The 288,358-nt window shown below is 39.7% G+C and overlaps 2 protein-coding genes across 4 annotated transcripts; one reads left to right on the top strand and one right to left on the bottom strand.

Moving 5' to 3' along the window:
• Positions 1–67,601: 67,601 nt before the first annotated feature.
• LOC137296706 (metabotropic glutamate receptor 3-like) lies at positions 67,602–222,519 on the bottom strand. Of its 3 annotated transcripts, XM_067828532.1 has the most exons (7): positions 204,183–204,396; positions 200,194–200,419; positions 170,938–171,024; positions 114,646–116,521; positions 92,829–93,889; positions 77,454–77,637; positions 67,602–69,081 (listed from the first exon to the last, which is right to left on the bottom strand). In XM_067828532.1, the coding sequence occupies exons 4-7, from the start codon at positions 116,009–116,011 to the stop codon at positions 68,981–68,983; spliced, it is 2,712 nt and encodes a 903-aa protein (XP_067684633.1). In that variant the 5' UTR covers positions 116,012–116,521; positions 170,938–171,024; positions 200,194–200,419; positions 204,183–204,396; the 3' UTR covers positions 67,602–68,980. The 3 variants fall into 3 exon arrangements, with proteins under 3 accessions (XP_067684633.1, XP_067684634.1, XP_067684635.1); XM_067828533.1 differs by lacking the exons at positions 200,194–200,419; positions 204,183–204,396 and adding an exon at positions 222,438–222,519; XM_067828534.1 differs by lacking the exons at positions 200,194–200,419; positions 204,183–204,396 and adding an exon at positions 188,956–189,041.
• Positions 222,520–257,660: 35,141 nt separating this feature from the next.
• On the top strand, positions 257,661–261,979 carry LOC137297329 (triadin-like). Its single transcript, XM_067829340.1, has 4 exons — positions 257,661–257,794; positions 258,582–258,631; positions 259,195–260,741; positions 261,899–261,979. The coding sequence occupies exons 1-4, from the start codon at positions 257,661–257,663 to the stop codon at positions 261,977–261,979; spliced, it is 1,812 nt and encodes a 603-aa protein (XP_067685441.1).
• The last annotated feature ends 26,379 nt before the right edge of the window (positions 261,980–288,358 follow it).

Below are 288,358 nucleotides of genomic sequence, written 5' to 3' on the forward strand. Positions count from 1 at the left end.
TCTTTACAAATGGTCTTCCCACTCCATGTCGTAATCGATGGCATCATCCACGAACGCCTCAACACTATCAAGACCAGATGTTACATTGTTGACGAGTCTCTGGAACGTCGCCAGACCAAAAGGCTTCATATTCAGTACACTACTATAGACAAGCTGTCTAAGTGTTATCAGTGTACACATCAAAGGCCGATTTGGGCTATATTGAAATCTGAAGAATGCAGCAAAATAGCACATTTGCTGTGACGAAATATTGCACTATGTTAATCTCACTGCTCCACCTTAACCAGGTTGTTGGTTAACTCCGAACTCCGAGTTAGTTTCAGCCGAAAAGATGGTGATGTGTAACACTCGAACCTGGATCAGACAATCTTGTGATTGAAGACCACCAAGCGTGAATCAAATCCAAAGATGTCTTTTAACTATCAAGAATCATTAATCTCACATATAGCAATATAACTCTAATGGTCATGTACATGTCGCAAGCTGCCAATTATGGCAGGCAGGATAGTGGAGACTGGAAGACAGGGGAAGAGCGCGGGTAGACCAGCACAAGGGCAGGGAAGGGCGGACACTGACAACACAATCCACCTATCTGCTGCCCGAGCATCAGCCTGACTTCCAGCCATCCCCTGCAAACCACTCGTCCTACCGCACCTAATTGTATTGTATAGGCACCTATTCAATAATAACCAGTTTATTCACATTCACTTTAATAACTGCTTCCTAGTTTTCATTTACCCAACAGATGAATAAGAATATATCCCCCAGCGTCCAGTTCCTCAAAATCAAGAAGTTGTCATCCATAAATTCTCGCCTTTACTCGTACTTTACGTGTTTGAAGAGTATCAAAGGTGTTTCAACAATGATTAAACTGACACTGATAATATCACGAATGCTACACTCAACATAGAAATTAAAGGTAACGACAGGTGTGCAACTTTTGTAGAAACATTTCACCCCTTCTACAGGAGATCTCTTTAATTTGCATAAGAAAGGAAAGTTGTGACCGCGTAAATAAATACCTCTGTTTTTATCTGTTGTTAGTGAGTGATGTTAGCTATTCCTTATGACACATGCTATGCGTTCAGATGATATGTGTACTAGGAGGTAACATGAAATATCCACCTTGTTTAAAATCTGATACTGGTAGTGTGACACATGAGAAGATGTTACAGATTGATTCGACATTAATTAAACAAACATCACATTAAACAATGGGAAATTGCGTGACTGTCACAAGTTCCTTCTTCATGATGTATCTGTCCACCTAGGATATACGTCCAGGTATTAGACTAAGACGGATAAATTGAACGGAAATGTGTCATTAAACCTGCGTTGCAAAGCAAGAACTTCTCTTCTGATCATGTTGTCACGTTTCCTTCATCAGATATATTGCATTGGCTATTGATTGATTACCATCACCTTCACTCTTTCTTGACAAGGACCTGCATCTGATCTGAAACTAATCACTCGGATGTTTGTGCTTTACATTTGTATTGGTACGCCGGGATGTACCTGAAATGGCAGGTTGTCGTACAACCAAATACACGCTTGAGTATTCCATTAATCTACTCACGTCAGACACTAATGTATAAACTGCATGGCATGAATTCCTGAATGCTGACACATAGTCCTATGGGATCAAGGTAAAACCGACAATAGAGAACGTATTGTTGTGTCAATGTTGGATTTAGTACTTCCGATTATTCATTACAGTTCACTGTCAGTGACCTTCTGAAATTCCCCTCTAATCATGTAATTGTCCCACAATTTCAGGTAGTCATGATCGGTGAATGACAGTCGGTTTATTGCAAGGACCGAAGTAAATCAGCATCTCGCTGTGTCAGCATAAGTGATCGCTTTGTAATGGGAGTTGCACTGATGTCATGCGGGACAAATTAGTCCTGGATCATTTTGATTACAAAGGCGTGCCTGTCTGGATTCCTAAAGGGAGGGGAGTGCTTTCTACATGTACTGAACACTGGCGATGACACACTTGTCCACAATATTGTGGTTTCCAATACATTCTTTGTTTTCAACAGGTTTTATGCACCACCATGTTTCATGGGTTGACGGCGGTTCAAGCAGCGTTTCTGACGTACGTGGCTTACAGCCAGGAACGGAACCTCCTGATCCGAGAAGCCTCAATGTAAATACTTCTAAAGCAAACTTGAATGCCGTCTTTAGACATGCTGTCTGTTAAATTATGCATATACCAAGGTGAAATGATAATGACAGTTTAAATGCCCCACGAACCATGTTCCTTTGTCAGTATATATTAATCTGATCTCAACCCACCCAGGTTTATAATCTGTAATGAGCACAGGAAGCATATTGTTTAGGAAAATGATTTCACATCCTGACGGGCATAGAAAAAGTCTTATATTAAAATGTTATTTGAAGAAACAGGCAAGAAAAAGATGAAAGCATCCTTGTCAGTAGTCTTCAACGCAATCTTTTAATTTTTCTTACATCCTGTAAAGATCAGGCAAGAAAGCAAATCATCGAAAAGATAGTGAAGGTTTAGGCGAAATCGTCCCGACTTTTATTTGTCAAGCCTGCCATTCAGACAAAATGCAAAATGACGAATAATAGTTCCAGGGAGTTCCTTCGATTTATCGTTTCTACAGCTTGTATTCAAAACCGAGGAAGCAATGAAGCAACAAAGAATCCATGTTTGACGACTTCTATGCTGACAAGATGAAAATTCATTTTCTTGCAACCCTTGATGACCAAGTCATGAAAATTTATTGTCAATTATAAAGCCTGTCAGAACAAAGGATATATAACTGCTTATAAAATATGTTCAATATTCCATCAGTGCAGAAGCATCTGGTGTGATCTGGAATCTGGACAGGTCCAGAACAATGCTGGATGTATTGTGTTAGGAGAATGAGGGATTCAAATCAAAACTGATTAGAGATGAAACGTTGAACAAGGGGAACATTTAACATGTGCACCTGAAAAAAGCACTTATCAGGTTTATGTTGTTGTGACCCAAATATCATTTTTCTTCCCGTTTGATGATACAGCGAAATAAACATTTTACAAATGAATGTGAATCCATGTTTGTAACAGCATGTGATGATGTTGTTATGTTTATGGATATCAATTACCATTTAATAATGTAGTAAAGACTTTCAAACCAGCGTTGAAAATCCATTGCATTAATTGAATGTGGTTCTACTCCGCTTCCTGCAATAACACGGAAGGGGACACGGGCTTCACACATTGTACTCATATAGGAAATCGAACTCATGTGTAACCACTAGGCTACCACACGATTAAGAAACGTAAAACGACTACAAAGACAGACAGTCAACAGTCGTTTGAAAGGCGGATACTTGATGGATATAAAGGAATTTTGAACTCTTTTAATTTTAAAACTAACAGTGGCCTGAAGGTAAAAGATTGTATTCTTGGAATAACATGTGACTTGAATCTGATAAAATTCTCTCAGCGAGATTAACAGCACGATCATTGAAGAGGGATTGTAAAGATGAAACAGAAATTCCAGAAATCGTGGTTGCCATAAGACCAATTTTGTTAAGATGATATTTGCTTTTGAGATTAAGAGAACCGTACCAACACTGAATTAAAAAGGTTAAAATACTTTCAACAAAACAACGATAACACAACAACATTAATTTTTGGCTAACGTTAAAAGATCTCAATTTACGTATAAGGTGTAATCTCTGTTGGCACTTCTTGAAAATGAAATCAGCATGTACTTGCACTGTGTAACAATTTCAACATTTTCATTTTGATTTCAACAGGAGTAATGTCAGTTTTCTTGCTTCTAAAATCAATGATGAGTTCTTTTGTTTTCGAAACATTTAACTGAAGGTAATTATCGTCACACCACTAAACATAGTTATCAACGTCTTTTCTGTAGTGGGCTTCTGTCTCTCTAATCACGCCAACCAAAGCCGCGGCATCAGCAAATTTGATAGGCTAATAGGCTTTATACAGGGAAAACGACATCATTTAAAGAAAGTCTATATTAAATTATATAACGATTGTGTTTAATCTTATTCAACTAAGATAATTCTAGTAGCGAAACAAAAAATATCAGATCAGTTGATCACGCTAAGTGAAACTAGGCTAACATGAAACTACCACTCACGCAGCAGTATCATTACTTAAACTCTCTAATTTTATTAAATTAAGATAATTCTGGTAGTGAAATAAAAAATTTCTGCCAGAAATTTCTGCAGGAAAAATATTCTGCCAGAAATTTCTGCAGAAAAAAATGCTGCCAGAAATTTCTGCAGAAATAAATGCTGCCAGAAATTTCTGCAGAAATGCATTTTCAGAGCCAATTTGTGAGCTTATTAACACGTGAACACACTGGCAAATGAACGTTTCGTGTTTATCTCCTCGAGATCTTTCCAATGATATAAAATATGTCTTTGTAGCTTGTTCCCTTCTGTGTGTCAAGTTAGGACTCGCTGGCCATTCCTAAGTTGTCCCTCACGGCCTTATAGATAAAAGTATTTGCAATAAAACGTGAGGTTGAACTGTGTTAAAGGAAGATGTCTATATTACAGTCTAACATAAGATTTTGGAATTTCTAAATGTTTGTGAATACTGTTGAAAATAACAACTTCAGCTTCTTCGACACCCCGACTTCGACAGAGGAATATATTAGCGATAACTGGTTTCGAGATAACAGGCTCCGATCGTAGCTTCCATTACGTGTAGAACATGTCACAATACAAATAATCCTGACTGTTTGTAGTAACTGAATGGATCCTGAACAGAAGTTAATGCGACCTCTTCATCCGTTTTGCAGGAAGCATATACCACATGCGAAATGTACCTCTGTTACTCTTTGTTACCTCTGTTTCTGGCTGATTATCCACATGTCATCAAGTTATGCATAACAAATGTACATACCCCTATTAGCAAACCTGTCTATTTATATATTACCTTACCTGACATGTGGTACAAACATATCCCATTTCAGCTTGCACAAGCGTACTACAAATCAAATTATTATGGACATTGATAAAAGCCGTATTATTGTTTCCAGTCATACAAAACGAGTCGATATTAAAGTACAGTTTACTACTCAAAACATATACTCCTTTTTCATAGACGATAGAATCTGTGCTGGGTGTATTGTCACGGAATGGCACTTAAGGGGAACAGTGGTCCTGAGAACGTACGCGTTGAGAGAAACCTTTACTTAATTAGCTGATCCATGGATTAATGTCAACGATTCTTGCAGCACATTGTGTTAATGTTTACTGTCATATTTATGTCTGGACAGGGCCAAACACTGAGAATCAATTAATTCTTCCCAAAATGCATTATGTCTCTCTCCCGTGGGCAATTGTCCCTCGACCGATGGAATAAACAAGACATAAACCTAGACGGTAACAGCCTGTGATGTCCGTATGCATCAGCAAAGGGAAATGGGAAAGGAGATTTCGATTTTCACCAGAAACTGTTTGCGTTTGTGTCAGGAAGTATCACGGTTGACCTATCCGGTATGTCAACCTTTTCACAACGCAACATATGTCATATCTGGGATTTCACTTTCTTAGTCAAGTACAAATTCTAGTATATTTGGGGGGCTGAGTCCCATCCGGGATTCGAACCCGCACCCTCAGAATGAGGCACCTTAGCGCCAGCACACAAAGTCAGCTGCCTAGCCCACTCAGCCACCGCGACTTCCACAACTGAAAGTAGATCACCATCCTAGGAACCATGGGGACTTACAGTACACGAGAACAGTCAAGATAGGGAGATTACTATATTGCACAAATGTTGATCAATGTCGGCCAATGCCACTGTTGGTGAACAGAAGTCCTCGATTTGTTGGCGATTTATCGCCCGTATTTTATATTGTATTGTCCAAACAGTGATATTACTTTTAACTTTCCACACTAGTTTTAATTGTAACCGTGCTATTCTAGTTGTTTTATTGTCTTTTGACGACAGGTTTTTTATAACGTATGCATATTCCTTTTCAGTATCAAGCCACGTTATGGCTGAAATATTGCCGATGTGACGTTAAATATTAACTCACTCACTCACTCTCTCCAGCTGTCACGTACGCTCGCCCTCGATTACGCCAGCATTTATCGTTGCCACAATTGGAAATTAAACTAACTGCACTTTGGTCGATAATGAAGGTTTATATGCACTGCTTCAGTGATTCATTTAGTGGTCGATATCGATCTGCGTGGGCCTTGCAGTATCACTGATCCGAGTATTGACCTCTACAGTATGAGCTATTGACAACGATGTCGGGATTCGTAATTTTTATGGAAATCCGACATTGATCTCTGTTGATCTAGTGGATCACCTTCAAGAATTAGTCACCTTTTAAGATTTATCACCTTTAAAGATTAATCACTGAAGTTTATCGTGCGTCACACATTTCCCATGGGACATTATGATAAATAACTTATTTGCACTCAATTCGATTCATGCAAATGATATTTGTTTTTGTTTTCAGTGCAAGAGTGACAGTAGTGTATGACAAACAAACAAGAATAGAAACCATTGACTTTGAACAATAACCTGTCTACGTGTCTTTAGATTTCATCGATATTCCTTTAGAGGGGAAATTGTGTTTTGACAACTGATTAGCAAGTGATGTTTATTTCTTTCGTGAGATAGTGTACCCGTGTCGTGTGTACAACGGAAGGGAAGTCTTGGCTATCACTTCATTATTCAACCTGATGCACGTTGGGAAGAGTGAACGAAAATACCGCAGCCCCACCTGACTTGAATGAGGTCAATATTGTCCCCCTGAGAGAGCACCTCTGTAACTTTCGAAGTAAATTTACATGTACCACTATCTTTAATTGTAGCATTGATGTCATTTTAATTTTATTTTAATGGATGGCCAGATTTGTCTCAAACTGCTAATATCTGAAAGAATGGTGTAAATCCACCTAGGATCCATGCAAGAAGCAAATGTACTGTAACTCCCCATTGTCCCTCCTGTAGGCATGAACTTGCAAAATGCGTCAGATCAACAGCTGTGCAAGTTATGTGTTACAATATTAAAGAGATACGTAGACACACAGCGACAGTACCGGTGCTCAAACACGTGGCATTGTTTCAATAGGTCGTCAACATTTTTCTTAAATGGTCAAAGCTTGAAATAAGATGCATTTTTACGCTTAAAGGATAAATATGATAACGTGAATCTTCGTCCCTATCGCACAACTGATCATGACGACTCCCATATACAAACACATAGTTTGACTAGGCTCTCAACACTGTGACACTAGCACATAGCACATAGGATACATTGCAACTGCCAAGGTTCCTCTTATGCCCATTGTCCATGTAGAAAGTTAACATTAACAGTTTATTCATATTCATTTGTTTACCCAACAGTTAAGGACTCAGATAAAACCCTTCTCTTGCAATATGTGTAGTTTATGCGGACCCAAGACAATCACTACATTTGTATAGTGGATGTGACAATTGCTGCCATTAGGCCTGACATGCCCGTCGTGCAGAGTGTATTGTGCCGGAGTAGCACTTAAGGGGAACAGTGGTCTGGAGAACATACGCGTTGAAAGGAACCTTTACTTAATTAGCTGATCCATGGATTAATGTCATAGATTCTTGAAGTACTTTGTAGAACCTGCCAGGAATTGATGTACCTCGACATGGGAAAACCCTTAGCTGAAACGAATTCTTTACAAAAAGAATTTTGTCTGTCTCCAGTGGGTGTTTCTCCCTCGTCCGATCGAACAAACTGAGACGGCAACAGTCAGTCGTGGTCGGAAGCATCAGCACGTGGAAATGAGAAAGAGAATACGATTTCCACCAGAAACCAATTTGGCGTTAGCTGCACCTATCCGGTCGGGCGACCATACCAATGTCTTGCGACAAAGATACGGTGGCAGTCAGGGGTATAACGGTCACCCCAACACGTTCGAACTGTAGGAAACTATGCATGCAATGTTCACACATCAATGCATACAGTCGGTCAAGATATTATTCACAAGACAGACATGCACGAGAGTGTATTGAGAGGGATTTGATACACACATGAGTGGGTGACGGGTTTGGAAGTGTACACATGAGGGGTTTGTAAACATGTAGAACGTGTACATGTTGAGTATGCACAATATGATAGGTATATACACCAATATCCAGTGTAAAATACAACAGAACCATTGCCATAATCAGTTAAATTATATCGAAGACATGATATAAACGGCTATCACAAACTAAGTCACTCGTTCCAAGTACACCTGACCCGCTATAATCGATAAAGTAAAATGTAAGTAGGGCGGTGAACAAAATCAGAGCAATGGCAAGCAGATTGGAATCCCAAATGGACCTTTGATGGAACGGTTTGGTAATAATAACAACTTATTATTGTAGTTCGTATAGTTTTTCAGGTGCAGTTAATGTTTGTGGAGAAGATGTGCCAGGACCACAGCGTCCATCATCACATCTAGGGTCTTGAAGAATGCTCAGTATGTAAATAAAACCTCAGAATAACATAGACTCCTCACACATTCAACCAATATCCCAATTTGTTTTTTAAATGAGAGGAAACACAGTTGCCTTTTTCAGTCTATTTTTATCGTGTAACTCTACACATCACCGTGACTTTTTTTGGAAGGAAGGGAGACGCCTGTAATATCAAATCCCTGATTTTGAAAGAAAATCATGTTTAGGGATGAGGAACAATGACAGATGTACATGCTAGTGGAGGGACTGTGAAACTCCCAAGCAGAGACATTGTCCGTTGACTGTATGAATACGTTCTCCATTGTGCACATGTATTTACCCTAATATGTTGATCACATGTTACATCTTGATAGCAGACTAATAGATCCTTGTTCCTTCTTGCATGTCCGAATGAGACACGCGATGATTTATTTAAATATATATTTTGTAATGTATTATCTTTAGGTGCTCCCGATATATTGTGTTCATTATTGATTTCTTTCGCTGTTACATTACCTGTCATGAACAAAATGTAAAAATCAGTACTGTATTTTGTGTTCATATTGATAATCCGGGCCATGTCGTATTATGCCTGGAATGATTAAGTGATCCAGGAACACAAACACTAGAATAATCCATGACGCCTACACTTTGTTTCCGAATATATCCATTATTATAACACGGATCAGTAGTCCTTTGGAAATGTGTCCGTGATTTGGGTTATTGTATGTCAGTACAGAATACTTCCTCTAGACGGAAGTCCTCAGGTTATGAGTGTGCACACGCTGTATTCTGTTTGACTGTGGATGGGAGTGTGACTACAATATACGGAAACACAATCACATTCACAAACACACAGAAAACTTACATAGACACACATTTACACAAACACACCATCAAACTCCTGTTTATCTAAATTTAAATCGAGCATACCGTATACCACAAGTACATTTTAAGCAGCAATTCTGAAGCACAAACAGAAACTGCCAGTGATGACATCATAGATTCTTAATGTAAAATTATTTTATTTTATTTTCAATTTTGATATTTTTGAAGCTGCTTGCGTATTTAATTAGGCGCTAATTTTAATTAGATACAAAACTTCCCTACTCACCATGTGACACCAGTTAAACAGTCACAAGAGAGAGTAAAACTAGACGTTGTGTGTCTCACAGAGACGAAGAGAGCATGGTAGATTCTGTCTGTCAACATGTCAGTTCACCTCATGTCTTCGATGACCCCATACTACACGGTCAGTTTTGGAATCCTTAGTGCCATATATGTAGACAAGGGGGTAACAGCTATACGCTCTTCTTTGAGTGGCATTGTAGAAGCTGGGAAGTACAAAATTGACAATCTTTATGGATAACCACTTCCTTGTTACGAGAGTGTGACGTTCCGATACAGATTTTATATCGTTGTACTTCTGCTTGACAACGGTACACGAATCTGTATCAAAACGTCACACTCTCGTAATAAAGAAGTTGGTATCCACAAGGTTTGTCAATTTTGTAGCTATACGCTTTCTTTAGGATGATGCTATTTTATGAAATATTTTAGGATTGTGAAACTTTTATTGGCCATAATATTGAAATTCAGTTCCATTCCGTTTCTGTATAAAACATTTGACACCAAATGAAGTATTTTGGGGTTGTTGTTTTTTTTATATCTGTACATATATTTCGTCCTCCACTATGTGCGTGTAGTAAAACTACAATGGTGGCTATTATGAATTCTGGGTAATATGTAACATATTTAAGTTAGAAAAACAATGTTTACTTTCAATGCATAAATTAGCACCACACATTTTCATGAAAAGTCAGAGAATCTCTAAAATACTCCTGTCTCAATGAACAAGCTGTAAAATATTATATTACCTCGATATGACCATACAAAATAACTTCGTTTGTTTACAAGCCGTCACTCTAGGAGAGACAAGTGTCAAAAACCATAAAAATACTTTAAAAAATGGAAACAGGAAGCATTCGGTGTTCATTTTTACCGTAAATTTATCTGCCGAGAAGGCAATACTAGTATACGACAAAAAGAAAATGACGTCCAAAATTGCGGCCATTTGTATTATTTCCCAAAAACCTAAATATGTAAAGTAATTTCTACATGCTATAGCAATACACAGAAGTAAAGATGAATATGCTCAGATTGATAGTAGTATAACTATCCATGATTACCTCTGAGGGGTTGACGGGCAGCAAACCACATGTGGACGAAATGAATGTTCGAAGACCACCACCACATGTAAAAATAATATACCACAATCTCAGTGTATTAGAGGCTTTTCCATAAGCCCAAGGCATCATACTAACTAAATATAGTGTCATACAAAATAAAGCCATACTAGGCTACAAATCGTATTATCTAGGCTCCTTTTGAGGTGCTTGTCCTGGAGTATCACTCCTTTGACATTCCCACATGACAGAACTGTGCCACAACTTGCAGTGAAGTCAGGCCCTGGGATTGATGGTCGGGTTATTGAGAGGGCAGAAGTAAATTTGCATTTCCCTTCTATTTCAGGAATTTCAAAATCAATACCTGATCTTTTATGGACATTCTAATTTGTGTTACTCTTATGAATGGATACAGAAAATATTTTGAACTGTGAATGGAAAAGGCTGTCTAGATGTTACTCGGAACGTCGCTAAATTTGCCCCAGCTCGATTTTGACTAAAATGGCGGAGACAAAGAACAATACATGACAGATATGATACATCTATTAGCAATAAAGAATGAGAATAAAACAAACTGTTTCTACGTGGCAGTGTATGATTCCTGCTAAATCGATCCACGTCTCTTTGGAGGATGAACTTGCAATGGCTACCAGGTGGATATAAGGGGTTTAGTATTCTCTGTTGAAGTTCACCTCGAAATAATATGGATTTGGAAATGCACTTGGCAATACTTATAAGTAACCGAACACTCAAAATTCACTGAGTTCCTTACTTGACCGCAAATGTTAAACAATATATGTGTGCAAGTGAATGGACTCAAGTTAAAGGTTGTACACTTTGATTAGTTTATGTGCCCGAAATAAGAAAGTCATAACGCATTTTGTACAAGGTCGTTATTGTTTGATATTGTACGGCACAAACAGCCAGCTGAGGGCCAGGGCCCGCTTGCACAGAGCAATCTTAGTTACAATCAATCTTAGGCACCTACAGTCAACTTTACAATCACCGTACAATTGCTCTAATCCACTTGCACAAACACGATCTTAAGACAGCATGGATTTAAGATCGCAATCTTAACTAAGACTGAACTCTTCAACGTTGGAAGTAGAAATTTCTTGAACTCGACTCCTGTCTACAGTTGTCTTCAAGTGCGCATAGCATGCAGCGCAAATAATACGTGGAACTTGTTCCCGCACGCAAATGACATCCCTTCCTTAATCGCACCTTGCAGATTTTTCATCAAAACAAAACAAAACAAAACAAAACAAAACAAAACAAACCCCAAACCCACAAATCTTTGAAGGAAACGATAACGTTGAAGAAGGAAGCGATAACGTGGAAGGTAACATGTATGATCACTCGTACCTCAGGGGTTATTCTCTAATTTTTCTACATTCCAATTTTTTATGAACTAAACATGTGATACTGCAACCACAGACCTATCATGTTTTATGCAAGTATTGAAATACAAACAAATACGTTAACAAATTGTTTCTTGAGTTATTGATCTAATAATCATGAAATTAAAAGATAGCACATAAATAAAATTTCCTTATGATATAACACCTAAATGTACCATGATTTGTCAGTGGTTGTCAGTTGAACATAGTTTGGCATCTCGTAGGTGTTATTTGGAGTAAAATCCCCAATATATCCCGCAAGCATTAGATTTGTAAATATATGAAAGTGTGACATGACTGTGGGAGTGTTGTGGAAAATTCATGACAGGGAAATATGAAAACGTTATTATTTCGTGTGTGTTGTATGTGTTGTTGAATGCTCATCCACAGTATATTAATTACTTTATCCTATTGATAATTATTTTTTTGTTTTGTCAAAAAAAACGTTTTATGCAAATTTCACATACCCCAGCAAGTGTATTTTTCCCGTTTGAAGAATACTTGTATTATATCTAAAATGCATAGATTACAACTCTTGTCTCTCGTCAGATTCAATTTTTACAAGTAGAAAAAACATAATTCTGCACGTTATCCAACTGTAGATTATTTCAATGATAAACTAAGAGAAAATCATTAACCGAAAAGAAACATGTGGAGATCTGTTCTGTCACAAGAGAACATGCATTGTATTTGGGCATGGCAGATTTTATGGCAACGGCATAATCTGCAAAGGGAAACCACTCCCATCTTGCGTAAAAACTAAAATTAGCTGCCCTTGAGTTATTGAAAAGGTCATGGCCACTGCTAATCGCAGCAGACACCTTTCGTTACTATCCTTTCCTTGTTTATCAAAAAGGTATGGTGTTCATACTTTTTCCAACACTGAATCGGGTGAGAAATGTACTTTATGATATCGACTCGATAATGATGTTGTTCACTACCGCAAATAACGATATTTCTGACGTTAAATCGATGTTGCATTCTCCGTGTTGTTGAAGTGTCAAGGCGAATCATACAGTTTTATGCAGTATGAAAGCAATCCCCTAACGTAAAGCTAATTATTTGCGTAGAATTGACACCAACTTGGACGCCATTTTGCTCTTGACTACAATGATCTTAGCTCCTTACAATTGGTTCCGACCAATTGTAAGTTTTGATTGTAACTTACAATGATCTTAGCCTAAAATCGCTTTGTGCAAGTGGATGGCGATTATAGCCGGTGCCTAAGATCGGGATCTTAAGGATTTACAATAATTGTAGCTCTAAGATCGTTTTGTGCAAGTGGGCCCAGGCCAGTACCTACGTCACTTGATATGGGTCTCATAAGGTCATGTTTGTGGGATAAGGTATGTGTGTCAGTAGCCACCAGCGACGTAATATTTCAAGGAACATAAACCACAAATAAGTTGCTGGGTATATATGGACATATTCAAACATATATACAAGGTAGATGCAGGCCTGCAAAGCTAATGGTGACATGAAGCATGGTATGCCTTGCCTGATTTGTATAACCCTGGTTTGTACTATGGACACTGTTCACTGCTAACGAGAGCGCAATTCAGGAAATGGAGGTCGAAAATGTTTGTATCATATGCCCCTCACCGGGAAACAGACTGATGTCCCTGATTCTCTCACACATTCATACACCTACGATCACATATATTATCAAGTCAACAATTCACTTCAAACGTCCTGACTTCATTGCTATGGAGACGATTTCACAAGCTTTGGATTATGTGCTAACTGTTCTTGTATTCAATCATGATTTCATTGAATATGTATTATGAATCAGTGTATACGTAGTTATCAGTAAATATACATAATCACATATGAAAATCAGTAAAATTACATATCCACTAATTACATATATTTACTGTAACATATGCTTCTAGATTGTGTGTCCTTATTTCCACTTCTGTATTGGCACCCGTGGCGAGTCACCTCCTCGTGGTGGGTGCTGGGTAACGCCAAGAGCTCGCCGACACCCCCGTAGTGGACCCGGGGGATATTTGGTCCACCAACCCGTTTGCCGTGGGTTGCGTCCCGTGTCGGTGGAGGACGGGATCCTGGTGGTTGAGGGCACTGGGGCTTTTAACTGCGTTCCATTGCCCAACACACCACTTTGGCCCTGACTTCACCTATACGGGTGGTCGAATGGGCCCGGTTCGACCAATCGGCTGGTCATGCCAAGCCCTGTGCATGGAGTATATATATCATTGCACAAATTTTATTTGGATTTTTACTTTCGGTCTTGGCCTATTTGTTCATTGAGCTTTTCGAATTTTAAAATGCATTTTATTGATATAGGGTCTGAAATGAAGGATCAAGGTGTACTATATGTCAAGCGCTTTTCAACTCGCAGAAACAACGAAACCGTCAAAACAAATACGTATCTGTTTACTTTCTCATGTCCAAATGCTCCAAAATCAGTAAAGGCAGGCTACTGCAACATACAAGTTGATACCTACATCCCCAACCCGCTCAGGTGTTTTAAATGCCAGAAATATGGACACGGTGTAAATACTTGCGCATTGTCTGTTGTGTGTGCTCACAGTGGTGAGAAGACACACACAACAGAAGATTAATATTGTGACAGCGATTATAAAAAAATGCACCAATTGCTCAGGCGACCATTCGTCCTTTTCTAAACAGTGTCCTATTTGGAAAGAGCAAATGGAGATCAATAAAATAAAATTCACTCAAAATATCTCTTTTTCGGAGGCCAAAAAACTAGTAAAGACATCTGATCTTACAGAAAGTTATGCAACAGTAGAAAAAACATCATCGGTTTCTAGCTCTAAAACAACATCAACCACAGGCTGCCAAACTACCTTGACTTGGGTAAATTGCGATTCTCCACAGCATTTGTACCCTGCCATATCATCACAGACTGAGGAATCACTTCCTAGTACCTCAAGGTCTTCTGATCACACATCATCATCTCAGTCACACTCAAAGTCTCAATCGACATCTGATAGTCAGCAAACGGTGAGAAGTAAACCGAAGCCAAAGCCTGATGCTTCAAAACATCAAAGTGGTATAACTCCTAAAGGGTCACAGAACAAAATTCAATTGTTCAATAAATACGGGTCTCTTGAAGACATGGACGTTTCTGAAAACGTCCATTCTAGGGCACATAGCTTGTCGCCCTCCAAAAGAGTGCGGGGTACATCCCCAATAAATCCCCCCAAAAGATAGTTTATTCCAATAATATTGTACAGTGGAACTGCAGAGGATTGAAGACTAATTTACATGAATTACAGCTATTAGTCCACGATTTTACACCTTCAGCGTCTCCAAGAGACATATTTAAAACAAACAGATTCATTTGACCTTCGTCACTTTAATACATATCATTGTTTTTCACCTCCGGGTGATGGAGCCACTGGCGGAGCATCCATTCTAGTCAGACAAAACGTTATTCAAAGCCCCGTTTCACTTAATACTAATATGCAGGATGTTGCAGTGAGAATTACTTTACATGTAGCATTTACGCTATGCTCCCTCTATATTTCGCCATCTTCGACATTTGCCAAAACTGATCTTCAAGCTCTATATAACCAACTCCCGAAGCCCTGTATTATAATGGGAGACTTAAATGGGCACAACCCACTCTGGGGTAGTGTAAATATAAACACTAAAGGGAAATTGTTGGAGGACTTTTGTTCTGACAATGATTTGTGTATTTATAATGATGGTTCCAGCACATATTTACATCCTGGTACAGGGACTTATTCTGCTCTCGACTTGTCAATTACAAATTCAGAACTATTAAATGAATTCAAATGGTCAGTCCACGATGACCTGTGTGGAAGTGACTATTTTCCTACTATATTAAAAGCTGTAACTCCATCTGATGTTCCTCCATCGTCAAGAAGAAATTTTAAAAAGGCTAACTGGGCTTTATATGAAACACTGTGTGCTGAAAAACTTAAACCTGAACGTTTTATTGACGTCCCCGATGCTATAAAATGCTTTTCTGATGAACTGAATTCCATAGCTGATGAGTGTATACCAAATTCCTCTGTAGTTCCACACATACGAAAACCATGGTTCAACGATGAGTGCAAACAAGCTGGGAAGGCAAGGAAAAAAGCAGAACATTATTTCCGTCGCCATCCTATGGTGCATAATTTAAATAAATTTAAAATTTTAAATGCTAAAGCACGACGTACTTTTAAACAAAACAGACGTCAATCTTGGCAAAATTATGTATCCAAAATAAATTCTCGGACACCCATGTCCAAGGTATGGAACATGGTCCAAAAAATTAAAGGCAAAGGTACTAAATCTGCTGTCCATCATCTTAAACATGGAGATCAGTTACTTACAGATAAATCAGATATGGCAAATAAACTGGGCGAAACCCTCGCTAGACACTCTTCCTCTTCTAATTATTTACCTAGATTCCAGCATTATCAAAAACAACAAGAAAAGAAAACTATTAATTTCAACTCAGATAATGGGGAAGATTATAATGAAACTTTTTCTATTCATGAACTCCATACTGCTCTTGATCAAGCTCATGACACTGCTACAGGAGCTGATAACATACATTATCAACTCCTTAAGCACTTACCAGAATCCTGCCTAGAAACTCTTCTAAATATTTTTGATGATATTTGGACTTCGGGTAACTTTCCTCCTTCATGGCGTGACGCCATAGTAGTACCAATACCTAAACCTGGACGTGATCATACGGATCCGTCCAGTTATCGACCTATTTCACTAACATGCTGTGTTTCCAAGACCATGGAACGCATGATAAATAATCCACTTGTTTGGTACTTGGAAACAAATAACCTTATCGCAGACATACAATGTGGTTTCCGAAAAAACAGAAGTACGGTCGATCACTTAATGCGTTTAGAATCATTTGTGAAAAATGCGCTGATTAATCAACAACATGCTGTGTCTATCCTTTTTGATCTTGAGAAGGCATATGACACTACTTGGAAATATGGCATTCTGAGAGATTTACATGATTTCGGTTTGCGAGGTCGTTTGCCTGAATTCATAGCCAAATTTTTAAATAACAGGCAATTTCAAGTCCGTGTGGGTTCTTCCCTGTCTGATCATTACAATCAGGACCAGGGTGTTCCACAAGGCAGTATTTTGTCAGTCACTCTTTTTAGCATCAAGATCAATAGTCTATCTAAAGTTGTAAATGATTTAATAGATGGATCTTTATTTGTGGATGATTTTAATATTTCTTGTCGTTGTAAAAATATGCATACCATTGAACGGCAATTGCAGCTGTGTTTAAACAAAATAGATAAATGGTGTCTTAAAAACGGCTTCAAATTTTCTAAATCAAAAACCAATTGTATACACTTCTGTCGTAAATACAAACCCCATAAAGACCCAGAACTATATCTCAGTGATACCCCAATCAAAGTGGTCAAGGAGGCCAAGTTCTTGGGACTTATTTTCGACTCACATTTGACCTTTATGCCGCATATTAAATCCCTTAAAGCCAAATGCCTGAAGGCACTCGATTTATTAAAGGTTGTTTCAAATTCAAAATGGGGAGGGGATCAAACTACCCTCCTTCACTTATATAGATCACTGATCCGATCGAAACTTGATTACGGTTCCATCGTATATGGTGGAGCTTGTCAAAGCAACCTAAAACTACTTGATCCTTTGCACCACCAAGGCCTAAGACTTTGTCTCGGTTCTTTTAGAACCTCTCCCATCGACAGTCTATATGTCGAAGCTGATGAGCCTTCTCTCAACTTACGTCGTATCAAACTATCTTTACAATACATTACAAAATTAGCTTCAAATGAGTCTAATCCCGCATTTAATTGTGTCTTTAATCCTCTCTATGAGGATTTGTATAACAAAAAGTCTTCCTTTGTTCCACCTCTTGGGCTCAGAATTAAGCCATTTCTTGCAGCTTCTAGCATTGAGCTGGAAAATATAGCTCCTTCCCGTCTTCTTACTTCTCCTCCTTGGCAGATAGTTAGGCCACAAGTCGACCTAGCATTAACTTCTTTTAAAAAAATCAGAAACTAATGAATTACAGTATAAACAAGAATATAGTCAATTAAAACATAAATATAGCAATTATAAATCCTTATTTACAGATGGGTCCAAGGACGGTGGCGCAGTGGCTTGTGCCACTGTCATTGGATCCAGAACCATATCTTCTAGATTACCAGACAACAGTTCTATTTTTACAGCTGAAGCTAATGCCATACTAACGACTCTTAAATATCTTCAAAGACACCCTAAAGATAAACAGTCTATAATATTTTCCGACTCTCTTTCTTGCCTTCAAGCCATTAAAATATTTCATGTAAACATCCACTTTTAATTGAAGTAATTGAACTGTATAATGATCTTGCTACTGGCCAATACGACATCGTCTTCTGTTGGTTACCCAGCCACGTGGGCATTTCTGGGAACACATTGGCTGACCTTACTGCTAAGGCGGCACTCAACAAATCTGTGACACCACTTCTTATTCCATACACTGATTATAAAGCTATCATTAGGTCTTACATCCGTGATCTGATGCAGAAGAAGTGGGACACTCAAGTAGGTATCAACAAATTACATGAAATAAAACCCTACTTTGGTTACACCTACTTGGATAGTCAGTCCAGATTTGAAGAGGTCATCATGCAACGATGTCGTATTGGCCACACACGATATACACATGAATATTTGCTTAAAGGTGAAGATCATCCGTTTCGTATCCCTTGTGATGAAAGAATCACAGTCAAGCATGTCTTGCTTGACTGTGTTGAATTCGTCATCACAAGGGATAACTTTTTTAAATCAAGAACTATGAAGGATCTTTTTAGTAATGTTAGTGCTTATTTAATCATTGCATTTTAAAAAGAATTAGACCTGTTACATGACTTGTAAATAGATTACTATTTTATAATTGGAAGTTGAATTAACAACTTAAGATTGTTAGTGGCTGTATCCTCGAAGGGGGTTGAAGTACCGTAAAATTATTGTCCTCCTGCGAGGGTACGTAAGTCCCAAAACAGAAGAAGTCAGATTTACTCTTCCACTTTTTTAATCGTAGAATATGTGTCATTTTAAATTGTGGCTAATCTTGCATACAGTCGCCAGCAGCTGAGGGGATGGTGTAAACCCAGCTAGGGACCATGCAAAGGGTAGCAAACGTACTGTAAGTCCCCATGGCCCCTAGCATGGTGATCTACCTTCAGTTGTTGGCGATCTATAGCCTGTTTTTATGTTGTATTGTCCGAATAGTGATATTAGTTTTATCTTTCCACACTAGTTTTAATCCAAATTGTGATATTCTAGTTGTTTTACTGTCCCTCGTTGACAGGTTTTTATAGTATCCATATATTTCATTTCAGTATTTAACGTTCTCGTCACGATATGGCTGAGATAATGCCGATGTGACGTTAAATATTAACTCACTCACTCACTCCACTTCTGTATTTGCAGTCCATACACATACATGAAAAGGGGAACACTTTGCTTTAATCTTAGTTCCGTAGTTAAATAGACTAACCCCTCTCAATTTCCACATTTCCCTCTCACAATATAGTTGACCGACAAACTGTCATGATGCATGACCTTGGACTGAAAGTCTATCTGTTGCATGGAACCACCAACATCAGCACCTCACAATCAGTATAAGTGGCACTTTGTAATGAAAGTGGCTCTCGATATGGTCAAAACTGTTTGTCGTGAGGCCACGTACGACCCAACCTTGGTCCATTTCGATTACAAGGCGTGTCTGCCCAGACTCTCGGAAGAAAGGGAAAACTTTCCATATCCAAAAGTACAATATCTTACTAGTATTATACAGCTACACACAATGAACTCACATCAACGTTGTGATGGTACAGGATTGCTTGCCTTGTCTTCATGCTCAAGGTTACCTGTTGTCTGTATGTAAATAACTAGAGCCAGTGTGGTAGAGAGAGGGAGAGCTCTGTGGTCACGTTAACCAAGGTTTCAGTTTATAGGGATCTCTGGTCTGGTTAACGATGCAACAATGCAGGCGGGCTATAGGAATGCGTCAAAGGGGGCCAACACAACCCCACAATGCATGACCGTTTTATTGAACGACCACAGTCATCAGTAAGTTGTTTCAACGATTACGCCCGATTGGTAGTACCAAGGTCAGGCCAAGGTCATGTAGGCCACGGGTTTCAACACCCCGCGAAGACCGACATCTGCACACTCTCCACCTACATAATCGTTCCCTAACTGTGACGTCATCGACCATGACGGGTTTGAATCATCGTGTCAGTAGATGGACTGAGTCCAGATGACTATGTGATCCAGGGATCAGATGCCGGTGGCTTCATCGTGCGGTCCAGTTGACTCCTCAACTTTTTGTTGAATTTCATGATTCTTACACTTGACTATATTTTGTTTACAATATGACTTTGACAATAAACTTCAGCTCTCGTGGTAGTATTAATTCGTACCTATCTATTTAAATGTATTGCAGTCAATTGCGGTTTGCAGTTTTGATTTTCTGTTAGTTGAAACTCTGTGTGATACTTTTTTGCATGCTAGTTTATTTTGCTCAGGCTGTCCATAATACGCGGAAACAGAATTCTACTTATATTTACTAATAGTTTATTTGTCAGTACCCTAAAGTATTAAAATAGTGAACTGTATGTTAATATATACAATACTATAATATTTTTCATGTAAGGCTCAAACATTTGATCAGCCAAATAAAGTATTTACCAGTAGGACCATTAACGAATATCGATATACCATTAAAATTGTAGATATATCTATAATAATCAACGAGTAGATTGTGGTCTGAGTATTTCAATATCTTCATGAAAACAGCAGACGAAGACAGAACAACTAATTTTATCTCAAATCCTAATATTCCGATAATGTTCACATGTTATGCACAATTGGTATCTAGGTGTGGTTTAAACACGAGTTGTTAACAACGAAAAACACCCAGCTGCATCTGCCTAATGTACAACAGTGTTTATGAAAGCATCAATTACAGACGACGGGAGAAATACTGTGTTCGGTGGGGGCTTGATAGCTGAGCCTTTAGTACTCTGAGATATCTGTCAGAATATTGTCATTCACTCTGTCGTTGAAAAAGTCAAATGACGACATGTCCATGTCATCAATTCAATAAAGCCGGCGCCGAAGTCATTTATTCAAAATTTACTCGTCTGGTGATGATAAAAGGCTGGATGTTCGGGAGATGAACCTGTGGTGGCCTCCTAGAGGATGTATTAGCTTGTCATGTGCTATGTTATGTTGCAGACCGGGAATTACAATGAACAGTTGTTATGTGCTATAAGATAAAAACATTGTTTTAAAATAGCTTCCAAGAAATAGCGAGAAACACAAATACCAAAGGGCTTTGCCTTGATTGTCTCTTGCCGCTATAATTGAGCAATATATCTTCTTTAGAAAGCCACGATATTCCTCTAAGACTGTAATTAACGTGCACAACACATTCTTACTTAGGTCCATTGTACATGTACACAGGTTCGCATTAATCGATGAATAGATTTTGTATGAACCGTCCAGTATTGTGAATTTAAGTACATATGGAGGAGTGTTGATTCACAGCAGTCAGATTTAAACAGTAATTTGACAATGTTTAAATGAAACTTGTTTAATATACTTGTGTTTTGACGTCAATGCGTCAAAGGTGACTATGCTTGTTGTAAGGGGCGACTAACGGGATCGGGTGGTCAGGCTCTCTGTCTTGGTGGACTTATGTCGTCGGTTCCCAATTGCGCAGATCGATGTTCATGTTTTTTATCACTGGAATGTCAGACTAGATGTTCAGACTAGATTATTTACACACCGCCGCCATATAGTTGGAATATTGCTAAGTGTGGAGTTAAACTAAACTCACTCACTCACTCATTGACGTCAGTGCATAGTTAAACTTTGTTTCTGCGATGTAACATACTAGTTTTGTGTAAACTATCATATTCAAGAAAAGTTAAACATGCATTCAAAGTAATCTCCCATGATTAATCATCTTGATCTTTCAATGACATAGACTTGCTTTTTATCAAATTTTCTTCGTGTAATGTATCTTTATGCAAATACCATATCAAATGTCAATCTACATAAACGTCACTGTGTTTTGACAAATCAAAAGGATTAGCATCAACTAGTCCTTCATAAAAGAAGTTTTGTTTCTTTCCAGGTATAATGTCTCGAATGATCGAATGTACCACGCATAAGCTTTGTAATGGAAAACATCGATTTCAATTTCCAACAGAAACTGTTCGCGTGTGTTTCAGGAAATACCACCCATCAATGACGTGGGACAATAGTATGGTGACCTGAATCATGGCTTCAAAAGACCAGATGGTTTCAAAATTGTAAACACTGTTTCCATTAATATATCAGTATATACAATTTGTCTAAAGTTATGATTGACGGAGCAAATGCTTTATCACTACGCGAGTGTCGTGAATGGGTGTCTGTGGACATTTATATATACTGAAGTAAATGCTATTTGTGGAGTGGTACCATGTCCATTTATATGCAAATAGAGCGACAGTTGGACGACTTGTTCCTTGCCAAAGACGTGCAGGCTCATGGGGTGATCGTAGTATTTAGTTTTGGTTTTGCATACAGTGATGCAGACATTTATGAGAGATGATATGTGTTTTCAGTGTACACTAAGAACATACCAAGAGAGATTGCGTCATATTAAATACTACAGTGGGTTTTATGTTGGTACCATGAAATAAAGATACATCTTTTGAACATAACTCACATCGAGATAGTACTGACGTGCTGGTAAGAAGGCAGTTTGGTGACACGAAGGTCCCAAGCTTGAATTGTAATCACTTGGTATATTGAAGAAAGTGCTGATAGTGCTAAGGAACCACCGTTCTTGACTTATAAATTGTTTCTATTCAGAAGCAAAAACTTGATGTGAGGACCGATTAGTCGTCAGTCTTCTGATAGATATATCATCGTTTTGGGGATAAAGGATTCCACATGTGTGGTTAAGAATGAAATATTTTTGCAAATGTCAGGAATGGAACTGTGACAAATGTGAAGGTATTACAGCCCGATATACTCACCATGGTGACATCGCGATACTGCAACGTGTTCCCCTATCAAAGGCGTAAGTGAGCAGCTTGGACATTTTGAAAGTGAAAGGAAATTTTGAAAGAACTGGTAGTCATTGAATACGTCTTTGAAAATACAAATATATCTTCTGTTTGAGTTATCACGTGTTTCTAACTTCTCTATTATTTGGCACCCGTGGCGAGCCACCTCCTCGTGGTGGGTGCTGGGTAACACTAAGAGCTCGCCGACACCCCCGTTGTGGACCCGGTTGGATATTTGGTGCACTAACCCGTTTGCCGTGCGTTGCGGCCCTGTGTCGGCGGAGGAACTGATCCTGGTGGTTGAGGGCAATAGGTGCCTGCAACCGTGTACCTATTGCTCAGTACACCACTTTGGCCCTGACTTCACCTAGACGGGAGGTAGAACTGGCCCGGTTCTACCAATCGGCTGGTCATGTCATGCCCTGTGCCTGGTCAACATCAAATGTGGATTTTGTATATCTTTGTATTTTTTCCACGAAATATTTTTGTGTTATTCTCACGTTCTCGATCAAAATCTAAAAGGCGACATGTTGAAACAGATGGTTTATCATCTTCTGATGATGATTCTGCTGCAGTCAGTAGTGAATCCTGGCCACGCTTATTAGTTGTGGGCGGAATTGATGGACAACCCTTGAAGCTTAATCCCTTTGCCATATCAAAAGCCATTGCTGGAATATGTGGTGAAGTGAGAAATGTAACACGTCTCAGGACAGGTTCTCTGTTAATTGAATGTGCAAAGAGATGGCAGTTTGTGAATTTGCTCGCAGCTCGTCAGTTTGCAAATACTGGGATTACTGTTTCAGTTCATAAAACACTTAATTCGTGCAGACGCATCATACGTGATCGAGCAAAATGTCTTGCTGACATGTCAGAAGGCGAAATTGCTTGTGAACTGAGGTCCCAGGGTGTCACCTCTGTCAAGAGATTCACTAGGAAAATAGGTGATGATATCATTGGGACGAATACATACCTGTTTACTCTCTGCCTCACGTCATTACTAAAATCAATAAAAGCTGAAGTGGAAGTGTATATTTAAAATCCGCTTCTATCTTTCAAATGTCAACAGTTTGGACATGGGGCTAACTCATGTCACAGCTCCCCAGTTTGCTCCCGTTGTAGTGGGAAACATGAAAATATCAACTGCACAAGTGAAATCAAATGTGCGAACTGCAATGGTTACCATATGTCATTTTCCAAATCATGTCCAGCATATGAAAGATAAACACAAATTTTGAAATTGAAGCACACCAACAATATATCCTTCAATGAAGCAAAGAAACGTTTACCAAACTGCAACCACCTGGGTCTCAGACTATCAGAGTGTTTTGTACAGTGTTTCTGGAGCCAGAAATGGTGCTGCTGACAGAGACTGAAGCTGACCATATGCTTCCCACACAATTAACCACCACTACATCGCCAGCACCTGACGTCCTTTCAGACCCTGAAGTACAGCCAGCATCGGTAAACAAACCTAAACGTCTTACGAACAAACAACAGAAACAACTCAAAAAGAAAGAAACTAGGGAACGTAAGCACGTAGAAGTGTCCCTTCCTTTAACTGTTCCTGTAGACGTCCACAACACTTTTGAACCTCTGGACATGGACATCGCTATGAGATCAGCGAAGACCTTCTCCACGTGCTCCAATTGAACCACCATGACTTCTTCCACAACTTTATTTCAGTGGAATTGTAATAATTTTAATGATCTTACACTATTACTATAAGGTCTAAAACCATCATCCTTCGCTTACAGGAAACGTTCCTTAAAGCTACAGACAATTTTGACTTGAGATCTTATACTTCTTACCATCACTCTTTTCCTCTAGGTTATAAAGCTACTGGAGGATCTTCTGTTATGGTGAGGCAGGGTGTCATTCACAGTCTTGTTCCTCTTAATACCCCTCTCCATGCTGTCGCTGTACGTGTAACCTTGAATATTGTTTTTTCTCTTTGTTCTCTATATATTCCACCTTCGTTTTGTCTCCGACAGGTTAATCTTCAAGGATTATATGACCAGCTACCGAAGCCTTGTGTCATCCTGGGAGATTTAAATGGTCATAACCCTCTTTGGGGTAGTACTAACATCAATACAAACGGTAAAATCTTACAGGAGTTTTTCTCAAACAATGATTTATGTATTTTTAATGATAGTTCTTACACTTATCGTCATCCTGGAACTGGCACTTACTCTTGTCTGGACTTGTCAATAGTGGATTCCAATTTACTGGGTGAATTCGAGTGGTCAGTTCACGATGACCTGTGCGGAAGTGACCATTTCCCTACTGTTCTAACAGTTGTGTGTCCATCTGATGTTCCTCCATCATCCAGATGGAATTTCACTAAGGCTGACTGGAATTTGTATGCAACTCTTTGTACTAGTAAACTAACACCCGATGCTTTTACAGACGCTGCAGATCCCATAGAATGTTTCTCTGCTGAACCTCTCAAAATAGTTGAAGATTGTATTCCAAAGTCCTCTCCAAATGCTCACATACGAAAACCATGGTTTACAGCTGATTGCAAACAAGCTAGGAAGGCACGGATGAAGGCTGAACATTATTTCCGTCGCCATCCCATGGTCCATAACTTAAATAAATATAAAATACTAAATGCTAAAGCCCGACGTATTTTTAAACAAAATAACAAAAATTCAAAAATACCAAGAAGAACAGGAGAAGAACAACAGGAGAAGATGATTTTAATATTTCTTGTCGTGGGAAAAACATGCACACAATTGAAAGACAACTACAGCTTTGCTTAAATAAGATTAATAAATGATGTATGGAAAATGGATTTAAATTTTCAAAATCCAAAACTAATTGCATCCACTTTTGCCGAAAGTATAAAATTCATAAAGACCCAGAACTATATCTAGATAACACACCTATTACAGTTGTTAAAGAAGCAAAATTCTTGGGTATAATTTTTGATGAACATTTAACATTTCGACTACACATTAAATATTTAAAAAGTAAATGCCTGAAGGCCCTCGATTTGCTGAAGGTTGTATCGAATACAAAGTGGGGTGCAGATCAGAAAACCCTCCTCCAACTATACCGAGCTCTTATACGATCCAAACTTGATTACTACCCGTGAAGGTCCCGGGGTAGAATAGGCCTTCAGCAACCCATGCTTGCCATAAAAGGCGACTCAGCTTGTCGTAAGAGGCGACTAACGGGATCGGGTGGTCAGGATCGCTGACTTGGTTGACGCATGTCATCGGTTCCCAATAGCGCAGATCGATGCTCATGTTGTTGATCACTGGATTGTCTGGTCCAGACTCGATTATTTACAGACCGCCGCCATATAGCTGTAATATTGCTGAGTGCGGCGTAAAACTATACTCACGAAACTCACGAAACCAAACTTGATTACGACTCCGTTGTATATGGTGGAGCCTGCAAAAGCAATCTTAAACTTTTAGATTCTATCCATCACCACGGTCTAAGACTTTGTCTCTATTTTCACAGCTGAAGCAAATGCCATATTAACGGCTCTTAAACATATTGAAAGACACCCTAAACATAAACAGTATATAATTTATTCAGACTCTCTTTCTTGCCTTCAGGCTATTCAAAACTTATCGTGTAAACATCCACTTTTAATAGAAATTATTGCACTATATAATGGTCTTGCTACTGGCCAATACGACATCGTCTTTTGTTGGTTACCCAGCCACGTAGGCATTTCTGGTAACCCAATGACCGATCGCGATCTTGCTGCCAAGGCAGCACTCAACAAATCTGTGACACCACTTCTTGTTCCTTACTCGGATTACAAAGCTAGCATTGGAACTTACATACGTGATCTGATGCAGGTGGGACACTCAAGTAGGAATGAATAAATTACATGAAATAAAACCCTACATTGGTTACACCTACTTGAGTTGTCAGTCCAGATGTGAAGAGGTCATCATGCGACGATGTCGCATTGGCCAAACTAGATATACTCACAGATTCTTGTTGAAAGGTGAAGATCCTCCGTTCTGTATCCCTTGTGATGAGAGAGTCACGGCCAAGCATATACTGCTTGACTGTGTTGAATTCGTCATCACTTGGGGTAAATATTTTACTGTTAAAACAGTTAAGGATCTTTTTAACACAGTTAGTTCTCATTTAATTATTGGATTTTTAAAGGAAATTGATTTATTAGTTGAATTCTGAATATGTTCTGTAGATAGATGTATTTTATTGTTTGGTAGTTTAGACTAGGAAGTTGAGCTGTTAGTGGTTGTACCCTCAAAGGGGGTTGAAGTATTGTAAAATTATTGTCCTCCTGAGAGCTTACGTAAGTCCCAAAACGTTCAAAGTCAGTGTAAACATACCAGGATTTTTAAATCGCCATCAGCTGAGGGGATGGTGTAAATCCAGCCAGGGTCCATGCAGGTAGCAAAGGTACTGTAAGTCCCCTTGGTCCCTAGTGTGGTAATCTACCTTCAGTTGTTGGCGATCTATAGCCTATTTCTATATTGTGTTATCCCCTATCGCTAAATATTCTAGAATTTATTACTAGTTTTACTTGTATATCTGTGATATTCTAGTCATTTTACTGTCCTTTGTTGACGGGATTATATAATCAATCTTTCATTATTGGTAATCTATATATTGTTTTAGTCACTGTATGGCTGAAATATTGCCAAAGTGACTTTAAATTTTAACTCACTCACTCACTCTCTATTATTTTAGAGAGTCGTTCGTTTGTTTTGAAAATGAGTCTTTGATTCGTGTGCGTTGCGTTCGTATTTACATCCAGGGTATCTCTTTTTAAATGTACTTGGATGATCAGGTTATACCACCAATAACACTCTCCCACACCAGAATGAATGTCGAGCGTACACCACTAATGCGTTCTGTGAACGATATGATATCCGTAGAAACAATGATGGTTTAGAAAACTGGCAATACAACGGATTTCAGTCCACTGCTTTTTATCAGCGGGAAATAACTCCTCTACGTCCTTTAAAAAGTGTTTGATCATCTATTGTGTTTCGTTTGGATGTTATGATATAGAGCCCCTGCAAATCCGAAAAGAATTCGTTGTGTATATCTTTACCCATGGGTTACACGTTTCTCTGCTGAATAAACTGCTGAGAAGTGGTGGTGCAACAGTTACCGACAATGTACATCTTTCTGCTGAGTGACAGGTGGCACGGAAGTGACGCGTTTGCACAAAGGGGTGAACTTACTCCTTAGTTAGTACACCACTGTAGACAAGTTATGTGTTATGAGAGTGCACTCAACAAATGTCAAAGGCTGATCAGGCTTTGAAAATGCACCAAAATTGCACTTGCTATGGCGCAATATTGCACAATGTTAATCTCATTGCACCGACAAGTTTGTTGGTTAACGCCGAAACACCGAATTACGTTCTGCATATAAGATGCTGATGTAAACACTCGAACCTGGATCAGACAGTCTTGTGGGTGGGACCGACCTACGCTGCTAGGATATGCGTCCAAGCGTCAACCAAGTAAATAGTTCCCTTTTAACTTCCCTTTCAAATGGTACGAATCTCACCAAGAGCAATGTAACACTAACAGTCGTGTAAACCTGTCAAGCTGGTATTATCATGACCAGTTTTAGCAGATTGTTGTTCTTTATTCTGCCAATAATATCATACAGGACCGGGGAAGCTGGCAGACAGGGGGAAAGCGAACAGACCAGCAGATAAGCAGGGAGGGACGGACATTGACAAAACAATCAAGCCATCAGCTGCCCAAGTGTCAACCTGATTTCCAGTCGTCCACCGCAAGCCTTTCGCCCTACGTCACATAATTGTATTAAGACAATATAGACACCTATTCCATAATAATCGGTGTATTCACGTGCACTTTTATAACAAACTGTTTCCTAGTTTTCATTTATAAGACGAATGAGCAAATATATCCTCCGCAGCGTCGTGTTCCTCAAAGTAAAGAAGTTCATTGTTATTAATTCTCGCCTTTATTTGTACGTTACTCGTTGGAAGAGTAGCAGAGGTGTTGCAACAATGATTTAACTTGACATTGACATAGTAACGTAAACTTCGCTCAACATGGAAAGTTAATATAACGCTACACATTTCATCCCCTGCACATGAGATCTCGTTGGAGGAGCACTGGAGGTAACAATGATTTAAACTGACATTGACAATACAACGAAAACTTCATTCAACATGGAAAGTTAAAGGTCACATGCAACGTAAAACACAACTTTGCAGATTCTGGTACCTTTCCGTATGCACATACCGAAACAAATCATGAAAAATGCCAATTCAACCTATAAAGTTGAAAAATCGCGATGAAAAAAAGCCCGCGAAATCGGAGTTCAAACGTTTCACTAAATTGAAAACTGGTTTCAACAGCTGTGCTGCGCTGCGTCCATAACGCATGCACGGTGAATAGGTTCGCGGAGCTTGAAACAGTATGCATGCCCAGCGTCTGAGGTCGTGAGCAGTAGTCTAATCTTGGTTGTGTACACAAACAAGTAAATAATCTACTCGTTACGTAAAACAACTTGTTGATTGTGGTAAGCAGTCTCCGTCACAGAGAAAGCTCAGTGTCTGGTTTATTCACACCTATATGTCTGCTTGCCTGTCTGCTAAAGACAACATGCAATACACAGCTTCAATCATTGACCACGTGCAATTTGAACTTAACACCTATCAGACTATACGACATAAAGAAAATAAAGTTGATTTATGACTCGTGCACCCGAGTCCCTTGTCTGCCACATTATACGCATGACATGTTTTTATGTCTGTGGGTTGCAAACAAACTATATTCATTTTTTTCGGATGACTGGATCTGATGGAAACTGGTGCAAACTCTTGTCAGTTTCAAGTCCTGCTTTGTACTTGGACAAATGACAGATTCCAGCCACGCAGTAGTTTACCATCTCTACTGACATGATTTTTGTTGGATCGAGCTCAAATTCAGAGAACATGTATTTTCCAAATCCAACATCTCTATATACATTCTTCATGGATAACCACTTCTTTTCGTGTATATGATTTTGTTTGACGACAGTATATGAATCCATACTGAAACGACGCATCTAGTACACAAAAGGAAGTTGTTATCCATAAAGAATCTTACTGGCTATACTTCTAAAATGTCCATCAAACAGATCATCTTTCTTTACACACAATGAACCCTCAGCATGTCAGCAAATGAAACAGCCAATCGGAAGCCGTCGTTACACTTGAGTGCACATCCACCCGCTATGACTGCGTTCGGTCTCCCGAGAGCTTCGTTTCGGCGGAAGTAAGCCCAAGTACAAAATATTGCACTTTTGAACCGCGATTGTGCGCTATAATTGTGTTTATTTGTTTTTTCAAAAGCAGCAATGTATATTATATGTCATGAATAAGTGATAAATGTGTTTTAATTATGTTTGATTTTTTGGTTGCATGTGACCTTTAATATAACTCTACACATTTCATCACGTGCACATGAGATCTCGTTGGAAGAGTACTAGAGGTAACACTGATTTAAACTGACATTGACAATATAACGAAAACTTCACTCCACATGGAAATTTAATATAACTCTACACATTTCACTCCGCGCACATGAAATCTCGTTTATTTATAAGAAAGAAAGGTTTCTACCGTGTTGTTAGTAGGCCTTATTTTATCTGGGATTAGTGAGTGATGTTAGTCATTCCTTATGGCACATGCGTTCAGATGGGTATGCGTGCTATCAGGTAACATGAAAAAGTCACCTTGTTTCAACTGATTGATTCGCCAGGAATTAAATGTCGCCTTTAACATTGGGAAATCGCGTGACTGTCACCAGTTCCTTCTTCATGGTGTAACTGCCCACCTAGGATATACGTCCAGGTATTAGAATAAGACGGATAAACTGAAAGCAAAATGAGTCACTAAATTTGTGACAGACAGTCAGATAATTTATTTGAGTGTCGCCTCAACGTCCTATAAATGTACATAGACTAGGAAAGTAAAACGTCAAGCCAGTCTTTACAGACTCATGAGAGACTATGTAACACATAAAATAGGAAAACTAAAAGAAGGCAGGATATACAATACATATGTACAGTATTGAGTTAAGAGTATATGTGACATGTCGTCGCCGTAAGATATGAAAGCAGGTTTACGCTGTATTAAAAGGCAGTTGTGGACTGGACAGTAAGAATGTGATCTTATCACAATCACCTGAAGACATGCTCACATTTACTAAAAGGATACCTCTTTCAAAAGAATACAGTGGACAGTGCAGTAAAACATGACATCCACCAACAAAATCGTTTCAGTGAAAACGTTCTTTCTTTTAGAGGAGTACATTTATAACGTCCAGTTTCAACTCTTAGGGGAGCAGCACCACATCCAAAAAGTGTTAAAGCACGTCAATACGAGCGAAGCATGTGGCTAAATAAATATAATTCAGGATGATATTCGTCTTATAGGTTGTTCCTAACTTATTACCTCCATTGCTCGCTGTACCTTTTCAAATAGAAGTTTTCCCAGAGGAGTTAAAGCGATCGAATAATTTACTTGTCACTTCCGAAACGAAAAAAGAATATAATAATTAACATGTTGGTTACTTTGTGTTGCAAGGCATGATGTTTACCTCTGATCAAATTCCCATATTTCTTTGATCAGATATGTTGCATTGGCTATTGAGTGTCATCATCATCACTATTTCTTGACAAGGATCCGCGCCTGATTTGAAACTAATCACTCGGATGTTTGTGCTTTGCATTTGTATTGATACGCCGGGATGTACCTGAAATGGCAGGTTGTCGTACCGCCAGCCACACGCTTGGCTACTCCATTACTCTACTCGCTTTCAGACACTAATGTATAAACTGCATGGCATGAATTCCTGAATGCTGACGCATAGTCCTATGGGATCAAGGTAAAACAGACAATAGAGAACGTATTGTACGTTCTTATTTTGTGTCAATGGTAGACTCAGTATTTCCGATTAGTCATTAGACATCACCTTCAGTGATTGAAAAACATTATTTTACTCATATATTCGTAGATGACTGCCATCCAGATCAGCCATGCATTCTCAACCTTCTGAAATTCCCTTTTAATAATGGAACTCTCCCACAAACTTCATGAAGTCATGATCGGTGAATGACAGTCGGTTTACTGCAAAGACCAAAGTAAATCAACATCTCTCTGTGTCAGCTTAAGTGATCGCTTTGTAATGGAAGTTACACTGTTGTCACACGGGACTTGGACAAATTAGTCTTGGATCGATTTTGATGACAAAGGCGTGTTTATCTGAACTCCAAAAGGGAAGGGAGTGTTTTCTACACGTACTGAACACTGACGATGACATACTTGTCCACAATATATTGGCTTCCGATACCTTCTTTGTTTTCAACACTATGTTCAACGAGTTTCATGCAACACCATGTCCCCTGTGAATACTAATATCTATAAGAGGCAAAGCGTGGGTTGACAGCTGAAACAGTATTCCTGGGGCAGTGGCACACAGTCAGGCAGAGAACCCAATGACCCGAGAAGTCTCAATGTAAATACTTCTAACCCAAGCTTTAATGATTTAGACAAGCCGTCTGTTAAATTATGCATATACCAAGGTGAAATGATAATGGCAGTTTAAATGCTCCACGAGCCATGTTCCTTTGTCAGTATATATGAGTCTGGTCTTAACCAACCCAGATTTCTAATCTATAATGAACACAGTCAGCATACTGTTTTAGGAAAGTCATTTCATATCCTGCCGAGCATAGACAAAGACTCATAATAAAATGTTATTTGAAGAAGCAGGCAAGAAAAAGATGAAAGCGGCCTTGTCAGTATTCTTCATCGCAATCCTTTTTCTTACATTGTGTAAAGGTCAGGCAAGAAAGATAGTGAAGCTTTCACGAGATCGTCCCAACTTTTATTCATCACGCCTGTCATTCAGGCAAAATGTAAAATGACGAATAATGGTTTCAGAGAATCTCTTCTATTTCTCCTTCCTACAGCTTAAAAACAAAACGGAAGAAGCAATGAAGGAACAAAGGGTCTAAGTTTGACAATTTATCTACTGACAAGATGAAAATTCATTTTTTTCTTTTGTGCAAATCCTTTGACAATAAACACATGAAGAATTGTTAATATCAATTTATAAAACCTGTCAGAACAAAGGGTACTTATATCATTGATTATATAATATGTTCAATTTTCCATCCATGGAGAAGCATCTTGTATGATCAAGAATCTAGAATAAATTTGGAATCATGAATAAACGTAGGTATTTGTGGTAGTGAGATTGAGGGATTCAAATCGATACTGATAAGAATTAGACAAGGGGGACGTTTAACATTTAATATGTGCACCTTGAAAACAAGGATTACATCGTTGTGACATAAATATCATTTTTTGTCTTTATAAATATGGATATATGTGTGAGTGTGTGTTTGGGGGAGGGGGGCGGGGGGTAGGGGTGGACATATATTGCTTTAATACAAATTTTGCGAATATTATAAATGCCGACAAGGAAGTAGAATAATTTTTATTGTAGTAGGGAAACTCGAAGAGGGGAAATGGTCACACCTCGAAAAGCCTTTAGCGTGTGCCGCGGTTCGTCTCGTGACCAGTGTTGCCAAGGTGGAGGCAGCTTAGTTTTCAAGATGGCGTCCGGTGTATTTTCAATAGCTGATTATATTCGCTGAGTGTTGTGATAACTGAAAATCTACAAGTAGAAGATACGTTACCTATTCAGTCACTTCATTTTAAGTCAAATTATTGTTATTAGTGCCACTATTGATGCAGTAGAATGCTTAGGGTTGCTTTTCTTTGTGTGAAAGTTCCAAGGCGTCATTTTATAGCTCACTGGTTTTAATTCTCGGTACACAGTGAAGGAAGACTATACTCTGTCGCTAAAAACATCTTCAGTATGTTCGTTAAAATTTCAGAAGGGAAATATACCTTTAGTTATCCATCCATATGTGCAATAAATGAACATAACTCCTATAGCAGTCCTGTATGTTTATATATCACCTTACCTGACAGGTGTACTGACATGGTCTTTCAGTCTGCACAAGCATACGACGGACGCGAATCAAATTATTATGGACATTGATAAAACCCTTGCTATTGTATCCAGCCATACAAAACGAGTCGATGTTAAAGAGCAGTGTACTACTCAAAACAAATACACTATTCGCATAGCCAATGCAGTAAAAGCTACCGTTAGGCTGGCCATAGAGTCTGTGCTGTATCTTTTGTCACATAGCGACACTTAAGGGGAACCGGACAACATACACGTTAAGAAAAACCTTTTCTTAATTAGTACATCCTTGGATTAATGTTATCGATTCTTGCAGGACTTTGTGTTATTTATATGTCTGGACAGGGCCAAACGCCGAGTATCAATGAATTCTTTCCAAAATGCATTATGTCTCTCTCCCGTGGGCAATTGTCCCTCGACCGATGGAATAAACAACACATAAACCTAGACGGTAACAGCCTGTGATGTCCGTATGCATCAGCAAAGGGAAATGGGAAAGGGGATTTCGATTTCCACCAGAAACTGTTTGCGTTTGTGTCAGGAAGTATCACGGTTGACCTATCCGGTATGTCAACCTTTTCACAACGTGTGACAAAGATACCACGGTGATCAGGATTATAAAGGTCAAATTGTCTATGTGTATAGTAGCATTCTCTTTTTTTCCTTTACACCAAAATAGATTTGAGTCTGAGAATAGTCAAGGCAGGGAAATTACTATTGCTTTGAACGGATGTATTTCTTTGAACTGGGTCAATGTTGGTCAATGCCACTTTGGGTGAACTGAATTCCTGGATAGCCTCTGAAGTCTTTGCAGCATTTACGTACCTTCGCTGGGAAAAAACATAACTACTGACAATCCCAACGCGTTACTTGTAAGCAACCGCATTTCTGCATTTCTACTCAATTCAAAATTAACCTCTGATTTTCTGGCCCATCGTTCCTTAAATGATGTCATGTAATTACAGGTCACCTTTACACCAAATATATATTATCTGTTTCTTAATGTAATGGCTTTTCTTCTGTGGGCAAAAACCACAGTTTTCCCGATAAAACCGTCCTTAGTATGGTGATCTACCTTCAGTTGTTGGCGATCTATAGCCTGTGTTTTGTATTGTATTGTCTGCTTTAATTACTAGAATGTTTCACTTTTCAATGCTGGTTTTATTCCCATATCTGTGATACCCCTACTGTCCACCGTGACAGGTTTTCATTTATCTCATATAAATTGTTTTCCTCACGATGTGGTTCAGATATTGCCGATGTGACGTTAAATATTAACTCACTCACTCTAGAAATCTTGACTTGTTTCTACATGCATCTGTGACGTTCCCTATCGCTGGGGCAAGTAACGCCCACCTTTTGACAAATTTCCCTGAGTCATCATACGTGTAAGGGTTTTTTTTATTTTTTAACTAGCAGTTTGTGAAGTGTCGTGGATTTATTCATTGTACAGGTCTCTAAAACGCCAGGGAACGCGAACTAAATATGCGATATACGTCGAAAGAATCACATACGTACGCAAATGTACCAGTTCTATCTGTTAGAAGTGTAGGAGGATGGTACAACGAGGTACATAGCGAATAACGGAGCACTATACCTTTGTGCCATCCATAGCTATGTCATAACAGGTGGACCCCTCTCCCCCCCCCCCCTCTCTCTCTCTTTCTCTCTCACTCTCTCACTCTTTCTCTCTCTCGAACATGTATTGCTCGGCGTTTCATTTAGTGATCGATATCGATCTGCGAGAGTATCTACTGACAATGATATCCGGGTTCGTGATTTTCATGGAAATCCGACATTGATCTGTGTTGATCTAGTGGATGATCACCTTCAAGAATTAATCACCTTTTAAGATTTATCACCTTTAACGATTAATTACCGTAGTTAATCGTGCGTCACACATTACCCACAGGGCATTATGGTAAATAACTTATCTGCTCTAAATTCGATTCATGCATATAAGATTTTTGTTTGTTTTCAATGCAAGAGTGACAGTAATGTATGACAAACAAACAAGAATAGAAACCATTGATTTTGAACAATAACCTGTCTACCGAATACTGAAACCAAGGACTGATGTATCCACAAGTAGTCACTGTCTTGGACTTGACGCTTGATCTGTGTACGTGTTTCATCGATATTTCTTCAGAGAGGAAATTGTGTTTTGACAACTGATTGGCAAGTGATGCTTATTTCTTTCGCCCATGTCATGTGCAGAACGGAAGGGGAGTCTTAGCTATCAGCTGATCCTTCAAACTGATGCATGGTGGGAAGATTGAACGAAAATACCACTGCCCCACCTGACTCCAACATGTCTGCATATTTTGAAGGAGGTCGAGCGGGATTATAAGGTATCTATAAGGCAATACTATGGTTGTTAATGACACCTGCATCTGAGCTGAATACACTGTCCTTGATATAAAGGAATCTTCGTAGATTATAAACTCTGCCTAATGAATGTTGATTGATTGATGTTGTTTAACAAGGTACTCAACAATATTCCGGCTATATAGCGGCGGTCTGTAAATACTCGGGTCTGGGCCAGACAGTCCAGTGCTAAACACCATGCATTTGAGATAAGATGACATTTGTCTACCAAGTCAGCACATCTGACCATGCGATCTCGTTGTCGCCTCGGAAGACCAGTTCTACCCGGATATTCACGGGTGTCCACCTGAACAATGAAACCCAGAAATCTTTGTTGTAGAGCAGAGATTGTTCCACATCTGTGTAACCAATGTCTTCAGCTGAATACGAATGGATATGGTGTGCGTTATCTGGGAGTGGTCGGTGGGGCTGGAACTTCAGTGTTAAAAGAGCGGGGAGAGGGCAGCGTTTGTAAAACTTTTGCTAACACCGTTAATGTCGTGATAAAGCGTCTCCTGTGAGCATTGTGTTATGGTTATTAAAATTAGTGATACTCGTAGTAACATCGTCATGATCTTGCAACATGTAAAACTGATACTGATGGTGACATCGTCAGGATCTGCCAACGAGGTATAAAACTGATATTTAAACTGACATCGTCAGGATCTGTTAGGAATATTTACAAGACTTAGTGATACTGGTAGTGACATCGTCAAAATAACACAAAAGATGTAAAATTAATACTGGTAGTGACATTGTTAGGATCTACCAATAAGATGTAAAACTGATACTGGTAGTGACATCGTCAGGATCTGCCGGCAAGATGTAAAACTGATACTCGTACTGACACTGTTAAGATCTACCAACAGGATGTGAAACTGATACTGGTAGTGACATAGTCAGGATATAAACACAGGATGTGAAATTGACACTAGTAAGGTCATCAGTGGTATCTAAAGGCTCAACAAGCGACAAATATAATTGATAATTTGGGGACATCGGTAGCTAGGCTCTTCCAACAAAACATAAACTTGATATTGATAGAAACACCTGCAAGCTCCACACAAATATTCCCTACCAGTATCAATTTCCTAATTATTTTGTAGATGGAGCTTACCAGTGGCACTAGTAATGTTAGTTTTGCATATTGTTGGTTGATCTTTCTGATGTCACAACTAGTATCAGTTTTGCATTTGTTGTTGGAGCTTGTCGATGCCGCTACTGGCATTAGTATTAAATGCTGTTTAGGCCTGACAATGCCCATTAAAAGTATCAGTTTGAAATTTGTTTGTGGAGCCTGACGATGCCCAAGTCAACAAAACGCCTCTTCGTTTACGTTAACGTGATTTGAGACTTGCTTTCTTTAATTCTCCTCTGCAGCTGGGCTGTTATGTTAGAAACCCACGGTAATTCACTCTGGTCCTTTTATTAACCCAAAGAGAGCCTCAATGTAAGAGCACGCTGGGTTCGTGACAGGCGTGGAGCACTTGCAATAGAGTGAGTCCCGCGTGACAGATGAAATAGTTGTTATTGACATTAAATAGATGCGGCAACTAAACGCATGGTGCATTAAATGGCCTTTTCTTATCACATGCGTTTGAATGGCAATCGATTAGAAATCAAGACGTACTTCAGAGACTAAGAAAAGACAACCCAAGTACCAAATCATCTGCCCAGCACGCAAGAAAGGACAAATGCTATAGAGTTACTTCCCTTGGTATGTCGCAAAAGAGAATACTGGTCGATAATTCGACATTGTATCCATAGCGGTGAGAAGGGTCAAATAAGAAATCGATCTGAAATATGACATTTACCCAAACCTTGTACAATGTAAGTTGGCACAGGGGCAAGGACTTATAGCGCAGTTCCGTTTATTCGTTAGAAGGGATTTTATGTGCGGTTTGCTTACCCGAGTCTAGCCATATTTCTTTTTTTTATAAAATGTGTTCACTGTTTGTAATAAGAATTATCCTACCGGCCCAGGAAAGATAGGGTTACCACTGATCTTAAACAACCGTACACGTATTAAGTAACGCTGGTCCCTCGATGCACGTCATCACACCTTGACTGAAGACTTGCTGATGGACCTGTGAAGGTCCCGGGGTAGAATAGGCCTTTAGCAACCCATGCTAACCCACAAAAGGCGACTATGTCGTAAGAGGTGACTAACGGGATCGGGTGGTCAGACTCGCTGACTTGGTTGACACATGTCATCGGTTCCCAATTGCGCAGATTGATGCTCTTGTTGTTGATCATTGGATTGTCTGGTCCCGATTCGATTATTTACAGACCGCCGCCATGTAGCTGGAATATTGCTGAGTGCGGCGTAAAAGTAAACTCACTCACTCACTCACTCACACTCACTTGCTCATGAGTATTAATCACTGCTATTATCACTCGATTATTTACAGATATTAAAACATATAGATGGAAAAGTGGCTTTAAAAAAACTGGAAATATCCACTACGGTGTGAAATGTAACGTTTCATAATTATATGAAGATCATAGTTAGGATTGGTCTTCACCAACTGAAGATTGTATAAGTGGAAACTGCAGATCAGGTGGTCCGGCATGACGTCATCGTATCCATGAGGGTAGGCTGTGGCTCACGATGTCAATCACGTGATTGCCTGGTTTTCGCAGACCTGTCGTTAAATTGTAAATAGTTATGATTAAAGCATTTCAGCAACAACTAACCGTATGTGCGTGTGTGCATACGTGCATGCGTGTGCATTTTTTTGTATAATTTATTCAAGATCTAACGTAAAAGAAATTTCATGTTGAGATGTACTTCGTGAAACTTTCTTATAAATCAAACCCAGTTTCGTCGCGGTGAGAAATGACCTTATTTTCATACATGGGTTTTGAACAAATTGACAAGGAAGTGAATTTATTCGTTCATGTCTTCACACCGAAGGATCAATTTCAAAGATAAAAAAGCGATCTAAAGTGTTGCTGACACTTGTCGATTTAGCTGAAATCCTTGTTTTTGTAGCAGCACAGTAAGCTCGGTCTTAGAATGACGACACGCCATTTCCTGCCTCTGTGATAGTTTTGATAAAAATACTGTAACGTATGAACACAATCAATACAGTGGCAATTATCGACATGGGAGATGTTCATTGACCGCCAAGAAGAGTTATCCGAACCAACAAAGACTTTATAGGGGGTAAATCCAGAAGATTGGCTTAAGTGACTTTCTGGACTTGACACTGTTCTCACGGAAACCAGTAATCCGCAATTCCGCTCCGTACTAACACTTTTTACACCACCCGTAAGCTTTTTCAATGAATACTGAAGTAAAGAGGGACTAAACTGATGCACAATATATTCTGTGGAATCACTAATCTGAAATTCGCGAGGGGGGTCTGGCAAACACTGCTGACATAATTATACCGTATTAAACCTGAACAAGAGTACCCTATCCACTGTAACACGATTCATCTGGCGCCGTATATCTGGCGTCTTGAATAGACTTCAAGATTATAGTTGTCATTTTGGTGCAGCGATGAACGACATCAGACCTAACAGGTAAGCCGATGGAACTATTTTCCCGGAACTAAAGTGAGAAAGTTTGGAATTATGTACTCGATTGGCATGACGGAAGTACGGGCAAATACCTCTCGGAGAGTTTGTACAACAGAAACGGCCGTTAGTGGTTGTATATAAGAACTATTATTTGTTCCCAATGCTCCTCTTATGAACGCCCTTACTATGATGTACCTATCGTGTTAATACCCTTGAAGATCCGGGTTAGAATTGGTCTTCACAACCGACGCTTGTCGTAAAAGGTGACCAACAGGATTGGATGGTCAGGCTCGCAGACACATGTCATCGTAACCCCACCCAGAGATCGATGCTCGTGCAGCTGATCACTGAATCGCTTGGCCCAGACTCGATTATTTAATACCACCGCCATATACCGGGACGTTTGCCCAGAGTGATGTTGAATGACCAACCAACCAACATACTGCGTTTGATGCTTGTCGTGTTTTCGGTCACTGGTTTGTCTGGACCAGTACTGATTATTTACATCTAGCTTGAATGTTATTTACTGTGGCGTAAAGTAACACTCACTCACCACTGTTATATAATAAGGGTTTATGGAATGAAAGGTCTGAACTCATGATTCGGTGGGTTCCTGTAGGTGGGGCCAAATGATAATATTCATAGTGACAAACTGTAGTCACTACAAAGCAATACCGGAAAATGTTCCTCATATGCTCTGTCAGTAAGATTTACCTCATATGCTCTGCCACTAAGATTTACCTCATATGCTCTGTCAGTAAGATTTACCTCATATGCTCTGTCAGTAAGATTTACCTCATATGCTCTGTCAGTAAGATTTACCTCATATGCTCTGCCACTAAGATTTACCTCATATGCTCTGCCACTAAGATTTACCTCATATGCTCTGTCAGTAAGATTTACCTCATATGCTTTGTCACTGAGATTTATCCACAATATTTATTGCATCGTTTTATGTCTGTAAAGAACGAATAAGAGTCAAATTATGTCAGCTCGAATCATGCTTACGATGATTTGCTTTACATTGTCTGTTGTCTAATGCCGTTATCAGCAATTTTTTCGTGGAGCTGAATGCCTAAATTGATGTCTCTGAAAAGTATGTTCGGTGCTTAACGCAACTATATAGCGGTTGCCTAGGCGTAAATAACTGAGTCTAGACCAGACAATCCTGTGATCAGCCAGCCTGACCACTTGATCCCGGTAGTGGCAACTTACACGACCAACTGTACCCCGCAGCTTCACATAGAGACAAGCACTGGGTGTTAAATTCAAATTTAAAACAAATTAATGCCAGTGGAATTACACACAGAGATAACTGGATTACAAGTTTCAATTCGTCTCCTGCTCACAACGTTTGAAACAAAGACTCCTATTTGGGATTAATACAGCACAATTTGTAACAATAACAAAACTGACAAAAGCAAACAACGTATCTTCACTAGGTGTGTTTTGAAAAAAGAGAAAATTGTATGAGGCCCTCTCTCGAAGAAATATTACGCGTTTTGAAGTTGTGACATACACCTCCCAAACCGCCCGCCAACCCCACCTCCAGCACCCAGCACCCATCAACACACACTTCTCCCCCTGGCCTCTTCACAAAGGAATGTGGCAGTCGCGCAAAGTGCGGTCGCCAGGCATTTGACATATAAATGAGTTACTCCCCTTTGGCAAAATATCCTCAGGGTCTGTGTGACATAACAGGACTATGAGATCAAATATAGTAAGTTTAAAACAATACAAAACGAACGCTGATTGACCATAAGTGAGAGAAGGATCATTCAAAAAACGTATAATGCGTTTTCTGTGACAGTTGCCTGGAGATTGACCTGCATTTGACATAACAGGCCCTGGTATCCGACCTTGATTGAGAATCGATCACGAACCACAGAACACCCCGACCCTGCCAAGAGGGACGGCCATCGACAGCAGTTTAAACTAAAAACTGTTAACGTAATATCGTCTGATTACAACTGACGAGGTTAGGGATTGTCGTCCGAGAAAATATTCAATTTTCTGCAGGGGCTGTTACTTGAGGGGGGGCTGTTACGATGTGGAATGCAAACCTATGTTTTAGGCAAGTCGCGTCAGATCACATCCTATAACGTTAAATAACGTGAGATTTGTATCGGAAGGTGAGTCTTCATGGTAAAATGCCAAATCATATCAACCTAGCAATAACCATAATTATTCAAAACATAAGATAATGTCAAGGTTATTTTGAATGTTTGGCTTCATCAAAACACAAAAGCGTGACAAGTGTATGTATATTATATTCTTTCTTGCTTGCAGTTTAGTTTTAGGAATAATACAGAAATATTTTCATTTTATAGAAATAAAATAATTTAAAAGTCCAATACAAGTGCAATGAAGGGGCTAACGATAGGACTAGGTGAACATTAGAGGATATAATCATATCGCATATATCAAGTTATTAATAACTGACATGAATATTGATTTATATATGGCATACAATACAATTGCTGTACACTAACCCAGCGTTTACCTGAAATGTATACATGAAATATACATAATAAGCACAGGTGTGCTAGGACGCGTCAGGATTATTGTAAAGCAATACCTAAAGCATGAAAAATGGAAAAGCAATCGACTTCCTCACTGTCAACCAAATTACGTTCGCCTGATTTGGGCCCGGTGCACTCTGGGTTGTCAATGTGGCCCACCTTGGTAGTCAAGTCAGTGATTGTGTTTTGATTTTTTTGTCTGATGTTTAACGTCGCACTGGGTTATGTTTTAGCTATATGGGGGTGGGGGGGGGGGGGGTCTGTAAGTCTGGACTAGACAATCCACTGATTGATCAACACCTCCCACCCCCACCCCCCATCCCCCCTTACGACAGGCATGAGCTGCTGGTGGGATCTTGACGGGTGGGATATAGAGCGCACAAAGATGAAGCCAACAGCAACAAATCACACCAGTAACTATTTTAAAACTGTCCGCTATATAACTACCAGGCATCTGTTTATTCCTAAGCACACTCGTGAAGATCCGGACCAGATTTGATAATCAGTAACCTATACTTGCCGACTAATGGGATCGGGTGGTCTGACTCGCTGATTTGGTTGACACAACACCTTGTCATCGTATCTAATTGCGTAGATCAATGCTGATGCTGTTGATCCCTGGGTTGTCTGGTCCAGATTCCATTCCTTACCGCCCGCCGTCATATACATGGCATAAACTCAACTCACTCACTTATACCCCTGGTCCTTAGTATTGGGATCTACCTTCAGTTGTTGGTGATGTATAAGCTGTACTTTATATTGTTTGTCCAAATAGTGCTACTGGTTTTAACTTTCCACACTAGGTTTTATTGAAACTGTGACATTTTAGTTGTTTTACTGTCCTTTGATGACAGGATTTTACATATTTCACTTCAGTATCAAACATGTTATCTCGATATGGCTGAAATATTGCCGATGTGACGTTAAATATAAACTCACTCACTCACTCACTCACTCACTTATACGTAATCCAGCATTTGGTGGTGAATTATTCTATGTGATGAAGGCAAATCTGAAGAACTTGCATTCGAGACAATAATACATGGTGACATGTAATATTGTTATTTGCCATAACTGCCACTTTCGTCACGTTTTATTACGTAAGAAACACCTGTAATGTAATTTCCATATGGTTTAAGGAACGAACTTCCGAAAAAGGCATTTGGTGGCTAACAAACTTTTTCTTGTAAATGAAAAATCAGACTTTACGTTCAGGTTTCATGGGCGAGTCTGACTTGAAATAACCATAAAATAGATGAATAGAAGATTGTATTAAGTCGTGGACCAGAAGTAATTGGAATGTATGACCTCCAAGAGATCGTCTCAGCATCAAGCAGAATATAAACGATGTGAAGCAAGAGAGACACAGGTCTCTAGAGATGTCATGTGGATCTGGTGTGAGACTGCAACATCCTGCGGTGTGGCGGCAGCGAAATGGGCCGTACAAGGACCAACCCATAAACCCATTGTAGATTCACGCGGCAGATAAACGTATCGTTCTTCCATGCGGTCTTCCAAGAAAAGTTCATTACTCAAACATTCGTTCTCAGCCTTCTCTGTGAGGTTTCAACGTTTAGGAGTAGTTCCGTTTTTAGGCTTTCTCTTGGGGATTGCGTGCCAGAGAAACTCTTTTCTGATTATGCAATGCTGTGAAACGCCTTACTTTATCAGTCCCATATATGAATGTCAAGTTGTGCATTGTCAAAGCATTATGTGTAGTTCGTTGAATTGCTTTGGTGTTCAGACGTTATGGGTGAAATGAAGAAAACCATTCGTCTGTATGACTACTCCTCATGTCTCAGCTGTAACGGGTACTTTGGGCGCGTATGGAGCATCATTACGTGTGCGGGCGTATTTACGTGTGCGTTTGTTTGAGTGTGTAACAGCGACAGAGAGAGAGGGTGAGTGCATGAGAGAGACTGTGCATGTGAGAGAGACAGAGGATGTGTGTGTGTGTGAGAGAGAGAGAGAGAGAGAGAGCGTACATTATACTTTACCTATAGCATAAGATATCTAATTTGAAAACAAAAATTCAATTCAAAAGGTTGCCTGAGCAATGCTATACTTTAGTGGTACACCTTTTAAATCTCATGACATGGTTCAAATTAGGCGAGCTGTCTCTAGACAACATCACCTTCATTTTAAGCAACCTGTTTGAACATATTGTATAAATTGTAACAAAATTCTGAAACATTATATGCGCTGTATTGCACTTTATACCTACAGAGCACGTTACTGTAACATGAAAACATTATTTTTTTGTGATGGAAGTAATGCAAAACGTGAGGACGGAGCCACGGGGCCAAGGAGCCATGTAGCCAACAGCGGCAAAGTGTTTCCAGATCGTAAGTCCAGTTAATCGAAAAATGCCTACGACGAGTTTCTCGAGCATAAATAAACCATGTTCTAAATGGCTAGCCAGGAACCCATGTAATGAAGAAATCCCAACAGTATTCTGTGTGTTCAATTGTTTCCCGTACCACCAAGATCAAAGAAAGAGCCGCCATCAATTTTCTCTGCATCTATGATTGAGCGATTTTTGCATGATGTTTGAGGAACTTCCCCATGCAATTCACAGCCGTTCTACTTCCTTTACGAAAAAAGGTCAACGGATGCCTTTCTTGCCCACTTATGAGCATTTAGCCTCATGAATAAAAACAGCATATCGTCTACGTTGGAAGATTAAAATCTCGCTGACCGATTGTATTGAGATCGTACGGACTTTCCGACGCCCGAGACCGCGCATTAAATATCTTTAATGTGAAATGAATTTATTCAATACCCTAGGTGAAAGTAACTGGTTTCTATTGCTTCTTGCAGCTGCCGGTGATAGTCAACATTCCATACGGGGGCATTAAACAAACTGACATGAACATAAAGGCATGAATGGAGATTGTTACTGGTTCGCTCTGTACGAACATTGGTAGGAGAAGGACGATTTTAATCTGAATGATTTCTTTTCAGATTTGGAAACATGTCTGAGATATTGGTGATGGAAGACGGGTCAATATGCTCCCCCATTTGAATTTCAAAGGATCTCTGAAAATATCAATTTGTCTAATGGCATGGAAATGCCGTGTTCTCAAAGAGAAAGAAATCTGAGAGTATCATGTGAAAATGTCCTTCTGAAAACTCAACCATTCTTACAGTTGATGAGAGCGTTGGAAAACACCAATATGTGATTACATAAAACTAGGGTAAATATTTTTAGCTTTTCCAAAAAAACGTTTGTTGTGTTTTATTTAACGCCACTCTCCAATTTCCTTCTATATAACAATATGGCGACAGTGAATAATTGGGTCTGGACCAGACACTCCAGTGATTGACCACCCCATCCTGTAAGTCACTTCTAGCATTGGTTGCTCGAGAACACTTCAGACTCGGATCTTCACGGGCGACTAAAGGAACGGGTTCTCCGAAGCATCGATGACCATGATGTAAATCACATGATAGTCTGGTCCAGTCCCTGTGAAGACTGCTGTCATAGCTGAACGTACTATTACTGTCTGGGGCGGTAAACAGGAAACGAAATACTTACGGGATCCTGTGTATCTGTGGAGCATTTTGAGTTCATTACAAATAGACTGTAAAAACTGTTTTAAAAGAATTTCCGAATAATGCTAATGATTTCTAAATAATGCTCTCTTTTATCTGTTGTTGAATTATTCTCTCGAACAGATTTCAGTGTGAGTAGCCATGGAAGATCTTTCTCTCTAGAAAGGTATCTGTGAAGTGTACCCAAACTGTAAATCCTGTACCTGATAATATTAAGGCAACTCCGATCTCGAAACCTTGCAAAGCCGATTCGTTTACGACATTAATTTGATTCATTTTCCACTATTCTGTAGTCTTACTTTCTACAGAAACAGGAGTGCTGTTTACACTTTGATCAAGGGAAACGAATGTCTAGGTTAAATTTCATTTAGACGGTCGGGCCATTTCATCATTTTTTATTCCGACCAGAATGTATCTAGGTACAGACTGGAGGCAGCTTTACTCACTGGATGCTATGGAGTAGGCAAAACGGTGTGTCACTATCATTTTTAAGGTTCTGTACATATATTTTAAATCAGTTCAGTAAATGACAGCTATGGTAATCCATGCATCTGCAATATTTATAAGCGCGACATATATCTTCAGTCACTAACTGATGTTTCTCGTGGAGATACAACACACAGAGTTTATAAGAGAGGTGATAGACAGGTGAAGTGGTTCACATAAAGGAGAAACTACAGTCAGATAGTTGTTGTGATACGTTTGCCTCCTCGCCAGTTTATATGTTACATTTACATCAGGCGATACCTTGTCTGATAGCACGAGACACATAATCGATGTGTGTACTCCGGGATCTTTGACCGTTACGAAATATGCCAAGATGGTATATATGTTACATCTTCTACTCACATAAATTAACACAAGAGACTTAAGCCAAGAGCAGCATGTACACCCACCTGACAAGTCGTGGATGTGATTGACACTAATAAAATATTTGAACTGTGTGTCAAGTATGGAATGTCACTGGAGAAAAATACCCAGTCTTGACTATGCTCGGAAAGGATTTGTCCCAGGAGGGCTGTGACTCACGTCTTAATTACAAAAAACGGGATTATTGACTTGGCCTTATTTTCGCCAACGTGATGGCTCGACAGAAAAAAGACTCCCACGGCATTTGGTTCTCTGTAATGGTGAACACCTTACTTGTCAAGAATTAAATCAGATTAGTTCTTGTTATCATTTGCTTGATAACGGTGTTAGGACCTACACGGAAACATTGCATCTATTGCAACATAGAAGTAAAAAAAATGTCCGACTTCTTTTATAGACCGTCAGATGCATTATAGATATTTCACATTTAGCCTTTGGACAGAGCATACACACACACACACACACACACACACACACACACACACACACACACACACACACACACACACACACACACACACACACACACACACACACACACACACACACACATTCTCAAAAATACACGCATGCGCGTACGCACATGTACGCACACAGATTTATGCACACGCATACATAAACGCATATACCAATCCATCCATCCATCCACCCATCCACATAGTGCATTACATACGTACGTACATGGGTACGCACGCACACACATACATACATACATACGTACATGGGCACGCACGCACTCACACACACATACACACATACACACACACACACACGCACATACATACATACATACATACATACATATGTACATATGTACATACATACATACAAACACACACACACACGCACGCACGCACGCACGCACGCACGCACGCACGCACGCACACACACACACACACACACATACATACATACATACATACATACACGTCCTTTTTTCCAGCTCCTAGTGTTGTGTTAGTTATGTGTTCTGTTCAACTCGTATTCCAGTGATGTTGATGCCTGACATTTTGTTAGTTTTGCAAGAAAACTCTACGAGTTGACAAGGCATACATGCCAAGATCAATTATACATGGCTTGCTTGGAAGTCGCCACGGCAACGCGACCTTGACATTTTTTAGGCTTGTTTCAAAGTTTTTTAAAAGATCTTCAATTAATGCACACTATAGCTCATAAATCATAACAGCAGTACGGTTCTATCAATGGCGGGTGTTACCATTTTACAACACATTAAGGGCTTTCTGTGATGATAAATTATTTTGAATCGTTCATGATCCATGTGCCAGACTGTGAGAATTAGGGGGGTTGAAGTTGAAAAGAGATACTCTCCCAACATCCCAAATCGATTTTGTCTTTCGCTTTGAACAGCATCCCACATGATCAAGTCGAAGGGAAATAACTCTATTTTAACTGCATTTCTGCAGTCCTGCCTCGTGTCAGTGTGACCAACCAGTATTATGTATTTTTTATATCAGCAGTTGGTGTCATATATTTTAGGTATTCAATTACAAGAATATTCCTTGTACTTGGTTAATCACTGCGCGGTATGTACATTACTGTTCCAATTCATGTCAGAATATTTTGTTGACAACTTGGCACACCCACACACAAACGTGCGCGGACGCGTGGTGGGGTGGCCAAGTGGTTAAGGCGTTTGCTCGCCACGCTGAAGACCAGGGTTCAAGTCCCCATACACTGTGCTGCCCCTTTCTTGCTAAGGCGGCGTAAAACTAAACCCACTAACTCACTGTCTTTGGTACTCAAGGGATGATGGCTGCAGTTTGTAGATACGAAATTAGATGATAGTCCTACAAAATTAGATGATAGTATCACGAAACTCCGACTTTTGTTTGTGCTATGAAATACTATCATGCCTGTTAAAGGAAGTGTTTATCAAAGAGCATGAATCTGACTCACTGTCTAAACATCGTATCAAAATTCACTTTCAGTTTACACATTTATAAGACAACGCCTTAAGGGTCTGTTGGGTGGAGCGTCTGTTCGGAGAGCGCCAGGTGGGTGGATCGATGTCCGTCGTGTCATTCTAAACGACTCTGAAAAATCATTATGCTTCTTGTTTCCCCTGCCTGGACCTCGGTTTTGCGGTACATATAGGTTACCACGCGAGTGTCTTTTGGGATGGTTAGTATCCTGCATTAAGAACAAACATATTCTTTAAACATCCCAAAACACACGAGTGTGATAACCTATTTCTCATACAATGTCATTCTTGTTTTACAATCTAAAAAATGCCAGAGATCATGAAGCTCAACTTCGTATGACGTCACAAATATGTGCGTACTAATACATACGGTCACAAGCTCAGTGAAGCAATTTTCTCCTGATCACTAAGCTGAACGGATTAGGTCATCTAGCTCCCAGTAAGTTTCTAAGTAAAATCACGTTGTGTTGTCAACAAATTTTACCTTACGTTTGAAAAATAACAACAAACTCGCGTGGAACTTCAGAAACCTTCAATTAACCCTTTGAACAGAAAATACACTTTAAAGTTCGCGTGAGATTCCTGTGCCGCTCTCAAGCTGACAGTTGGTCGGACAAGTGACATCTTCGTAAGTCTGTGAATTTCCGTCGTCGCATTGTAATCTAGACCATCTATCATAACCAGGCGTGACTTTTCTGAGATCAAAGCACTGATAGTACCGTAACCACAGGCGTCAATCCAGACACGACCGCCAACCCTTGACGCCAGGTTTGTTTACACTTAGAAAGTAATCCCTACAGTTTGCATATGACCTCTCAAATTTGCATCGACATCCGCATATGGCCCCAACGGATACCGAAAATTTCCCTTTTAGCTTTATTTATGTTATTTTTGTCTGGGTATTCTTGTCTGCGACATTGTATCCCTGTCAACTAGTACAAGCCTGGTATTTCTCCGAACCTTGCGAACATTTCACCCCATCTCACATCATTCACCCCGATCCTGAGAACAGGCTAGGATCTGCAAAGCTACGACACACCACATGGGAGTATCGGGTGAGCAGATTTTATGTTGTAACTAATAGACCGCCATCATGCCCTGTTTGCATAAATTGTTTTTGATGGTATCAAACGTCGGTTCGTCTGGCAAGAGCACTATTACGCACAAGCTACAATGGTACAGTTTGAAATGGGCTACACTGGAATTCTCTCACCTGTTTAGTGTGTGTACATTGTTCGTAGGGCGGTGAGGGAGCCTGGTGGTTGAAGAGTTTTCTCGTCACGCCGAAGACCCGGGTTCGATTCCCCACTTAGTTAAATTATCGCTATAAACGACGCAAAATCATACTCACCCATTCACACACTGTCTGTAACAAAACGGTATTTTCGGTCGTCATGAAACAGACCATATTTCTTGAAAGGAAAGTACTTTCATACAACAGCATACATCGAAAACCCGGTATACAAATGAGGTCGCTTCGTCGTGCTTTCGCATCACACATGAACACACATGTCGACAATCACACACGAACGCGTTAAAAACATTTCAAAGAGGGATTCTATAAAACCCCATCAAACAGACTCACTGTTTCTAAAATACGTTGATTATAGCTCCAAAAAGTAGCTCAACAGGACAATTTATCAGTTCTAAACAGTCTCGCTCGTCCAATATCTAGCCAGTAATTAGGCACAACAAAAGCGATCTATCTATTTAGTCCTAGCGGCAAATCGATACCATGTACAGGCCAGGGAGATTGGATGACGCAACGGAGGCGGGAAACGTTGTCAGCAGGTAAAGGCTTAGTCTGGTGATAGTCGGCGGGATCGAGTATTGATATACTCAACACGACTCAAACTGTAGTTACTGACTCGCCTATAAAATCAGGGACTGCTCCGATCACGTGTATTACCCATACCGACACAAATGATGTGCTTAATCTAAACTAATGAGTATTTTGTAAGTCCGTTCTCTAGAAAAGGAGAAAATACGGGATCCTAAAACTCTATTAATGACGTAATAACACAGTTTATAGACAAGGTAGAGCAGTTGATTTAGCTACAGTCTATACACACCGTCTAACTACAGACCGGGGTTAGACGTCAAGAATCCAGATCAGGCTATTTTGATTGTTCCCAGTTACACGCCGTAATGACTTTCTACGCGAAAACAGTTATCACTTTGCCAAATCTGATTTTCGTCCTGTGAGTAGTTTACATTTGTTTCGGAATTATTAATAGTATATAAACTACTGTTATGTTTACAGTAGCTTGTGTTCTTAAGGATTGTTGATAAACTGATAGGGAACATAGTGGAACAGTCGATATTAGTTCTGATTAAAAGGTGCCAATGCTTTTGGCTCGTATCCCAAAATGGTTAAATTTTGGGACTCAGTTCTCCGGTACATGTACCTCTAATCGTAATGGCTGTGTATTCCTAAACCACGGCCACTTAACTAAACACAAAACCACGACCCCTAGCAGCAATGTGTTTAGTACAAAATATGCAGAAAGCTATATGTATGAAAAAAGACGAGTAGCAATATCTATAATAAGCATCTCATTGTTATTGTATGCACCTATCTATAATATACTGTATCGGGGCTTCATATGCTAAATAAACCCGCGAAAGGGCAAGTCATCTCACACATCACGACCAAGGACAAGGAGTGATCTGTCAATATGAACCTGTCTTTCTAAAGCATATTATACAAATAAGATTTAACCAATATTATTTTTCGTTATTCTCCTTCTTTATGTTCTGGGGACAATTTCAGTGTAAGTCGATTGTAAGCTATCCAAAAGGTCAACCCTTTGACATTCCTTCACAACCAACACTCTCCATCATGTGACAGAAGAAGCGTCAGGGTTGGATTTCCATCCCTCCCTAATCCTTCACAGCCGACACATATAAGCTTTAATTCCCGTTATAAATGTCCCGATAGCATACCAACCGCGCCATACACGTCTCTGTGGTATACGTCAGTGTAACAGTAAATAATCGCTCATTACAATGGATCCAAGATATCTTAAATAATATGGCAACACTATAGTTACATCACCGGCATTATAACTACTTTTTTTTAAAGATATGACTGAATGTCAGAAAGTACATAACTTTTTATATCAGTAATTGATTGGCTGGCCATGAAACTGAGTTTACCATTCATACTTAAAAGGTCAAGAGGTGCGAGTTACTTCCCTTTAACAGACGTCTTTAAGTTACATGACGTAAAATGTCAGAAGGTAATCAGATTTATTGGTGCCTCTGTAATCAAATCTTTCGCACCCCGGCAGTTATTACAGATGAGTTCCCAGGCTTGCAAATGGATGGCGTTGAAACGTGAGCTGGGGAAGAATTCCAACTTTTATCGAAACACAAGATGTGATCGTGTTGACAAATTCGGCACGAAATGAGGAGCAACGGGTCACGTGATGTTGACAATGTATGTACAAGGTCATGTCCATGTTGAGACACTTATTACCTCCTTGTGAAGAGTATTCCCTGTGCTGCTACAATGCCAAGATTGATCACCCGCTACCGCACTCAGTGTTTGTGGAGAGCGGATATGAGTAACTTTTCAACAACTCGACTGAAGACGTACACGTTGTATGGACAATCGATGTAAAGGAGCTCCAGACGTGCCTGCTTCGCTCTCCCCTCCGATTAATCAGTGTCCGATGCGTTCATCCCCCTATGTCCAGGACTAATCATTGACCGGATCCATATGGCCAGATGGACCCTTCCCTGCCCGTGCTGTCTGCTTCATCTGTGCATTGTTCGCTCATGTTTTGAATTCCTCCACAGACCTTTGTTCTGTAAGTGTAAATATTTTCCCGCCTGAAGGATACTTGGTGAAGCACGAGGGTGAACTCAACTTGTTTTGTTCTTCGTCTAGGGAATTGGAAAGTTCCTGTAGGCGGCGGAGCTCTTCCCTGAATAGGTGTCATTTATAAACGCAAAAGTGTTCAGGAAAATACATGAGTCTGTAAATCTGCAGAACAAAGATAGGAGGTTTCGCAAGTGTTATTTTAACGTCTCTTGGAGTCACAATCCTATTTCGCCCTTCCCTGATTTCTTTTTCAAAAAATTGCTATACTGGACTGTCCAGTCGAAATGTTTTAGAAAATTAGTAATCATTATTGAAAGCCATTTCTTCAGTGTGTACCGCGCACGTGCTTAATTATATCTTCTTCATTCGTGGAGTCTTGTAATCAGTTCGTTTAAGTCCAGAAAATCGTTATTCATCATTGGACACGTGTCATTCAACATGGTGTTTATCATCTGCACCCGCACTGGATGACGCTCAACAACATCCTATATCAAAGTTGGCATTGACAAGTCACGTACATGTCATTATCAATGATTGCCTTGATCTTTTTCTAATCATCTTTGGGTGTTATTTTGTTCATCGAAAACTAGGTACTTCTTTTACGCGCTTTCAGAACACATGCACTTCAGTGAACCTCAATGACATAATACTAACCTGATATTATGCTCAACATAAATCCATGTTTATCGCTGATAATTTCATGAATCTCATTCCAATGATGAGTTTACAACAGCTTGAAGCCAATGGTACAATTGTGTGCCTATCCCTGAACTAGACTGGTACACTGCATTCGCCCATGTGTGATCATGAAGTATTCCTGTCATTACAGCCGAACAGAAGAATACTCCACATTAATGGGGGTTGTGTCTGAGATCTAGATAGATACCCTACGTCTTTTCCCCATGTCTCTATTTCTCTTAGAGCCAGGCCCTATAACCTCTGACTGTCTATGTATCAAGGAACTACCCTAGTACGTGTTTAATGTCCCTTGACACTGTGTGTAACAGGCAGGCTGGTAAATATTGTACGTCATTTCACTGTGTATCTACTTTGCTTGAGGGACAGACTTAAATATAGACAGATATCCTACGTTCTTTGATTGAGAATCTTCTTCTCTTAAGAGCCAGACTGATAGATATCCCTCGTCCTTCCACTATGTGTGTACCTGACATTAGAGCCAGACTGAAGGTCACGTCAGTCGATGTTACATGCTTCATCTTATGAGTAGTTTCAGACTCATAGAACAAATAGTACAAAGGTTTTATCTGCTGTAGAATAAGAGCTATGCTGACATACACAATCTAAAACGCATTTGTGCACTTATCCCTATACACACTAGCTCTGGGTAAATATGAATACACTCATTGAAGTCACGGTATTAGAAGGCCGAGTATATTTGACATGGAGATATTTGCCAAGAATTAAGTCCTAGGTATTGGTTATCAATTTTGATAGCAATTTATTCAGATGAAACCTTTAAATGGCATTCAATATTTCGAATATAACCTTTTGCTGGGATGACCCTGTGGATGGTAAATATTTCACCATTTTGACATTCAGAACTTTGAAAAGTTTACTATTCGTCGTGAGTTACGGGTCGATTGTAGAAAGTGATTTTGCTTGATCCAAATGCGGCAAATGCTAACACGTTCCCCGTTCCTTTTAGGATTTGAAAAGGGGCACTCTGAGAGGACCATGTCCATGTAAAATAGAAGCGTGTACATCGACCGTTCCACCGGATTATTTACCGAAAGCCTTTTAGCCAGAGAGATTGATCTTCAATGGGTCTATTGATGCCTAGGGGATGTACAGGGCAACTTGTGAAAGGCCTCGATGAACGAGAAGCATGGATTTTCCATTTGCAGTCGATCAATGTAACTTGTGTCCGTTTATCAACCTTTCCATGGACGAAGGAGGGATATTAAGGACAGCTAATTCCCTTTCACATGCCTTGAAATCCTGTGTCCAGAACCGTACCGATTATCAACTGGTGTAAAATTCGCTGATGCTCAAATCCACGAAAACGTTTTCGTAGCCTCGGTCGGTTAGCCTGCATTGGGGCTTGTCCGATAGTGCGTTTGATAACATTACGAGGTGATTGGAATGTTTATTCGCTGTTACTCCCAGTACTCGTTTTTCTAGGATCATTTCCCATACCCATGTTTTCACATCATAATTACCTCGTACTCTTTCATCTGTTTGATGTTTCTTACAGTCATAGAAGGTGCCTGCACAATGCAACACATGGACTGAACCATTTAGTGTGGAACTTTTTATACAAGACGTTCTTTGAGGATATCGTGGTCACTGTGTTAAAGACGTAGGGAATATTTCTCGCTGCATTCAAATTTTCATGAGGGAATAGTTGCAAAACACAACAAATATTGTTGAAAGGGGAGGGGGTAGAGGGTAGGGGGTTGGGCGTTAATGCGAATTAACGCAAATACCCAGCAAGCTATCCATATATACGTTAAAGTGTTCCTATAGAAACTGCTTCCGAGATGATATAGATCCTACACATCAACTCTTGGTAAATTTAAAACAATCAAATCTGAGGTTTTACTCCTCGAGTTTCTTTCTTCTACAAAACACTAAATATCTCCTACGCAAACCTCACTGCTCTTGGGAATTCAAACGCTCCGAAAAGATTGGATTTCTACAAAAATGACAAAAAAAACGTGAAAATAAAGAACGGATAGTTCCTTGACATGGGATACTGCCTGAGCTATCGACCAATTCTAGTTCATGCTTTCTCTTGTGGAAGCAGCGATATTTGTGCCTCTCAAAGAACACTGAGCTAACTCCTAGCATGTCAAAATACTGCCCGTGGAATGAAACTTCCATCAATATTTTGATCGACGATACTGCAAAGGTAAATGCAGGGAGAAGCTAATCAAACGCACCACCCTCATCTGACTCGACAAATGAAAGATGCATTCTGTATGGATGAGCAGTGGGAAAGACTTGTCAATATGTTGGCTGGTCTAGTTAATTAGACCGACCTGTCCTTCCCCATTCCGACACCAATATTCCTTAGTGGCGTGTCAATTAATTTGTCACACTTCATGCCTTTAAGGTAACGTGGCTCCCATAAAGTACCGTAACACTTAATGAAAGACCAATGATTTACCCAGTGTGGAAATGAAAGATTGATTTAGCATTTTCATAATGGGTTGATGGAGTGGCATGTTTATTTTTCATTCATGAGGCAATAAAAATACTGCATCAAGTTACTATCAGCAAGAGTCTTTAATAGTGTATATGTGAATTAAATCACCTTCGTATTTGCATTCCATAAGGACCTGCCATCTGATACTGCTGGAGACACGATTGTTCCTTAAACTTCAGCATTGATTCAACGATTTTTGGAGGGTAATGGTATTCGTTAAACAAACATGCTTTTAAATATAACTCGGTTAAGCCTCTACTGGCGCCCATAAAACGTGTATGGAAAATGATCAGTGTCGACCTTCTAAAGTCAATACTTATGAGGGGACTGTCACCTTGAGGTAGATGAATAAGTGTGCTACTTCTACCTGCACACTGCCAGTTACTAAAGCCAGGCTGACACATTATCTGAAGCTTACAATATAGTATGGATATATAATGCCTCAAGTAGGGTTTTCAAATAACTATATTTCTCAAAGTAACTGCATTACGCTTTGCTATAAATCAATAGTTATTGCATCGTAATGGTGTTCTATGTGAGATTCCTTTTCTAGATATTTACTTCAGCCAGACAGCGCCTAACGTACATTACAAGAACATACGCCGACCATACGGTTGTACAACCTTGACCCAAGAGCGGGATTTACTTCCAATACAGTTTATCTACTTATTCCATATCATGTGTATATTTCTGGTAGTGACGTGGAATAGTCTTTGACTAGAAGAACAGATGAGATCATTCATGATTGTACGTATTCCGTCTATATATGTGTTTTCCACACTAGACAAAACATGTCAGTGATTGACATCATGAGCATACGAACGCATATAACATCCAAGTCTGTGACCGTGACAACCCAACCGCTTTTAGAATAAGACATGGTTGCCGAAACCCACACATAACCAAGTTCCTTCTGGGTCAGGAAGTTTTACCTACATTCTGATGACCGTCTGACCCATTAATCTTTTAAACTATTCCTCTATGTTGTTCTTATAAAAGTGATGCCACTGTGCAATGTCAATATGTCGGAATGTTCATATATGTTAAAATGTTTTATATGACAAGTGTGTTTGATAAGTCGTATGGTTCGTGAAACATGTTACATACATCAAGTCAAATTTACATGTGAGTCCTCCATAACAGTGCAAATCCACAGGCATCAATGAAGCTCCTACACCAGACCACAATGTTATTGATTGTTACCATGTTTCACAAAACTACATTATACAGCAACACCATCAGGCCTCTTTTATAGTCAACGGCTGCCATTTTGTTCTCCCACGCCAAGAGATGTTTAAAGGGACGTAACTCTCGTAACAAAAATGACTTAGTGTGCCATTTGATCCCGAAATGGTTTGAACACGCGAATGATTGACGGGATTCAATTACGATCGAGTTCCCAGGAAGGTTTCTAGAAGTTGTACGCTCGGTGGCACGGCATTCAACAATCTAAGTCCAACACCATGCTGGCACTGCCTCAATGTTACCCATTCATTCATCTCATGCTGATGGAAGCAATATTCTTCGAGATACTTTCCAACAGGCATTAGTAATTACTCTTTGCATTATGGCTTATTAAGTTCTTCATAAGTGCCACCTCAGGCCAATAGTACGCAGAGTGTACTATATTGACAGCGCAAGTCAAGGCTTCTGTCACTGAACTTCAGCTCAGCTGGATTGGATGAAACCTCATTTTTTTCTTTTGGTAAAGAGTGTGTTTCATTTCTGTTGAACGATATTCGATGACATGCCCACCACAAGGGACATTTTCCTAACGCCTTAACCGTGCAGATCATATCACTGGCGGTATAAAAAGTTTCAACGTTAGAAATCAATTCTTTATCAACCGACGTCGAGGTTTTAGGCATGGGTTTGATTACATGTAGGACGACATTCTCATCAATTGTAATGCTCTCATTTCCCTTGACATTTCATATGCCAGATACATTAACGTATTGACTACCAGCAACAGTGATGCCTCGATGTGTCAAGTCTCACATCAAACTATACGTTGTGTAACATTTCAGGAAATATCGATTTCACCCTGAAGAACTAAAAACATATACTTTCTCTTAGCATACGTTTCTTTGTTAGCACAATCAAATTATTAATAATTGGTCAAATCAGTTGGCATTAACGTCATTATGTCAGCATGCCATTATGTGACGGCCTACATATAATGTCATTTGAAAAACTATCCACTCGATAAGATATGGATGATTAATTTGATTAAATCCTTGTGAAAAGGGTTTGCTGTTTTGGTAGGTATACTTTGATATTTCTTTTTCAATCGGACTGAATTACTAATATAATTCAAGATGTCTCTCTCATTTCCTACGTTGCTTGAAGTTACTGTGCAATCAGATTACGTCGGTGTTTTTCTTGTCAATATTTTATCAAAACGTAACGAATTTTGACTTCATCGTTTTTTTCAGCCAGACTGCTCCCTTTTGTTCCTTGGAATATTTTCTTATGCTCGCCGTTTCATTTCCCCTTTCTAGCCTGTAGCGACATCAGAGGCAATGTTAAAAAGCGCTCTTTGATACAATAATCTGTTACTTATTAATTTCGAACATTTCGTCAGCAGGAAATTAAGCGCTTTGAAATGAGAAGGCAGTTCAGAAGGCTAGACTTTGATGTCATGAGGTGTCTCGGAGATTGTGGGCATCTGTCCCCTGACACGGAAACGATAGATAGTCTGAAAGGCGACAGGTAATGTAAATTAAACAGAACACCTCGCATCAAGACTAATTCTGGGATTGGACATTAGAAAATGGGGGGTGGTGGGGTGGGAACCAATCAGACATTATTATTTAGACGATATTTCAAATATACAACGCTAATTCATGCAGCATGGACACGATCTTTATGAGAATGACCGGCAGTGTGATTTTTAAGAACTGTCTGGCTTGACTGCTTCGACTGAAACAGATAGTTTCCTTTCTAACCTTTAAAGTAGATCTTACGCTTTCTTTGACCTTAGTTATTCATACAGGATATGAGCATCTTTCGTAACTGTGCTTTTTCGTGGATAAAATTTGGACTAGATGTTATGACCTGCAATGACCTGGAATGCGCATATCAGCAATATCACGACCGGGAACACCATACTTGGCTTCACACTTTGTACCCATGTGGAGAATTGTTATATTCACAAGCGAAATTAGCAGGCGCCAGTTTTCGCAATATTGGTAGCCCTCTCCCACAAAAGACATTAACATAATTGGACATATAACTCTGCTCACTGGTCACTCGTCATGTGTGAATTTAGCTTGTTTCTTGCTTTGGATGATTTTAAGTCTAATCGTTAATATAAATACGATTTTCACTATATTCTGGCTTCTTAATTATGATGCTTTGATAGACCAAAAGAAGTGTCATCTGCAAACAATCTTGGTTTACAGTCAAGACAATCCGCACTATCATTTGTACATATAATCGTAGAAAAAGACCCACAGTTTCCTACTTTAAAATACCTTTTGATGTCTATGAGCTAAAGAATTATTTATACAGATGAACACGCTACCTTGTAAAGAATATCATTTTTGTTTACACAACAGCCGTCTGTGCCATACACCATCAAACGCATTTGAAATATCACACAATATCATTCAAAAATCTTCTCTTTTATCTGAAGCATTGTAAACATTATGATAGAGTTCAGTGTGCTGATGAAAGTCGGATATCAAGGATGGAAGCCTCACTGACATTTAAACAGTATCATATCATCAAGAAAATAATTAGGCATATACGTTATAAACACTCCTCCAACAACTTACCAGCACATCTTATCACCAATATTGGATGTTATTTAGAGGCATGCATTCTGTTATTCAACCAATGTCAGGATTGTCTGGCGTCGCCTCATCTAACTAAAGTCTTCCATATATTATGATAATGTTCGGCAACTAGAGGTCTAAAAACCAATATATTTGGACAGTCTTGTCAAGCTGGAACAGTTTGATCAAAGACATGTTACTGTTGCGTAATGCACATTATGGAAGTACCAACGTTTTTATGAATGCTTAAACCCTGAATTTCTTTGCGATCATGCTCAAATCGATATTTTAGCCCTCTTTCACGTTGTTCTTTCTGAACAGTATCTATATTTGACATGAATCTACAGTGACCATCTGGCCATCCTTCCATTTTGTATTGTAACAAAAATTCATGTCTATTTTTGGCTTCAAGTACCCAGATAATCAATTTCTCAGTCATCACAGTGATTCCCACGGAAACGTCCTAGTGCCACAGCCTGAATTTTTTCATCTCCTAATTAGGACTTAATATTTCCTAATTAGTACTTAATATCTCCTAATTAGGACTTAATATCACCTAATTAGGACTTAGTATCTCCTAATTAGGACTTATCAGTGTTTAGAAGTTTTACTGAATTTTGTCTCATCCTTGATTGGAGCAGCGTTTTTAATTGTAATTGGTTTTTATTTGTCTGCTCCATCACTGTATTTGGTTTCTTGAGAGGGATTTAGAAGTTGCTGAATATAATAAGACGAGTATACTGATGACAACTTCTTTTTATTGTCTAACACGGCGATTCGGTTCTATTTCTTGCCCCTTCTTCAGGTGATAGAGACAGGAGTTCGAGACATATTGTATATACCAGTACTTACAGGAAGAAGACAAGTACATGTATATACAAACAAATCACAGACGACAGATCAAATGCAGTTATAAAAAAAACAATGATAAAATGGATTAAGTGAAGAGAGTTAACAGATGTGTACACAACAGAGTCATATACAGATAATTAGATTTACAGGAAGCCCGAGGTGTGCATGTGTATTCAATCAATGAGGTAGATGAAATAGACGTTAGAAAGACGATGATGATGGGGAGATGTAAACACAACAGAGTGATATACAACTGATTAAATGACATCAGGGGTGGCTTTTGTGATGCTCCAGGCACTGGGTAGATATTCACCTTGATCTCTATTAGACAACCATCTTGCTCCGATCCAGTACAAACCTCTAAACACTAATAAGTCTTAATTAGGAGATACAAAGTCCTAATTAGGAGATATTAAGTCCAAATTAGGAGATACTATCAACTAATTAGGAGATGCTATGTCCTAATTAGGAGATATTAAGTCCTAATTAGGAGAACATAAGTACTAATTAGGAAATATTAAGACCTAATTAGGAGTTTAAAAAATTCGGGCTATGGCACTAGGACGTTTCCGTAGATTCCAGCCTTATGCTGCATTAACTTAAGATGACATACCATTTGACCAGTCAGCTTCCAAGCTACAGTATCAAGAATGAAGATTTTTATGGATATCAACTTCTTTATGAGAGAACACAACGTTTCGGAGTTAATGCTTACTCCTTCATCAGGTGATTGAGAAAGGGATACAGAGGTGTATTTATATGTACAGGTAAAACAATAACAAAGTAACAAGTGGAATGAGTTAACGAAAGCTAGTATAAAGAAGCACTGATAGGAAGCCGATAGTTAAGATAACAATGATGGAAGCCAATAGTGATGCATTACAGTTGATTGGATATGTTTACATAACACAGATACGGGGTAAGTACGATGTACATGATTGGGGATAAGGATGGAAGCCAATGGTGATACATTACGCATGATAGGGGGTGAGCATGTTTACATGAGGGTTTGATGATGTACAAACACAAGTAGGTAAGGATGTACTCGGGTAGATTGGCTATACATGAATTACAGAGATAGAATGTACACAGATAGATGAGATTAATTTATCAATAAGTCCCAGGCACTTGGTAGGTACACTCCTTGGTCGCGGTTGATGGCTGGTTTCTGTCTACGGATCTCGATGGCCTCTTGCCATCAAGTATAACAGTAAATTACAGCACGAGTAACGTCAGTCATGTTTACAGTCGCCATCTTGAATTCCCTGACGTCACGTTGGTCATGTGACCTTATGTCAACTATAAATAGAGCTGTCAAGGTTAGCGTCGGGTCGGCAAATCTGACTTTCTCAAGCAAGGTAGGGTTCCAGGCTTACGTCACTGCTTAATTCTCATTCTTGCATAATGGGACATTTATATTGTGTAAACTTGTAACAAGGATATTATTAACAATTGGTCTGCTCTCTAAGTATCTAGTTGTAAGTAAGTGATTATTATGGCTCTATTTTTAACCTTCTTCATATCCGAATTCATTTCGACGGATTCATTCCGACGGATTATCCTTGGCTTATGGGAATCAAGCGTACAGGTTACAGATACAGATACACTCACAGTCACAGTTGTCAATCGCAAGTCAACTATGATTTATCGCCAGTTGGAAATATTACAGTTCACAGTTTGTTTAATGCTTGACAGTCGCTGATTGTCATCGCGATGCGAGGGATCCAAGGTCATTCCGACATGCTATGTTTACCTTATCAAGTTACAGTCTCTGAAACCCTGTTTAGGGTTTCTAACACAGGGGATTATTGGAATCGTCTAAAACCGAGACATACGCTTTTCAATGCAAGTTATAATTGGAATTTAGCTCCATTCTTACTCGTATCACATTTTTGACAGCTGTTGGAGGTGTGGCCTCCTTGTCATTCATTCAGGATCACGTGACTTCCGGAATACGTACGTTGTTTACATTATCTGGATCCATTTCCGGTTGCTGCAAGTTCATACTCTTTCCAGTTTCAAAGTTTATTGAACAGTTTAATTCATTTAACAGCCAGGAGTCTCAATCAAGACAGTCATACAGCATTGCAATACCTCTACAACCACGAAGACACGGTTTCACGAGCAAGATATCCAGTCCTGATGACAGTCCAGGTGACAGTGTATTTCCAGTTTAGTGCTCATTAAATAAAATCGTTATTGGAACTTTATCAACGTTTTGTGTTATCATTCTGCATTTCGCCAGTTTCGACATTCTCTATCTGTTAGGTCCTTGTAATATATTTTCACTGAACTTCATCTCCGAACTCTGGTATTTTCTTTGGCACATTTTGTGACTGGTGGAAGCATCCATTATATTTGTGTAGCTTGTCTACTAGTATTTTTGACTAGTCCTTGGCCTTTCGGTTACAGTATCAATCACTGATACAGGTTGGTTGGTTGATTGTTGTTTAACACCACACGCGGTAATATTCCAGCTACATGGCGCCGTTCGAGTCTGGTCGAGACTGTCCAGAGATCAACTGCATAACTGCATCTCTGTGCAGTTGAGACAGGATGTGTTAACCAAATCAGCGAGCCTGACCATCCAATCCCATTAACATCTTACTACAAGCATGAGTTACTTAGGAATTCTAACCCGGATTTTCACGGGTTCATTCGTGCAGATCAGGACGGATGGATCATAGCTAATTACAAATTACAGACATAACTACAAGGATGTCACGGATGGCAATAAACGGGTCGATGTCACGCTCTCGTGCCTCTTGAGACATTTGCGGCAAGGCTGAGCATCCTCTGACAATGCGTCAGATACCCTCGTTACATGTATTGTAATGTCTACATAACATTTAGAATGTCCCTGAGCACCTGCTTCACGTTTCAGGCCAGATGACGGCGTCGTTGCAAGCGGAGTAGATGTCCCCGTCCATGCACTGTACGTAAGCTGTGTACAGTGGATGTCACCAAAACACCAAATTTGCACTGATTGGATACGGCATGAAAGTTAGCCGAGTTTTTCCACGAGTACTTAACTGTCAACAAAATCACCACTTACACTGGAATTAAGGCTTCTCTAAGGACACTGTGGAATAACCAGCTTTTACATGCAAGACGAGTAATAATTGGAAAATATATGCGAGTGACATATACTCAAGCTCTACTTAACTTTACATTTCAGATCATACCAAAGTTGTTCTATTTGAGTGAATGTTCAAAGACACCTGTATCCCTATGTACGTACGTATAAGCCTTCCACTTGGATGAGATCAATAATTCCACCGCTCTCGTCCCCAAGAGGTGTTGGTGTTGGGTGTGTGCACGCGCCTCTTTTTCTTTCTGTATGTGTCTCCGTCTGTTATAATTCATATCCATATTTTCAAGAAGGAGTAGGAATCAGTAAAAAAATTCGTGTTTGACAAATTCAGATCGGGACATTCTTTGCCTCAGTACATGTTTCCACTGACTGATCCTTTCTGGTCCATATTTCAGATAGCAAATGTTGCATTCATCGAACTCAAAGGGCACAGGAGCATCCTAGGACAATGAAACAACACTGAAATCATTATTTGTATTTTCTATTTGGAAAATGTTGAAGGTCATACACGTAAACGATATGTTGACTACCTGTGCTGAGGTATGTTCAGGGTGATAATCGTCACCCCTGTGGAGCAAAATGTTTAAATGATATTGTAAAAAAAGTGACAAAAAAGCCCTAAATATGCTTCTTCTAAATGAAATATAACAAATATCTAGATACAGCCTCAGGAGAATTCCAACAAACCTCATCCTGTTCTTTTTGATAAAGCCAATAAATTCAATTATATCATTGCATCTTCTGTACCCTTTGTGAGCAATGTGATTGGCAAGATTCAGGAAAAGCTTGATGAATATGCGGACCTCGCTTTTGAAATGTCATTCTTACATTCTGGGTAATAAGGAGGCTGCAGTGTTGGGAGCCAACATATTCTCCAGAAAGTTTTCGTTGGTTTCCATCAGGTAGCGTTTCCTGGGAGATGTACTATTCGCTGTCTGGGCTGTGTGTAGACGGGGCGAGGGCCCTGAGGTGATGATGAGCCTTACTGGCCTGACTATGCCAGGATCAAGCGATTCATCTTAATCAATAAAACATAGTTGGACACTATTGCGCATACAACAGGATGGACAATGTCACCCATTAGCAATCATACTGTGGTTGTTAGCAAATGCTGCCTTTTAGGTGCTAGAAAAGTATAAGTCACATGCTTCATACCGCTGAGTTCCAGTGTTGCTGTAGTATGAACAGAAGGTATTGTAAACAAAATCACTTGTGTAAGGTGAGACCACGCGTGTGCTCCGTTGTGAGGCAGGACATAAGTCCTGGAAACCCTCATTAGTCATCCATCCAAGGACTCTCCGTGGCTAACGTTTCATAACTTCACCTGATTTGTAACCTGCGCTTTGTGCACAAGGCCAGACACCATCATGCAATCGATTATGCAGTCTCTATCTCTGTAACAGTGTACCTTCTCATGCAGTCTTAATGTTTACTTTTCATCATCAGCGACAATGCAGACAGTCAGTCCTTGAAAACATAATCAGGTGTTTATATGACAATATTATGGTTCATGCAATCTTTCCAACCAGTCACCCAGTCATTCAGGTGCAACAAGTTATCCCAGTATCTAACCTCCATTACAATATCTCATCACGCATCATTTTGTCACGAAATGAGCCCGTTCATACATTTTCGTATCACACGTCCAAAGGGTTCCCAATTACACAACTTACGAGATAATGATCACACTCGTACTGTCTGTTTCACACTGGGGTAACTTCAGAAACTTCATATATTGATCTGCTGTAGGACCGTGCAGACACTAATTATAGACCTACCTATACAGTGTTAATGATAGCAGACTGGTCGGTCAGACAGACTAGTTAGTCATACGTTATGGTTCCTAGTAATTATGCACGATGCGAAAGTGTTTAATTAAAAACGGATTGAGTGATCGAGTTCAGCATAACACTCCCTTTGCAGTTAACGATGTGTTACTCGATGTCAGCAGGAAATCCTGACAGACGCACATGCCACTGACCAACCAATAAACATATGTAATTAGAACTCACCTGGGTTCGGACATAGGTTTATGGTGCGCACGTCTGCATCGTCGTGATGGTGCTGGAATATTTGTTTGAGTGGCATCCTAGAAGTTGCTTTTATAGAAATGACGTCGCAATTCTTAAAATATAGTTGCTGATCATCCATAAAGCTTTGTCATCTCTTGCTGGAATATTGCTACATGTGACGTAAAAGTAAACTCACTGCATCTTTGGTGTTACTTAATTGGGTGGAAAGGTCTTGCTCTACCTGCGATGGATGCATTGTCCCCCCAAACCGGCTTCCATGCAATAGATACAATGTTTTCCATACTTACAGGTCGCATTTACCTCAAGAATAACAAATGGCAACCTATTCCTGCAGGCACCAAAGGGGCTAGTAATACTCTGTTAATGAATATAGACAAAGTCGAGTATCGCGCTGTCACCAAGCTCCCACATAATATATGCAACTCGGACAGTGCACATGGCGACAACTACAGGTCATGATTTGCTTCTTGCAATGCTCAAAGAGCTGGGTATCAAGTTCAGATGGTACGACAAGGCAGCAAATACGGTCAAGATCAGGATGACCTTCAGCTGCAACCATTAAGGCACATATCATGGTGAACGACTATATGATGCAACACACGTCACACAACCAATCCATTAGGTGTCCCTGGTGTTGGAGTTACATGATGAGATGCATGAAAGTTACTTGGACTTACTTGGACTTTCAGCATGCCAAGTTCTGACACATGGTGAGAAACACTCATGAATAATAATGTGCTGTGAGAAATTACGTCGTTTTAGTGCATACACATCTCACTCTGTTGAAAAATGTGTAACAAATGAACGAATCCTTCATGCCTTATTTGACTGCGAGACTGTGAGATTTGACAGCATGTTTAAAAGTCGCGTTCTCGCGTTGTCGACTTTTGACAAGAAAGTGATCTGTACCAAAAACACGAGAAGCGAGATCGCGAGAATGTGGCATTTGGCCCAAATCTCGCGTTCTCGCGATCTCGCATTCTCGCACTTTGACATTTCAGCTTGTTTCGAGATTGATAGAATGCGAGATCGCGGGAATGTCCCTTACAGTATCCCATAGGTTCAACACCGTCAGCCAGTGGAATCAGTGGAAAATACTCAAATACTATAGTTTATTCCTGTATGTTTATGTATGTATGTATGTATGTATGTATGTATGTATGTATGTATGTATGTATGTATGTATGTATGTATGTATGTATGTATGTATGTATGTATGTATGTATGTATGTACCTTTACCAGTGTTCAAGAACGATTGCTTTTACCATTTTCGAAGGCGACAGAAAGAATGTACTTATTACGAAGGCAGCTGTCTTGGAAACATTAGTACCCCAAGGAAAATGACTAACAAAGCAAAAAAGTAAACACATTGCTAAACGCTGAAACCAATAACAGTTTGTACCTACATCGGCCAGTCAGACAGGAAGTCAGGCCATATGGGAACGTGTAAGTTAATAACTTCTCGAAACTATTTTCTGTTAGGCAATTCGAGATTTTTTTTTAGATGCTGGATGGCCATAATAGGCCGGTGACCTCATCTGCAGGTACAGATGTTCTTTGAGCTCTGGTAATGCCAGAACATCCACAAAAATGTATATAGCCTCAACGTGGTTTCATATTTCTAGGGGCCATATAGGCGTGATATAGCCACATTTGACCCTTTTCTTTGAGATTCATTGTGGTATGATAATGGTTTTATTTGTTTTCATCAATCATGTAATACTGTCTTAGCTTTTAGTATATTTCTTCAGTTTAGACTGGTTCAAGATTATGTAAGAGCACGATATATGCAAGCGTAAATGATTATCTGTCATGAGATATTCGTAAGTGTAGATCTCAAGGATACGATGCCTATCTCCCAGGACATAAATGCCAGAATTCTAACGATGACGATCAAGTATTCATTGCCACTGACATGACTTAAGGTTCAGTACTTTGACATTTCATACAATACCATATCCGGTACATCACCAAACAAAACAACACAAGATTAGAACTTATCTGTTTACTTCGTGTCAAATATGGAACACAAAAATACAATAAATGATTGTTCGCCCAGTTTGTACGGAGATAATCACATGATTGTAGCACCAAGTGACTGTGAAATAGCACTGTGGCGCCACTGAACTAGCTTCGAACAAAATAACGTCAACTGTGTTGGACTTCTACATGGTCTCTTGTGCTAAGCAGCGGGAAGATTCTCATACTGTGGTTGTCGATGCTGCCGTTACTATGGCAACGAGACTAATGGAGCTAGCAGGTGGGCACCGCATACTGACTATGGGAAGGGCATATAAACACACCTTTACTCCACAAAACAACACAGTCCGACACAATTGGGCGTAGACTCCTTATGGTGTCGGTTATATTAATCATTTGGACAGAAATGAACAGAAACACAGTACGATAACCTGTTTAGAGTTCAAAGTTTGACTTCGTGGCTAGTGTTTAAGTGCTGTTACACACTTGGCTTCTTTAAGTATAGGCCAATGTCATTGAATATTATTTCAATATGCCAACAAGCGTGTAAGACGAATTTTAGCTGAAATAATGGTATGAAATCACTTTGTACAATTAATCCTGTAAAAAACTGTGAAGCTTACAAACATGTTTTTCATCACAGAGAAATATGTCACAGATTCTAGCAAGTAAAATCACTGATAAATAATTATTAAATCTGTTTTCCTATCGGCACTTAACCATCCGTGCCTGTAACACGCCATAAAACATATGCCTCATATTCAATAATAAAAACTTAATACAACAATATCGATGTCACTTTACAAAACAATATATAATGTTTTTTTACAATATCGTTATACATTAACAAGCTATGTACAACATAATAATGCTTTAAATGTCAGTATTAATAATATACAGTGTCAGAAACATTAAACATCATGTGCTTGGTCCATATCAAAATATCTTCTTGTATGTAACGAGAAACAATATGAAAATACTATCATTAAATTATGCATTGATCGGTTCTGCATGTTCAACATTCTGTAAGGGGTCACTTAGAACATTGAGCAATACGAAACGGTCAACACATAAGTAGAAATATAGAGTATGTGATACATAATTCTAAGTGTGTTGAGAGGCAGATGTGTATAAACAGGTGAATATACTTAAGTGGTTAGCCGTTTTGTTAAATTATTGCTACACTACACTACGGAATTGGATTTGCGTCAGGCTGCTCTTATGACATCCACTCAAATGGTAAACACAACATCCTTTCTGCCTCTTCACCATCTTCACGCAACACGCATATTGGCACTTTTATAACAATTTATAATCACCTTTCGCTTCCGTCACACACGGCTACCCAATCAAAATTAAGGAAAACATTTGTCCGATACATATTTTGATTCAAAGCGAGGCAAGACTATCTCTGTCGGTTTCCGTTTCCGTCGTAGTCCCGGCGCCAAATCTCTGTTGCACGTTCAGTCGAATATGCTCCGATGATGGGGCTGAAAATGAAAGAAAAACATTCCAGATTAACCACAAACATAAAACCATGTAGCAATCACTATCCCTGAAAAACATGATCGGAAGCATTTGAATAGCTGTAATAACAACAAATACACGAATATTTATAATCGCGTCGGTAATTAAGAAGGACTTTGTTCTGAAAAGAGGCGAAAGCACAGATAATCCGCCCGTACCGGACATCGTCTTACCACGTCTTGGCCCTGATCAATATTGATGGCTGCAGATTCATTCCAGCCTTCCCAGTTTACAATCAATGGCCTAAGGGGAAGTATGTTCTTTCTCAGAGGACAATATAGCTACCCAGACAAGGACATGTCTGTGCCAATGACAGCTTATAGCCATTAGGTGGGCGAGAGGTCGCTAATATCATATCTTTAGTCTGACTTTTGTACACTCAAGGTTAAAGTTAGACTTAATTGTATTCAAATTCTGTGGTCATTACAACATTACTGAGATTACGCGAGATTGGCCCTGCAAATGCGGTCATGGAATCTTCATTGCAAATAATATATATATATATATCCTAATATATATGGTGTTATGGTGTTTGGGGGTAGTTACTCGGATAAACATCATCGGTAGTGAATAACCACTCTCGGTTAACCCACCAACAGATGACACCGGTGTTCGTGGACAGGGTAACTCCTGTGGTCTACCATTACAAACATTAAAACATTACATGACAAGCAGGTATTGCAATATTATTTTGTCCCATACATGGCATATGAAACCTAGATTGGATAAAGTCGATCAAGAATTCTATACCACCATGCATTCCTTGATGCTAACTGGTGTTACCCTGCCTTGCAATGAGGGCATAATACAAAGGCGGGTTGGGAGTGTTGTGTGTCTGAGTATGTATATTCATCTAAGTGACCAACGCTATAAAAGAGCCGTATTTGATCCGAACTATCACAAGCACACACACGCGCACACATATACAACATACGCAAACATGCACGCACACCTGCACACGCATCAAGACGGACAGAAAGTCAAACAGACAAACCCATGTCATCGGTTCCCAGTTGCGTAGATAGACGCTTAAGCTGTTGATCACTGGATTGTCTGGTCCACATTGCTGGGTGCTGGTAAAATTAACTCTCTCTCTCTTTCTCTCTCTCTCTCTCTCTCTCACACACACACACACACACACACCAATCATTTTCTTGTTACTTTTTATAAGCACGTAAATGAGTCATACCCTATTACATGTAACACAGTACCTACATCCAGCCAACATTTGTGTGTTCCTCTGAAATTTGGGCAAAAGTGCAAGCCATACGCTGTCACGTCATGCCATCAGCGTCAACAACACGACGTAGTACAAAAGCCCCTATTGGACCAAATAGTCCGTTTAAGCTGATATTACATTACACCAAGATTACGAAGCCAAGCCCACATACGAAAAAAGCTATAGTGGAGGAAGTGGGAATCATTTAGTCGCTGACGTATGAGAGATTATTCCATCTATTCGCTTTTACGAAAACATATAGGACACAACTAGTCATTCCGAGTCGCCATCAATCATCAGCACTCCACAACAGGAAACTGTCTAAAGGAGTGAGCTAAAACATGAGCTTCATACTGGATAGTAATGCAGAATGCACTGAGGAAGCTAGCTTAATGCATGTCACCATGGCAGTGAGAGTGATCAATCGTTTAGTTAGTGTGCGCATGTAAATCTATATCAAATAAGGTCATTCTTATATAGCCGTTGTGATGTTATTCTTATGCAGATTGTTTTGAATCACTGACTAGACGAATTTACTTTAGTGTAAATTTCCAAATGACATCGTGATGCGAAACATCTTGTAGTTTGTTTAATTTTCATATCATAACGTGATTTCAAAACCAGCTGTGTCAAATTATCCAGTGTAATGCAGCCAGTCCATGCACTCGTGCAACTCTACCAGTGTACACATATGCTCATTCAGGATCTGAGACATTTTACTAAATACTGGGGCTGTGGGGTAGCCAAGTGGATAAAGCATTCGTGAGTCATGCTGAAGGGCTGGTTCGATTCTCAACATGGTAACAACGTGTAAAGCCCATTTCTGGTGTCCCCCATCTTGATATTGTTGGAATATTGCTAAAAGCAACGTAAACCACTCTGACTCACTCACTTTAATACTTATTATTAATATATTATTATAGGATAATTTATATACAGCGCACATATCTGGGCAAATAGTGCTTGCTCAAGGCGTGGACATGTATTTACCTCGATCACTGGATGTCAGTCTCAACGGCCCATCGTATTATCAGTCTCTACCCCATGGGGAATATACCACTCTTGCAGCTTCTAGGCGCACCGAGTTATTTGTATCTGTCCATACCTGTCCTATCGAGGTACGCGTTCACAGCTGGGTGGACTGGGGCACATAGTCACAGTCCATGTTAACTGCATGTTGCTATACCCACAACTAGGTGTTTGCATGTATTCATCTGGCCACCATCTGGTCATATACCAATGGACCAGTGGGTTCTTTCAAGTGCACAGGGTTGTGTACTTTACACTAGGGATTGTGAAAAGAGGAAAAGAGTCTGCACACCACGTTGACTCCGAGGTTTTTACACCCTGTCACAGGTGGGCTCGATCCCGACACTTCAATCTCGCTGGATCTAGTCTGGCGCTTTAGCCAGCTCCCCTACCGCGCCCTCAATACTTATGATACTTGAGCATCCCGGTCACTGGATGCGAGTGTACTCGACTTTTATTCTCAACTCCCTAGGAATCATACAACCAAAGCTGCCACAACCAAAGAAATCACAATAAAACCGTATTCTACCAGGTAACCACTCTGGGAGTGGTTAATCGACATATATTTATTGAAAGGCTCATCATAAGATGTTTTTTTAATATGACGTTTCATTGAAAACAAGCTCGACTAAATGCACCAACCATCTGAATGCCAAGCGTATGTCAATATATTACATAAATAGGTACACCTTAAGAATGGTACGTGTAGGCGTTCAACGCTGCATAAACAGCACACATAACTGACTTGAGCAACACACCAGTTCAATACGGATGCAGTCGGCAAATATTCAGATGAACATTTCTGCAGTCTGGAGCCCAACAAAGAGTGGAATGTTTACTCCCATATTGTGCAAGAATCGCAATCTTTTAATAGCACGATTGAAGACATCTACAAGTATCCGTGTTGACATTTATGGGATAAATGACTATTGTTTATGGCATAACATCCCGACAGGCTTCCCGTATCTATCTGCCAGTGTAAAGAAATTCTAACAGATGACGATAGCGAAGTGATGTCCTGTTGAAACTCAGACAATAAAGTGTTCACTACCTTTGGGCATAATGCATTCCTGGTGTTTCTGCCATGCCAGTTCCTTTGACAACTCCGAAAGCTCAAATCGATTTCCTAAAACAACTGCCGTTGTTTTTCATCCACAGAGACAATGTAATTTGAAAGAGAATTTTAACCCTGACAACTAGTACTGGCAAATTGCCTCATGTTGCGACAAACTTGTTCTGAGTGGCATTTGTTTTACATTAATGTTTTAGCTACCAGAGACGTGGGCCTAAAGTGTAAATACTGCTGTTTCACTCTTATCTAATTATCCTCGTTTAAACGAAGACTTGGTTGCTGTTGCCATTTTGTTGAGTCGTAAAATGCTTGAGTGAAACTGAGAAACGTCTTTCCTTCATCTCCGGTAATATTGCCGTCCGTGTGAATTAAATTGCATCTAACTTAACGAATTCGGAAAATAAATTCGTTTGAATTGAATATGGACGTTCCATAAATGACAAATAGTTTTCCAATCTGCAAACTGTGTCAGCCAAACAATGTACACATGCCTTGAATAATTGCCAAACCTTGAATGGTAACTTGGAAAAGATAATACCGTTAGCATCACGGACTAAACACACATATATCAACTTTCATCACATCCCATGAGCAGCCGATCGTTCATTTCGGATCTGTCTGAAGCAAATACTATGTTCAATACGTCTGTTCTCAGTTTCCGATATCAACGAAATTCAATTCTACAGGGACAGATACGTCCTAATACAGCATACATTAGGAATAGTCTGTACTTTTAACACTTCCACAAGTTCAGTCAGTTTATGGCAATTTCTTGGCCATAACTGTTAACCCTAATCAGTACGAGTGTTCCCGCTAGACCAATACAAGTCAGATCTGCTATTATTACACGTGTATTGGGCTCCACCTTGGGAATTCCACTTATCTTTGACTATTACTTAGCGTAAAATTGTAAAGCAAATTTGTATCGGCGAGCCTGGGAGCGAGCCCCTAGGGGCTCAACATCAAACACTGGGTCAACGCGACATGTAACCCGATCGGGCAGCAAATAAAGGAGACAACCAATAATAAGTACAAAACTGCTTTAGACGGCGTTAGATGCGAATGACATGATTGGATGCCAGCACTATTGATGCCAAAGTCTGCCGGGACTTAACCGGGTTATATCGTCGAATTAGTTCAAAGGATGAAGATGGCTTATGCGATGTACAGAATACAAAACAATTCACTCGAAAGCTTGATTCATATGGTGCTTGGTAAAACTTCATTTGGAATAAGTGGTGCAATTAACAATGGGGAATGTTGGATGCCATTTCTTAATCAAATCATTCGCAAGCATGCAACCTTTCAAGAGTTTTTAACCTTTTTGTTTCCTTCACCCAATCGTGAATGACGCATGGCATTGCAGTCTTTGCAATATAAATCAGTGCGGGGTACCGTAAGAAAATGCAAAAGGATATTTTTATTCAACCTTATCTCATGTGGCAATTCAATGCCATAATTACAGTTATAAGACACATAGGTTTATTTTTGTTTTAAATCCTTTCAAGTATGCTTAGCGACGAACGCGTTTTCATTAGCAATAATTGCAGGGCTAGTTCTTAATACCTCCATTAAACAAGAACATGTCTGGCAGAGAGCGAAACATTGATCTAAATCTTTCATTACATGTACACGACAACTTTCCAAATCGTTCTAGGAGCGATTGCAAAACTTAAACGGGATATATGGCGAAACAGGGATCATTGAAAGTATTTAAGAGTGACAACACTATTCACATTCCGCGACCGGCTAGATTGGAATCTTGGAACCAGTTTCCGCTCTGATGCAAAATTTAGAGACCCATTTTGCCTGAAATCAATACGAGAAACCCTTGCTGATGCTGGAAGCCGAAGAAGAGGCTGCCTCGCTGGTATTGAACTGAGGCCAGTATTATCTTCTTCCAAATTACAGGGAATACCACACCGTTCTTATGTGTGTGAATACTCCACAATTTTCTCTTATTATGCTTACAAAACTTCCACAGGATTCAATGATCTGCCAAGGAGAAGAAAGGATTTCTTAGAATATAATTTTCCATTCGACAGAGAAGTGCCTCCGCGTCATTATTTAAGTATTTGAATTTCAAAGAGTTCAGATTGTAAAGATATTGATTTAGCTGTTCGAGGTGAAGCCGAAAATTGAAACTCATATTCAAACATTGCGATCAGATTGTTAAGTTGAAAACAGTATTATAGCATTAGACAGACCTATTGAACCCATAGAGAAATGTCCCCCGAAACCTTGAAGATGGTATTGTTTTGTAGTTGTTATAACGACTGGTTAAAAGTTACATATTATTGTATAATAACGGCGAAAACTGCTTATGTAATGAAAATGAATATTAGAATATGTTGTTTTGTCACAACACCTTGGCTTTGAAATGTAAGGGGCATCTTATCCGCTAACAGGAACTCGCTCTGCATTTGAATAATGTATACATACATCTTTCTACGAGTAGTGTGCAATGTCGTATCATGGCTGTTTGGCGATATAGTCACGTGACGTCTAAAAGGTTCGGCGTTATCACAATGAGGTATGAGTATACAATACAATATTGATTCCACCATTGAATGATTACAAAATCTGGTTCAAGACGGCAGTTGTCTTGGGAACCGGAATCTGAGACAATACCTCATAGGGTCATATTTATACTGTTGTGCTTACACCTACACTTACACCGGTAGCAAGAGGACTCAAAACTACAGCTGTATCACATCAACAAATACCGGAACATCAACATCAGCATTTAAGTGAAGATCTTCAACGACATCAATATGACACGTTCAGCTATACTATTGCTTGTATCAACATCTGAACAAATAAATAAAAACATACTTACATGTCTACCTACAAATCTATCCCTTACACCCATACATTAATACAACCACACACCGACCCACATCCACAACGGCGCCTACCCTTACCGTCACAACCACACCCACACCGACATAAACACCCACACCCCGACACTCAACATACACATACCCACACCTATAAACCCTCAAACGAACACCCACGTCCACTCCTGCATCTACAATACACCCACATCCACATAGACCGTACACCCACAGCAACATAAACAACCTCATGGCGACCCCCAACACGTCCACACCTACATAAAGTCCAGCATCTACCACACCCGCTCCTACATACGAATCCCCAAACCCACGCCCACACACACATAACCTAACACGCCTGACACACCCACTCCTGCAAAAACTCCACGCTCCAAAACCCATACATACATAACCTCCCACACCCAACACACCCACCCCTGCATAAAACGTCCACGCTCCAAAACCCACACACACATAGCCTCCCACACCCAACACACCCACTCCTGCACAAAAGTCCACACTCCAAAGCCCACACATACATTACCTCCGATACCAAACACACCCACGCCTACATAAAACTCCACACCATGAAACCCACGTTCATAATTACATGATCACCCACACCAAACACAACCACACCTACATAAAACATATAAAACATAAAAACCTTCACACCATGAAGTCCAAGTCCACACACCTACATAACCTCCCACACCCAACACACCCACTCCTTCATAAAACTCCACGCCATGAAACCCAAGTCCACACAACTAAATGACCACCCACACTCAACACACTCACTCCTACACATACATGATATGATATGATGTGATATAGGATATTTATATAGCGGACATATCCACGCACTAGTGCATGCTCAAGGCGCTGGTATTTTTCCCTCGATTACTGGATGTCAATCTCAACAGCACATCGTATTTCAATCTCAACTCCCTGGGGAGTATACAACTCTTGCTGCCACTAGGCGCACCGAGTTTTATTGTGGCTCTCTTATCCTAACGAGGTACCCATATGACAGCTGGGTGGACTGGGACACATAGTCACAGTACTTTGTCCAAGTTTACTGCACGTTGCTGTACCCGCAACTAGGTGTATGCACGTGTTCATGTGGCCACCATCTGGTCATATACCAACGGATTCGAGGGTTCTTTTAAGTGCACAGGGTTGTGTACTGTACACTAGGGGTTGTGACAACACTGAAAGAGTCTTCACACAAAGTTGACTCCAAGGTTTTTACACCCGGTCAGAGGTGGGCTCGATCCTGAAACCTCAACCTAGCTGGATCACTCGCCTGGCTCCTTAGCCAGCTCGCCCATCCATACCCCAAAAACCCATGCCCATACCTACATAATCTCCCAAATCCAACACACCCACTCCTTAATAAAACTCCACAACATGAAACCCAAGTCCACATATCTACGTCACCACCCACACCCAACACACTCACTCTTCATAAAACTCCAAACCATGAAACCCAAGTCCACACAACTAAATGACCACCCACACTCAACACACTCACTCCTACACACATATCCATTCCCAAAAAACCACGCCCATACCTACATAATCTCCCACACTCAACACACCCATTCCTACATAAAACTCCACACCATGAAACCTAAGTCCATATAACTACATGACCATCCACACCAAACACACCCACTCCTACATAAAACTCCACACCATGAAACCCACGTCCACACATCTGCATCACCACCCACATCCAACACACTCACTCTTCATAAAACTCCAAACCATGAAACCCAAGTCCACACAACTAAATGACCACCCACACTCAACACGCTCACTCCTACACACACACATTCACACCCCAAAGACCCACGCCCACACCTACATAACCTCCCACACACAACACACCCACTCCTACATAAAAATCCACACGGTCCACACTTACATAAAGTCCCACCAAACACAACCATACCCACAACTATAAACACCACTGCAACACCTACATGCACACCCATACTGACCTCAATACCTGTATGCACACACCAATACGAACATCTACAACTAACAGTGTAAAGTCATCACCACTATTTTCTTAAACCATAAGTGATTGTGTTTTCATGTTTATTATTGTTATAATCATGTTTGATATAAACATTAGCACCAACACCATCGTGAAAAAACATTACATACCATAGTTGTTGGATGTTCCGGTAGATCCCGTGGGCGCCATCTTGTAACTGGCAGAGTTCATTGTAAGTTTTCGAACATTCTTTTGTGGCTGGAAGACGATTATGTACACCTTTGGCAGAAACAGACAGAGCAAGGCAACCGTAGCACTTAGTGAGATAGACACGCACAACGTTGTGATCTGAATCTGAAACAGAAACAAAATGTGGTTGGCTCACTTTGAACACATGAACCTCAGGCACCACAAAGGCCCGTGTCACAAAGAATTATATCTTCATATCACCAACCAGAGCTTCCCGGATAAAGAATAAATCTACCAACGATCTCGTTTCTACGCAGAACGCACAAACCACACGGGGACTTATGCGAACGGTCCATACGTGGCACTTCTCCTGAGAACGCATAAATGACCACACACCTCACCTCCACTTAGGAACGAATTAACTGTCTATTTATTCCATCTCCATAACGGACTTACCTTCACTAAGAGCGCATTAAACGTCTGTACATCTCACCTTCATTATGAACGCATTATTGGTCTGTACATCTCACCTCCACTGTGAACGCATTAACTGTCCTTCCATCTCACCTACACTGAGAATGCATTAACTGTCATTTCATCCCACCTACACTGAGAATGCACTAACTGTCCATGCATGTCACTTTCAATGAGAACGCATACCCGACCCTACATCTCACCTTTATTAAGGACGCATTAATCGTCCTTACATCTCACCTTCAGAAAGCATACTGGTCTATACATCTCGTCTTCACTGAAGGCACATGACCGTCCAAACACCTCACCTCCACTTAGAAACGCGTTAACGGTCGATACACCCCAACCCCACCGAGAACGCATACACAGCTGCTTCATCCCACCCCCACTGAGAACTCAGTAACGGTTCACGCGTTCAACGTTAACAGTCTACACATCCCGTCTCCGCTGGGAGTGCATTATTTGCCCATCTATTTCCTCCGCTAGAGTTTTAAGAGGAATTTGATGTTTTGTAACACAGCACACATTTATCCAGATTATAGAATATGACATAATTCGACAGTATGATTTCACTCATTTGGGATTCGGACATGGCAACTGAATGCAAAAGTGCAATACGTGATGTATAATATATGGGCGGCTTCATGTGAGCCATCAAGCTATCAACACCTGTCTATCAAAGATGCCGAATTTTGAACAGGCCACACAACGGCAGTGTTCCATACAAATATTCCAGTCCATATCTTCGGTTCAGGCATTTCGTAAGGAAGAATAAGTCGCTGGAATTAAACTTGCTGATTTAGGAGACCCCTGTGAAACATCCATTGTTAAACTCCCACTGCCATGTTTTGTGAAAAACGAATGTATCACGAATTTATGTTTATGTTTATTTATGTTCACAAGTCCCCAAACCCAAAACCCGTTCTCCTGATACGTCCATTAATGCATGTCCCAAACCTCTCCTTGTATATGCGTGCAACGTAAATACCAAAACTAAGGGATGAATATAGCCAGCCCTATTCAATGTAAAACAATTCTTCTATATCGAAACAAAATCCATGGTCCACCCCCTACTATTTAATGTATCACAATTCTTCCATGTCGGACTTATCTCATGGGTCCACGCTGTTCTTTAATATCCTAATTCATGTCATTCCTTTCATGTCGAAATGAACTGGTTGTATCAAATAGTCTTTATACATCCGTCTCTGTCAAAGTAATTGTCCAACTGGCCCTTTAACATCTATATAAATCCTTGTATTCCCTCTAAAGAGTTCACCTAACAACAGATCTTATAAACCCACCAGACCACCAGACAACAAACATGACAATCTTTCTGCCACTCCTGCGTCAACCTTCCAACATCGTCCTCATAATGACAGCTTGCAGTGGTCATACAATCAACAATAACGACAATTACTTATGTCGTTAAAGTCCTGATAAAATGGGAACCCAATTTCTGATGTTGCTGATAACACATGCTAGGGTTACAGGCCTAGAGCAACATTATCTGATGTCTCCAATCTATACGTTCAATATCAATTACCTATCCAGAATACTTTTGCACTATAGGCCCGAGTAATGGCCTGAAAGTAGATGATGTGCTTGAGGCGGTTCCCAAGACCGCGGTCAGTTCAGTGGAAGAAAAGCACGCCCTTGCAGTGAATATCCAGCAAACAAATAACTCAGTGCATGCTGTGGTACATCGCTCAACAGAAGTGATCAAGTCCATTTATTAATCGTCCTAGCTAGTCATTACTGGCAATGAGGACTCCTGCCTGCCTATCAGACCATCAACTTGATGGCTGCATCATAACGATCGTGAGTACTGTTCGGCTCCAAACGTTATAAACACGATAATGTGATTCTATATAAGGTTAATATCTGTGACTTTACATTACGTATTTTCATTTTGTTAAATATTTGATTACTTTTTGACAAGGCTTTTCAGATTGTACGCATTTTTCAAAACAGTTGAGATCAGCGGAGTGTTTAATAATGATAAAAGCGTCAAAGTTTTTTTTGTCCACAAACACACCGTCTAATCTATAATCAAGAACTTATCATAACCATACGATTTCAATCTGTTACAAAAAGTGAAAATACTAGACATTCGCAAAACGGCGAGCGTGTCCTACATGTACTCGCCATGGCGTTTGTAGCTGACGCATGCAAAGACAAGGCAAGTAGCAGAACAAACATGGGTGCAATGTTCCAAACAGGTAATTTCGCCGGAGACCTTGTTGCCAATGCTGACTAAGTTGACATAACCTTCATATATCTTCCATTTATCTTGAACACCTCTCTATTGCATTGGTGCAATGATAAGCAAAAGGGATTTAAGCAAATGTCCTGTGAAAAGCATATAACTAGTGAAAGTGATGTTTTACTTATAGGTTGAGATTTAATCTTCAAAGAGACAAAAAACACATTTCAAATTACATGGGGAAAAGAAGGTTAAAAACGAAATTGTCGTTGCATAAACAGTTTAGTTGCAAGCCAAACTCATCATATAATTTTTTCCCAATTTCATCTTTCTCGTATCCAATATGAGTCAATAACATGAAGAGGTGTCTACACGACAACCATTAACACGCATGTCCAAACACAGTCGTCCATAAGCTTAATTCCCGTGTGTGCGTTACATCTGTCAATAACAGACTTACAGCTATGGATTGACCTAACACATCCCGGATATTTGCTCTATATCATTGACCTAAATTTTCATAGTCATTGTGTTTTAGAAATGTGGTTTCAAGCAAGCGGAAGGAACTGTGCAATATCGACGCACATCTACTTGAATTATCCTTGCCCAGGGTTTAACACACATGCCCATGACGACTGTCCACAACAACGTCGATGAGATGTTTACACAGACGCTAAGGAGGAATCATAATACAACAGCAACAAATCTCAGAGACGGCGAACTTATTCCTCCTCTCCTTGAGAATATTCTAGTATTCCTTGAGAATATTCTAGTCCCACAGAAATCGAAGTGTGAAGAATTCCGATGTAGTGGTGGACACAGCGAAGGAATGAACGCTTGGAATCAGGGGATCAATGCTCGAGCCCTACGGCCACCTGGGATATTTCTTAATGATCGGGCAACTCTGGACACGGCCAATGCAATTCCCTCCCGTCTGCTTCCATAAAACCAGATCATTAAATGCCATTTTCTCACATCGTCTAATGAAGTCAAACATTCCTCTCCTCCTAACCGCTTTTTGACGATTATAGGAATTTAACTGGCCTCTTTGAGGTTACAGACTTGAGGATTGGATCTGGAATACCGCTCGTAGTCTAGAGGCGGGATATGGAACTTACAACAAGGACAATGCCAATTTAGGCATTCCTATTTCTGATTGATCATGCCGTGCAGACGCTGACAGCTTGAAACCCTAAATCCTGTAGAAGTAGAACCAACAGTGTAATGAAATAAATCATTATTTAAAAACGTGTCATGTTCAATTTCCTCTTCCACTTCCAAAATACTTTCATTCAAGGAATAAATGAGGATGTCACATAAAGGGTGTAACAAATGAATAGTTGTACGTAAGTAGGGAGCTCTATGGCGTTAAAGCCGAGTGTGGATTTTTCATTTATTCGCATAGCCGTATTTTGTAATAATTCCAAATAGCCTTGAAGAGTGATAACTGAATGACGTCACTGACACATATTTTTCAAACACTAAAACAATCGAAGTTGAGTATTCACCATTGCGTGTTTAGCAAGATGTCGTGAAGCAATAATTACCAAAAACCTTCTCTCATACATTATTTGACCGTCTGTTAAAGACACGGGACAATATGCATTCTTAAACACCAGCTGTTTTTGTTGAAGACTGATTCAAAATTTATTGCATGAGAAGGATCAGTCTCGATTGTAAAAGGCAAAACTGACAAGAAAATTCCACCAAAGATTTGTGCAAACCAGTGACATCAGATGTTTGCGAAAGACGTAAGCATTCCAACAAATCCTCACAACACAGGCCACTCTCACAGTTTAAATACATTGAAAACATGATACCGTTTTATTTATTATTTGAATGCATTTTCTGAACGCAATCGTATCGGGGTATGATTGAACTATTTCTGCAAGCATTCATGCGTACAGCAACATCATTCGTCAGTGTCTCCAACACAAGTGTCTCCATCTTACTGCCGTTAACACTAAGTCGTCTCATCTTCAAACGTCCTTCGACTCTCACAAAGCAAGAACTCTTTAATGAAATATATCCCATTATTTTTTAGACAAATGATTACATGACAAGGTTTGGTTATAAAAGAACACCCGCAATTGTTCCTTCATGTTACTATAGATAGAAATATGAATTGTCAAATTCCTGCGTCTGATGATCGTGGGTGAACCCCAGGGTTATCTACACAATCTTCACTACCATTTTACAATTCTTTCCTCAAGGAATCTCCCCACCCTGCTTACAGAAACTGGTATTTTGGGAAGTATATAGTACTTCCTACCGAAGAAAGGGTTTTGAAAAGGTTGTAGTTTCGTCTCATTACCTTTCCAATTTCGGAAACTGGGTTTCCAGCTGCTTTTTAAATGTCAGTATCCCAACAAAAGATGTGCTACCAGTCTTTAGGCGTGCTTAGAATTTTCGCAGGGGTGTCATCTATACAATTTTCAGAGGAATATGTCCACGTAGATTATTGCGACTGGTTATTCTCTAGAATTGAGGTTTCGGACCATGTAGCTCGATCAGATAGCAGCTAAACACATTAATATTTTCAGAAATGTGTTTGTCTTGTAACGCAATGTGTATACTAGCAATGTGTCATCACAAGGAAGAACAGTGATCGGTGGAACACACCGGTTCTCCAAAGTGAGAAGGCACATGAACGGTTCTCCCACACCTATGATCAAGTTTAAAAGACGGGAATTTCAAGATTTCACGGGAACTTATAACGTCATTGGTTCTCCTGCTGCCATGTTCCTCAGACAATGCCGGTACCACTAAATATTTCATACTCTGGCAAAAGCAACGACAGAATTTTGTCGCAGTCTGTGTAAACTCGCACCCATGCAGGCAGGCTCTAGTAGAGCGATAAGCTAAGTCTTGTTTCACTACTTCATGGATTCATTTGTCAGACAAAGCATTCTGACCAAGGTTGAAATCATAATGTGCCTTTTGTCTACAGTTAAGATCCAAAACATGTGTTGGCTAGTCCAGTTGGTGGATAAGGTAGAGAAACAAAAGTACTTCTTGGCATCGAAAGGTTTTGGAAAAGGACATGTAGTTTCATTACCTTTGCAATTTCGAAAATGCACAGTTTCCAGTTGTTTCAAAAGTTTTACGTCGCTTTTAGAAATAGCCCAGCAATATCACGACGAGACAGCGAATGGACTTTACACATTGTACCTAGGTACAATACGGGGAATCACGTCCAGGCCTTCGCGATGAGAGAACTACTTAACAACTAGGCTACACCACCGAACCTGTTTCAAAAGTCTTACAAAATGTATAAACTGATATTATAGTTAAAACGTAGACACAATCAGAGGTATACCTACAATGAAAGCTGTCTAAACCGGCATCTGTCCCATCCGGTAAATTGTCAACACCGGCATAAAATCTCAGTCCCGTCTGTAGCTTGTATATTTATCACCAACTCTACAATCCGGCACATTGTCTAAATTTCATTGTTTCTTTAGTCCTGATAAGTGCCGGTTTAGACAGCTTCCACTGTGTTCGACTGGTTCTCATTACAGTCTTTATCCTATTTATATACATCAAATCTATTGATCACATCATCCAACAGCTTTGTCCACAGAACTTAAACTGACAAGATCTTTTACATCTTAGTGGTACCATGCAATACCGTCGTTCAATTGTTCAAAGTCGAGAAATTAGTGGAACCGAATGCTAATTTTTGCTGTGTATTTCCTTAATTGACAAATTAAAAAATAAACAGTGTATAACCAGGCAGGGTTGCTGAAAATTATATGAATGAAGCACTAAAAACAGTGATGAACATACCATAGTTCATACCAATAGTTACTCCACCCACACAGTTGGAGCAGATTCTGTATTGGATCCCTTACGCTGCAGAGCAGTATGCCTGGGTGTAACTAACTCTCAGTTCGGTTATACCCCAGCATCTTATATAACCTACACTCACTATGGCGTAAACATCAATGTAAAATGTTGTCTTGAAAACTGACAGTAATTTTCTGGAGCTTAAAACAAGTTGTTGCCAAAGGGCTTCTCCATACGTTATATGGCATAACTTTCGAAGAGTGGGTTTTGTTCTGATGGCACATGACAAGAATTCAACAGCAGTGTCTAATACAGAACTCCCCTGGGAACACAACGTCTTTTGAACATGAATGCCTTGTGGTTTTGCTTTCGTGATCCTTGGATGTTTTTGTAGCTCAAATTTGTATTGCAAGGAAGTCTCTTGACGTTCAATGAAAAAGGTTTAGCCGATGGTGTTATCTCTTGTCATCGCATATCAATGGGGAAAACGCTTTCATTGTGTACGTGGTATAGCTGTTATTTAATTAATATGTTCTGGTACTGTCCAGAAGCTGTTAATTGTAGCGAACTTCTTTGTTGGTATACGGCAAATGTGACTGAAGGTATTGATTCGCAAACACCACTACGAAGAATGACCCCGAAAAGATAATGCTGTTAAGAAGAAATATTGGATATCCTAAGAGTGATAGTTAAAATCCCATATTGCCATCAACCCATCGCCCCAGAGGGAGACCTGGTCACCATAACTGTTCGATTTCATACCTAGGGCAAGAAGGTCAAGGTCATGGACCAAAACAATCTATTCAATGGGCATTTTCATAGTTCAATATGCTTAGGAAAGTTATTAGCCCCGCATTTTAGCCTGGTCCTTGACAGGCATATGTTGACTGGCTCTGTCATTACAAAGTTAACCGGAGCTCACAGAGACACTTCCAAATGCATCATCATTTATTGAAATCTCAGCATCAGTATCTAAAAAGGACATCACATTATTTCAATGAGCGAACAGACAGGATCCAATGTCATTTGAATGTTGAACTAGTTAAGAGATAAAGTGAAATGAGAGAGCATATATGCTGAGGCATGTCCTTCGGTGTAGGAGCTCGTGTAACTATTGATTACGTGCCAAACAAAGTTACGAGCCAGGGACTCTTATCAATAAAATCTGAATAAAAATGGTCGAGTATGAGGGAAAGAGAGGCTTTACTACTCTGGGGAAGCGAGATAGAATACCACAGTCATTGTTTTGCCGATGTGCACTGACGTTACGAACGTTATGGTTAAATAAATCATGCTGGTAGAGAGTTTACGTTTGTTTATCACATCTCATTATATTGTCACGTTCACGTAAATTATTAGTGGAGGTCAAATAAAAATGATTGAAATGACAGTATGCAGTGCAAGTGCTTAGTAGGAACACCGTCCCCGAATATGGCACCGTCCCTGTCACCGTCTAGAATATGTAGAGCGAGGACAAGCATACTATTTAATCATAACAGCACTGTCATAACATACAATATTCAGGGCATGATGCCAACATCCTGTCAGCTTCATAAACAATGAGATGACAGATGAAATGTCAAAAGTAAAAGATTATGAAACTTGTCACCCGTTATTCAACGCCATACTGACATTATGAACGTCATATGTCTGTTGCGTGAATACACGTGTAATGGTTGTATACGAAGGAGATTGTGAGAGTCTATCAACATCATGGAACCATCGACGCCTGAAGCGTGGAAAGGTTATAGCATTTTAAAGTGTTCGATATAATATTGATACAGATGTGGTAGCCATGCCTGTGAAATTGGACAACATGGCATATTCAATAACACTGCAGCCAAAGGCCTCTCGAACACTTTTTAGAGGAACCCGTGAAGCGACTAACGCGAACCAGTGGTAAGACTCGCTGACCTGGATGGCACATGATATCCCATTACGTAGATCGGTGCTCATGCTGTTGCTCCTTGGATTGGCTGGCCCAGATTGGTTATTTTCAGACTGTCACCATTGGGCGCCGCTTAACATAATACGAACAAAGAAACGTTTCAGACACACCATTGGTTGACTCATCAATACAGAAATTCAGCTCCATGCTCTCTTGAGCGTTATTTTACATGACCTAAATATCCTGTTGTAAATCAATGACATTTTATAGTAAATACAATCTGAGCTTGTTTACGATACAATTGTTTCACCAGCAGTCGTAATCTATTAAAACACGTCGACGTCATAAATCACAACCCCATATTTTTAGACTACAAAAGCAGTCATACATGGCACCGAGATTCTCCCGCCTTCGTTTACAGCACAATGAAAAGATCAATAGCTACATGGATATTTCTGGTATTTGGGGGATATCAGTAAAAGTAAACAGATACCATCAGCTATAAGACGACACAGTACTCCTAGTCGAGCGGTTAATGTTCCAGTGTGGCCCCTTAATGGGCACTGTCATTAGCCACTACTTATTAAAAATTCATCATCAGTTTTGTAGCCATTGTACAGCTTTGAGATTGCTCGCCAGTGTTTTATCGGTTTTGTCAAAAATCGACAACACAAGGAACGGTTTACACTTTCATGGATCATCTTAGCGCCATTTTCGGCAGTGCTTTGAAATGTCTAATTAAAATAGGGAAATTTCTTGTCAAACAAAACGTCAAAGATCCTTGTAGGCGGGTTAAACGAGACGAGGCGAGAAAAAATGAAAACAGTTTTGTGAGGCGGATGAATTTTACTGATGTCATTGTTTCCAGCTAGATGATTGTTGTTCCGTGTTATTGGTTGACACGAGGAAGTCCTTGCATCTATGTACAAAGCCCTTATCAACCAGGCTTCCAGCTCTAACATACTTGTTATTGGAGATTACATATGCTGTGGTAAGCGTATTATGTACGTGCTTCCTGCGAAGTAAGTAATTTGTTCCCGTCAGCCAGGGCATATGTTGACATAATGCGCATCATCGCATAAAGCAGAGCTTTCAAAATATTGTCGATAGGATACCTAGTGCAAGAATACAAAGAGTAAGTTCACGTGAATCGCATCGCGTTGTGTTGCTGAAGGCTTCTGTCTCTTTGCATGCGTAGAAATATTGATCTCTCGATCGATCTTTTAGTTCATAAAATTCTTAAAAGATTTCAGGCTTACAATCTGCAATTCTACTCAAATGTAGTGAAGCAGAATGTATTCCTTTTAAAAATAATGCAAAGTAGAAAATACTGAATGAAACCATTATCAAATGCTCTGTTCGGATAGAAAAGGTTTCACAGTACACGGGTAATGAGAAAAAGAATTTACATCTGTAAAAGCATAAATCCAGGTGAGCAGATCGATTTCCTTTTGGTGATTTTACCTTATCAAAAGGATTGTGCTAATATTACACTAATGTACTCCCGTAAAACAGGAAGAGTAAATTGTATGCTAAATCATCTATTTGCTGTGATGGAATCAATGTTTTGATAAGACAACTAAGTCCTTTTGAAATAAACGTGTGCTGATATGTCACCACCAGTCTCTGCCAAGTGCTGCTCTTTGTAAATGTGTATAGATCGAGTCGTGTTTACACGTTCCGCATGGCTGTGAGCTAATACGAGATAAATACCAGATCGAACATTAAATAATACATGTATACGGGAAACTGTGCCAGTACTGTCTAATAGTGGGCTTAGTGACGATTACAACAATATTCCAATTGTAATACGTCTTAAGTCAATGTTGTTGAAATGACGGTTTCAGACATTTGCAAGACTGTGAGTGAGTGAGCAATGTCACGGCGGGGGACGTCAAAAATGGGCGTCACACACCGAGCCCATGTAGGGAATAGAACCCGCGGCTTAGGCGTGACGAACGAACGGTTTATGCATCAGGCTAGCCACCGCCCCGTTAAAAGAGGAGAAAAGATGGAAACCTACAGGGGGTACACACACACACACACACACACACACACACACACACACACACACATACATACATACATACACACACAGAGAGAGAGAGAGAGAGAGATTCAGATGACACAAGATGGAGGTGTTATATGTGACTATGAGTGGTGATGCCAATATCTAAAACATCAAATTTGTACACCTTTGTTCCCGCAAAACAACGGCCAGCTTATCGGCATAGGCCAGTATAGACTCTACATCAGTTGTGATATTGAACACGCACGCACGTATCCTGTCCGTTTAAAATAGACCGTCGGTGCATAAGAATTCGCAGTCTAAACTCTCCTCAGAAACAAATTACTTTTGGAGTAAACTGAAACATGGCTATATATCACACAAATGTATTACTGAATATCAGTGGTGACGGAGGTGTTCGCTAGAAGAGTAAGCATGCCCTGCCCTGCAGTAGCACCCTCAATTCAACAACAAACAATACCACTCCTTCGTGTCTGAAAAGCAGCATTACTATAATTATACAGTTTGCAAATAACCTAGACGTATTTAAGTGTATCGTTTTAACCTAGTGTCCATACCTATCTTCACAGTACTACTGTATGGACGTGTTACGCGTTTCTGCAAACATATTCCCTACCCTCTATGCCTCGCAGTTGGTTTAGATCAACTTCGGGTCGGACGAGGAGACATCGGAATCGATGTCTCATTGCAATCATAACTGTCGACATATATTTACAGTGTAAACTATCCTGACCAAGTGCTTCATGTGAGTAATCAAACGCTCGCAATAATACCCTGTGTCCTACATTGATACAATATACAGTCTGGCATAAGCTTTGTTTAACCCCGATAAAACGAACTGTTTATTTTCCATCGCCCTGACGGTATGAGGATTTCCATCATATAATTTCACTCGATAATTTGTTCCAAATGTCATTCAGGGGATGGGGGGCATCATGCTACTACTAGCCGTGTTTAGTCGAACTAAACACTGACCTATACCCGCATTAAATCAATCCACGTTGTACAGATTATCTCCTTAACGTCTCCTGACTTTGAATACGACGTAGTATACCGTAAATAACACGTTGAGTGCCAGCCTATTTCAAAACTAAGATGTGAAGCTATGGAAATGCTAGGCTAAAATAATTGGGACGACCAATCCATATTTACAGAAGGTTCATCTGGTAACTAATTTAGGGATATCATAATCGCTTATATTTACAATTAAACAAAATGTTGTTAAAGATATGATGGCACTGCTTTTTAGAGCAACATAACTATTCCTATCCTGCTTATACAACAGAATTAAGCTTGGTTTCCCTTGCCAAATACCAAAATGACAATCAAATGGCCATATACAAGTCATTTTTGATTTTCACATTTCAGAAGAGGGCAACATTTCTGATAAAAAAATGCATGTTTTCTAAAAGTACTAAACGAAATTAGGATAGGAAAGATTTCCCATGAGACAACCTATACTGGCAAAACTGGCGCTTAACTTTTTATCCACAGTACATTTCGTTGTTTTTGGCATTTAACGCAAATAGCGAACATTAACACATCATTTCCACTAATCAGTAAATATGAGTTGACTGACAAGAGGTTATCAAATGGGTATATTTGTTTGTATGGCAATCTAGAAATTGGTAATAAAGAGATGACAAAATACTATGGATGTTCAACTTCTCCATTATTATTCCGTTTTGAAACATATGATTTTCAATCAGTATATGTGCTAGATACATATACACATGATAATACAACAATATACAAGAAGCAAGTACACATGATAATGAGATAACATCTCATTATCATATGTACATTTATCTTGTAAATTGTTACATAATTTTCACATATACATGTATCTTGTATGTAAATTGGTGCACCCCATCGTTCCACATATGTTTGAAATCGGTATAAAAAGCCTTACTGAAAAGTCGACATGAAAAAATACAGACGTTGATCATCCATAAAGTTTTATCATTTCAACAATGAAGAACAGGAACATAGGAAATGGTTGACCTTTAAAGCTTGGTAATATATTACAATGCTGACTCTTTCGCTTTTCGTCGATTTATACCCATAAGCATAAACTAAGCACCGCCTGAATCTAAGGGGATTTATCATAAATTCTGGTCCATATAGGCGATTCTACCCTAGTATACTGGGATGTTACTAGTATACTGGTTATTATACTAATGAAAGTAAATTTCGTGACAAGAAAAGGTGTAAACTTTCACAAAATACGTTATTTGCATACATGTTATTTGCGCGCATGTCATCTGGCAACATCCGTACTCATTAGAACATTAAACACGCGGTTATTATTCTTGGGAGTAAGCTCGTGGCAACCAGAGAAGTAAAGGATCGTCCAAGACCTCGAAGAACGAGAACGACCAATGGCCGTGATGACCAGTCCAAATTTGTCTGGGAAGACACAATGCCATGACCAATGCCGAACCAAAGGAAAGTTGGCGTCCGACTCCATAGTAACACCAGAGGACTCTGCAAACTGCTGGTCTGAGGGCGCAGCGTCAAATCCTCACGGACGGAGCGTATGTTGTGGTGCAGGGTTATAAGATACCCCCAACTTGAGGACAAGGCCTAGGGTTCCCTGGTGTGAAAAAAGGCACTCAACACGTTACCGATAGCTGTTGTCGCAAACTGAGACGTCGTAACAAGGCATACAACGCCGAGATGACCCATGAAACTGATGGCTCACCGTGCTGGCGTTCCAGTAATGGTATGGGGTTGCACTATACATAGCTGAAAGCTATATCCCTTTACAGTATCTGGGACACTCCATTGTCAAGGTTTCCAACGGAAGTTCTGTATACCGCCATCGTGCCATATTTTAATAACCGTCCCCTTGCCAGTGGTCACATTTTCATGGAACACGCCCAATTATAGGACAATGTCATCGACACATTACTTTGACCCGCAAGGAGCTGCGATATTGAACATCTTTGGGGCTATATGGGACGCTACGTTGGAGCAAGTGATCATCCTGGCGTGAATGACAGAATTGAAATGACGGAAAATTCAGATGTTGAATATTCGATGTTTGATTTCCAGTGTAAGGATACTGACAGAATGATCTTATACGTGCAAGGGATGGCTACGCTTGGTACTGATGAGATGATGGTGCACACAACCGCAACAATCGGAGAACTGTGTGACAACCATGGTGTCCATACTTTCCGACATTATAGTCATGCCTCTCAGATTACAATTTAAATATAAGAATATAATTGTTTTCAACACGATAATCTGTCTTACAGTCACAACTGTAATAAGCAAAATCTCGTTTTCAAAGCATACAACATGTGTTTTCAAATCAGAAAGTAGGTGTTGCTTGATTAATTTTTTGTTAAAATGAATTTCATTTCAACAACACCAAAGGTTAAAACTTCGTAACAACACGCTGTTTACTGCATATCCCGATTTCAGTTTATATTCTTACACCACTATGAAACTAAAATCCCCCTTAGTCCGACAACAGCGCAGCGTTTATGTACACCGAAAAGTCGCTCTATGTGATAACCAAGAGGTTGCTATCTATAATTGTGTAACCCCTGTAGAGCCTATCAGAGAAGAAGACATCAATCTCTTCAGCAATAGGGTGGATGGTTCATGCCCCTGTATGCCGACGACAGTTAGTACAATGACGTCATGGAGTTTCTTAGCAACAAATGTAATATAGTTATAAAAATACTTAATCTAAAATACAACACGTGTATGTGAATGATTTGGCAAAATATTATCTTAGTATTAGCACGGCCTGTGACCTTGATGTGAAAGGAACAGACTGAAAGAATGCTCCCACTATGGACCATAACATGATGGATGTGCCAAACCTAGAACCTGGGTTAGAACCACCGAGAATATAGTTCAGCCATGCCTAGGGGCAGTAACTCTATACAGCGAATTGAGTGCCTCCGACCACTGGCTGCACCGTCAATTCAGAATAAAAATCATAATAGCTAAAATACGTTAATTTTTCTGTTTCATTTACTATAAAATGGATTATACTTTCACAAGGACCTAACTAAAATGATCCGCTCAAATTCTTCTTTCAACAAAGTCGAGTAAAACGGGATTCGGTTTCAACACTGATATTCGCATAAAACAATGATCTTTCAAGATATATGAATTGTTAGCAACTTGTCAGTGTTTACATCAAGAGATCGGATATTATTCCCAAGAATGTAGATCTGGAAATAAATACATTTTAATCAAGACATGACTGACGTTGCGAGAAGCCATTAGATACATTATAAAATATAAACCAATAAAAACTTAGACTGTGAAAAAAAACTTCAAACGTGTGTCGACTTAATGTCTTTCTGCAACGGTGTTTTGGCCTGCATCGCGTACGGAAAACATTGATGATCAGACCGAATCCCTCTGAAGAGAGGATAAACATCACAATTGAGTTCCTAAACCTTGTCCTGGCGGCCCGGTTCCATTAGATAATTAAACTTTTTTTTCGTACAAGAATTCCGCCACTACCCTACGATTGAATTCTGGATGCGACTTAGTTTTGATGCGCCCTACATTGCAAGCAGTGCGAGTTTGTCGTAAATATGATCTTCAGCAAATGGAAATGTCGATACTGACTATGTGAAGTAATCAAGACTCACTGCCTATCAAAGATGAAGCCGGTTTTGTGGTACAACGTGGCAAGCTATCCTTACGTGAAGATGTGATTACTTTTACCTTTCGATTCTGTTCTGAAACCAACCTTTTCTCTTCCTTGCGGACGGCATGTAGGTTGTCAGGAAAGTCTTATTCAAAATGCCACATCAGTAAATGTAGACTGCATTTCCTTCAATTGTTTGCATGCTTTTCATTTGAAGGCAGACGTATCTTATAATTGCTTGTGATCTTTGTTTCGGGACTATATGGTAACTCCCAGCAGCCAACAGCGTTAATTACTACCTTGAAACAAATAATACATAGAAAGTCAGGTGTATAGGTATACGTACCTTAAATGAATTCAGTGTTCCGAAGTAGATCGGCACAAATGCCAACCATATAATACACGTTGTGTACATGGAAAATCCAATGAATTTAGATTCGTTGAAGTTCTCTGGAATCTTCCTCGTTTTCACGGCATATACCGTACATATTATAATAAGAAGCATATTATACACTAAGGAAACTAAAAATGACATGTCATCACTTTTACACTTAAGAATAATCTGCGCTTTCTTCTCATCTGGGTAGAATAGCTTGGTCCCTGGGGGCTCTAGTAGAAGCCATACTGAGGTAAAAAGTACTTGTATTGAAATAAGGATGCCCGCTATCACAATCTGTGATTTCGGACTTATGAAAGGAGGTCTTTTGGCAGACTTCCTTGCACTTTCAAATATCCTTGAAATTCTATTGGTTTTAGTCAAAAGTGCTGAATATACAACTGAAAATCCAAACCCAACACCAAATCTTTGGAAGGCGCAAACAGCTGAGGAGGGCATTGCAAGCAGTACAAATGTCATAAGATAGCAGAACAGGCACCCGCAAAGCAACATGTAACTCAGCTCTCGTCCAGAAGCCATAACAACGGGGGTGTCGTTGAACATGACGAATAGTGAGATAGTGAAGGAAGTCGCGAGAATTCCCACACCTGCCAAACAGATGGGAATAATGGCAAATAATGTATTCCAGGTCATGTGTTCAATCTCGAGAGGGAAACAACCAGTCTTGTTGTCGTAGGGCCATTTCCCGTCCGCACATGGGTCGCACGTCTTCTCATCCTTTACGTACTCCCAAGGGAGACACTTGGTGCAAATCCAGCAGCACTGGTCCCCAGAGCGCATATTCTTGATGTGACCCTCCTTGCAGGGCTCGCTACACCTGGACGTGGGGACATCGTAGGTTCCACCTGCCCAGATGATCTTCTCCATGTCCAGCTCCAAGGTGTTGGCCCAACGTCCTATCTCCCTGTACTCGTACTGGCGAGTGGTTCTGTTCCTCTGGAAGTTCATGATGGTATAGCGGCCAGGGGCGTTGCCAGACTTATCGAAGCTTATTTTGGCACCGTATCCGTCTGAAAAGAATTTAAAGAACAAATTGTAACACATATTGTTGAAACCAATTAAACACTCAAAATAATACATTAATCAATCATTGACTAACAGTTACGATACCAAAATGTATATTAAGGTGATTTGTAATACATAGTCTTTTTGTGTTTGAATAGCAAGGACTGTTAATTAGTGTATACACACCTCTGTAAATCTCCAGAAAAAGCAAAATACAAGTCTGACATATCTGTAGTGCCGTATATATTCTTACGACATATATCGATTCTGTATTCATAGATGTTTCAACTAATATATAATCTTAAATAGTAGGGAAACTTAATTTTTTTACTTATGGTTTAAAGCAATGGTATAATATATCTGAGTCAAACAATGTTGTGATGATAATAATGAAGTTTTAGAGCGAGCATGACCATTTGCACGACCCTATGACCATAGCTGTTTGTACGGTAATCATTCTTGAAAGATGATTGGTGTGAGACGTGAAATTTGTATGTGTACGATTTTCAACTTAAAAAAAAATAACAATGTGCGATGCCAGATGATTGTCAGAATTAATGGTCCACCATCTGGAAACCCACTGTCAAAATCAAGAATGTCACCCCATGCAGGTACGTCGTTGTGGACGTGCAGCAAGTGCGTTCTGTTTGGGGAATATGATAAAGCTAAATGGTGATGCGTTCATAAGATATCTGTTTTTGAAAAGTTTGTAAACGCTTATACTTCTCATTCCAATTGAACATTCAGGTTCCCATACTGTTTATGGGTATATATTGCATATGGGAAGTGAACTGGTTGCCAGTTCTATAGCGCTGACGGTCGCACCTAAGGAGCTTCGTCAGTACGAACCATTCTGTCAATAAGAACACTCCCGTCAGTAAGAACCCTCCAAATTCCACATGCCCACTGTTACCCCTCCTCACAAAACACTTCCACACATTCAGCGTGGGTAAAGTTTGTAAGCTGTTTTCCATCTGTTCTACAAGGTAAAGAAATCATCACCATCACACTGCAGAAAGAACAAGCATGCTTTGCACTAGTAGAGTGATGCAATTAAGTTGATGCCACCATTACCATCATTGTAAAGGAACCATTTGCGACCTCATCAAACTGTCTGCTTTCTGAAGAAAGTTCGTGTCGCATTTGATCATATTCTATAGGTTAGAATATTGATCTTCAGTAACCAATGCTTGTCAAGATTGGGTAGTAAGGCTCGCTGACTTGGTTGACACATGTCATCGGTTCTTAATTATCGCAGATCGATGCTCACTGGATTGTTTTGTCCAGACTCGATTATTTACAGACCGCCGCCATATTACTGTAATATTGCTGAGTGAGACGTAAAACTACACTCTCTCACTCACTCGGTCCAAGCAAATCAAGGATGAAATTTGGTTTGTTGACACATTATTAAAAGCCCAAAAAGCCACCATTTCCTGAGAAAACTATGATAACACAATATTCCAACCTATTGCCGCTTCTGCATCCTCATCATACAGAGATAGATATTGACAACGTCGTTCTTGTGGGAAGTATAATGTTTGTATATACGGAGTTAAACTGTATGGCACTATACGAACTTAATTCTGCCGCCACGCCAATTGTTAATGAATTTTAGGGATGTAATACCACATGTGAAACTATGAAGTTTTGAACTTAAATAACTGTAACTGACAAAACGTCCGTTATCGTAATCCGGTTTCATGAGCATGCATGAATTATTCACAATGTGACGAAAAGTATGGCGCTGCTCCAGCATCCCAAATATCCCTTCATCGTGTTTACAAGGCCTTTACAAAAACTAATTTATATACATTTTAGTGCAACTCCAGAATTACCGTACACCGCGCTCCTACATGGCCCTTACCATGTCTAGATTATGTCGTCATGGCCTTAAAACGCAAAGGCTATGTGTCAGGACCATGCTTTTTGGTCTCACCAAGATGGTAAACATCTATGAACTGCCCGCTTTGTAGGGATTCAGCCTTCACATGTATATTGCAATGCATCGACAGAGTCTCTCCAACGCCGTCAAAGAAAGTTACGCCTGAACCAAATGCACCGAACATCTCACACAAATAAGTGGACGAGTGTCAATTTTCGTAATGCAAACAGTAATCTCAATAATAGACAATTACTTGTGTTCTACAGGTGACATTTCACTTGGTTTATAGTCCATCAATGTAGGATTCTGTAATCAAGCCGATGCTGAAAAGGAATTATTTAATCCATTGCCGAATGTAACGTATACGCATTGTCTTCAAGATTGTAGTTGGTTTTCTGTGTGTTTGTTCTGTTCGACTGATTGTGTTAGGGTCTCTGAAGCTCAGGCATCAAAGCATGTTGGAGTAGAATCACTTGAGAGGTTGGACAGTTTCTTCGGTTGTGTTTACCGCTATCTCTTCAATAATTCTATAGCAAAATGGGGATTAAAGAAAAGAAAAATTAGTATTTTCACTGATTTTCCTTGATGTTGACTCATTCAAAATAATTAGGTTTTGAGGGAGGTGGGTTGAAGAGCATATCAAGTGTCTCTTTCTGGATTTGACTAAGAGCAATAATGTTTTTGAACTCGGTATCCGAACAGAAGCCCTGCCATGTAGGAGCATTTATAAGCAGACCCAGTGCATATCAATTTGATAATAGCTTCTCACAAAAGAAGAATTGGAAGGATTTTCTGTATTATTATATGACAACGTACACGGATGTTGCACCATTTGTCAGTTTCATGTTTCTCATCGCCACAACGACCGCAGTTTGAAGCGTGCCTAAACTTTTAAAATGTTTTTTCTCATCAACAATAACTGAAGCAGACCGATCTGAGAAATTCCAATAACTGGCAATGAAATCCTGTAGTACAATCTGACCATGAAATGTGAATAGAATCGCAAATGGCTCAGGAAAATATTTTTTTCTGATCAGACAGAATTCCTCGGGGTTCAAACAAACGTTGCTTACAGTTACCCCATTTACACTGTGATAGGTCCAGCAACATCCACATGGTTCACGAAGACTTTGATTTCCATTATATTTCTGTAATAACTACAGCTATGGTTCCAAGCTAATTGTCAGCATCAATTTGTTTCTATTGATCTTTGGCATTAATGAAACTATGTTTGCTTTTATCCACAACAATTAACCCAGCAAAGTAATACGTCATTGTGTAATTATGCATGTATACATGTTCATCTGACATGGTCAATCTAATGACATTTCTAAAATGAATAGTTTGGAGTGAATGCTTTTATCCATTGTACCTTTTTACCTAATAGGAACTGCTTATCGGCAGGTTTTTGACAGAAGTAATGTTATCATCCCTTGCAGTGTCAGCTTAATATCCGACAGCGATCAATTTTCTTGTCTTGGTTCCCCATGCGTTTCTCCTTCAGTTGTCCTAGGACGGATTAGGACATACTTGAAAACACATCCAGCCAAACATACTCCTCAACGCTCACCTAAAGAGCACATTCAGCCAGACATAACTGATATCCAATAACCTTCATTACAAAAGAAACCCCCCTACCAATAACATAAATACCCCTTTTTCAATAATATTCCTTAAATGAATCTCCCGAAATTGAGTCCAGAAAATAAGTATGTTCCCAGAGCAATGTTACTTTGCAGAAGGGTTGAGAAGAAGCTTCGGTTTCCTCTTCGGTGAAAATGATCCCTGACATTTTTTTGTGAATGTTTGTCAGCTGGGACTCAGAACATGACAAACATGGCTGGGTTGTGACTGCCGGAGATTGAGGAGAGATTCATGGCGACTCGGATGTGAAAACATCCTTTCATAGAAAAACACGACATAGCACAGGGGTCGTCACGGAGTGACACGTCCATACAGAATTGAAAACTTGGTGCCGCTGAGACGGATGGCAGAGGCGAGAAGCGTTTATCGTGTCTCACTCACATATTTGAACTAGATTCCAAATCCTTAGAGAATCTGGAGATCGGTTATTAGCTGATCCTTCTGGAAGGCGTTTCATTGCTTCAGAAAACAGTGACATTTGGAGAAATCAAAATGTCACTTCTCAAATCAATACCTGAGATGAGCCACCTTTGACCCGACATACCACTTGTTCAAATTACGGCTTTTTGCAATTATCAGACTTTTGAGATGTAGTTTCAAAACGGTTATATTAACATGTATATGAGGGTAAAACCAAGAAGAGCTATGTCATTTCCTAGTAGCTCACAAGTGGCTCACAATAACGATATTGTTCGAAAGGAAATCATCATTCAAACCAACTCAACAATCCATCACTTTTAAATCGATTTAGGAGACATGGGTTTCAGAATCTATACTGGCATAACGATGAAACAGCAGGACTTGCAACAAATAATGAATGATCGTTTTTCGTAAAACCTTTGATCTTTACAAGTTATACATTAATTGCCCCTTCGCATGCTGTTAACGTAATACTTCATGATAACCCTTCAAGGAAGGTTAATAGAAGATATAATTCAAAAACAAGTCATTTAACATACAGCATGAAGTGCTGTCACATCGCATTATGTTTTCTGACGATAACTGGGTTACTGAACAGTAAAACCTCCATGGTGTAGCTGAACACGATGTAAGGGTTGAAAACGTTTCATGTTGCATTTTACCAACTTTAGTCTGAATTATATATCACGCTTCTTAGAACACTGTGACCTGTGACTAAAGCCCTGAGTGGACTTTCTCAGACCGACTGAACCTACAGATTTAATTAATTGTACTTGTAAAAATCACGCAAGTCGACCATGAGCATTAGGGGCCTTGCGTGTCACAGGACAATCTAACACGAAACTGGTTGTGTTGGCCGCAACGTTTCCCGGGCGGAAGACCAGTATAACAGTCTTGCCTCATGAGCGCAATGACCCACGTAAACACAGCCCAAAATCCTTGCCAACTCATAGTCTGATTTCATTTGACGATAAATTACAGATCGTACGTTACACAGGCAGCTATAATGCCATCATTAGGCTTGATAGTCATTCTCTTTGTTGAGGGTTATTGCCTTTTAATACCCGTAGGTACTGTCAACTAGAGTTACGTTTAGACCCAGCACGCAGGTCGGAGTGTAGTAAAGTCGCACTGGTGAGAGTGATTGTACATGCACTATTTAATGTCCTCGGTGAGCCATTGAGTAGGTTTCTGGTTAATGTGTATTGATTCCAATCTATGCAAGGCGCCATTGCATATCATTGTATAGAAAGGACAAAGAAACCAAACACATTATTACGTCATTTGCACATGATCCTTTTTCAGTGCCAAAGAGCAAATACGAATGCACAATGAGCTTCTAAGATTTCATGTTGTATAGGTGTATGTGCACGTCAATATACTGCTTCTCCAGACTCGGTAGACAGCAAGTATCTGTTTCTAATAAATCATTCAATGAGAAACACCAGATGCTGTTCACATACAGAGATCTGTCTTAACCCGTTGCAGTGAAACAATTGCAATTTAGTGTCCGACTTTCAAGCATATGTTCGTTCTTCATAACTTCTGACTGACAGAGCTATAATTACATTTAAAATTTAATCAAAAAGCATTAATCCGAAACGGTCGTGGAGAGGCGTTGTCTTCTGGCAGCCTTCAGATGATGACCATTGACATTTACTGACGATGCAGGATGTTAAATCTGTGTAGCATCGATTTTCCAAGGTTATCAAACCTTGGATATATTTTGGTCCGGTTTCTCATTCACGCAAGAAGATGCCTAGACAGGAATAAGAAATTGGTATTTGCGTTTGACTGGACATATTCTATTTCTTGACGTAAGTAAACGCCGCATGCTCCTCAGACGCATAGTAAACTGTTTACAGGTGAGAGGCAATCGATTGGAAAGTGAGCATGTACAGTGGCCTGTGCTCTTCACGGCTGTAAAAAACCTGAACCTGTGACACGATCAAATATTCATTACCTGGCTAAAGTGAACCAATCGGAACTATTCTTCCACTTTATCATAACGATATCACGCTACTGTTTCAAATGACTTTACTTGCATACATCTGGCGGATATCCGATTTGGTCGAGAATTGTATACTCGTCAAAAAAGAAACGCACCTGTATTAATGATGTACACGTATGCAAATAGCAGGTATATAGCATATTTGGAGAATGAGTAGAATGTCATTTGATATCAGGTTAATACATTCTTCGATAGAATCGCAGTATAACCACATGTATGACCATACAGTACATGAACAAAACAAAATAATACAGTGGGGGCGGTGGAGTAGTCTAGTGGTCAAAACGTTCGCACATCACACTGAAGACGCGGGTTCGATTTCCTACGTGGATAAATGGGTGACGCTCATTTCTGGTGTCCCCTGTCGTGGTATGTATGGAATATTGCTAAAAGCGGCGTAAAACTAAACTCACTTACTCTCTTTGATCAGTGATACTTTGTTATACGCAAGAGATGGAATCTCTCCATACTGCTACACGTACAAACATGGTGGCGCGTTTCGTTTTTCAGTGAATATATGTATACTTTAGGACATATACAGAACACCTCAACGGAAAAGTAACTTAAACCCGATCATAAATTAAAAGTAATAAACATGTTATACTAGGCTGTTGTAGCTAGTCCATTGCCCCTGAAGATCCGGGTTAGAGCTGATGTTCAGTAGCACATGCTCTCCGTAATTGGCGATGAACGAGGTCGGTTGGTGGGGCTCGCTGGCTTATTTGACACATATTACAGTGTTGCTTACATCGATGCTCATACTGTCAACCCCGGGACAGCTTGGTTCAGATTCAGTGCTGCGTTAAACAACAATCGGAAATGTGTCGGAAACCCATGACAGGTACACCTGGGTAAACAATCGATGACGGGGAAACACATTTTGTCTGAGAAATAAATTACGATGGGGTTTAGATATTTCTTTCATTGTATTCTCTGTCTAATGGAAAAAGAGCTACACGGGGGTATGGACAGTTGCTATTATTGAACCCGAGATGTCAGAGTAGAGGGCATGTGCGAATTTCCACATCTAGACGCTCTCAACGGAAGCAGCTATGCATACAAAGTTGTCCCATTGGACAATGGATGTTTATCAGAAATGCGCAAGACAATATCTGAAGAAATTACTGACGACCTTTTGCGCTAAATTTGAACTTCGTAATCACATTACTGCTTTCACAAAACTGCATTGCCTCCCTATACACAATGCATCCGGCGTTGAGATGCAGGCCAGGGGGAAAAAACTACCTCAATTTAAAGAAATCGCTCTGAGAGGGTTTTACGAATGAGAAGACGTCTGCAAGGCCGACAGACACATTTCCAGAAAACCCTTTCCCTGTTGCGAAAGTGTTACGTACAACAGAAACTATATTCTCGCGAGACATCGCGGGACTAGAATAAGATAATACAAGAACACTAAGTGCAATTACGCTGACTGTTTGAGGAAAGGACCTTAGAAAAGGATTGGTATAAATGATAGCACTTTAATTAAATGTCGCTGGAGGAGAAACCTTGTCGCAACGTTTTAGAGCTGTTTTCAGTGTCTAACTCCACACATCCTGCCTGGTCCTTGGAAAGCAATAACTTGATGTACAGCATTTCCCTCTACACAATTCCATCGGGGTCGTGCATTAAAAATTAAATAAACCCTTTTAGGCCACTGTGGTTAGGAGGAAAATGTGTCAGGGAGATTTCAAAGATGGGTAAAAATCAATGCCAGATCAGGCCATGTAGTGTAAAGCTTGCTTATGTTCGTCATAAGACACATTTAGATTGACATTTCAGCCTAGATGCCTTGTTCTGTAAGCAATGTTCAGAACCTTTCAAATTTCGCATACTGGCGTCTATGTATGTGAGTAATTCTTGTCTACCCGGATTAATTATTTGTTGAAATGTTTTTGCCCTTTCAGCACAACTTTCAACTACACCAACGGTCGCTGCTGGGTCAGGCATTTAGTCTTGCAGCGTACTTTTATTTGCAATTTATCATCAGTTTGCCTCTTTCAGCAGTTGTACGACGTTAATCAGGATCAAACAACACAGTGACTGACATCATGAGCACCAAATGTGATATGGTGACATGCGGCGACAAACTCGGCGACCACGTTAGTCGCCTCTCGCCATCAGCAAAGTTTGCCAAAGACCAATTCTCGGACCAATTCAAAATTCGGATCTTCTAAGGTACTAAGTTAATAAATGAATGGATATTGTTGCTAAAGTGCAAAATTTCGACCCAGTGCCTAACAAGCGACCTAATGACGTTCCTATGATTCCCATTACTGCTGCCAATAACGTCTGATAATTATCATTACGTCATTGTCATCAGAACTTGGTGCAACATCCTAGGTTATCCAACTGCTGCCTGACTTCGTCTTTCTCTGCCAAAAAATCAAACAGAGGACAATGGTACCTAAAGAGGTCCCAAGTCTGAATTTTGACTTTCTACAATGTTTACTCTACTTTCAGAAAATGCCGGACAATGCATTCCCACAATAAATTGAAATCGATACTAAACATAGTAGAGGATTTGAAGATAGAGATAGGTTAATTGAGTTATTTTGGTTCTTTGATATACAAATACAGTCGTGTTACAAATTCAGTTACAAATTTAGTTTGAAATTTGAGTAAAGTTTCCAGAAATCAGGTCCAGGAACAAATAGTGTGGGCAACAATGCTAATGTGGAGTCCACGCTGCGTGCATCGTCCAAAGGAAGGAGACCAGTCGGTGATAACAAGGGATTACCCAACCCAAGACCACATAAAGGGAGACAATCATGGTGCAATTTGGCCTTCGTTGCAGTGCAACACAACACATGCAGTTTGTCCAAAAATAACCAAAAGACGTATCATATTAAACGTGCTTTCCAATCATCTTCAAATCCACTTTCATACAAAGAGATGATATCATAATGTAAATACAGGTTTACGGTAATGAGACATACTATTACTGACATTCCAACTCGGACAAAAGTTATAAGAATGGTCTCGTTGATGCATGGACATTGCTTCCAGAGTTTAGTACCACAGCCAATCTCAAGTAGATAACAGCCAGACGTTCTGTGACAAGGTACATGGACAAGAAGCCATAATCCTGTTGACTCTGGGAATGAAAATGTTATCCTAATATGTGTAAGTCTCCCGAAAGAGGCTTTATCGATTGACACCGACACATGACACAAAACGCCATGTTTTCATAAGGTTGAATCTAATAGTTTCATTATACGTGATAGGGCCTGTAATCACGGATAATATGTCTGTGACCGGATCGTACACAAGCGGACATGGTCACCGACACAGGAATTACATCGTTTCTGTCGGGAATATGGTAACATCAATTAGGCTGATGAAAGGACGGTGTGTATAAGTGCATTAAACAATACCCGATGACGTCCTTTATCATACCGCCATTTCACCACCTTTCAGACTCGCCTTAACCGTTAAGTGTTGAGAGACAGGCAGCTCAGTCAGGTTGACCTGATTGATGCTTGTCGCCATGGCGTATGGTTGTCTTTGCAAACAATAATATCATAACATAAATACTATTGCACATGTATCTCCAATACACGTCTGTTACATCTGGAATTCATAGTATTTCATTTTATTCTATTTAAAACAATTAAAGGGTTGATTCTGTACAGAAATGCGTGTCAATCATGCTCCATGCGATATCAGGTCTGCACTGGCTCAGTGTTCAAAAGGTAAGGTTCTTTAACCTGTATCGAGCAGCATGTATTCTGTTAAGAAGAAAAGCAACTTTGAGAGAAGCTGTCTGACCTGAGAAGTGAAATAGAAGGCTTAGTAGTTGCTGCTCAGAGTCCTTTTCATATGGTCAGTGATTTATTGTGCAGAACAAATATCAAATGTACATTAATGTTGATGCCAACCTTTGGAACAAACACAGTATCCAATGAGAGAGATCGATCCTTTATCGCTGTCTGCGTCATACTGGTGATTTTGCTACTGCTTTATTCACGTCAACCCAGAATAGGCAGAGGGTCCTCACAGAAAAAAAATAATTAATATGTAATTCTCTAGAAAAAAAGCCTTCATTGAACCTTAGGCGTATACGGGCCTATCAAACAGTTTCGGGCCTAGCATACTTCTGATGTGTACATGATAAAATGACTGAATGATACTGAAGAATGATTTATATCATTCACACAAAAGGTAATATTGACCTGCACCTGTCGCACGTTTCCGGTCAAACGACTTCTAATCACATGTACCCATATTGAAACGACCAAAATGAATAATCTTGGGTACAGAGCAGTCATAACGTTTTTGATCATCGATGGCCACAAGGCAAAGCACACCAACAGCGGTACAAGTACTGAGTCCCATGGGGTTCTGAGTACATTCAGAGCGACTGACAGCAGAACGAGTACTGAGTCATATGGGATACTCAGTACATCCAGAGCGATTGACAGCAGGGCGACTGAGTCCCATAGGGTACTCATTATTTTCAGGGCGATTGCAAGCACTACGAGTACTGAGTCCCATGGGATACTCAGTACATTCAGAGCGACTGACAGCACTACGAGTACTGAGTCCCATGGGGTACTCATTATATTCAGGGCGATTGACAGCACTACGGTTACTGAGTCCCATGGGATACTGATTATATTCAGGGCGATTGACAGCACTACGAGTACTGAGTCCCATGGGGTACTCATTATATTCAGGGCGATTGACAGCACTACGGGTACTGAGTCCCATGGGATACTGATTATATTCAGGGTGAGTGACAGCACTACGATTACTGAGTCCCAAGGAATACTCAGTACATTCAGTGAGATTGACAGGACAACGAGGTTCTCAGTACATTCAGAGCGACTAACAACCATACGAGTACTGAGTTCCATGCGATACTCGGTACATTCAGGCTGCTATCAGTCGCTCAATGTACCTCATTACTTCGGTGTCAGCGATCCTACACATTCTCAAAGGGTTTTCTGTGGGTTCGACAAAGCATCGCTTCTGGGGGCAATCCCATTCGTTATGTTAGTTGCGTTAAGAGGATGCACTGAGCTGATGATGATTTTAGTCTCTCTCCTGCACACTATTTCTAATCCGTAGAACCTAATACTATCAACGTCACTGTTGCTAGTAAGTAGATGCATGTCAAGACCCTGGTCAGTTAACCGCCGCGCTTCGTTTACTTATTTACATTGATCTGTGATCAATGATTATTGTAATGATATGATCTGTGATCAATGATTATTGTAATAATTTGCATGATCGGAAAAGATGATGATGATGTTAACAAGAATAATTAGCATCATCGTCATCAGCATCATAATAAATTCTCTCTCTTTAAAACGACTTGGGAATACATTCGGTTATGACGATCTTGAAAAACAGTGGGGTAAGATAAGATGCTGACGTCTGCAGTGAGTGACTTTAGTTTTACGCCTCACACAGCAAAATTCCAGCTATATGTCGGGACGTTTTTGTAGATCAATAGTGGTAAGGTAATACTGCCACTATTTGTCAAACGTTCTTTCGCTCGACGACGCATACTACGAATGAATCACCTAATGTTTGCCCTCTTGCAGCGCCTTGCCAAGTTAAACCAACGTGGATGTAGTCTATGCCGTTAACGCACACATCCCTCATCACGTCGCAAGGAATGGGAAAGGTTTTGTCTTCTTAGTAGCGATGATATTCTATACATGTTTTGTCGCTAGATGTTTTCAACTCCGGAACTGTGATCAAGGCTGTCGTTGTCTTGACAGACATATCGTCGATCCACTTGCCATGAACACGGGACAACAAAGGGCTTCTCCACAGCTCTGTCCTGTGACCCTTCCTCGTACAATATGGAGTGAGTTTCGCGTCCACTTACCATAATCGATCAATTGCCAAATCTGTCGCGAGATCTGAGGTCAACACTGCCTTGACGCGCATTTCCACGTCGTCACACACGACCGCGCTTATCACGGAAGTGCAAAGTGATTTGAGGCTCATCTCAAACATTGACACGTGACCAGCGACGATTACCCTCGTTTCGACGTGGTGTCGACCATTGACGTTTGTGGCAGTATGATTTGTAAGGAATGACACAAAAGGTGGCTGTCGAGGCTAGGGATGGGATTAATATAGAGTAATAAATCTTCTAACTCAACACTACTGCTCCATTTTCCTGTGGAAAGTATGCTGCCATTTGTGGTAAGCTGCACCTTTCTCGTTGATCTAGAACTCCCTAAACAGGCTTGATCGTCAACATTTGGGGTTTGATGGTACTGTGAAACCCGGAATTATGTATTGCATGGCATTAAGTGTTAGATACACTCAGTGGTGGACTTCACATGTTGCTACAAACCAGTTGTCCACATCATCTTGCAGGATAGCAACCACACAAAAAAAACTTCTGCATCCATTGAGACACGACCCTACTTATACAACACTATCTGGCAATCCCCAAAATAAAAGCCCCATCATCCATTATTCATGCTGTAGGCCTTCCACGCCGTACTCGGTGTAGATGATGTTGTCAGTGCCGTATGACCAGCAATGCATGATATAGATACCCTGAACGAATACATGCTCGTCCCTCATCACCAATTTAGCAGCACCAATCCAAATAGATAATCCGATCTACATTTATTCAGTCAACGACCTTCTCATCGTAGTCATTTTGTCAAACTCAATTAGCCCAACGTTTGCAGGGGCAACAACGCCCCAGGGGCGTTCTTGTGTCAGCATATTGGCATCCCTTAGCTACTGAAATAGTTAGCCTATCACTTAGGACAGTCGTGGAATTTTGCCATGACAAATCGGAAGATGTACAACGAAAACACAAGCCATAAAATCGACGCTAAATCTAAACTTTAGTGACCATAAAGTTAGTAGTTTTAAGGAGAATGCAGATGCTGGGACAGCCCGGTATCTTCAACGCTGAGTTTTTAAGTCAGACCTCTGGAGGATCACATAGCCTTCATTAAAATACTTCCATCGTCAATACACAGTAAGCTCGAGCTTACTGCTGAATAGATCGATGGCGTGTAGACATACACTATCAGATTAAACCCTGTTCTCGCGGGTAGCTTCGCTTTCTTCTGAGACACTCGGGGCAATGGTTCAAACTACTCAAGTCTGGAAGGTGCTGGTATCGAGACATTTCACGTCTTAATCTTCCGCTGACGTTTAATCGGTTAAGGTTAGGTTTTAGGGAAATAGTTTGATATCGCCATGTCATTTATTGATTGCGTAAGGACAGCCTCCACGACAAGAAACAATTCAACGGATGATGTTTTATTGACTTTACACGGGCAATCTTTCATAATATTGGTAGGAAATAGGAATAGAACAATATGTTTTTACAATGTGACGCAATGATGATTCCGTGCTTTAGAATGGTATGAAAATGCTCACACAAAGCTTCAGAATGCAACCCATATAACTACAGACAAATAATCCTTCTATTACACGGACTTAGCCCTACGGTCATCGAACCACAGGAAATTGCTTTTACGGGATATAGGCTGTGAGAAGACGTCATTACATATGCAGGCATTGACATTCACCCCGAAGGTATTGACAGTTATACTATATTTCATATCATAACTATTCTATGTTTGCTAAGGAATGCATACATTGTCTTGTTATAGTCCAATTGAAATTCTTGTAAAGTAATCGCATCATGTTATGATATCACCCTCATTGCGCACACACGATCTTAGCATATGATATCATCCTCATTGCGCACACACGATCTTAGCATGCGATATCATCCTCATTGCGCACACACGATCTTAGCATATGATATCATCCTCATTGCGCACACACGATTTTAGCATATGATATCATCCTCATTGCGCACACACGATCTTAGCATATGATATCATCCTCATTGCGCACACACGATCTTAGCATGCGATATCCTCATTGCGCACACACGATCTTAGCATATGATACCATCCTCATTGCGCACACACGATCTTAGCATGCGATATCATCCTCATTGCGCACACACGATCTTAGCATGCGATATCCTCATTGCGCACACACGATCTTAGCATATGATACCATCCTCATTGCGCACACACGATCTTAGCATATGATATCATCCTCATTGCGCACACACGATCTTAGCATATGATATCATCCTCATTGCGCACACACGATCTTAGCATATCATATCATCCTCATGGCGCACACACGATCTTAGCGTGCTTCCATTTAATGTCATGCAAAGTATTAATCATACTCAGTACGAATACGTTTCTTATAGTTCAGTTCCAAGCCTCTGTAATATCTCAGTTGCAATATGATATTATGATATTATGATATTAACCTAATTACTCATACATTATGTTAATGTAGTCTCATTCGGTTTCACACATTTGTAAAATCTCGCCTTATGATAGCATGTTTTGTAGGCATACAGTATCTTAGTACAGTCACATTACATGTGGTATACTCTCATTCTGTTTCAAACATCTGTAAATAAATATTGTCATGCTATGATATCATCCTTATTATGCATACGTTATCGTAGTACAGTCCAGTTGAATATCAAACATTTGTAAAGTCAGCATGTCATGTTATGATATCATCCTTATTATGCATACGTTATCGTAGTACAGTCCAGTTGAATATCAAACATTTGTAAAGTCATCATGTCATGCTATGATATCATCCTTATTATGCATACGTTATCGCAGTACAGTCCAGTTGAATATCAAACATTTGTAAAGTCAGCATGTCATGTTATGACATCATCCTTATTATGCATACGTTATCGTAGTACAGTCCAGTTGAATATCAAACATTTGTAAAGTCAGCATGTCATGTTATGATATCATCCTTATTATGCATACGTTATCGTAGTACAGTCCAGTTGAATATCAAACATTTGTAAAGTCAGCATGTCATGTTATGATATCATTTTTCATTACGTATATATTTTCTTAGGACAGTCCCATTCAGTTTCAAACATTTGTAACGTAATAATGCTCAAAGTATATCTGTGTATAGATGTTTACTTGAGGCCCCGTTCCACCTCTAAGGTTTGCTGTACAGATGTATTGCACGCAGATTCATCACTTGGAAGGTACAGCGTAATTAAATCCCAGTTTGATCACATGATTCTCAGATAAAGGAGAACTTTTTTTCAAGAGAGATCTATAAAAGTTTTCAACAAGGGAGTGTCCCGCAACAGAGGAGCCCAAATCCTGCAGCAACACATCAAATATTGACGACACGAAAGAGAAACCTATCAAGCTCCTCGTCTATGCTTTCCTTGTTCTCAGAACCTATCTTAATTTGCTTGGAAAATTCGATATTTTCAAACGAAAAAAGAAAGGTAATTTTCACAACTTTCCATATCCCCACATCGCCTCTCATCTATCATGTAGTGCGTCGGTGCGGTGTTTCCAAGCTGGTTGCACAGAAATGGAGAGGAAGCTGCTCTTGACATAGAAGCAGCAATGGAGCTTCCTACGGTTCCATAAAAGGCGCTTAGTGATGGATTGTTAGATTTAGTGTTACTGCAATGCTCCCCTTGAGGCTTCGTGAATGTAGCAAAAGACGCTTTCAATATGGCTTTCTGCGTCCGAGTTACTGATGGGTTCGACTTTGGACAAACACCATCTGTTACAACAAATTCAACATCAAAATGCACCCAAACACTGTTGATATATTCTGTGGCCCACAAACCCATAATGGATAATGTTTAATCAAATACCTCGGAACATTACTCAAAACTAAAACCATTCATTTGGAATATAGATTAGCTGCATTTACGCTGCGGGAGCCATAATTAGTGTATAATACTCGGTGGGTTTTGCACTGTTGGTTTCATAAAGGTAGCTGGTGCATTATTCATGAGAAGTAGGTATACGGTTACGAGGACAAAATCATTAATTTCTATAATCAAATAAAGGAATTATCAGGACCATATGCACTGACAGCAAATAGTATGGACCAATGACAGCATACAGTATTCATCTCAGTGACTAGGGATGTCTTACTTGACATATGTTTTAGACGCTTAAATGTGAAGTGGTTAAATATCCAAATACGTTATGATGTTCAAATGCAGTGTAAATACCGTGATGGGGAATGGTAACATTGTCATCAGTATTAATTTCAACATCGACATTAATATACGTACATAGCTAGACCACGTGGACCCTGCATATAAGCATATTCATTATAATAGATAAGCGGTTGTGTAGCTAGATGATGTAAGCGTTCGCTAGTGACGCCGAAGGTCCGGGTTCGATTCAAATCCTTCATAATGAAGAGACAGTGGGATAGCCTAATGGTTCAAGCGTTCACTCGTCACTCCGAAGGCCTAGGTTCTATTCCCCACATGGGTGCAAAGTGTGAATCTCATTTCTGATGTGCCCCACCATGATATAGCTGGAATGTTGTTTCAAATGGCGTAAAACTAAAATCTAAACTACCTTTATCATAGCCTGTGGGAACGTATTGATTGAACACGGATCAATGTCTTGTGCCCGCAGTGCTTCAACTTGTTTGTTCAGTATGTAATTTAATGCAGTGGGCTCTCGTTGAAAAGTTATAAAATAATATTTTTTTAATGATTCTCGTAAACTTAGATGGACAATTTGAACATACGTAATCTCTATCTAACAGACTTTTGTGCGGTTCTGTGTATAATATTCATACCAACCTCTATATATTATATCCTAAGGTTATGATATGAAACTGACGCAAACCTGCAGAGAGCAAGTCCCCGGTAATGATTCGACATTTAACGACATTAAAGCGCTCGAAGTATCCCTTTAAGCCGTGCAATGGCAATGTGGGAGATTTTATGAGCATGGGAAAAGTTGATAAATAATACGTGCTGTATCAAGACGCTACCGGATTACAGTTTAATTCGTTCTGTCCTAAAGACCAGTCGATATAATTCGTAAGTACCCACATCATTTAATTAAATTTGACTTAACTTGTAATCGAAAGAGCAAACGGCCTCGACATGGAGCTGGTAGTAAGGAAGATTAAGGTTTGTCGCTGTCACACATTAGGCGGTTCATTAATTTTCCATACGCAGGTCTAAAACCGATCTCCCGGGCAGTGTCTCTGCCATTTGTACATTAATCTTCGTGATTTATGTCTGCCATCGACCAACAATAAAAACACCATGTTTCAACAAGGGTATTTTGGAAAAACAAAGCGTCAATTCCGCCGTTAAAGTCTCAAGCCATACAATGGTCTACCTGCCAGGCGCGGTGGGGTAGCATATTAGTTAATACGCTCGCTCGTCACGCTGAAGGAAGGGGTTCTATTGTTATCTTGTAAAGTGTGTGAAGCCCATTGTTGGTGTCCGCAGTGACACTACTAAAACTGGCGTAAAACCTTCACTCTTCCCCCTGCTGTTAGGATCAGGAGAGAAGAAATGGCACCTCTGGCTCAAACGGGCTATGGTGTCGCTGTGCCCAATCTTATCTCCATAATGTGACGGGGCAGGCTATACATCAAGGAAAGCGACGAATAAAATTGGGTAGTCGCATTAGGAAAATTAAACATTTTGTGTTATCAATAACCACGTTTGACGCCCGCTCTCACACAAGATACGAAACAAGGTCTCCAGAAACATATTGTTACACTCATATCTCTGTTTCAGGTTTGCAAGAACGGTCATAAAATCAATGGCCCTGCGGATGGCGATTTTCTGCGCCCCAATAGACGGCTTATCAAAGTTTGGGCCAGATATTTTCGTTTAAGTAAAAGGACGTCTCATGACCAAAGTAATCAAATCAATGGATGTTACGTTTCTCAAAGAAAGTAATCGATTGCAATTGTGCGAGTTGTTTAAGGCGTGGTTCGATCACAATTACAGATTGAGCCTATTTTGGATCATCCATATGGGCTCAGTCCGTGTTATTCCTGGAGTCATAGGTCAGGGAACCATCACTGCGGACTGGTTTAAATTAGGAAACGTACGAGCAGAAGCCGACAGCTAACATGTGCTCATCACAGCGTCTTTCCAGAGAGCACTGTAGTATTCGTCGAGTATCCAGCAGGTACTCTAATGTTTACCATAAGATGGCGGCTGATGCGGGGTTATTACACGAGGAGTGCATAAAGCTTGTCATGCAGTTGACTACTGAAATGGCAAATATGGTTTTAGGCATAAACGTTATAGTTAGAGAAAAACTTTAACGTTTGTCCGTCATACAGGATATAGTATACCGATATGCAAAAATATTACAACCTACAAACAATGATATTCAGAAATGTATCACTCACAAGATGTATCTATCATCGCTGACTGTTTTGAATAGTTGCATTTATATGACACGACAGAGCGTAAGCGACATGGGTCTACCATACAGGCGCAATCGTTAATCTTGAGTGACTGCCCCTTATCAAAGGGAAGTTACTCTAAACCTTGAAACGTTGTTGTTTCGAGTATGCCCCTGTAATATTGTCTCGCAACGGGATTATGAAACACAGTCGGATAGCACATTGAGACAAAACTAAAAACCGGAAAAAGTAATAATGTGGACAATCCAGCTGTTATGCAAAAAACCGCAGAGGCTTAAATACACGTGCATGGGAACAAACATCCCCACTATGTTCGATGATCGATTTTCACCTGTGAAAGGCCTCGGCAATGTCAAATACCGATTTTCTCTATCTCAGACCAGTATTTCGATAACGATAACAGTTGATAACTCGTCAGGTTTCTTTGTGTCAACCAGGACTCGATCGCCGATTGTCTGCAATCAAGGAAAGTACTGTCTACCTGTCTACCTATCTACCTACCGTATTTGTACCTATATCTGTAAATCCCATGTCCTGCCTGGAACCCTACCGACGATATGATAAAATAGTGATGAACGTTTTCACAGAAAGATTATGAGAGGAAATATGAAAATATTATGATATTTTAGGAAACTCGTCCATCAACCCACGTGTCAGCAAGTGAAAATTTGCGCTTCAGAAAAGGTTTTATACTGATAACGCCCCTTTGTAAAAGCATTATATAGTGGTGATTTGTGTTTGACGACGCACTCATAAATGTCAAGTCTGGATCAGACACCCCAGTGAAAATCATGCTGATCGATCAACGGTATCGTGATACAACAGCATGTGCCAGCTAACACAACGGGCATGACCCCGTTAATGGTTTCTTTCCCTTCATGTCGAGCAATATTCTAACAACTCTACCCTTTGGTGCCACTGGCCATGCTCCTTCTACCAAGATTTCAAAGACCGTTACACAGCTCATGCTCAGAACGTAGTTCGCCAAGGCAACAACAATCAAGGCCTCTGTAAAGGTTTCAAAAATCGAGTCCCGATTTCCTAATTTGGCGTGTTCCAAAATTTCATGTCTGTTTCAAGTTCAGATGAACACCTAACTGACCCTGGCACAGGTTTTTGTCGGATGTTTCATTTGGAGCAGAATACACTCACACATTCCAGAACACCTGGTATCATTATTGTTTTTAGTCATTTATAAACACGTGGTATGATATGGCCAAAATTGTGACATCGTGTCTTGTTTAGGTAGATATCGTCCATCTTGAGGGTAAACAAAGGAAAGTGAGCAAGTGCGTGACCGGCATGTACTTGCATTGCTATATGATCAACTCAAAGTAGAAAAAAATAATTTATACATTAACATCTTATCAGTATTCCTATCTGGGCGTTCGAGCACAACAGTAGATATTACGGTTTGAATTACCGTTGAATAATACACGCACCTGTTCACACTTCGTATAAACGTATCCTCAGTCAAAACACTAGAGATGATTCACTCGTATATCACACAGATAATTATAAACTAACAAGCCAGAAACGTTTGTAGATTACAAAGTGCCAGAGACAGGGAATATGCAGTGTTGACTATCCTCAAATAACGTATATTCAGTTTGGTGAAACGGCCAAAACATTAACATTTTTATACAAGTAGGACGCTTGAAACTAGTGATGGCACCAGGTGTCCGAGCAACCTTGTAAATATCTCCTTCAATACTTAAAGCACCCGCCATAATTATATACAGACTTTCTGAAATTAGATAACAGTTTTTCATAGTCAAGACATTAGGAGTGTTCATATTCTATATTACAGGGACCAGGAACCTGGTAGACACGCGGCAGTTTCAAGACAAGTGGTCGACGAACCACAGATGCTGTACCTCTGTACGCATGTTGGAATCTGTACGTGAATTAATACAATTGACATTGAGTTTCATTCCCCACTGACATTTTGGTACAAATCCTACTGAAGCCAGGACAGGCTCCCTAAACTCGGTTTATGCGTGCCATCGTATTCAAATTGCTTATGTCGGTGTTCATGGTGTTCCCGCTATGTGTTCATGAATGGGTGAGTATGGCTTCCTAACTAGTTGCACCCGTCATGAGTACAGCACACCTTACCTGTCCGTGAATACATTGCCCCTCTGTGGGAGACAGTATGATGCGGATGTATGAGGAGGTTGTGTATTTGACCAAATGGTATGGATGTCAACTTCATCTTTGTTGTATACAAAACGTTTCTAGGCTATTCCTTGCCCCTTCGTCATGCGGATAACCAAGAAACGTGTGCATATAAGAAGAAGTTGACATCCATAACATTGTGTCCTATACTTGAATAACTACTTCTGCATGCCTCTGAAGAACCTCAGATTATATATTAGTCAGTAGCATTTTTGTTAGTAGTTCTTCATTTCTCTGAAAAGGTTGAGTGGAATTAACTGATGATATATTGTCAGTACAATTTCAGTCACTGACATATGAGAGATCATCATTTTGAAAACGAATCAGTTACGCCAAGCATCTCAATTATACAGATGAAGTGAAGATAAAACAAAATAACTTACCCTTGAAAGACACATTTTGCAGATATTGTTTATGGAGTGTTTCCCCATCAATCTTTGCCATTGCAGGACACAGTTTGTCGGTGTGTGGGCACAGGTCCCTGTGCATCTTATCCAGAGCCAAGGCCATAGCATACACAGCGTCATATATAAACTGTACTTTTCCTTCCTGTTGGGTGAGCTTTCTGTCAAAAGGTTCATACCCAGTACAGATATTCCCCACATCTTGTCTGAAGGTCTTGCCACTTGGCCATTTACACTTATGAACAGCTTCCCAATATTCCTTGAACCAGGGATTACGTATATTAGAATGGGGATCAAGTCCTATGAAGTAATTTTCAAACACCTTTATCGGGGTTGACTGTAGTTCTAAAGTTATTGCACCTTGGGCAGCCAAATTGTTCCTCTTAACGGGAGCGTCATTTCTTCCCCAAGCATCGCTGGCTATCCATATAAATCTGCCTGAATGGTTTTGTCTAGTTGCCGCATCCAACAACCCCTTGGCATGTTCAACCCTACAAAACACGATCACAACATTCGCTTTGGGCTTCTGAAGCAGTTCGTATATCACCTTATCAAAGGTGCTGTTGTTAGCATTGCCGATTATTTTCACAGTGGCGGCCAAGCATATATTTCTAGCTTTAGCTTCTTGTTGGAATTGTTCAATACCTGATTCCCCATACTCTCCTTCGGAAGCGACAGTGGACACGTAGGTCCAGTTAAACTCTTGGACAATGTCCGCAATAGCCTTGGCTTGCAGGTCATCGGGTGGCACTGTACGTACAAAGTAATCAAACCTTGTTTTATCACTGAGAGCCGCACTAGTGGACGCATAGCTTACCTGTGGAAGTTTGAACAGTCGGAGCAAGTTTGCAACCTGCATTGACACAGTACTGTATGACCCTCCTATCACTCCTGCCACTGCTGTCGGTATTGTCTTAGCCCTGGCTGTTGATCCATCAGTGCAGACGAACTCAGATGCATCTAGAGATGTGAAAGATGCTCTTATGAATTCAAGAGATTGTTCCAAAGCATATGTAGCTCGAGCACATGTGTCATATATGGACGCTCCTAACCTTATTCCCGGAAGAACACTTTTGTTGCGGTTGATCTCGTCAATAGTAAACATCATGGCCTCGAGACGCTCCACACCTCTGTCAATGTTGATCGGACCACATGCATTTTCCCCGTCGCCTTTCTGATGCACAGGGAACAGTCCACCAAGCATGATCTCACCTGCAATAAAAGCTGTGATAATCTTTGGCGAGGTCACATTGGCGCGAATATCAACCGCACGGGTCACCCTGCAGGTCAGAGGCACAAACACCAGGAGAAGTATGAGCCGGGAACACTGGTCTGCTATCCCCATCGCCGACAAATCTCAACAAACGCTTCCTTGGTTTGTTACAGTCTCTCAATCATTTCAGTCAATAGTCTCCTCCACACGTCAGGCGATTCCTCGCCAACCATCCGAGCGACGTGACTGTTACATGGTCTTGAAGTTTCTCCGATATTCACGCCGGCTTAGATGAACAATGTTTGATTTCAAAAATCCATTGTCAAACAACTTTCCACACTTATGTTGTTTCATATAAACCCATTAATTCCTGGCAATTATGTGCACGAGGTCGATACCGCGACGAGCAAGACACACAAGCAGCAGATCGGGGTCTACCGAGAGCGTCTTGTCCATTCTTCAAATGTGCCTGACGAGTCGGGAAGAATCAGTCCACAAGTTTTGATCAGTGTGAACTTTAGCGTATGGGGCGCGTCACTGCAGCTCTCCGACGAAAGGACTCCGCTCTCTGAGGGGCCGGGCGACAGTCCCAGGCATTGCTTCCACGCCGTGAGCACTTCCTTCAACGAGATGGGATCAATGCTGCAAAGAGAAGTAAACCTATGGAGACCACACGGGGAAAACAAATCGCCAACGCTCGATGGCGATTCAGCGAGAGACGACTGCATGAAAATGCACGAAATCTAATCATGGAATGCAGTAAGGAGACTTTCCGTACTACAGGTAATCAGTAAGCTAAGATTTCGAAGAATTGCCCCCAATAAAGACAGGATAACCATGTTAGCATTCACTTAAACAGGAAACTGTCCCCGATTGAGGCTCCACGCCCCTTCACCACAGACACACTCTCACCGACTGCAATCATTCGTTAAGCAAATGGGGAATGCTGGCCAGGGCTCCCCTCTACGCAGAAACGCGTACACTATAATGTGGATGCTGTAAACAATCTTCCACTTGGCGTGCACTTTACACTGTATATAGGTTAATATTTTATTGTCATAGTAGTAGTACATCTAATGAGCCTTTGGTGATCATTTATTCACAATTTGCTTTTACATATTTAATAACGCGGAGTTTCAGAAGGTTAACTCGCGGACTCGTCTAGATATATTTCACCCAGTCTTTGATAAGGATATCTGGATACTTCATAGTTTTACATCCATATGTTATGTGCAATGACGTACTATCTGGGATGAATAAATGACAAGTATCCCTTTTAAAAGTTGAGTGTTATATATTGACGTGGTTGGTGTCCTGAGATCTGAGATTTTGAAAGGCTTGTCAACACACTGAAACTGACAATATTGATCTGGTTACTTAGGAATATGGGCTTGAGAACACAACTCCGCGAAGAAAATGGGGTAATATTACCTGATTTATGAGGAAGAAATTTGAAAGTTGAGGCAAAGTGTGTCAGTATTTGGATAAGCCCCAGTTACTGTGTTCTGGCGTATAGCGGACATTCCTTGATCAAATTCATACGTGCAAACTTTTTCATGTGGTTGTTTCTGCTTCACATATCCTTTTATATTTGTGTCTTTACCGTGTTGATGAAATTAGTAATCAAAAGGATTTTGAAAACGTTTTTTTAATGTGTTATGAAGAATATTCTGGTAGTGGCACCAAGTGTTTGCAAAGAAGATGAGCGTATCCTGCACCCTCCAATCGCAAACGCACGCAAACGCAGGTCATTTGGCCACCTGAACAATCACCTGAGCATATGGTAAATGTATAATTTGGGAATTGGATCAGAAAAAATGCCTAGTAAAGGACGCTGAGGATGGATCTACTGGCATACTTTTCCACAGCAGGAACACGTTGGCTATCGATGTATCAATGCTATCTTACACACAACTAAGTAAAACAAAATTGCCTCTCTTCATCGTGGGTTGTAATCAGAAAGTTAACTATATTTTAAAACACATCACGTATCCAGGCTTGGTTAAGTTTACATTTGTTGGATCCCAGAAATCCTATAACAAAAACTTCATTCCTAATTAAAATTCGATTTAATGTACGTATCCAAGCATTAATGGAATTAATTCACTTATAGAATTCAGTGCGTGTATTGCGTGCACCTGTTTCTACAGTGCATTTCCAGTCTAATGATGTAGGGATGGGTTTAGTTGATAATTCATTCCTAGTTGGGCTACTTACATTGAGACCTATAGGAACAGTCATATAACATCGATTGTTTCGTTGGATGCTTGTACTAGCTGTGTAAGACTTTAATTACCCCGCTGTGTAGGCAGAGGAGGTGGTTGAAGGTGTGACGGCCCGGTCCTCACACGTCGTAACATGAGCTACGGAAGGGAGACCTGCTAGGCCTGAATATTTAATTCCCCATCCAAGAACTGAAGCAGTCAACGCTTTCTTAGATGCCAGTCTAATCGTGTTCGGGTAAGTGGCTACGGACAATGAACCAGTTTGTATTTTGGCCGCGTATTATAAACTAATTGGATTTTGAGTCATTGATGTTTTCACCATATCGCTTTGCTGAAACACATTATTTTCCCCACTGCCCAGTCCTCCCTCCAATGCTAAAGCTGTAAATGAAGCGAGTCTAGGTTCCCTCAGGATCAGAATTTCTCATCTGAAAAGGGGCTCCTTTACAATATAAATGGATGTATTTGTACTATTAAAATTACATATATTCAGAGATTAACCGTGAGCCTCAATGAACTCATGTAATAGTAACAACTGTTTTAATGGCCACATGTAGCGTAAAACACAACTTTGCAGATTCTGATACCTTTCGGTAGGCACTTACTGAAACAAATCATCAAATATGCCAATTCAGCCTATAAAGTTGATAAAAACGCGATGAAAAAAGCCCGCGAAATCGGAGGTCAAACGATTCACTAATTTTCCAGCGCTGTGGGAAAAAGTGGTCCCAAGGGCTGTGCTACCCTGCGCCCATACTCATGTGCAGTGAATAGGTTCGAGGAGCTTGAAGCAGTATGAATACCCGAGTATGAGTTCGTGAGCAATAGTCTAATCTTGGTTGTGTACACGAACAAGAAAATAATCTATTCGTTACTTTAAAAAACACATGCTGATTGGGATAAGCAGACTCTGTCACAGAGGAAACTCAATGTCTGGTTTATTGACATCTCTATATCTGCCTTCCTGTCTACTAATGACAATATGCAATGCATAACTTCAATGATTGACCGCATGCAATTTGAAATTGACGCCTATCGGGCTTATAATGCATAAACAGAGAGCCGGCTAAGTATATCGGCGAATGAGCCAGTGGCCAATGAAAAGATTTCGTCACAATTGAGTGTACATCCAACGGTTCTGACTGGGTTCAGGATACCGGGTCCTTCGTTTCGAGCGTAGTAGACCCAAGTACAAAGTATTACACTTTTGATTTGCAATTATAATTTATAATTTTGTTTATTTGTTTGTTTTTTCTTAATCAACAAAACATGAACATGAACAAGTGATAATTGTTTTTTAAGTATGTTTGATTTTTTTTGGTTGCCAGTCACATGAGCATGATTTTTTTATTTATGACTGGTCATATTTCCTTTATTTCATAATTTTGTGTTATTAATCTTTCGGAGGAGTAGGGGTTTCAATTGATAGTAAACGTCTTGCCGAGATTTTACATGTATTTTTCGGTTTATCTGCTCGTGAATTGTTACCTGCGCCAGGACCTGCATGACATCGGATCGTCCTACTGCATTATCCTGACAAGAGGTGATGTAACTGGATTACTGTTGTAGCGACCTTCACCCCTCCCAACTTCCTGTCTCACGAGGTACTCGATTAAACGAAACAAGACCAACGAATTCATACACGTGTTTGGTCTTTGCTGTTAAATAAAGAGGTAAAGACCGGGTAAGCTAAGCAAATACTGGATAAACGAGGTAAATACATGGTAAAGAGGCACCATGAGTCGTGACATAATTCTTGTGACGCGACCTCATCCACTTTCGCGACGTAACCTTCATAGACGTGGTCGTTACAGCCTCAGGACGCCACCGACAACTACAATGTTGCCACGAGGTAACATGATATCAGCGGAACGCAAATCACCGTCATTCAAGATTTAACCGATTTAACCCATTCCTTTCTCCTCTTAAGGTGACCGTTCCCCCGATTACTTTAGGGCCACAGGGAATTGTGGCAGTTATCAGCGTCAAGCAAATTACAGCGTCACTTTAGGGCCATCGAAAAATTCCTTTTCCACTAGCTATTACATACAGTGGGGTTAGCCTAGTGGTAAAAGCGTTCGCGCGTCACACTAAAGACCCGAGTTCGATTTCTCACATGGGTACAGCCTGTGAAGCACATTGCTGGTGACCTCCGCTGTACTGTTGCTGGAATGTTGCTAAAAGCGGCTTAAAACTACACTCATTGCGGTAATTATACATAGGCTGATGTAAAGGCAACCAACCTTTAACATTTGCAAAACCTGAAAGATCGCCAAATTTCATGGTGGATATGTATACCATGAAAAGTAGGGGATGTTGGACTTACAAAACTGATAAAACGCAAATGATCTATTAAGCCAGATGATGAAAATGAGGGAACATCAAGGAAAAATGTGACAACAAATATTTATTTTATTCCTTGGAAATGTTTCATATACGTTTTTATGGCAAGCATTGTGATTGACTTGTGGTATGCTCGCTAAATGGAATATCCCCCTACTTTTTAATGATATGTATCTTGCATATGTCAAATCACATAAGATCGCAAACGCACGTTGCAACGGTGATTCGGCATGGGGACTAACTCTCCTTGCCTAATCGAAAGTGTAAGGGGTGTCCACACTGGAAACTAAACATACTGTGAGAGAACATGTGCCACGCCCAAAAAAGTATTTCCCCTATACCTTTTGTAAATTTAGAATACGTTTACTGACATGTAAATTCATACGAATGTGTAAATATCTTGAAAGCACACTTTTTGCGAACGTACCAAAAGCAGACTGTCGGCTTTTCAATATTCGGTCATCGAATGTGACCAGGAAATAAAGGAGGAGCAAGGGCTGAGGAAGGGTAATATCAGAACGTCACCAAGCAAAGAACACATGTTAATACACTCTACATACTATATACAACTATCTCTGGAGGTAAGATATTGTGTCCACGTTCGGAGAAATGCGGTGTTTACAAGTTTCTGTTCATCCACAACTCTAATTACTTTGCAGTTATAGAGGGAAAGGTAAATAAAACATACTTAAAGTTAATAATATAGTAATATTATATGTATTAGGGATGACATTGCGATATGAATATTTTGAAAACAACGTGAAAAGTAACTAACGCTTATTTCCCAAATATACCAACCACCAAAGCTTTTGACTCACGAGTGTACATAGAGGCTGTTACTTCAGTCATCTGTTCTAAACTAGATTTTGCAAAATATTCCACACTGTTTAAAGGGACTGTCCACCTGAACTGATGCATTGTAAAGTACATTTGTAAGGTTGAAAAGGCCATTGTCATGAGTTCAATGAATGGGGAAACCAAACTTTAGAACAAAGCCTTCACATGCACGATAAATGGATACATTATTCACTTGCAATGCATCTGCTTGAGACTAACAGTTAATTCCTCTGGGTTATTGGAGAAATTCGATGTAACCGTATATACGATCTTTCGATCTTTGTGTGGTTGTTTAGGGTACAACTGTATGCAGCTGAACGAAGTACATGCGAGATTCATACCACATTCGTCTTCTGTTTTCAAATGGGGGCGGTGGGACATCCTTTTGGTTAGAAACGCCGATTGCCGACAAGGGTCAATGCAATATGTGAAACCTAGATATGGTGCCCCCTCTCAGTGAGAGTGCTGGAAGGCGCAAAACTAGGCTCACTCACTCACTCTGTATGCATATACGATCGCCAAAAGCGCGTTTAACACTGTTAAATGATGTTTAGTACGTGTGACGGTTCCAGATTTATTTACGTCATGCACGTCAAAACACGTTTACGTCAATGCGTCTAAATACCCGTATGTCTAACAATTCTAGACATTGTTACACATTTCCAGAAACATCTACGTCATATGCTTCCAAAGACTTCTCCGCCATTCTCTCCCAGGCATTGATACTTTTACATCACATGCTTCAAGACATAGGCGTGTACGTGTCAATCACATTTGCACACTTATCTTTCAAACGGCACGTTGACGTCCAACACATTTGGTAACGTTTACGTCATAAGCTTCTAGACACATATACAAGTATACTTCATATACTCAGAGACACATATACATCATACTCTACAAGACACAGACGCTAATGAAATTGGCCAGCATCGTTTCAGCTGTTGATTTGTTTGACAAGGGTATGCCATAGAACAATCTATTTTCCATGATAAGTATGACACGGCCTTGCAAGATAACGATTCATATCGGAATTACTCCATCCAGTTCTCTTGTATATTGCCAGGAAAGTATATCACCATCATAGTCTATTTCTATTTCTGATTTATCTCCCCCGTTAGATTTATTGCCAGTGATTTCGATTCAGTAAGAAACTTTCTTCTGCTTCCAGTCCCGGCAGGTGCGCTTTGTCAAACTGATGAGGAAAAGTTTATGTTTAATCACTTCTTTCGGGCAATCTCATTATCATGAAAACGGTATCCCGATCCTGAGATGACACATAACGATTTCCCCACAAATGCGTGTATTCCATTTCGCTCCAGACATAGACAATTGCGCTTGGAAACCTGATCTAGATGTATATTGATCTAATAGGACTGCCTATATTCTTCTGACTGCCTATATTCTACTGACAGGCTCTTATTTCAGTCGGCTCGATCGCGATCTGATAATCTGATAGCCATAAGATCGGGACCAGCCCGCGGACCAGAGTGGATGCAGAGAGGCCAGGGGGGTCGGAGGGGGCAGGAATGATGGGACGCTGAGCAGATTATCCCATGACCAGGCGATGTAATAGCCACAGTTTATAATGCCAAATTAATAGCCTGTTAGCCACTTCTAGATAACGATGGTACCGAAAACTGTATTCTTTTCCTGACAGTATTTAATTTTCATATCACTCACTTCGATTGCTTCGGTTCACTAATGCGGAAATAATACACCAGACAATATTTCCGGTTCTGCGGTTGTCTCTAAATTCCGGAACGAGGCAATGATGGATTGATGCTTTAACGCCCAACTATAGTATAAAAATGACAACTGCTCGAGAAAACGATCCCAAGTTTATGAAGACTAGTCAATCGGCAGTTGTTGCACTGCTCTAAGACGATTGTATTTCTGCGTTCACTGAATCAAATCTTCTGGAAATCTAATTGCTTTCTTTCTACCCTCTCCAGCCGCGTGTCACATGTTCGCAAACCATTTCAGAGCCATTAATAGAATAATATAATATTGCTTTATAGGAATGCTGGCGTTTTTCATCGATCGAGCCACAGCACCTGAGGACGACATAAAGTTAGAAGAAACATTGGATACAAATGCTGATACGGAAACACGTTTTTATACGATGTGTTTCTCAGATCTGTTATTGTTGTATAATAATTTACATAAAATAAATAATTATAATACGAATCCTGCGGTCGCATGCTCCGTATGAAAAATGTATTGGACTCCGTTCAATGGCTATAGTGTTTGACCTTGTCTTCATTTTGCCATGAAGACATAAAATACAATTGATTTGCGGGGAATAGCGTTAGGGTGAAGTGGCAGTGCTTGCCAAGTTCTCAACTTTGCTAATTTTAGTTATCCATTCAAATACTTTCCCTTTCCCAAAGGAATCTATTGCTGCGAATAATCGAGATAGAACATTTCAAGTAGAAATGAAGAAAGGGTATTTCTTTGTTTGACAATAGCATAAAACATTATTCGTTTTCATGTCAAGCGTTAATGTTTATAATTAGCCAGTAACAATGAAATGCCGCTGCAGCATGGAATTGCTTTAAAACATTAAGAGCGAAGTCATATTTTTCTGTAAAATCGTTTGCAATCGGCAGTTTTCGCCCTGATATCATAGATTATAACATAAATATTTTTAAAAAATGTTGGAAATTAAAACTGAATTCATTTATAAACTACTGGTATTATAACAAACGTCGACTGGTGTGAACAATGCAATCAGTCGCGTCAGATGGCATGTACTTCCTTGTCAAGTCCCCCTATCATTCTGGAAATGTTAGATCTTCCTACTGGCCAATGTGACATCGGGTCACGTCGGCATAGCGGGTAACGCAAAGGCCAATGCCGCAGCTAAAGCAGCTCTTGACAAGCCCTTGTCTCCACCACTGATCCCGTACAGTGACTTCAAACCCACTATCTGTAGCTTTACTGGTGACCTCATGCGAAAAAATACTTCATGAACTGATCCCACCAATTGGTTATACCTACCTGGGTTGTCAAGCAAGACGTGATGAAGTAGTTTTACGACGATGTCGTATTGGCCACAGCCGTTTTACTCATGACTATCTGCTGAAAACGGAGGGTGGTGGACCACCCATGTGTATCTCCTGCAAGCATATTATGCTTCACTGCGCGGGCTTTTCAACTGCAAGGAACTCCCATTAGGTTGCGAGAAGTCTAAAAGATCTTCTGTCACTTGTGAGCGGGCATCTGATCGTAAATTTAATGAGGGAAGTTGACCTATATCACAAATTGTAGTTTCAAAGGGAGAATAACGAAATTCAATTGTTTGTTTTGTATTCCAAGCTATGACATCTTCTTTTTTCAAATGGTGGTGAAATGAAATAAATGTTTCTTAAAGCCAAACTCTTTTGGACCGTGCACTCAAAACGGTAATGGATGCAAACGTATTCTCGTCACTATTTGGCTGATCACTTCACTATATGGCTGATCTCGTCACTCTATAACTGGAATAATGTCGATGTGACGTAAAACTCAACTCAACTCAACTCAATTTATTTGTAGTGATTTACCGGCGTTAAATGGTACGTCATTGAGACACATAGTCGGATAACCAGCAAGTACATCCGTTAATAAAATGATTGTGAGTGTTGGTGATATTGCGTATGCACATATCACAGCAGAATTCATCGCAGTTCCATTGCAGATCTGCGAACCTAACCACAATGTGTAATGCATATATACTGACTGTCTTGTGGGTAGACCATCTGTCAGAACCTAATCACAATGTGTAATGCATATATACTGACTGTCTTGTGGGTAGACCATCTGTCAGAAGAGCAGAAGGTGGGTGGATGATTCTATCCATGACATCGACAAACAGTGGAACTGGAACGAGACGCTCACCTCACCTCACCTCAACTTTTTAAGCAATATCTTTATGACATTCGTAAAAGAAAGAATTCTAGTACTCTCCGGTGGCGTCTTCCGGTGTCCACTTTGTTTATATTGCATAGCTATATTTATTTAGTTGACGATTCTGGTGTCCTTCGCCGTGTTATTGTAGGAATATTGCTCAAACCGGCTTAAAATTCAACTCACTCACTTTAGTGGACGTATCTGTTTATTCTCATCGACAAAATGAAATATTCTACATTCCAATGCTCCAGAAAAAAAGATTGTTCAAATGTATCTGATATGTAAAACGGTACTCAAGCACAGAAAAAACTCTATGAGAAAATACCTACTCCGATGGAGTGTTTTATTGTCATGAATTGCATCATATGCAATGTTTACTTTTCAGTAAGTACCAACGCTTTAGTTATTAATAATGTAGATGCTAGTAGCTCAGTGTTCTTTTGGGTTGCAGTGATATAGGTGCATGTTATATACCCTATGTCCTCTGAGACTCGTATGCTAACACCCTCCACTGTTCCAAGAGCCATGTCCCAACCCTAACAAATTAAGCTAGACAGGTCGGTCAAGAAAAAGCCCTTTTGTAACCCTTTGATCGTAGCGAACACCGACTCCATGGTGCAGCATTAACCGTTCCCTCGGCAAAGTGTCTGATCATAATAAGCGCGGATACCGATACAGAAAAGACTACTGCTAATTATTTCGCCTGATCCTGCCATTAATATCAACCGACATTTCCCATTATGTGCCCACGACCACTAGGATTTTGTGGCATTTCATGGGATTACCTCAACCCAACAAGCATTACTTGCTGTTGCCTTCTAAACACTGCCAATTGAAGCGAAATATTTACATCAACTTCTCTGTCTAATAATTATTCAAATCGATTTTGGATTTTGATATATCTCGTGGTTTCCAACTGGTAAACCACTTGAGCTCTACCTTTTGTCGAAACAAATCAGAGCGTTCTTTGAACAAAATTACCTTTCTGATTTGAAAGAAAAATATTTTTTGTTGGCGTGAAGCTTCATGTCCCTTGCACAGTGGTTCCTTGTGACCTAACGATAATCAACGAGTGGGCATTTTGTCATCCAATGAACACCACGCCGACCAGAATACCAACTTGATGAGGAGTAGAAAAAGAAAAACGGGGATCGGTCAAGGTATCGTTTTATCATCCCTACAAGTCCTACGTTTTCTTTTGAAGGTATTGATCTCGATTTTATGATAAAAGTGACTTTTGATGTGAAATATAGCATTAATTAGTAAGGATTCTACATGCATTGATTTTGCATTGACTGCCCGAAGACACGAATGTGAAGTTCTAAGAAAAGTGTTGCATTTTTTCAGATTCTCTCCAAATAGTGCTAGCCTTAGCTGTTCAAAAATGTACAACTAGTTATTTAATGATATTCTTGAATATCTTCACGCTCATTACTGTCAAGTATGAGAAGTCTCAACATCGCGAGGTTTTAGCGTGTCACTCTAACTAAACGACCTTTGCTGCAATTTCTTTGATTAGTCTAAATTGGTCATGAATCGACTAAAATGCAACGACAGCTTCCGCAGATGAAATCTCACATCCTGAAATGTGCCTCCGTAATGAGTGCTTTTGCCTTGAAATCAATTACCAAGGTAGGTCGGGAATGTCCAGGTCATTGTTGGTGTTCAGCAGCGGTCAAGCCACTAACTCGGTGATGACTCGCGCATTTGCTAATCAGCCTGACACAGGGTGGGTTCTGAACACATTACATTCAAATCAAGCGTGAATTAGCCAGGAATTAGCTACTCAGACTGGCCAGTTCCCAGAAAGATCAATCGGATATTATCATCCCGTTTAGCCTTCTAATATACCTTATTTTCCATCGCTGATCACGCCCAGCTCCGCGGGTTATAATCAACGTATTTAGAGTTGTGGTCTAATGTAATCTCAGACTATCTCGTTTGGGTCCAGTTTCAGGTCCAGTTTAGCGTCAGAATATCTTCATTTATTGTTCTGTGTGACTAGTCTGTAATGACTCCATGGTGTAGTGGACAGAGTCGGTTAGTTGTGGACTGTCAATGGTTTGAACCCCTGGATCTCCCACACGTGAAGCGTTAAGAGATCGTACTTGTCGGCAGCCCCCCTGACGCCCGACGCTATGTCCATGAATAAACAAACACAGGTCTGGTCAAAGTCAGTATAATGTGTCTGAGTAGGGTATTTACGTGAACAACGGCATGGTATGTCACTGGGCTAGCAATACGAAATCCAGACTTCACAGTCGGCAGTAAAGTAGAGTAATCTTGAAGGTCAGGTTGACCTCATTTCAATCCATTGTAATGAGGACATCCACAAAAATAAATCCCCTTGTCTATTGAAATAGTAGGATCCAGGACACTCAGCATATGAGCAATACAGGGACATGTTTTGCAATAACAGCATTACTCCTATATCCATTGTATTGGAATGCAAGGGGACTGGATATATTCGTTTACTGCCATGCAAGGGGACTGGATATATTCGTTTACTGCAATGCAAGGGGACTGGATATATCCGTTCAATGCAATGCAAGGGGACTGGATATATTCGTTTGCTGCACTGCAAGGGGACTGGATATATTCGTTCAGTGCAATGAAAGGGGACTGGATATATTCGTTCAGTGCAAAGCAAGGGAACTGGATATCTTCGTTTGCTGCACTGCAAGGGGACTGGATATATTCGTTTACTGCCATGCAAGGGGACTGGATATATTCGTTCAGTGCAATGCAAGGGGACTGGATATATTCGTTTGCTGCACTGCAAGGGGACTGGATATATTCGTTTATTGCAATGCAAGGGGACTGGATATATTCGTTCAGTGCAATGAAAGGGAGCTGGGTATATTCGTTTATTGCAATGCAAGGGGACTGGATATATTCGTTCAGTGTAATGCAAGGGGACTGGATATCTTCGTTTACTGCCATGCAAGGGGACTGGATATATTCGTTCAGTGCAATGCAAGGGGACTGGATATCTTCGTTTGCTGCACTGCAAGAGGACTGGATATATTCGTTTACTGCCATGCAAGGGGACTGAATATATTCGTTTACTGCAATGAAAGGGAGCTGGGTATATTCGTTTACTGCAATGCAAGGGGACTGGATATATTCGTTTAGTGCAATGAAAGGGAGCTGGGTATATTCGTCCACTGCAATGCAAGGGGGGCTGGATAAATTCGTTTATTGCAATGCTAAGGAACTGGATGTATTCATAACCAGTAAAAGAAACACTCAGTGTGTTTCGTCCATTGCAAGAAAGTACACTTGGTAAACAAATTCGCCCATTGTCTATTTGGTGCATTTATCTACCGCAATAGATGCCCCCCCCCCCCCCCCCCCCCCCAACAGTGAAGTCATACGTTTTTGTGTTATAAAATGTCATTTTATAAACTTCTGTGTCATAAAATTCACATCTTATCGAACATGAAATATTTCCAGAAAGGGAATTTACGAGATTCAACTCATTTCCTTTTACTTTTGCATGGCGCCGTTTATAAAACAATAACTCAAAAATTGTATATTTTATCATTATGGAAAAATAACCATATCCATCACTCTTTCCAGCAAGTGACATTTTCTTCCAGAAAATCAGCTTTTCTGAAGCAAAGCTAAACAATCAATATCTATCTATATGCAGAATATTCAAGTAATCAGCTTTAATCTCAATCGTTTCTAACATTCGCCCATCATCCCAAGTGACCTTTCGCCTGATGTATAATTAGGATAGTCATGGACCAGGATAACAAACTTCACAAATCTGTGTTTGAGTTTTTGAACTTTTCCTCATCAGCAGATCCCCACAATGAAAACACGTTGCTCAAACTGCAAATTAGCGCAGACCTTACCCCGAGACATAGTGTAATAAGAGATTGACTGGTCGCGTCCACAACCGTCAGATTATCAGTTGACAACCCTCAGTACTCCTCCCACCGACTGTAGAAAATCCCACCAGCGTTCTCTTTCAATACAAATAGACATTGGTCAAATGTCATGCGGGCAATTCAAGTCCTCCGTCTCAAGCAAATGAAACCAGGATAGGCAAAACAAAGTCTTAGCAGAATCGATGACGTTTTTGATCTAATAATGAGCAGGGCCCGCACCGCTCGTGTGCGGTGTTATGAGTAAATCCTTGCCCATGGACTCACTTGTTTGCTCTGCTGGTAATGAGATTTTTGTCCGACTAATTAAGTTTAGCTTTTGGTAATTGAACTGATTATTAATTACAGAGGAACATGACAGGAGTCAAATATACCACGGACTCATCATTGTCCAGCAGCTAGGCGTCAAGTGTGATATGTTTACATGCTTGATTAAACATTCCAGTATTGCACTAAATCATGCATTCGTGAGGTTGCGTTACATCGGCTACCGGTCAAGACGGCTGGCGGATGCTTGGGAGCTATAACTTCTCCATCAAGAAGCGCTTAATACTTAACAATAGGACTCAGGTTGTATTAAAATATCATTTACCACACTGACTCCAAGCCACCGCACAAAGTAGCATATCTCAATCGTTATTGGAATACAGCAGTATATTGTCCATGGACACGTAGAGTTCCATTACGTTCAAATCGGTGGTCAAAATGTAAAGAGTTGATTTATGTAACGTTATATAATGCAATAAAACCAAAAGCGCTTTTTCTACAAAAGCGAAGATAATTTATAAAAACTATGTTTTATTACCTTTCAATTTCACTAAATCGTATTTATTAGGGAATACGCAGTATATCAAAATGATACTTGAAAGGGGGATAAAGGTACGGTTATATATAATTAGAAAGAATGGAACGAAACAAAGCATTACTTAAGTATTTCAAGTAATGTATTTGACAGTCAATAGAATCATGACGGTGGCTTTCCAAATACCGTGGGATTCGGGACATTCTCCAAATCCTTTGAACATTGGACATAAAACTCTCAAATTCTATCTTGTCGATATGTCTCAGCGCAGACAAAACCATCAGATCATGATAACACGAAGGCACTCGACTAATCTAATGAAATATTAAGTTAGACGATTTCTTAAAGGTAAAAACTGACTGAATTATTTTCTCTTTATAAACTATAGTCAGACTGTTCCCTCTTACTCATATTGCAATACCGATATGGTCGTCCTGGCGCTCAGTGGAATCAATGGTTTATTCCTAGTGAAAGAAGTGTTAATCGACTTCTATATCCTCTTTGGTTTGGACCGTGCTGGAATCGATGCTTTACATAGGGATGCAAGCTTCAGACCCTTTCCATCAGACGGACTAATAGTGTTATCGGCAACGTAAGAATTTTCGGAAAATAGTTCCTGGCCTATGGCATCGTTCTATTCTAGATATCTCTCGACTTAGGACTGGAGAATGAGGGATTGATTGTACGTACAATGCTCTATACCGTGACATTGGTCCAGATTCATGCTGTCACCCAAGTTGAGGAATTCTCTTCAGCTTTGCACTGTGTCTCCCCTTGTATGACTGTAAACCTACAGATCAATATTCAGAACCAGAGACCAATGTTAGATGACCACGGTGGAAATAGCGAAACCATACCAAAGCCTTTGAGGGCAACAGAGCAGAAAATGGTCCTTGACAAATAGGTCTGGAAGATTTGCTTTCAAGCCCTGGTAGGGATGGACTACGCGAGAAGATACGAGAATTCGAGAAAAAACCTATAAAACAAATTGCTTTTCACTCTACATGGATCGCCCTGCGGCACTTTTTCTCTTTCATGTAGAGGGGACGTTAAGACAGATTTGCGTAAGTGGGAACAGTTAACAAAGTACATTTCTGGGTGAGGTTGATGTCAGAGAGGTGGAGTGATAAAGGATGAAGACTATTGTTCCTGTCACTATGAATAATGGCGAGTGAGTATACTACGTACACTAAGGCCATCGTTGACGTATCAAAACGTAATGAACAACATCGACTGGCCATTTTTTATTCATCAGCAGTTTGTTCACCGTGTCATATTAATGGAATCATTAACTAGAACATTTAATCTCTGTCTCTATTGGACATAACGTGTAAATTTTATTTATGTCTCTGTGTAAGCCCAGAGAGCATAAGACCATAAGTATCTAGACTAACGCTAGTCTCAGAATATATACTGACGGAAAAATAAGAGATCACATGAAGACACAAGTCTTCCCTTATTTATATCCAGGTTTCTTCACAAGATGTGCGATACACATGTATCATGTGATCCCTTACTTTTTTCCCTGAGTATATATGATTTTGACAAGAATATTTAAATTGAAAAGGACCCCAGTGACTTCTCTTAGGACTTTACTAGTGCAGGGACGGCTAAGCAGGAAAGTAAGTAATGTGGGTCAGGGACAGTGAGACAGACCAATAGATATTCCGCATTCTACTGTTCGAATATTATACACTCGTCCAGGAAATCAACAAACTGCAATCAACTGATTTGATAAAACGTTGGAAATTCTCGAACGGAATCCATCTAATGCAGAGTAACACAGATATGGGCAATTCAGATACACACATTCGTTTCTCCGACTTACTGTTGTTAAATGAGTGAGTGAGTGAGTTTAGTTTTACGCCGCTTTTAGCAATATTCCAGCAATGTCACGGCGGGGGGCACCAGAAAATGGGCTGCACACATTGTACCCATGTGGGGAATCGAGCCCGGTTCTTCGGCGTGACGAGCGAACGCTTTAACCACTAGACTACCCCACCTCCCCTGTTGTTAAATAGAGGATACTCTTAGCAGGTGTTCCTTCCAATCACATTGTTTTATCAGAAATGTGCCCATGTCAGTAAACAGTAGATTCAGGTGTAGGTTTGTAGTTTAAAAGAGGTTTAGAAGAGTTTCACATGTCCCAGATAACTTTCATGATTGTTTCACGTACAGGTTTAAAGGGGTTTCACATAATTGTCTTGAGACCAGTTTTTACACATAACGGTTAAAAATTGCTTTAGATATAAGAACAGCTTCGGTCATAAAATAACATAAAACGCATCTGAAGATCATTTGGTATAGATAACGTTTTATAACAGTCTGTTATATTTTTTCAAAATGTTCTCGCGGTACAAAAATGACCAGTTCGCAGAATAATAAATTGTATTCACCCTTGCCTCGTCATCGTCTTGTCACTCCTGTACCCATGTTACTAGAAGTCCATAGGGGGTCGGGTTCGATTCTCAATATGTGAACCCCATCTCTGGTGTCACCTGCCGTACCTTAGCTGGAATATTGCCAAGAGCGTCGTACAACCAGTTATTGATTGATATGAACACACTGATGTGAACAACAACGATGACGGATTCGGATATGACGTGGTGCAAGTCATTAAATTTACTATAAACATGGTCGTTGAACTATAAGACCAATTGTAGGATGGTGGGAACTTTCGAAGCGAATAGAAACAAATATTGGCGTTAACTCATGCGCTCTTTAGTAAGTGCCCAAAGACTCAGGTAGATTGGTGCAAACTGATGTGAATAGAAGCGGAACCATTGAATGTACTCGGGACCATGTGAACAGAATCGGACCGATGTGAACAGCGAAGCCATGTGAACTACCACGGCTATCTGATGAACAATGAGTATCGCTGGTCTGTGCAGAGCCGTTTTGTTCTCAAGACACGCTTTCAGCTGCCACAATATTTGAACGAAGTTTCGTCCTTCACGCACATTGATGTCGTTATTGTTGCCTTGGATCCTAAAGGAACGATTGTGGTGGTGACCTATATCAATCATGACAAACAGCAATATCACAATTCCGTGCTTAAACGTTTAAGATATTATCAATAATTCACAATATTATATCAATGTAATGCTAACACTGGCGTGGCCATGTGTATGTACACGTTCTCTGCATCTTACAACAGAATCACAGTTTTCAAGTTACTCGACATGCCTCTGTGTGTATTTATGTACACATGTTTTACGACAATTACACTTAAATATACTTTTGTTTCCCTACCTGCTAAGCAAAGGGCCTACAACAGCTTCATAATGAAGGATATGTTTGACAAAAATGAACATTCCTTACAATTTTCAGCTACACCAATACACTAGCACAATACGCCGAATATAGAACAAAGATACAGTTCCTTCTACAATATTCTGAAAACATGTTAATAGTAAGTCCAATTATTTCAATGGGGACTGTGGGGGAGCCTAGTGGTTAGTGCGTTCGTTCATCAAGCCGAAGACCCGGGTTCAGTTCTGTACACGGGTGAGAGGAATATTTCTTGACCGCCGTTATATTGCTGGAATATTGCTAAAAGTGGCGTAAAGCTTACTCATTGCAATCATCAAAGTAAATTCTTCATTTTTCGCACGAGATATATTAATTTAAATAATTGATAATTGAAGATAATTACAGTAGATGTGCTCACACTCTCATTTGACATCACTTTAAAGTTATATCAAAGTGAGTTCAACGAAACAACGTAATGGAAAGTTGCCACCGACGGCTTCCAGGCCAACGCTGCGACGACAAAGGAACCTATTTACACACAATGGTATTACACTACTTGCCCTTGTACACAAAGCAATGCATTCCTCCCACAGATCTGTTAGAAGTCCGTGCATTAATGGGAATTTTACAACCCCAACCAGGCCATCTAATACAAACTATTGTATCAAAGTGGGTTTTAACCTTTGTATTGTCCAGTTTGGAGCTGCGATTGTCTATAACATTGGCCACATATGCAAGACGCGGCCTTCAAGCTGACTTCAAAAGATATTTAATAGGTTTAAAGAAAACATTTCCTGCTACCAGATCGTCTTCTCCAGGCCCCGGTGCCAGAGCTGTGGGCCCCTGAATAAACCCCTGACGGTGTAGTTAACTCAAGGAGTCACTGTCTTGTATCTTCAGATGGTCGCATAACCCAGAGCAATTTGTCTTTCTCTATATTTAGCAGTGACCCGGATGAGCCGTGCATGATTCAATTCCTCTGCAGAAGAGTGCGGAGCCCTTCCTTCAACATATATCAGGATATATGGTCGTCTAGACCGTTCACCGTGGCTACACACTGCACTTAAAGCAAATACCCAAGCTCGTGGACATTTGGACCTTGGCTTAATGTAGTTTGCAAGGGCTAAGGCAATTAATCACGACTCCGACAGCTTACTCAATAGCAAAATAAATACGGCTAAGTAAGGAAGGGTCGGATTCGATCTAAACGTAGCTTTTTCATTTCACTGACACCCCCATAGCAGCAGGCTTATTCTGTTTTAAACCTTAGTGGTATAATTACAACCCACACCGATACAGCCATCCATGTGGACTGATGTATTGAATGTGGACCCTGAATGAGTTCAAGTCTTAAATGCATATCAGACACTTTGGGGTACCTATTAGATATAAATTCTACATGGAACAAAAGGTCTGGATCGTACTCTAAATGTATTGAATATGATGAAAGGATTTCGCTTCAAATAAATTATTTATATCTGATAAACGCCACTTTGAAATGCATTCCTGTTATACAACGGCACCTCAGGGAGGAAAGCCGAAAGTGATATATGTGATTACAGAGTTACTAATTGGTTCAACCCATAAGCATAGGTCCATGTTGCGTATTGGAAGAACTTCTACACAACATATTGCAACGACTTACATGAATGGACCACCACCCATTTCACTTCAAACCCACACCCTGAAAAAAACAATAAGCCCGTTAAGGGTATAAGCATATCTGTATCCTAAACATTGCCCAAAACATGGAGTGAGGAAAGGAGGGACAAACGTGTTACGCCTGTTTTAGCACCATTCCAGTAATATCACGGTGGAAGACACCAGAAATTACATTTTGTACCCATGTGGGGAATCGAACCTGGGTTTACCGGCGTGACGAGCGAAATCTTTAACCGCTAGACTACCTCACCGCACCCAAAGCATGTTAATAAGTACATGCAAGGTAAACGAGTTAAAGTCTCCAAATGAGGTTAACGCTTGTGTAAAATGTAAACATTTTTATTATTCCATATATGTCAACATTCTAAACAAAATTCTAACCATAGTTTGTTTAATTACGTGACAAACCCCTTTCCACATTCATAAGAAATCTCTGCCCATAGCAGTGACGCTTTCACTCTATATCATGAGTATGTTTAAGAGTCACTATCAACAACTTATGGCCCCAGGTGTCAAAGTTAAGTGTTAACATGACTGTTTCAGTATGAACATCTTTTGAAAAACATCCTAAAATTGCTGAGTGCGGCGTAAAACTAAACTCACTCTCTCACATCCCAAAAAAGTCTAACTCATGATCTGTTAATTACCACTGACTCTTCACGCACCGACAAATATTTGTGATACCTATCATTTACACATTATCTTACAAACTAGATAGTAAACATGTAAAACAGGTAATACTTTGATGGATGGAAGGATGACTAAATGAGGATGCAGTTATACAGACGCTGACAATCACTTCCAAACAGTTCCAAGAAGCCAATCCGGTCAGTAAATATCTTCTCGAAGCTTCATTCACGCCGATGACTTAACCTTGTTGGTTACGGTTCTTAAGGAACCGTTCACATCAAAAGATCTTTAGACGCAGAAACGTATAGCGTGTGTCAAACACCGAAGAGGCAATGAATCCCCGTAATACTGACATGGAATCATTGACAGTACATGTATGAAGCGCTGATGAAGAAGATTGTAGAGATTACAGCTGCCAGATTCTAGGCTGTCCAGCTGTGATGATCAGTAACTCGGATATTTCGAATAGATAGGGTTATACAAGTACTTAATTAACACAAACACTGTCTTTGTTTACATGGACCCTAGAGACGAGGGTGCCACGAGGGATGGTTATTGATGTTCTGTTAACGTTAATTCGTTGATGTCATCCTAGAAGCTGGAACGGGGGAGTGGATATTGTTAGCAGTCACTCACTCACTCACTCACTCACACATTAGAGAGCTCGGAGTGATGGCATTTTCACATTCAATATGAACTATGTTGAATCACTTAAACACTTAAGTAGTAACAGCTCGATGTGTCAGTGTGTTCGTTAGCCAGGAGCTCACAATGATTACTCATTACTCATCAAACATTTTACTCAAATCTTCAGACTTACTGTTGCAAATAGCTCTTGTTTATACACATTTTTTGGAAGCATAAAGATTATACCTATACTTATTCTGCATGCAGTTTGTAAACTGAGCAGTATACCGTTTCTAATTAATGGTGACTACATGGTAGAATTACTGAATTCTAAGCAAATAATACGATTTATTACATGTATATTACATAATTTCTCCTGTAAACCTTAGCAGGATAACACTTGTCCTAAAGTCGAAGTGGCGTCGTTGAATATACGTTATAATTAATCCCTGTTTCAACTTCTGAGCTCCAGTTTATCCGTTCTAGACTTGATTTACTCGTGTTGCTACAGCAGGGCCTTGCGGTCATGTTCGGTGAGTCATATGGGATGTGAGTATTGTCTTAGGTCGCTGTTAGCAACAGTCTAGCAATATCACGTCAAGGGACGTGTACAGAAATGGGCTCCGCACAAAGTACCCATGAGAGGAATAGAACCTGGATCTTTGTTTTACGAGCCAACACCACCACCTCTCCCCAATCCCCCTCCACCCCCCGCCCCTCACACTCACACAGTCACACATACACACACACACACACACCACACACACACACCACACACACACACACACACACACACACACACACACACACACACACACACACACACACACACACACACACACACACACACACACACACACCGGTGATGTGAAGCATAGAATATTTCAGATTAGCGTACAATACACGGTTACAATCTCTTAGAAACTTTTATAGGAAGCATTTCGTAGTCAAAGTAGAAGAGACTCACTCTACACAAACGAACATGGCCGGTCCACCTTTAAGAGACTAGAACGCTTTCTTTCTGTATCTGCAAGCAATGAAACATTTATGCAAGCGCAGGTGTGTTTTCATGAATTTCCAGACTTCTATCTTCTTCAGCTTCCAGTTCGGCGACTACATTCCAACTCCACGAAAAAACACACTAATCACAAACAACTTTTATGATTTGTCGGAACGACAAGAGAACATTGCTAAACTAATTGGCATGTTTCCAAATTTTACACCCATTTTTATGTTAAATGTGAGTTTGTCAATTACACCTTGTTCTTAACACAAGACGGTCCTGACGGCCAACTTGTGCAGATTTGTTTAATGCAAGGTCACATGTATACATGCAGGGGCCATATCTCGCACTGAAACTAGAGCTCTGCAAACTCAATTACGTGCACAATCCCCAAGGGCAGCTTGGCTACAGTGCTGTAAAATTGACTAAGGCATTTTAACAGCACCGATTCTCAATTATTCATCGCTATCTGGGTGCACCGGAGGCGGCGGATATAGGTGTAAAATTAACATCAAATAAGGGACAATCTCTTGGAAACTTAGAAGCGTTGTCTTTACTATTGTTCTTTTCATTTACAACGCGTGATTAATATTTATGTCGTCATGTACGGGAAAATTGCGATGTGAGTGGCATTCACTTTCATATGTCTTCAGCTTCTACTGGACATGCGCAGAGGCGCTGACGTCATGTCTCCTTGACGTCACGATAGCAAATTGCAACAACCCCCTATGTAATCCTGGAAGGCACTGCGGGTTTATTTGTTCTTTCTTTGTTCTGTAACACCGCGGTGGGCAATATTCATTCTCTGTGTCCGGGATGTGTAAACATTCGCATAAAATCCAGGAATTCATTTCATGGTCATCGATCAGAGCAGTTTAAATACGATGACATTAACCAGTTCTGCGAGAGTGACATTGTAGTTGCCTCTAACGGCAACCATGGGTAGCTCAAAAACAATAACTCGAGTTTTTTACGAGGGAGGGGTTTGGGTGGATTTTGTTCCCGAACGCTTGATATGCTGGTGGAGCATGTGTCAGAAAAGTGTGCCAGAGGATATTTTATCCAAGCTTTTACAGCAAAGTTTATTATTACCTGGAAATGTATCGAAAACGATCATTAGGAAGACATGCTGTTTGGTTGTGTAAATGAGAAACAACTGTTTCAAACCAGTGACTGGTAGATTATTGTCATGAAACATGACACACCCCACCTCCACCACCCCACCCCCCACCACCCTTCCTAAAATATGACCGAACCCCTTTCTCCGAACACTGATGGAGGCAAACAAAACCAACCCGCGTGGGTGATGTTACAGGGTGGTGCTTAGGCTCTAACCCAAGGAACAACAAAAACTTGCTGGCGTCAAAGCAGAATAATCACAATATGTTTTATTTGCACCTTTGAACGCTCTGTGAGAACACGACATGTTATGCATTACTGAGCGGTGGGGTAGCCCAGTGGATAAGGCGTTCCCTACTACACCCGGGTTCCATTCCTCACATTGTGTAAAATCCATATCCGGCGTACTTCGCCGAATAGTAAAGGAATATTACTAAAAGCGACGTAAAACTCAACTCACTTACTCACTGTCATGCACTACGAGCTCACCAGTTGGACGTTGACAAATTAAAGGTCGATTTCATCATGTTTCATTCGATCACCACCACACCTATTTCTTTGAGGTTGATAGCAATTTCCTAATACACGTCAACTTTCCGGATTTGGAAGGTATGTGGCAAGACATTGCCTATCAGTAATTTAGAAACGTTTTATCATGAACATAAATATGACCTCGATGAGGTTCCTAAGTGCACACGATGATAAATCAGCAACAGTGAATTTGAATCCTTTCTGAAATAACCGAATTGACTCAGTGACCCGCCATATTACACGATCGAGTGCACAACAGTAAACCACACTTACGAACCTGGACTCCAAAGAAAGCATAAAAGCATTCAAAATCGTATCCCAATATCCAGGAATAGAGAACTAACTTCACAAAACAACAATCAAAACATCAATGAGCACACATAACAATAAACCTCACCTAAATTAGTCAGCAACGCGAGGTCTAACGCTTGTCAAATCTGTTCTACCTTGTAAAGCAATTAATGTGCGAGACTCGAAGGATTGGTCAGCTCTTTGTGTGTGTGAATGAACATCAAATATACATTATTGCAGCGGTGAAATAAATACACACATGAACAGTTAATGTCAATGGTTTATCCACATAAATCCACTTTATCCAACGTAGGAGACAAACTAGCGGTAGTTTGCAAACATAGCGGCGTTAGGGAAAATTACCGAGATATTAGTCAGGCACATACGATTATGACACGAGAAAACAGATTGACAAATGCTGTGAGACTATGCAAGTGGACAACACAGCTTGGCTTTTAGAGGTGATCTTCCTTCATTCAGTGCATCCACGCCCTGCATTGGTTACCCCATACTATGTCATGTAATCGACATGCAATGATGTTTGATGGTACAGAGAATAAACACCGAGCGATGATCTTCTATTTACCTTGTAATTTAGACGTTGTATTATTGAGCGGGAACGACTCTCGGCACACTCTTTAATGGTGCTGCTATCAATCGACGTGGTCTATTGCGCTCGTCTATTGTTTAATATTTGTATGTTTTTTTCATTCCCCTGCCCGTAATGGCTCTGATATGGGGCCATTCCTTCCCTTATGTAAATTTAAAAGAGGTTGGTATCGAATTTAGTCTCGACAACGAGATCAGGCATCCAGCAAAATGGGATATTTGTATTCTGGTAGCACTTGAAACTTGCTGAAAATCACCTTATCGTCAATTTCTTGCCTATAATTAAACACCTTAATACTCGTGGATGTATTGGAAGTTTAACAACGACGGCATAAAACGAACCACCCGTGCCGACTTTCAACACTCCTGCGTGAGCCTAATGTATCACTCCGCAATTACAGCAATTTCTTGACTGCAATACTGACACTTTAGAAAAGTGGTTCTGGAGTTTAGGAGTCATCGTGACCTTAAGAAACCGTAACTTAAGTGTCTCAGCAATTTAAGCGAACATAAATCACTGTCTAAGCATTGTACTGAAGTAGGTGATAGGACACATGGCATTCCAAGACACTACCAGACATTCCAAGACACTACCAGACATTCCAAGATACTACCAGACATTCCAAGAAAGGAAGCACGGCAATGTGGGATACATGGAGTTGTAGACGTACACGTAAGAGTAGCAGTAGTCGTAGTAGAATTCACAGTAAAACGAGAAGGCGTCGTTGTAGTCAACGTCATCTGCAGCATCTTATACATACTATACGTAACAGTGACTGCATATGCGTCAAAGTAACCGTGTATTGACTGTAATGTCTGTGAAAAACAAAATAAATATTAAATGATCAAATAAACGTTGATACGAAGAGGCACGGGTATTCCAGATCATTTTGAATTAGCTCAGACCTTGAATGATATTAATAAATTCAAAATTGGCACTTTCATCTGTCATTAAGTTTTTACCGTTTGAAATAGACTCTCTCGACAACAATATTTCATGTAACACTCAACACTGCAAATTGCACCTGCTCGATTCAGAGGCAGTTTGCGTGAACTCTCCTGCGAAATCTGAAGATGTGTGGACATCATAAGAAAACATTTTAGTGATTTACGACAGATGAGTGTAGAACATGAATATTATCAAGTTTACGGAGCGGCATGGTGTAAGCGAAACGAAAACACAGGTCATTGATAAAGACGAAAGCCATTATCCCAAGGCTGGAGCGTAATTGTTGATACTGAGTATATTTAATGAAGTTCTATCTAACACAATTTCAATCTACCTATGGAGTACCAATATGGTAAATAGTAGTAGTAGTAGTAGTAGTAGTAGTAGTCGTCGTCGTCGTAGTAGTAGTAGTAGTAGTAGTAGTAGTAGTAGTAAATCGAGTTTGAGTTGGGCTTTATGTCACATTGGCAGTATTCCAGTCGTATGGTGAGGAGATCAGGTCTGCAATCTCAAACAGTTTAAACACAAGTCCAAATAGTAGTAGTAGCAGCAGCAGCAGCAGCAGCAGCAGCAGCAGCAGTAGTAGTAGTAGTAGTAGCAGTAGTACACCTTAGCAATACATTCGTCACTATAACATTAACTAAAACATACATTATTCAACACGTATCCAACATTAATTCCATACAGTGCAACGTAGTCCCATATACAACATTTACCCTATCATTCATTCGATAACATAAACTCTGTGGTATCCATTTTACATTGTTCAACATAGTTTCATACAAAACACTCTATAGTATCAGGCATTATTCAACAGTAACTGCGTGATGTCAAACATGTGCTCAGGCAACAGTATTTACATATCCTCCACAACCAATACTCTTCTATTCACAATGCAATGTGTATCCAATCAATACTAGCGGTTTTCAGTTTTCCTTTCGGATGAAAATAATCAAACTTTGTCATATACCATCCATTGTGCGTCATTAACATTCTATTGGGTATGCAGTCCATTTAGTCTGCAGCAGATCGTCTACTTTGTATCCCACACCCTCTGCTTTACGTGAAAAAAACATTGTATCATAAAATATCTACTTTTTGTCGTGCAGTAGCTGTTTAAGATTAAACACATTATATTTTTATCACCAACATTCTTCAATGCATCACATACAGCATTTACGTACTATTACAGCTAATCTCTCATAGATCACACATGATTTGCCCTACATCACCCAACTCTCAACCTCAGTGTTCAGTATGTGCAATAAAGTACGCATCAATCACCCTGCATCACCCAACCCTCATTCTTAATCTCCAGTATGTGCAATAAAGTACGCATCAATCACCCTGCATCACCCAACCCTCATTCTTAATCTCCAGTATGTGCAATACAGTACTTTTCAATCGTCCCTCCTCACCCAATATTCGTCCACAGCCTGTAGTGTGTGCAATACAGAACGCATAAATCGCCCACATCAACCAACCATCGTTCTCAATCTCCAGTGTATGCAATGCAGTACGCATCAATCGTCCTTCCTCACCCAACCCTCGTCCACAATATTCAGTGCGTGCAATGCAGTATGCATCAATCGCCCTTCCTCAACCAACCCTCGTCCTCAAGATCCACTATGTGCAATGCGGTACGCATCTGTCGCCCTGTATCCCTGCACCGTCGTCCTCAGTCACCAGCATGTGCAATACAGTACGCATCAGTTGCCTTGCATCACCAAACCATTGTCCTCAATATCCACTATGTGGCATACAAAACGCAAAAATCGCCCTTCCTCAACCAACCCTTGTCCTCAATATCCACTATGTGGCATACAAAACGCAAAAATCGCCCTTCCTCAACCAACCCTTGTCCTCAATATCCACTATGTGGCATACAAAACGCAACAATCGCCCTATATCACTCAATCCATACAAACAAGTGTTCAACCGTTAACAAAAAAAACTAGTTTTTTTCGTCAGTCGAAAAGTTATTATTCGCAAATCAGCACGCATCACCCGCCCTACTCCACACAATACTCGTCCTCTTTTTCCAGTATTAGCAGTGTAGTACGAATCACTCGCCCTCTGTAATCCAGCACTCGTCCTTTATCACCCTGCTCTCGCCCTTTATCACCCAGCACTCGGACTTTATCGCGAAACTACATTTAATAACTAATCATGTTTCGCCCTTGGTCATTAATCACATGTTCGATATAACCTATAGTGCTCTCACACAAACACAAATATCATTGATAAGACAAAGGTAGTTTGGTGCTGTAATGTCCGTGTACCTACAGACGTACCAGGTTCGTGAAGTATTGAATCAGTTCACTGACCCATGAATCGCTCACCCCTCTAGCCACTGGTCCGTGGCACGGTGCAGCATCACCTTTCATCGGAGCAAGAGCACTGGCCCCATTGATTAAACAAACAGTGTTTAGCTTGGAGACAAATTCGCCTTAAGAATTAATGACCACAGTATGACACATGTCTAACGCTATACTCGCCACAGAACGGTCAACATCCGCTCCCTGTTAAGATCTAATGAAAAATAAACATTCATTTATTCCTTAATAAGGCATCCTTTGATGCCCTAGCGTGACTCCTGTCACTGGACCATGTGAAGAATAGGTGTGCGTGTGCGTGCGCGCGTGCGTGTGAGTGAGTGACAGTGAGAGAAGGAGGAAGTGAGTGAGAAAAAGCGTCTAAGGAGAGAGAGAGTGAGTAGAAAGAGGGGTCCGATAGATAGATAGATAGATAGATAGATGATGGATGAATGATGACAAAGAGAAGTATTCATTTCAGGAGAGGCGTATACATATAGATACAGAGACAGACAGAGAGAGAGACACGAGAGAGATAAACAGAGGAGAGTGACAAACGGGTAGAAATAGGGAGAGAACGCAATATTCCAGCTATATAATAATCAGACCAACCAGTGATGATTTCACTTGAATTCCAACCAATACACCCAAATGGCCACCCGATCCATTACAAACAGATTGTTTCTATCGCAACCGGATCAGGGGTATGTAGTCGACGGGAAATAATGAACTCAAAAACAGTGCCGTCCTTCTTGAACGCAGCAATACGTCATATAAATCGAAGATATTTACATTAAAAGTCCTGCTCCAGGGTACATGAATAACTTTTAACAGTAATTTTTTAATTTTTTAACGCGAATAGCCCCTAACCTGCATCATATGCTGAGGTGTATAATTCCAGATCTTTATCCAATGCCCTTTTACGGTTATCCCACTGTAATATACATGTCAGACACCGAGCAATCGATACGTGTGAATACGTTTAATCTGCTGACGTTGTAAATATCAACATTTAGGTGTTCCTAATTTAATTTACTGCAAAGTAACATACAGCATGCGGCATGTTGAACTAAATCTCACGATCTTAATCAAATTTATAGCACGAACTCCATCTTCAATTATAATGTCGACTTGATTCTTGTATAATCAATCTCTCTGTCCGTGGCCGCGAATGCACTGAAAATGTGTCCAGTAACGCTGTTACAGTATAGCCGACCCATCTGGCTTCAGAGATGGAAATTGAAGCATTATCTCGAACGGTTATTAGAAGACAAAAAGGCAATGGTATTAACTGTAGTTCTATTTGTTGAGTAGATAAACATGGTCCGATCTTGTTGTAACTGGAGACACTATAATGACATACAATCATTCACTTTAGTTTATTGATGATGCAACGCGTCTGAATCACTGCTACAGTCTTCAAATCGAAGTCAGTGATATTGACAGTAATTCGCAACCAAGTTACCGTTAGATAACAGTATTAGGTTTTTCTCTTTGAAGTAGCACACGAATACAGATGTACTAAACACTTTCCATTTGACAACAAAACCAATAAACTATATCACATCACTTAATACGTACATTTTCAAAATATATAAGTTTAACAATTTTGAATTATTACTGAATGAAAAATTGCAATACGAAACAAAAACCTCTATATTTTGTTGACAAATTTCGATCAGTTCATGTAATGTTACGACAGGTGAAGTTGTCAGAGGCGTTGACGCTGACTGGCATGCATGGGACGACCTCGACTACATACAAGATTGATGACGACCACGGTGGCTGAATATACTCAAGGAGCCAATATACTCACCAGTAGTCTGCGCCTAGGGATTGTTTGAGAAACAAATCCTCCACGATGCAGGCAATCATACGAATCCACTCTGGTTTTGAAAACGTCACTTGATAGGAAAATTAGATACTGTCACTCCACAAGCACCGAGAGACGGCTACGCGGTCAAATAGTGGTGATTTGTTTCCCGAGCGGAGACGGCGACCTGTGTTGCAGCTTACCGCTCAACTAGGAGCCTTATGAACGGACCATGGACCAGCGTTGCAGTGTAGTCGATGTGGTCATACCGGCGCATCATCTCTGTGTTCACCCCACTTCATCACTATGAACACACTTTGGTTCATCTAACCCCTACAAATCAAAGTCTTTATTCCATAGCAGTGGAACTACTTACTAAGTAAAGGGACGTAATTAATATATAAAAGCATACAAGATGGAACGGATTTTTTTCTCTTTACATATGTTGATCGATGGATAAGGGACGTATACAAATCATTATTAACTGGCTAAATAATGACGTAGAGGATAATGGACGTGCTTTGTTACGTGTAGGTAGAATGGGAAGATGCTATGGTACGATGACGGCAGCATCGGCAACTACTGTATTGACCTGCAGGCAATTCCAGATATTGACAGAGGCATCAGCTACGACGAGCAGTGTGCTCTTTATCTGATAATACATTACAATGCCTTTGGAAAGGTATCGCGGGCGAATGTAATATGCAGCTAGTCATATGTGAAAACATTTGCACTGAGTTGCAATGTTTTATTCATACGTTCTTTATGTGATGATTTTATGCACATATTTACTTCCCTTCGTTTGATGGGAGCATTTTGATTGACAGCCGTGAAAGAACAAGCCGTTCCTTAGCGATGCATGAAGTCAAAGAGTTTTTGTGATGCTGATCTTTGTGCGTACTTTTGCGTGATCACAATCGGAGTTGATGCCGAGTGAATGATGTAATTGGTGAGGTGCTTTCGCACCTGTTACACCAACCAGCATCACACGTAACGGATAACTATATACCATTCGTATGGGCAAGAGGTCACATAGCTACCATCTTACACCAAACTGTTTTACCTGAATGTTTAATGATTAGCATTTTGTTATGTGAAAGGGTGAAGGAATTGTTTTAAACACGTTACGAAATCATCCTGTATATACTAATGCTCATATAAATATAGATGTTGTTATGAATGCGAGCAGATTAATAGATCAGGTAGATTCAGGCATGCATCTTAAAGATACAGATGATAATGCCAGCATATGATTTTCAGTTTTAGATTCATTGTCAACCGGCCGGGCACAATTTACAGAGGACGACCTATTTGTCAGTCAAAATTCAGTTATTTCAGCAGTGTGGATGTGGTCTGTAAATATTCGAATCTAGACCAGACAATCCAGCGATATCCACTTTGGATACGGTGGTATGGGTGAACCAAGTCAGCGAGCCTGACAACCGGGTATTGTCAGTCACCTCTAGCAACAAGCGTGGGTCGCTGAAGACCAATTATGACCCGGATCTTCAAGGGTCTAAATAAGAAGATGGATCAAAGAAGCACGGTTGTTCTATGTATTTTAACTGTACACTTGAAGCCGCTTCGGCCAGTTGAGAAACTTTTCATATGTAAAACCTAAGTAACCAGGGCCAAGAAGGACATTCAAAGATAAAATACATGTATTCAATATGTGGCCATACAACATTAATATACCTGGAGATTATTGTTCGACGAGGCGCCTGCCAATGTTTAACATTAATGAGATTGCCTCAGTAAATGTTTTAACCATGGCATTAGTTTTCATGATAAGGAAGAGCTGGTCACGTGATAACACATGTAAATGTTCTCAACAAGAGAAGCTTCACACAATGTTTCAGACCTACAGTGTCTGTAGGTATCACAAGAAGTTACACAATGGACTTCGTCTTCAGTGGCGTTACGTAATATACACGTCTTCTCCTCTGTAGTTCTCTGAGGGCGAGAAAACCATCCAGCAATGTTCACAGGCAATGTTCGAGGCTTACTTAAAATGCTTCATTTGACGCCTACATTAAATTAAATTAGCATTCTGATTTTACTGTTAAGGAGTCCCAAATGCATCTGATCGGTACTTGTTCAAAGCAGAACAATGGCGTCATCCGCCCATAATATCATATCTTCAGCAAAAATGTTGTTTTAAAGGACTAAAGATTAAAGGGAAATCTACAAAATGGTAATATACAGTATTACAGTATTTTACCCAGGTGGTTATGACGCGTGTTTAACAGTACTCTTATATGCTTATAACTGTTACATGTCTACACATTACAGACTAGATTCACTAAAACACAAAACCAACCCTATCTCTCACATCATGTAAAACCCAGTGACTCTTTTCGGAAAGTTAAGAGACACCATTCAATACTTTTTTGTCTACCATTATCGTATTATCACATGGTAGGCTTCGGCATTTACGGTGTTCAAAATGGCGTCAAGTAAGTGCATAGCAGAGTCGTCTTTCTTGGCAGTGCAGAATACACAGTCACGAAGAACAGTCGTGTTCTCAGATCTCCAAAGGTCTTCAATACCTCTCGTGGGCTGTTACGGAAGACGCGAGAGTATCCTCAACACATTAAAGAAGAACTCCGAGCTATCAAAGCCTGACAGCGCCATCAAAGGTGCCTCCTTTCTAAGGGAGATAATCGAAAATAGGAATCCCTGATGAGCTATGCATTTCGTTCCCTCGTATAATCAGGTATATTATCTTGTCTTGTTACTGAAGCTCCATTGAACTTGCTAGGGGGTTCAACCTTGGCTTTTATTACTGTCATATCTTTGCATTCGTGAAAAAAGCAAATTATAACTTTTCATCTTCTTCTAGGTTTTTTGACATGAGAAAAGAAAAATTCAAAGACTATTCTAAATCTGAATCGGTATAAACACCGATCATAAAGTAGCCTCATATAGGATCCAAACATCAAAATAGACCTTTGTCGGTCACTACGATCGTATCTGGCCTTAAAGATGAAATGCATTGCATCATTACATAAGGAAGTTACATGATTTGCATTATCGACTATTTAACCAGGTGCACAAACATAGAAGAAAGTCTGACAATGGGGAAGTAATTAACTTGTGGGTAATCTGTAGTTGGAAATGACCATAAAGTGAAAGCTTGGTAAGGCTTGTTATCTGTATATTACAAAAGATGAAGTTTAGAAAGCATGTTTATGAGTCGAGATTATCCAACTTGCGTTGTATTTTTTAACAGATTTTTTTAAAGTTAAAAATGTATTCATTAGACCTTTAGATCATTTGAAAATGAGACGTTCACACAGCCTGACATAAACAATGTTATCGTTGTTGTTGTCGAGCTGGTCTTACTTTTGTATCGACGGCGGTCTGTGCATAATCAAGGTCAGCAAATCCAGTGGTCAACATCATGAACGATATGTGTCAAACAGGTCATTGAAACTGACCATTACTTGCGTCTTATGACAAGCATGGGTTCCTGAAGACCAGTTGTAACGGTTTTGTGGGTTTTGCGGGTTTTACCCATAGATGAACGACTGACCTGCCTTAGCGTGTATTTGTCATAATTAGAGGAGTGCCACCAGTGAATGACGGTCACTGCTTAGCGAAAGCCTAGTGTCAACACTATTATATAATGATTCCTAATTGTACAGACGTTAAAACCATTCCAACCTCGCGTGCTTCTTATATGATCGGAATCATACAATAGACAAACATGGTCGTTGTGGGTGGAAGTGAATCGATTTTCTTGAAAGGATTCAAGAGTTAAATTATACCAGATTCACTTTTGTACAGCAATAATTTAATATCATAAACATTACATTAAACATCGCCCTTAAATGAAAATATATTTCAATTTGACATAATTATATGAAAATGGCATTTATAAATTTGCATGCATCATACTATTACTGGTAGAATTTTCAAGAAAATGTATATTCAATATTTGTTTATGGTAAATGATGTGCCATCCGACGACAATCATGTATTTTGTAGATTGTTGTGGATATTTTCTTGGATGGATTAGGTTTTTGTGCGTACAGATAGATAGCTCATCATTAGCCGGGATAACCCAAGTTTCAGTAAGGCGCTAAATGTTATTGTCAAATGACTTATTCCACCGAGTACCTATTTTCCTCAAGGTGAACAGAGGCAATTTTGAACAAACTCACTTGCCTAAGGCGAAACCACGTGTGCCATGTGTGCTTCGTGTTGGGGAAGGATTGAAAGTCCTAGAAACTCTCTGGAATCAAGCTGTCGACACGCTCAACATTGCTTATCTTCAACGGATTTGTGACTTGAGCTCTATGCACATGACAACACACCATCACTGCTGTGAGTAGTCGTCAGTGTATTCTCTCAAAACCAAATGCCAGGCAGGGTAGTAAAATAGTTTATATGTATAATTAAAAACAATATTAGTCTCCGTTAAATTTAGTATTTTCTGTTCCATTCTTCATGGAGCATTCTGCCTACTGTAAGCACGTCATTTCCTGTTACTACACTACAGACATACATTTACTATATATATACTATATATATACTATATATATATAATTGGCATATATATAATTGGTACATCCCCAGTAAAATTGCGTTCTGCAAAACTTACATAACCCGCAGTCCATCTGAATGATGTTAACCCAAAACCAGCTATCAACAGTATTTGTTTTGTTCGTTATGACGCAAAAATAACTACCCCAAACGTGTCTTTTTATCAATAATTGTCGTGAAATGATGAATACGGTTCCAACTGTGCCATAGCCAAAGAAAGGAATTAGTACATTGGGAATGAACAGTCTTCGTCTCGTGAGAAACTCACGGCAACGCGAGATTCCCCGTAGACTTGTTATTGAGATGGATGATAGAGTCTTTGTATGGACAGCTTCCTGTTGTGTGCGCATGCGTACTGTACAGTTTGGAAATGAGGTCTAAACCCTGATTCAAGTGGGAATAACTGGGGCTGAGGAACACACGGAAATGAAATATCGACAAATACCTGGGGTGTTGAATGGTGGGAACCTTTGTGACTTCACAGTCAGCAGGACATAGAAGCATGGGAAATACATCAGATCTGTAGATCTGAATGGATTTAACCCATTTTACAGCCATACCACTAACTTTATGCAAGAAGCAACATGGACGTATCTCGCTGAGACTGAAAGGAGCCTTTCCAGTAGACCAAAAGTATATTGAAAGCTCGTATCAACCATCTATGTTGAACTTCCCAATTCCCAAGAAGTCTGTCGAGAAAAGTAAATGCATACCCAAAATATCACGTTCTTATCAATTGCTTGTGCATCGTTTACAACTGTGAGGAATCTAAACTCACATGAAGACTATCAAACGAAGAATATGTGAGAACATACTACAACACGAGTATTTCTGATCTCTATGCAAGCTTTTAAAGTATATCAGGATAGTGGTCTGGGTGAAAGCCATCTGTAATTACCGTAAACCTTCTAAGACAAGTACACATGCTGTGCCGTGCATTGTTTTGTGTACATATACACACGCCATTACCCTGCAGCTCCTACATACGTGTTTTACATACATATAAACCTGCATGTGCCACATACTATTCTCTCCCGTAAGCATCTATACGTATAACATGTAGGCGTATTATACGCTATGTTGTCTCTGTCATCCACGTACTATTCACTACTCCCTCTCCAGTATTCACCCATTTTCACTTCTGTACTTATATATTATTACACGCTTCTCTCTTCTGTATTCACATATTATCTTGTACTTAATCATGTATTCGTGTTTTACACGCTGTTCTCTTCGATATTCACATAGTAGACGCCTCTCTCGCCAGTATTCACTTAATTCACGTTACTCGGTTCTGTATTCACGCATTTTCAAGCTACTCTCCCTGTATTCACGCTATACACGGTAATCTCTCCTAGATTCACGTATCACACGCCGCTATCTCTTGTATTCATGTATTACACACTACTCTGTCCCGTATTCCCGAATTACACGCTATTTTCTCCTGTATCCACCACGTACATGCTACTCATTCCTATATTCACGTATTACACACTACTCTGTCCTGTATTTGCAAAATACTAGCTATTCTCTCATGTACTCGCATATTACACGCTACTCCCCGTGTATTCACGTATTACAAGCTACTCTCTCCTGAATTCTCCCTCCTGAAGCTATTCTCCCATGTACTCACGTATTACACTACTCTCCCCTGTATTCACGATTTACACGTTACTCTGTCCTGTATTCAGGTATTGCACACTATTCTCTCAAGTATTCGCGAAATATCAGCACTTCTCTCATGTATTCAAGTATTACACGCTATTCTCCCCTGTATTGACGATTTACACACTACTCTTCCCCGTATCCACGTATTACATTCCTCTCTGGAATTCACGTGAACATATTACATGCTACATTCTCTTGTTTACGCTCCTGTGTATTCACATGGTGTGCATGACATGTAATTCTCAAGCAGTATAACATGTCAACGCTCAAGGACATACACAACGTCACAATCCTCCATCTGATAAGGTAGAAGGTTGGATTTTTTTCGTTTCATAATCAAATAGTATACTGAATATTTAAAGAAGATCAGTTTAAAATAGACATAATATGACAGGTTGTGTGCAGGCGTCGAGAATCAACGCGGAATATGAACTTTTAGGTCATCTGAAATCAGAACGGTAGGCACAAATGGGATATCAATCTGACGTTGATTAGACAACGCAGACATTGTGTCAAACGGCGGGGACTAATTTTCAATTTTGCTGCTATATCAGTTATACTTGTTAAAAGTGTATTCATACATTTGAGAATGAAACATTTGACCAAATAGGTTATTGCGTTAGTATATGATAAGGGATTTAATGTCGTATTTTACCATAAGCTCAGTCTGGGGTCTGTTTCCTATTTGCTATTTTATAATAGTTGACGGAAGCCTTAACATCGACAAAAGATCATGAAGGTTGGTCACAGCCTACAATTATCTGACTGTTTTATACAGAGGAAATAGAAAAGCATATAAAAATCCAGTTGTGTTTTTTTCGCTGTACACTAAGAAGTAAATGTTTTGCAGCCGAACTTTACAGTTGCATAAAGTAATTATACTCGCCGTTGTTACCTCGACGGTTGTGCCGTCTCAGGTTTAAGGTGCATCAAAACGTTGCCCCCTTCCAGTATCCCCCGCCGTGATTTTATTGGAATAGTAAAATTCCTTTTGGCGGCATAAAACTAAACCCACTCACTGCAGTGGAGTGGACTTCAATTTTTAAAAAAAACTGGCAGTCGATCTCGACAGAATGAGAGAGTAAATATCACAAAACACAGTTTGCAATAATATACCTTTCATTATCACATTACCTAATATTCTGATGAGAAACGAGTGTCACTTTAAAACTAGTTCACATCTTTAATTACAGTTCCTTTTCCACGTGAATACAACTAACTATAACGAGTCGAGAGACTGCCAAAATGAGCTCTCTAGATTATCCTAACTCGGCGATAATCCTTTCACCCCGACCGACGCCAGAAGGAACAGACTCGGTTAACAATTTATAGGTAATTATGATGGGAATGAGTCCTGTCTGATTCTATCCTATCACATTCTCAGTGGCCACAAATAGACCCAGCCAAGCAAACGAAGAAAGCACGCATGCATACATTGGTCGGCAAAGCGACTATTTGTACACTACTCACGGACACGTGGTGCTGTACTGGCCTTAAAGTCACACTGGCAGTGAAATACTTGACAACGTGAATAGAAACAAATGTATGTATTTCAGCTGGAGACAATGTCGTGACAATAAATATACTTATATGTGAAATCAATGGATGTCAATATCTGTAATATGAGCGATGCCGCGTTTCACAGTATATTCTTACTCCACCATCAGTAAAAACTTTCTCTGAAACATCGTGTCCCCGTATCATCGTATTAAAGAGTATATTCGTACATGTACTCCTTCATCAGTAGGGACTTTCTCTGAAACATTGTGTCCCCGTATCATCGTATTAAAGAGTGTATTCGTACATGTACTCCTTCATCAGTAGGGACTTTCTCTGAAACATCGTGTCCCTCATATTACAGAGTATATTCATATTACTTCAGTAAAAACATTCTCTGAAACATCGTGTCCCTCGTATTAAAGAGCATATCTTTTTCCTTTCTTCAGTAAAGAAGTCTCTGAAACGTCGTGTCATTCATAGAACAGAACACCGCCTTATTTCATTTTCAGTGAGAATATACAGACACGTTGTGTCCAATACCGCAGAAGGTAACGTCCATAAGCGCTTTAAGGCGTAAGTGCGTGTGTGGCAGATACGATCACCTTACATGTAGCTTGAAGATCGCTCTGTACAATGGCACACATGTCAGTACGAGCGACACAGCGGTCTATATAACCCTATACCGCCATGGTTCCATTCCCAAAGTCATCTATGAGTGATCGTTGGTTTATCAAACCAGGTCCGTTGTCGTTGGAGTTTGTGAAGTGGGACGCAAGCAAGATCAGTATATCTCCAGGTCAACATGACGCAAGTATTCAACCGAAGAAGGTTTAGAGTGGCTATGGAAATCAACTACAGCACGTCGTGATGCAAACAGGAAAGCAAGCAACTCATCTCGACATCTTGATGGATGCCATCATGAGCTGGATTGTCTGTGGGTGGGATCTGGTCGAGCGCGGGCACTTGGCACAGGTGTTGTCGTTGTAGCATAGTAATATGAGTTAACATCTTAAGAACAGAGATGTGTACATGGATCACCCTCATCCGTTTGCACATTAAATCTCTCCGGCATATTTTAGGTACATCTCGACGTACCATAAACAGCATACGACACAACCCGTGAAGATCAGGATTTCAATTGGTTTTCAACAACATGCCTGTAGTACGATGCGACTAACAGAACGGCCAGGCTCGCTAATTTTGTTGGCACATCTCATCGTATCTCAACTGTGCAGAAGCTCTTGTCCAGGTTCGATTATTAACAAACCGATGCTATAGAATGCAGCTGGAATATTGCCGAGTGCGGCGTTAAAATTATGTTTCAATTTTGAAACAGCAGACTTTTATTCAAGGAAAGATTACACAAATAATTTCAAATACATCAATATTGCACACTACCCTGAAAACGGGTAAGACTTGTGGATAAAGCGAAGAACTATCAAACGTGCTAGTACTAGCAATAGATTTGGCACCCTCTCACCCCATCTCGCCCAAGGCACCTGTAATGGTAACCCACTGGCGTTCTCAGATGCCTTTTCTCCCTTCATCGATTCCTATTTTCCTATCCACTATCGATCACTTTCTTTGTCACCGTCAATGAAACTAAAGGAAAAGAAGGGGTAGAAGCTAGCACTCGATGGAACAAATATTGGTAAGTCTTTGTGGCGCTGGAGTGGACGTGAATGAACAGAGCTGGAAGTTCTCAAGCATCACGCACAAGAAGGGTCATGTCACTTCTCAAAATATGTGAAACAATTGTGCTATACTTGAGTGTTCCTTTTATGGTGTCTTACTAAAGACCATACTCTAATCGTGGCATTTGCCGCAGGTGATGGCGCCATGTTCAAACAAAGTCATTCTTCTGAACGTTGCTGTGAAATAATGTTTTAAACACAAAGCAAGCACATATTTTTACATATACAATGTATATTACATTCGCAAGAATACTGTGATAATCATTTTACTTACATGTAGTCTTTGCATAATGTACAGCATTTTTGTCTTTAAGTAGCAGTGCAATAGTTAGATTGATGCAGATGAACAAGATGTATACGTTAACGACTTTATTTGGAATGGATGAGACGTTTCGGCGCATGGTAACACAATCACTTGCTGCTGACCGCATTAGGATCTATACCGAAACTTTGCATCCATTGCAAATAGATATGATGTCAAGCAGCATGACGTGTTCCTTTGCAAGAACATTAAGAAGAAGAACATTATATGTTCTTGTAAAGGTCATCATCACATTGTGTCACGTATTATACATTACAGTTAAACCTCATTATCCCGGGCAGTGTTGTTCCCTATGAATTAGTCAATGTTCTTGGTCCAGAATGCAGGTTCGGATAAACAGGTTCCGCCCAAGCGGGTTTAACTGTACACAACATTGAAGTACATGATTCAATACGCAATGCGTCACTTGACGTGATGCTAATGAAAGTTAATCATGCAGGAAGTACATATGGGACAGCTCTCCATGCGATCTGCGTTCCCCTGTGTGCCGACCATTCCTATCTAATACATCAGAACAACACAGAGGTAATGTGATACGAACATCCAAATATTCACTTCTGGGAAAAGGGCAAGTTGTAATTAAAATAGTAATCTTAAAGGTGCAATTCATCATTGCCTTTATATGGAAGGGTTGTTTAAGATAATATGTCCGAAACTGATCCTTCGCTAAAATGTCCACCAAATTCAGTTATATGGACTTCATAAATTGGAACAGCCTCTTTGGGAGAGTGTTTGTATGGATGGTGTTGCGATTCTAAATACCAAATAAGAAGATGGAACCTTTTTTACGCTGTCCGACGCTCTTATTAAAGATTGATAAAGGACTGTGTTCTTCGTCTCAGAGGTGTTTTCATGTAAAATTGATTCATGGTGTCTTGGTATGTTTACAGCAGAACTAGCGTGCTAGTACTTACCAGTGCCAACAGCTGTGCGTTAAATGATGTTAACCCCCCACCCCCTCTGCCCCCATTCACTCTCACTTTAAATATCAAGTTTCGTTAAGGTAATTATGGCTAGGATTAGGTTAATCGGATTAGACTAAGTGTAAGATTTTGACTCGTTGAGTCATCAATGTAACGCAACAGGAAACTTACCATGAACCAGACTGAGAAAAAGACGGCTTCCCTAAAACTTTAACACATTCCTGGTGAATTTGTTATAACATTATAAAGTGTTCAAATATTAATGAGATGTCCATTGATTATTGCAAACGAGAATGTCCACGAGAATACGCATTTACAACAAAACAAATCAATGAGAATTTCTCTCATTTCAAATACTGGCAATCGAGGAAAACAGACGCTAAAAAACCTGTCACAATTGCTTGATTAAAAGCCGAAGCACGGACATCACCGAACTTATTGTGAGACACCGTGAAACAAAATTATGCAGTGGACTTTGTTGTTGCAAAGAAACATTCATCTATTGTTAGTGTTTTTTGTTGTTAGGAGCAGGATGATAATTTGTCTGTCGGCCTTTTGGTTTCACTCGGACAATCTAGCACGATGAATAATTGGAAACAGAGAAAGTATATAAAACGAGGCAAACTTCAACTCAATAACACACACTGTTGGTTGCAATTTACACTCATGTAGACTTGGAATAACAATACATAGGTGTGGACGTTTCAAAATGTGTATATCTTCAACATGTGAGCATTTGAAAATTCATGTGCTTATAACAATACACAGGAATGTAAAATTTTAATGTATTGATATAGTCAGTATTCAAGTATATAAAACGAGGCAAACTTCAACTCAATAACACACACTGTTGGTTGCAATTTACACTCATGTAGACTTGGAATAACAATACATAGGTGTGGACGTTTCAAAATGTGTATATCTTCAACATGTGAGCATTTGAAAATTCATGTGCTTATAACAATACACAGGAATGTACAATTTTAATGTATTGATATAGTCAGTATTCAAGTATATAAAACGAGGCAAACTTCAACTCAATAACACACACTGTTGGTTGCAATTTACACTCATGTAGACTTGGAATAACAATACATAGGTGTGGACGTTTCAAAATGTGTATATCTTCAACATGTGAGCATTTGAAAATTCATGTGCTTATAACAATACACAGGAATGTAAAATTTTAATGTATTGATATAGTCAGTATTCAAGTATATAAAACGAGGCAAACTTCAACTCAATAACACACACTGTTGGTTGCAATTTACACTCATGTAGACTTGGAATAACAATACATAGGTGTGGACGTTTCAAAATGTGTATATCTTCAACATGTGAGCATTTGAAAATTCATGTGCTTATAACAATACACAGGAATGTACAATTTTAATGTATTGATATAGTCAGTATTCAAGTATATAAAACGAGGCAAACTTCAACTCAATAACACACACTGTTGGTTGCAATTTACACTCATGTAGACTTGGAATAACAATACATAGGTGTGGACGTTTCAAAATGTGTATATCTTCAACATGTGAGCATTTGAAAATTCATGTGCTTATAACAATACACAGGAATGTAAAATTTTAATGTATTGATATAGTCAGTATTCAAGTATATAAAACGAGGCAAACTTCAACTCAATAACACACACTGTTGGTTGCAATTTACACTCATGTAGACTTGGAATAACAATACATAGGTGTGGACGTTTCAAAATGTGTATATCTTCAACATGTGAGCATTTGAAAATTCATGTGCTTATAACAATACACAGGAATGTAAAATTTTAATGTATTGATATAGTCAGTATTCAAGTATATAAAACGAGGCAAACTTCAACTCAATAACACACACTGTTGGTTGCAATTTACACTCATGTAGACTTGGAATAACAATACATAGGTGTGGACGTTTCAAAATGTGTATATCTTCAACATGTGAGCATTTGAAAATTCATGTGCTTATAACAATACACAGGAATGTACAATTTTAATGTATTGATATAGTCAGTATTCAAGTATATAAAACGAGGCAAACTTCAACTCAATAACACACACTGTTGGTTGCAATTTACACTCATGTAGACTTGGAATAACAATACATAGGTGTGGACGTTTCAAAATGTGTATATCTTCAACATGTGAGCATTTGAAAATTCATGTGCTTATAACAATACACAGGAATGTACAATTTTAATGTATTGATATAGTCAGTATTCAAGTATATAAAACGAGGCAAACTTCAACTCAATAACACACACTGTTGGTTGCAATTTACACTCATGTAGACTTGGAATAACAATACATAGGTGTGGACGTTTCAGAATGTGTATATCTTCAACATGTGAGCATTTGAAAATTCATGTGCTTATAACAATACACAGGAATGTAAAATTTTAATGTATTGATATAGTCAGTATTCAAGTATATAAAACGAGGCAAACTTCAACTCAATAACACACACTGTTGGTTGCAATTTACACTCATGTAGACTTGGAATAACAATACATAGGTGTGGACGTTTCAAAATGTGTATATCTTCAACATGTGAGCATTTGAAAATTCATGTGCTTATAACAATACACAGGAATGTAAAATTTTAATGTATTGATATAGTCAGTATTCAAGTATATAAAACGAGGCAAACTTCAACTCAATAACACACACTGTTGGTTGCAATTTACACTCATGTAGACTTGGAATAACAATACATAGGTGTGGACGTTTCAAAATGTGTATATCTTCAACATGTGAGCATTTGAAAATTCATGTGCTTATAACAATACACAGGAATGTAAAATTTTAATGTATTGATATAGTCAGTATTCAAGTATATAAAACGAGGCAAACTTCAACTCAATAACACACACTGTTGGTTGCAATTTACACTCATGTAGACTTGGAATAACAATACATAGGTGTGGACGTTTCAAAATGTGTATATCTTCAACATGTGAGCATTTGAAAATTCATGTGCTTATAACAATACACAGGAATGTACAATTTTAATGTATTGATATAGTCAGTATTCAAGTATATAAAACGAGGCAAACTTCAACTCAATAACACACACTGTTGGTTGCAATTTACACTCATGTAGACTTGGAATAACAATACATAGGTGTGGACGTTTCAAAATGTGTATATCTTCAACATGTGAGCATTTGAAAATTCATGTGCTTATAACAATACACAGGAATGTACAATTTTAATGTATTGATATAGTCAGTATTCAAGTATATAAAACGAGGCAAACTTCAACTCAATAACACACACTGTTGGTTGCAATTTACACTCATGTAGACTTGGAATAACAATACATAGGTGTGGACGTTTCAAAATGTGTATATCTTCAACATGTGAGCATTTGAAAATTCATGTGCTTATAACAATACACAGGAATGTAAAATTTTAATGTATTGATATAGTCAGTATTCAAGTATATAAAACGAGGCAAACTTCAACTCAATAACACACACTGTTGGTTGCAATTTACACTCATGTAGACTTGGAATAACAATACATAGGTGTGGACGTTTCAAAATGTGTATATCTTCAACATGTGAGCATTTGAAAATTCATGTGCTTATAACAATACACAGGAATGTACAATTTTAATGTATTGATATAGTCAGTATTCAAGTATATAAAACGAGGCAAACTTCAACTCAATAACACACACTGTTGGTTGCAATTTACACTCATGTAGACTTGGAATAACAATACATAGGTGTGGACGTTTCAAAATGTGTATATCTTCAACATGTGAGCATTTGAAAATTCATGTGCTTATAACAATACACAGGAATGTAAAATTTTAATGTATTGATATAGTCAGTATTCAAGTATATAAAACGAGGCAAACTTCAACTCAATAACACACACTGTTGGTTGCAATTTACACTCATGTAGACTTGGAATAACAATACATAGGTGTGGACGTTTCAAAATGTGTATATCTTCAACATGTGAGCATTTGAAAATTCATGTGCTTATAACAATACACAGGAATGTAAAATTTTAATGTATTGATATAGTCAGTATTCAAGTATATAAAACGAGGCAAACTTCAACTCAATAACACACACTGTTGGTTGCAATTTACACTCATGTAGACTTGGAATAACAATACATAGGTGTGGACGTTTCAAAATGTGTATATCTTCAACATGTGAGCATTTGAAAATTCATGTGCTTATAACAATACACAGGAATGTACAATTTTAATGTATTGATATAGTCAGTATTCAAGTATATAAAACGAGGCAAACTTCAACTCAATAACACACACTGTTGGTTGCAATTTACACTCATGTAGACTTGGAATAACAATACATAGGTGTGGACGTTTCAAAATGTGTATATCTTCAACATGTGAGCATTTGAAAATTCATGTGCTTATAACAATACACAGGAATGTACAATTTTAATGTATTGATATAGTCAGTATTCAAGTATATAAAACGAGGCAAACTTCAACTCAATAACACACACTGTTGGTTGCAATTTACACTCATGTAGACTTGGAATAACAATACATAGGTGTGGACGTTTCAGAATGTGTATATCTTCAACATGTGAGCATTTGAAAATTCATGTGCTTATAACAATACACAGGAATGTAAAATTTTAATGTATTGATATAGTCAGTATTCAAGTATATAAAACGAGGCAAACTTCAACTCAATAACACACACTGTTGGTTGCAATTTACACTCATGTAGACTTGGAATAACAATACATAGGTGTGGACGTTTCAAAATGTGTATATCTTCAACATGTGAGCATTTGAAAATTCATGTGCTTATAACAATACACAGGAATGTAAAATTTTAATGTATTGATATAGTCAGTATTCAAGTATATAAAACGAGGCAAACTTCAACTCAATAACACACACTGTTGGTTGCAATTTACACTCATGTAGACTTGGAATAACAATACATAGGTGTGGACGTTTCAAAATGTGTATATCTTCAACATGTGAGCATTTGAAAATTCATGTGCTTATAACAATACACAGGAATGTAAAATTTTAATGTATTGATATAGTCAGTATTCAAGTATATAAAACGAGGCAAACTTCAACTCAATAACACACACTGTTGGTTGCAATTTACACTCATGTAGACTTGGAATAACAATACATAGGTGTGGACGTTTCAAAATGTGTATATCTTCAACATGTGAGCATTTGAAAATTCATGTGCTTATAACAATACACAGGAATGTACAATTTTAATGTATTGATATAGTCAGTATTCAAGTATATAAAACGAGGCAAACTTCAACTCAATAACACACACTGTTGGTTGCAATTTACACTCATGTAGACTTGGAATAACAATACATAGGTGTGGACGTTTCAAAATGTGTATATCTTCAACATGTGAGCATTTGAAAATTCATGTGCTTATAACAATACACAGGAATGTACAATTTTAATGTATTGATATAGTCAGTATTCAAGTATATAAAACGAGGCAAACTTCAACTCAATAACACACACTGTTGGTTGCAATTTACACTCATGTAGACTTGGAATAACAATACATAGGTGTGGACGTTTCAAAATGTGTATATCTTCAACATGTGAGCATTTGAAAATTCATGTGCTTATAACAATACACAGGAATGTACAATTTTAATGTATTGATATAGTCAGTATTCAAGTATATAAAACGAGGCAAACTTCAACTCAATAACACACACTGTTGGTTGCAATTTACACTCATGTAGACTTGGAATAACAATACATAGGTGTGGACGTTTCAAAATGTGTATATCTTCAACATGTGAGCATTTGAAAATTCATGTGCTTATAACAATACACAGGAATGTACAATTTTAATGTATTGATATAGTCAGTATTCAAGTATATAAAACGAGGCAAACTTCAACTCAATAACACACACTGTTGGTTGCAATTTACACTCATGTAGACTTGGAATAACAATACATAGGTGTGGACGTTTCAAAATGTGTATATCTTCAACATGTGAGCATTTGAAAATTCATGTGCTTATAACAATACACAGGAATGTAAAATTTTAATGTATTGATATAGTCAGTATTCAAGTATATAAAACGAGGCAAACTTCAACTCAATAACACACACTGTTGGTTGCAATTTACACTCATGTAGACTTGGAATAACAATACATAGGTGTGGACGTTTCAAAATGTGTATATCTTCAACATGTGAGCATTTGAAAATTCATGTGCTTATAACAATACACAGGAATGTACAATTTTAATGTATTGATATAGTCAGTATTCAAGTATATAAAACGAGGCAAACTTCAACTCAATAACACACACTGTTGGTTGCAATTTACACTCATGTAGACTTGGAATAACAATACATAGGTGTGGACGTTTCAAAATGTGTATATCTTCAACATGTGAGCATTTGAAAATTCATGTGCTTATAACAATACACAGGAATGTAAAATTTTAATGTATTGATATAGTCAGTATTCAAGTATATAAAACGAGGCAAACTTCAACTCAATAACACACACTGTTGGTTGCAATTTACACTCATGTAGACTTGGAATAACAATACATAGGTGTGGACGTTTCAAAATGTGTATATCTTCAACATGTGAGCATTTGAAAATTCATGTGCTTATAACAGTACACAGGAATGTACAATTTTAATGTATTGATATAGTCAGTATTCAAGTATATAAAACGAGGCAAACTTCAACTCAATAACACACACTGTTGGTTGCAATTTACACTCATGTAGACTTGGAATAACAATACATAGGTGTGGACGTTTCAAAATGTGTATATCTTCAACATGTGAGCATTTGAAAATTCATGTGCTTATAACAATACACAGGAATGTAAAATTTTAATGTATTGATATAGTCAGTATTCAAGTATATAAAACGAGGCAAACTTCAACTCAATAACACACACTGTTGGTTGCAATTTACACTCATGTAGACTTGGAATAACAATACATAGGTGTGGACGTTTCAAAATGTGTATATCTTCAACATGTGAGCATTTGAAAATTCATGTGCTTATAACAGTACACAGGAATGTACAATTTTAATGTATTGATATAGTCAGTATTCAAGTATATAAAACGAGGCAAACTTCAACTCAATAACACACACTGTTGGTTGCAATTTACACTCATGTAGACTTGGAATAACAATACATAGGTGTGGACGTTTCAAAATGTGTATATCTTCAACATGTGAGCATTTGAAAATTCATGTGCTTATAACAGTACACAGGAATGTACAATTTTAATGTATTGATATAGTCAGTATTCAAGTATATAAAACGAGGCAAACTTCAACTCAATAACACACACTGTTGGTTGCAATTTACACTCATGTAGACTTGGAATAACAATACATAGGTGTGGACGTTTCAAAATGTGTATATCTTCAACATGTGAGCATTTGAAAATTCATGTGCTTATAACAGTACACAGGAATGTACAATTTTAATGTATTGATATAGTCAGTATTCAAGTATATAAAACGAGGCAAACTTCAACTCAATAACACACACTGTTGGTTGCAATTTACACTCATGTAGACTTGGAATAACAATACATAGGTGTGGACGTTTCAAAATGTGTATATCTTCAACATGTGAGCATTTGAAAATTCATGTGCTTATAACAGTACACAGGAATGTACAATTTTAATGTATTGATATAGTCAGTATTCAAGTATATAAAACGAGGCAAACTTCAACTCAATAACACACACTGTTGGTTGCAATTTACACTCATGTAGACTTGGAATAACAATACATAGGTGTGGACGTTTCAAAATGTGTATATCTTCAACATGTGAGCATTTGAAAATTCATGTGCTTATAACAATACACAGGAATGTAAAATTTTAATGTATTGATATAGTCAGTATTCAAGTATATAAAACGAGGCAAACTTCAACTCAATAACACACACTGTTGGTTGCAATTTACACTCATGTAGACTTGGAATAACAATACATAGGTGTGGACGTTTCAAAATGTGTATATCTTCAACATGTGAGCATTTGAAAATTCATGTGCTTATAACAATACACAGGAATGTACAATTTTAATGTATTGATATAGTCAGTATTCAAGTATATAAAACGAGGCAAACTTCAACTCAATAACACACACTGTTGGTTGCAATTTACACTCATGTAGACTTGGAATAACAATACATAGGTGTGGACGTTTCAAAATGTGTATATCTTCAACATGTGAGCATTTGAAAATTCATGTGCTTATAACAATACACAGGAATGTAAAATTTTAATGTATTGATATAGTCAGTATTCAAGTATATAAAACGAGGCAAACTTCAACTCAATAACACACACTGTTGGTTGCAATTTACACTCATGTAGACTTGGAATAACAATACATAGGTGTGGACGTTTCAAAATGTGTATATCTTCAACATGTGAGCATTTGAAAATTCATGTGCTTATAACAGTACACAGGAATGTAAAATTTTAATGTATTGATATAGTCAGTATTCAAGTATATAAAACGAGGCAAACTTCAACTCAATAACACACACTGTTGGTTGCAATTTACACTCATGTAGACTTGGAATAACAATACATAGGTGTGGACGTTTCAAAATGTGTATATCTTCAACATGTGAGCATTTGAAAATTCATGTGCTTATAACAATACACAGGAATGTAAAATTTTAATGTATTGATATAGTCAGTATTCAAGTATATAAAACGAGGCAAACTTCAACTCAATAACACACACTGTTGGTTGCAATTTACACTCATGTAGACTTGGAATAACAATACATAGGTGTGGACGTTTCAAAATGTGTATATCTTCAACATGTGAGCATTTGAAAATTCATGTGCTTATAACAGTACACAGGAATGTACAATTTTAATGTATTGATATAGTCAGTATTCAAGTATATAAAACGAGGCAAACTTCAACTCAATAACACACACTGTTGGTTGCAATTTACACTCATGTAGACTTGGAATAACAATACATAGGTGTGGACGTTTCAAAATGTGTATATCTTCAACATGTGAGCATTTGAAAATTCATGTGCTTATAACAGTACACAGGAATGTACAATTTTAATGTATTGATATAGTCAGTATTCAAGTATATAAAACGAGGCAAACTTCAACTCAATAACACACACTGTTGGTTGCAATTTACACTCATGTAGACTTGGAATAACAATACATAGGTGTGGACGTTTCAAAATGTGTATATCTTCAACATGTGAGCATTTGAAAATTCATGTGCTTATAACAGTACACAGGAATGTACAATTTTAATGTATTGATATAGTCAGTATTCAAGTATATAAAACGAGGCAAACTTCAACTCAATAACACACACTGTTGGTTGCAATTTACACTCATGTAGACTTGGAATAACAATACATAGGTGTGGACGTTTCAAAATGTGTATATCTTCAACATGTGAGCATTTGAAAATTCATGTGCTTATAACAGTACACAGGAATGTACAATTTTAATGTATTGATATAGTCAGTATTCAAGTATATAAAACGAGGCAAACTTCAACTCAATAACACACACTGTTGGTTGCAATTTACACTCATGTAGACTTGGAATAACAATACATAGGTGTGGACTTTTCAAAATGTGTATATCTTCAACATGTGAGCATTTGAAAATTCATGTGCTTATAACAGTACACAGGAATGTACAATTTTAATGTATTGATATAGTCAGTATTCAAGTATATAAAACGAGGCAAACTTCAACTCAATAACACACACTGTTGGTTGCAATTTACACTCATGTAGACTTGGAATAACAATACATAGGTGTGGACTTTTCAAAATGTGTATATCTTCAACATGTGAGCATTTGAAAATTCATGTGCTTATAACAGTACACAGGAATGTACAATTTTAATGTATTGATATAGTCAGTATTCAAGTATATAAAACGAGGCAAACTTCAACTCAATAACACACACTGTTGGTTGCAATTTACACTCATGTAGACTTGGAATAACAATACATAGGTGTGGACGTTTCAAAATGTGTATATCTTCAACATGTGAGCATTTGAAAATTCATGTGCTTATAACAATACACAGGAATGTACAATTTTAATGTATTGATATAGTCAGTATTCAAGTATATAAAACGAGGCAAACTTCAACTCAATAACACACACTGTTGGTTGCAATTTACACTCATGTAGACTTGGAATAACAATACATAGGTGTGGACGTTTCAAAATGTGTATATCTTCAACATGTGAGCATTTGAAAATTCATGTGCTTATAACAATACACAGGAATGTACAATTTTAATGTATTGATATAGTCAGTATTCAAGTATATAAAACGAGGCAAACTTCAACTCAATAACACACACTGTTGGTTGCAATTTACACTCATGTAGACTTGGAATAACAATACATAGGTGTGGACGTTTCAAAATGTGTATATCTTCAACATGTGAGCATTTGAAAATTCATGTGCTTATAACAATACACAGGAATGTAAAATTTTAATGTATTGATATAGTCAGTATTCAATATTGGTCTGCGTATTGCATATTCTGCTGTGTGGTCTGATTTGTCGTACATTGATTGAAACGTCTGTGTACCACAATGCCTTAAATACAGTGATTATTGTCTCAGTAAGGGCAGAGGAGTAATTTTCAAGCAAATTATCAAGTTGGTCCTTATAAGCGTGTACTTGCGCCCAACGAACAAACTAGTCGATGAATTACTTCCCAAGCCTTGCATCTCCCATTAAAATGTAATCTTACAAGATACAAGATCAACGAATCTAAACAAACGTAAATATTCGATCGTGTTTTTTGACAAAACCTACGCTCTTTTGATTCGTATTACCTCTGCTATAGTTAGTCAGTAATTGAAGGATTAAATTCATTCCACGGACCGTTTTCCTCTCAGACAAAGGATGGGGGACCTGGAGGAACAAATCTGCAACCGATGGATCAATCCGTGCGTTCTTCACGAAGGATGATATTCAGGGGTGATTAGAAGTCCCGTGGAATCACATGACAGCAAATATATCAAACAAATAGAACCTGTCTGCTCATATTGAATTTTTCAATGATTTCCATTAGTCCAAGCTAGGAAGTCACTTCATCAAAATAAAAAGACAAAAAGAGTTTCAATAAATTCAAACCATCTGCCGATGGTCACGTTTAGATCTCGACAAGATCTCGCGCACTCCCAGATCTCAACATTGTCGTCTGTCGTTCGCTATAAATAGATGAAAAATCGCTATCTTTAATCACGTCGATGGCTGACAATGTTTCTTCTGAAGAGATGAGACAATAATCGTATTTGATGCGGTTCAAGAAGACTTCTCCCCTTGATTAGTACAACCTGGCTCGATCTTTTGATCCAGAAATTGAACCTAATTGTACAACGGCACACGCAAACATAATGTTTCCCGACCTCCTCTAAATTGTAACACAGTATTCTAAATGCTACATTAAGGCGAGAGCAGTGTCAAAAAAGTGGCTTTTAAGTCTATCCTAGATGCGGAATGGCATAGATGAAGGAGAGTAGTAAACACCTTAAGACCTGGACGTTTTCTTACGAAAAACTCCAACAGCGTGTTTAAATATTCATAAAATGCGAGCACGGCAAGGAGCAGAGAATGGAATCCGATCGATGCAGGAATTCCCGGTGCCAATACGGCCCAACGTCATAAAATGAAAGACAATGTCTTTTATCACAGAACATTTTAAATTTGTCCAAGAAATATGACACGGAAGGATAAATCAACCCTTAAAACCTACAACGCCAATTAGGTGTGTGTTTGTGTGTGTGTGTGTGTGTGTGTGTGTGTGTGTCTGTCTGTCTGTCTGTCTGTCTGTGTCTGTGTGTGTGACTCTCTCTCCCTGTCTATGTCGCTCACTGTCTCTCTCTATCGCCCGTTCAGTCCCTCTCTCTCACACCCTCTCTCTTCCACTCTGTGACTGTGTATGTTTCTCTCTCATTCCCCCTCTCTCTCTCTGTGAAAGCCTCCCACCATCTCAGCCCCATAAATGTAATGATTCCGTGTCTCTCTCTCTGTGACTTTGTCTCTCCCCTGTTCTGTTTTTCCTTGCGTGTAAGATTCTCACTCTCTATATCTGTGTATCTGTCTCGGTGTATCCCCTCTCTCTCTCTCTCCATCTATCTATCTATCTATCTCCCTGTAGAGAAAGGGTGGTAACGGTAGGGTGTGGAAGTAAGTATTTGAGCGTGTGTGACAGAGAGAGAGAGAGAGAGAGAGAGAGGAAGGTGTAATTTGTGTTCCTTACCATCCTATAGCAGCCATTAATAATTACATCGGTGAACTGATCCGCGCCACTCGTGTAGCTTCTGTGGTTCTATATCTGAATATCTATCAGTTATAAATATTTGAAAAAAATATTTGTTATTTCAATCATGGGTATAATTGTGGTTTCTTCCCAGCCTACACAAATCATAAATAATTACATCGCTGAACTTGTCCTCTACACAACCTTTGGTGGCACAACTGTTGTGTATGGACTTACGTAAATGTATTACTGTTTTGCAGTGAGGTAATTGCTCAAACTTACTGAGGGAAATCTATTAACTTGTGCTGTTATCCTAGTCTAACCCTCGTTCTGCTAGTCAGCTGTCCTCTTAGGCAGTCGGTGTACACTCTATGCATCGAATCAGCACATCTAACCTCGAATGTGGCAACTGTATTGATCCGAGATCTAATCTCCAAGAAGCTCACGCGAGCGTCTTCAGACATATCTCGATCATTACAGGAGTGACGCTGGTGCCCTACTGCATATGCAATAACTGACGTCCGAGGGGGTACATTTTGAGGACTGTGTCCACAGTGTACGGTAACCTGAGTACAGATCTGATGGGGATGAAGAAGATGTTTGATCGCTGACACATTCTCTCATTGAACCCATCAGCGCTGATGCAGTCAACTGAAATATGTGTCCTTTGATTACAAGCCATATATAGAATATTACTTTTCCTGTTGTTTTAAAGACGTCCTCATCAGAGAAACTACGTCAGGGATAGGTTGCTAGATGACGTCATGTAGACACATATTTGTATTAGATGTTTTCGGCTTAATTGTTTCGGGCATTTTTGTATACTTATTAAAACAATTGAAACTGTTTTCCTCCACTTTTGGTGACTTCAAAATTCATTTTAACAGGCAATGCTAGTTGCGGTTAACAGAAAAGGGTATTGGAGAAAATATCATTTATATTGTTTGAAGCAACCGATGACTTAATAAACAATATATTCTGGATGACACTGCATATAACTGTTTGACTCGAAGAATCATAATTTCCTGGAAATCGATTCCTGAAAATGTCAGTAGAACAGTATTTTCTTACGCCCATTTTGTTAACATATTCCTCGAAATTGGCATAAATATTTTTCTACCTACCATAATTCAGAAAACAGTATTTTATAGCAATTTATTGATCGACGCTCTAGGCAATAATCACTTTTGTCAGACCGATGGTTTCAGGCAACTATCGTCATTAACAACACAACGTTTTCAGACATAATTCATCTTTGACAAAACATTCAGACCGTTGTCGGTTCTGACATAAAAATGTTTCCGCAACACTATCTTCTCCGAAAGAAACATGTTTCCAGGAAACAAATCCACACTGCCCGCCAAGATATTCCCTGGGGCTTCAACATGAGGCGCAATACGTACGTTGCAATTGACAGACAACTCTCCATTGACTGATCGTTTCGTTTTAACCCAGATGTCTTCGGAGAATTTCCTGACAACTTTTCCTATTCCAAAATGAAAACTCTTGACACATATATTCATGCACATACCTTTGAAAAAATAAACACATGACTAACAATTTACCTACTTTACCTACAGACAATGTTCTTTAGAACTGTTGCTGTAAACAGATTAGGAACGCCAAATAATTGTCCAAAAAGACAGTTAACAGCCATGGAACAAGTATTCACAGCGTTAAAGTCACCAATTCCCCAGTCTGTCTCCCGGACTTGGCATAGTAGGTTCAGCTATTGCCAACAGGCTTCCCTACAGAGTATTACTTGAGTCGTTTTTTTACGCTCTACCAGTCCAGTTGTATCTCAAATGACAATTTCTGTGGAAGGCATGGTGCTCCCTTCCTTAATTTTGCACTATTGCCATTTGGGAATTGAAAGGCGATTTTTTCCGTTGCCGCATACAGATGTACAGTGCCATTCTCAGAAGGGAATGATTAATGGCAACTAAAAGCCCTACAGTAGACGTTAGCCGAGGTAGATAATACGATTTGCAGAAGTTCGATGACATTTGTCTATTGAACCGACAACGGCAAAATATAAATTGTCTGCAAGGTTGAACCTAGCAGGCCAATACCCCTTCCAGTCTCATGTTAGATCTACAACCTTATATCGAAGCCGTTTCATATGGCACAAGGGTTATCAAAACGCAACGAAGACGTATATCGCCACCTTTCTGCAGGAATGAGGACGAGCAAACAGAGCTATAACCTTCACATATGACATTCAAGTGGAATCAAACTGATTACATGTGCTACAGTGAGATATCGTATTTGGCATGCGACATCGAGAACAGGGGCATTTTTCTTGTCATGGGCTTCATGTAGCCGCTACGAGATGAACGAGATACGTGACCCACCTGTGTCTCTAGTAAGCACGGTATTCTCAGGCTTCTGCTTCACGGTGCCGCGACACAATAAACTATGATTATTTATTATTGATGTAAAATGTACTGCTAAAAGCCTTTTGTTACATAGCAGTGTACATCATTGTAAAACACGGCTGTAGTTACATTACCTTGTTTCTGTAACATTCAACAAAAGCCATCGGGTTGTAAGGTACTATATAGGCACCTTTTGAAGCATATAGATCACCATTCCCCATTGGCATCATATTAAGCTATCCGGTTTAAAGACTATATAAGGGAATAAACGCAGTTACCGTCATCTCATATTACATCGAAACCAACGATTACGTGAAGTATGTTTTCCACTTTGTTATCCACACTATGCCTAAATTGGAGGAGAGCTGGGGTAGCCTAGTGGTTAAAGCGCTCGATCGTCACACTGTAGAATCGGGTTCGATTCCATATGTGAATACAGTGTGAGAAGCCCATTTCTGGTGTTCCCAGTCGTGATATTGCTAGGATATTCCTGACAGCTGCGTAAAGACTCACTTTCTGACTCCTAATGTGGAAGCTGGGCCTCTATTGTTGCGACCTGAACATTATTTCCAGAGGGTTATTCGTATTCCACCTGCTATTCCATCCTGACATTTGCACTGCCACTCGTGTGTTCTACCATAACAAACACTTTGTCGCAGTTGTACTCATCTGCACCCCTACAAATGAACTGTGGTAAAGAAATAAGGGAGCACCATTACATGGCAGTGTTCCCTTATTTATTCTCAGATTTCCTCCTACAGCACTATTCAAAGCTGGTGATGAAAACTGGAAAATATCAATGTTCCCGTTTTCCTTTATTTATTTCCCCGTGTATATTTGCAATAGAATGTTAATCTATAAATTTCTTATAGGTTCACGTTTAATACTTTTGACTAAATACATCAGGAAATGGTGAACACTTACACTATACACTGGTCACCTTGGCATCTGGTCCGTTGACTGCAGGCAGCTCAATGGTCAGTTTGTCAGAAAGAATCCAGAAAATGAGACCTGTAACAGTCACAAATAATGATTAATTGAAACTCAAAGCAAAGCATTTCTTGAAGCACTAAATATTAGTTTTCAGATGGTTTCTAGTCGAGTGGCTACTGGTTAGTGTGTTCGCTCGTCAAATCGAAGACCATGGTTCGATTCTAGAGGTTGGTACAATATGTTTGGTGTAGTGCACCGTGACATTAATGGATTATTGCTAAACTCGTACTCGCCAACTCGCGTATCCGATAGTAATGTAGTACGTGTTTTGAAAATGGTAGAATCTTACGATTTCGACAGGTTGTATTTTTAAAACTACATGTTACAAATCATGACTAATGGAGGGTCGTATTTCGACAAAACCAAAACATGGCATGGCACCACACCGACACTGTCTCAAACGGCAGTTACTGTCGCAGCCACAACATATTGGTTGTTTCAGGAACTATATCATTTACTTCTGGATATGATTCGGTAAGATCTGGATAAGAGTGAGTGAGTTGGGTTTGGGTCGCCTTTTAGCAATATTCCAACAATATTACTGCAGGGTGACAAAAGAAATGGGTTTTACACATTATACCTACGTGGGAATCGAACACGAGCCTTTGGCGTGACGAGCGAACGCTTAACCCACTTGGCTACCCAACCGTCCACTCTGGAAAACAACTGGTCTTCAGATTAAGATGGTCGTAAGATGCGAGCAACAGGATGGGTTTCCAAACTCGCTTACGTGGCTGCATGTCATCGTATCCCAGCCACATAAACCGATGCTCACAATAACCACCACTGGTTTGTTTGGTTGATTGGTTTGTTGTTCATAATAATAATAATAATAATCAGTTCATTCACGCTGATCTGAATCTACGATGAGAGCATACTCATAGTGCAGACAACATAAAATCTAAGCGTCACTTGTAAAACAAAGAGAAAAGGATTCTCATTAAATTTGCTCTAAATTGTGACTGTTGAGCTTGTTCTAAGGTGAAATAGAAACTCATTCCAGTCCAAATTAGCGAAAACCGTAGGATTTCAACTTCCATTTTTCAATGTGAAGTTTTTCGCCTATGGAATTGAGATTGAGGTGAGTTCAGAGGGTTAAAGTTTCAAGATTCATTCTCTAGTTGTTATGGACAAACTGTTTCTGAATAGGGGTTATGCTTAAGAACTTTGGTGCTTTCCTCACAATAGGTGCAGCAATATTCGGCATGGGTTGCAGACGGTTTAAGAGCTCGTGGTGATGTTCAAAAGACGTATATCATAATAGTCTATTCTAGACAGAATGAGGGAACGCACAAGCACTTCTATCGAACATTCAGTCAGTATATGGCGTATTTTCCGATGGTCCGGATATGATAACAAGGGTGGTTCCCAAGACTCGATTATTTACATGTCGTCATTAAGTTGGAATATTATTGAGTATGACAGTACAAACAACACAACCAAACTTGAGGAGTGCAGTGGTAAGGCGTCTGCCTATCATGCTGAAGGACCGAGTTCAATCCCTGGTGGAGGTAACTAGGTTTAGGTCCCGAGGTGGACGAGAGAATATCCACATTGTCGGAGTTCACCCAGCTGTAAAATGGGTACCCGTGAGGATGTTTTGGCAATGCCAGTGTCTAGTTCGTTGAGCCTAACGGGCAGCAGGGCTGTATGATCAGGGAGTTGAAAAAGTGTCGGAATGCGCGATGGTGTCCTACGGCCGGGGATGGTAAAGTAGCGTCTCGAGCAGAAAATGTAAATGGATATGAGTGCCACATTAGCGGGCTAATACTATTATTACTTGTAGACGTAGACATTTTTTATAACCGGGATCTGTTAACCACGAATTCCGGAAAGAAAATTAAGCAAAATCAAATATGATATGTTATTATTTCAAAACACCTGCAGACTCCGGACAGCTCGGTCAGGATATATGTAGGCCACCTCTTCACCACGACATATTTCATTATATCCTGAACAAAGTGAGACAAATTGGCGAGCGTCATATTATATATAATTACGTCTAGGTTTCCCTGGATGAGATGGCCATAAAGTGACGCTGTATACACAGTCTCGCGGCATCAGCCTTGTCCCGAGTCCTTATATCATTCTGGGCACATGGCACTCGCCTCCAGCTAACTAGGACATGGATTCGCGCTGGGGGCACTGTTGACATTTTAAGGTGCTATTTACACATCTCTGGGCGTTCGAAGTATTGATCTTGCAAGAACATGATATGTGCGAAATTTGGCATTATGGCATGCATTCTAATATAAAGGAATTGTCCTCTCACAGACTCGGCGAGATTTCTTCAAATATTTGACGTGGTTGTCTGCCAGGAATTCCCTATCATCGGTGAATAGAGTTCTTCGATCTTTCACCAATCACTTCATTACTGAATATTAATTTATCAATTTCCCAATACTCTCGCTCTCCCTGTTCCTCACTCTACGTTGACTTGAATGTTAAAACGGAGTCTGTAGCATTCTTCTCGAATGGTCTCCTAGAGACGATGCTTTTCGGAGACTATGAATATACAATAATTGTTATGAATGCATAGTCAGTTTGGACCCCAGGTTGTAATACGCCCAAGAGCAACACATTTCATAACTATATCAGTTGTCAATCTTGCCAACATTGTTTGTTTATCAGTAACCGCGTCCTAATTAAAATGGCCACTGGGTGTGTGGAATCTAAGAAATTTAAGAAACCAAGATTCGATTCCATTATTGGCACAAAGAGAACCTGATACTTCCGAGACACACTCGACGAAGACCAACTCAATCAATCAATCAATCCTGCATGTAAGTAATTCTCTCAATCATTTTGTTAGTCACCCAGTGTAGATGCACTGGAGTGCAACCATGAACCAGTTAACCTCAACAGAGAACATCTCTATGTTGGCTTTTTGTTTAAAGATTTGAGATATACAAGTTTTCATAGATCAATATCACTCTTTAATCTACTCCAAAGCTTTTCGTTATTGACAGACAAACGCTCGAACTCTCCAACTATCATACCGTTGGCATAACCTTGGATATATTTAGCTCCACAACATCCCATGTCTAGGAAAGATAAAAGAATACAGAAGATGTGAAAACCTGACTCTGTATCCATCAGCATTTTACTGGACATATTGAACAAAAAAAACATTTTCAAAAACATCTGTAATGAAAGCTGTATCCTATTACCTAAATAATGTGCTGCACTTTGTCAACTTCTCGAACCAGGGCTACACATCAAAGAACCTTTATGCTGCTGGCTTCAAAATTAGCTGAATATTCCATATTAATTACACCTTTTATCTATAGAAAGTCCACTCCGACAGTGGCTTCGTGACGAGGATACAACCACAGCAGGAGGTGGAAAGGAAAGCCACTTTCATTTGATTGAGGAACATTGCAAGGAGGACTCACACGGGCGGAAGGCGAGTCGGACCGCCTTATCCGACTAATTTACCTGGGCCTTTGATTGTTCAGTCATTCGTTGATCTGTTCCGACTAAGGTCGGCTTCACTACCTTGCATTATCTCCTGTAGTTAGTTCGCTTAATTTAGTTTGGCAAGTAAAGGATTTTCGATGGAAATAAGTTGATATTCACTTCAGAGACGAGCATTTTGAATGGATCAACGACAAATTGACATACTGTTCATAAAGTTAACATGCAAGGGAAAAATGCCATCAAAGATATTTGGCTGGGCTTTGAAAGTTGATCTATTGCACAAAACTTTTGGCCATCGTTTATGACAGTAGTTGTGGAGAAGCTTTGTTAGGGCGAATGAAATGCTTAGTCTTCTAGTGTTGCTATTGATGTATTTACATAGATCATGCTTGGACATCTTACACAATGAGTTCAAATGGAACTTCAAAGCAGACTATGGACCGGTTGACTGGAATCTATGCGATATTTAAATTTAGAATTTGTAATCTGCTACTTATAATGTAACGAATATATACCGCTACTTTTATGATAATTGAAACATTCATTTTCAGTTTCAAATGTAGTTTAATAATCGTTCAAGGTTACAATCGGTCGCGTTAAACATGGACGCGTTGTGTCTGCAGGGTGTGCCGAAAACAACGTCTGTTAAGGTATTGGGGAAAAGTTCTACATTTGCCTACACATAAAAGTTATCCGGGAAAAAAAAGTAGTTTTTGACAAAAGAATAAAAAAATTGTTTTGTAGGTTTTCATGGTGTTTACAACACGTGTAAAATAGACAGATCCTGTATTACAGCGGTTTCCACCTTTATTCCTACTACAGAAAATTGATGAATATTAATGTCTACTGACTCATATTCATTCTCGTATACCTGCACTAACGCCTTATACATGTAGATACGTTCGACAATGTTTGAAGGTTTAGAAAATATAGGTATATTTTAGAACTACTGGGAATATAGTGTGCAAGGTATTTTTTTCAATTGTTTTGTGTACCATGTTGCAAATTCATCCATGTTGATAGATACAACTTGATCTCATGCAAATGCTACTGTGTCTAGAACACCTATGAAAACTAAATATACGCTATAACGAACATAATTCCTTCTTACAAAGGACACACACCATCTAATAGTCAAATTATTAGAACTTCTTGCCTTTATTTTCAAAGTCAACGTACAGAGCAAGTTATTATAATTCCAGAAGTTCATACAGAATGATTGTGATTAACTGGACAAGATTTACACCAAGGCATGTCAGCCTCCAGTTGGCGAAATGATAGGCAGGATATGGACAATTACTGCTTTGTTGAAACCCATGGATAACGGCCGATGATTATCGGGCTTGCTCTCCACGGGGTGCTAGATCTGCACATAACCATACGCCTGTCGTAGTCGACTAGGCCACCACGGTGCTAAATATACTGAGGGAAACAAAAAGGGTAACAGCACAACATGGCTGTGTTCCTTTATTAATTTCTCAGATTTCCCCCAACAGCGCTATTCAAAGCTGGTGATGGAAACTGGAAATATTAAAAGAGCAGTTGAATTTTCCTGTGTTCCGTTATTTGTTTCTGTAAGTATATACATCTAACACTGTCTTGTCAAACCACCGCGTCATCCATCAAGTGTATTAGCGTATCTTGTAACATCCATGTTCACCTGGAGATTTTCTTCAAGGAAGGTAGAGCTTCTCCCACCGCCAGACACGTGCCATCATGTTCTCTTCATGTTGTGACTTGTATATCATCATGGTAATGATGAAGAGAGTTGGTCACTTTCTATGTCATGTACATATCATTTATCTGTCTCGAATGCGTATCTATAAGCCATTGTCAGCTAAACAAAACGTATGAAGTCGGAATATCGAAAATCCATTCTGCTATAAGGATTTCGTATGGGAAGCTATATAGTATTTACGCCTGGAAGTGAGCGGTTATGGAAATGTTATGTCGACCAGAAGCTTATCTGTATAATATGTATTTAATCTCACCTTGTAATGACATACAGGGATTGCACTGAGTGTTACTCACAATAAACACACGGGATACACACATTGTTACTTGGAATAAACAAATGGAATACATTCAAAATAAAGACATTGATCACACTGATATTTGTTCTAAAAACACTTTAGAATCATTCACTCGTACTTGCATAACCACATGTTACAATCTGTCTGTTCCAACAGATGGAAACATTGAATGTTACTTGCAATGAATACACGAGAAACACTGTCAGTTACTTGCCATAAACATATGGGACAAGCTGACTGTTGCTTGCCATAAAACACATGGGACATAGTCAGTGATACAATAAATACATGGGACACACTGACTGTTGTTTTTTGCAATAAATACATGCTACACGCTGGCTGTTATTTGTCATAAACACAAGGGAGAAACTGACTGTTACTTGCCATAAACACATTGGACACACTGTTTGTTACTTGCCATAAACACACTGGACACACTCTTTGTTAATTCTTGTCATAAACACATAAACACATGGGTACTTGCCATAAACATATGGGACACACTGTTACTTGCCATAAACGCATGGGACACATTGATTGTTACTTGCCATAAACACACGGGAGACACTGTCTGTTACTTGCCACAAACACATAGGGCACATTGTCTGTTTTTCTTGCCATAAATACATGGGGCACATTGTCGTTTACTTGCCACAAACACATGGGGCACGTTGTCTTTTACTTGCCACAAACACACTGGACCCGCTAATTGTTACTCATCATAAATACTTTCAATACAGATATTTTGAATTTAATTAGATCGTGTGTAAATGGCTTTAAAATACGTTTCTGCTGTGTATCGACTTATGTTATTCAGAGATGTCGTTTGGAACTCGGTTCAGGTGTCAGTTGTCTTGTATATTTTACATTTACCTACACAATTAGAACCCTCATCATTTCGGGACTCCACCAATAATCCACTTAATTACGTTGGATCACTGGTACACTGTTCAAGGTGACGTTGAAGCCAACATGGCAACTACAATGATCACTTAACAAACACATGTTGCAGAGTGCACTGAGATACACATCGTGATTTTTAAAATTTCTGAATATCTAATTTGATCAACACGAACATTATGCTAATTAACATATTAGCATTCTAGTCATACACTTGCAATAACGGTCATATTTCATTGGAAAATAATATTGTTATGTATAACTGTCATTTAATCCCCAGTCTGAAAAAGTATAATGGAAATACTAATTCAGAAGGCGTAACTGAACGTGTTTATGTTTATGAATATTCCAATGATGGTACAGGTGCTCTTTAAATGAACGCACTTGAACTCTTATAGTAGCACGTTATAGAAGTAAAATAACGTGAAAGTAAACCCACAAACGCTCATGAATAGTTTTACATTTGTTCATGTTCATGTATTCTTGTGCCAATGGAGCAGAAACTGCTTCCCTGGTAGACTGCAGACGGGGTTCCCAAGAGAAAATACGTACTGATGTTTCACAGAATATGCACATGTCTGACATTGACGGTACAGGGAACAGGAAAAGTTTAAAATCATTAGAAGAAGCGTCATTATTACTTTCACTGTTGTCAAGTTTTAGTGACAAAATACTCATATTATTGTGTCTCAAATTGGCAATTATCAGCAACTGCTGCAAAGGTTTATTCACCTATTTTATTTAGTGATACCACAGATTAATCAGTTAAATATTTCATCCGACCAAAGGTTGAAATCATGAACACGCATGACCTGACCACTCGGTCCATTTCGTCGCATATTCAGATGAGCATATGCTGCAAGGCCCCGATCCACGGGGTGAAGCTACCTTGCATCGTAATGTCAATAGAGTAGGACTCGTATCCTTAATAATACAGAACATGTCTTAATTCATTAACATTGATGGTACAGGAATAGACCAATGTTCAAATTGGTCTTCAATATCTAATGCTTGTTATGAAAGGAGTCTACCGGCTAGGTCATCGTTAGGCTCGTTGTTTTGACTGATGCATGCTAGTCCTAGGCAAAATATGTGGATCGATGCTCGTGATATCAATCACTGGATTGTATTGTCCAGTCTGTTTATAAGGCGTCGTCATATTGTTGGCATGTTCCAAACAAACATTGCTGCCGGAGACATGCCGGACACCAAGACCATTTCTCCTTGCCACAGAATCTTAGTCTGATGCAGATGAGTCAATCAGTCTGACCTGAGTCAGCATATATAGTCGTAAACAGGTTGACAATAACATGTCCGAACGCATAATATATTTCCGAGAAACATTGGGTTAGTTCACGTCAGTTTCACGCCATGTGCAATATCACACTTTCCACTCAATATCCTCGCTTCAAATACACTGCAAATGTATACACAGCTAACAACGTTTCGTATCCCTATATTTGGTAAATGACTTCTCAGAAAGGAATATTAGTTTAACGGTGTATTAACCCACGGTAACGACCAGGGGTGCAAATTGCCTACAGGGGAGATAACTGTGTAGATGCAGAAAATTGGCTATTTACGGCTGATGGTTTCAGTGTAACACTTCTGTTCAACTGCGTGCCCTGTTCAGCGATCCATAAAACTGCCTCATTCGTTGGTTAGGCCAGATTATTACATCTGATCATGCTTATTTAGATGCGTTAGAGATGGTGGCGCTCTCAGAAGCAGAACAACCATTAGGGTCATATTTGGAGGGCTATTTCATTGATTTTTTGACACCTGCATAAGTGGTATTTTTGTCTTTGAAAAGATTTTATTTGTTGAACACACCGACGTGTTAGTGCAAACCGACTGCAAAATTAAACAATGCATGGCATATGACTTTGAAAAGTGTATAATTTTGAAACGTTTACACATGCATTTATGTCGTCTGCTACAATTGTAGATACAACCAAAAAACCATTTTTCTATTTTGTAAGTCAAACCTGTACAGTCTGAATTACCGAATGAAGGTTTGTTTTGTGAAATCTGACCAGTTCAGAATTAATGGAGTATGTTACAAACACACGTACAGATGTACTATTTCCATCGACGCTATCAATTCCAGAGTCGAAATTGTAGACAGTTCACAAGAACTTCTTCATCTGTCCAAACAAATATCAAGTGTTCTTCTCCTGGATAATATGCGTTTTAACGCACCTCAGTTTCCCCTGTAAAATATACACATTTCAGCTATGTGTGTTTGTGAATGACGCACATGTCGATGTAGAAACGCAAACATTGTAAAGTGATATTTTGTCACCTAGCAGCTTAACTCCACGAGACAAGACATTCTCTGTCCCAAAGCAATAGCCTCAAGACCGAGTATTTACTTTGGCAACGTTTTGAGATCTCCTCTTCTGAAGGACTGTACCGTTTATCAATAATGTACCATAAAGAACGTGAGCTTATCGATTTCTTACGAACCCCAACTTGTTTTTAAAACAAGATATTTTAATTGCCTTTGAATATTTTATTGACGTCGAGAAGGACAAGGGAATGTCAATCAGGGTGCGCGGCAGTGGGAATTCAAATTTCTCAACCTATGTTTCTGACCTTGAAAGGCTAATGACGCTTCTTTGCATAAATGAAGGACATATAAAACTATACATTGATGGAAATATGTAACTCATATAGATAAAAAGGAATTCTACGTGTGTATGTAGAACTGATTGATGGAGGCATGTCCACAAAACTTAAACTTGTCATAAAAAATTCTTGTTTTTCATTTTTGGAGGATTGCTACCGAGACACCAGCAGACTTTGATGATGGAATGAAAGAAAATCTTTGATTGCAGATAGAACTTTAGCATTAAATCCTATGAATGCGATCGATAGTACGTAACACATTTGACACTGTCCTCTCTGTGACCAGATAATCAAGCACTTATGTTATCGTGATTCTTTATAACTAAGCTTTCTGAAACAGTAAAACTGGAAACTTCTGAAATAATGTTGAATTTCACTTAACGTCGGAGTTCCATAAATCTCCATTATGTAATGCACTGAATTAGAAAAAAACTCGCCAATGTCTCCTCGTAACTCATTATCCTGAAATTATTATTATCTAGACATATACCTTGACCGCAAATATTATTTATCCCCCCTAATGTGATTAGAGATGGGGTCCCTTGGCGTCGAAGTCTTATGACGGATATTATCGCTCAGAAGTCATAACACAACACCATAACATCCCTTGTTCAAAGCTGGCCCATGGTAGATCGATCTTGTTAAAAGAATTTTCGAAAAATACACCTCAGGACTTCAAAATGTTTAAGGAGATCTAAGGAGCCAAATCTGCCGACAAATCACCCAGGAAGCTGTGATACAGACAGAACACAATGAGACCCCGTATTATGGTACCAAATAGATCATGTCGCTCAGCTGACCATATTGAGCATAATGCAGAATGAATCTTAAGACAAGCAATAAAATCATTTCCCCATCAAATTACCGCATGTTAATGTACTGCGGGATCAAAGATACATCTAAATCAGACGACGACTATTTAGATTCTTGTCTGAGTGGTTTCAGATATCTGTGATCAGGCATCGAGATCCAAATCCAGCTATTTCCATTCTGTAAGTCAGATGGCACGCTGACAAAGACACAGGGGCGGTTTTGCTTCCATTCTGCAGACCGCTCCGCGATGGCACAATGAGGAATCAATCTCTACTTACTTAGAACTCAAACTGTTCCAAACAATGGCAGATGGTCGGCGTGTTTGTGAAACAAGACATGGCACAAACGGTGAATTAAATCCTGAGAAATCCACCAATATCACAAACCTGATTCCTTTCTCATTTTGACATTGTTCAAGAAATTACCCATTTGAAAGGTATTGACTATCAAGCATGCTTGCGTAGCTAACATCCAAGCATTCTGTTGTAATTAATGCTATTTTTGCAACAAGGGCTCTGCCGATCTCGATCAATGCTACAGGTTCTGACGAGCTTTTCCTTCTAGAACGTGCTCGGAATCCTATCGACTCCCACCGTATCGTCCGTCTCCGGTTTCTAGTGACGATTTTCTGATGTCTTTCCAACGTTTCAGTTGGAGGAAGTCCTTTGAAAGTGGAAATCCTTCTGATGTGAATCTATAATTGACGTCATAGAAACGTTATGTACGTCATATACTCTTACAAGCTACTGCATTTTCGCGTGCAAAGTGAATCCGTGAAAAGATTATTTCCGATTTAGACGACCGGACACTGTAGGCGACACCTTTCCTTCAAAAAGAAGCCCTTTTGTATTGCCAATGTGACGACCATTTTAAGAATTTGAAAGTTGAAACAGTCATGTTTTCGCATTAAACTCTAAATGGATTTTCTTCAGTGGTACAGCAACGTATTCTTAAAATAAGCTATTTGTGTATCAAGATGGAAGTATCATCAGTGACGCGGAAACAACATTAAAGCAAGAAAACATTGTTTCAAAGGTGTTTTCCATCTTATCTTATCTTTATTTTCTTTTGTAATAAAAATAAACATTGATGTCAAAAATAGCGTGGCACATAAGCTTTTGTTCGTTTGATGTTTGGTTATTCATAGACCTTATAATGCATCAAATTGTTCTGGATCAACTAGCATCCTTGATGTGGTGCGCCAGATGCATTCAAAAATGTAACCTAACAAAGTTACTAATGAAAGTATATTATTACTGACAATGTTAGGTTAATCATCTGCATATATTTCTGTAATTTTCTCCACATTTACCAAGTAAAGTGATAACTTCATTATAGTTATCCATGCCTGATTGTCACGTGAGTGTGCAAACTGGATTGAATTTCACTTTGAACAATATTATAGTTTTATCGCAGGAGGAAAACCCGATGTAATGCAGTCCTGCGATGTTTAACACAAATATACGCAAATCGGTATTCGAACCCAGTTGTACATGAAAAGAATTAAAAAACAACTACAATTTGTATCAGAGCAGTTGCAAGTCATCAAGAAGTTTTCCTTGTTGTTTCCTTGTCGTGTGACTGGGTACAGTTTTAAGAAAGAAATTGGATTAACACTGCAATTAGCATTGGTGTTAGGTTGATATGGGACCAAGACCAAACTGACTTAGCCGTTGACAATTTATAAACATGAAAAATACAGAAAAATAAATTGGTGAACATTTTCTAGCTGCTTCTTTTTCTTGTTGAATAATATTGTTGTGTTAGGGTGCGTTAAATCACCATTCTCTGTCTCCCTGTCACGAAACATAACATGCATGAATTAGAGAATGAATTTAAAGCATTTGCCGAATTAGCAAACTCAAAATTTAAAATATAATTATCGGTTCCTGAGTGCACAAGACTGGCGCCATTTGTTACGAAACGCGATCCCAGGAAAAGAGCCCATCGTGTGCAATCAGAACATCTTCATTTCATCCTGGTCGAAATGAAAATGTGAAAGGTTGCGCTATATTTATTTCCTTCGTCGATCAAAACGCTGCAAGATGCCAGTAAGCTAATGGACGGAATGTGTCGTAAGTAGATACAAAGCAAAGTGCAAGACTTCATACACGGAGAAGTTGATGACAAACAGGCAACAGAGAAGAATGACTGTGTCCTGGACAAAATATCCACTTTAAAGTATTAATAATGGCGTTCTTGCTTGCACCGTACGAAATGAGGTTAAGTGAAGGTGTATTTCAACATGCAAGGTCTTGTAAACCTTCACTCGTTCTAGAAACATAATTGATAAAGTGTAATGTAATACAGTGTCACTTCAAGTAACATGACGTGACATAAAATAATATGACATAAAACACTACTGTTTAAACATTGTATAATACATTATACCCTCAAACATAAAGTTTCTATAGATATAAATGACATTTTACCCATCAAATAATATAATGAATATGAAATAATAATAAAAAATATCCCTAAAAAGGAAAGAACCATTAATCGTTTTGATATAAATATTCAGCTGCGTTCGTCATACGAAATATCAATATTTTTGTATGTTTCTATGAAACTGTGTGGACTTGTAGCATCCATTGTGTTGAAGATGGCTCACTACATATATTGATGCATGCTGAAGAATAAAATAAACGTTCTACAAACACAGTTCAAGTTTATAAAAATTATTTAAAAAATATGAAATTACTAGCATCCATTGTATTGAAGATCCTTCACTACATATATTGATGCATGGTGAAGAATAACAGGACAGGAAAAACATATTGTTGACACATGCAGTTGTGAGTCCGTCATGAAAAATACTCTCACTGTTATTGCAAACGTTGAACAAACTCCGGAACGTCATAACTGCTGTTTTTAATCAATAACAGACATTGCTTCGCTAATATTACAAAACAAAAACAAAACAAAACAATAGCCAGTGTTATAGGATCACAGACGTTGTGTGTACTGTAACGTGGGTCCACCTGTAAATATCGAAATGACCATCAATGGAAGTAAATAAGGCTGCACGATATTATCGGTATGTCGGTATATCGCAATGTGCCTTTTTCTGTGAACCGGTATATTGAGTAAAGAACCTATAAGAGGTGACTGTGATTATTTTATGGTTTAGATTAAAATCTACACACTTTCATTCATAACAAATGTGTTCCTTTGCTTTAATACGACATACAGCCATACTATAAATAAATAAATAAATAAATAAATAAACAGAATCCCTAACCATGCAACCTAATTTTGAGACTGTTGTTATCAGAACCATACCTCATATGTTTAGGGACTTATAATGTAGAAAATACGATTCACGTGCACAGTTAGTGTTACTCACTGTCAAGCACTTAAGTTCCCTATATATCGGAATATGGATCGTAACGTACAAGTACCTGAATCGCAATATATTGCAATTTATTTGTCAACACACAAACCTTATGCTAAATGTGCATTCACGTAGTTGTAAGGGAATAATCAGAATGTTTTCTCACGTGTAAAAGGCTCTTATGTCTGTTCATTCATATGTCAACCTCAGAGATACAATATATGTCGTGTATTCGATAAAATCATTGTATTTACACGGGACTGTATCACAGGACTATCATAGGCACAACGCCATATCACAAGGGTTGCATGTGCTAACAGATATGTATATTGCCTCTGTTCGTATGTACACACCCAATAAATGCTGTGGGTTCATGCGTTCACAGATAAAATTACTGGTGCGTCTTTAGATACACACGAAAACTGCATGTTATTGTGTTCACAAACAGAATGCATTCTGGTGTGTTCACAAATAAAATCGATATCCATGTGTTCACAATGCGTTCATGTTTAAAATACGGTATATGCATGCGTTTACGCGTGTTTGTAAACACACGTGTAAATATCACCGACAAACACCTTCCATGGGGATGAACCCTCCCAGATCCATGTTACGATTCCATCTGTACGCTAAGCATGTGTTTGGGGCAAGCCTGGCATGAATTGTTGTTGCTTCTTCAACACAGTTCTTTTAAGTGTGTATATTCTGCTTTTTACGTTGTGTAGCGTCAATGATGAATATGATAGTTTACATGTGTATCAGCACTACTGAAACTGATAGGATTTTACGTGTGTAATCACTGGTGAAAATGATAGTTTTACAGACGAAACTTGAAATGCTCTAGGTAATTTCTAAAATACGTAGGGGTGCAAAACGTTTGATACCTGTTCTTTCTGTTTTTCTTTTTTTGAGAATTGTGCGTGTTTTCTGCAAAATCCCCAAACTAACTGTATGAAGAACTGCGGTGTTCCACTGAACTTGGCAAGACAAGGTTATAGTAGGGACCAATGTGACTGAAATAGACACACCAGCTCAGACTGTTTATATTAACATGACACTGAAGCACTTGAATGGCTAGGTGTTTGTTCCTAGGAATGTTTTTGCAGCGTTCTGACGCGGATATTCCCGTGCAAGTATAGCCCTGAATGTGCACGCCCTTAGCTCAATTACACAACGATACTACCAACTCTACGAAACGGAATACCCTCACTTGCAACCTACAACCAAGTATAGACACCTTATTTTAAACACGCAATGTCTGCCGGCTGATATATTGGTCTAAACAGCTGTTGCATAACACGATCTACTTATTTACTCATTCATTTATTTATTTATTTAGTAAGTCCCTTCGGAAAACCTTTCACGAAGGTTTTCATGTTAACATTCATAAACATGGAATGTAACCTAATATCAAAATTCATTCATTTACACAGCCACTTGTATTTATGTAAACGCATTAATTGAAAGTAAAATTTCGTTTATAAATATGATGCTTATATGATGAATCAGTTCGAAATGCATGTGCATGCAATATTTCAGAATCGTAAATACTTTGTTTATTGTGTATCTATGGTGTTAATGCCTGCATTTTATCTGCATCCATTGCTTGATTATACATTTGTTCACTGCTCTTTAGTTCCGTGATGTTTTGTTGTAAAAAGATCGGCATTTCCATAGACCAAGGTCACGGTTGTGATGGACCACGTATCAGTTCTGTCAGACACGTATCGGTTCTGTTAGACACGTATCGGTTCTGTCAGAATATATCGGTTCTAACACGTTAAACAGACAAATAGGAAACATCGCAAGAAACCGAAGGAAATTACATATTTTTATTCATTACGTAAAGAAAACTAGTAACCGAGTTTATCGCAAAGAACAAAATTAACTAACATTCCATCACAGAGGGTAATCAAATAAACACCTTCTTCTCGTTGAAAACAGAGCGCCATCTGCTGGGTGGCGGGAAAACTTGTGGTTTAGCTTCCAATAAGGCGGCGACATAAAGCGTCAACATGCAACTGTTTTCGCCAACAAAACATACTGTTCTTATGAAATGTTGACCTACATACAAATACCATGCTTGTTGGTGGGTGTTCCATGTGTCTGAGCACCACATGGTACCCCTTGGGTGGTGTAAACAAACGGTCATCCCAATATAACTGTTGTTGTGAAACAGATTCCTCCGTCTTATTCTCCGAACGTTCACCGCGCTAGGTTGACACACATGCGGGTTTGTTTATCTGTTTTAACGCCGCATTCAGCAATATCCCGATTATATGGCTGCGGTCTGTAAATAATCCAGTATGGACCAGACTATCAAGAGATCAACATCATGACCATCGATCACGGGGGTCGGTGGGCGGAGGGAGGGAGGACGGGGTTCCTGCTGACGCTTCGAAGCATTTTTCATGACTTGGCAGTCCCGTGTGGGGTATGTTTTGTACGTTTAACATTATACTGTTTTTATTGAATACAAGGTATTCGCATAGCGACATTAGTACGGGCGGTGAGAACCATAGCTACCAAAGTATTCGGCGACCCTTGGCATCGAATAGGGATGGAACTCTTTTGCCCGAGTTCCCTCAAGATACTTGAGATGTATTTTCCGAAATCAAACCTTGTAACGTATGGTAATATATATGCCGTTCCTGCAAGACGTCTGTCATCTGTGTGCTTATAGATCGAGTTCAGAACACCCATGCTTACGTATTCCATTCTTATGCATCCCAAGTGAAATTGTTCACACTGTGGAAATGCTGGTAAATTTACTGTTGCATGATATACCACTCTGTACGACAACATGCACTGTATGGAACAACCCTGGCTGACATGAAAGGTGTATTCTGGACACACTCCTATGAGATGCGAAGAATGGAGGTTTCGGATAAAACCGCTCAATCGCAAACATTGAAATGCAAACATTGATGCAAACATCAAACATGTAGATGCTTATGAACATGTATATGATGATTGTGCGTGCTATTCCATAAATGAGAAAGCGACTTATTGTCGTGTTTATTAGGTAAGCAAGCAATGCGTTTAATCTGGATGAGAATCGGTAGCATCTGCATTCGCTGGCTTGTTCTCTTTCTGGTTTGGTGTTTAACGCTTCAATCAGCAATATTCAAACTATATAGGCGGTCTGTAAATATTCAAAACTGGACATGAAAATCTAGAGGTTAACAGTGTGAGCATACATCTACTCCAAACAATGACATGTGTCAACCCAAACCAGCGAGCCTGACCGCCCGATCCCGTTAGTCGCCTCTTACAAGCATGGGTTGATAAAAACCACTTTCGCACCCTGAAACCTACAGACACGGTTGACAGATCCTCTAAATATTAAACCTGCACTGATCCCCAACATGTTTGAGCCGAATGAAAGCCATGTAATCATCTTACTATCATTTGATCTTTACAGTACATACATCTTCGTCGTGCACAGTCCAGGCGCTCTTAATCTTATAGAAGTGGATGTTCATAGGGAACGATTGCTTATTCACGACAGAAGAAAAGCCGATATAAAGCTGAGATATGGTCGAGGCACCTGCCCTAAGTATCTTTTTGTATAACACGTGGTTTTCAAAGGGTTGGCAGGTTGTGTTCAAGTACTCTTTCCTAAGTATTGAAATAACACCAACAGCACTGGAGTTGACATTTCAAACCAGAGTACATAAACCGCCACTGGCAAGTGTTGCACGAACAGTTTTTTAACATTTTTTAGTGAAATGATTTAATGGTCTGGAAGATAAGAGTATTATTGTTCACAATTGATCAGTCAGAATCCTTTACTGTTTTCTATTTTGTGACTCATTATGGTGTTTTTTCAAAGACACCTGTTCCAGTACCTTCCGGTTATACCATGTCCGAGAATGTGGTACTAGCGGCACTGGTGGCACTGGTGGTACTGGTGAAAGTGGACGCCTCTTGCTGGGCTGAGCTTGTATTATGCATATACATCATCCGTTTGTAATATTCTAATTATTACAACATCTGGCAAATGTCTTCAATTTTTATGGTTAACTTTATTCAAATATTGTGAGGCATTTACTTGTTGTCCCATCGTTGCTCTTCTACAACAAAACCATTAATTTGGGCTTCGGCTAAATGGCAACTTTGTTCGATTTTGTGTTCATCTACCTTCACTGCACTGCCTGGTATAAATCGGTTGTTTACATGCCGTGTCGAAAAGCATGAGTACTTTGTTTCTTAAGTCGAACTGATAAGTTAAGTTGTGGTCAAAGTGACCGGAGGAACAGGACATACTTACCGTTTTTGCCCGCATCGTTTGTCATCATTGCTAACCACTATTCCAGTCTTAGTTCCACCATTTTTTGCCGTTTATGCCCAAAAGAAACCTTTTCATCAGATAACCAAAACTTCATATTCTTCAGTGATGACATTCGTTTCTTAATTGTTATTATCAGTGTATGTGAGGACTTTATTACAGGTAGTTTATTGACGTTGTTACCGACGTTACAGCGGATGTAGTCACCAAAGATGTTAACTACGTTACAGGAAATGTTTTTCAGGGTTTTAACAGACGTTACAGCAGACAAAATATCAAAGTTTTAACCGACGTTACAGCAGAAGATAGCATCAAGGTTTCAACCGACGTTACAGCAGACGATAGCATAAACGTTACAGACGATGGTGTCATCGTTGAGGGAGTGTAATGAGAGAGTGCATGCGGTAGATGGTATGGGTAAATGCTTAAGGATAACTGTTGCTGTAAGTGAACAGGAGCTTAGACCAAATGGTTCCTGGTTTCGTTCACAGGAAGAACAGAAAGAAGGTATTGTCAGCAGTACTCACCTCGATGGTGAGTGGTTCTTTGTCTCAAGTAAAGCGGGTATACTACTCCATTGCCGAATGGTGGCACTTCTCTACCAACATTCAGGCACCAGAGGGGCACTAGTTGTCAACTAGTGATGTGTCGGCCACGATGCCATGTGTTTCACGAAACCGTTTGTTCCCAGTCCCGTGTGACATTAATACTGACAAAATTGCAAAGATTATTAATCACAATTGTTTACTATAGTTCAGATGATGAACTCGAAAACGTCAAAGCTACAAAACAGCTTCCGCTGGGTTAAAAGAGCAAATTAGTGATGAAAATTAGATGAATTGACAGTCTGAAAGGTTAAGCATGTTCCGCTACATCGGACTGAGTGAGTATGGTCTTACGCGGCTTTTTGCAATAGTCCAGCAATATTCCAGCAACATTCCAGCAATATGACGGAGTGGGGGTGACACCGAAAATGGAATTCACACATTGCATCTATGTGGGGAATAAAATATTCATGATATTTGAATGTAATGCACATACACTTCAGTACCCCATGTCCTTGCATCGCTTGACATAACAGGAAATAACAAGGACGCACTGCTTAAAGATTAACATTTGCTTGTTTGTTTTCAATTTTAATACTTTCCAATGCTTATTGTCATGTCGCTGTTACAAAACTGCGAAATGTTTACAGTATGAGAGTTTACTGACATTTTCCTAAAGAAAAACGAAAACACGTCTTGTCTTCTGCTTAATAAACTAATTTATCACGAATAGCATAGTTCTAACCTTAATTTAAAGAAGCCGCCATGCAGGTAACCACAATATTAAAAATTATGATTCATTAATGAAATCAGAAAACTGCTTTAATAAAACTGCTTCAACAAGGCGAATAGTACCGACAGACTCGACAGACACCTGGGCCAAGATTTTCGAAGCTTTCTTGTAGAGCTACTTTCAAATGGGAAAAAATTAATCTGGTTATCAAGCATTTGTGTCATGTGCAATCAGAAGCAGCACTTTGCCGTTTCTGTACAACCATTCTTATTTCGCAAAATCATGCATGTCATAATTATGTCTTATCTACGGGAAGAATGTCGGCAAAGTGTCATTGAAGTAAGTTCACAGTACATAGCTAACTGACAAAGGCATATCTCTTCCAATCCAATGAATTATAAAGAACCAAAGCATCAATCAGAGAGCTGAACATTATTGATTTTAAACTTTTTCCCCGCGTCTAAAAGGACTCAAAATAATTTTACTCTATTGGCATATATTGCTTTGAAGTGAAGATGGAATTATTTCTTTTCACATGGGGGGATTTGTAGAGCTCATGTTGAAGTTTGTATGTTTTGAAAATTATTAATGTATGTTCTCCGCTATTCAGAGCATGTTTCGGGAAAGAATACTATCATATGTAGACAGCATATCCCTTACTATATATTTAAACACTGAATTTATTTCACTTTGGAAATCGCAGAAATTTAATTGAAACCAAAAACGTTTCTGTGTTACAGATATGCTTAAAACATCAGTGACGTTTCGTGGATTGTCTCCCTTCATGTGATGATTATGGTCTCGCATCAGTTTTATTTCAAGTGTTTCAGGACAATGGATATTTTCACAATTATCGTTTTGATTCTATTGTGCAACTGAAACTTCTGGCAGGTGGTTATCGTTAGTCGTAAAATAATGCTTACCAACTTCCATTTTATCCCAAACAATACAGTGGAACCCCGTTTATCCGGGCGTTTTGGTTTCACTCGAAAATCGTTCGGATAGAGAGATCAAACAAGCAAAACGTGAAAATTAAATGAAAGCAAAAATCCTTCATGTACGTATATCAATAAATCAACAGTCAATAGCAATAACAGCGAATCATCATAACATATACACCTGGAAATTAATCAAGCAACACCCCAATTTTTTCTATTGGAGCAACTTTGAAGTGTTCTGACAATCAAAATATGCCGGGTTGATATAGTTTGACACTTTTTTATTCAACAGACGATCTCTGACAAACAACTTAAAGGGAAAAAGTATCAAGACTTTGCTTTATTGCAACGAAATCCAAATTCTTAAAACTGTCTTAAATTCATGAAAAAATGGACACAATTTACTATTCATCCACAGACGTTGTTGTCAGGCGTATTAACACAAATGTCACATGGAAAGAAAGAACAGTCATCTGAGAGTCTGCACACCGACTTTCATCAATATCTAGTGTGTCCTCCCTGCGCACGCACCACCGATTCCAGACGCCTCCTCATTCCTTGGATGAGTCTCCGGATCTGATTCTGGGGGATCCTGTTCCACTCCTCATGCAGGGCAGCCGTCAATTCGTTGAGATTATGGACTGGTGGGTCTCTCTGCCTCACACGACGGCCAATAAAGTCCCACAAATGTTCAATGGGGTTGAGGTCAGGGCTCATGGCAGGCCATGGAATTCTGTCAATTGCATTTTGCCGCAAAAAATCATTTACAGCATGCGCCCTGTGAGGTCTAGCATTGTCGTCCATAAATATGGGTCTCGTTGCCAGAGGATGGTTCTCAAAATGAGGTACCACAGCCCTGTCAAGAACCTCCTGTTGGTAACGAACACCGTTAAGGTTGCCACGGATGGTAATGATATCCAACTTGCAGTTCATGGAAATGCACCCCCATACCATAACGGAACCTCCCCCAAAGGCCACAGTCTCCTGGATGTTCCGTGGAGCCATTGCTGTGTTCCTCTGCCTCCAGACCCGAGTACGACCGTCCACCATGTGCAGCAAGAACCGGCTCTCATCTGAGAAATGGACCTTCCTCCAAGAGGCAATGTTCCAGTGCAAACGGTCATTACACCAGGCCAGTCGGGCTGCCTTATGGGCTGGAGACAGTCTGGGTCGCTTGATTGGCCTCCTTGCCCGGTATCCTGCAGCTTTCAGACGATTCCGAACAGTCCTGTTCGAGATGGGTCTCCCTGGAAGCCACTCCTGTCTCAACCGAGAGCTCGAGTCGAAGGACCTGCGCCGTACAAGTCTCAGTAAAGCTCTGTCCTCCCGGACTGTGGTCTTCCTGGGTCTTCCTGGTCTAGGCAGGTCTTTAACTTCATTAGTGGCCCGGTATTTTTTCAAAAGTTTTGAAATTATGGAATGATGTCGTCCGATTTGAGTCCCGATTTGTCTTAGAGACATACCAGCATTCCTCATGCCGATTATTTGCCAACGAGTGGCCTCTGATAATTTCCTACGTGCCATGACATTGAAATGAATGAAAAACCGAATGCAATCGACAACCTGCGCTTGTAAACACCCCAGGGAAAAAGTGCATTTTTCGAAAGTTGAGGTTAAAGCAATGCACGTGCGCTGTGCAAGCTTCACGCGCGTCATATCAACCCATGAAAAGCTCATGCTGTATGTCAATACATCAAAATTGAATAATCAATCATCAAAATTACTTCGTTAAACTTTGTTAAGTTTTTATGTGTCTTTGAATTTGGTGTTGCTTAATTAATTTCCATATGTATATATGTGTACCAATAATACATGGAAGGCGGAACGCAGGTTACCATTTGTCATGCTGTCTCCAACGTAATCATGTTGCTCGTGGAGCTTCAGGTGGTAAGTTAGATGAAAAAAGTAAATCGATGACAAAAAGTCTCTTATTTGCCAACTGCGTATTCTTTTTCTCTAAAAACATATGACATCGCATCGAGTTTATGCTGTCTGCAGAAATTAAAGTGCATTGTATTGTAGTCCTTTCCCCTTGCTAGCTCAGTCTGCTGGTCGATGGTGCAATTTTGAAAGTGGATTGTTAAAATAAAAATACGAATGTTGAACTTACATGATTGACACTTATGTTCTTCTCGGCAAAATGCCACTTATCAGCTTAAAACGTGCATTTAACAAAATACATGTATTGAAATAACTAGCTGAAAAATATTTTGGGGGGTTAAACGCGGATAGCGCACACAACACAACACCGCTGCCCTCTGATTTCACTATCAACTATTACTTACGTAATCGTGCATAATGTATGTTGTTTTTTAACTAACACATGCAATAAATGTTTTGGGTCTCAACTACCATAACATTTACAAACGACACTTCACCACATGCAGTGAACTCAAACACTGCCGTTCTCACTAATCGTGTGGCCATAACACACGATTACATGCTCCATGTCGAAGCTTGCCAGTTTACAGAGAGACCCCTGGCCTCTGTATGTTTGTTGTGATAACAGAGAAGGTTTCGTTTGATGAACATTCGGAAATAGCAGTGAACAGTTTACACATGAACACTTGTGCCGAGATAAACGATGGCATGATTTGCCGTTTCCTGTTTCTGTGGATTGTGGATTTGACCGATGTAAGTCAAAGGTCAGCGTGTTTCAGTGCATGGCTACATCTCATGGACACATCCTTATCTCCCCTAATGTATCTTAAATTCGTGACACCTGTTGTAGCTTCTTGAAGGTATGAAAAACTGTAAAGCGAGAAATTATTTCCTTATGCATAATAACCTGAACGGTTCCAACGTAATTAATACCATGACCTTTTAATGACTATCACACATGGATGATAGAAGGTGTGTGGGAAAAGACCAACAAAACGTGCTCGACTCGTTGTATCAGTCACAAATACATGCGCAGGCCAATCAATTCTACATGGGATAAATTGCCGGAATACATGGTAAAGTCACAATAAGGAATTGCCTACTACCTGCCTAAATGTTTTCCACAAAATCCTACATAAACGTTATCATAGAAGAAGTCCAGCATTTAACATTTTGTTTTCTCAGTAAACGTCATATTTGACAAATTGCCCAAACCTCTGAAGATGGATGAGACAAAGTTACGACACGTTATGTTAGGATGGGTAGGTTTCACGACAGGATGCAAATAAGAAAGGTCAAACTCAGGAACTTATTTCAACGTTTTCAGACAAACGTGGCATCGCCATTCCAACTGGCGGACTGAATGCTAATTAAACATGGGAACAATGAAGTCACTAATAGTTATTGGATAATTTTGCATAAATCAATGTTTTCACTGTCAAATTACCTACAGCGGACTACGGCACCTTTGAGGTTTCAGAGGTTTCAGCTGAAACTATATTTCCTGTTGTCCGACTGACATATAAACTAATGCTCAAAAGAAAGCATACACCTCTTTGATTAGACATTAAATCAAAACGGAAACAAATATCATTGAATTGTTTTTGAATTTTGACCGTCATTTCTGTAGAGGCAAAACATGCTCTCGTCGGAGAGCATCACCCATGCCCATTCACGCCTCTGTCAGCGTAGAACCCGCCTGGCCCACGTCAGTCGCCGCCGTCGGTTTTGAGGTGTCAGATGAACTCCACAGTAAGGTCGACGTGTCCTAAAACCTTCTTGACGTAGTCGACGGTAGACGGTGTGTCGACTTATCTGGTACCCTAGTGTCGTCGCCGTCGTTGACGTTGCCGTAACGAACCGATTGCGGAGGTGAATGGTCCGGGTGTGCCGATCTTCAGTGATGTGCTACCTGTCTGCCTGAGTCGCTGCATCAGTCTGAAGACGGTTGCTCTTGTGCATCCAAAGGTTCTGGCAATGTCAGTGTTGGTCGCTCCTTGCTGCACCATTCCGACAGCTCCCTCTCGTTGAACTTCGCTGAAACATGGCACACCTATCGTGTTTTGCTGATGACGGTGTCCTTAACGTGTCCTTAACGTGTCCCTAACGTGTCCCATCGACTGATTTATACCGCCAAAATGCACGTGCATTCCGTGTTACACACAAAAATGCCGTTTTTCGATTTTATGCTGCGTTTATGCGAATCGTAATATTGTGGTTCAGCTTGTTCTGTGAAAAGGTGGGTCTTTACATCGGTAGCATGGCTCAGTATGGATAATTTCTTAAGTTTTCACTTTGCGAAGTTTTTATGTACTTGTTTAGGTGTATATTTTCTTTTCAGCATTATTGTATCTGCGTTTTTGGTGAAGTACAGAAATCCATCAGTGACTTTTTCCGTATATCAATTTTTGTATGACAGTCACTATTACATGATCGATGTGACTGCTGAGTGACGTACACTAGTGTGCTCTTTATTACAGGTATATGTACATGTAACAATTTTTAGAATTCGTCTTTACTTACACATATTTTTTGCTTTTAATTATGCATCTTGTGTATGATGATCATGATGATTACTGCGAAATGAAGAAGAATGAAAGTAGAGATTGTGTGTTTTCTATGTTGCCGTATACAAGTTCAATGTATATGGAGTAGATTGTACACAATGTGCGTATATACAATGTAGTTCAATCTCGAATCACACGATATCTTCAACCTTGATGGTACCTTGGGGTTCGAGATCGAGATCCAGGGAGTTTACTGTATATATGTTCTCTATACAACATTGCATTCCCTACTGCACATAACATTACACACCTGGACCTAGATTTTCGAAGCTCCCTTGGAGCTCAAATTGTCTTAAGTCAATGTTAATGTACCTACGACCTTAGCTGTAAGAGAGCTAGGTCCATACCATGCACAACATGTGTACTACTTGTCTGATCCCGTACAACCAATGTATGAAATAAGACCCTTCCGACCGACCGATTTCTGACGGTCGGTGTAAATTTACAGCCAGACCGCCCCATGGTCTGGTAAACATTTTGATAACATGTTCCAATCATTCACGTAAATTCACCATATCTTAAAATCCATTTTTTTCAATTCAGCGTTACATTTAGACTTGACATCAGTTCACGATTACAGTTTTAACATTGAACCAGCGTATCACAAATTCCAAGCACTGTGTTGACATATATTATCACTAAAACTGCGATACCATCGATGCGCGGAGGTCTGCAAACTCGGACTCGGGTGTATTTGAAAAAGACTGTGTAACTAATATTTCAGCTATTTTCATTTAAATGGATTTACCAGCCCTGATGTCTGGCTTGGATTTTAGCTTCTTACGTTAACTGATTTAACACTACGTTCCTTTCTGTATAACACATTGTTTATAACACATTTATTTCATATACCAGTGCATTATTTACTGTATTTAACTGATTTTCTATACCAGTGCATGTTTTACTGAATACAAAACTGCATGATGACCACTACACACAATGTACCCGAACACGTAGAACACTAAATAGTTCCAAATACCATACTAGTGTATTTACCAGGATATATCTAAGTATGTTGAACCTTGCAAATTTCATTTAAAACAGCACTACATGCCATGCTGCAAATACAGGAAGCATCTGTCCAACCAAAAGGTACATTGGTGAGAAAGCAGTTGTTTCAAAGGCAGTTAGAAGTTGGTGGAATCAAACTAAATATGCTTTATGGTTCAACTTCTTCATTATACAAGGTCACAACGTTTCGAGAAGTGCTTCACCTGAAGAAGAGACTAGGAACTGTCTCGAAACGTTGTGACCTTGTATAATAAAGAAGTTGAACCATAAAGCATATTTAGTTTGGTGAGACAGTTACGGTAGTCGTCCATGCCTTTGTGACATCACTGTGAGACAATTCCAATGGTTTCCCTCATGTATACTCAGCGAAAACACTAGACAAATAACAGAGAGTCCTCAACTCTGGTGGTCGTCTCATTACTGAGACACACCGCACAATGCACGTCTCTCCAGTACTTGATCTCCACTGGCTACCCATCAGGCACAGAATCATCGGAATCATCTTTGTAATCGACTCTCTCAGCCATCTGGTTCCAGTATACATCAGTGACGTGATTTCACAATACCAGAAGATCACTGATACCCTACTCAACTGACGAGAGAAAAGCATTTCGGAAGAATTTCGGTGACAAATCTTCCTTGTGAAGAAGGATCGTGTCTGTGGAATAACTTGTCACCAAGCATTCGGAACATCGAAGGCCTTGAACTATTCGAACTTCTGACTTACAATTTCACCTTTTGACACTGCCGTTGCCTAAGATGTAAAAGTGATGAAAAGGCGCTACATAAATACTAACTTCATTAATTATTGGCAATATGTAACACTACATGTTGCTCTGTGTCTAACGCTACATACTGACATGTCAAGGTGGGGTGGGGTAGTCTAGTGGCTAAAGCGTTGCCCTTCACGCTGATGACCCTGGCTCTATTCTCAACATCGGTACACCGAGAATTTCTGGTGTTCCCCGTCGTGATATTGCTGGAATGTAGTTTAAAACGTCATAAAACTAAACCCACTCACTTACTGACCTTCTGTAACCCGTAAATACCTGTACTAGTCTTCACACCGCCCATTTTACACAACACCAACTGCATTAACGTGCCAATGTAACTTATATACGGCATCCACGCGACACATGTATGCATGTACCAAGAAGGGCGCTGTCAACATTGTCTGCGGTAAACGTCATCAGTCTGAATCACTGACTGGACACCTTTTGACAGATCGCACGCAAAGCAATCACCAAACCACAAGCAAACATCATTCACATTTACCATTTATCAATTTAAAGATTTTCTCACGGAACAGCACGTTTTCCGTCTATATTATTTAATCAAAGCAAAACATGTGATGAATCATTGTTATTGCCTTTGTTAAACATCGATCATAACAAATTACGTTGTGTTTAAATCGAATATTTCACTCAACACCTGTTGAATTTCCTAACAATTAAATTACCGTTAGCCTGAAACATGTTTGAGATGAACACGTTATTGACAACAACGCTTAAATATGGATACTATATTTAGCTACTATATTAATGTCTGTTCGTGGATATATGTCACAAAGTGTTAGTGCTTACATATTTACGTTGCTTAGCAATAGTAAATCTTCGCCTCTAGCTAAGTACAAGCTGCTAGTCACGTTGTCTTTCAAGCATAACTTACTAATGGCATTATTTCAACCAATTTAACAAAATGTTCAGACCATGTGCTCAAGCATTACTGTTACTATTAAACTTTAAATATCTCATTGGTAATATTGTGGTATATATTTCGGGTTTGTATTGATCTTTGTTGCTTGAACTGTATATATGTGCATGATTTGTGCTTCTGATTCATGAGTGAGTGAGTTTTGTGTTACGCCGCTCTCAGCAATGTTCCAGGTATATGACGGCGGTCTGTAAATAATCGAGGCTGGCCCAGACAATTCAGTGATCAACAACATGAACATCGATCTGCGCAATTTGGAACCAATGATATGTGTCAGCGAGTCTGGCCACCCGATCCCGTTAGTCGCCCTTACGATAAGCATAGTCGCATTTTGTGGCAAGCATGGGTTGCTGAAGGCCTATTCTACCAATGACCTTCATAGGTCTCTGATCCATGTGCATATTGACGGTTTTTAACCAAAATAACCGTTTTTATAACACCCACTCTGTTGTTGGACTAATGTACACAACGATGTCCGATCGATATACAAACGTACGTTGGGCTAATAAACAATTTTGATCGATAATTATACATATTCAAGTATACTTGACCGATATACACTAGTATATCTAATTTGGTGGATATACACTAGATTCTGGTGGATATTCATGTTCTAGTATGCTTGACCGATATATACTAGTACAGCTAGTTTGGTGGATACACAGTAGTTTCTGATGGATATACATGTTCAAGTATGTTTGGCCGATATACACTAGTATATCTAATTTGATGTCCCCTGCTATGATACTGTTAAACTTAAACTCACTCACTCACTCATAACTGATATGTCTGATTGGGGTACATGTGGATGATAGGGAACTACTTCACATGAAAGTAGGCTACATAATATGAGCATGTGTGTCTAACGGAGAGACAGAGAGAGGAAGATAGAGCGAGGGAAGCACAAAGAGACAGATAAATATATGTCTGATATACACTTGTATGCAAGGGTTTCATGTGACATATAAACATATGAGAAGAATACAAGCGGGGGATGAACGTACGAAGCATAGACGTTTCAGTGAAACCGTGCATATGAGAGACATTCATATGAGAGAAAGCAATGATATATGTTGACAGATATCCTTGAAACTCACAGACGTTTGGGTGGTTAACAGTTAACAAATACCTTTATAACCGACTGTGTACCTTTAAGCGATCTAGCGTTAACATGACTGGGTTTAAATATATCAATAAAACTGATACACCTTTCTCTCACACCATTGACTAAATAGTCGATGGGCTTTCGTCTACGAGGGGATTAGGGGCAAGGGGCCCTTTAAACCTATGTTGGTCGTAAAAGTCGTGGTCAGGATCTCGATCCTTAACGCGTTCTTAACGTTACGACCTGTCGTAGCTCAATAGTTTATCATGGACTTACGAATGACGTAGTTTCACGAAGACTTTGTGGAATTGGACCGTGGCCCCTTATTCTCTAAACGTTCGTAGCCGTAAGAATTCTTAATTTTGACCGTAGTCAATGCAGTGTGTTAAGACTGGATTTAAGAAGTTCGTAGCGCTACGAACAGTTCGAGAATAGCTAGCCTGATTTTGAAAATTGTGTGACCTCGTTGCTTACAATAACATTAACCGAATTGTGTGGTACAGACTAGATATTTAACAAGACGCGTGTCGCGGTGTTGATGTGACGGTGCCGAGCTGACAGCGTCGTTAAACAACAAACAACATATGGCATTTTCAGCGTCCTACTTTTGACTGGCATACCTATAAGTGTATTCCGCGCCCAAACCTGATGTTCACCGACTAAAGGTTAACGAAGCGTTGTCTTCCACCAGACCTTTTCAGTGATAAACAATGCAGTATGAGATAACAGTTTACAGGTGTAAATACATGCCCACGGGGCATCCGTATGGTTGGTGTGATACTTGTGTAGTCCATCGATCTTGTCACGAACAAATTTGTGAATAAGAAGACATCTGTTTCAATCGAATGGCGCCATTCTTAAAGCCACTTCAAACGACGTAGTGTGCATTTTTACAAATCATTATTCATTGTTTTTATCATATTTTTTATGTCCATACAATAAGAATAACGAATGTTTTATCATATTAGCAATTCAAAAACATGGAAAACCTATATTGCCACAGTGAGAATTTGAACAAAACCAAACATGATCTCCTTGAAGCTTAACTCTGTAATTGTGACTTGGTGTGATAAAAGCTAAATTCAGGTCATTATATGAACTGACATGGCCCTGAAGGTACATTAATCAGTTCCCAGGAACACCAGACCAGTCTAATCAGCTCAAGAAACCGTCTAAGTAAGTTGGCCTGAAACCACACTGGCAGTATCGCGTCCGCCAACTCAGGAACTAAACTGCAACTTCAAAGAATACGATGCAATAGAGCACACTCACCTCAACTCCTGGAATGGTGGTCGAGACTAGATCATCAGTCTTCTGACGATCTTTAGGGGGGATCAGATTTGACTGTGTAATCGTGTTGTCGTGAGTTCCTACAGATTACTAGGTGCAAGATAGCAGGCCAATAATCATGTTGATATTGATGGAGATCCTAGTTCCACAGCTGTAGGTTGTATTTCAGCGAATGTTCTCGACTATCCATAAACCGCTTCAGTTTCACCTGAATCTGATTAAGGATACGTTTCACAATGACAATTTGTTTTACTGATGTTTCATTTAATTTTACCAACCTTGTATCAAATTTAAAAATATATGTGACATTCTGATATGTTTCTATGATACATGTTCTTATCATATTCAACATTCACATTCATCCATCGTTCCTAGTTGTGGGGATGTTAGGTGTAAATGTAGTCATGGAGTAAGAGATTACGACACACCCACATACAATGAGAGAAAGACGAGAGAGAGAGTGTGGGAGTAGGGGGTGATAGAGTGAGAGAGAGAGAGACGTCACTCATTTTCCCTATAGTGGTTTTCTCTAATGTGACACAGCTTCGAAAATTTCTAACCGCCAAGCACTAACAGTTAATTGCGATGTTTCCGTGCGATGTCCATCAACAGATGTTGTCAATTCAATAGCCAGCATCGACATTGCAACAGTTGTGTTCCACGCTTGTGCAACCTTACAATCATACTCGACAAATACTCACGTTCAAACCAAACAACAATAGTGAGATCAAAGGAAATCACTAAAGAGGCCGCAGGGGATATGAAAGGATTATCATGATCAGGACATGTATCATACAGAGGCTGTATCTTGTGAAGGTACTTGACATTAATATACAATGACGTCAGAAAATACTGGATTCTGTTTGATTAATCGTCATTAAGAGGTACATGTATATCATCACGTTATATACCTCTGATTTTCCAACACACTGTGTATTATATCTCACAAAATCGTAATACCGCAGTTATGGTAGAATCGAGATAAACGCACTGTGTTGGACTCAGGGGTATACTGTGAAATTATAATAGCTCCAAATTTAATTTAAAACCGAACGTCTGTTTAGGAGATAAACATCCACGTTTATCTCCTAAATAGGAAAAGTTATTTATGAGAGTTAATAAATATGTACCATCCCATTTCAGCTAGTGAGTGAGTGAGTCTAGTTTTACGCCGCTTTTAGCAATATTCCAGCATTATCACGGCGGGGGACACCAGAAAATGGGCTTCACACATTGTACCCATGTGGGGAATCGAACGCGGGTTTTCGGCGTGACGAGCGAACGCTTTAACCACTAGGCTACACCACCGCCCCTCCCATTTCAGGTATGTTGACACGATACTGTTTATGTTGGTTGGGCTTTTTAACTAAAAGACGCACTCAGCTATATGGAGGTGGTCTGTTAACAGTCGGGTCTAAACCAGACAATTCAGTGATCAATGTCATGATCATCGATCTACGCAATTGGGATTCGATGACATGTGTCAATCATGTCAGTGAGCCTGATCAAACTGTTATGGTAACTAACAACCCATTCTAAACTCACGACCAGTTCTAACCCAGGGTGCGGCCAGTGTACTATCAAGAGAATATGGTGCAAATGTATCAGAAGAATTACCCGTGACAACAGTAATACTACTTTCAGCAGCCAACGTGACGAAATGTTCAATACCGTTCACGTGACAAACATACGCAACGAACACGTGAAATACGTGTCATTAACAATACACGTGGACAATACTTTAAGCCTCATATCACATGGCAGCTGTTATGACTAATGTACACCATAAATCACGCCATCATGTAATGAGGCGATAGGCATACACTATACGGTAGGTTGTGACATATGCATATATCCTTAATGATTTTCTATTGCTTTCATTTCTCATTGTCCTAGATATGTATTTCAAACACAAATATGAATTGTTTCATTAATTTTCAGTCGCAGTGAATATAATGAACGGACTGTGTGTCGTTATTTGAAGTGAACATGTTTAAAACCGCATCCATTTCACACTTTACTTGGGCAGTGCTGTAGCCTCTTGGTTAAAGCGTCCGCTCGTCACGCAAAGACCCGGGTTTAATTCCCACACGGGTACCATGTGTGAAGTCGGTATCTGGTGCCTCTTTTACACAATACTGGATCAACAGTCTGAGCATCAATCTACGCAGTTGCTGACATATATTCATCAAATCAATCTAACGACCTGATCCCGTTAGTTGCCTCTAGCATGGGCTATTGAGGATGGAGTCCGACCCGGATCTACACGGGTCCATATTGACATAGATTGCCTTGACATGTTTTACGTGTTAATGGTTTATGGAAGTTCAAACTTCCACAAATATACAAGCTTGTATCAATAATGACTATTTTATACTAAAACCAGGTGTAACTGTTGACTGAAGCCATGCGGGAACAAACTGACGCAACACCGTTTAACGCTGAGCAGGAATCATCACGGTACTATTAATATTGATCGAAATGAAACAATTGACCTGCAATGGTGACTCCTTGACCTGAAAAAAAGACCTGAAAGCAACAGTCATCAGAACATGCTCACTTAAACAGCATCCCTGATGACTTGGGGTGATGAAACTGGTCATACAGTTTGAAGGTTCAAGGTAGATGACCTATGCCATACATTGAACCAGGTTAATAGACATATCATTAGCACATCAACAGAGAACAATGCTGTCATTCATATTGTCGTTGCTTCCATTCAACGTGCGAGGGAGTATCGATTGCATAATGGGCGTGTCGTTATCCAGCTATATTTCGGGTTTCCATGGCAACACGCGTCAATACACGTGGGATTTAAGTACACGGGATAATGAACATTGTCTGTTTTAAGAGGAAGCTGTTTCAATAAGCAGCTGGTTTCCTTACGAAGATCGTAGGTTGGAGATTTGTGAGCATCTGTAATTTGACTTCCTGAATATTTATTTAGAACAGGGCTTGTAATGAAGTTGATGGCATTGGTATTAATGTTGAAACAGATCGATGACAGAGACGACAACAAGGAATGTCAAAACGTATTAAGTACATTAATATACAAATACGATTAGAGATTGATGACGTAGTGTTCAAAGATACACATCTTCATAAACGTGAACATGCGAAGTATGTATCACACATGGCTTATTTAGGACAAAATATGTTTAATTAATTTAAATGACATTGTGTGTATCGATCTTAGTGACAGATGTCCCGGATTCGAACGGTGAGGATTCTTTTATAATCCATGCTTGTCGTAAGAGGCGAGTAAAGGGATTAGGTGGTCATCGTATCCCAGTTGCGTAGATCGATACTCATGGCGTTGGTCACTGGATCGTCTGGTCCAGACCGATTATTCACAGGCAGCTGCTGTATAGCTGGAATATTGCGTCAAACTATAATCACTTCTCACGAATCAAACAAACACGCTTCCTACACTGTGTGCCTTTGGGTCGGCTTATTGCTCTGTCTGTGTGTTACATACTTCACGAAATATGTCTGCCTAAAATTGAGTTTATGGAAAAGGAAACACTTCAAACATTACAAGATATACATGCATAAAGTGATTAATTTTTTAAATTGTTTTTTGCTTGTTTGTTTTTTAGGGATTTTTTTTGTTTGTTTTTGTTTTTGGGGGTTTTGTTTGGTTTTTTGTTTGTTTGTTTGGGTTTTTTGTTTGTTTTTGTTGTTGTTGTTTTGGCTTTTTTTGTTCAAATTAGCTTTCAACCATATCTTGTAATATGGAAGTTCCTTCGTTTCAGCTTACTGATAAAAAGGCTTTTTTTCCAAATGTCAGTGCAATTTTTGGATAATTTGGAATGGGAGTTTTGTCAGTCAGCTCGTAAACCAAGAAGAACACTAAGATCAAACTGTCCGATCTGTGTCATTATGACCTACACTAACACAGCTTACTACACCCGATTACTGTTTAAACCGGTTGTAAATCCACCCCACTCACTAACATAGTTCAAGGATACATCTCCGGGTTAGAAATCTTCACAACCCTTGTCGTAAGAAGCAACTAACAGGATCGGTTGGTCTGGCTTGCTGACTTTACTGACACATGTCATCGTATCCGAGTTGTATAGATCGATGTTCATGGTGGTGATCACTGGTTTGTCAGGTTCAAATCGGTTGTTTAAAGTCCGCTGCGAGGAATATTGCTGGAAAGGTAGCCATTGTGAACAGGACCTGAAATAGTCGAGTGTGACGACAACAGATTGACGTGGAGCTTACTTCCTCACCTTAATATACCAGATGTCGCCAGTACGAAGTGCTTTATCTTTCATTGTTATCACTTTTATTGTCACTGATTGGCGGATATTTAACTGGATATCACTGACGAAAAAAACATCATGATTTAAACAAATGGAGTGTTACAAATGGGCAGATTTTCCTTTACACATGAGTTACAAATGAGTGTTTTGCTTGCTTGCTTGTTTGTTTGTTTGTTTGTTTGTTTTTCTTTAACATCTGTCCGCAAAATTGGAAGTTCATAATGATAACTATTAGGACTATTGTTCTCCAAATAATGACACATGGTGAAATTGAAAGTATTTTTATTTACACACGGATCGCAGCATTTGTTGAAGATAGTAGGTAAATGTACATACTTAAAGCCATTGTCACGATCAGCCTGAAATATGTTTGAAAACATAGTGTGCATTGAAATCTTTACAGATTTGAATTTTGCATTTATTTGAATGTTGTAAACAACGCAGAAACCTTTCTGAATATTATTCATATTAGAGCCATTAAAACATAGTTTCCTTTTTATAATTGTACGATTAATTTATATGACAGAAACGAAATTGTACAATTCATCTATTGTGTCCGAAGAATGGCAGGGTTACAAATGTTGACTGGAAATTCAAAATTAATCAAATGTCTCCCCATTCTCTAAGTGGTATCTATGCATTGCTAAGGTCTAACTCTCGTCACCCTACATGACACCCATCCATTCTATGCTTACATGTTTCAAATAAAAAGGGGCATTAAAAAGGAAATTGTAAATGTTGAAAGATAATTAAGATTACGTTTGTGAAGATGGAGATGCGAATTGTGTCTGATGGCTGAGACATTTCTGTCTATCCAGTTCGTTCACTCATCTCAACTAAGTTCAGCTGAGGTAAGAAGAGCTCGTATTGCATCCTTCTGACCTGACACAGGAACATTGTCACGATATACATATAATTTGGGATTATCTTTCACTACAATCACAGCCTACGTTTTCTTAAGGTTCACTGTGTCCAGGAATTTCTTCTGTTGCCTATCCATCTTCAGCCGCCATCTCGTCCGGTATGTCCGTTTAGTCCGAATGTCTCGAACTGTATGCCGTCATCGCCTTACCTCTCATCTTCGATCAGTCTCTGGCTTTAGCCCAAGATATATCGTTCAGTATCTCACTTCAGCCCGATCTCTCGTCTATGTTTCGCACATCACCTTAATTTTCAGGTGCAACAACCCTAGATCAACACTATCAACCAAATCCACACCCACACCCACACCCACACCCACACCCACACCCACACCCACACTAAAACCAACCCTTACCCACTCTCACACCACCCTCATCCACGCACACATTCATATCACATTCCACACCCATGTTCTTGCTTATCCACATCCAAGCCTACGTCCACCTACTCTCATATTCGCACCACAATCCACATTCACACCCACATTCATATCCAGACCCACATTCCTTCGCTCGTTCACATACGCTCAGCACATCCAGATACACCTAGACTTTAACCCAAATTCATGTCCACATCCATCTTCCCATCCATACCCACACTCACATCAACACCCACAGCACCGTCCACATCTGCATCCACACTCACAGCCCCATCCGCACCCACAGCCCCGTTCACATCCACATTTACCTTCACATCCACACCAGAAGCCGAACCCATACCTTCCAAGTTCACATCCACACCACAGTACCGTCCACATCTGCATCCAGAGCCCAATCCAAGTTCACATCACCTTCCACATTCACATCCACAGCCCCGTCCATATCTACATCCACACCCACAGCCATATCCACATCTACATCCACACCACCAGCACCGTCCACATCTGCACCCACATCCACAGCACCGTTCACATCTACATCCACTCCCATAGCCATGTCCACATCTACATCCACATCCACAGCACCTTCCACATCTACATCTACCTTCATAGCCCCATCCACATCCAAACCCATAGTCCCATCCATATCCACATCCACACCCACACCTCAAACCACGTCTATACCCACAGCCCCACCGAGTGACCACTCTGAACGCCCACACCTACCCTCAGTCAAATACACACACCGATACCAAACCCTCGTCCTACAGACCATCACTCTCACTGTGTCACCATCACCAGCATCGCATGTTCCAGCCCGACTTGTTGTTCACACTGTTGTTGTATCAGATCAGTTTTATGGAAACCAGCACCTCACGACCTAAACACGTATCTTCATTAATGACACCAAGTGATGTTTTTGCAGTTTCAACTTTCTACCATGAAAGGTTTAAGCAGCCCAGTTTTGCGCGGTAGAAACAATATCACATCTGCGCAGAAGCAAACAAATGTTTTTGTATAATTAACACCTAAAAAGCACACCGTTTTGAACAGCCAGATGAGGAAAAAGTACCAAGCATGATTTAACTTGAAGCACTTCCCCTTCTCAAACGTGCAGTTCACATATTGATTTGCCCCATGCAAGTTAACAAAATTAATGACATCAAAGGCCAGATGAGATCGCATGATTGGGTTTTCACATCATTCTTTCAAGAAAACACTGAGAAAAACGTCAAGCTTATAAAAAGAGTTTTCGTTTGATTTCCAAGATGTCCCAGATGATCATATAGCACGGCTAGGAACCAGGCTAGTGTCGTGACCATGCACCGGTTGTTAGCGAAACGATATCCAAAACATTGTGTTCGATCTTTGAAAACAACTAACATTGCAATCGTTCGTGTTTTCCGGAAGTTGAAGAGGCAAGACCGGTTTGTTTTGTAATTTGCTTCTGTTTCAATATCAACTCTGGTTAGGAGATAATACTGATTATATCTGTTTGAAGAAGTTAACGTATTCATAGAGACATGGCTGAAACACAGCGTGTAGAACTAACGTCAGGACAGAAACTGCAACTGCAACTGCAACAGCAACAACCCCCGAAGATGTGGACATATGGTCGTCTTGTAAGCCACCTTAACGATTAAGATGTTTATGTTTGCGATGGTAGTTTGGAAAGAAAACGAAAACTGGCTACGAACCTGTTCAATTAGTGGAGCTTTTAGTGTCGTTCCGCCCCGAAACATTATCAGATACCTGGAGCCTAATCGGTTTAATCCATGCACCTGATGAGGAAACGAGGTTTGAACTTTCAGATACACATCATGGACGTGTAATTCAAGCATAAAAAGCGTTTTAGCTAGGGGTGACTTGGTAACGTGAGACTCATCACTGCCTGTGGGAGGATTACCATCATAGCACGATGTAACAGACAGCTTCAAGATAGCAAGGAGGAACTTACAAGTTTCTAAGATAACGGTATTTGTAAACCGTGTTCAATGCATGTTTCTTCAAACATACCGACACTAACATATACGACAAAAGCGTTGGATCAGATGTCTTGAGATGTAAAATTTGTTTATAATTTTTATAGTATCTAATGTCAAGGATATACTGTTTCAAAATGTCACGAATACAGGTTGATTTTATACCGTTTGTGTTCTATCGATATTATTAATATATCATGGTTCTACTATATAGAATTTCAAGTTTTATTGTGGCATACTTTAAAGGATATATTGATATATACTGTCACTATATACAGTACTGTTATGGATAAACTATAACATACTCTCAAAGGTGCATAACTGTATACTGCCAAGGATATACTGATACATATTGTCAGATATATACAGACATAATAACGCAAATGATTTTAATTTCTTCTGTCGCAGCGATGTGCTAATTTCTTTTAAAAGTAAACAATATTGTCAGTGTTATGCTATTGTTATCTAACAAGGATAAACACAAATATGCAGTTATGGATATGCAGCTCTAACATGTATTCCAATATATGGTGAGTTTTAAAATAGTAATACGTATATGCATAATTATTGTTAGAGTAGAGTATACACTACACACCACAAAACCACTCACTCATTCACGTGAGGCTGGTCATTTTAGTCATTCTCTATCATTGTAAACATTAAGCATGGACCATTTGTCAAATATTTTAACAAAGTTTAAAATATACAGCTGCACGTTTTCAAACCATGAGTCACATCGACACCCTGTCAGAGCCCGTGTGTATCCACCAGCATGGTGTTATGGTTCATCACTGCAGAATGGCGACGGACATTCATTACCTCACTCCACTTCCCTGACCCTTCCTCAACAAGAGGCGCAATTAGTCAAACGCAATCACTTCAAGTAAATACATCAAGCCTGAAAGTCATTAAAATGAAGCTTTCGAAAACTGATTCAAACCTACTTGAAAACCACATACGCGCGTACTTTATGTACTTTTTTTTAATTGACGGAAGCGTGTTTAATATGACGTTGTATTCACAACGGGACTGGCATTCGAGTTACTGGAGACCATTATCGACTGCTGAAAAACCAAATGTCGGATAGGGCTCGAGTCTAGTTCAACACGAAGAAAGGACCACCTCAATGGCGCATGGGTCACCTAGTTGGTCTTCAGCATCAAATATTATTCCTGTTGGCATCGCTCTTTCTGAGACTTTAACAACGAACCGTCTTCCAGAACCATGTGATTTCAACATCTACAGAATCACATGTTTTTTGCATGTTTTTGACATTTCTAGAAGCTTAAATTCCCCTAAAAGTTGACACGAATATAGATCGTCGTAGTCTATATGCCCACGGCATTTTTTGTAAACATTTTTCGCACTCAACCACTCTGTTCAATCACCTGAGCATTCTTCAACCAACATCGGTAACGTGGAATTATCCATCTTGCCACAAAACAAAATCAAGTACCCCCGGACACCGGGCCCGGGTAGTTAAAGACAGATTGGCGCCGAACTGACAAAACATGGGTTTTAAGACTCAATTTCCCAGATTCTAACACAAATTCATATGTTTACAACTACATTTAAGCCAAGCAACCGACACGGCTCTTAAAAGGAAGACTGACACATTTATCCGAACCTTATCCTCTCCAGACAGCCTTGGCATACACACTCCGCCAGGGGGAGCAGAAGAAATGGGAGGGGGATAATGGAGGGACCTGGCCACGGGTGTTTATTCCAAAACGCTTAGTTGATGGGATGGATCTCAGATCCGATCACAAAGTCTGACATTCCTCCAGTTGATATTACTGAGATCTGGGCAAGCACCTACGTCCAAAGTTTGTTTGTTTAATACACATATATACTTATATTCAAGCTATATAGAGGTGGTCCGAACAAATTGAGTCTGGATCTGACAATCCAGTGATTACAATCATGAGCACGTGTCAATCCATTTTTATTTAAAACTATCTGGCTATCTTACATACACACAATCAGATGCACACATGCAAACTTACATATACACACCTATACACACATTGAACACACATATGGAGAATTGTACACACATTCACACACATTAAAATTCAAACACACATAAATACACATCCATACACGTAAACACACACACACACAAACACACATACACTCAGATACATTAAACACACATTTAAACTAACACACATATGTACAAACACACACAACAAAACACTCATGTACACGCTAACACACATATATACCGACATACACACATTTACCACACATTCAAACACATGTATACACACATTCGCACACAATCAAGCACATACACATAAATTCTAACACGCAAACACACACATAAAAACACACATATACAAAATCACACATATACCTGCATACACACTCAATATAAACTTGAACAATACGATAAACAGCATTTCCCCCAAACCAACAAGATCTGTAAACACGAAAGCAAGGCTAAAGATTCAAAACTGCCCTTCAACACATCATCCTAAAATTTTCTTTAATCTTGCTTAACGCGTCATTAGGAGTCTTTATCCCTTGTTTTGCAAGAAAATGTCATCTGATTTATGTGTTCTTAGAAGGCATGTAGCGAACGCCAAACAGCTTTTGGGCAGGATCTATCAATATTGCAGACATGAAGAACTTCTTGTGTTCATTATATTAGGTTGAAAACAATAATCTGTTGAGGAAAATAATTTGGGGCAAGAAATAAGACGTCACATGAAAGCGCACTCCGTGTTAAACATGAACAAAAAACATATCTGTCTTTCATTATAAGTGCTAAAATGCTAGTTACAAGAACGCTCAAAATATGATTAATCTTTGATTTGATTTTTCAAGGTTAAATTAAATAAAGGATAAAACGATAACTCAATAAAGCAATCTGCCTCTATCGTTTCGGTATACTTGCGTTCCTGTGTACGCAATTTAGAGAAAATATTTGAAAACGTTTAAATGCCAGTTAAATAACGGTTGTCTGTATGCAGTCGAGTCAGGTCAGAACGACCCGGTGCAGTGATTGATATCATGAGCATCCATTTACACATTTGGGATACGATTACGGTACTTCAAGACAAATGCAGATGATTTCGTGACACGTGATGTAACTCAAAAATAGGATTTTTAGTTAATCATACTTCAATGTATCACCAAAATAAATGAATGAATCAATCAATCAATCAATCAATCAGTCAATGAGTATAAGCGGCTCGAGACAGTGTTTGCATTCAACCAAATCTTCACGAACTTATTTTGTTGGATTTTCTGTGATTTTGTACGTGTCAATCCTCGTTTCTGTTTACATGGCGATGCAAATCAGCCATTATATTTGGAACTACCTCCGTTACTACCCAACATGATACACAGCTGAGGCAATCTTGTCTTGCGCAATCATGCTCGAGACCGACTTCTTTTGAATTTGTTCTCAAGGTCCTCGGAGACCAGACCGTCTCGAATGGTCGTCCTGCTCCTGATGTTACGATTAGTTGGGAAGTAAAACAGACTTGATCGCGTTTTGTGTCGTACCAAGTGTAATTATAGAGATTGTGGCAGTTGTATGCACCATCTGAATCATCTCACAAATGGAGACAGCTGTCCGCTCGCTGAAATACGCATAAATATAATCCACGAATACCAAATCAAATTGTATGCACACTTTATATTCCACTATTGTGTGTTTTACCACATGTGCTAATCAGAATTCCATTTTTCATTTTATATTGCTTGATATAAACGTAACAGAACGCCAGGACAAACGAATGCCCAGTGTTGACTATCTCTCTGAACAAGTTTCCTTTGATGTGCAGCAAACATAGTCGTGACTGAAGGGACATACCAGGTATTCACCAAGAATTCATCGGCATCTGTCCCATCCGGCAGGTTGTAAACACCGCCATACAATCTCAGTCCCATCCACAGCTTGTACACGTATCATCAGCTGTGCAATCCGGCACATTGTCTGAACGGGATTGTTTCTTCAGTCCTAGTGAGTGCCGGTTTAGACAGCTTCCACTGTATTTTGTTTTGTTTGGTATTTCTGAAATGTTACGACGGTCGTTAAATAATCTGACTGGACCACGCAATCCTGTGATCAACGCCATAAGCACCAGGGATACAATAATATGTGCCAACACAGCCTAATCACCCGATACCGTTAGTCGAGTCGAGATAAATATGGGTTGCTGAAGACCAATACTGCATGGATCTTCAGGATAAAAAGAACTGTGGAACAGGAGGACCACCTCTGTATGCCCTGAAGACCAACAGCCCGCGGCCTCCTTCCCATGGTAATGGTTGAGAGTCCGACCCCACTGCCATTGTGAGGCTGATTCATTGTTCATACTGTTACTGACCCTATCACTAACCTGGTTTAGTGTTTGTGATGTGGCATTGAACACCTTTCTTACACACCATGTTCATGCAGTTGCCCTGTAACTTCACGTGCATCGGAGATAGTGCCCTGCTGTCACAATGGGCAGTGGTATATTCTATTCGAAGTTGGCTCAATGTGTCATAGATTACTAAATAGTTATAAAGTATTCGTATTTGTTTTGACGAGCCTGGATATACATTGCATTCCGACCGTTCATGAGAATATGTTTTTCAATCAATCAGGAAATCTAGAATACCAGTTAATACCATAACTTTGTCTGTCATTATAATAATGATTAATTTCCCCTTTTGAAATACTTCAGTAATATTATGCGGTAGATTTCATAAGCACACACGCAACCAGCTGTGACAGGGAAACATTATCACAACGTCCAGACAATATATATCATGTGTGTCTGTATTTATTGGGAAAGGGGAGGCAACTCGATGCACGGTGTTCTGGTAAGTTCTATCAACGATCTCTTAAAGGATCGGCTCTTGTTTTGTTGACAAGAGATCGTGTTATGTAACTATTCTATGTCAATGTATCTTAAGTCATAACAAAAGAGAAGGTGATTATCTTGGTTCACAACTACAACTAAACTGACACTTAGTCCAGGAAATAGTTTATTACAACATTTTTTTCCTTTTTCTCCTCTGCCTGTATATGGGGATAGAACTGGCTAATACTCAACGAACTTTGTGCTGTCCTGCTTGACAACGGTTCATGGATGTGGATCGAAAAAGTCACACTCACGAACTATAATGAGTTGTTCAATATATTTGCGTCCCTCAAAGAAGTAAAAATTGGCTAGTGTTGTTTTCTTATTACCCTAATTAGTTTTGGTACCTAAAATGAATACATACTGGAGTCATGATGAGGGGCTATTCAATCCATCACCTTTGAAAAACCTCTAGTTCGGTACACATTACCCATAGAAGCGACAAAACCCTTACCACATTCATAAAAAATATATGCTAGGAGCAATAGTGTACAATAGTGACTTTGTATCATGAGCACATATTTGTTTCAGCAGAATTACAGGTTTATGATGTTGCTTGTAAACAAATCGAGTCTGGACCAGACACACTAATGTTTGTGACCATGCGGCACGATGCCAGAGCATGAATTTATGAATCACTATGAAATAGTGTTGACACCAGGTGTTCGCGAAAAGGTGAGCGTATCCTGCTCAAGCGATGACGCATATTTTTGTCACTGATGCATGGCATTTCGAAATGTCCACGTGTCATCCACGAAACTTCTTGAAAGCTTTACTGTGGCCTTGAAAGTTGTAAGCTGGTCAAATACCTTCTGAGCTAGGGTGGTATGACACCCTTTGAAAACCTGATAAAAGAGCATGTTCAACTGTACTCAGAAGTTGTGAAATGTAAACACCAAAGGCTGGAGCTGTTCGAATATTGCCCGTCATGAAAGGGAAGTTGACTATTGGAAAGTTCAAATCACCCCTTTTGTCAAACAGCCTTTTGGAAAGCCACTCTGAATCTTCATGCAAACATTCAAATATGAAACAGCTGAGGCGGTTTCACTTGTTAACGACCACCGTTTTATAATATTGCTATTGTTAATCTGTCATTTCATTCACGAAACCATACTCACCTTAAATGTATATTCGTGGATATACTGGTAGACACGTCACATTGCGTGCCACAGAAGACCCCTCAAGACAAACTGTCTGGGGAAATGAGATCAAATTCAGCCCAGACAAGATAATGCCGACTAAGACAGGGCTCTTGTATTTCTCTGACCCTCCTCTAACCATCGAGAAAATGACTTGACAAAATAAATACACTCATCGCCAGGACAGTAGGTGAATATTTCTCAGAAATCTGACAACCACGTATTACCATTGACAAAATAAACGAATTGAAAAATCACAACGAATCAAGGAGCCATTCGCTTGGACGGGGATCGTAAAAAGCCTCATCTATACTCGGAAATTAACCGTTGTCGAATATTGAGTCTGCTGCAGCTAATGTGAGGTAATTGCCGCCTATTCTTTCCCTTCCTGTCAGTAATGCTACGACTCCGGATATCAAGGGCATTTTCTCACTTAGCGAGGCTTGTTGCTTCTGTGCGACCACAGGAATTCCATATACTAACTTCAGAATATGTAGCACTCCGATTTTCGTCTTGATTAGCGTTTCAATTTCTAGTATTTGTTTCCAGAATAATACTTGGTATGCGTGGGTCAGCGAAAGAAAAGAGGTTAATAAATGTATAATGATATTTTGGATATGTATTTCTGTCCATTTTTAGCCATTGCCAAGAGCTAGTCTCCTATTACAAGAACTCCACGGCGTTTAGGATCATATTAAGAATGACGTACAAGAAGCTCTGACAGCGAAATACAACATTGTGTGTGATTGCATGAACATCCATTTGTAAAAGGAAAACCGTAGTGTAATTTACGTGGAATATTTGCAGATGGTATATTTTGCGACTGAAGTAAAAAAAACTGAAGAGGCTAAAACCATCTCTGAATTTCAATGTCATTGTCATCTTCCAAACAAAACATCGCACGTGAGGCAAATTCTCGCCCGCGCCAAGAATCGTATACGTGACAAATAAATAACAAAACAGTGATGCAAAACTTTAAAGTAAGGCTGGAAGACTGAGATTAACATGTGGCAAGTACGTCACAACAACCATTTCCTCGTGCAATACAAGTGGTTTAACTAGAAGTGAGATAAACACGGAATATGCAGAGGTGCAATTTTACAAGTAAGTGCAACAATATATTCAGACTGATAGATATCACCATGTCTACCGCCTTTTCACTTCTGACTTTATGTATAGAATCAAAACATAGCACACGTAACGTGCATGAATCGGGGGTTCAGATTCACTCCCTGAACATATAAACAAATCAGAAACAGGCAGAAAAACAGGAAGACGGAAGTATATAATCAGTAGGATAGTTTCGTCATTACTTGGATCAGAGAAACTTTAATCTTACTTGGGTAAAATTATAACGAACCATGTTACTTTCACACAATGTTCTTTTATGAATTTAATCAAATGATATCTTTTTGTGATCTTCTGTTGTTGCTTATGCTTTGTTTTGGGTTGTTGTTCTTTTTTTTTTTTTTGGGGGGGGGGTGTTTTTTGTTTGTTTGTTTGTTTGTATTGTTTTCGTTTTGCTTTTGTTTTGTTTTGTTTTGTTTTTGTTTTGGATGTGTGTGTTCTTTTTAATATTTTTCAAAATAAAGTTTACGTCGTGTAATACAAGTGGTTTAACTAGAAGTGAAATAAACACTGAATATGCAGAGATGCAATTTTACAAGTAAGTGCAACAATATATTCAGACTGATAGATATCACCATGTTGGTTACATATAAAAAGGTGATTGCGTTTGGTTTTACGCTTCATTCAGCAATATTCCAGCTATGTGGCGGCGGTCTGTAAATATTTGAGTCTGGACCAGACAATTCAATCCAGACAATTATGCGAAGACATGTGTCAACCAAGTCAGCGAGCCTTACCACCCAATCCCCTTCCGACACGCATGGGTTACTGAAGACATATATATGAAAGTAGGGTGAAACCAAAGTATACAATTTGGACGGAAGCAGTACATCATTTGCGCCATGATCTTGATGTATAGAGGAATGCAAAGCCTGCATACGTTTGCTCTAGTTCGCTTTGGGTGATAGCTACATGGTCTTTGATCTGTTTGTAATACATATTCACCGGTCACGAGGCGACATAGGCTTGATGTACCCTCGATGTTTGTTTAAGAAACCGAGTCCTAAAGTACATCAAAAATGGTCCCAGATTGACTAGTGAATAACGTATTTATCTCGCCGAACATCATAATGTTAATTTTCTAATTGTTTCAAGCACGAGCACAAATCTGTTTATAGCCAAAAAGAAAGACATGCTTAGAGTTATCTCCCTTCGATCGATTTTCATTCGCAAAACATCGGTAATTTCCGTACATCATATGTGATTCAATGTTATTCGACATAAAGAATAAGACTACCACGAAGTACCAAATGAGTTGTCACTGACAACGGGGTACATAGAAATGTTACTCGCATGTAAGCGGGGTACATTTAAAATAACAGCAGTGAGCACTCATGATCAGCCAATCCGAAAGCGACATATTTGTGTAAGGTAAGGTAAAGGTTCATGTGTCTTATATGCGAGTGAAGTATGGTGAGGTGAAAATAGAGATGTTCATTTGGAACAATGTTTTGGATTCAGTGGAAAATGTCAAGGAAATGACTATTATACAGGACATATTAAATCAAACGTTGGGTTTGTTCACCGTTGTTGCAACCTATTCATGACAGCCTTCAGGCCGCACACCACAGATACAACTTCGGAACGGCTGCTCTCCCAGCCAGCGACGTATTTGCGGGTACCGTTTACCTTGGTCTACACCATCTACAACATACGAGCCCGGAGCGAGCATGACAACACGACGTAGTGCAGACAACACGATAGACTTCAATGTTCTGCTGGAGTTATGCAGCTGTTTCTGCCTCAGGACTAACTCCATGCGATAATTGTGATAACCCCTCATCTGTTACAGATGAGATTCACGCAGAGATCATGTAATCACTGATCATATTCTCATCCCTCCCTCCAAAATGTGAGTTCACTTCGGTGTGGATATTCCAGTTTTACTGCTATACGTGCTCAAAGCATCCACAACTTCCACAAATAGCAGTATCGTCATACAAACTTTACAACTCTTAGGGAAAACACTAGTGATCAAAACAGCTTTAAACAATGTATAACATGCATCAAAATATAGTCTGGTTCATAATTATTGAGAATTTTTCTTCTTACTTTGAGCTATCCTAACACCTCAACTGATTCACTGATACTTAAAACTAAGTAATGGTATAAGGGAGGTAACTCATCTTGGCCTACTGAGTATAGTACAATTAGAGTTACCTCCCCTGAATTTGTAGCAGCCGTCATTTTCCTCAGAACTGTCAACAATGTCTGCTGAAGATAAAAGAAGGTTGATTTTTGAGTTGTGTAATCAAGGAATTGATGATGTAAATACATTGGCAGAGAGAACAGGAACTCCTCTTTCTACTGTGTATAAGATTAGGAAGAAGTTTAAAGAGGGAAAGGATTTGGGGCACCAGAAAGGAGCAGGGAGACCCAGAAAATTGGACTTCTCAGATCGCGTCCGACTGGGAATTATAGCGTCTGAAAAGCAAAGGGCAAGCATCTCCAACATCAGGTATGAAATGATAGAAAGGGGATCAATAGTTGTATCAAAATCTACAGTTAGAAGAAATTTGATTGATCTTGGATGGGAGAAAAAGACTGGAATTCCTTCTCCTCTCATGAAACAAGAACATAAAGACAGGCGTGTTGAGTGGTGTTTGGCACATGAAAACTTTGACTGGGAAAATGTGATTTTTACTGATGAAAGCTCAATATGGGTATATCCCAATAATGTGAAAATATGGACAAAGTCTGCGTCAGCACCGTTGTATCGACGACCTAAATACAGCCCAAAGTTTCATGTATGGGGAGGGATATCCTTATTAGGAACGACCCCGCTGTGTGTGTTTGAGGGAAATCTGACAAGTCAACGCTACACTAACATATTAGATAATTTTCTCCTTCCAAGTGCACATGTGTTTTATGGAAATGACTGGATTTTGCAGCAAGATAATGATCCTAAACACACCGCAAAACATGCCAAGCAGTGGTTTCAGGAGAAAAATGTGACTGCATTACCATTTCCTGCATATAGTCCTGACTTAAATCCCATTGAGAACATTTGGGGGATGATGAAGGAATGTGTGAATCAAAAGGGGTTGACAAAAATTGAAGACGTGAAGAGAGAAGTGGTCCGATACTGGGACAGCATAACTCACGAGACACTAACCTCTCTGATAGGAAGTATGCCTACCCGTCTTAGACTGTGCCGTGAAGCTCAAGGAGACTTGATAAAATATTAAATTGTTACCTACACAACATGAAAAGGTCAGTTCACTTTTACAATACATTCAATTTTATCTGATTTGTTCTCGTTTAATAATATGAAATGCTTTAGCTATTCTCAATAATTTTGAACCATACTGTATATACGGTATACTGTCAACGCCAAGCGTTTCAAAGCATTTATCTTTCTAAGTAAAATATGCCACGTAAAACAAGAAATACTTCTATATCTTTCTCTTGCAAATTCTGAAAACAGTTATACTTAAACTTTAATGGATGTCGCACAAGATTCCCATGAAGGCATTCCCATGCTTCACTCTTACTCAAAAGCGTTATACAATTCTTCTCTGTACGTTTGATACCGCCAATCAAGATGTGCTCATATTTCAGTGTATCTCTCTCAAAACATGCTGGGGGTTTTCAAAAACAAAATAGTTTTTAAGTTTTATGGCTGTTTTGCTTCTCGGTAATAAATTTAAGTACCTATTTCCTCCTCTTTAGTTTAACAATCGCGTTCAATTCAGGTTGTATTGTAGGGTAATATCGTAATTTCCGACACACACAACGAAAAGTGGTTCCCCAATAATGTCATAATGTCTGTCATCTCTGCATTAATGTCAAGGATGATGAAGTGGAGGAATTTTCTTCTAATTCCTCCAACTACAGGAAGCTGGGAAATTATCACTGCATGTTTAAACTTATCTTCTGACCACTGGGGTTCCACAGCTGGGTCAGGTGAAGGTACCTTTTCACTTCTGGCTTTATGTATAGAATCAAAACATGGCAGACGTAAAGTGCATGAATCAGGGGTTCAGATTCACTCCCTGAACATACAAACAAATCAGAAACAGGCAGAAAAACAGGAGGGTTAGCTTCAGACAATGCTCTTTTATGAATTTAATCAAATGATAACTTTTTGTGATCTTCTGTTGTTGCTTATGCTTTGTTTTGGGTTGTTGTTCTTTTTTGGGGGTGGGTGGGGTGGGGGGTTGTTCTTTGTTTGTTTGTTTGTATTGTTTTTGTTTTGTATTGTTTTGTTTTGTTTTGTTTTGTTTTTGTTTTGGGTGTGTGTGTTCTTTTTAATGTTTTTCAAAATAAAGTTTATCGTTTCCATATCTTGAATGAGACATGTCAATGCTGCGATTTGGAGATGACCGTTTGAAATTTCCAAACATGACGCTTTAGTGATCATGTCCGATGCAGTTCACAATATTAACTGCCACCAAACGTGGGCTGTGTTTTATATCACCTGACACACTGATACACTGACTAGCCCTTGAATATGACGAGTCACACTTTCGTTGATCTTTACACCTGGTATCACCATTGTTTGATAAAAATGTATAAACACACGCTCAGATATATCAATATAATTGGAAGAGTGCAAACGAGTTCAATGTTATTCATAAGAATTAAATATACAGTTAACGAATGAAAGGTATTTACCCACCTTCAGGAGTTAGTGAGTTTAGGTTTACGCCGCTTTTGCCAATATCCCATTAATATCACGGCGGTGGACTCTAGAAATGGGTTTTACGCATTGTGCCCGTTCAAATCAGGGTCTTCGGCGTCACGAGTGAACGCTTTAACCACTAAGCTACCCCAGCGCCCTCCGCTCAAGGAACTATTGACGTATTGGTAAAAGCACTGTTTCTGTGACGTAGTGTTTGATATACGTATGAATGTACGATATCTTATACATGAAATGTAGCTTGTTATGGCGTGTTGGACCCCCTGCGACTCGTTATCACAGTCATGCCGGAAGCAAATAAAAAGCTTATCTCAACTTAATATTAATAGAAAACAGAACCCTTTCATTGATAAAACTATACCGCAGCCCAGGCCACAACAACGTATATCTGCTCCACAGCCTTCAGAAGTCTATGCTTCATATACACCAGGGTCACTGCGACCTGGAGCTGTGCTAATGACGAAACGGAATGGCTCCCTTTGTTGTGAGAGAATTCGTAGTGCTTGCACCGATGGTGTTTTTGTGCTTCAATAAAAATCAACAACCTCTGTCGCTGAGTGAGATTTGTTTTACAACGTTTTTAGCTGCTGCAACATGCCAGTAATATCACGGAGTGTTAAGGTGAGTGAGTGAGTGAGTGAGTGAATTATTACATGGACACAAATTGAAACAAGACTTGATGCAGGCCGTAGCAAATGTAACACTACCATCCGCTTCAAACCTAACCCTAAGTCGCAACCCTTCATCCAACCCAAAAAGATACAAAATTATTTCGATTAGGGATTCGAACAACTTAAATTGCTTTCAAACAAAAGGGAAGTAACTCTCTGGTTGCATCTGAAACACTGTTACTGTGACCTTTAACCATCACACTCCAGCCCCCAGCCCCCAGCCCCCAGCCCCCAGCCCCCAGCCCCCAGCCCCTAGTCACTCATTTGTGGTCTGATTACATCATGATCAGCACTATCATCACCATTCATCAGTATCAGGTTTAGCAGACCACCAGGGAACTGACACTTTACATGCGACCTGGAGTGCCTGATTGCATACACTATTAACACCAATTTCTACCTGTGGATAAAGTTAAAAGTATCCTCATCGCCGATAATGGCGACAAGAGTCAAGCAACAAGAAACCTTGTTTACAAACTACGCCTTTCAAAAGATACGCGTGTGACAATTAAGGCGTCAGTAATTGCACATAAGCTGTCTGATAGAAGATAACATACACATAAAAAATGACTTGACAAACAGTTTTCATCAAACTGTCACAAATCTCAAAACAGTTGGAAAGCATAACAAACGTGGGGTCGAATACCATCTCGATAACCCTATCATTTTCACCATCGTTGAATATCTTCTGTATGGTTGCTCTATTTCAGCCACCATCAAACACTCTTGTGTACTTACGCTTGCCTGACATTATATTTTATGTCAAAGCACGAACATCATTATTTAACATCACTATTAAAACCACATACACATAGGCTGGCCCAAACCAACTTTCAACGCATCTATAATCAGTTTGAACATGTTATGACTAACACAAATCTTTCATCACGAATGTTCTCGAACAACCTTCCCCTTTGAAGCTGTCTGATAAAACTTTAAGTACTTCAAAACAGATACGTCTCTCCTCGACAGAGAAGGTACATTCGGCTAGTAGTCTTTAATGGCGTCTAATCTTATCACGGCTGGTACGAATGCCGTTATATTATAGCTTCACACCTTCCATCTTCACCCTGAGGTCACACTGCTCCTAGTAGAGTAGCGTAGCGTCTCTGAACCGTAATATGTTCCGTTCAATCCAGCCTTAACTGTACCGCAAAAGTATATATGGAGCAAGTCTAGATTTTCCAAAAACTCTAGAATCTCCTACCTCCGAGGGGTCCCTTTTACAGTTAAAAGGAATGTCAAAATCGATCAAAATGTATAGTGTTATAGGTATAATACGATCTGGAGTTTGAAGACCGATAATGGGTGTTTCTGATCGTAAACAGTTTAATGCGAAGATGAAGAAGTGAGATGGTGATAGACGTGGAAAAAGAAGCTGTTTTGGTCCAAAGATTTCTATTTGTGTCTTTACAAAACGTTGTCTCACAGAAACGAAGTTAGTGTACAGCAACGCCAACGCTCACACTCACACTCACACTCACACTCACACTCACACATCCACAACCACATCCACATCCACATCCACATCCACATCCTCATCCTCATCCTCATCCTCATCCTCATCCACATCCACATCCACATCCACACCTACCTCCAACCCAAAACAACATCACAGCCATAACCACACCTATAATAACACCTTTATCCAAACGACCACCCACAACCTATCAATGACCAACTCCACATCCATATCACATGACCCTGCCTACATTAATACCCAGATCCACATCCACACCAACATCGACACACCCTCTCAAAACCTGTCCACAACAATAAACAAATCCACACCCAGCAGCCACATCTCCACACAACATCTACACACACATCCACCCAAATCCACATAACAATCATAACCAGATCCGCACCCACATCTACATCAATAACAAACAAATTCACAACCCGTCCACATCCACAAACAAATCCGCAGCCAAGTCCACACCAACATCAACAGCAATATCCACACCCACAGCCACAATCACACAAACATCACAACCAGTCAACAACAGTCACTCTTCACTTCCACACAAACTGATTTCCATAGAATATTTCGCAAAACAGAAAGAAAGTGTGAATGTAAACAGTCATTTTCGGCAACACATCATCGAGCCGTGACAGAATGCAGCTTGTCCTGGAAACGCCACAGAACACAACTCCAACACTCAACCACCAGACTGACAATGGATTTAAAGAACAGCTTTTAACCGGAAAGTAAACAAACGACTTACCTTAAATCACCTAAACACCAATTCACGATACCAAACTAGGAACTGTTTCCTCTGTGCATGTAGAACCATTCATACTTCAGGCAATACCATCAAATATTGTTTACATAGACGGTCTGCTCCGAAAGATACAGCACTTAGGAGGCGATAGGCTACGTAACGGTGAAAGAAGCGTCGCATTTGAAGGATAACTGTACAAGCCAAAAGGAGATAAAAAACGATTAGATCCTGTCAGCGGCACCGATCATGGCACTGTTCCAGGACGCCTAGTACTCTACACCTCCAAGTGGAGGTTCTCGCAAGAACACTGTCCTGACCAACGTGACGTATTGTGGAACAACCAAACACATACAGGGTTTATGTGCGTGTTGACTGAGCCGTGCTGTAGTAACACAAAGTTAAATATTCAGGTAAGCTCATAGCCTGAAGTGATGTGATGGAAATATTCCCTAACCGTCTGAAAATCCTCAATTTTGATACTGTTAACCACAAAAAATGTTGTCAGGCGACAGATGTCCGTGCTTTACTGAAGTCAAAACTCTATCTCATCATTTCGCGTGGTATGCAGAGTTTGAACCTATGATACAGCACTTCCTGTTTTAACAGCTAAATACATGAATAGCCTTTCACGCAGTTTTAGCAGTGTCCAGCATTATAAGTATCGAGGATATAATAAATGGCCTTCACACATTGTACTCATTTGGAGACTCGAACTCGCATCTTCGGTATCACTAGCGATTTTGAAATGTTCCTTGTGGACACTACATGCCACAGCGATAAAACCAGAAAAAACCTTGATCATCTGAAGACGGGGTAGCCCCGTGGTTAAAACGTTCGATTGTCAAGCAGAAGGCCCGGGTTCGATTCTGCACATGGGTAAAATGTGGAAAAACGCAAGAAACTGCACCTGTTCATACTTTGCCCTATCACGGTTTCATGGCATCGGTCCCATGCTCAAAAACATTGCTTCCTTCATGGCTGATGTACAGCTGGCTTGCAATGCAAATGTAGGTATGTAAATATTTACGTTGAAAACATGGCAGCAAAATACATTATTCATGTTATTCCCTGTTTCACAGTTTGAGACTGTTCTTTATAGAAATCAGCAACGGTAATTACATCAAGTATGACGTTGAAGACCGGCAAGCTTAATGGAAACAAGGAGTGTTAGGTTGAGAAGTCAATCCTAATTCCAACACTGCCTACATAGAAAATACGCAGACATACGACGTGAACGAACGCCAGTGAATTGGAATTTCAAAACGTGTTTGCATTGTATATTGTTTCTTATGTTTTTGAGAATTTTCATATATTAGAGAAGTGTGATGTTCCGTTTAGTTAATATAATGTGTCAGTTTAGTGTGGAACAAGCGTTCGTAAATATGCTTGACACATAAAGAAACTGTGCATAAAAAAAATTTAAATCTAAATTCATCAAACCTGTGTATACACAAATGGATTCAAACTCAAAGATTAGCGACATGTATCCAACTAGAGAAACGGAGCAAATGAATGCCACACAATACTATCACTTTGGAAAGCTCAACGTATACGTCATCACGGGATCAGTCCACGACGTCCCGCCATACGATCTATCTTGACACAACGTCATCGACAAGCTCGCCGAATCTGGTGAACGGCGAGTTATGGCCCATTATATATATGTATCGGACTTGTCTCCTAGACAATGTGTTGCAGTCTTTCAACATTGATTTTATGTTTATTTCGTATAAAAGAACAATAGAATATACCGACGTTTGTCATAACATTGATGGTATTGGGTGATATTTTGGAATATCGTGTTCGAAATGCTAGTAAACTGAAAGACAAGAGAAAGTGTACATTCTGAAATAGGATTTCAACGAAATATCTCGAACCGTTACTGGGGTGAAACTGATCATTGAAAGACTGTAAACGTTAATCCTGAAACACAGTTGGATACCGTCCAAACCATTTTTGTTTGTTTTATTTTTAGACAACCTCTGTAAAACATGAGTGTATACTTTTGTGGTCTTGTCAGTGCATCTTCATAAAAATAATTATACGTCGTTATACCTCAATGCTCAGTCTACCTATGTAGGGTAAACGACTTCGCGTAGGGGGCAACAATCTTCGTTTTCGTTTAGTAGCTTATAAAGTGAGATACTAAACTACAATAGCGGTACTTTAAGCCCAAAGATATTGATACATGGCATGTAGATTCATAGAAACGAAAATATATTATGAGTTAAAGGTCACATGCAACGTAAAACACTACTATGCAGATTCTGATACCTTTCGGTATGCACTTAACGAAACAAATCATCAAAAATGCCAATTCTACCTATAAAGTTGAAAAACGCGATGAAAAAAGCCCGCGAAATCGGAGTTCAAACGATTCACTAATTTTGCCCCAGCGCTTGTAAAAAAAGTGGTTTCAGTAGCTATGCTGCGTTGCGTCCATAACGCATGCGCAGTGAGTAGGTTCGAGGAGCTTGAAACAGTATGCCTGCCCGGAGTATGAGGTCGTGAGCAGTAGTCTAATCTTGGTTGTGTACATAAGCAAGTAAATAATCTACTCGTTACATATAAAACATGTTGAATGTGATAAGCAGACTCTGTCACAGAGAACAACTCAATGTCTGGTTTATTGACATCCATATATATGCCTGCCTGTCTGCTAATGACAATATACAATGCACAACTTCAGTCACTGACCATTTGCAATTTGAAATTAACACCTATCGGGCGTAAAAGCCATAAACAAAGAACCGGCTAAGCGTATCGGCAAATGAACCAGTGGGCAATGACAAGGCATCGATACACATGAGTGCACACCCACCGGCCCTGACTGGATTCGGTATCGTGGCGGCTACGGGAGGCAAAAACAAATGCAAAATATTGCAGTTTTGATTTGCGATTATACGCTTGTAATTTTGTTTATTTGTTTGGGGTTTTTTTTCACGATCACCAATCATTTTATATATCATGAACAAGTGATAACCGTGTTTTAATTATGTTTGCTTTTTTCGTTGCATGTGACCTTTAAAATTATTATTATTACAGGATATTTATATAGCGCACATAGTTCAAATACATCGTTCAAATACTCTACGCAAGACTATCCAATGTTCAGAATTCCAAAGGTCGGCCTTTCTTTTTCAGCATCACCATTCAACTGGCACGGTACACTCAAGCATGCTGCTTCTTTGAATAGTTCAAAGAGTTCCAAACAACTCTTTTGGAAAGGCTCTTTGATCGGTTTTGCAGCACTCAACGCCCTCGTACTGCTTTAAGGGGCACACGTGGACGGCATTTTCATATTTCACGTTCCATTTACACAAATTAAATTATATCCGATGCAATTCCGCGTTTTGATTTATACCATGTGTTCCGGTTTTTCGGTGTTTACCTGAGGGATAACTCTTAAGAATGTAAATGTCTAGCCGGAAGTGTCTGCCCGAATAATGGTACATGGGAGGCTCCGAGGTCGGATTAGTAGAGTTAGATTTTGAGTGTCAAATACGTGTCACAAAGTGAGTGAGTTTGTTTACGCCGCTTTTAGCATTATTCTCATTAATATCACGGCATAAGACCAGAAATGGTTTTCATACATATACCCATGTCGGGAGTCGAACCCGAGACGAATCAACGGTTTACCCACAAAGCTACCCCCACACTTCTCGATACAAAGACACTATTCAGTTATATTACATGCCGAAGGATCTCCAATGCTTTCACTTTACAAGGTGTGCATCATTGTGTAAATATTTACCTCCAAATCGAGGTATGACCGAACAATACCCTTTTCCTGTTTCTTGTGTAACATTCCCATGCTGGCAGATTTCGTTTGAATCAATCAGGGAACATCGGGAAGCATCAAAGCGAATGTCGCATGAAATGGACAAAATGGCTGCAGCGTTGTCCGTAAACTTCAGTTTCAACCCTAGCTAGCATCTTCAGTTGATGACGTTCCTTCCTTTCAAGACGGAAAGAGTGAGTGGGATGGGTGTAACGCCACTTTGAACAATATTCATGACTCATAATGATTATTGCACTAGAATGGTCCAAAGAGAGAACACGTGTTAATCTACTTGACGAAACCCTCGATCAAGAGTGTCGGGCTCAGAAAATTCTAAACGTAGTCTATTGCATTACGTATTCATTTGTCGCACAGAAGGCCCGAAATTGCCTACAGTCGGACGGGTATCGAGCCAGACTCAAATAGCATAAAGAAGCATGACTCGCTGAGTGTCAAGCTCGACGTCACTGGAATTTGACGTCATGTGAAAGGGATGCTAAAAACCACACAGTTGATTTTTTACTTGAAGTTACGATGGCAGCTCTACCATGGACCGCTAAGAGTCCAGATCTCAGTCACATAGATAGCTGAAACATTATGGGTCGAAGTATACGCCCGAGATGTCCTCCACTCACAAAATCTAACTTTCCATCAAGAATGGAACGCAATGTACCTCAACGTCAAATTCAACGTCTAATACAGTCGGTGAGGACAAGGGTCAGGGATGTTAATGTAGTTTGCGGAGGGTACACCAGATATTGGCATTGTGCTCCGGTTACTGATACTTGATGTGATTTATTGAGAAATTGTACGCCAGAATCTTGACCCTGACCGCCCTTGGTAACGTCATACGCCCACAGTGTTCGAGTGAGTGAGTACGGTTTAACGCCGCTATTAGCAATGAGCCAGCAATATCACGAGAGGGGACACCAGAAATAGGCTTCACACATTTTGCCTATGTGGTGAATCGAACCCGTGTCATCGGCGTTTTCGAGCAAACGCTTTAACCACTAGACTACCCTACGCCTCATACGGCTATAGTAATCAGTACTGCAAAATGTGTCTTTTTGCCATGTGTTTTCTGTGCATAAACAATAATTCTTTTATCGTTTTCCTTTCAAGTATACCGTTACTGTATCCAAAGAGGTAGTTAAATTTAGGTAAGGTTGGTTTGCTATGGTCAATGGTAACTTGTTGACACTGTGGAAACTATGTAATGCTTAGACATTGTTTTCATGTGTATATGAATGAAATCTCGGCGTTCTCTATGAACAAGCATAATGCTTGCGGAAGACCGTTTGTTACATGCTAGCATTTCCTATGATACACAGCCTGAATGGCTGTTTGAAAACAACGCAAAGCCAAACAGTAATTGGCGTTTGGTCGATTATAATTATATGCTTTTAGCAATGGTGTCACAGAGCAGATGTATGGAACCGCGACACCCATTGATCCCCCGTCATTATTTGCATTAATTACATGCTCCGTCAGTACATCAATACTCCGTCTATATACATATCGGTGATAATATACTGTTAAAAAAGTAGGGGATATTCCATTTTAGAGCAGATAGCCAGCCAATGCCCAGGCATATGAGAAAAAGTAATATATATATGCATACAGCTGAAACATTTCCAAAGGAAAGGAATAAATTGTTACATTTTCCTTTAAATTCCCTTAGCATCTGTTTCCTCCTTGGCTTCATCATTTGCATTTTATCAATCTTGTAAATCCAGTATCCTCTACCTTTTTGAGTGATATAGATACAGATAGTTTCCAGCAAACAACCCAAAATATAGTACTCTGTAGAGGACACTTCGATTGAAGGAATTCAATTTAGGAACACATTTAGACAAGAGTCTGCTCTAAACGCATTATAAAGTGGCTTGTATACGAATGCAACAGAATAAGAGAGGGCGTATCATTTTGTCCAAGTCAATGAATGGGGTTGGTTTTACACAGTCTTTAGCAATATCCAGTAAAACATGTAAAGGGATGGGTCTCACAAACTGTAACTATGTGGGAATCGAACCTTCAGCCTGAAGAGCGAACGCCTTAACCACTAAGCTACCCCACCGCTTAAATGTTTCATTTGAAAGATCTTTTCGGTTTCATTTGGTGGTAGGGTGATCTAGTGATAAGTTTTTCATGTTTTAAGTAGGCAGTTTAGATCCGATTCCCGTATGAGTTCAGTGTAAATGATAAAACGTCAAAAAGACACAGAACACTAGTTTCGCACGGATCACTGGAAACTAGTCATGGTACCAGGTGTTCGCGAGAAGGGAATTCTGGTTACCCTGACGCTCACTTGTATTCCTGTTTGGGCAAAATAAATGTTAAGAAAGGAAACGTCAACTGATGACACGTCGGTGATATGTGGAGTAATATGTGTTTTTTTGTTCTTGTCAGACAAAACCTGACACACGTACTTATTTTTGACAGAATCCTTCTCTTTGTGTTTCCATATTGGTAATGTCAGAGTTGAGAGCTGGAGAGACTTGAGACAGCTATAAGCTATAGACCCCTGAGTAGAGGTTTCACTGGGTGAAGTACCGTGCTGTAAGTACAGCTTAATGCCTGAAGACGTCACAGTGACGTATACTGGTAACTACACATCAGAACTACTTCAGAAGACAGCAAACAGAATTTCATTATAACGCATGCTTTCACACTCAGCACCAAACTAATAAGGATCTATTAACCTACAGATGTGACACCTGATCAGAATGTTGAACACCTGATATTTTGGAAATGGATGGCGTCAATGAGACGTTTTACTACCAATATTTTTAGTCACATTTTAAAATTGTTTCGGGTTAAAACTATTTATTTTTTGTATATAACATACCTTCATGGAAAGTATGACACTCTTCCTGAAAAGAGGTTAGAATGTCATATACATATTTTCGCATGCATTTGCCAAGACCTTGCTCTTCCCTCATGAGCCGCAATACATAACAGAGATTAGAGTCTCCATATACGTTATACATACAAAGCCTATTATCGTGTTTTTCTGACTCTTGTCGGTGGAGATGACGTAATTCTTGTAACTGCAGATGGCGATGACGACGTGCCCTGAGACGACAACGACATCTAAGCTTCTGAATCGATAAATATCCGTCGTTAAAAGGCTTCCCTGCTTGGCTTGACCTGGGCAAATTGGACAGCGAATCATCGACCTAACTTGACAACATCTGCTAATGATCATATGACAGATACTGCCAAGGTTTATGATGCACATAGGTTACGGCAAGACTGGGGATATTTTAAAGCAAACCTATCGTTATCGGCTATCGTTAGCTATCACGGATATAACGGAACTAACGTGGTACCTTCACGGACCTAAAGCGTTATGTTTGGGGAACTAACGCGGTGCGATTTACGAAATGAAAGTGTTATGTTTGGGGAACTAAAGCGTTATGTTTGGGGAACTATAGTGTTATGTTTATCGAACTAAGGGGGTAAATTTGCGAAATTAAATCGTTTGGGAAACTAAACCGCAGTTTTGGGGGAACTAAAGCGGTATGTCTGTGGAATTAATGAGTTCTGTTTAGGAAACTAGCCTGTTACATTTGTGGAATGAAAGCGTTCGCTTATTGTCGTAACGCAGAATTTAAGCGTCGGATTGCCTTAAGTAACATTTACGGAGTAAAAGTGGTACTTCAGTGGAGTTAGCGCACCATATCGTCTTGGAATTGAAAACATTTCGTGAACATTTCGTAATAAAAAGTGGGAATTTCTTGTGAGTGGTACTGTAGAGTACCTGTTCGCCCTAATGGAGACTGAATGTCAGTTCATCTTCATTATGATTCAGGCCGAGCAACTTTTCTTGTACATATAACATGTTACTCATATTTCATGAATACTAATCGGGTATTGATACGGTATCGAAAACTACCATCGTTCGTGATATATGAACTACTGTTTCTTATCAACAGAATAATATGTGTGACTTGAATATATTATTATAATGTGGTATAGTCATTATTTGACTTTCATGTGTCATGTGATTGAGGAATACCATGAAAAGAAAAACTGACGGTTTCTTCCCAAGATCACGGATACTATCAATGATTGGCAATAGATTAGCAGACTAATAGGCTGCATAGTCAATATTTAAGAATGTATACAGATGTAACTACTATCGTTTAGTTTTAAACAGGGGATATGAAACATTAAAAGCCTGGTTGTTTCTCACACAACGCATGTCTGAACGCAGGAGAGACCTGGGCGTAGCGAAGCTTTGAACAGTATTCCACCAAGGAGTGTCTGCTTAATGGGGGAACAAAGCCCGAAGTAGAGAAGGTCTCAGACGAGAACGACTTCGGTTGTACCCAACGGTTCTAGTACTGACACACATAGAAGTGTACCAAAGTGGACAGGGATTCGAACATACAACCACTGGTCGTAAAGGTAACCGTTCACCCATCGAATATTATGTTGCTTCAAGCCTAGTGTATTTCACCATAGAACGTCAAAACTGTATCATATACTGAACAATAAAAGAAACGCAACTCTGACTTTTTGTCAGAATTAAACAGAAGACATAAGCCCAAACGCCTCCTTTTATGAGATTTCAATCCTGTGTCTTTTCCTGTTCAGTATATTTTGAGAAGCCCCTGCCAAAATGTCCAGTACACGAACGGATATACATCAGTGATGATCAAAGCCTACTAATGCAGCTGAATCATATCAACACTACATGTGAACGGTATGTGTCAGCATAGCATGTTTCTTTTTATTAAATCACTTACTGTTATGAGAAATATATGTAATTACTTTCACGTTAAAACCATTTAGATGTCCGTGATATTGAAGGACTATTGCTAAACTGTCGTAAAACCATACTCAGTCACGTAAAAGCATTGTTTTGGGGGTTTTGGTGAGTTGAACAGTTGTGCTGATTGATAAAACATTGCCAGATTACTACACAGCTGGCCAAATATTGTTCCAAAATACACCAGGTACTGAAGATGTGGACTGTTTGGGGCGGAAAATGAATACATACATTAAACTATCTTAATAACGAACAAAGCTAATAAAAGATCAATCTTGTATATTTCTACGTTTTGTTTGCATTTCCATTCATTTGAAAACAACAATGCATATATATGCATATAGTTGGACGCAAGATCGGGTTTTCATTTAAATGTCATAACTAAACATTACACAGGGTTACTGAAAAGAATATGTAGAAACGAGGTGATACGATATTGACTGATGGATATACCGAACTTGGAAGTTTCCATAGCCCCATGGAAGTTTGTTTTAGTCGAAATGCGCTTAACGAACTACGGATTTGACGGATTAAAATTAAGTGACACTTTGAATTCGTATACCCATGTACATTTGAAGAGGCACTATGCTTTACAGTTCGTGACGAATTTCTACCTTAGCTTGTGAATAGTGTCGGTGGTCAAGTCCTGTGTTATATTGTGTGTCATAACCTCACGTAAGTAATGTCAAACACGGCCAGTTCTAACCGGACAAGAGGATTTTTAGCATGAATCAGTACGATGAGGGCTTCCTTAAGAACGAAAATCTCCATCATTCTGATTTTATATTGTCATCCAAGAAGCATAGTTTTCCAGTCAAATTCTCACAGGTTTTCATTAAGTTATGCACTTTTTACTTTTTCTTTACCATTTTTATACAACACGGTCAAGGTTACCGTAACTTAATTCGACCTCTTTATAAAGAGATGGAGCAAAAGACAAATCTATCCAAATCTCCACATTTTTCATACGAGAAATATGTTGTTTTTCCTGAAATACATTCTCCACAGAAGTGAGCAACCTTAATATGAGTGTCATCTCATTAATAAAAATATTTACACTCCTTGCAAAACACAACTTGTAAGGACTTCAGTTAAAACATAATCGGATTTTAAAGCATCTTTCGTAGCTCATAAAGATAGAAGCATCTTTTTTGCCACAACACTAGTCAATGTTTCCTTACAAAATAGTTAATTACGTAGGCGTGGAATCATTTTAGCGTGTAAAGGTTTCCATATGATTCGCCTCTATCAGTGTCCTTGACACATCTACCGTAAACTGTCAGGGAAGTTCTGCAGATGGCGATCTCACCTCAAACGAATCTGATTTTTATTACGATTGACAACTGCAGATGTCAGAAAATATCAGAATAGTATGTGTGAATTCAGTGTATTTAATGTGAGTGGGTTACATTTATTTATTTATTTATTTATTTATTTATTTATTTATTTATTTATTTATTTATTTATTTATTTATTTATTTATTTATTTATTTATTTTTTTATTTATTTTTTTATTTGGTGGTTGCTAAATGACGCCGAAGTGTTTATAGTTCGCATTAGGTCATTGTAGTGGCAAATGTTATGGACGGAAACCATAATTTGAACTCGAACCCAGAACAAGTGCCAGTCTAAGTGAGTAACTGTGCTTTAGCTCATGTTTGTTAGTGAATGGAATATTTCGTTCTATAAAACTTTATGTAATGATATATCTTTGTAAACTAACTATTGTTTTACTTGCTCCATCTGTAAAACATATAAACATGCAGTTCACAGAAGATCCTCATGGCTAAAGGCATTGTAAGTCTTCATGGTCTGAAATGTATGTTTCTCTGTCTTTGTTGTATAAGGCCGCACTCTACAATCTTCCAGCTATGTGATGGCGTTTTGTAAATAATCAAATGTGGACCATACCGTTCATAGGTTAACATCATGACCACCTGTCTACAGAACTGGAATGCGATGACGTGTCAGTGGGCCGGACCACCCGATCCCGTGAGATCCCCCCCAACGAGTGTCATGGATCGCTGAAGACGCGTGCAGTTATCAAGAACTCACAGAAAAAGGCGATCACTATTAAAGTAGCCCATGAGCAGGCGACATCATGCAAGGAATTCACTGTCTACGCAAAAGGTGGACATCGTTGAGTCCAGTATTTCTAGCCTAAATCATTTACTGGATGCATAAAAATTAATCAGTAAGACTTGGAACGTCTAGGCACTTGTATATTGCAACACTTCACTCCTTATGATCCTTGCAAGCACGACGTACAGCGTGCTCTTTTGTACACCCAGCTCTGACAAACCGGGAAATCGTGGAAATCACAAAACAAGGCCCTGCCGGTAGAAACGTTTGGCGGTCTGGTACGGAACTGATATTACACTGGAAGCTGTCAAAACCGGCTTCTGTCCAATCCGACAAGTTGTCAACATCGGCGTAAAATCTCAGTCCCGCACGTGGCTTGTACATTTATCTTCAGCTCTACAATCCGGCATGTTGTCTAAAGTGGATTATTTCTTCAGTCATGATGAATGTCGGTTTAGACAGCTTCCACTGTATATCAATCACATTGTGCGTTGCACAACTGCACTGAATAAGCGCAAAAAGCACAAAACAGGTGTAATCAGGAAGACAGGTGCATTGTGAATCATCACACGACCTCGTCAAGCAGGGACAATCCTCCAACTAAAATATAGAAATACGGTGTTATTAAAGTTCAGAATTATAATTCATTTGTAAATATCATTTTCTTATGTAACAAGGACTTGGAATTCAGTGTAACCAGAGCTGTTTGTGGTGTCTACTTTCAATTTCACAGGTGAAATTTCTGATCGGCTGAAAAGCAGGTCATTGTCTGAATAAGGTAATGGGACTCATGTCTCGGTATGTAAGGTTGCGAAATTGTGGATCTCTTCACAATAATCATTGTGATCTTGTGAAAACCTGGTGTCATCAGCATTCAGGGGTCTAACTTACATTCTAAGAAAAAACCCTAGTATTCACATTATTTTGAAAATGAAATCTATCTAAATGTATAGTTTTACAACGTGTCGAACATACACTACAAATTGCTTGACACGGCATACTATGTGATAAACCCATGCTTTTGACTACATTCGTACTAGTATGACAGACTCTGCATTTTAAAGTGGTTGAGCATGACGTAATATACACTTAAGGCCAAATTTAACACTGATTCCTAACACAGCCTAAGAAATGTGACGCATAAACAAAACTCCATGTCTCATTAGCTTATCAGTAAAACCGTATCTAATGTATATTTCACTTCCGCACGCTCTGCTATTAATTCACCTTAACAAATGACTTTTTAGCGCACAAGTAAATTGAGAAGACTGGTTAATGTGTTCCACTGTCAACAAGATCACGACTAGAAACAGAATACTAACGTTGTGTGTCATTACACAACATTTCCTGCACTAACACATATACACCAGGCACTCCAGTGTCATGGTTGGCACTAAGTATTGACTGTGAGATGAAGATTGAGGTCACGAAGAAGCAGAATACAGGTCTCCAGAGGATCTAGCTCGAGGAATTACAAAACATTTCCTGGACTTACAGAATATACACAGTATGTCATGTGGTCAGGGACCTCTGCATCAAAGCTAAGTAGTGTGTGTGAGATGCGGCTTGAGTCCGTGCTCGGGATTGTTAAACCCGAGGGATGACATTAAGACGCTGAATTGACGTCTCTTGAGGCTGTGTCTCAAGGAATTACAAACTCAAAATAGAGGAGGAGGACAGGGTTATTTTTCTATACAGATATGATAAAAAAGTGACATTTATTGATGTTATTTATTACATGTCAAGCACATCAAATACTTCAGTTGTTTGTTACCCAGAAAGACGAAGTATCCACGGTCTCCAAATTAATTTCGGAGTTACACAAGTACACTCTGTTGCAACACTACTCCTATCTGTCTTTAATACTATGAAAAACTACGCGCCTGTGTAAATTCAAATATCTGCAATGTTTAGTTGAGCTCACTTTACGAAAGAAACACGACATTTAACACTTCAAACTAAAAACAATATTTCGACGTTTTCCAAAGATTTTTCGATTATGTGTGAACCGCCGCCATATAGCTAGAATATTTCTGAGCGTACCGTTAAACAGCAAACAAACCCGCTGAACGTACGATAATCTACGCCTGGGCTTCGTCTCAAAGATACACCTGCAAGACCACGTGTTAGTTCGAATCCCAAAGGGTTCACTTAAGACGCATATGTCTGATAGCTACATACCTTTTTTTGTCTGTTTGCCGTTACGCAAGACGTCTGTTTGACACATTTTTTCGCTGCAGGACTAGAATAACGGAAATATCTCTTTGCGTGGCGTCATGAAAAAGGGCAACTGTGATCCCATGTTGTGAATGTCTATCAGAATTCATTCTTTAGAAAAGAACGTACATGTTAGTTTGTTTTTTTTGTTTCTGGTTGTTCGTTGCTACATACGATCAGATCTGTTGATACTGTAACGATATATATATGAATATTGTTTTATGCCATAGTGACCACGTCGTGACTAAACTACTAAGTGCTTTATTTTTGTCGCCGTAGTCAGCAATGTTCCATATATATGAGAGCAGTTTTAAGATGGGTTTAAAGTATGAACCTTGATATTTCTTTATATGAGTAAGCATTTTATTTCAAGCATTTTCGGGGACATTATATTTTGTTATAAAACCCAAGGCCCGTTCCTCAAGGTGTTTCAAAAACTTGGAACAAATGTATGGCGTGGTTGGAGCTCACGGTACTTGGACAAAAGTATGGCATGAATGGAACTCACGGTACTTGGAACAAACGTATGGCCTGGATGGAACTCATGGTACTTGGAGCAAACGTATGGCATGGGTGGAGCTCACAGTACTTAGGAAAAAGGTATGGCCTGGATGGAACTCACGGTACTTGGACAAAAGTATGGCATGAATGGAACTCACGGTACTTGGAACAAACGTATGGCCTGGATGGAACTCACGGTACTTGGAGCAAACGTATGGCATGGGTGGAGCTCACAGTACTTAGGAAAAAGGTATGGCCCGGAGAGAACTATCAGTACCTGGGACAAGATATGGCCTGAATGGTCCTCACAGTACATGGGACAAATGTATGGCATGGTTGGAGCTCACGGTACATGGGACAAACGTATGGCCCGGATGCAGCTCACAGTACTTTGGAAACACGTATGGCCTGACAGAACTTACATGACCTGGGACACATATATGGCATGGATGGTCCTCACATTACCTGGGACAAACGTATGGCCTGGGTGCAGCTCACGGTACTTGGGACAAACGTATGGCAATATTCCAGTAATGTCACGGCCGTGGACACCATGTCTTCACACACTGAACCCACGTGGCGAATCAAACCCGGGTCTTCAGCTTCACGAGTGAAGGCTTTAAGCACTAGGCTGCTCCATCGCACCCAGGAGTGACGTATAACGTATAAGGGACGCAACTCTGTATCAGGGACTCCCTCGTTACCCCTTGTCTTGTGGTTACGACAATGTGCATTCCTCATTCTGATATTATCCCAGCTCCCTAATGGACAATATAAGTTTGTAAAAACCGGGAAGATATCCAATTACCCTCCTAACGAGCAACGATTTAGCCAGGTTTTTGTCAAAGATTCAGTTTTTCTCTGAAGATTGACACATGAGTATTACCCTTATACTTGACACATTCTTCAAATGGGATTTTAATACAGTGACAAATAAATTTACCAGGACAGTTTGATCTTCGTTCCTATCACATCAAAAGAGTTATGGCCTTTCATATTAAGAGAAGATACTGTCTTTCTGGAACGGAACTCGGATCGAATTATTTTCACTTGGCTGCTTGACATGAAAGGTCAGACAATGTGTTGAATCAGAATTGCGAAGACACAGTGTAGAAGCCGGGCACGCTGTGTGTAATTTGGAAGAGAAGGCTATACATGTGATAGCATTGGGCAGCAAATGCATTCACACATAGACTGTGTATCCAATGTGGGATACGATACGAGACGATATAAGTAGTGTGCACTTTTAGAGAGAGGAATGTGCATGTGATGAACATTGTGCGCCAAAAAGAGACACGCACACACACGAGCGCCCACTCTCGGTCTCTCTCTCTCTCTCTCTCTCTCTCTCTCTCTCACACACACACACACACACACACACACACACACACACGCACAACCACACATGCATGGCAATTTAGGACACTAGAAGACACATACGGGATGTGTGATTTTGAAGGGAAGGATATACATGTGATACCATTGTGCGTCAAAGAAAGTCACACACGACAGACTTGGACATCAGAGACTAAGACAAGCACATATGGTAATGGTGGACATGAGGGTGATCTGCACATGGTATTTCCGAGCTCAAGAGAATATATATTACACACGTGGAAACATCCTGTTCATGTTGGGTTGGGTTGGGTTTTGAAAGGAATCCACACGTTAATGTAAGGCTTAAGAGACGTATACACACATGTGAATGTGGGGCTTAAGAGAAGAATACACACATGTTAATGTAGGGCTTAAGAGACGTATACACACATGTTAATGTAAGGCTTAAGAGAAGATTTCACACATGGTAATGTTAAGAGTAGATTACACACATGTTAATGTAAGGCTTAAGAGTAGATTACACACATGGAAATGTAAGGCTTAAGAGAAGATTACAGACGTGTTAATGTAAGGCTTAAGAGTAGATTACACACATGTTAATGTAAGGTTTAAGAGTAGATTACACACATGGTAATGTAAGGCTTAAGAGAAGAATACACACATGTTAATGTTAAGAGTAGATTACACACATGGTAATGTAAGGCTTAAGAGTAGATTACACACATGTTAATGTAAGGCTTAAGAGAAGATTACACACGTGTTAATGTAAGGCTAAAGAGTAGATTACACACATGTTAATGTAAGGTTTAAGAGTAGATTTCACACATGGTAATGTAAGGTTTAAGAGAAGATTACACACATGTTAATGTTAAGAGTAGATTACACACATGTTAATGTAACGCTTAAGAGTAGATCACTCACATGTTAATGTAAGGCTTAAGAGTAGATTACACACATGGTAATGTAAGGTTTAAGAGAAGATTACACACATGTTAATGTTAAGAGAAGATTACACACATGGTAATGTAAGGCTTAAGAGTAGATCACTCACATGTTAATGTAAGGCTTAAGAGTAGATTACACACATGGTAATGTAAGGTTTAAGAGAAGATTACACACATGTTAATGTTAAGAGAAGATTACACACATGGTAATGTAAGGCTTAAGAGTAGATCACTCACATGTTAATGTAAGGCTTAAGAAAAGATTACACACATGTTAATGTTAAGAGTAGATTACACACATGTTAATGTAACACTTAAGAGTAGATTACACACATGTTAATGTAAGGTTTAAGAGAAGATTACACACATGTTAATGTTAAGAGTAGATTACACACATGTTAATCTTAAGAGTAGATTACACACATGGTAATGTAAGGCTTAAGAGTAGATTACTCACATGTTAATGTAGGGCTTAAGAGTAGATTACACACATGTTAATGTAACGCTTAAGAGTAGATTACACACATGGTAATGTAAGGTTTAAGAGAAGATTACCCACATGTTAATGTTAAGAGTAGATTACACACATGTTAATGTTAAGAGTAGATTACACACATGTGAATGTAAGGCTTAAGAGTAGATTACTCACATGTGAATGTAACGCTTAAGAGTAGATTACACACATGTTAATGTAAGGTTTAAGAGAAGATTACACACATGTTAATGTTAAGAGAAGATTACACACATGTTAATGTTAAGAGAAGATTACACACGTGTTAATGTAAGGCGTAAGAGTAGATTACACACATGTTAATGTAAGGCTTAAGAGTAGATTACACACATGGTAATGTAAGGCTTAAGAGAAGAATACACACATGTTAATGTTAAGAGTAGATTACACACATGGTAATGTAAGGCTTAAGCGTAGATTACTCACATGTTAATGTAACGCTTAAGAGTAGATTACACACATGTTAATGTAAGTTTAAGAGTAGATTACACACATGGTAATGTAAGGCTTAAGAGTAGATTACACACATGGTAATGTAAGGCTTAAGCGTAGATTACTCACATGTTAATGTAACGCTTAAGAGTAGATTACACACATGTTAATGTAAGTTTAAGAGTAGATTACACACATGGTAATGTAAGGTTTAAGAGAAGATTACACACATGTTAATGTTAAGAGAAGATTACACACATGGTAATGTAAGGCTTAAGAGTAGATCACTCACATGTTAATGTAAGGCTTAAGAGAAGATTACACACATGTTAATGTTAAGAGTAGATTACACACATGTTAATGTAAGGCTTAAGAGTAGATTACACACATGTTAATGTAAGGTTTAAGAGAAGATTACACACATGTTAATGTTAAGAGTAGGTTACACACATGTTAATGTTAAGAGTAGATTACACACATGGTAATGTAGGGCTTAAGAGTAGATTACTCACATGTTAATGTAGGGCTTAAGAGTAGATTACACACATGTTAATGTAACGCTTAAGAGTAGATTACACACATGTTAATGTAAGGTTTAAGAGAAGATTACACACATGTTAATGTTAAGAGTAGATTACACACATGGTAATGTAAGGCTTAAGAGTAGATTACACACATGTGAATGTAAGGCTTAAGAGTAGATTACTCACATGTGAATGTAACGCTTGAGAGTAGATTACACACATGTTAATGTAAGGTTTAAGAGAAGATTACACACATGGTAATGTTAAGAGAAGATTACACACATGTTAATGTTAAGAGAAGATTACACACGTGTTAATGTAAGGCTTAAGAGTAGATTACACACATGTTAATGTAAGGCTTAAGAGTAGATTACACACATGGTAATGTAAGGCTTAAGAGAAGAATACACACATGTTAATGTTAAGAGTAGATTACACACATGGTAATGTAAGGCTTAAGAGTAGATTACTCACATGTTAATGTAACGCTTAAGAGTAGATTACACACATGTTAATGTAAATTTAAGAGTAGATTACACACATGGTAATGTAAGGCTTAAGAGAAGATTACACACATGTTAATGTAAGGCTTAAGAGTAGATTACACACATGGTAATGTAAGGCTTAAGAGTAGATTACACACATGGTAATGTAAGGCTTAAGAGAAGAATACACACATGTTAATGTAGGGCTTAAGAGACGTATACACACATGTTAATGTAAGGCTTAAGAGAAGAATACACACATGTTAATGTTAAGAGTAGATTACACACATGGTAATGTAAGGCTTAAGAGAAGATTTCACACATGGTAATGTAAGGCTTAAGAGAAGAATATACACATGTTAATGTTAAGAATAGATTACACACATGGTAATGTATGACTTAAGAGTAGATTACACACATGGTAATGTAAGGCTTAAGAGTAGATTACACACATGTTAATGTAAGGTTTAAGAGTAGATTACACACATGTTAATGTTAAGAGTAGATTACACACATGTTAATGTAAGGTTTAAGAGTAGATTACTCACATGTTAATGTAACGCTTAAGAGTAGATTACTCACATGTTAATGTAGGGCTTAAGAGTAGATTACACACATGTTAATGTAAGGTTTAAGAGTAGATTACACACAAGTTAATGTAAGGCTTAAGAGTAGATTACACACATGGTAATGTTAAGAGTAGATTACACACATGGTAATGTAAGGCTTAAGAGTAGATTACACACAAGTTAATGTAAGGCTTAAGAGAAGAATACACACATGTTAATGTTAAGAGTAGATTACACACATGTTAATGTAAGGTTTGAGAGAAGGATACACACGTGATAATGCTTGGTTTGAGAGAAGGATGCATGCATGTTAATGCCGGACTCAAGGGAAGGATACATAATGCAACCATCCAAAATCAACTACTTTGGATATCAAATCGGTAAATGTATAAACCCCTGTATTTTAAACCAGCCACATTCGACTGTCCTCCCTCTTCAGGGTGTCACCTCGTCATAGTTAGATACCATACTGTTCCAAGTGGCAAGGTCATTCACTCTGTATTGCAATATTGAAGTTCAGAGTAAGGCTTGAATCTTCACACCCGAGACGGCCCACGTTGACTTCAGGATAGGAGGAGTTACCTCCCCTCAGTGAGAAAGCAGGTATGCCAAGCTGTTTAAGTTTAAAGATTAACATTAATAATAATAATGATAATAATAGAGAGAACAAAAAGGAGGACTTAGCAGCATTATGTCATTTGCATGAAATACAGATTGAAACATTCATTTTCAACATTAATAATAGGTAGTTACATGATAATGGTAAACCTCCGATGTACCCTCAATGATTCGCATTGCAATACATTTTGAATATATTGTGCGACTTCCTAAGGTCTGTTTAGGCGTTTACAGGGCAAGTCCTTCAACGATCACGGGTGTTTTGGGGTTTTTTTAACAAAAACAATTGCCAGCCAAACATTTTAATTGCATTCCCTGGTTCATCCAGCATGTCAAAATAAGAATTTTTTTCGTATTTACATTATAAAAGCATTTTACTAGCACGTTTTGAAAGAAAAAATGCTGTGACAGAGCAATCACCAACTCGCTTTCGTATGTCCAGAGACGTAAAAATGAAAGTGGTTATTATTAATTTTGATCCTCTCTCTGTATTGAGGTTTTACTAAAATACATATTTTCGTTTATCTTTTTGCTTATTTTTAGATATTCATTTGGTGGTCTATTTGTTTCTAAATTTATTTCAGAAAAAGAGGTAAGAAGATATTTATAAGAAGAAACATATGAGTTTGTGAGTGAGGAGTTTTTCTTCGCCACTTTTGCAACATTCCAACTTTCGTTACGCCTTACACTCTGTAACTTGAGTTTCCGAAGCTCTCTCAGAGCTATGATAGTCTTAGTGCCATACATTAACATTCACTTACGACTATCTTAGCACTAAGAGCGCTTCGAAAATCTCGGCCCTGGTTCAGTTCCTCACACGGGTATGATGTGTATATAAGCCCATATTTGAGGTCCCGCCGTGATATTTCTGTAATATTTGTAAATCACTCATTCACAAATGATATCATTTCAAATACAATTTCTTTCAAAAAAGCTGTTGGTAGTGTATATGGTTAGTCAAGAACAATTATTCGATTTATCTGCATAGTTTATATAGAAACGAATATACATTCCAGGGCCTGAGGAGCCGTAATGAGCTAAAGAGTGACATCTGATATACCATCACTTCCATGCTGCCTGTGACATTGTTTCCGGCACACAGAGCCTCTGAATTATTCAGCCACCTTTCTGCGTAGTGCTAAAATCTACAAATCCACGGCCATTTTGAAAACGGGTAACACAATCTACCGTTTTTCATCCCGTCTAAGTAATGCCTGAAAGGTAAGTCACAAAATAATATCGTTGATATTAGTCTCTGGGCATTGCTATAAAGTGAAGTCCATTTTCTGTACCGTCGGTTCTTGGAATCCAACGACCATTTTGGAACATCTGACCTGAAATCATTTTAATAAATACTGTATGATCAAACCGAAGAATTCATTTCACGATTGCTCTTTGTTGGCAAAGAGAGGAGTTTATAAAACAGAACTCTTATTTGGGATGTGTGTATGTTTTCGTTGATATGTAACAATTAGGAAATGTATTGAATACAATTTGATGCATTAGCCGTATAACCTATCTCGTGGATAGTTGGTGTTAAGGGTACCAACAAAATTATTAACGTTGCTGCTTTTGCGAAGAATGAGAATGCCTTCAGTTAATGACGGTTGCACATTGACACATGGGGTCTAATACGTATCTGCCACCACCTACGTGTCAGAATAACACCGCCATCTGAAACGAGTACACGGCTGTGGTCGTTAACACAGAAATATCTGTATGCACTAAGATAAATTATCAAAACGGTATCTGAATGCGGTTGTATAAATGACTTGAGTACCTGTAATTAGTATATACAGGTTGCCCAGTTTATGGCTGGTAAATATGTGTAAATGATTACATGACGGATGACGGATGTGCGCATTGTAGGTAGCCGTTTACAGGATCGAACATTACCCCACCTTCACCATCCACCACGTGTGTTTCCTGTGTCTTTAAACCACATGCCACGTGTCCTATCTTACCTAATCCACGCTTACACTCACATTTCATAGCCTTACTCTTACACTTCCAGACCTCTCCCTTTGTTTCCCCTACCAGCCATCAATAAGGTTCTATTATAATTATATATTTATGAGAAAGCAAAATCTGCCGTAACTCAGCACTCCAAACTTTATCGATTGTGCTGTGGAAATTCAAAGATGGATTTCAACTAGACGTATGAAAATATTAATAACCTTGAAAAGAACTTTTGAAGGAAAGATGGTAGTAGATATAGGTAGGTATTGGTAGTAGATATTGAAAATGTACGAAAGGTGGATGTTGAAACGTGGCAATAACGTTCCTATATGTGAATCAAAGAATATATATCTCGGAGTCTTTTCAACGGAAATTTGAGGCACCTTAACTTTAAGTACCTTATCTTCAGCTACAAATTTGAAAGCTTAAGAATTAACTACACCAAATCAGACATGGCGATAAAAGACTATTCTGCTCTCACTGCGAAAATGTGCAAATGTTGAACAATCGTCACCGAATAGTATGGTGTAAGGCGAATGTTGGAGGTATCCCCTGTATGTGATGCTAATGTTCGATGGATAAAATTCTGGTTTAAGACATTGTGTATGCAAGGACATAGATTACCCTAAAAGGCCTATAACATGCTTGTTCATTTGAACATCATAGGTAAAGTGACGTGGGCATCTTATGCAAGCAATCGTCTGTTCACACATGGTGATGGTTTTGCATGATTAAGTCAGACAGTTGGTGATGCAAAGTTTGTTTTTAACTTTCAAGAAAGAGGTCATGATATGTTTAATCAAGAATGGCCTTCAGTATTAGGTAATAATACTTCACGGTATGACTCTCATAGAATATACAAATCACTACTCCAGGAAGTGAAGACATTTCAGTGGGTAGTGACAGGGAGACGGGGGCACAGGTGGTGGGTGTGAAGCTGAGATAGGAGACACGTGGTGGGTGGTGAAGTTGAGACTGGAGACACATAATAGGTCGTGAAGGTGAAACAGGGACACTCAAGGGAGAGAGTGAAGGTGAGACAGGAATACATGGTGGTTGGTGCAGGTAAGACAACGACTTACGTAGTGGAGACACATAATGGGCGGTGAATGGGTGAGTGAGTTTAGTTTTACGCCACACTCAGCACTATTCCAGTTATATGACGGCAGTCTTTAAATAATCGAGTCTGGACCAGACATCCCAGTGATCAACAGCATTAGCATCGATCTGCACAGCTGGGAACCAATGACGTGTCAAACAAGTTAGTGAGCCTCACCGACCGATCCCTTTAGTCGCCACTTACGACAAGCATAGTGACTTGTTATGGCAAGCATGCGTTTGCGAAAAGCCTATTCTACCCCGGACCTTCACAGGTCTAATGGGTGGTAAAAGTGAGACAGGGACACTCAAGGGAGATAGTGAAGAAGTGACTGGAATACATGGTGAGACAAGAGACAGATAATGAGTGGTGAAGGTGAGACTGGGGACACATGGTGAGTGGCGAAGGTGAGACAGGGGACACATGGTGAGTGGTGAAGGTGAGACAGGGGCACATGGTGAGTGGTGAAGGTGAGACTGTAGATATAATGGGTGTGGGTGGTGGAGGAGAGACTGTAGATATAATGGATGTGGGTGGTGAAGGAGAAACTGTAGATATAAAGCATGTGGGTGGTGAAGGTGAGACTGTAGATATAATGGGTGTGGGTGGTGAAGGAGAGACTGTAGATATAATGGGTGTGGGTGGTGAAGGAGAAACTGTAGATATAATGGGTGTGGGTGGTGAAGGTGAGACAATGAACCTATAATGACAATCGAGGGCCATAGTAGAAGTTCCAGCTCCACCTCACCGGCGAAAAATATACACCATTCCAAGAGAATTTCAGGTTCTTTTGAGTTATCTACTGAAAATGAACTGATTATATAAATTAATAAATTTAATATCTTTTCAACTATATACATTATCTTAAGTCCTATATTAAAATCCACGGGAAATCATTATAAAAATACCTAAACTAAATACCTTACTGACCAGCATACCCCTAATGCTCCGAATAGTCAATACCATCGCCCCTCACAAGCGAATACGCATATGGCACAGATTCAATAATCCAGAACATCAATTGTACTACATTTGTATGATGACTGGGGAATTGCCCTACTGGTTACAAAACAGGTGTTGGGAGATGTCAAAATGGGCAAACGGCATGGGGAATTGTCCATACACCATGTTGTCTCTCTTTTGGGGTACTCCATTATGCCACACATATGTCGTTTCAACTAATTGTACGGGTACTGAGAAATTTGGGTGAGACAACCATAGGAAGGTCAAGCCTGCTATGGTCATGTCAATGAAAAGGAACGATAACTCTTAAATTGAAAAGCTTTGCGTTTCAAATGTCTCGCTTCCAAACCTAAGTTTCGGACTATTTTCTATATAATATTTATATTTTCGTTATACCTTTGTTGAAGATACAGATATAGATCTGTTGTAACCACAGATTGTGTATGTGTGTGTGTGTGTGTGTGTGTGTGTGCGTGTGTGTGTGATTGTAACTACATGTATGTATATAGATTTATGGGAGCCAAGACTACAAAATCGTCTGTATCGACAGATCTATCATTACTCAGATAACAGAATACTGCATCTACAGATTTCTCACTACTCTAGTGATAGAATACTGTATTAACAGATATATCACTAGTCTGATAACAGAATAGTGCACCTACAGATCTATCACTACTCTGATACCAGAATACTGATCTCTCGCTATTCGGGTAACAGAAGACTGTATCTACATATGTATCCCTACTCTGATACCAGAATACTGTATCTACAGATCTCTCGCTATTCGGGTAACAGAATACTGTATCTACATTATGTATCACTACTCTGATACCAGAATACTGTATCTACAGGTCTATCACTACTCTGATACCAGAATACTGTATATACATATGTATCACTACTCTGCTAACAGAATACTGTATCTACTGATCTATCACTACTCTGATAACAGATATATACTTCTGTAACTACAGACATAGAACTCTGATTACAAATATATCTACCGTATCTACAGATATACACGATTCTGACACTCATAATGTGTTCTATATTTCAGCGTCAAAAGCAGGATTGTCCTTTTCCTTGTCATCAGTGTGCAAGTTGCCAAGTCGGCAAAAGGTAACATTTTGAACTTTGAAATAAATGTGAACACCTCGCCGTATGTTATCGTGTCAACGTGTGTCTGTGAGTGATTTTGTGGTAGTGTTTGGTCCTGTGCACAGGGCTCTGGTCAGAGTTGAAGTTAAGCAACATTGAGAGCGAAAGGGCTTTGGATAGGTGGCCGTGTTTCATAGCGTGCACCCTGTGAGTTTCTAGGACTTCAGTCCTGCTTCACAACGAAGCACACGTGATCAGCTTAAGCAAGCGAGCTTGTGAAAAATGGCATCCGTTCACCTAGCAGAACATGGGTACCCGGTGAGATAAGTCATATGACTATAAGCCTTAAAATACCTCAGAGGGAGCTTGGATTCTACGGGGTAATAATAATCAGATTCTGATTACGGAGTCCAGTGAGCAATTAGTCAGATAGATACTTGGTGCTATATGAATGAATTATAATCATTGATATCAAAGAGAAAGGGAGGATGTGGTTTTCGCCATTGTTGGCTTGTCAGTGTGGTGAGTGAGTATGGTTTTACGTCGCTTTTAGAATTATTCCAGGACACAAAAAGGGCTTCACACACTGTACCCATGTGGGAAATCGAACCAGATCTTCTGTGTGACCAGCAGACGCTTTAACCATTAGGTTACGGTAACTATGCATTTATCGCTATGAGTGTAGGCGGTTTAGGTGGAGCTGGTAGTGGAGTGGATGGTGGGTGATCAGTTTGCAGTGTGTATATGTGTACGTGTCGATTTCATGAAACCATGAATTAACAATCGGAGCGTAATAGGATTACAATAAAGAATAACAATAAAGAAACAGAACACAACAATTGTACTAGAATATAAATTAGGCATACAAATCATTATTCATCAACAAAAGTAATTACAGTAAGTCGCTCTCAGCAATATTCCAGCTTTATGGCAGCGGTCGTTAATAATACGGTCCTGACCAGACAATCCAGCGATCAACATCAGGAGCATTGATCTTCGCAACAGGGAACCGATGACGTGTCAACCAAGAGAGCGACCATCCGATTCCGTTAGTCGCGTATTACGACAAGCATGGTCGCTTTTAATAGCAATCATGGGTTGCTGAAAGCCTATTCTACCCCGGATTTTCACGGATCAATAATTACAGTAACAGCTCATTTTCAATATAGCTTGGTAACGGTACAAGAATCTGTATGGAAATGTTGGATCATCTGAATAAGGAAGTCATCCATAAAGCTTTTACACACATAGAGATCATATTCAGATTTTACACAGGTCTCTGTATGTTGTTTCTTACGCTTATTCAACCGATTCCAGATGCAGCAACCGGTTTCAACACCTTCCTGTTGGAGAATTCAGGATCAATGTATCTGATGAATGAATATAACGTCCCAGTAACCGGTTCCAGTGCAGTAGCATTGAAGGTTAAAGCGTGCCAAGGAGTTGTGCTTACTTTCATGCGATATCACAGCGACCCCCATGCTCGGTATATCACGGTGTATGTTTATGAGAAAAGCGCTCTGATCTTTGACTGTACTGACAAAGAAAGAAATCCAAAATGTGGCCAAACTCCAAGAAAACAAACAACGGGAGAATTTATGAAATGTGGCGTGGAAACAGAACTGTGGTTTAAGTGGAGCCTGACCAACTACGGAGCTTTCGGGACAGGGCTTATACCGGGGGAACACATGGCCTTAGAGTACCAGGGCGAAAAGATAGACCAACCAATCAACTATGTCGGCATTGTTCCAGTAAAGGATAACAACGTAACGGTCCATGTCGCTACAGGTTGTATATCTTTCTTCTCTTCTCTTTAATGTTCCATACTGCAACTGTATATTGAGTTAGTTCAGTTTTAAGCCGCACACAGCAGTATTCCAGCTATATGGCGGCCGTCTGTAAATAATCCAGTCTGGACCAGACAATCCAGTGACCAACAGCATGAGCATCGATCTGCGTAATTGGGAACCGATGACAAACATGGGTTACTGAAGCTCAATATTCTATCGCGTACCTGTGCGGGTCTATAAAGCGAATGAGAAAGTGACAGTGGGTTTGCTGAAGATATCTTCATGCGGGGTATATCAGAAATTGTGACACCAGACTTGAAGTCATAATGCTGACCTCAAGTGGAAATTAAAGATTACCTAAAACGTTTTACGGAATCAATTGGTTGACTCTTCGAAATGTCACGAATGACAAAATCATGTCTGGTGCATTCCTCTAATTTAAGTAGCGAATAATTGACTGCCCTTTGCATGTATTTCTGATTGTGTCATCGACGACGGCAAAGTTGTAAGAACTGGCCAAAGGGACAATTACGAAGCCGTATAAGCCTTGTAGACTAGTGGTATGCGTGATGATGTTCCAGAGCGCAAGTCTCTATTGTCATATATTACTTGAGACTATTCAGTCAAGCAAACGAGAAAGCACGTCATTGTGATTGGTTCCGCATTCTGTATTTCAATGTGATTAATTTACACAATCAAAAAAATTTATCAAGATATTCTTTTCTTAAATGATATGATTTAACGACCGTAAGGACCGTATAATTTTTTCTGTGTTCATTCCCTCCTTATTAATATCACACTACTTTGGGGGGGGCTGTAGTTTTGCCCGTCTTGCTCGACCCTCCCTCAGCCTTTCTGAGAATACCTGAAGACACCAAGGTGGGCACCCTTCTATACAGCATCAAAGGACTGAAGACAAGCTACCAGTACGCCTTAGTGGACACAACACAGACCCAGTTTACTTTAGCCAAAGACGGTATCTCCCTCAAAGCCAAGTTTGATTTTGAAAAAAAAACAAGCCACCATTTGCTGGTAAGGTGAGGGAGTCATTGAAGTCATTGAATGCTTTAACCGATTAATCAATGTTTCCAACTTTGTGTATAGTATCTATTTAACGGTTTCATGGTGAAATGAAACGAAGCTTTTGTATCAACCGGCGTTGTGATCCTAGTGATTAGAGCGTTCACCCATGGTACAAGTTCAATGCATACGTGACGCCAATCTTTTCTATTATCCTGTAGCGTTAGCGAAGGTCTCTCTGTTGTGAACTTCACCTTATTTGTGGACGTCGTCAACGTCTATGACGAAGCGCCAAAGATAAATCTGAAGCCATCAGTTTCAATCCCAGAAGAGCTCCCGGTTGGTACTGAGTTAGGTCAACTCTTCACCGTCACTGATGCTGACCTCGGGGACACCTTGACATGCACACTTACAGGTATGTATTTTGTGGCGGAACAAGACTTCAGGAAGCATAATATATAATGCACCAACGTGCATGAGGACTCCATATTGTACTGATATTTGGCTACAGTTTTAACACCTGTCCCTACCAATGTCCATAACGATAAACACCAAACCAGGGTGCAAATCGTAAAGTTGATTTCTTCGTTCTACATACCACAAAATCCCCAGTCTAGATGTATCCAGACATCCAACGGCAGGTTACACAAAAATGTTTGCCAACTGAATTTTATTGTAATGTTATTTTAAAAGTGAAAATATCTCGTCGTTCATGAGCGATTAGAACCTGGCTTCAAATAGTTTTAAAACCAAACATTTTCTGGCTTAAGCGTCCTGCGACATGAACTTAAAACACAACTCCTCCACCTCCTTACCAAATATCACCTGCTTAAACATGCCTGTGATTACACCCAGGCGTCAGCTTGAAAGATATAATACCATATATTAAAACGCTTGGTCAGCTTTATTTACTGGATGGATCAAGCATCTTTCACAAAATCAGCCAATCACGACAGCAACATTTCTGAATTTTTTCAATCGGAACGATTGATTGTGATTTTGGTGGAGCATAGACTGAAGACACTGATGACCGGGATTGTGATGAACGCATAGTAAGGTAAAGTAAACAGAATTCAAAACATGCTGAACATGGTTTTGGTTTGACAGTATCACAAAACGCTGACAAACCCAAACGATATAACGGTTGACATATGTTCACTTGTCCACCTAGGTCCCAATGCCAGGTACCTGGAGGTCGTTAACTGTTCCCTCAAGATGAAGCTAAGGATTGATCGAGATGGCGGTGGTGGAATCAAGAAGTTGGACAAAATTGGTCTTACCGTCACGGACCTGGGCAAACTCACAACCACCCAGACCTTTTCTATAGATATCGTGGACATCAATGACAACCCACCTACATTCCAGAAACCGATTTACATAATACCTATTGATACCAAACCGACTGGTAGGTATGAATTGACTTCTGTGTGTACTCAAACATTGCATTTCCTGTATTCTACGATGGGAGCAAGGTAGAAGTGAGTGAGTGAGTTTGGTTTTACGCCGCTTTTAGCAATATTCCAGCGATATCACGGCCGGGGACACCAGAAAATAGGCCTCACACGTTGTACCCATGTGAGGAATCGAACCCGAGTCTTCGGCGTGACTAGCGAACGCTTTAACCACTAGGCTACCCCACCGCCCCAGCAAGGTAGAAAGCTGAACTATATATGCATGTACATCTGCAATATATCCATAGCTTAAATACAAGGGACAAACAAGCCAATGCATCCATACCATAATCGTCCCCCCCTCCCCTTCTCCCCCGAATCGTTGTCATACTCGCAGTGAGTGAGCGAGTTTATTTTTACGTCGCACACAACAATATTCCAGCTATATGGCGGCCGTTCATAAATAATCTAGTATGGACCAGGCAATCCAGTGATCAACACTATGAGCATCGACCTACGTACTTGGTAATCAATGGTATGTGTGAAGCACGTCAGCGAGCCTGACGACCCGACCCCAGTAGTTGTCTCTTTCGACACGGATTGGTTAATGAAAGCCAATACTCCAACCCTGACCTTCACGAGTCGTATACCCATAGGTTCATATTAACACCAATTTACAGAGGCTAACACACACACATTCTCATCCAAACCCCATTCTACCCCACAAACATCAACACCCACAAACATATCTGCATACATCAACATCTACATCCAGATAAATCTACAAGCACATCCACATAATGGATTTTTTTCATAAATCCTGTCCATACCCACTTTACTGAACAATCTTTCACACCACCACACCTTCCTCCACACTGGAAACAAGATAGATCGGTCACAGAGGGTCAGTTTTGTGATTCTTGATCACTTGACCCTTTCGACGCCTGTCAGTTGCGTGATACCCAAGGAACAAGTAGCATTGCATGTATGAAACAGATACCAGAGAGAGAGAGTGGGTGTCAGAGAGGGGAGACAGGGAGAGAAAGAGTAAATAGATGGAGAAAAAAGAAATGAGGAGAGATAATGAGAGTGGGTAGAGGGAGAGCGAAAGAGAGGGGGAAGAGAAAGAAAGAGGGAACCAGGGAGGGAGACAGGTGAGAGAGAGGCTAAGAGATAACGGATGGAGAAAAAGAAAGATGGGAGGGATAATGAGAGGGGACCGAGAGAAAGAGAGGGAGAGAGAGAGACGGAAGAAAAGACAGAGGGAGAGGGCAAGAGAGATGGGGAGAGAGAGAGAGAGACACACACACACTCAGATCATGTTACCCCCTACCGTATGCTTATGAGTATCATGTACAAATGTTTTCATATACACACCACATTCACACAAACTAACACACACACTAACACACTTCCGTTATCACACACAGACAATTGCATCCAGAAGATCACTGCAGTGGACAAAGACAAGGAGGGAAAGCAGCGGTATGATGTAGAGATGGTTATCAAGGAAGGGAATGATGCTAAAATTTTCAGTCTAGTTTCCGGATGTCTCAACGCTGACCTTGAGAAGATGATGGACAAGGCTAGTCTGCAAAAGGTCAAGGGGTCCTACAGTCTGCTGATAGAAGCTAAGGATAATCCTGCAGCAGGTGGATCACCCCTAGTAGCCACAACGACTGTGGTGGTGAAGGTACGTACGCCATTGTCAACTTTCAGATATACGAGCGTAAGACTAACGATCGGGACAGTTTCACCATATAAAAGCTACGATGGTCGTAAGCCTCACTTGACGACTTAGCTTGTTTAAGTGAGCGCTGGTTGTTTCGTTTGTTTGTTGTTCGACATTCCAGAAGCTATATCACGGCCTTCTACATAGAATCGATTCTGGACCAGACGGTCCATTTATCAACAGTATAGAAGGATCCATCTGCGCAGGTGGGCTACGATATGTGTCAATGAAGTACATGGGTCTGACTGGTCTAATTTTTAAAATGTTAGCATAATGATAGCTGTGGCGCCGGATGATGCGCTCCATGAATTGGTCAGCGGTTTTGACACTGTATTGCCTAAAAACAAGAGTTGTCCAAGCTGTTAACATGGCAGTTTTGTATCAGATGTACGAACTTAATATGGTGTCTTGACTTTGTGAGGTCATGACTGTTGTTTGCGTAGGTGACATATGTCAAGAAATTATAGGAAACAATAATCCAAATGTCTGCAAATTCAGTTTGCTACCCCTTTCCGTGTGATGCCCATGTCGTTCTCAGCAGCGAGTCAACGCGTTGTGTACATATTTTTAATAATCTAAAAATATTCTTAACATAATAACAATTACAGAGTCCTTTTACCATTCAAAACCAGGGGAATGCTGAGAACCAGCTTCACAAACTGAGCGTCACGCCTTCAACCATGTGAAAGACGACCTGAATGTCAAGATGATTCATGAATTCTCATTAAAAACCGCAATATAAATTTCAAGAAATATTATTTTTGTATAAAGTACCTCATTATCGGCTTATCGTGTGGGGAGGAACGTGAACCACTGCCAATGGCGTTGATAAGTACGACATTTGATCTACAGTATTGACGCGATGTCAAAACCAGATCTAGTTAACACAACATTTAACACTGTAGACGTAACATATGCATGTATTTGGTTATTTATTGTGGTGCTTTGATACTGAGGGAAGGGAGATTATTCCTGTACTGAACAGTCGGCATGGTTTACGCGTGTCCAAATTTTAGTTTCTCTAAAGCTAAATTCAGAAAAAATTATAAAGATCTCCTGCTATAACTGTTTCCTGTTGGTATAGTAAGGTGTGCCACAATTCAGTCAGTGAGTATAGTACACCGTGTTCGTAGCATTAGGTTGGGGTAGCCGAGTGGTTAAGCCGTTCGCGCGTCACGCCAAACCCCGGGTTCGATTTCCCAAATGGGTACAATGTGTGAAGCTCATTTCTGGTGTCCCCCGCCATGATATTGCAGAAGTAGTGCTTAAAGCGGCTAAGTGCTAAACTCACTCATTCACTCGTATCATTAGGATATCCATAAACCAAATGTGTAATATAGGATGTCATGTGGATCATAACATAGATATGTATCCTACTACGACTACGGGAGGTAACTCTGCATCGTGGACATTGAAATGAAATTTATCAAGCTACATGCGTATTCTGTGGTGCCGCTTTAATTAGTCATGACTAATACCAGGACCCAATACGTAGCCTAACGAACTGCTAAAGACCATTCTTAACAGAACATCTCTGATGTCCACCCGCCGTGATATTGACGAAATACTGCTGAGAGTGGCGTAAAACTAAACTCTCTCACTCACTCACTTAACACAATGGCTATGATCAAAGTTAAGAAGTTTTAGGACTACGAACGTTTCGAAAATTTAGGTGTAATAGTTACCCTATGGAGATATCACGCCAGAGTTTACCTTCGATAATCCTGTTTTATCGATTCAAACGCTGAGGTAAAACAAACATGAATTCTCATCTTTGGTGTCATGCAGCATGTGGGTCGAACCACCTACCCTTTGATACGAAGGCATACACTCTATCGGTTATGACCAAACTCCTGCCACCATCTGGAGGGCCATGCCACTGCTAAATCTCTGTTAAACTGCCCAAATGACTTTGAACATTAACTGACCGAATTCTAAAACGTGCATTTTTAACGTTTGTAACCGACCATGTTACTTTTTGGAGGCAGTGTGAACTAGGACCAATGTGAAAGAATTATTTGTCGATCTCATCCCAATTCAGTCTTTCATGCAAAATCGGAGACAGGTTTAAAATCCATAATGTTTTAATAAAAGTATTTCCTTCAAAGCGATACACATGCACGATTAATTAATATTGTTAATAACGATTGTGCAAGGTTTCGTCTTTTGCGTCGACGCCCGCGGGGGGCACGCCGGACAGTGCAGGCAGTGAGAACCAGTTCGCTCCTGAATGGGTCAAGCCTATTCCAACAAAATCCAAGTTCAAAACCGTGAAGGTCTCAGAGGCGACCAAGCCAGGGTCGGTTATATTCACAGTACAAGCAAAAGACAAGGACTCTGGCTTGGGAGGGAGAGTGGTGTACAGCTTCGTTCCCAAACAGTCAAGTAAGTACAGACTTCCAGCACAGAAGCACAATATAAAGTCAGTAACCCTCGTAAAACACCTTGACAGATGTCATCATATAGCGACCCTGCATGGTCTCGAAGCGGTGAACAAATTTCCGGACACCCTGACAGACACCCAGGTAGCAGGAATGAATGTCGTGAACGTGTGTCACCAGACACCCTTTCATACATCGTGACATACGTTACGGTAGTAACAAAAATAGTGTATAGTGCTTGATTCCACCAAAAACATCTGCTCAAAGCGCAACACGAAATAGCATAATATACATTATAAAAGACGTGAAATTAGAGGGAGGAAAGTCAACATTAGTGACTCTCTGTATAGACTGGGAATCAGGCATGGTAAAGAGGTGATTTTTCAGCACAAAAAAATGTCAGAGAATTTGTTTCCTGTCATTTCTAAGGGACGGTCATCCCAAAGCACGCGGCAGCAGTTGTGAATGTTCTTACCTAATATCGTCTCGAGTAGTATAGGGAATAGGGGTTCTGGACCACTTTCAAGAAATGTCTCTACAAAGCCTTATTTAGTAGTAAATAAGGCTTTGTAGAGACATTTCTTGAAAGTGGTCCAGAACCCCTATTCCCTATACTACTTCTCGTAAGGTGGGATTTTCAGGAGATGTTGGCTCCAACGGCGGATATTTCTTACTAGAGCATGTTACAACACGAGGTTACTGAGGTATGGTGGAGCTGTGACCTGGTGGGAGCTGTGCTCTCGCAGCTCCTGGGTAACCGGGTCTCACATTGCTGACAGTTACCACACGATTTCGTAGCTGACGTCAGGGCATAGTCAGAATCGTGCTGTGTTAAACGACACTCACATACAATGTTTCAATCTTATGTTTACAGAGAGCAAAAGCAAGAGAGGGAAACCAAGCAAGGCCGGCATGTATTTGACAATGGATGCACTGACGGGCGAGCTACGCGTTGCCATGCCCCTCGATGTGGACAAAAAGTCTGGAGGGGTGTCCAACTTCAAAATATACATCTATGCAAATGACAGTGCCACGCCCCACAAATCCGTTCGCGCTTGGGTGATAATATCTCTCAAGAATGAAAACGACAATCCGCCTCGGTTTGACAAAGCTTTGTATGAGTGCCAATATGGCTGTAAGCACGACCATAAAAAGGAGATATTAACGATGTCTATCTTAGACTTCGACAAGGACCCGGTGAAGGAACCGGTACTAAGTGGAGAGGGAAAAGAGAACTATGGCCTTTACAAAACTGGTCGAAATTATTTGTTAAGAGTGAAATCTGATTCTAAACGGGATCAGCTGAAGGATGCAATTGACGTCATTACCGTCAACGCCACCGACGGGAAGTTTACTTCGACGGCAATCGTAGTTGTACGGTTTGAGAGTTGCGCTCCAGATCCGACGACTGTGAAACCGACTACGTCTAAACTGGTCCCTACAACGTCTGTCGCGAAACTTTCAGAAACACCTATCCCAAGTTCTACGTCTACCGAAGTTGTGACCACAACGACAGAGGGCACTACGACGTCAACACGCGCCACGACTACAACGACAGAGCTTGCGTCTACGGCTGGGGAGGAATTCATCACGATTTGCACCACAGTAAAAAAAGATACACTCCCAACTACGGTTCCAACGGCACCGCATACAACCAAGACAACCACGTTGATGGAGACTACGAAAACTACACCCACAACTACAACTAGTACAACGAAAACGACCATCGCGACTTCTACAACTACGGACCCAGCAACTTCAACAATGACGACAACGACAACATCAACGACGACGACGACAACCACCACAACAACTTTGCCGATGACAATTAGGAGGACATTCCCTCCAAAACCAACGCCATCACCGCTTCCCTGCTGCGATTGTGGTGGTAAGATCACATTCCTGCAGCAAGACTCTAGGGCCTGTATTTTCGAAGCTCTTTTAGGGCTAAGATAGTCGTAAGTTAATGTTAATGTATGTATGGTCCTTACGACTATCTTAGAGCTAAGCTGAGAGTGCTTAGAAAATCTAGATCCAGGTTTACACTGAATAAAGTTGAAAGCGTCTCAGACCTGCACAATTTTCTTTGGAATCCTAGAAGGGACGTTGTCGCACATTTTATCGTTTTTAGCACATCTGAAAACGCGACATATTTTGACCTTTGAAACTGACTCTATGTCGCTCTGTTGCTCTTTGGTAGAATAAAACAATATTATTAAAACATCGTCTATGGAACAAATGGCAAAATTGCTGCATTTTAGCTTGTTGTTGTAAAGGCCACTATGCGACAACGCGGCAGTGTCCCTTCTAGGATTCCATACTCACCCCCTTTCGGGTCGAACTTGTCAGTAGCAATTAAGCTTGAATAATGTTCAAGCCACGTTACATCCACTTCTGTCAGTCAGTAATGTTTCACTCGTGTGTTTGTATTTCCAGAACTTCGTCGAGTGCAGACGTTATATAAAGGTAATAACATGACACAACAAATTTAATTCATGCGCCTTCCAGAAGATATAAGTTGCAATATAATAAATCCTAAAGTCGATTATGAACCTCATTGTGTGGAACACTAGAGTTAGTGAAACTGACATGCTGTTTGTCATAAATTACGTTGCCTTGAAATTAAGCAAAAATGTGTGTCCTTAAGGGGCAGCCCGAGAAGATCCAGTTAGTCTTGATCCTCGTCGTAGGAGGTCGCACACGGGATCGAGTGACCAAGGTCAAGGTCGTATCCGAATTGTTTTGGTTGATGTTCATGATGTCAATCACTAGACTGTCTAGTTCAGATTACTGGCAACTAAACACAACGGAAGGGATGCCTCACCGGCAGACAATATTGGTGTCAGACCAACGTTTTACAAATCAACTCATTTACTTAGGTAACTGCTGTTATTCAGGATTCATAACTACTCATATTTTCAGTCATTGGTGTACCTGCTCCGAAATATATTAATGTTGCTCACTGCGGCGTTAAATAACATTGAATCTCCATTTTTTCAATACCAGAGAAGATGGCGGAACCTGATGATGAGGACATCAAGGAAGGTAACGGTGCTACGGGCTGGGCAATCAAGGCCACGTGTATTGTCCTGGCCGCATGTCTACTGTGTGGGGCCGTCTTCTTCATTGCAAAGAAATATGGATTGTAAGTACCGCCAGAACCCCTGGTTTAATAGATCCCCACCAACTCAAGACCCGGGTTCGAGTCTCCACATATATATGCACAATGTGTGAAGCCATTCCTTGAATGTTGCCAAATGCCAACCTAACTCACTCACTCACCCCAATCAATCCATGAAGCAACTGGTGTATCCCGGTGTCGATACTGTGCCATCGTAACCCGATCGGGGTAGGTGGGTACACGTTGTGGTGAAAGCATTCGCTCGTCACACAGGAGGCCTAGGTTCGATTCTCAACGCGAGTACAAAGGGCGAAGACAATTTCTTTTATCCCGGGCGTGACATTGCTGGAATATTGTTAAAAGCCGCTTAAAACAGAATTCATGTACTCTCTCACTCGTAACCTAACGCCGAAGGTAACAGTCAAAGGATTTTTGTGTAGATCTGATTATTCACAATCAATTTTTCCTATCTATCTATCTATCTGTCTGTCTGTCTGTCTGTATGTCTGTCTATCTATCAATGATGAGTCCAGATAGGTTCTTGACAACCTCTTGACAAGAAACACATGGTGTTTATACATGTAACCTGGTGTGACATGAAGACCTCATTTTCTCACTATATATAATCCATATTATCAGAGACTCCAGACGACGATTGTTTACGATATGTCCTTGGGTCCCCATTGGTAAAGAGTGATCGGTTGGTCAACCTTTGACTTACTTGGGCTCTACCATAAACATCACAACTCATTTACTCACAAAGCTGTTCGTGAACACTTCAAAGCCTGTAACAGAATGTTTACAATTGCAGTGGGAAAAATCAGCGACAAACAGAGAAGAAACCCCCAGAGCCGCCAAATCGTAAGTTTTCTAAACAGTGAGTGGGTGGGTGGTTGAGTATGTGGATGTGTAAGTGCCTTAATGAGTGCGTGAATGAGTGTTTGAGTGATGTCCGTCCAAAGTGGGACAAGGGTGATCATACGTCTGAGCAGAAGAGTGGATCTTGGGTTTATTATCTCCGTTTCTTCCAATTATGCCGTTTGTCCTATCGTATCATACGCATTATTATGAAACCAGATGTGTCTGTCAAGAGTATCCGAACATAAAAATATTCTTTCTTAGTTTCAAGGGTCGGCCAAATCAAACCTATTCAATCGAGGATTTAGCAGGTTGAAGTAGATCCCCAGTAATCTATTTTCTACAGACTAGAAAATAGGGATCGAGTAGTCAAGATCAGCGACTCGGTCGATTATGTATTATTGTATCCCAGGAACATTAACGCTGAGGGTTGTTGATTACGCCACCCACCGGTTCGGGTGGCCCAGGCTCGGTCCTTCACATGCTACAGCAGAATTACTGCAGCCTAAGCAACCAAAACATCCACCCAGAATGTGAACTAACCTTTTGTCTGCATATAATCACAGGCAACAATCCTTCCGGTCCCGGGGGTCAAGGTCAGCGGAAGTCGGAAGGTGGAGTAGATGTTGAGTCCAACAAAGGGGTTGCGCCTCGAAAAGTCAGCAACAAAGGAGTAGCCCCTGATGTCCTCCCCGTGACCACAAAACCCCTCTCGAAATGCACGTCTCTTTCAACTAGTCTGTCCATAGAAAATGAAAACGATAGAGACACACCCGAGGATAAGGAACAGGTCAACAAGAAGGAAACATCAGAGAGAAAGAATGATAGTGACATAAGAAAGAACAGTAAAGGATCTGGCTGTAATGCGAGACAGGATACCGGAAAGGACAGCAAGGACAGGAAACAATCCGGAGCTACTGTAACAAAACCAAAAGATGAAGATGATGGGAAAAGGAAAAAGTCAAGCATTCTGGAGAAGATAAAGGGGGACAAGAACACGGTAGAGGCAGCCGTGTTGGGAATAATGATTCCGTCTGACAAAAGGAAAGAAGGTACTGCCCTGACAATGGAGAAGAAACGTGAAGTTAAAGACCGTGAAGACAAAACAGAAAGTAAAGTAAAGGACGAAAGTAATGTAGATGCGCCAGTTCGAAAGCCTGATGCGAAAATGCCAAAGGCTGGGAAAGGAACGGGTTTGATGAATGTTGTGCAGCTCAAAGTCGATAAGGAGAAGCAGGCAAAAGAATCTTTCTCAGGAAGAAGAGATGACTCCATGTCAACCGAAGATGAGAGCGCTGCAAATGTACCTAATAAGGAACAGAGTCAAAGGACGGATGTACTCAATACAGTCTCAAGTTCTGCTGCTGAAGCTGGTAATGTTATAGGGATGACTAAATCTAGTGCAGCAGAATCTACAAATGTCACTCAAGCAAATGAACAAGACACAAAAAAGAAAACTAAAACAAAGGCTCGTGCATTGTCTAAAGCTAAAGCCATTGGGAAAATGAAGATGATTGAGGGAGACGATGTTAACGAAGAAGGAAAGGTAAGGAAGAAAAAGACGAAAAGAAATCCTCTGGCCTCTCCAATTGACGATCTTCCAACTCCAACCAAGAAGAAGATTCCAGAGCTGCCTGAATCAGTTAGGAAAAAGTGCCCGGAACTTCCTGAAGACTCTAATCCAATTCCAGACCTTCCTGAATCTGTGAAGAATAAGCCACAGTGGGAGAATCCTAAACAAGACCCAATGAAAGACAGAGTTCCTGGCTTTCCAAATGAACTTCCGAGTCGGCCCCAATGGGTAGCTCCTGATACAGATCCTGAAAAGGTGTCACTTCCCGATCTGCCAGACGAAGCTAAAAGCCGACCTGTATGGTCAGATCCTCTTAAAGGCGCCCCTATCCTGCCTTCAAATATGCTCAGTCCAGACACTCTGCCGGTCAACAACAGACCAGCTTGGAATGATCCTAAAGTTGACCCAATGAAGGACTCACGCAGGCTGAGAAAGACAGAGGTCCCCTCAGAAAAGCGCCCCAGTAGCACGTACTCCGCGTCTACCGAAGCCTATGCTAACGGTGCCCAGGATCGTCGAGGCAGCAACACATCAACGACGGTAAGTGCTTCAAACGTTGGTTAGAGTACAATATAATTCAGGGTCTTTTGTGTTGCTTATGAAGATCATTTGTGTATCATAGTGATCATAACGCTAGTAATCTGGAAACCATGTATTTCAAACTCCTTACATGTACTTGGGTGTCACATTTATCCGAGAACAAATGTGTCCCTTAAACTTGCCTGAATCATGTGATCTTGGTCTACCAACACCGAAGTTTAATCTTTTCAACAAAAAAAGGTCAATTTTGTTGGATGAATGCTTGCCATGCCTGTGCATGTGTCTGAGAAAGGATCCCCCGAACCTACCCAGTTAATAGTGATTCATAAAGGCATGTTCATGATATGGTTATGAACTGAAACATTATTCGCATAGAAAAAGAACTGTAGCTAACTGTAAATACTGACAGAGAAAATCATGGTTTTAGGGATTGTGGAAAGCTTTCTAGAAATGAAAATGGTTTACAGAGGTGGAGTTCTAGAAACACTTGGGTGCATACGTTAAGTTCAATCTACTGTATCTATCTTTGATCAAACTTGCTAAAGAAGCCAGTAAGGTGTAAATTTAGGGAAATGATTATTCTCTGTAAAAGGTATTCTCGTGTTAAGACTGTGGTCATTGGTTCAGAATTGAATCAATTTGATGTAGTAGCAAAATACGTTAATACGCCTGTAAGACACACATGCGTTAACATGTATTTAGAATGCAGTAGATTCACAATGAATATGTATTAATAGAGTAAAGATACCAACTGTTGGCTGAAAGATTCCCTAGGATTCCTGTAATATAATGATGCTTTATAATGACAGTGCAAAGGGACATTTGGCGACCTATGTAATTAGTCTACACCAATACCTCGAAATATTTCCAACTAAACTTACAAAAAGTCTCGTAAAATGGGCTCAATCCTTCTCAAACAAATCTCTCTTCCAGAAAAAATGTAAATATTTTGATGGAACCTTTTTATATATGATTTAAATGTAAATATATGTATATTAATAGATGTCTGAAACTGCGCTGAGGTTTTACTGTTGCACCAAATTAACATCTATTCGACTACATGTCTATGAGGCGTTCAGGTAAAAGTCTATGCTCATGATACTCTCGGAATCGTAATAAAAACACAATTCCAGTTACATCAACATTACCTGTTTCAGAAATCTCTGCCCCCGTTAGCTCTAAATGGACCAGGGGAAGGAGGAAAGAAGAAGGGGAGAAAGAACTTTCTGACCAGCTGATGGTTCACCAACATAATGCTAAAGGCTACACACCCACATATACACCATTCTTTGTTAAATTACACATCATGCTTTAACATTTCTCCATATTGGTTTGACGAATTATTTATTTATTTATTTGAACGACTAATTATGCAAAGAAACACATTCATATGCGTCATCATCACCATGGTGGCCGATCTTGTATTGGAATGTAGAACTGTTTGGAATGCTGAGACAGTATATTTGGATTGATGGCAACTGGTGTTTACACTGATGAAACTAACGGGATACAATGCAGTAGTGACATGGTGTGCTTAAAATAACGATTCTTTCTGAATACATTGATGAAGATGTGCTTAAATTGACGATTCTGTGTGAATACATTGATGACACTAGCTGAATTCAATACAGTGATGACACGGTGTGCATTGAATGAAGATCCTGTTTGACTTCAATGATGTGAATACAACGAAGGCACAGTTTACTTCGACTGGAGATTGTATGCGGCTGCAATGATAACACTAGGTGAACAAAATAACTCTAGATGTCATAGTGTGCTTAAAAAGGCGATACTGTCTCTCTGCAATAATGACACCAGGTGAATACTACTCAGATGTGACACAGAGTGCCTAGAATGAAGATTCTGTGTGACTGCAAAGATGAAACCAGTTGAAGTTAATACACTGATGACACAAAGTGAATGCAACGATGGCACAGAGTGCTTAGAATGGAGATTGTAAGTGAATGCTATAATGACACCAGCTGAATTCAATACATTAATGACTCCAACCCAAGTGAATACAACGATGGCACAGTGTGCTTAGATTGAAGATTGTAAATGAATGCTGTAATGACACCAGCTGAATTCAATACATTGATGACTCCAAGCCAGGTGAATACAACGATGGCACAGCGTGCTTAAAATGAAGATTGTTGGTGAATGCTATGATTTCATGAAGTAAATACATAATGGTCCAACAGCGTTGACACATTAGAACAACGTTGGATCCTAGTGATTACAGCAACGAGACAAGATGATTACAATGATCAGAATGCTAATGAAACATTAAACTCAAGCAGTACAGAGGCTTGCAGTCTCCCGACATAACTGACGTATGTTGAGACAGATAATTCAAATTGTGACTGAAGCATCATGTAGCAATCTGTATATTTGTTCGCCGTTGTGCAATCCTGACCACACGATGCAGTATCGGTTTGGTGAAGTACCGTACGTTGCACAGGTTGAGCTGCAATGGTGTCAATGTACTTAATTGTTGTTGATTTTAAACATACGTGTATTTGGAAACTTGATTCTGTAGGTGAAATATGCAATCCCTGATTAAAGTATATGTTAATGCATTCCTATGTAAAAACAAAGTTTTGTCCCTGGTAACTATCGGGTTGATTTTGATTGAAACAGGATGTTGAGTCAGTTTGTTCCCACCTGGTCTGTAACTGAATACTGATAAATCCCCTTCTTTCCATACCGTTCCTTGTGTAAAGGGAAGTAACTCTGTCAAAGACGCACTTGTGTTTTTGAAAGGTGTCATACATCAATATACTCCCCATCAAAAAGTGTAGACTCACTTGAAACACTCACTACATGTGGTGCGTGTGAATAGCTACGTTTGGGTACATGGTTTTGTAAAGCATTCGCCATTTCCACTGATTTTTATCATTTATTGTACTCTTGACAATAATCATTTCAACATTACGATTTTTTCTGTCTTAATACATCAGTTGATGTGTAAACTGTACCTTTAAACAGTATTGAATAGTTTGCACAATTTAGTTTAGACCAGTTGCCTGAAGTAAGTGGCTACTATTCCAGTGAGCCTTGAACTATATAAGTATGCTAACTACTAAATATGCCATTGTAGCTACTATAAGCATGTAATATGTGTATGGTCCTCGCGCAGCTCTAGTGTAGGACAGATAGATTAGCGTTTTGTTTTGTACTCATGCAGTGTCAGTATAACATTCACGATTGTTCTTCCTACTTTTCGCACAGTGTTCTTAGTGATGTAAATGTTTACTCCTTACATAACCTCTTGGTATGTGCGTGTGCGCTTGCGTGCGTGTGCTGTTTTGGTTGCTTTTTGCCATTGTTGCTTTGTTTTTGTTTGAGATTTATTTTCTGAAGTTTTCAATTTCGTACAATAAATCTTAATTTTTGATGAAGCTGAAAAATATTTACATGTAAAATCTCCGTACCCACTTCAGAGCACCTGATGTTTAATCTCCAACCAGAGTTCATTCCCAACTCAATGTATGATACTGAATTAAATAGTACTATGCTCCTGATATTTCGTCTGTTGAAATGTTGAAGGTCTACTTGTCATCGATATTGTAACATGCACACATTACTTCAGAAGTGTGGATGTGTAAACTATATGCTGGTAACAGTATCGTCAGATTCTGCATCAAACCTTTATCTGCACATTTAATTGTGTTGCAGGCGTAGGTCACGTGCAGAGGACCGGCGTTGGTTCTTTATCCATATCGTTTACTTTTCACATTTATTTGAAAATAGCTCATGCCAGAAAACAAACGTAGAGACATTCCCCTTGATCTGCTTCTTACAAGAATATCGTTAATGTCTGCAAAATGTCATCTTACGACATCGCTGGAGACACAAAACTGTGGTTGTCGCAAAAGTGAGGCCAACAGTTCGGAAATTCGTGGAGGGAGCAAACAAAATGTGCTTTACTTCGGCGAGGTAATTTTAAATTATTAATAGGAAAAATCAAAATTCAACATCCATGTGCAAGGAAGATAAAATGAAGCACACGTGACTGCTTTGGTTCCGTGATAAGTACATATTACATAATAATACGCAATCGCAAAACATTACTACATATGACATCAACGTTGTTACAATGATATGTTCATTGATGCCATGATGCGATATTCCAACACTGTGGATGCCTGACACGTCTATTGATACTGATTTGTAAACACGATAAGTCTCTGACATTATGAAGTGGACATTAACACAGTTTGAAGACCTATTGGTACCATGTTGTACACGCAGACACAAGTTTTACACTATTAATACTGTGGTGTGAACATTAACACAATTTATAATAAGACTTATTGAGAGTGTGGAGGTGTGGGAGAGGTGGGGTGTCCATATGTACATCTCTGCACTGAAAACTCAACCGTTCCCAGCAAACTGGACTCCTCGGTGTAACACACTCTCCAGAGACTCTGGAAGCAGGCAAAGAACGTGCCCACCACCACCACGAGCTGGGTTTAACGTCGCTTTTAGCGATAAAACCAACAATAATACCCAATACGCTAATGAGTCATTGATATGTATACATTCTTTTATGCTAGAGTCCTTGCGTCAGCTTGAAGGTGCGCATCAGCTACAGAGACGGAATGCCAGGGAACGCAACATGTCTCATCTCGCCTGCCCTGTAAACCGTCCCACGCTTGGATGCGCCGTCAAAACCGGGACAAAACGGGTACTACGTGTAAGTGTGACGGGACAAAACGTCAAACGTGGCCTAAATTTTGAAAAGATCGTAAAACGCATCTCCTTTTCATCTATAAATCTTGTTACAGCCTGTCACGTGCACATGCAGTCATGTTTTTTGTTGAGTTACCCCCATTTTACTCCGATCTACCCGCTTACGATCTAGTACAGTGGCTGCCTTGACATATTTTTAACAGTTAAAATCTGGCACGGCATCCATGGCAACTACGGACTGTCACGTTTGCTCTTTCAAACAATATTAATACACATACACGTCTGTTCGTTCGTTCGTCCGCCCGTCCTTCCTTCGCTTGTTTGCCATAACACTCAAGAATATTTCAGCTATATGATAGAGGTCTGTAAATAATCGAATCTGGACCGGACTATCCAGTGATTGTTATCATGAGCATCGGTCAACGCAACTGGGATACCGTGACGTGCTTCAAACATGCCCTGACCACACGATCCCGTCAGTCACCTCATGCGAAAACACGGATTGCTGAAGAAAGCTCCTAAACAGTGAAAACAGTATCTTCGCGAATTACACGTATGTGGTACTTCAGTTGACTGTTATGAACCAGATAATCTAATCTACTAATCTACCACATATCTTTAACAAGTTAACGTTTTTTAAAAGAAATGAGTTAAGACATGAACGTTGCCATGGAGATAGAAACCTTATGAAACTTTCATAGCAGTGACTTGTGACCAGGAATCATTTCAAAGACAAGATGAAACATGAAATTTCGTGTAGCATTTTAAATAATTTAAATGATATCGATTCATGAACAGCGTTAACAGTCAACTATGTTTATCCCCCGACGTTAACTCTTGAACGGGTGATTGACATAAAACCACGGTGATAACGAAATGAAAGGAACCACCATCTTCCACAACACAACATATTGTGAACGTAGTGTAATGTAATGTAAATAATCAAGTCTGGACCAGTGACTGATATCATGAGTATGCATCGCCAAATCCCTGTCACCTCATCCCATTAGTAGCCTCTTACAACTGGCGTGGGTTGTGAAGACCTATTGTAAGCCGGATGTCCACGGGATAAAGGCTGAATATGCAGTGTTTACCTTCCGTGTAGGAATGTGCTTCTTTGTGTGACCGTAATGTTGACGAATCTAGAATGCGTTCTGAAATGCTCAAATGATGCCAAACCGACGTTAAATTTTAACTCAGTCACTATAAGATAATACCTCGGCATGGGAAAAATCAAAAGTTAAATGATAATCATTACATTATGTGCTCATCAATACATCGTATTTCCTTTCCTTTCCTGGCGCCTATTTTTTGACGAACCTGTTAGTGAGTTCCTTTACGACCGGCGCTTATTAGAGATCCGCTACTTATTAGACAGCCGGCGTTTATCAGAGGAAGTACGACAGTCAGACACCACTGTGTGTGCATTCGACACACAGCAATCAAACTGACGAAAGTTCATGTTCCAGTTCTGCGGTCAATTTTCACGTAGAAGTTTTTCTTTCTTCTAACATGATACAAAATAACTGTTTGCAAACGAACTCACAATTCTGCTTTCAACTGCAGCCAGTTATATATATATATATGACAGCGTTTCGCTGCATGTAAACGATGAGCCCGAAGTGATGGCTTTAGTATAACCGACAAGCTCGATGATTAGGGGTTTACATCTTGGTAAAGATCATATTCTTTAAATAACATAACCGTGATGGACCTGGGGCTTATATTGCTCGGTGCATATTATATATTGGACAAAAATAGTTTGGGATATTTGTAAATTTTGAAATTATGAATAAAGAACTGATACATTTATTCATTGACTTACCTGAAAAAATGTCAGTCATAAAGATACCAATATTTCTAACTTATTATTATTATGTCCGCCTTTGGTTAAGCCTATCAAAAGAATACTGTTCGTTGTTAAAGACCGTAATCAGCAATATTTTAGCTACATGGCAACAGTAGGTAAATAGCCGGTCTGGACCAGACTATCCATGACTGATTATCATCAACGCCGCACGCCATCGGTGACTATAGCACGGCATCAACCAAATCACTGAGCTTTACATTTCGACCAGCATCGAATGATAGGCGTCAGTGAGCGAGATTAGTTTTACGCCACACTCAGCAATATTCCAGCTATATGGCGGCGGTCTGTAAATAATCCAGTCTGGACCAGACAATCCAGCAATCAACAACATGAACATCGATCTGCGCAATTGGGAACCGATGACATGTGTCAACCAAGTCGTCGAGCCTGAGCACTCGATCTCATTAGTCGCCTTTACGGCAAGCATAGTGCAATTTTACAACAAGCATGGATTGCTGAAGGCCTATTCTTCCCCGGGACCTTCACGGACCCATTCTAGCCCCGACCCCCTACGGGAAATGATATTTGTTAGTGAGTTCGTTTAGTTTCACGCAGCACTCAGCAATATTCCAGCTATATGACGGCGGTCTGTAAGTAATCGAGTAGGATCAGGCAATCCAGTGATCAACAGCATGAGCATCGATCTGCGCAACTGGGAAAAGATGACATGTGTCAGCCAAGTCAGCGAACCTGACCACCCACCCGATCCCGTTAGTCGCCTCTTCCGACACGCACTGGTTACTGAAGATCAATATTCTAACCCGAACCTTCAAATGTGCAATGTTTGTTAAATGGTGCCACGTGCAGCCAAATGGCGATGGGTCGAGACTGGACGATGACTTGTATTAATCAGGTGAACCTGACTGTCGACCCGTTTAGTCGCTCGCTTCGTTAATCATTGTCAATCGCAGCAAGGATCAAGCATGTGCATATCATAAGCTTGCTGTTGGTGGATGTCTTGCTGTTTGAGTCAGGCTTGTGTGTGCGAATGTCAACATGATGAAACGACAAATGTAATGTTTTCTTTTCCTAAATTAATCTAAATAACTCTTTATGACCGAACAAGCTTTCAATTACTGATGGCAAATAGCACAAAGCATACTTTGAAAAAGGTTGTCCTAGCGTCGAGCAGCAAGAGTGAGTGATTATGGAACATTTCCTCTGGCGTCACGGTAGTTGCACTTGATACGTTGTATCCATCGAGGAAGTCGAATCGCTATTAACACTATGATCTTGAAATCTCAGAATAGTCTTGATTATGGCCAGTTTTGGCCACTCTCACCTTCATACTGACTCAAGCCTACACGCCAATATATCCTATCCCCTAAAAGAAACGCATAGGGCGGGGGCTCGCATTACTTCCGTCTTGATTATCCATATGGATACGATACGTGAAGCCAGTTTGCTGTGTCCACTGCCGTGGTGTTGCTGGAATATTGTTGAACTTTTGCTTTCCATAATTGTAAAACCATACTCTCTACTCGACCACTATCTTGTGTCTCTTTCTTTAGGGTTATGAACCAGACATTCGGGTCAGCAAGTGTACGTTTTAACTACGAGGCCACAGAATCACCACCTTGATATAAACCAAAATAAGTGTTTGCATCAAGCTATATCAACAAATGAAAGTAGTATATTTGTATTACATGACGTATTTCTGTATTAAATGACGGGACATCAGAAATGGGCTAGACACACTGTACCAATGCGGGGTATCGATTCAGCGTGACTGAATCAGACTACCCCACCGCACCTAGTGCTGCGTGTTGCATTACTTGTACCTTGGATGTTTCACATTCCTAACACTGGCACACAAATGTGGATGTAATGTCAATCTGTATTTCATAAGACTGGGTATATAAAGAAGTGTTTGAACATGAGCATATCCTGAGCCTCCATAGCACTCACCAACGTAAAAGATACAAAATTAACATTTTTTTGCCAGTAAGATGAACATTACAATAGGTCATTTTCATAACAATTTGTAAAGTTTCCGATATTTGACATTTCAGGCCAATATGTCCTAAGTGACACGGACCGCTAGTCCGTTCAGTAGGTAAATGAGCAACATGATCAAGGAAACTGATGGCTTCTTCTTCTACACGAAAATGCATTGTTTAACATTCATCCTATATGTAATATTCATATAAATATGTCAAATATTTCAATTTCCATGACTCCCGTCAATAGTAGATGGACCCGCCCAGTATGCATAGGCACACTGCGGTTTGAGCCCATTTACTCTGGTGTTTATACACAAGCAGATTTTGAGGTAAGGAATTAAAACAAAATTTCTTTTTACATTTGCACTATATTTGGTATAGCGCTCTTTTGCAATTAAATAGAAACGAAAAAAGTCTACCTCCGTCGCAAAATCTCTCGATTGTCCATTGTACACATGTTACTTTATTGTCATTATGGGTTTGTACTCAATAGAGTCGGAGTCAGACAATCCAGTGATGAGCACCAAAAGATACGATGACGGAGCATGTGTTTATGATTCACTGTCTAAAAGTGAAAATAGCAAGTGTGCGCGCAAAGACTATCTTGCCCAACCCGTCACCGGTCATAAACATTAGCAAAGGCTCGCGAACTGATCATCTGAAACAATGCTGTCGAAACAGATAATTGATTCGGACACCATTCGTGTCACCGATGCTTTTCTTGAAATGTCTTCTAACTTGACTACCATATGTCTATTCAAGGAGTGAATATAGATGATTAGCGGACTAAAATTTTACCGTGGCCTTAAACACGAAGATATTTGATGAGATTTTTATGGAATGTAAGATAAATATTGAGAAGGGTTTACATCGGTAAGTTTACATTCAATACCAGCTGGAAAAAACGTAGCTTAAGTGTCAAGTCTACGTGTATTACGTAGCATCAAATAGAAATATTAGTAAAAACACTTTACCATTTGAATATTAAGCAGCATGTTATGATGACATCATTCATATTTAACTTGCATGTTGTATAATATAGCGAAGAAGGATGGGGTGTTCACCAACACATATGAAAGAAAAGTGTGGGTTTCGAATCTTTCAGAATGACGTGTTTGCTTTCCATAATTGCATCACTTGTACTCACCTATATACAAACAATTTATCTTCGGAATAACATCTGACCAAATAATACCCGTGCCAAAAGCATTTCAGTCTTGCTTCGACTTTAGATTTCGTGAACACCCGGTGTCATGTCTTGTTTTCAGCGATCCATTCATATATACCTGATCATTTTTATTTTCCGCCCAGTAGACTCTCCGTCAGTGGATAGTTTGTCTCTCTGATGCGCGACAATGCTGATGAAGCTGTCACTGCTGTTGATGGCCTTCAGCATGCCCACTATGTCACAGGAAAGTACGTGCACAATCATATATTAATATCTTTGACACAATTCGCTGATTGCATTGTGACATGTCACCATCTACTTTAGATCATATGTTATTCTACTAATGCTGGTTTATATATTCAAAAGGCTCGTTTGTCAGCGTGGGTACAATGTATGAAGCCCATTTCGGCGTCACCCGCCGTGATATTGCTGGTGGAATATTTTTAATATCACACACCGGCTCTGGTTATTTTTCTTTTATTCATTTACTATTTACTATTCCTTTATTATTATTATTATTTTTGTTCCCATAATTTCGACTTCATGACAGTCAGGAAACGCCAAGTCCACGGTATACAGTCAGTTTAGTTTCAGGCTGAACTCAGTAATATTCCAGCTGTATGGCGGCGATCTGTAATTAATCGGGTCTGAACCAGACACTCCAGTGATCTACAGCATGAGCATCGACGTACGCAATGGAAACAATGACAAGTGTCAACCAAGACAGCGAACGTGACCACCCGATCATGTTAGTTGCCTCTAACGACAATCATGAGTTGCCGGAGACCAGTTCTAACAGAGACTTTCACGACCTACTTCTCCTGTAACATAAATCGAATATACAACAACACGAAACAACAACATAAACATCCGAATTCATCAACTTGTGATCATTCGGTCGTTTCAAAAGCAAGTGAAAGACAGTGACACTATCTGGTGAACATCTGTAAATAATCGGACCTACTCTGACGCTTATCCAATACCCGAGTAGTTGCAGTTAATCAATGTTGTTTACCCTTTCAAAAGAATGGATAACCGTTGAAAATTTTAACATCCCGTGCAATAATGTTTATGTCTGTAAAACGTAACATAAAACACTTAAGAGTCTGTACGTGTTCCAGTTGCATAGGCTGTCAATGTATTGGTGCTATCTGTTACATCTCTTGCTAATTCTGGTTTTCATACAGTTGCTGTTTTATATATTCATGACTATGTGAACCGATAGAAACTGGAAGAAGTCACCGTGTTTCCACGTTCTTTCAAAAACACTCCACTTTCAACGATATGATAAAATACTATCTATAACTACGTACTATCCTGACAAAATGCGACACCTGTTTTCGAGACTTACCTTTTCTCATGAATCGTTCATGCTCTTCTGAAGCGGAACAGCATCTGTATGATGCTCTGACCAGTAATGTGCCCTTCATCTACTGCATGTCTGGAGCATGGCAGCGAGACATGTACGTCGTATGTGTCATTGGCTGAACCTGGCATGGTGCTGCAAGGGGAGTAGGACAGATTCCACATTATGAGACCATACAGAGTATTCTTTGTCAAGTGAATGAATGGCGGTATTATCCACTACTAATCCCATAACGTCAATATTGAAATGTCTCATTCTCTCCTCTTTATCGTCGCTTAAGATCTTGAAGGGGCGGTGGGGTAGTCAAGTGTTTAAAGTGTTTGCTCAAAACCCAAGTTCGAATTCCACTATGGGTACCAATGTGTGTATGTGTGTATCCCATTTCTGTTGTCCCCGCAATGATATTGCAGGAGTGTTGCTAAAACGGTGTAAAACTAAACTCACTCTCTCAGGATCGTTACAGTCAAAACTTCCTGTCAAACTTCATTACTTGTTAAAATCTTTGTTAAGTTCTCTCAAGGTGATAATTGACGATTACAAGAGACTACTACCTCTTATCATTTTGGAAATTATCGGCTACTTTAGACATTATATTGTGATTATTCGGTGGTCTGAATGAAACACTTTGCGTACCGTGCATGAAGAAACTGCTTAGTATGTTTTTGTTCAGAGAAAAATCCCAACTTCATCTATCTGGAAATATCTGAGACCGCCACCATTGGAACAGTACTCTACATAATCTCACCAGTCCCACCTAGCGACTACTTCTTAAGGGGCGATAATCCGAATGTACTGTTTGGAGTAAATGAAACCAGCGTGGTCTTGCTTGGGAAACTGGATTATGAAAAACAACAACATCATATTGTATATCTCAGGTATGTATGTTATGGTTGATAATTATAGTATTAAGTGTCGCTCTAGTACTATTACTGCAGATGTGTCAGTAATGATGGTAATAACAGAGGGGGCAAAGGCCCTGAGCTGATGATGAGCCTTACCAGCCTGACTGTGCCAGGATCACCCGAACCCTCTCAGCTGCACTTCTATCTTAATCTGTAAAACACAATAATACATGGATGATCCTCGGGTGACGCATATCCTCTGGTGATGCATGATCCTCTAGTGATGCATGTCAGGACACTTGATGAAAGCAAGGAATTCCAAAGCTATAACTTAAACGTGCCAAGGTTGTTGGACAGAATCTGAAATTTGAGATAAATTGTGTTGAGGGCAATGCACTGCTGAACGGTACGGCGGTGGGTGTAAACCAGGTGAAGTCCTTTACCAAGTCTGCCCAGAGTCGGTCTTTGTGCTGAAGTCCTTACATACGTCTGCTGAGATTCGAGAGGTGGAGAGGCTTTCTGAGAAGCCATTGCATCTTGTGTATATGCAGTGTATGGAACTGAATAGTAATCCACCCGACACCTTCACTTAGCTGACATTGGCTTGTCTCAAATGTGAGTCACTTCCCAATCGCAGTCGCCTAAATGTGATTCTAAAAGAAAATATTTGCATGAAATGTCAATTATGCAATGAATTTACGGAGACCGACCAACACCTTGTTAGTGGATGTTGGCACAAACTGCACATCAAAACCGACACGATAGCATGGATTCGCTGCTTGTACTACCGTCTCCGCCATGCCTGTGGCTTTGACTCCGAAGGTCCATCCATGGTACGACCCTGAAAATGTCTAGGGCGTCTTTGAAAATGATGCTTTCAAACTTTGGAATATTCCCATGTACAAAATTCCAGCCAATAACCCTGATCTCGACCATTTTGATAAAGCCAATGAATTTATTAATTTCACTGAATTTTCTGTCCCTTTTGACAGCAACGTGATTGGCAAGATTCGGGAAAAGTATGATAAATATGCGGACCTCGCATTTGAAATGTCTCGCTTGCATCCCAAGTACACTGTCGTCAGGCACCCCATTGTTCATGGTGCCCTTGGCGCAGATCAGGAGAGTGCCCGGGTTCTCCACCGGGAGCACAGCACTTCTAACACTCTGGCTAATGCAGACAGCTGCAGTGTTAGGAAGTCTACTTATTCTAGGGAAAGTTCTTGGTGGGTTTCACTAGACAGCGCTTCCTGGGAGAAGTCCCATTCGCTGTCTGGACTGCCTGTAGATGGGGCAAGGGCGCTGAGGTGATGATAGCTGCTAACTGTGAGATGATCACCTTAACCCTTTTTGGTGCATTTTCATCTTAACCTGTAAAACACAAATAATGTACTCATGTTTCGCATTCATATGTGCTCAGCGCTAGCATTATTACCCGGTCAAACGATCAGAGTGTTATACACCTCAGCCGATTGTGAAGGTAAATAGTCATTACTGCTCGCTGAACAGAGGCAATGTTGAGTCATTACCTGCCTAAGCTGACACCACACGTGTCACACTAGAATAATACAGTATGCTATATATGTTTCGAACAGACATTCTACATGTTGTGACCTAAGGATCCTTTGGCCTTCTTCACTGCAGCACCAAGGACAACGTCAAGGAGAGTTTGACGTTATATGTTAACGTTCTAAATGAATACGATGAGGTGCCAGAAATAATTCTCGTGAGCGACGTGTACGGCATCCCTGAAGAGTTGGAAGTCGGAACTGACGTAGGCAACGTGTTTGACGTCATAGACGCTGACACAGGGGACACATTTATCTATGCTCTTTCAGGTATGATGACTGTAACTTCAACAGGTAAGACAATTCTAACTTCAACAGATGAAATGAATCCAGGGCCGCGATTCTCCAAGATCTCTTCGCGCTAAGATAGTCGTAACTTAATGTTAATGTATGACAGTTACGACCATATTAGCGATACGAGAGCTTGGAAAACTTGGAAAATCAAGGCCCAGCACGTAATCTCTTAAGATAGGGAGGTGTGATGTAAATGAAATTCTGTTCACAGTGGTTCTGAACCCAAAGTCTTCATTCACCTTTCCGGACTTATCGTACGAATAATATGATCAGCTTCATTTAACTCAAACCGCTCCTTCTTCGATTAAAGCAAGAGTTATATGGAGTGGTTAACTCTGCGGTGATGTTCTTCAATATTCAGGAAGCAGAACCTCATGCCGGGAATGAGATCTGTAAGCTGGGAACAATATGACATTTTTTGTTGGCAATGCATGAACGTAATAACGAATATGCCTGTGTTAGTCAGCAATAACACAAGAGGGGAACGCAGAAAAAGCTTCACGCATCTACCAATGTGGGGAATTAAACCCATGTCTACGGTGAACGATTTAACCCCTGGGCTACCCACACGGTCCCACTTACCTGTGAGGGTAGATTGAGAGCTGTTGGCTGCACAGATCAGTGCATCTGGGTCCTGTCCGACAAAACGTTCGCAGCGCAACTCTAGTGGTAAAGTTACGATAAATGTGCGACAGGTCTTAACGTTGCGAGCGCTTTGTGGATTGGGTCCAAGGTTCTTATGTCTGAAATAATACATGCCATTTCAGGAGAGGATGCGCGGTTCTTCCACATAGATAATACCACTGGCCGGATGACAGTGACCACACGATTTGACCGTGATGGACCCTCGGGTGTCATTCTCCTCCATCATCTTTTTGTTAACGTGAGCGACAGGGGAGATAACTCGGTGCAGCAATCGCTGATCATTGAAATACTTAACATCAACGACAACCCACCGCGGTTCCAAACAGAGCTGTATAATCTGCTTGTCCATCCTGCACAAACAGGTACATGTAGAAAGAAATGAAGTAAACACGAATATTTGTGAATATAAATATCAACCCGTCAACCCGAGGGAAGCTTGTCATTGATGTTCTCTGTTGAAATAGTTTCCACAAAAATTTGTGATGACACTTGTTTGAATGTAGCACCGAAAAGATAGGGCTCCTGTGTTTGCAAAACGGTTCAGCTCGATTGTCCTGATCTGACTTCTTGGTGTCAGCCTCATATCACTGCTAACAAACTGGTAAACATCCGTGTCGTTTCGTATTTTTAATCTACGCACCGTTACACATCTCAAGCTGAGCTTGATCATACTCACTCCATACAAATATCGTGGTGTAGGTTTGAACAGCAATTCACACGCGTGCGTGCGTGCGTGCGTGCGTGTCTGTGTACCGTTGTGCCGAATGTGTTGCACTTTCATACGCTCAAGTTATTGGTGTCTCGAGGTAAGTACATGCAAGCGGAAGTTCTATATTCAACATTTTTCGGTTGTACCTTGGCCTTGATAAAATGATGTTTGACTATATGTTTTGCTCTGTTTTATGCATGTATACTACATGCATGGACCACAAATTTCATTTCAACAAATTAAACGGGCGTATTTACGCATGTAAAGATTTTGAGGACTTCTGCAAAATAACACATTTTGAACATCCGCGTGTTTTACTAACATGATGTTTTTGCCTACAGGTTTCACTCTTAATACAACAAAGTGTATTCTTAAGTATAATACCACAAAATGTATGTTGGAGATATTGTGTCGGTTATGTCTCTACGAAGACTGGGAAGTAAAAAAAGGAATTTAATACGTATGTATTATGTAAAAGATTAAGTGTCATCTCATAACATGCAGATAGACCCCCATCGTCGTTCCATGATGTGTAGTATAATATCGTGACGTACATTGTCCGTCAGCTTGACGCGCAATGACGAAGACGTTAATGATGATCCAGTTGTTACTACTCACATCTGGTGCTGGAGCACAAAACTTTATTTAGGCAATCCTTAAATTCAAATCTGCCATCCGACGCCTGATCCTAAGCCAACAAAGGGACATCATTTACTTTTGTTGTCATGTTGCGCTGTGTTATCATACAGTGCAAGATATAGTCTTTGTGATATATTTACCTAGATATCATAATTACAGGAAGCACCATTGCACAGCTGGTTGTAAACGACATAGACAGGCACGGGAAAGACAGATTCCTGGCTAACCTCACCATCATCGATGGTAACGAACATGAGATATTCAGTCTCAAAAATAACTATCTGCACGCTGATATTGCTGAGTTGTTTACGATGGCACACACCAACGTCTTCAGTCTCGTAGTGAAAGCTAGGGACCCGTCTTCAGAAGGACGGGAGCTGGTGTCGACAGCAGTTGTGGTTGTACAGGTATGTCAGTAGTTGTTACAAGCGGGGTAGCCTTGTGGTTAATGGTATATCTATTGGGTGTGTTTCCAAAGCTCATGATATATAATTTACAGTCACTTCTACATCTCAGGCATACTCAGTGGTTGATCTCCCGTCCAGTGAAAGCAAGGTGGAGAACGAGCACACCCTGGTGTGGATCTACCCAGTATTTGGAAAACGGAAGAAGGTTGTTCCTGTTTTGGAGTCAGCACAACCAGGAGAGGTCGTGCTGTCGGTGCAGGCTGTTGACGAGGATGAGGGGGAGGCGGGGAAGATACTCTACAGCTTCACCCCAACATCAGCTGTGAAGGGGTCACGTGAGTACCCCCACTGTATCACCGTTTTCGGTGCATGTAGCAAAGCTGAGTCATCCCTCTCTTGCATATACCAAGACTAGTCACTCCTCTCTTGCATATATCATGACTAGCCATCCTCTCTTGCATACATCAGGACTAACCATCCCTCCCTTGTATATACCAGTACTAACCATCTCTCTCTTGGGTATACCAGGACTAACCGTCTCTCCCTTGTATAAACCGGGACTAGTCATTTCTCTTGCATATCTCTGGACTAGTCATCACCCCTCCCTTGCATATTCCAGGACTAGTCATCCTGGCTTGCATATACAGTGACTAGTCAACCCTCTCCTGCATATACCAGGTCTAGTCATTTCTCGCTTTCACATCTCAGGACTAGTCATCCTGAATGACACGTACCAGGACTAGTCACCCAAGCTTGTATGTACCAGCACTAGTCACCATGGCTTGCATGTACCAGAACTAGTCACCCTCTCTTGCATATACTAGGACAAGTCAGCGTTGCTTGCATATACCAGAACTAGTCATTCCTGACTAGCATATACCACTACTAGTCATTTCTCACTAGCATATACCAGGTCTAGTCATCCCTGGCTTGATTAGAACTGTGCATGTCGTTTACCTTATGCAGATACAAAGCATATTTGTTCGTGCATACTATCGGTGTCGTCATTAGGTTGAATATACATGTCTCGGGTCTTACTGACCAAGACTTGAGTATACCAGTAATAGATGCCCTTCGTTCGCATACACCGACATTAGTTGTAGCTTTGCATATACCATGTCAGGTCGCCGTAAGCGTGCTAAGACCAGAAGAAGTCCTTCTAGGTTTAAATATTCAAATACCGGTCGTCCTTTTTTGCATATCCCGTTCTAGTCGCTTTTGGTAAGTTAATTAAAGTCGTAGTTGACCCAGGTTTGCTATGTTTCTTGGCGTCAATATACAGTGTCAGTCGCCGTAGGTCTGCATATACCAAATCTGATGGTCTTACGTTTGCCTAGTCTCTACGTGTTGTCCAAAGATTACGTATACTAGGTGTCACTGCCCGTTAGATATTACGACTTATCACAATGAAATGAAACTGTATTAATTTACATGTTCTTTTACTTTGTCATTCTTAAAACGTTCATTAAGTTTCCATGGGACCTCCTATTCCGGTAAACTCTAGAAAAATTAACACTCGTGAAGATCCGGTTAGAACTGGCCTTCAGTAACCAATGCTTGTCGTAAGATGGTTTGGGTATTCAGGCTCGCTTTCAGCGTATCCCAGCTACGTAGATCGATGTTCATGTTGTAGATCACAGGATGGTCTAGTCCAGACTAGATTATTTACAGATCCCCGCTAAATAACTGGAAGATTGCTGACTGCGGTGGTCAAAAACAACTGATCAATAAAAATCTTAGGAATTTGTGAGTATGGTTTTCATTGGAGTAACGGCGCTGGTGATATATTTCCTGGCCAGAAAACTCAGCGATTAGTTGGGGTCAGTACCTGTTTTCGTTTATCCAGGACCCCAGAAGCCGAACCCCCCTGGAAACCCAAAGAAAGCCAATGCAGCTGGAATGTTCTTCAAGATGGACCCGGAAACGGGGAATTTATCGGTAGCGATGCCTCTTGACAGAGATAAGAAGACCGGCGGTGTTAGGAGTTTCACTATTGACATCACCGCAACTGACTCAGGCAATCCACCCAAATCCATCACCTCCCATGTAAAACTAGTGCTCAAAAATGCCAATGACAATGCTCCATCGTTTAGTCAACAGTTTTATAAGACATCCTATGGTTGTGATGTCGACCTTTCAAAGCCGATATATATATTCGAGGTAACCGATGATGACAACGATAACATTAAAACTGTCATCATCGTTGATGCTGAAAGCAAGATGCGTTATTCATTGTTCAAAAAAGGAAGACCATATGCCCTGAAGGCAAAACAACTGCCTGACCCTCACGTTGACAAAGTCGACGTCATAACCGTCGCAGCGTCCGACGGAGACAAGATATCAACAGCCACGATATTAGTTCGTGTTCAGTCGTGTTCATCCACCGAGGAGTCTCAACTACAAGACCATCTCACCAGTACAGAAGTGTCCGAAAATCTCTCATCAGCACCAGCTTCCAGTGGGTCGCTGTCAATGACAACAACCCCACCCAGCACCGCATCCTCAACAACCTTCAGCCTCCCCAGTATAGTAACATCACGAAGGGTCAGCGTGGGTGGAGATGAGGTCGTTACAGTCTGCTCCACAGCAAAAGTGACCACAAACAACGCTCTGCCAGTTCACACAGCGACGTCATTACCTCTGGCAGTACCAACAGTATCACCTATGCCATCTTCAGCTCAGCCTGGAAACAGATGTCCGGGAAGACTCATCTATGGGAGAGATGCAGACAGTCGGCCCTGTTGTCGGTGCGCAGGTATTCCTGATATAACTCATTGTGTAATCTTATCCATGACTTATCCATTTTGGCATTGGTTTGAGTCAAAGAAGCTATTTCAGACTCAGTCCCAGTCTTTGAAAAAAAGAAATAGATAAAGTGATAGAGACAAATAACCACGAAAAGTTCCCCGTTGTCATGGAAATCTAGACTTCTGTAATTAAGGGGTATAACATTAAAGTAAAGCTAACCCAGCAAGCAATGTCAGGTTGTCAGAACGTTATGCTTTTGTTGTTACAACGTTGTTGTCGGACGTTGTGAAACGTCATTTTATGTCGCTGCAAGGTTATTTTAGAGTCATTTGATGCTAACGTATATAACGTTATGTGAAAGCTCGTTCTTGTTAAGGTTAATAGTTGAATTGTTTTCCCAGCAGTGATTGCCAGATTGCATATGGTTTCGATAGGGTCTTTTCTAGAGCTTGAACTGATTAGAGAAGAAATTATCTCAAAAAGAAGGTTTTTACGGAAAACTATCGTGAAACCAACTTTCTAGACACGTGGTTTTAACGTTGTGATGAGCCCAAAGCATAAGGTCTCCTCAGCGTATATTTGCAACGCTGTTATTACATTGTGACGTAACGTTATTAAATGACGTAATACTAACGTTGTGACAACGTTGTGCGATGACGTTACAATCTACAAATTTCCGACAACGTTGCGAAAACGTTATGTGTTAGCTGAGGTCTCGGTAGGCAAACCAGTGATTCAGGAACGGAGAAGCTTGTTATATACCTTTCACTTGTAACTTATATTACCTTATTGATCCTTCATGTGTCATATTTTACATATCCACCCAGATATATTAAATATGCACCCAGATATATCCTGTCGTATTGTATTGACAGGTGGGGTGGGGTAGCCTAGTGGTTAAGATGTTCACCCGTCACACACTGAATACCCGGGTTCGATTCCTGAATGGACGCAATGTGAGAAATTCATGTCTGATTTTCCCAGCAAAATTGCTGGAATATTGCTAAAAATGGCGTAAAGCTAAACTCACTCACTCACTCAGTGACAGGTCCACATTGTGTTGTGATAGACCGGAAAAATCACGTCTGTATTTGTAGACATCACAATATTTTTCACTTGCCCTGCATAGTTTAATGTCTCTGAATTTACCCGTGAAGATCCGGGTTAGAACTGGTCATCAGTAACCCATGCTTGTCGTGAGAGGCAACTAAGAGGATCGGGTGGTCAGAGACGTTTATGGTTGACACATGTCATCTTATCCTATTTACGTAGATTGATGCTCAAGATGTTGATCACAGGCTTTGTTTGGTCCAGATTCGATTATTTACTGACCGTCGCCATACAGCTGGCATACTGCTGAGTATGACGTAAAGCTAAACTCACTCACTCACGTCCATGTTGGGCGGTGGCTAAAAGTTAAACAGACAAGAATTGTGTGCATGAACATAACTTTTCTTATGTTATAATTGTATTTTGGACCATACGTGTTCAGATTTTCGACGACTCTTTCAGCCTCGAATACATCAATAACGCTTGCAATTTTCAAATCCAGTTATCCTTCTCCCAGTAATTCATAACTGTTCCAGGTTAGTTCAAGCAAAAACATCAGACGTGAAAATGAAGGGTTAAAAGTTGTAAACATCTTTCCGGCTGCATGTATCTCGCTCTGTAGTCTTTTGAAGGCTTAGTGGAAAAACGGCAGTTTGTTTGACTGCATATGGCTCTAAAAATTGTTAACGGCCAAATTCAGATTATATAATCCGCAACACTTGTCTTGGTTTAGAAAGAACTGCCTTTGTGTATCCGTTGAAGCTTTTTCATATTATTCGAATTCATAACATGGATGTTCTTGGAAGCTTGGACGAATAAGTGAACAGATAAAAGAAGCATTACAATGATCAGGATTTCAGTTAGTTTCTGCACCGAGACATTTGTCGACGGCCATGAAAGACTGTCCTGAAGTGGCGTGACAACAGAGCAGCATAAAAAGCGCGTGCTTACACTTTAGAATTGAAAACAAAGATTTTGTGATTGGTGATGTTAACAGAAATTTCATTCAATTTGTTGTCATGTTTCCTGGGCAGTTTCTGGTGTAGTACCGTGGCGGGTCATTTATAGATAAAACATGTCCTTGTCTACACATAAATTATGTCTGGAAACACTCTGACTCTTAAGTCCAAAACCGGTTAGTCTACAGGAAACATAGACGACCTGTTCTTTGAAATTGTTGTACCTCTTAAGTGTTGTATCTTTTGTTATGTGTGTAAACGAGTAAGAGATCTGCAAAACGTTCACCTACAATTGATAATTACTTCGTTAAACAACCCAAATTGACTGAAAAACTCCTTTTACTTGATAATAGAACCCAATGTTCCCGAACACATTCTGATGAAATAACATTATCTGACTCATGTGCCGATTCCTTGCCAGTTGTAACACTCAGAAACCATCTACCGTCTCTTCTTTTATTTATTTTATTTATTTGGTCAGGATCTGCTTGAGTTTGATATGCTAGTTTCGAGTTTGTTTTCATGATTTGCATTTATTGCTGTGTTAAACTCGTGTTCAGTTTTTCTTTTAGATCTAAATGGTATGTCTCCCCGTTTTCAAAATGTTTCATCAATTGTGCTTACAGTCTGTATTTTCCAGACTATCTTGAAAAGTGTTTAAACACAATCAGATACTGGGATTCGAACCAACGATCACTAGATTCTACCGTGCCAAAGGGCAGCAACTCTGCAGTGAGAATAACAGCTCATCTATCAGCTGAACTACCCGCGACCTCCTCTTCACGAGTTCCGTGTTGAGTCGACGTCTATTCATAGCGGAGTTATGTCCCTTTATCTTTCCGGCTGCGAGTACTTCGCTCTCTCATCTTTTCAAGATTTGGAAAATCGATTTTTCGGCAGATTGTTTGACTGTGTATGGCTCTTAATAAGCGTTTGGTATATCATCATGTCATGAAGATATAAGCCGATTCATTCACAGGCTGGGTAAATCTGTCAAGCATAAGTTTTGCATAGACCTGTCATCAATGTATGTTTAACAGACCAAATTAGGTGGGCATTGTACGCATAACACAACATCGAACAGCACCTCATAGCACAGTAAGGATTTGTTTTCAGACCAGTCTATATTTGGAGATATTTTACCCCGGATGACATGCAATACATCTACATAAAACTATAATCTAACTCATAATCTTGTCGAAATCATCTAGGTATGTTTTCTCACCGAGTCATCAATCCTATCAATCAATCTCAGGTCGAATTCAACCTGGGAATATTTAAATATCGTGAACTGTCTGTTCCAGTAAATTATCCATTTTCTCTATTGTTGTATGGACTCTTGTGTACACAAGCTTCATGCAGCAAAATACCCTGTCTTCTCGAAATGAAATTTTCAGACATCAAGTAACCCAACAGCAGCATCAAAGCAGAAGTTTATCACGGAATTCTTGTATTCCCCTCCTCTTTCATACTGCTCTACCCACTGAATCAATCAATCAATGACCATCGCTTCTGAACTGTTATCGTTCAGAGACGCCTATGGACGTGTCAGTTGTGGTGACCCTCTTCGTACTTTTTCAGTGCCGACCACCAACCAACCCAACCAGTACAGTACAGAGTGTACAGACGCATTGGTAAAACAGAGCGTCCTGTGAATTTGTTGTTACAGTATTGGCGATGAAGGCGTGCTGCAATAGCACTAGCATTAATGATTTGTTGTTTAACTATTGAAATAGTGTTAGAATAATACACTGTTACAAGAAGATGTGTTGTTTCAGGGAACATGTCACTTCCTGGAATGCAGGATGTCCTGAGGAAATCAGAGGATAATAGAAAATTTCCGACGAAGCAACACAAGAACAGCAGCAAGACGGAGGCCAACAAAACAAGAGACGCAGTCAGTAATAGCCAGTGTCGCTGCAGCAACAGTACGGGCGACAGCAGCAACAACTACAGTTCCGGCACCATCTCAGCAATCGCAGCAACATCTGTAGCCGTGCCCTGCCTCTTTGCCATCGGAGTAATTGTGAAGAAATCAGCTCTGTAAGTACATACCTGACGCCTTGGTGAGGATGGGGAGGAGGTGGGTTGTTGATTGAGAATTATAATGATAATCTAGTTGAAGCCCTTTCCACAAACAATGTATCCCCTTGGTTATTGCGCACAATACAATTACCAAACCGAGAAAGTTATTTTATTTTAGCGCCACATGCTGTGGTACGAAATTTATAGTCATGTTAAAAATACGTTAAAAACTCCCTGCATGCATGCACCCATCCATCTTACAAACCCATTCCTACATACATACTGCAGTCATGCTGCATACGACACCAACATAATTATTGAATATAGCAAGTAATCTAAGTAAAAGTTCAAATATACAAGCGTGCTTAAATATACACAACCACATACCTAGTAAACAATGCATAAGATTGATGAAAGTCAGCTGGCGCTTGGTATAAAGTTTACGACGCCTGTACATTCTGTAGACAAGGGTGACTTGTGATTTACTTACACAGGTAGCGTTTATTATGTAGCAGGTTACACATATCGGAGACACGGGGCACAAACCTGGGTTCGAATCAATGCTTGGTGTGTTCTAGGGCGTGTCACTATCCTACTGTGGTCAGTCTTTCTCAAAAGGGGTAAACGTTTAGGCCCTTGTACTTTTAATCTATATATCAAGCTGAGATACTTTGATATAAACACACACCTACGGACTGGGTTTGCATACGATCCAAGCATGATTTTTTGTCGCCAACCTGGGAATCGAATCAACAACTAAGGACTCCCGGACTGGACATGTGGGTCGGTTCAGGAGAATGTTGGAGTACCTTTGTCTCACACATGACATCCTCACTTGGCAAGTTTGCTGACCAGGGTTGACCTCTTTGGTCACGTGGACAAGGCGTCCGACTTAAAAAAGTCCGTGGTTCATAGAACAGGACACATACATTTTGTTGCCGCTACATTTACACAGTGTATATAGTCATTCACATTGTTTAGTAAATGTAAAACTAACTGTTTTACTCATGATTTAATGGATATATTCCAGACGCGGCAGAGTTTCAGTTCGGGACACTCCACCGGAAGTCTCAGGTTTGCGTGTGTTTATTTTATGAATCAAGCTAAAATAATATGGTTTGTTTTATGAAAAGGTGTACGTGATACGAAATATACTCATATGCTGCCTCATCGATCCCTTTGAAAACTTTGAAAACTTTTTTACACACTCACTCACCCAGTTACTGATGATGCAGTAGAAACACACACAGAATGCACGTGGGCACATCACTAGTGTATCATCAACATCAATCAATTCTATTCTTCATGAAAAGTATAAGAGTCATCTTCTCCCCGACAGATTCGACCACTGACAGACAAGATACGTCTTCAAGTTGAAGCCAGCCGGGATCTGTAACAGAAGCTAGCGGAGATTTTCACCTTTCAAAACTTGTCTTTCAAAAGTGAAAGAAAGACTTACAGCTACAACAGATTCCGACCGGCATTTTTTGTGTCAGTCTGATAAACTCCATCAGACAGTTTCCTGCCCCAGCATATAATTATTCACCACTTTCAAATATTCCAGTATTCAGCATACAACTATTCACCATTTTCAACTGTACAACTATTCACCATTGTCAAATCTACAGCTGTACACCACGTCCCTACATACGGCTATTCACCATGACGGAACATATATATACTCACGTAGTCCAAAAATACAAGTATTCACTACATACTATCATGCAAAGATGTTCAGTGCATGCAACTATATTCCCGCTATCCAACATACAACTATTCACCAGGTCCTGGATAAAGAACTATTCGCTATTTCCAAACATACGATTCAGCATATCCTGAACATACAACTAATCTTCATGGTCGAACATTAAACTATTCAGCATATCCAAATATGCAAATGTTCACCATGTCCCACCATCCTGCAATTCACCATGTCCTAATATACAATTGTTCACCATATACCTAAACAGACGGGCAAAAGAAACTGATCAAAAATAGGAACAAAGACGTTTGGAAAATTTATGATAATTATTTTACAAACAGAAACTACCCTGTTCATCCATTGAACGGATGAACTTCTTGACCTCAATCAATCTTTATTTAATACTCAAAGGCCACAGGCCTATAGTACTAATCAAAATTTACATTTACATCAATCATCTGTGGGTAGCAATACATTGTTTCTATGATTAAATGCTTTATAGATATAGCTGGACAAGTTTTCTAACTTTCTCTTACTAGCATTATTCGTAAGTGATTTCAATTTAAATGTTTCACGATGTACATAGTAGTATTTATTCATGTATGTTTTACGTAAAGGTAAATATGCTGGACAGACACATAAAAATGGAATTCATCTTCAATGCAGTTTAAGTTACACATTTGACATATTCTATCTTCTTTGTTGATTTCTTGAAATCTTCCAGTTTCAATAAATAGGCTATGTGCGGAAGAACGGAATTTTGCTAGTGAGGTTTTATATTTTCTTATTGTTCAAACTGAGAGATAGTGTTCTGTATATATTGTATCCTTAATCATTTTACAGTAGAAACATTTACTTGATAATGCGAGAGAAGCTGACCAATTTTGAAAAAAATATATCTTTAAGTCTTTGCGTAGCTGCACTGATGAAAAGAGATTGCAATTATACAGCTTGATTTTGCTACACATCGCCAAAGCTGATCTATGATAACAATTTGAAATATTTTATGTGGGTTACCCAGTTTTCTTTCCCCTGACTATCATATAATCTCATCATATCATAACGTTTTCTTGGTAATCTATATGTATGTATTGCTAATATCTGACAATCTTCATATTTGATTCTATATATAACGGATACCTTCCACATTCTCCATACACCATACAATTTGGTGTTGATAACTTAACTCCAAGAAATTTCTTACGAGCATATAAGTGAACTTTTTCGATAACATAAAATGCTTTAAAGCCCCATACTTCAGCACCATATAATAAAATTGGATTTATTTTTGAATCGAATATTTTGAAGAATGATTTTTTATGGCAAGACACCTAAAACACGTATAGTTTTCATTATGCCGATAAGTATTTTCTTTCTTGCAAGGATGCCTGTGATGTATGAAGTGTCCATGAAAGGTGTTGTGTAAAATGTACACTCAGGTACTTATATGACATAGTTGCTTCTAATTTGACTCCTTTGTACAACTATTTTTCATTTTCAGCTAATTTACCTCCATTTTTGAAAACAACAAATTTTTTTCTGGTTAACTGATAGTTTGAAATTCTCGCAACACCTCTCTAATACGTTAATTTCACTTTGAAGACCTTTAATTGTACCATAACTTAACACTATATCGTCCGCAAACAATAAAAGAAATATTTGGATAATATCTGCATGCAACTGGATACCGACAGAACAATTTTCTTGAATTTGAAAATGCCAGCTCATGAATAAAAAGTTAAATAGAAAAGGGCTCAGTATACAAGTTTGTCTCACCCTTATTATAATAAATGGCTTACAGAGGTACCAGATAATTCATTGTTATTTCTGACACAAATTTTCACATTTTCATACATACTGCGAAGTAGTTTTCCCATTTTGCTACTGACACCTTGTTTGTCTAGGAGACTCCATAATTTATTTCTATTAACTATATCAAAAGCCTTTGAGAAGTCAACAAATAAGGCGTAGAATTTTTGTCCTTTTTGGCTAAGATATCTCCGAATAATTGAATACAAAACAAACATATTGTCGATCGTGTAGTACCCCTTCCTGAAGTCAGCCTGCGATTCTGATATCTTGTCTAAAGTATCTGCCCATTCAACCAGTCTTCTATTCATAATGGATGTGAATATTTTACTAAATATGCTCGACAACGTTATGCCTCTGTAATTTTCGGGATATCATATCTTGGATTAGATTTTTTATTTAATGTTTTCAACATGGACCACAAAGATTTAGAATCACTTATACTATTTTCTAATTTCTGCTGTTCGGTCTCGTAATATTCTTTTCGCTGTTGTCTACAGAGAGCCCCATTGTATTCATTTCTGCTGCGGTGGTAATATCCCAATGACTCTGTGTCTTTATATCTCCTAAATTTGTTTAAATATCTACAACGCTCCGCTTTCATTTTTTCACTTTCTGCGTCACGCCAAGAATTTTCATGGTTACTTTTATGAATTGTCCTTTTCATATCGCTAGCAGCTGAGCAAAGAGCTTCTGTAATCAAATCAATATTTTTATCAATATCAGTAAGTGCTGAATCAGAAGATTCACGGAGTAAGGATTGTATATTTTCTAAGAGTAAATTTTGCTTAAATTGCTCTACTTTGTCATGTTCCGAAATAAATTAAATACATCATTTCCCAGTCTTTTGGGCGTGTTACATGAACGAAAAGCGCTCGTAGACTCAAAGTGATCGGGGGATGGTCAGGTTCTGTACGGGAGTGAATAGAGATGTCAAGTACGATGTCAAACAGTGCGTCGGATCCTATCATGTAATCTACAACGCTTGGGCCCTTAACACCGATATAGGTAAAATCACCAACATCAGATCCACATCGACCATTGACGACCTGGGATCCGAGCGTCTCTGCTGCTGTCTGTTGTCTCTAGTCCTGTCTGGGTATGGAGACTGGTCCTCCCGACTGGTTCTCTCCCTCGGCTCCCTCATGAGTTTATTACCCTTGTAATAAAACCTGGTG

Source organism: Haliotis asinina, chromosome 9, assembly GCF_037392515.1.
Source record: "Haliotis asinina isolate JCU_RB_2024 chromosome 9, JCU_Hal_asi_v2, whole genome shotgun sequence".
NCBI lineage: Eukaryota > Metazoa > Mollusca > Gastropoda > Lepetellida > Haliotidae > Haliotis > Haliotis asinina.

Excerpts from the sequence above, each read along its gene's own strand:
- LOC137296706 (XM_067828533.1), bottom strand. The coding sequence starts at position 116,011 with ATGGGGATAGCAGACCAGTGTTCCCGGCTCATACTTCTCCTGGTGTTT. Across the intron at positions 77,638-92,828 it reads GAACACTGAATTCATTTAAG|ATTCAGATCACAACGTTGTG; the intron begins GTACGTATACCT and ends TTTCTGTTTCAG. Across the intron at positions 69,082-77,453 it reads CGGAACATCCAACAACTATG|CCCCATCATCGGAGCATATT; the intron begins GTATGTAATGTT and ends TTTCATTTTCAG.
- LOC137297329 (XM_067829340.1), top strand. The coding sequence starts at position 257,661 with ATGGCGGAACCTGATGATGAGGACATCAAGGAAGGTAACGGTGCTACG. Across the intron at positions 258,632-259,194 it reads ACCCCCAGAGCCGCCAAATC|GCAACAATCCTTCCGGTCCC; the intron begins GTAAGTTTTCTA and ends ATATAATCACAG. Across the intron at positions 260,742-261,898 it reads GCAGCAACACATCAACGACG|AAATCTCTGCCCCCGTTAGC; the intron begins GTAAGTGCTTCA and ends TACCTGTTTCAG.